Source organism: Podarcis cretensis (assembly GCF_951804945.1).
Source record: "Podarcis cretensis genome assembly, chromosome: 12".
In the NCBI taxonomy this organism is placed as follows: Eukaryota; Metazoa; Chordata; class Lepidosauria; order Squamata; family Lacertidae; genus Podarcis; species Podarcis cretensis.
In genome coordinates this window covers 7,667,519-7,955,876 of record NC_137181.1, presented here as the reverse complement: position 1 = coordinate 7,955,876, position 288,358 = coordinate 7,667,519, and the positions used below count along the sequence as shown (strand labels likewise).

Below are 288,358 nucleotides of genomic sequence, written 5' to 3'. Positions count from 1 at the left end.
GCATATTCCTGCATTTCAGGGAGCTGGATTAGACGATGTTCAGTGTCCCTTTCAACTCTACAAGTCTATGATTCTAATGTAAGAGACTCACTTCTGAATCAGACCAAAGGCCCATCAAATCCTGCCTCTTGGTGGCCAGCCAGATGCATATGGAAAGACCACAAGCAGAATCTGAGTGCAATGGCAGCTCTTCCAGCACTCGTGATTTCCTGCACCTACTATTCAAAGGCATACTACCTCCAACAGTGGACATAAAACATGGTCATTATGCCATAGTCATAGCCTTATCCTCCATGAATTTGCCTAATCCTTTTGCAAAGCCAAGCCCATATGGTGCCATCGCAATGTCATGTGGGAGCAAATTCCATAGTTTAACAGCACATTGTGTGAAATTTTTAAATTATTATTATTATTTATAAATTTTGACAAAGTAATAATCATGTATAAATAAGAATAAAAATGTGCACCCAACCCCCGAGACCATTTCATTGTAACTATCCAACCTCCCAAAATTTCAACACCTCTTGCAGTGGTTTGACCCCTTCCCCTTTCAGCAGTACAAATTCTACAAACACCCTCCATATCTCCTCAGAATCATTTCTCCTGCATATTCCCTGTCTTACCTTAATGGCACATGTTAATTTATCATTATGGGACATGGGTTGCACTGTGGCCTAAACCACAGAGCCTAGGGCATGCCAATCAGAAGGTTGGCGTTTCAAATCCCCACGACGGGGTGAGCTCCCATTGCTCAATCCTTGCTCTTGCCAACCTAGCAGTTCAAAAGCATGTCAAAGTACAAGTAGATTAATAGGTACCACTCCAGCAGGAAGGTCAACAGCGTTTCTGTGTGCTGCTCTGGTACACCAGAAGCGGCTTAGTCATGCTGGCCACATGACCCGGAAGCTGTCTGTGGACAAACGTTGGCTCCCTCAGCCTACAGAGCGAGATGAGCGCCGCAACTCCAGTGTCATCCATGACTGGACCTAATGGTCAGGGGTCCCTTTACCTCTAATTTATCATACCCCACATCTCTTTATTTCATTATTTTGTGAAAAAAATAAGAAAAAAGTAAGATCCTTGTATTTTTTAAATAAAATAAAATAATGCAGAAGAAAAACAGGCTCTCTTAAACACATGCTGACCCTCTCCTTAAAACTCAGCTTATTCCTGTAGGTTGTTTTATGAAGCACCTTGAATTACAGTCCCAAGTAAGCTGTTATGTGACATTTGACAAGCTTGGTTCCATTTAAAGGAAAATAATGGGACTTCAATTCTTGATAGAGAGGTGCGAGGGCTCAAGGGTGATGGTGAAAAGAAAACAATTTGAACAGGAAAACACCAGCCAGGGTGACGAACCAAGAATAGATACATCTTCAATACCTCTGGCATCAGTTCTGGACCACCTGACCCCCTCAGACACAAAACCAGATTGGGGGAAAAACACAGAATTGGGAGACCTCAATCTGCAGCAGCATTTACTTGCCTCAACATGGGAGAATCATTTAGTGGCATTTGAATGGGATCACAGCCCGGAGGATAATGGAAAACCTGTCACACATGGCACAGCAGTGAATTAAAGATCTGCCGAGAGATTTTGGTGCTGTCTGAAGAGCCCACACCTTCATGAAAGAATTCATTTGAATGCTGTTGTCAAAAATAAAAATGATGGTGTGATGGCCTGGGATTTGGACTCAGATGCTGAACCTGAGGAATCCCAGCCTGCACAGGATCCCCCGCCTCCAGAATCAGCTGAGCCGGGGCTGGGGCATGAGCCTGAAGGGTCCTCACCTGTGCTGGATCCTCAGATGCAGGCACCAGCTGAGTCTGCTCTTGAGAGCCAGTGTGGTGTAGTGGTTAAGAGTGGTAGTCTCGTAATCTGGGGAACCGGGTTCGCGTCTCCACTCCTCCACATGCAGCTGCTGGGTGACCTTGAGCCAGTCACACTTCTCTGAAGTCTCTCAGCCTCACTCACCTCACAGAGTGTTTGTTGTGGGAGAGGAAGGGAAAGGAGAATGTTAGCCGCTTTGAGACTCCTTAAAGGGAGTGAAAGGCGGGATATCAAATCCAAACTCTTCTTCTTCTTCTCTGGCTCCTGAGGTGATGGAGGACCCATTGCCTGCAGGTGCTCCACTCTCAGCCCCGTCAGAGGAAGCTGAGGTTGCCTCTGGGTCCGGTAACCCTCCAGCCTCTCCTGAGCTACAGAGGCTCAGGGAAGAGAGGCGGAGGGAACTAAGTTCTCGCAGGAGGAGTGCTCGCCTCCAGGCCAGGAGAGGCGAGTCACCAGAGGATGGGGGCTGCCCTATGCCTCGGGGCAGATAAAAGCCAGCCAGCCCCAGTCCCAAGTTGCGGGAGCAACACTGTTGGAAGCCAGTTCCTGCCTGAACCCTGTCCTGCTTTCCTGCCTGAGCTCCTGACCTCTCCCGACTCCCTGCCCTGCACTCAGCTTTGACGGACTGCCTTCATGCTGTACCTTTGACCTCACCTTACGATTAACCCACGGGACCATCACAGATTGCCATTCTTGCTTACCCTTTCTGAATGCACAACCTTGGAACCAAAGTTACCTTCTTGCTTGCTAAGTGCTTTCTGATGGACACCTTTCACATGCTGTAATAGCAGCCATTGATGAAAATATTGTTTTACTTTTATCTTTTTATCTTTTTAATTTTATGATGAAATAAAAAAAAATGGGGAAATATACATGAGGAATTGAAAAGAATGTTCAGAATAACAAGTGGTAAATAGCCGGAAGCATTCCTTTTAGGAATCATAACAAATGACATCCCCGAAGGCATGAAGAGAATTTTTCCTATATGCAACAGCTGCCACTAGGCTATTGGCTGCTAAAAATTGGAAATCAGAAGAAGTACCATCAGTGGCAGGTTGGCAACATGAATTTTTTGAAATGATTGAATTAGCAAAAATGAGGGCAACAATTAGAATGCAATTTAACCAAAATCTCAAACAGGAATGGAAATGTGTAGAGGAATATATGATTAAAAGATGCTCCAACTAAAATTTATTGATATGTATAGACTGATCTCACAAACTGAATTTAAATAGATATACAAGAATGTATGTTTAATTATTAAGATACAAGAATACAATCACACTAATAAAGTTATAAAATAAAAATTAGGAAGTCACGCACGGGTGAAGGGAAGACATAGGATAAGATAAGAAGCAATTAAGAAATGACTAAATGATGGTACATAATGAAATGAAAAAATGTGAATTTAGAGGTATAATGTATATGTAATATTATGTAAATATTTTGTATATGTATTGAGAAATCAATCAATCAATCAAATATTGTTTTACTTCCCATTTCTTCTTAGAGGGAATATGGCTTATACGGCAAACCTCAGAATTTGACGGGGTTGGGAGGAGAGGGCTCAGATGCATAGGAGAACAGGGCACCTATACATTTGCCACAAAAAATTCCCTATCTTACTGCTAGGATATCATGATAAATGAAGTTATGAGCTAACATTCCTCTGGGGGTCTTCCAGACACCCCTTTTAATGTGCATCCATCATCATTTGTATTGGGGCAGTTATGTATCAACACTGTTTGTGCATGCAAACATTTTGGGGCGGATATTGTGCTTTATTTCCAAGCAGTGAGTGCTCAGTTGCTTCCTGCTGAAATCCTGTAAGGTTTTTCTACCACGAATGTTCTGAGGGATTGTCCTACTTTTGTTGCATTCTAGTGCAAGGATGACTCTTCTAATACAGGTGAATGATGTGTGGACAGCCCAGTATAAATCCACCGCCAATGTATTGTTATTGCATCTATGGCATATTACAGGTCACAGACACACATCCCTGAGCCCAGAAGCACTGTCAGGACCTGGTTGTATCTGCAGATGGATTCTCCTTATTAGCAGATGACCCCACCATGGATGCCAGCAGGAACTAGCTGAGGGAGTGATGGAGTGGAGGAGGGAATCTCTCTCAGCATGTCAGGAAAGCCAGGAGCTCACATTGCTGACATCTTCTAACTAGATCATGCTGTCACCAAAGAGCCCAGTCCAAGACCACAAAAGCAACTGTCCTACCCCCCCCCCCATGCTATTGGAGCCAGATAAGACCCCATTTGAGTATTGGAGACTTTCTCCAGTGGCAGAAGAGCTCACCTAGACTGAGCTGCAGCCTTATTTAACCTCCACTCTAGCATTTTCTGTTGCTGAAGCAACATTTGTGCCTCCTACCCCTCTGTGTGTGTGTGTGTGTGTGTGTGTGTGTGTGTGTCCACCTGAAACTGTCCATGGTCCTGCCTGAACTTGGAGCTGTCCAAGGTCCTGAATGCCTAAAAGAACTGACACCCAGGCTTGAACAACCTTGCACTTGTGACCATGCCTGGAACAGAACAGGCTGTGATGATAATATGCTCAGTTGTTTCCAAGGGTAGCATATTCGCACACACACACACAACATTTGAGTGCTTTGCCTTGTTGGCAGTTTCTTGGTCATTGTGTTTTCAACTCATGACAAATACCACATGTCATAAGGCTGTCAATGATCAAACACCACCAAAGGTTTAGAGTTCACTGCCCAATATGAAATACCACTTCATGGCCATGCATTAACTACTGTCAAATACTCGAGTCTACACTTGAACTTTTCTAGTCATATGTTTTAGAAGGAAACATTTGAGAAATGTGATAGCAGCATAAAATCTCCTGTGCTGCGTCTTGGGATCTGTTTTTTCCTACAAACCCTTAAGACAGGATTGTTTTCCAATCTGTTGAACAAAATGAGGTTTTTATCTGGGTAATCCCCAACATTTGTTTAATTACATAAAACCCTTTTTATTTACTTTTACTTTTATTGATTTATTAACAACAACAACAAATGCAAACATATTTTTTAAAAAATGTAAACGACAAAGGATCACATCCTGGAAGGACAAAAACACAAAGATACAATACAGCTCCAAAGGTATAATAAAGTATCAACTCATACAAAGATTCCTTCTACAAATAATAAAGATTTATAAAAATGAAAGCATTCTTCACCTGTGAATTCCATCATTGAGAATAAAGGTTCACTGTAGTCTTAAATGAGCCAGACATTTGCATATACTGATGGCACTGAGTGGCCATGTGCCTCAATATTTGTAATAGAAATAAAATCAGGTCACATGGTGAGGGGAAAAAGTTCATTCATACTCTGCCCACACAATCCCTGGTTCAAATGAAGCCAAGAGAAAAGGACTAAAAGACCAGGGATGCTAACAACATTCACTGATCTTAAGCTCAGGCATGACTTTCAAAGGTAAAAGGTAAAGCTAAAGGACCCCTGGACGGTTAAGTCCAGTCAAAGACCACTATGGGGTGCGGCCGAGGGAGCCAGCATTTGTCCATAGACAGCTTTCCTGGTTATGCGGCCAGCATGACTAAACTGCCTCTAGCGCAACAGGACACTGTGATGGAGGAGGAGGAGGAGGAGGAGGAGGAGGAGGAGGAGGAGGAGGAGGAGGAAGAAGAAGAAGAAGAAGAAGAAGAAGAAGAAGAAGAAGAAGAAGAGAAGAAGGAGGAGGGGGGTTTGGATTTGATATCCCGCTTTATCACTACCCGAAGGAGTCTCAAAGCAGCTAACATTCTCCTTTCCCTTCCTCCCCCACAACAAACACTCTGTGAGGTGAGTGGGGCTGAGAGACTTCAAAGAAGTGTGACTAGCCCAAGGTCACCCAGCAGCTGCATATGGAGGAGCAGGGAAGCGAACCCGGTTCACCAGATTACGAGTGTACCGCTCTTAACCACTACACCACACTGGACGCCAGAGTGTACCTGTTTATCTGCTCACACTGGTATGCTATTGAACTGCTAGGTTGGCAGAAGCTGAGACAGAGCAACAGGAGCTCATCACCATTGTGTGAATCTGAACTGCCAATCTTCTGATCGGCAAGCCCAAGAGGCTCAGTGGATTAGTGGTAAACTTTAACAAGTCCCCAAATTCTTCTCCAGCTCAGAGTTAAATCCAAGCCAGAGAAGAATTCCCAGCTGATGCCCCCAGCAGCCCCAAACTTCTCTTCATCACCCAGCACCCCAAACCCTCTTCCCTTTCAATCTGACTCACCCATCCTAGGCATCAGTTGTGAAGGTGCGTCAGATGTGGTCAGAGGGAGATTCGATCTCGCTGCCCCATTTTACAGCAGTGGACATGTGCCTTTCAGATGTAGTCAGGGTGCGTGTTTCTGCTGGAGCTGACCTGAAGCAGAGTTTTAAAAAAGCAGTCATATCACACTTAAAAAAAACCCCACACACGCCTCAGCTGTTTTATGCATTTGGGATAGAAACCTGGCCATATCTGGAAATTCAAGATTTTTAAGCAGCTCCTGTGACTGGCATTTGGATAGGCATTAAATTTCACTGGTGTTTTTTTTTTTTTTTTTTTTTAATAGTCTGGCTCTTTTTAATAGTCTGACTTTTTTTAACAGTGAGTGACTCCACACAGCTAAGCCTAATAATTTCTGAGGACACTGCTGAGTTTCTGCAAGCACTCTGTTCCAACGTGTGACAAATGGGGATTGTGTGGGCTTGTTTTCGAGGCTGGCATTTGAGAAAGAGAGAGCAGGAGATTCCACTAGACCTGGATGAGAAAATACAAGCAGGCTGCAAAGCAGGGCATTGGGAGCTGATCAACCTACTCTGGAGTCAGATTTCTGTGTGACAGCTGCAAATTTTAGGTGGAAGAGGCCAGCCAGGCATTCTCATCCTTGCTCCGGGCCAAACTGTATGGGATGGAATTAGCTGCCTTATAATGCATGTGTCCGTCATATGCATATAGAAGGTAAAGGGAGCCCTGACCATTACGTCCAGTGGTGGCCAACTCTGGGGTTGCGGCGCTCATCTCGTTTTATTGGCCGAGGGAGCCGGCGTACAGCTTCTGGCTCATGTGGCCAGCATGACTAAGCTGCTTCTGGTGAACCAGAGCAGAGCACGGAAACGCCGTTTACCTTCCTGCCGGAGTGCTACCTGTTTATCTACTTGCACTTTGAGGTGCTTTCAAACTGCTAGGTTGCAGGAGCTGGGACTGAGCAACAGGAGCTCACCCCGTCGCAGGGATTTGAACCGCCGACCTTCTGATCGGCAAGTCCGAGGCTCTGTGGTTTAACCCACAGCGCCACCCACGTCCTTATATAGAAGGTAATGGGTCTAATTTCCACAAGAAAAGATGTTCATGAGTAGGACCAAACTAAAACATCCCTCTTCTCCAGTGAAGGCCTGCCTCCATCCACCCCACACCTGCCTGCCTTCTGGCTTGTAACCAGTCCAGGGTCGGTGGCCTTGACTGTCAGCTTCCTGCTGCTCCTTCATCTCAGTGTAGTCCTTGCAGAACTCAGCAGTGTGGAGGATGGGGACAAGCTAGAATTGATTGGCATGGGATCTGGCTCAACCTTCTTCTTGGCCCCCTGTCTCCTGCCCCACCAATCCCTATGGGCACCAGCCACCACTGTTCCTCTCCCTCTTTACCTCCCAGTATTCCTTCATCACAGTGATCCTGCCTGGATCAAGGAAGTGGAGTTCAGCTAGGTCACCTTTCCCTCACCTGGTGCCCTCACTCTCCATATCCACCTCTACAGATGTTGGAGCCTGTCTCTGACACTTCCACACTGCCCACCCCAGCACCCTTACTGAGAATAACCGTGCCTTTGCAGAGGAGGATGTTCTGCTGGCCCAACCCACCTTTCAAGGGGCAGAGACGTCTTCCCCATCACATAGATCCAGGAGGCACCAAAGGAGGAGGAAACAGATGAATGCCTACTAGGCATAGTGAGAGATTTCAGAAACGCTTCCTGCACAAAGATACATAGGATAGCAAGGGGTGTGTGAAGCCTACAGCCTCTAGGATATGTGCGTTGCTCGCAGTGCCTTAAACCAGTGTTTTGCGTATGCATCACAGCAACCTAAACAATCAAAGCCTTTGGAAGGAATCATCATCCAAGTCCATATACCTGCCCTGGACCCCATGGCCAAAATGGCTCTGAGGGCCAAATGGGGTGATCTGGTGGGCCAGAGTTTCCTCAAAGGCGATGAATAGTAAATAAGCACACCAGAGACAGTATTATGTGTACCCTTTCAATTCAAGGGGATACATTTCAAATCAGGACGTTTCCACAACCACCACCTAAAAAGATGCACCCAACATACAGTCACCTCATTCTCCAAGGTGTGCTGATTAGCTCTGAGTGAATGGCCATCGACCAGAGCATCTTACCGTGTTGACTTCAAATGCTGGGTAAAGCGTGACTTTTTCAGACTGATGAAAGGGACTTTTGTCTCAAAGGCACTTGGACATCAAAATTGCAGGGGGTGACCAAATTGCAGTTAAGAGCCACCTTGATGGCTCCATGGCCTATTTTAAGAAAATGGGACTCTCCAAATGGGCCAAACACAGCCAAGAGCGCGTTGTCAGGTCCCCATTTGCTTAAATGTCTCCCCATTTTCTCTTGGCTTCTCCAGGGCTAATGGAGGAACGGAAAATGTGAAGAGGAGACATTACAGCTTCAATAAAGACAGGATGTAATGGCTTCAAGGGAATTTACTATTTGTTCCCAAACTTAAAAGGATGAATGCTGAAGCACTGGAAGATGATTGGTCTGCATGATGTTCTTTTGCTTAAAGAGCAGATTAAAGAACACCTCGTAAGAGCTGGAATCAGATTGTTATCCTCCCTCAACATCCTCTCTCAGCATCTTGGGAATGTTAACATTTATGTTTGGTCCTACAATTCCTATCAGACTGATGGGAGTTGCATAGCCCCACTGGACGATACCACATTGGGGAAGTCTGGGTACTCCCCCCTTACAAGTGTTGAATGTGTATTAGGTGGGACCTGTCACAATGCCAGTTAGGTAGGTTCACAGAATCAGAGAAATGTAGAATTGTAGAGTAGGAAGGGAACCCAGAGATCCTCTAGTCCACCCCCTGCAATGCAGAAACCACAGCAAAACAATCCCTGACAGATGGTCATCCAACCACTGCTTAGAAACCTCCAAGGAAGGAGAATCCACCACCTTCTTGTTGGGATACTGCCAGGGAGACAAAGGCCATCAAGGCCCCACGTCGATTCCGGACAATCCATCGATCTCCCGTAGACACGCAGTATCATTCAATTAGCGACACGAGCTCCAGAAATAGCTTGCCACATTCCAGAGCTGGTGCACACTCTATCAGCAGAATTCGCACAGCGAAAGATGCACGCAGGAGAGCATTATTTACAATTTTATTCAGCGTTGGTCAGAACAAAGAAAACATGACTGCCTGCTTTGGTGTCTCAGGCACAGAGAGAGAAACGAAAGCATAGACACAACAGAAACATCCTGTGAACAGGAAATACGCAGGCTGTGACACAACATCCTGCTCCCTTTTAAGGTGGAACGGAAATATCCTAACACTTCTGAGGGATTTTTTGCACTGCCAAACAGCTCTTACTGTCAGAAAGCTTTTCCTGATGTTTAGTCGGAATCTCCTTTCTTGTAACTTGAAGCCATGGGTTCGAGTCCTACCCTCCAGAGCAGGAGAAACCAAGCTTGCTCCCTCTTCCATATGGCAGCCCTTCAGATATCTGAAGATGGCTATCATATCTCCTCTCAAGTCTCCTTTTATCCAGGCTAAACATACCCAACTCCCTCACTTTTTTCTTCATAAGGTTTGGTTTCCAGACCTTTCATCATCTTGGCTGCCTTCATTTGCACATGTTCCAGCTTGTCAATATCCCCCTTAAATTGTGGTGCCCCAAACTGGACCAAGGTGCTGTTACTTTCCCAGATCTCAGGTTAAGAACAGTTTCAGGTTAAGAATGGACCTCCAGAACGAATTAAGTTCTTAAGGTACCACTGTACTTCTGTTAATGCAGCCTAGAATAACAGTAATGATTTTTGCTGCTGTATCACACTGTTAAGGTGTGTTAAGCTTGTGGTCTACCAATGCCCCCAGCTGTGGAGGAAGCTGCTCGGGCACCAGGGCAGTGTGCCCAGGGGCAGAGAGAGCTGCCCATGGGGTACGGCGCATCGCGGGGCCTCCAGGGTCTGCCGGCCTCCTCCCACTCAGTCGCCCTACAGCCGGGTGGGAGGCAGCGGGTAGACCGTTTGGGCAGCGCAGAGCCTGCATGCACCCAAGCCACCACATCTCTCACAGGAGAGACACATGGCTCAGGTACGCTGGAGGCCCTGCAGTGAGTGCTGCCTGGCATTTTGTCACCCCCCTCAGGGGTGACACCCGGGGCGGACTGTACCCACCACACTCTTTTTCCTCCGCCCCTGAATCCTTTCCCCATGTACTGCTGACACGTCAGGAGTTGCTCATCCTATATTTGTGCATCTGGCTCTTAGAACTTCATCAAATTTCTCCCCCATCCATGAGCACAAATTTTGTCTCTTGGGTGCTGTCAGGGAACTGCCATTGGAGCCAGAGGCGGAGGGAAGGCTCCAGAGTGATGCCGGAGAGGGTCCCAGCAGGGAGAGAGGCAGCCCAGCTGCTGGGGAAGGAAATCAGCGTAACACCAGGGGTGAAGGGGGGCAGATGGGGGAATCGGAGAGAAGGCTCCAGGACTCTTCACCAGAGACCAGTGGGGAGAGCACGGGTCCTCCGCTGCTCACACCCTCCCTGTGCAGAAGACTTCCGCGCAGGGAGAGTAGGAGGAGACTTGGCATCAAAGAACTTCTTTGCTGGAAGAAGTTTAAGAAACGCCCACTGACGGATTCTGCCAGCGACTGAGACAGCCACGAGTGCAAGGCTGTCCAGAGGGAAAGGGTTCAACCAGGCAACCTAGGAGTGGCAGCAACTTACGCACCCTTAGAACCATTACAGGTGCAATGCTGTGACAGTGAGACCTGGCCCCTCTGAGCAGTTTTATATTCTCCTCTCCCGCTGTGCTTTAACATGCATAAGGATGCCTGATGCGCTCAGGAGATGAGATCCACTCTCCGCTGGCTGAAGAAAAACAAAGAGAAAAGGAGGGGGCAGATGGATTCTTTGAAGCACATATTGATGTCTCCTAGGCGACCCTTTGCAAAGATTGCCACAGCTAATTGGCTTTGCTGCAAATATTTACAATTGCAGAAAGATATCTGGGGGCTGAAGAAAGGTAGGTCTGGTTGCCCAGCCTCCTGCCTGCTATGTTTGGGCTTCTAAGACGTGTTAATGGGTTGCTGACAACTCAGGCATTTGCCGAAGAAGGTTTTCCAGTCAAAGAGTTGAGGCCAATTAAAAACCTGCAGAGCTTGGCCTTCGTTTTCATGTCACATTTGTAATCCATGCCCTCCTCTCTCTCATCTCCTTTGCGTCCCTTATTCCAGAAGCACAGCTGATGTGAGAGGGGCCAAGGGTCTTGCACATAACGTCTGAGAGGGATATGGCACGTGTAGGACCTTAAGGCTTTGAGCTGACATGCAGGGAGCATTTAATCCTGTGCTGTGGCGGAGCAGATAGGGACTGGAACAAAGCACCGCCAATTGTATCGCAGCAAGGGAGAACAACAGCATCTCCTTGGGTGCTGCTTGTTAACATCCTGCCTGCCTTTTCTCAGAGGAATATCTCAGGGTACGCTCTGAAGGCACGTGAGGGCACCAGGTTCCTATAGCTGAGCATGTCTGCTTCTTGCAGTGATGCTCATCAACCTGTTGTCGTTTAGTCATGTCCGACTCTTTGTGACCCCATGGACCAGAGCACACCAGGCACTCCTATCTTCCACTGCCTCCCACAATTTGGTCAAACTCATGCTAGTAGCTTCCAGAACACTGTCCAACCATCTCGTCCTCTGCCGTCCCCTTCTCCTTGTGCCCTCCATCTTTCCCAACATCAGGGTCTTTTCCAGGGAGTCTTCTCTTCTCATGAGATGGCCAAAGTACTGGAGCCTCAGCTTCAGGATCTGTCCTTCCAGTGAGCACTCAGGGCTGATTTCCTTAAGAATGGAGAGGTTTGATCTTCTTGCAGTCCATGGGACTTTCAAGAATCTCCTCCAGCACCATAATTCAAAAGCATCAATTCTTCGGCGATCAGCCTTCTTTATGGTCCAGCTCTCACTTCCATACATCACTACTGGGAAAACCATAGCTTTAACTATGCAGACCTTGCTCATCAACCTAGATGGCTTTAACAGAGGATTAGGCAACTCCATGGAGGAGATGGCTATTGATGGTGCCTAGCCATGATGACTGTTCTTTGCCTCTACAGTTGCGTGTCTAGACCCCGCAACCATCCCCTCATAAAGAAGACACCAAGACACAGATATTATGTTAATGTTAGTGGGCAAATTTTGGCCACAACTTTATTGATTACAGACTGTGAGCGGTATTGGCTTAGGCATTGAATGGACCTAACTATATCTGCCTCCAGCCTGATGTGCAGGAAGTCCAGTAAGGGTAAACCACCAGAAAGGGGAGCCCCATTGATGCAGACCAACTCGAGCTCCCCCAGATGTTCCCGTCGGGGTCATTTCATGTCCCTAGCCCCGCCCCATGCTTCAGACAAGATCCACACCCCCGGATTCCTTTAACGGAATACCCTTAAGCCTGGAAGGGCAGGTGATGGCTATACCTCCCCTCCCGCATCAAAAGGTCAAACAATGCCTAACCACAAAACCTTACAAAGTTGTAACGATTGCTATGAGGCAGGCAAAAACCAAATGGCTCCATGCCAGTTTTGCCAAGTGGAAAAATTCCTACCAGGTCCCTCAACGGCGACCAACCAGGGTCCATAGCAAGGCCAAAGAAACAGCAACCTGTAAAATAGGGCAGGAGGGAGGGAGTTTGAAGAAGCGAGCCAAAGAAGCTTAAATTGTCCTGGCCACGCCCCCCAGCCACCGGATTGGTCCGCTGGGCGATGACGCGGCTGGGATCCCCTGGGCAATGCGGGACTTCGTCCCCCACCCCCGGAGGAGAGTGGGTGGCCACGTGGTCCAACCATGGTGAAGTGCAGCAGACTTGGAGGCAGCAATGCTCTTGAATGCCTGTTGCTGGAAACTACAGGAGGGGAGAACACTCTTTTGTTCAAATCCTGCTCACGAGTTTCCCATGGTGAGAACAGGATGCTGGGCTAGAGGAGCTATTGGTCTTGGATAGTAAAAGGTAAAGGGACCCCTGACCATTACGTCCAGTCGTGACCAACTCTGGGGTTGCGGCGCTCATCTCACTTTATTGGCCAAGGGAGCCAGCGTACAGCTTCCGGGTCATGTGGCCAACATGACTAAGCCGCTTCTGGTGAACCAGAGAAATGCATGGAAATGCCATTTTCCTTCCCTCCGGAGCGGTACCTATTTATCTACTTGCACTTTGACATGCTTTTGAACAGGGACCGAGCAGGGACCGAGCAATGGGAGCTCACCCCATCGTGGGGATTCGAACTGCCGACCTTCTGATCAGCAAGTCCTAGGCTCAGTGGTTTAACCCACAGAGCCACCCGCATCCCTCCTGGTCTTGGATAGAAGCACTCATTTTCTGCCAGAAAGTCACATACATGTACATCTTTTGGGGTTCTGTGATGGAAGAAAGCTTCAGAAAGGCTTTTAGAACATTTTTTTTAAAAAAGAAAATCTGTTTTTATAGATATGTTGTTGAAGTATTACTGTTATTTCCATAGTACCGTGTTGTTATGTTGTATTCAAATAAATAAATAAAAACCTCCGCCCCCCCTTCACCATTTTGCAGCTGTTCCAAGGTGTCTAGCATCCACTATCAAAATCCAATTTGAGATTTACCAAGGCACAAAAAGCAATGGGTCTGTTGTTCCGTTCGCTTGCGGTACGAAAGATTTAATGAGCCCCAATTGTAGGTCACATGAAATGAGGCATCTCCGGCAGAAAGAGGGTCATCACTCTCTGGCTGTTTTCCCTCCAGAAGCATTTAAAAATGTTCTTTTACAAAAGGAGATGACCTTTTGTTGAAACACCTTCTTCATGACAGCCTTCCTTAAAATCCTGAACTAAAGTTTCTAATGATCAACTCTCACCCAGAAACCAATGTCCCCACTGTGGAAGGATGTGTGGATCCAGAACTGGCCTCCACAATCACTTACGGACTCATTGTTAAACCGTGTTTATGGAAGACAATCTTACTCGGCTACGAGGGATCACCAAAGAAGAAGACGGGCTGGACTGAGCAGGAATCGTGGAGTCTGCCTCACCCTCCTCTCGAACCTTCCAGAGAAAAAGAAGACAGCATAGATTTACAGCAGCAGTTTGTAGAAGGCTACGGCTCAGAAGTAGATGAGTTGAGAAATAATGGGAGGAGAAGAGGTGGGGGAAGCAGAGCCTGAGCACCTAGCTGACACGTTATCACTAGAAAGCATTCCAGACCCTCCATCTCCCAGAACCCGGTGAGCATTGAAAGCAGGAGAGCAAAGAGCTCAGAGGCAAATGTCCCTAAGCAGCCACCCTAAGCAGGGTTGTGCTGTTGATGACTGAGGAGAGAAGGGCGGGGGTGGAGATTACACAGAGCAACACCATTACTCCAAGTGGCTACATTTCTAAGCCTCTCTCTGTGAATATTGAATAAAAGACTTTGGTAAGAGCTTTCCTTGTCTATCTATTCCTGGCAGCCTGCCATGGGGGGGGGGATCGGATTCCCTGACGCCTGACTTTGGATGCCCATGACTTCCCGGGTTGTTGTTGTTTAGTCATTTAGTCGTGTCCGACTCTTCATGACCCCATGGACCAGAGCACACCAGGCACTCCTATCTTCCACTGCCTCCCACAATTTGGTCAAACTTATGCTAGTAGCTTCCAGAACACTGTCCAACCATCTCGTCCTCTGCCGTCCCCTTCTCCTTGTGCCAACATCAGGGTCTTTTCCAGGGAGTCTTCTCTTCTCATGAGGTGGCCAAGGTACTAGAGCCTCAGCTTCAGGATCTGTCCTTCCAGTGAGCACTCAGGGCTGATTTTCTTCAGAATGGATAGAATGGATAGGTTTGATCTTCTTGCAGTCCATGGGACTCTCAAGTGTCTCCTCCAGCACCATAATTCAAAAGCATCAATTCTTTGGCAATCAGCTTTCTTTATGGTCCAGCTCTCACTTCCATACATCACTACTGGGAAAACCATAGCTTTAACTATATGGACCTTTGTTGGCAAGGTGATGTCTCTGCTTCACCTTGATGTATTACAAAAGGAGAAAAACCTTCCTCTAGCGATTCTATGCATAATTTTATAAACTTCTATCATGTTGCCTCTTGCCTTTTTTCTAAACTAAAAATGCTGCACAATCCTACCAAGCCCAGGCAAGAACGTGTTTCCTGGGAGTAGGGGAAGGAGAGAGAGGGAGACCACGCCTTTCTAAGCCTCTAATAATTTTCCTTAGCTTTACCAATATTTTTCTGAAATTTCTCTTGACATTCTCTGGCTCTTTCCCTTTAGTAACCGCTGAATTCATCTCAGTTCTTAGTTTTCAGCAAAATTCAGTGGCAATGCTAATCTAAACCTAACCACTCCAATGACACAAGGAGACATGATTAATCCTTGGGGTCCATTGCCCGCTTTCCCTCCTGCTGCTATGATATCTATGGGCAAAACTGCTCTCATTTTCCCACGTAAAGAAGTAGTTTATCTCCTTCTCCCTGAAAGCGCTTTTCCTGATGCAACCCTCTGACCAGATGCAGAAGAGATTGCTGCTGTCACCCGGATATCAATAATGGGAAAATTAGTGCCACTGTTCTGTAGGGCTTTGCCATCCTAGCATCCTTTGATGCATGACAACCGTCTTACCAAGATTCATTAACAGGCCAACCTCGGAGGCAGAAACCAATAAACAAACACTTGTGCCATCTGCCAACCATTTCCCCAATGTGCAAATCATGCGGCCAACATGAAAAATGCTCACAGTCATCTTCTGTCCATGCTGCGGCAGATGCTTGAGGATGCTTTGAAGTTGGCCAGGACTGTCATCGATGCAAAAGGACCAGAAGATTAGCATGATTAGATGTCCGTCCACTATTTTTTTTTTTTTTTACAAACTGATCATATTGTAAGAGCTTGGCTTAGAGATGCTCTGAAATGCTCTCCCCTTTCCAATTTCTCACTGGAATAGGATGTTCCAACATGCCTTGCTGCGCATGTGGAAAGGAACCAAATTGTGACAGCTGGCCACTCTTTTTCCTGGTGATATTTTCTAGTCCCCTTAAGCAAGGACCATCATTTTGATTGCTTTCTTCCACTCGGTTCCCCCACCTGATTCCAGTGTGCATTGTTATGCTGCTAGCTGACTGCCCGCTGTTCCTTTGTTAGGCAAATTGTTGGTTGAAAGCCCAGAATGCTTTGCTAGTGGAAGCTAATGGCCAGGAGCTTTCTGCCATGTTAAGCACCTGCCACCAGGACCTGCAAGAAAACACTGTTGTGTGGAGCGCACCTGCTCAGTGTTCCAGCATGCCAGTCATGTCCACTTAAAGGCTACACCGTTCCATCCCCATTCCACCTACCACTTTCTCCTGCCCCAATCATCAATAGTAATAATAATTTTATTATTTATACCCCACCCATCTGGCTGGGTTTCCCCAGCCACTCTGGGAGGCTTACAGCATATATAAAAACATAGTCAAACATCAGTCATTAACAACTTCCTTATACAGGACTGCCTACAGATGTCTTTTAAAAGTTGTGTAGTTCTTTAGTTCTTTATCTCCTTGACATCTGAAGGGAGGGCATTCCACAGGGAGGGCGCCACTACCGAGAAGGCCTTCTGCCTGGTTCCCTGTAACTTCACTTCTCAAAGTGAGGGAACCAGCAGAAGACCCTCAGAGGAGGACCTCAGTGTCCGGGCTGAGTGATGGGGGTTGTGTTGTATGGCCACTGACCATGTTCAGTCTTCACTGGGCTATTTTGGGGACCTTCCTTTAATGTTCCTTCCCCCATATTTTGGGGAGGAGGTACTTCTGCAGAACTTTGGGTTCTCACAAATCTGCTGGTACCTCCCTTATGTATGTGATTGATACATTTTTTGATAATATAACAACTGGACTCGAAGAATGGAGTTACTATGTGTTCTGGCTCCCACTCAGCTGCAACAACAGAGGTTCATGCTTAAGCATAAGGGAGACATAGAATCGTAGAGTTGTAAGGGATCCTGGGGGATCATCTATTTTTTTTTTTAATAGATATTTATTAAAGTTTCAAAAATAGTACAAAAAGAAAAAACAACAAAGGTAGAAAAATACAAAAATATAACAATACAAAAAATAAAAACAATTTAAAAACACGTACAGTTTCCATCCACTTATTTTCTTTTACCTTATTTTCCCGACCTCCTCACACCTCCCTTTCTTATATCCCCATTCAGATTATTTATTCAGCAAATCCGGGATCCTGGGGGAATCATCTAATCCAACCTCCTGCAATGCCACTGTCCCATATGGGGATCGAACCTGTGACCTTGTTATTATCAGCACCACACTCTAACCAATGGAGCTATCCAGATCTTTACTGAGGCAGAGTAAAGGTGGCTTACCAACAGGCAACAGTGGCCTCAAAGCTCGGACTAGAGGATGGAAATGGCAGGACTCACTGGGTAGATTCTATGGTCTAAATCTAAGTGGCTGAAGATTGAAGAAAGGAGTTGAGAACAGCATGGAAGCAATGGAGTCGTCCCAATGAGTTGGCATACCCACCCACCAACTTTTTTATATTAAAAAAAAAATGGTCTTTATTGAGTTTTGCAGATCATACAGAAAGGTAAGAGAATCCAGGAACACCAGACAGGGAATACATCTGACCTTATAGCACATCATGGTGGACAGATCAGGTAAGTCATATTTCACAATACATTAAAATATAAAGAAAATGGATCTTAAATTATGACTTATACAATGGAAAATATTTATAATTTATTGGACTCCACTTGGTTTGAATAGAAAAGGGCTGTCTAAGACAGCATGTTGTTGGAGTTGTAGTAAAGCTAATGCTTCTTTAAAACACATGTTTTCACAATGCCGTACACTTATTATGTTTTGGGAGAAAGCAATTGCCCTAGACCAGCCTTCACTGAGCTGGTGCCCTCTGGATATTCCTGGATGACAACTTTCATCAGCCCCAACCAGCATGGTCAAATACCAGAGATGATGGGAGCAGGAGTCCTGCAACATCTGGACTACATGGAGCTTTGGCCCATTCCAAATAGGTTTACATCCATCTAATATGCAGAACCAGCCTAAGCAAGTTTATTGAGAAGGAGAACCATACCCAGCTTTATAAGTTTGGCTACTAGTCATGTTGGCTATGCTCTGCCTCTGCAGAGTTAAACTGTAGGAGTTTAACAAGCCATCAGGCAAGGCCTCTTTCCACCTGCCTTGCTCCACCCTCTAGTCTCTGCTTCTCATTTTGTATTGTATTATTTTATGTACTGTGGCTTGCTGTTGTTTTATTGATTATACTTTAGAAATTATTTATTGTAACTGTTGAGTGGATTTCTGTTGAACTTTTATATGTTATTATTATTTAATACTATTCTAATGATTGTTGAGTAGGGATGCGGGTGGCGCTGTGTGTTAAACCACAGAGCCTAGAACTTGCTGATCAGAAGGTCAGCGGTTCGAATCCCCATGATGGGGTGAGCTCCAGTTGCTCGGTCCCTGCTCCTGCCAACCTAGCAGTTCAAAAGCACGTCAAAGTGCAAGTAGATAAATAGGTACCGCTCCGGCGGGAAGGTAAACAGTGTTTCCATGTGCTGCTCCGGTTCGCCAGAAGCGGCTTAGTCATGCTGGCCACATGACCTGGAAGCTGGACATCAGCTCCCTCGGCCAATAAAGCGAGATGAGTGCCGCAACTCCAGAGTCGGTCACGACTGGACCTAATGGTCAGGGGTCCCTTTACCTTTTAATGATTGTTGAATGTTACTTTTTGATGTAGGTTGCCTATTTTAAAGTTATGTTTTATTATCACATTTTTGTATTGCATTAGATTGCTATAAGATGCACTTTTTTGTTACTTCAGCTTGTAAACTGCCTTGAGTATTGTAAGATAGAAAGACGGTATACAAATTAAAAATGGTGATGATGATGATGATGGTGATGCAGATGCAGATGGAGGCAGCTGAAAACCATAGGAGGGGAGAGGGCTCAAGTTTCTCGAATCCTGCTCACAAGTTTCTCGCAAGCCACTATAGAGGCACAATATCATTGATTTCAATGGGCTTGCTCAGAATTTGACTAACCTTGGACGCCTACCTAAATCTTGAGCATCACACTTTTAAACCTGCCTGAGAACGTTCCTCCTACTTCCCTGCCAAACTTTGAAAAAGCAACCTTGAAAACTGTAGGAGTTTAACAAGCCAACTGAGCAAAATTCTGAAGCCCTATTAGTTGTGCAGTTACATTTAATGTGGTGGACTTTGGGGAGCCAGTAGAGTAGAGAAGCAATGGCCAGCATGGCTAATTTGATTAGGGACCATTCCACAATGGTCTTTAAGCATTCCATGGACATGTTGACTGATCAGTGGGCCCCTTGAGCAGAGGGAGATGGAAAATTTGCCCACCCATCTTCTATGGCTTTTTCCAGTGGCCTTGGGGAATCTTGCATAATTAGACAAGATGTGCTGCAGACCAGCACATCCATTTAAACAGAGAGACTGAGATTGCACATTTCACAAGCCGCAGGAGGGAGATCAGCACAAGCCAAGATGCTGCACAGAACCAGCAGGGATCTCATGTCTCTGCTAACTAGGCAACCCCGGTGATAGAATTACAAACCAGCGTTTCTCAAAGAACCCTGGGATTCCTTGGAACCCTGTCGAGGGTCTTACAACAAAACACAGCTTGCGCACCATGACTGATGTTCCCCTGAGGGGTGCAGACGCTCATCGCGGAAATGTAGGCAGCCTATAAATGTAGGTCTGTCTAGTACAATACTGTCCGCACTGACTGGCAGCCTCTAGCCAGAGTTTCAGGCAATGGACATTCCCAGGATTGAACCAAATCCCTTCTGCATTCAAAGCAGATACTTCAGAACTGTCCCTTCTCCATCACACTGCCTGTGTTTGGGGCGGTACGTTAGGATTCATGCAGTGATGAAGCCTACCAAGACCATCCACTGCCCTGTGTTGAGTATGTGCCTGTCACAGGAATATGCGGGTCAGTCATCCACACAGTTCAAAGTCAGAGTTAACTCTTCATTAGCAAAAACACAATCTCCACAGACTTGGTTGAGTGTCAGGACTAACGGGCAGAGCAGTTTATTCCTATTGGTCTTACTCCATGAAAATCAGTTGCTGAGACTAAAAATTATCACTGCCCCACAGCCATCTAAGTCCCCTCCTCTCCAGAGCTTTCCCCCCAAGCAACCAGATACTGCACCTAGGTGCAGCCAACCTCTCCTCTGCCCTTTTCATGCCTCTTCTGGTTCTGGGAGACCGGGGGGAGGGGAGTTTGCTGCAGCAGGAGGGGGAGACACCAGCCTGACTCATCTCTGCCTCTTGGCCTCCTCTCATACTTCAGTTTCTGCCTCTTGCTCTAGACTTCTCTCTGACACAGACTCTCCCTGCTCACTAAACCCTGTTACCCTGTTTTTTTTAAAAAAAGTTTAGGGGTACTCTCATTTTCCTACTCATATTGAAATACTGCCCCTCAATGGGGCCAAACTTAGATTCACAAAATGTTTAGGGGTATGCGTACCCCTAAATGATGGAGACCGCCTCTCCAGCCTGACCCTTCCAGGGAAGAAGGAGACAGTTCAGAATTACAGCAGGGGTTTGAGGGAAGTCACAGCTCAGAGGCAGATGAAGGGGAAAGTTGGGAAATAATGGGAGAGGAGGAGGAGGAGGAGGAGGAGGAGGAGGAAGAGGAGGAGGAGGAGGAGGAGGAGGAGGAGGAGGAGGAAGAAGAAGAAGAAGAAGAAGAAGAAGAAGAAGAAGAAGAAGAAGAGAGACAGCTGACAGGCTCAGTGTCTTTAGAAAGCATTCCAGACACACACACGTCTCCCAGAACCTGGGGGGCATTGAAAATAGGAGAGCAGTGAGCTCGGAGGCAGAAGGCACAGCTCAGCACCCATAGTGATGATGAATAATGGGAGAGATGGAAGGGGTGGGGTTTCAAGAGGCTGCATTTCTAAGCCTCTTAGAAAGTAAGAACATTCCTTCTCTGATCATTTCCTGGCAACCTACCGTGGCGGGGCTTACTGATGTGGATATTCTAGAAAGGAGGAAGAAAGCACACCAGTGCAAGTAGATAAATAGGTACCGCTTCAGTGGGAAGATAAACAGTGTTTCCGTGCACTCTGGCACTTGTTGCGGTCCTCCATGCACCAGTAGAAGTTTAGTCCTGCTGGCCACATGACCCGGAAAGCTGTCTGTGGACAAACGCCGGCTCCCTTGGCCTGAAAGTGAGATGAACGCCACAACCTCAGAGTAGCCTTTGACTGGACTTAACCATCCAGGGGTCCTTTACCTTTTTACTGATGTGGATATGCCAGAAAGGAGGAGGAGGAGGAAGAGGAGGAGGTAGAGGAGAGGAGAGGAGAGGAGAATAGAATAGAATAGAATAGAATAGAATAGAATAGAATAGAATAGAATAGAATAGAATAGAAGAATAGAATAGAATAGAATAGAACAGAATAGAGAAACCCTGGTTCTGAATGATCAGCAACATGTTCAGGAAAAGCTGAGTATTGTTGACACAATCTATATACTGTGGAGGGGGACAGTTCTCCCCACTGAAATTGTTCTTTTCTACCATAGTATTGACACTGAGAAATAGCTGGTATTTTATTCCTTTGGTGGTGGCTGGGTTTAACACACACCCACACACACCGAACTGGCAGCAAATTTATATTGCCACAGCCTCCTTTTTGTGATCCCCTTAGGATCATGCAGTAAAGGCCTGATGGATAGAGATTAATTGCCTTTTAGCTATAATGGCCATTTGAGTCCCTCTGAGGTGAAATTCCAGACTTTTTCTGCTTTGATGTGGGATCTTCGGTGGTTGCAAGCCACTTACATCTAACTCAGGGATGTCAAACTCCAAATGGCTTGGAGGACCAGGATTCTACATCTAACAGTCACCCTCAAGGCAATAATTTCCCACAATCCTTCTCTGAAAAAGAGAGAAAAATCAATGGCTCTGTTGAGGGATGAGCCGGTAGAAGAAAAAACAGTGACAACAGTTAACTTATTTATGGCTATTTATTTGCTTATATCATTTCATCCCTCCTTCCCTGATGTAAATGCAAGAATATAAATGACTAACATATTTTTGGGGCTGGGGCTTTGTCTGATTCCCACCCCCTCCCCTAAGGGCAAATTATCATCAGTGCAAGTCACTTTAGTCACAAAGAGTGATGGGTCAAGCAAATGTCATTATCATCAGTCCACCTCTTGCATGGAGGCATTGTCCCAGAAAGGACAATTCGGAATAAAGTAGTACCTTGGTTCTCAAATGCCTTGGTACTCAAATACCTTGGTTCCCAAATACCGAAAACTCAGAATCAAGTGTTTCAGTTTTCAAATGTTTTTCGGAAGCTGAACATCCGATGCGGCTGTCGGCTATTGTTTCCAGGGCACCTGCACCAATCAGAAGCTGCACCTTGGTTTTCGAACATTTCGGAAGTCAAACGGACTTCTGGAACAGATTAAGTCTGGCACTTTTGTTTTTGCTATTTATTTTGCGTTTTTGCTTTTGAGGCTTTTTCGGTTAATTTGTTTTTGTGACTACTGATTGATTGTATGACTGCGGAAATGGATAAAAAAAAACCCACCCAAACACAGTGCAGGTAAGAAACAAAATGTAATTTAGATTTTAATCATCTACAATACTGTTTTATTTATTTTATAGTACAGTACATTGATTATTGCTTTCATTTTATGGATCAACAGTCTCATTAGATAGTAAGATTTTCCTTATCTTCCCAGCTATATCTGGTCCTCTGAATTTCATCAGGACTGATTCCTGAAGTCCTAACCCTCTGCCCTTTCTCCCACTTCCCCAACTCATGTCAATCCAAGCAGGATTATGCAAATGCCTCATATTATGCAAATATCTTAATTTCCATAATTATTCTTAGCACAACGTTTGCCTGTTCGGGTCTTGGTGTTTCGCTTTGGAGGAGGATGCAGAGAACAGCTTGCTATTTTTTTAAAAAATTAACCGCGTTCCAAAATAGGAGCCATATTATTTTTACAGACCTCAGCAGTGTTTTGAGAGCTCAAATTGACTCCCATTTGGAGTGCTGGCTGGGTCTCATGAAAAATGCTTGCCAATGCATTTTGTTATGCAATTCCTTGTTCTCTCTCTCTTCTGCCTGGCTTTTGCCTTTGAACTTGATTCCAGGTGAGGGTTTGCCATTAACATCCTGACGCTACTTCTCAGGTGGAGATGGAAATTAGTCGGCAATATTTTGTTTTGTAAGGCCAGAAAGCCACCCAGGGGGCTTAGAGGAGAAAATTAAACACCACCTGGCTATTGTTGTTGTTTTAATGTATACACAAAAAGAAGCATGGCTAAGAATGCAATGAGCATCTCTGTAAAATGAGAGATTTTGCGGCCACCTGATCCAGCAAATTTTGAATTATGGTGCTGGAGGAGACTCTTGATTGTCCCATGGACCACAAGAAGATCAAACCTCTCCATTCTGAAGGAAATCAGCCCTGAGTGCTCACTGGAAGGACAGATCATGAAGTTGAGGCTCCAATACTTTGGCCACCTCATGAGAAGAGAAGACTCCTTGGAAAAGACCCTGGTGTTGGGAAAGATGGAGGGCACAAGGAGAAGGTGACGACAGAGGACGAGATGGTTGGACAGTGTTCTCAAAGCTACCAGCATGAGTTTGACCAAACTGCGGGAGGCAGTGGAAGACAGGAGTGCCTGGCGTGCTCTGGTCCATGGGGTCACGAAGAGTCGGACACGACTAAACGACTAAACCACAATGATCCAGCAAAAAGCCTCTGCAAAATCTGGAGTGAATTTGGAAATCTGGTGGTGAAATATCTATTGCTTAAATCCCACCCCTTGCTTTGCACCGCATAACCAGAGGGCAAAACTGGAGTATCTATTTCATTATTATTATTATTATTATTATTATTATTATTATTTTAGTAGAAAGGTGGTCGTACTTAGTGGCTACAGGGCTGCAGGGCAGGGGAAACTATTATGGCCTAAGAGCCGCATTCCCTTCTAAGCAAACTTGCAGAGTCCACATTCCAGCAGTGGGCAGAAGTCCGTGGGAAAAACTGATGGTGTGGACCACCCCCACCGCAGCCCCCTTCGTACGCCCCTGAGTAAGTGGTGTGTCAGGAGTAGGGGATGGACATCTCTGTGAGCCTGGTAGAGGTCTACAGTTCTCTACCTCTGACTTACTAAATACTGTTAGAGCTCATGCCCTTCTGAGATATACTCAGCAAAGTACCGTATTTTCCGCCATATAGGACGCACTTTTCCCCCTCCAAAAATGAAGGGGAAATGTGTGTGCGTCCTATGGGGCGAATGCAGGCTTTCGCTGAAGGCTGGAGAGCTGAAGCCCTCTCGCTCTCCAGGCTTCAGGAAGCGCCCCCAGGCTTTGGGCTTAGCACAGCTCTCTGCAAGCCGTGGCTTGGGGAGAGGTGCCTGCACCCGAAGCCTGGGGGTTCGCTGAGTTCAGCGCCCCCCAGGCTTTGGGCTTAGCGCAGCTCTGCAAGCCGTGGGCTTCGCGCAGCTCTCCACTAGCCGTGGGAGAGCTGGGCGACTTCGTGCAGCTCTCCCACGGCTAGCGGATAGCAGCCTGTTCTGGGGACTGGGGTCGGGGGAAGCTCGGGCTTCCCCCGCCCCAGCCCCGCACCTGGGGGGGAAATAATTTTTTTTTCTTTATCCCCCCCCCCAGAAAACTAGGTGTGTCCTATGGGCTGGTGCGCCCTATGGGGTGAAAAATACGGTATATCCCTGGAAAAGTTCTGCCAACTCATGGAAACATCTAAGTTTGCATGTGGAGGGAGGGGGAAACGAGACGATCTCAGGTCTTACTAAGGCACTTTCAGTTTCTAAGCAACCTTCTCGGTGTGATTTGCTCCTTCAAAACAGCTTGATGCAGCAACAAATTCTAGCTGGAAGCAACTCACTTTAAGTATTCAAATCCTATTCAGACATACATGAAAGGGAAAATGAGTTGTTTAGGTGTTTGTCTGATAAAAGCACAAAGCTATAAGGAATTATGGTATGAATATATGGCATGAGAGAGAGCCCTTTTCAAACTATCACAGACTTTGCAGATTAAACCCAGCCGCCTGCATTGCTGAGTGATCAGCACAATTGTTTATTTGTAAGAGACTCCCTTTGAACTAGGGATGGCTAAATCTGTCAATTTCAGGTTCTTCCATTTGCACATTTCCCCCCCATCTGAAATTTGTTAGCTACATTTCTACATCGTTTTGCAAATCCTCATGAACATTCAACACCATTTTAGCACATTGACATTTTTTTTAATACACTTGCCTAATGCACAGATTTTTGCAAGCAATTTGCCCTAACAGAATGCATCCTGGATTTCCATTCCCCTGCTAAACAGATTTTTGTGCACATTATTTTTTTGGTGAACTGCGTAGCTAAATCTGGAGAAGTTTGGATTTCAAATGACAGCTATGTTTTGCTTTGGCGCTGCTTTGGGAAGTTTGAATGAGGCTGCTTTGCATTCAAATGTAAACTCAGCTGAATTTCTCCCCCAGCTCTGCTTTGGAATGCAGTGGCGCCTCAGGTTAAGTACTTAATTCGTTCCGCAGGTCCGTACTTAACCTGAAACTGTTCTTAACCTGAAGCACCGCTTTAGCTAATGGGGCCTCCTGCTGCCACCGCAGCACGATTTCTGTTCTCATCCTGAAGCAACGTTCTTATCCTGAAGCACTATTTCTGGGTTAGTGGAGTCTGTAACCTGAAGCGTATGTAACCTGAGGTACCACTGTAGTCACCAGCAAGTTCCTCTAGGATCAGTGTAGGCAAGCTTAGAACAATTCTAAGGCTTCAGGATAGAGTGAGAAAAGTACTTGTTCACCCAGCGCAGAGCTAAACTATGGGATTTGCTTCTGTAACATGTTGTGGTGGCTACTAACATTAGGGTCAGTTTGCATTTCTTGGTAAAGAAAGTATTGATCTGATGTGTAGAGATCTTTCCTATTCTACTTAATTCAAGAGGGATTTGCTTCTGTAACATGTTGTGGTGGCTACTAACATTAGGGTCAGTTTGCATTTCTTGGTAAAGAAAGTATTGATCTGATGTGTAGAGATCTTTCCTATTCTACTTAATTCAAGAGGGTTCTGGAAGCTTCTCTGCATGAAAGAAACAAGCAGAAGGTTCATGATGTTTGGGTTATTCCTTCAGAGAAGCTGAGTATAGCTGGCATAAACTGGTTCTCTTATCTCTTTCTGTCAAGGTCATGCTGGCTATAAAAGTAAGGCCAGAAGGAGCCTGGGTTTCACTTTCTCTTTCTATCTCTCTTCCTTCTGGTGTGGTGTTCTGTATATAGTGTTAAGTTATAGGTTTATTGTAAGTTATTGTAAGTTTAAGTTAAGTCTGCTGCAACTGGATTTCTTATGGACAGGGCCAATCCTGAATGTATTGGATTTGTGACCATTACTCTCATTTGCCTTCAGTAGCAGTAAAGCTCTGCTGGATGAAATATAATTTCCTCTGTGCTATTTTGGAGGAATCCTGCGACGTGTTTAAGTTTTTACTCTGCTAACTATGCATTAAGGAACGCGGGTGGCACTGTGGTCTAAACCACAGAGCCTAGGGCTTGCCGATCAGAAGGTCAGCGGTTCAAATCCCCGTGACGGGGTGAGCTCCCATTGCTCAGTCCCTGCTCCTGCCAACCTAGCAGTTCAAAAGCACATCAAAGTGCAAGTAGATAAATAGGTACCACTCCAGCGGGAAGGTAAACGGCGTTTTCATGCACTGCTCAGGTTCACCAGAAGCAGCTTACTCATGCTGGCCACTTGATCATGCTGGCAACCCCAGAGTCATCCACGACTGGACCTAACGGTCAGGAGTACCTTTACCTTTACCTTTAGCTTTGTTATTCATTTTGCCACTCCAGCTCAGAAACATAGGAACATAAGAGCTTCCTGGACCACACCAGTGGCCATCTAACCTAGCTTCCTTTTCTCACAGTGGGAAAGCAGATGTCTGTGGGGGACCTTTGAGTAGGACTTGAGGACTTTCCTCATCCTGTGGTTTCCACCAACTTATTACTCAGAGGCATTACTGTTGCTGAACATGGATGCAGAGCTCAGCCATCGTAATGGCTAGTAGCCATCAATAGCCCTCTCCTCCATGAATTTATCTAATCCTCTTTTGAAGCCACCTAAATTGGTGACCATCTGTGCTTCCTGCAGAAGAGAGTTCCATCAGTTAATTGCCGGTATGTGCTGAATGAAGGAGGTCCGTCTTTGTATCTGTCCTGAATCTTCTAACATTCTGCTCTGCTGGAAAACCAAAGCTAGATTTCTCAAGAGAGAGAGAGCTGTCCTCTCATGCTTAGCCAGGACTGCATGAAAGGTTTTGTTGCTCCTTCATGTCAATCAAAGGACCCTTCATCTCCATGGCAGATTGACAAGAGGACACGGTGACCCTGATCACTGTTTTTTGATGCTGGAGAGGACGAAATAAATAAATAAGAATTCTGCATGCCAACCGGCATCACAGCTCCAGATTGTGCAAATGTTTGTTCCCTGCATGTAAATAATGGTAAGGATCTGAAGGTTTGATGGCCTGCTCTTTGGGGAATTTATTCAGGTGAAAGGAAAATGTCAGCCTCCAGCAGTAATTGCATACGCGTGCTTCAGCTGTGAAGTTACTAGAAACTCTAATGAGCAAAAATGCTTAAGGGAGATGCCTTGGGTATAAGCAAGAAGCGATCAAGCTATTTACTGGCTTTCTTCCCACCCAGATATGAGGCTTGAGCTGAGAGAAGACAGTTTAGTAGTCCTATGTGCCTGCAGCATATTGATTTGCCCTGGCCTCTAGGGGGAGCTCATCGTGAAATGGCCAGATACCTGAGAGTAGTGACCAGCTGTAGTTCCAGGACCTTGGATAGCTGCTACCTGACAACTGCCTCTCATATGTGGGATGTGAAACACAAGAGCAGTCAAGTACAACATTCCTAGAGTGAACATGTTTACACATGGGGAGGAATGTTTGTCCAGCCAGCAGGTAAACTTCCTGTTTCCTTCTGGGCTGGGACAGACTTCCTCTGCATGTGACTAGAGGTGGGCGTGGTCTCACCTGTGCAGGTAACGACAAAAGCACAAGGCAGGGCAGCCATCTCTCTCTCTCTGACTACATTCATCAAAGAAGCAACATCTGCTTAGCCAAAGATGCTCTCTTGGCCTCCAGCCAAGAGAGGACAAAGGGACTGTCGCCTTATGAGATAGTTTCCAGGTGTATGTTACTTTTCTAAGCTAAGTCTGCCTTCTGGGATCTGATTGTGAACAGAATGTGAGTAAACTCTTTTTATACTTTTATAGAAGGCTGTGTCATGTCTTATCTTTTATGAGGGAATAAGGGGAAAATACCAGAACAGTTATTATAGAGGCTTTAGCAATCCTGAGCAAACACATCTGAGTTTAAAAAATACTTTCCATTTAGCCATCGGTCGGTCCTGTGGGATGTGATACCTAAGTAGCAGTCAGGTACAGGGGACGCCCGGGTTGCAAACGTGATCCATGTGGGAGGCACGTTTGCAACCCACAGTGTTTGCAACCCGCAGCGCACGCGCGGGTCGTAATTCAGCACTTCTGCGCATGCACAAAGCGTGATTTAGTGATTCTGCGCAAGCGCCCAAACTCGGAAATAACCCTTTGCCATCACCACACCTTGCGGTAGGGAATTCCATATATGATGTGTTTGATGAAGAAGAAGAAGGAAATATACCAGCAGCAGAAAAGAAAGCTGGCCTCCTGGCAGATCTATTGGAAAAGCCAGAAGTTTGATCCATCTGTCTACACTGGCTTCAAATAAAACATATTTTGTAAAATCTTGCCAAAGGCCAGTGTGGCAAACTCCCTACCTCCCAAATGTCAGTAGAAGGCGGGCATTGCTGTCAGGAGTGCGTGCAGGAGCCAGGCCCTGTGAGCGGTAGGGCTCCGCAGGACTGGGGCTTCCCTAAGTTTGCTCTGGAGAGGCAAGGTGCGGCTGCACAGGTGAGGCCAATTGGTAACTCACAGAACCCGGTGGCAAGAGCTGGGGAGGGATATAAGGGCAGCATTTCCCTTTGGCTCTTGGCCACAGCAACATGCTTCCTGCCTTGCTGCGTTTAGCTTCTTGCTTCCTGATCCTTGGACCCTTGGCTCCTTGACTCCTGGTTCCCTGACCCTCAGACTCTTGGCTTCTGGACTCCTGGCTTCCGGACTCTCGCTCCTGCTCCCAGCCCGCCGTCTTGCCCCCAGTCCTGCCGTCCTCAGCCGGGACTTTAACCGCCCGTAAACCAGACCGAGACAACTGCCTTCAACCATTCCACCAACATAAGGACTAGAAACTTGTTTTCTTAAATGGTTCTGAGCGCTATGGGGATTCTTTTCCAATGACAAAACAGGAGACCTTGGCTTCTCAGGAGTCTGATACATGCACAAGAATGGCAAATCCTGAAATTTATAGTCTTATGAAGCCAGTTTTGCCCCTGAAAGGACAGAACATTTTGGCCTGGTGTTTTTTTTTTTTCTTTTCAACCCCCCCGCCCCAATAATCTCACAAATAAATGAGCCATAATGTGCCTTGATGGATTTTTCCACTTTTGCTCACTCCTCACCTGTAAACACAGTTTGCTATTTGTTCCAGCCTCATAATTATCACCCCAGCAACTAACAGAGACTCACAAAATAGAGACGATGATTGTTTTGGATGGAGACTAACCAGCGGGAGAGGATTGTTTGCTGGAAGCAACAAGAAGATCTGTTAGCTTGGCTTTCCAAGGAGCTGAGACCCTCCAGTGCCCATTGATTGAAAAAAGGAGGGGCAGCTCTTACTGATTTAAACCTGGCTGCGGATCAAAAGTCCAACTGAGCTGCCAGATTACACAGATTTCAGTTGCTCAAAAGCAGAAACAGAACTGCCATGTCATGTGGAAACTTCAATGGGCAGGACCTGTGGGATGGATGAAGAGTCACAGCAGGGAAGAGGGAGAGCAAAGGTCTCTGGGAGATCTCCTAGTCCAGCTCCCCTGCCCAGTGGAGGAGTCTGCAAACACTCCATCCCTGAGAGATGGACATCCCAGTCTCTGCTCTAAAGCATGCAGTAAGAAAAGTCCATTGCCTCTGGAGAGAGTCTTTTCCCCTGTCAATTTTACCTTATTTTCTGCTTTCTGTAATGTAGCTTTTAAAAAGCAGAGACATCACCTTGCCAACAAAGGTCCGTATAGTTAAAGCCATGGTTTTCCCAGTAGTAATGTATGGAAGTGAGAGCTGGACCATAAAGAAGGCTGATCGCCGCAGAATGGATGCTTTTGAATTATGGTGCTGGAGGAGACTCTTGAGAGTCCCATGGACTGCAAGAAGATCAGACCTATCCATTCTCGAGGAAATCAGCCCTGAGCGCTCACTGGAAGGACAAATCCTGAAGCTGAGGCTCCAATATTTTGGCCACCTCATAAGAAGAGAAGACTCCCTGGAAAAGACCCTGATGTTGGGAAAGATGGAGGGCACAAGGAGAAGGGGACGACAGAGGACGAGATGGTTGGACAGTGTTCTGGAAGCTACCAGCATGAGTTTGACCAAACTGCAGGAGGAGTGGAAGACAGGAGTGCCTGGTATGCTCTGGTCCATGGGGTCATGAAGAGTCAGACACGACTAAACGACTAAACAACAACAATGTAGCTTTTATTCATCTTCATCTTTAAATTGTTTGGCATGGTTGCATAGAGAGAGATCTTTGTTCATATTAGAGCGTATGGCATGCCCCAGTTAAATAAAATCGAAAATTAAAATAAAGCAACAATAAACACTCAGATGAATGCTTCTGAATAGTTGGTGAGAACGTAGTGCCGATAACGCCAAGCTTGCAGGTTCTATCCCTGTATTGCCGGGGGTTGGACTAGTTGAGCCTAAGGATCATTTTCCAACTCTACAATTCTATGATTCTATGAGGTCCAGCTCCAAGGGTCTTCTGGCGGTTCCCTTATTGCGAGAAGTGAGGTTACAGGGAACCAGGCAGAGGGCCTTCTTGGTAGTGGCACCCACCCTGTGGAACGCCCTCCCATCAGATGTTAAGGAAATAAACAACTATCTGAATTTTAGAAGACATCTGAAGGCAGCCCTGTATAGGGAAGTTTTTGATGTTTTATTATGCTTTTATATTTGTCGGAAGCTGCCCAGAGTTGCTTGGACAACCCAGTCAGATGAGTAGGGTACAATTATTAGAGAGCCAGTGTGGTGTAGTGGTTAAGAGCGGTAGACTCGTAATCTGGTGAACCAGGTTCGCTTCCCCGCTTCTCCATATGCAGCTGCTGGGTGACCTTGGGCTAGTCACACTTATCTGAAGTCTCTTAGACCCACTCACCTCACAGAGTGTTTGTTGTGGGGGAGGAAGGGAAAGGAGAATGTTAGCCGCTTTGAGACTCCTTTGGGTAGTGATAAAGTGGGTTATCAAATCCAAACTCCTCCTCCTCCTCCTATTAGTAGTAGTAATATTATCAGTATTTTATTAAAGTTGTGTCAACATGTATATAGCAAATTATTTCCATGCCGCCCTTCATGATGGGCTTTTTACTTAGATACAACAAATAGACACACAGGACTTCCAATCTGCCACAAAACATGGACATTGTCCTAATTGTCCTAATTCTCATAAGTTCTCTACCAACCTAATATTAAGTCACTTTTGAATATACTGCACTGCGTTTCTTGTACTTCCACTGTTTTTTATTGTATCAGTTTGACTTACTTCAATAAAATCTTTAAAATATGCGTGTATTTCTCCCAAGAAGGAGGAATCCACTTGACTTAGGATTTCAAGAGCGCCCATCAATATCAGTCCAGCGGAGGCCCAGGTCTCCACCGCTCAGCTCCCTCGATGCATTCCTGCACTGGGAAAAGTCACGCTTTGTGGTGACAATATTTAGCCTGGCATATTTGTGGTAGGTTTAATATGTAACAGATGTCAGCATTCACGCATCGAGGCACGAGCACCCGAGGGACTCACAGACGATTCCAGACACATCTCAATAAGCAATTGCACCTGTTCCCCTGTGCTTGTATCAGCTTGTCAAAGGATCTCAGCAGCTTCCGGCCCATTAATCCTCCTCAACCAGATGAGAGAAAGTCACATTCTTCAAAGCAGAGATGCTTTTGCTAACTCAGCAATGTCAATCCGTCAGCACTAAGCACTTTGCAGTCCATTGTGGTGAATGGGGTGCTGCCCGACCAATCTCAACCTGTTCCCATCTGTCAAGGACTGGGCAGATGGGGAGGAGCCATGGAGACCCCAAGAGGCACCCAGGCAGGAGGAAGATCACGATATTATGGACCCAGATTCATGGTGGTGGGGTGGTGGTGAACAGTACACGCCCCAGAAACCAGGTAGAGCATAATCCAGGGGTAGGGGCAAAGAGTGAGTGAGTAAGAGAGAAATTTCTTACCTGCCTGTGGTTTAAGATGTAAGTTTAATATGCATAAAATGTAATGTCTGTATGTGCTGTGTTTGAAAACACTTTGCAAAGAGAAGTTCGCATTAGGCACGAGGTTTCACTACAGCAAATATGACAAGGAGACTGTTTGAGACTAATGGATGACTCATTCCGGAAACCCGTGCAGAGATCTCTCACAGCAGGAGATGAAGCCTGAGAACTCAGCCTCTGAATTAGCTGTTGGAATCAGCAACGGTAGAAGCTCAGCTCAGCGGTCCTGTACAGGGAAGATGCTTGCATAGGATCTCTCTTTGGGAGCAGCGAGAGGAAAGTTGCTGAACTGTATTAAGGACTTAAAGAAGATGGGGCCGCACTGCTTGCTTGCTTGCTTAAGAGCAATGTGTCCTTTTGTATTTTGCAACATTTAATTATAACTATTTTAAGACTGTTTCTGGTATAGTTTTGAAGCTCTTTCTTCCGGTGGACAGCATTCATTCCTACTCTGCACAAGGTGCAAATCAGGGATTCTGCTTGCAGCAACTCTAACACCTATGACTGGAATAACAGCATGGATTGCTGAAATGAGCAGATGTTTCATGTATCGCTTCTGATATTTAGCATGCTGATAATAGGTGCGTGAACCATGCATCTCATTGATCAATGCTGCACCCCTTTCAAGTTAGAAGACCAGCCTTGCCTGTGGAGAGCTGTGATCCTTGCAATGGCCACAGAGTTTAGGCTGATGCAACAAAGCTGAGCAAGCAGCAAGGAGTTTGCTCTGATTCCCTTGGAGATGCTGAAGAAATGAGAGCAGAGGACAAAGAAGAAAGAGGCAAGGAGGGGGTGAGGGTGAAAGAGATATGGATTGCCTCAATTTGCCAGGAACAGCTATTCCTGGATGCTGGCTGTCTGGTACATCCCTAGCTTGGCAGTGAGATCTAGTAATTAAATAAAATCTCGTGGAGAGGTGGCTGGCTTCCCGTGGAGAACTGCCCTCTGTCATTGGCTCAGCTGTGTATCTAGAGTTGCCAGGTCAGGAGCATCCCGAACCCTGAGAATTTCAGGGTCCAAACCTGAGACCTAGGAGCAGCTCCTGGAGACGGAGGTTAATTGGGAGAAGAGGGGGGAGAAGGGCAGATGGCCCCAGAGTGTCGGAGCTATCTTTGGAAGCCAGCTTCTGCTGCGCTGGAGCTTGCAAACTGTATGCACGGTCTTCGTAACAATTATTTTTCTTTCCTTTTCTTTTTTATTACAGATTTTCTTGATTTACAAAAGTGTATGGAATGTGGCGCTGTGGGTTAAACCACAGAGCCTAGGACTTGCCGATCATAAGGTTGGCGGTTCAAATCCCCACGACAGGGTGAGCTCCCATTGTTCACTCCCTGCTCCTGCCAACCTAGCAGTTCGAAAGCACCTCAAAGTGCAAGTAGATAAATAGGTGAGAAGGTAAACGGCGTTTCTGTGCGCTGTTCTGGTTCGCCAGAAGCCTCTTAGTCATGCTGGCCACATGACCCAGAAGCTGTACGCCGGCTCCCTCGGCCAATAAAGCGAGATGAGCACTGCAACCCCAGAGTCATTTGTGACTGGACCTAATGGTGAGGGGTCCCTTTACCTTTACCTTTTTATGCAATGTCTCTCACTTGTATTATTTCCCCCCCATGTAACATTTTTACAAATCGGTTTCATTTGTTGAGATACTAGGAAGAAAAGGGGGAAAGAGATGGCTGAGGGTGGGGTCGGGTGGCGATGTTTCTATTTTACATACTATATGTAGGGTTTGGTGTCAGCGTCGCTTGTGCAGGTTCTCTGCTGTTCTCTTGTGTTCCTTTGGTGGTGAGAGAGGTTGGGGTTGGCCTAGGGTGTGGCTGTTCATTTGTGGTTGGCTGTGGTGGTCTTTGCTTTCATATGTGTGAGTGTGTGTGTTTTGGATCAGGTTAGCCATACTGATTTGTATGCTGTTGGTGGATTTCTGTTGTTGTCTTGTTGGGCTGTGTGTGTGATATAGGGGAGCAACACCGGGGCGAAGGCATCTTCTTCTATTTGTCCTTTTTATTTGTTAAAGACACAGGAGATTCAAGCCCTCCACCTGCCACCTGGAGAGGGCCAGGGGAAGCTGGAGACTTCTGATCAGGCCTGTGGGTCTGACAACCCTGTTGTACAGCAGGAGCATGTTTTTATGGACCACCCCTAAAGGCAGCTGTCACAACAGCTTATCATGAGAAGATATGGGTTTTCTGGGACCCTCAGGCTGGGGAGCAATGGGCAGTGCTGATCATGCTGACTTGCTAAGATTATCAAATGAAAACACATATGTGTGTGCCTCTGAGAAGCCTGTAAGCAGGTCCTGAGCACAACAGCGCTCTCTGTACTTGCAATTCCCTGTAGCTGGCACTCAGTATACAAGCCTTCTTTCCAAACCCCCATTGACCACCACATGCTAACAATAATGAAAAGAGGCAGAAGCAGAACTTACAGGATGCGTGTTCCAATCCTTGTAACCTGCATCCTGTATGTTCCCTCTCCCCACTCACCTCCACAACACCTAAGAGGACTCTACTCAGCTATGGTTTTCCCAGTAGTGATGTACGGAAGTGAGAGTTGGACCATAAAGAAGGCTGATCGCCGAAGAATGGATGCTTTTGAATTATGGTGCTGGAGGAGACTCTTGAGAGTCCCAAAGGCCTGCAAGCAGATCAAACCTATCCATTTTGAAGGAAATCAGCCCTGAGTGCTCACTGGAAGGACAGAGCCTGAAGCTGAGGCTCCAACATCACAAACCAATACTCCAATACAAGATGGTTGGACAGTGTTCTCAAAGCTACCAGCATGAGTTTGACCAAACTGTGGGAGGCAGTGGAAGACAGGTGTGCCTGGCGTGCTCTGGTCCATGGGGTCACGAAGAGTTAGACACGACTAAATGACTAAACAACAACAACAATTCCTCTGCAGGCTTATTTTCTTTTACAGTGTTAACGGAGAAATCTGAGGGCTCCCTTGGACAAAAAACAAGGACACCAGCCTGGAATACCAGAGCAAAACAGCAGCCAGTAGGCTTGGTCTTTATTGAAGACCATCACGACAGGACTCCCACCTGCCACAAGGTGGAACAATATGGAAGCCCCAAACAAAAGAGCCCCCAAACTTTTATTAGCTGCTAATCCCCATGTTACATTCCCCCCTAAACTACATCACTAATACATCATGGTTACATCATGAAAGGGGACGTCTGGTGGCAGTAATCTAAGCACCGTGGACCCTGTCCCATGGTTCTCCTTGCCCTCCACCAAACACCCATCAAGTGTAACAAAAAAAATATTTACATTTCCCTGTTTCCCAGCCAAGTCAATCACATCCTTTTGTCTTCATCTGGGTTTGTTATTTTTGGAATGGCTACCTGTCTGGCACTCAGGTATCAGGAGGCCATGAATTATCACTCAGGCAGAGGGGCTGCTGAGTAGCTGAGCTCACATGTCTATATGAATTTCTGAAGTTTTCCCAGTGAGCCAGCACATAGATACATTTATCAGTGAATTCTTACATTTGGTATCGTGCAGCAAAGGCCGTTTGAATAGATAGGAAAAAACTGTGATGAAGTGTTTTGTGGAGGCTGCATGTGAATGATATCTGCTGGAGGGGCTACCCACCCCACAACCTATACATAAATTCCTGCAACAACAGGAAAAGTCTGTGCCAGCTTTCAATGCAATAAACCTAAAGTCCGGATTAGTGGTCCTCATATGCATGGGGAGGAGCAAAATGAGTTTAAATCTCGACACTCCACATGCGATCACAGTTCAGTACAGCCACACTTGGCAGAGAAATGCACAAAACAAAAAGGAAGGCAAGAAGTTCACAGCCTTTATTGATTTAAAATCGTCCTTTGATCTTATTTCTCGTGAGAGCAGGCTGACTCAGACTGCTATGGGCAAGAGCCTGCTACTCCTGAACCAATGTTTTATATCAAAGCTCATCACCAGTTAGGGAGGGATGAATCTGTCAGTTTTGGTTACTCTCTTTTTCTAATCTTAAATTCGGTTCTCGACATTTGCACATCAATCTGCATTTTTTAAAAAGCTCCTGGTGAAAATTTACCAGTCTTTTCAAGTGAATTTCTCCTAATCGACACATTTCTGAATGCAATGTTGCCCTTTTCTCTATCTATCTATCATCTATCTATCTATCATCTATCTATCATCTATCTATCTATCTATCTATCTATCTATCTATCTCTATCTATATCTATCTATCTATCTATCTATCTATCTATCTATCTATCATCTATCTATCTATCTATCTATCTATCTATCTATCATCTATCTATCTATCTATTATCTATCTATCTATCTATCTATCTATCATCTATCTATCTATCTATCTATCTATCTATCTATCTACCTGTCTATCTATCATCTATCTATCAATCAATCAGTCTATCTATCTATCTATTTATCTATATCATGGGTAGGCAAACTAAGACCTAGGGGCCGGATCCAACCCAATTGCCTTCCAAATGTGGCCCGCAGACAGTCCAGGAATCAGACATTTTTACATGAGTAGAATGTGTCCTTTTATTTATATATTTATAAATATTATTTATATTGTAATATTATTTATATTATGTTTACTAATACAATGGTACCTTGGGTTACATGCACTTCAGGTTACAGACGCTTCAGCTTACAGACTCCACTAACCCAGAAATAGTGCCTCAGGCTAAGAACTTTGCTTCAGGATGAGAACAGAAATCGTGCTCTGGTGGCACGGCAGCAGCAGGAGGCCCCATTAGCTAAAGTGGTGCTTCAGGTTAAGAACAGTTTCAGGTTAAGAACGGAACTCCGGAATGAATTAAGTACTTAACCCAAGGTACCACCATATATGCATTTTTACACACACTTTACTTGAGTATATACATCTTTGCGCACATTACCTGCCTAGAGAACTGCATTGCAAAATTCAGAGAAAGTGCAAATTTCTGAAGATGGCTGTGTATCTATTCACACATATTGGTTTGGAAAGCGTGAATTGGATTTAAATCTCTCTTAAGTAGTTTTCCCCACCTATGGAGTAAGGCAAGGATATGTCCTTTCTCCCACCTTATTTAATTTATACTTCGGCGATCTTCCCACAAATTTGGGGTATCCTCCTCATTATATCACCACCCCCAATGAAACGCCACTATAATTTAAATCTCATTATATGCAGATAATGTTTCAATTTTATTAAATCTCATTATATGCAGATAATGTTTCAATTTCAAAAACACCTTTGGACTGAGTGCAAGTCAAATCAATTGTTGAACAGTAAAAGATACAGATGTCTAAGAACTACATATGGCAGCTAATGGACCATGTAAACCATGATCTCCAGGCCTGATTTGGTCTGCTTCTAACAAATGAATGCCATAGCTCAATGTTCTGTGATACCTAAGAGCAGAAGATATGTTTTTAAACAGTCGTAATAATAATAATAATAATAATAATAATAATAATAATTTATTATACCCCACCCTTCCTGTTTAAAAACCAGGCTCAGGGCTGCTAACAGCAAATATAAAACACTGATTAAAATGCATCTTAAAAACAGCATAAAACAGCATAGAATACAACATAAAATGCGCATCAATATCAATAAAATTCAAAAATTCTGGGGTAATTTTTTTGAAGAAAAACCAACCCCAGTCAGTAGACACTGAATGATCACGAGGGCTAACTGGCCAAGTTGGTCCTACTAGGGCCAGCAAGGAGGTGTGTGAATAAGAATTTAAATGTGGGGTCCCAGAAAGGGTTTCTTCATAGAAGAGGAAAGGGAAAAGGCAATAGAGGATCAGGCTAATTCAAATTGAAGGCCAGGTGGAATAGCTCTGTCTTACAGGCCCTACGGAAGGAGATCAAGTCCTGCAGGGCCCTAGTCTTGTGGAACAGAGCATTCCACCAGGTTGGAGCCATCACTGAAAAAGCCCTGGCCCTGGTGGAGGATAGTCTGGCTTCCTTAGGGCCTGGGATCTTTAAGCTATTAATATTCGTGGACCTTAGGGTCCTCTGCAGGACATACCAGGAGAGGCGCTCTCATAAGTACGAGGGATAATGATGATGGTGGTGATTTCCATATGAAATACATTCCAGCAATAGCTGGGATAGCTCGCTGAACTTCACTGCATGTAATGCTCTGAAGGAAAATGTAATGAAAATGATATATAGGTGGTACATGACCCCAGTTAAACTTGCCAAAATATACCATTTGTCTGATAATAAATGTTGGAAATGTAAAGAACACGAAGGAACATTCTTTCACCTCTGGTGGACCTGCCCTAAAGTGAAGGCCTTCTGGGAAATGATATATAATGAGTTGAAAAAGGTATTTAAGTATACCTTCACTAAGAAACCAGAGGCCTTCCTTCTGGGTATTGTCGGCCAGAAGGTGTTAAAGGAGGACCGAACATTTTTTATGTATGCAACAACGGCAGCAAGGATACTCATCGCTAAGAGCTGGAAAACTCAAGATCTACCCACACTGGAAGAGTGGCAGAAGCAGCTGATGGACTATATGCAACTGGCCGAGATGACTGGCAGAATCCGGGACCTGGGACAGGAGAGGGTTGAGGAAGACTGGAGGAAATTCAAGATTTATTTACAAAAATATTGTAATTTGGCTGAATGTTAAGAAGGATGCTAGATCATAAACAATTGCCCACCACTGAATTAGATCTGAATTTGACGAGAAGTGAGATTAAGGAAAATACAAACTTTTTGGAGAATTGCTAGGTTTTTATTTAAATGAGCGGAGATAAGATTGCAAACAAGTGGGTAATTTGCTTGGAAATTTTTTTTTTTTTTGTAACGATGTAAGTGCGAGCGGGAGACGTGAGGGAGTCCAAAGAAGTGACGAAATTATGTTATGATATAAGTAATGTTGTTTATTATTTATGCATTTGTATTCAAAAAACTTTAATAAATATGTATATATATATAAAAAAATAGCTGGGATAGCTCAGTTGGTGAGGAAGAATGGTGGGGGCCCCCCTTCTCCTGAACCTTTCTGGGCACAGGAGAACAGTATAGATCAGCGGTTCTCAACCTGTGGGTCCCCAGATGTTGTTGGACTACAACTCTCAGCATTCCTGAGCTCTGGCCTTGCTAGCTAGGGGTGATGGGAGTTGTAGTTCAACAACATCTGTGGACCCACAGGTTGAGAAAGGCTGGTATAGATTAGAACAGTGGTTTGCAGAAGGGCATAGTTCAGAGGCTGCAGAGGACAGAAGCTGGGAAATATTGGAAGAGGAACAGCACCAAGGGAGAGACAGCTGGCAGACTCTGTTTTGGAGAGCATTCCTGAACCCCCCTCTGACCAGCACTAGGTGTGCATTGGGGGTAGTAGAACAAAAAGCTCAAATCAGCCGGCGCAGGGATGACACAGAATAAGGGAGACAAAAGGGGTTGGGCTTTACTCGGAGCAACCACCATTATCTAGAGAGAGGTCGAATTTCTTTGTCTCTTGTTCTGATTATTGAATAAACTAATTGGTAAGAACTCTCTTTTAAAAAATCTGCTTCTTTGCTGCTACCGTGGGAGGAGGAGGATTCCCTGTATGGGAATGTTCAGGGATGCAGGAGAGGATATATTGTCTGATTATAGCCTTTCCAACTTGTGTCAACAAGTTCACAATTTTAGCAGAGTAACATTCCCTTTTTTAAGCCCAGCGGATGCATTTGCTCAGGCTCGCAAAAGCCTCTATAATAACTGTTCTGGTATTTTCCCCTTATTCCCTCATAAAAGATAAGACATGACACAGTCTTCTATAAAAGTATAAGAGTTTACTCATATTCTGTTCACAATTGGATACCAGAAGGCAGACTTAGCTTAGAAAAGTAACATACACCTGGAAACTATCCCATAAGGAGACAGTCCCTTTGTCCTCTCTTGGCTGGAGGCCAAGAGAGCATCTTTGGCTAAGCAGATGTTGTTTCTTCGATGCATGTAGTCAAAGAGAGAGAGAGATGGCTGCCCTGCCTTGTGCTTTTGTCGTTACCTGCACAGGTGAGGCCACGCCCACCTCTAGTCACATGCAGAGGAAGTCTGTCCCAGCCCAGAAGGAAACAGGAAGTTTACCTGCTGGCTGGACAAACATTCCTCCCCATGTGTAAACATGTTCACTCTAGGAATGTTGTACTTGACTGCTCTTGTGTTTCACATCCCATACCCTGAAGACTGACAGTTGGTAGAGTAAGAGGCTCTTAGTCTCAGGGTCATGGGTATGAGCTCCACGTTGCACAAAAGATTCCTGCATTGCAAGGGGGTGATCCACAGGATGCCTTACAACTCAACCATTCTGTGAAATGCGAAACAAGACTACTAACAACAGAAGCAATAATAATTCCACATTTTTAAGCCACAATAATTCCGCAGCAGTAAATACAATGGTATCTCAGGTTAAGTACTTAATTTGTTCCGCAGGTCTGAACTTAACCTGAAACTGTTCTTAACCTGAAGCACCACTTTAGCTAATGGGGCCTCACACTGCTGCTGCGCCGCCGGAGCACGATTTCTGTTCTCATCCTGAAGCAAAGTTCTTAACCTGAGGTACTATTTCTGGGTTAGTGGAGTCTGTAACCTGAAGCGTATGTAACCCGAGGTACCACTGCATATCCAAACAACATGGTTTGGTAAATGCACAGAAGTAAAAAGGAAATAAATATGGGTGTGGGGGGAAGAACCACAAAAGCAAATCACGTTTCCTTTGAGGGCAGTTTCTTTCCTTGCAACAACTCAGCACTTGAAACAATTTATCATGTGTTCAGTCAAGATGCATCACTCATCTCCCTCTTGAGCCAGTTTCCTGGTTGATCCTTGGAGACCCTTCTGAGTATCTTCCTCGAGGGGAAGCTAATAAATCCATTACCGAACATGTGGCAATATATCCGAATGTGATAATACCTCTTAGACCTGCTATGATGGTTCCTAATGTGTCACCCTGAACCATTAATAGCTGGTCCCTCACAAGGCAGGATTACTCTGTAAAGTGGTACCTCGGGGAACCACTTCCCCGAGTGTGGGTTAAAGCCTCAGCGCCTAGGACTTGCCGATCGAAAGGTCGGCGGTTCGAATCCCTGCGGCGGGGTGCGCTCCCGCTGCTCGGTCCCAGCGCCTGCCAACCTAGCAGTTCGAAAGCACCTCCGGGTGCAAGTAGATAAATAGGGACCGCTTACCAGCGGGAAGGTAAACGGCGTTTCCGTGTGCGGCTCTGGCTCTGGCTCTGGCCAGAGCAGCGATGTCACGCTGGCCACGTGACCCGGAAGTGTCTCCGGACAGCGCTGGCCCCTGGCCTCTTAAGTGAGATGGGCGCACAACCCCAGAGTCTGTCAAGACTGGCCCGTACGGGCAGGGGTACCTTTACCTTTACCTTTACCTCGGGGAAAGAAATTAATTCGTTCTGGAGGTCCGTTCTTAACCTGAAACTGTTCTTAACCTGAAGCACCACTTTAGCTAATGGGGCCTCCTGCTGCCGCCACGCGATTTCTGTTCTCATCCTGAAGTAAAGTTCTTAACCCGAGGTACTATTTCTGGGTTAGTGGAGTCTGTAACCTGAAGTGTCTGTAACCTGAAGCGTCTGTAAACCGAGGTACCACTGTACAGTAGAACCTCTACTTACAACCATAATCTGTTCCGGAGGTCCGGTCATAACTAGAAACATGCATAAGTAGAGGCACACTTTTCCATAGAAAGTAATGGAAAAGTGAATTGATCCACTCTAGACGATGAAAAACACCCCCAAAACAGCAATTTAACACGGATTTTACTGTCCAACGAGACCTTAGTGCCATAAAATGAAGGCAATAATCAAGGTAAAGGTAAAGGTAAAGGGACTAGGTGGGTCTGATGCAACAGGACTCTTGCATTTCTATGGAGTATTTAAAGGTAAAGGGGCCCCTGACCATTAGGTCCAGTCATGACTGACTGTGGGGTTGTGGCGCTCATCTCGCTTTATTGGCCAAGGGAGCCGGCATACAGCTTCCAGGTCATGTGGCCAGCATGACTAAGCCGCTTCTGGTGAACCAGAGCAGCACATGGAAATGCCGTTTACCTTCCCGCCGGAGTGGTACCTATTTATCTACTTGCACTTTGACGTGCTTTCGAACTGCTAGGTTGGCAGGAGTAGGAACCGAGCAACGGGAGTTCACCCCGTTGCGGGGATTCAAACCGCGACCTTCTGATCGGCAAGCCCTAGGCTCTGTGGTTTAACCCACAGCACCACCCGCATCCCTTAATAATTAATGTGTTTTAGATGTATTGTAGATTTTTTTGCTTATGTGCACTGAGGGTGGGTGGGCTTACCTGGCTACAAGCTGGGGGTGGGGCAAGGGTCAGTACAGAGCTGATTCACTTTGGCCAGGGTCACTTCTTTTTCCTGCCAGGCCAGGTTCTTCTCTGGACTTCCTCAAGTTAGTTCCTCAGCGGGGTTTGGGGCTGCAGTGCGCCCTGCTGTGCCTCTTGCAGGTGGCACCTCTTCCACAGCTTCGGGGGAGGGATGGGGGCCCTCCCCCCCAGCAGCAGAGGCCTCAGCGCTGCTCTGCAGCCAGTGGGGTGAGCTCTGGCAAAGTGGAGGCCTCTTCCTGGTGGCAGAGGCCCCAGCGCTGCCCCACAGCCAGCCAGGCGAGCCCCGGGCTGCTGGCCAGGCCTCTGTTCATACCTAGAGGAAAGTTCATAAGACCGAAGCACCTACTGAAGGTCATAACCGGAATCGTACGCAAGTCGAGCCGTACGTAAGTCGAGGTTCCACTGTATTTTGCACTTGGTTCAATGGTCGCTGACCACTGATGGGTTGAGACTGCCAATTCCGGTTCAGCGCCGCTGATACTTGGAAGTCTGCCTTGAACCTCCCATTTCCTTGTATTCTGCTATCCTCCCTTTGATCAGAAACGTGCGTCCCTCCCTCGCCTTCTGCGGCAAGTGCCCTAGCAAAGCGCTTTCTCACGGTCGCGAGATAAAAACAACAAACCAACCAGAAAAGAAAAGGAAAAAAGGGATCTTCATCCATCCTGGAACATAATGCTCCTTTCCCCCACTTCTGCGCATCTGACCCATTGCCAACAAGGAGATTAAAAAGGATGAATTGGCGTGCATTTTAATTAGCTCCATTTGTATGCAATTTGCAGGACCACCCTGCTCCAAAAATCAGGCAAGTTTTGCAAACAGCAACAAAGGACATGACTGGGGAATACGCCCACTCCGTGGTGGAGGGAGAAAAGCAGCGCTCCATGTCCTTGGACACAAATGTCGTCCCTTAGGGGCCAAGCATCGTTTGTACCATTTTTGGATGAAAGGCTCTCAGGCTATTCAAATGGTTTTGCACCCACCAGTTGTCATTTAAAGGACACGGGTGGCGCTGTGGTCTAAACCACTGAGCCTCTTGAGCTTGTAAATCAGGCCAGCGGTTCGAATCCCTGCGATGGGGTGAGCTCCCGTTGCTCTGTCCCAGCTCCTGCCAGCCTAGCAGTTCAAAAGCATGCCAGTGCAAGTAGATAAATAGGTACCACTGCAGCGGGAAGGTAAACGGAGTTTCCGACCTTCTGATCGGCAAGCCCTAGGCTCTGTGGTTTAACTCACAGTGCCACCTGCGTCCCTACCTGGGAGTAAGCTGCAGCAAACCTCAGTATTATTGACCACTGATTGCAAGGGTCCAACTTGGAAAACACACAGCACTTTCCCCCTTTCCTCTGTGAATGGGGAAAATAAAGATTCTCCTTGGCTCACACCAGAGTGTGGGCAGAGCTCCCTTCCAAACACACCCCTATTTGAAACCTAACTCTGATCCCCAGCCTGACCACTGTTGCTCTTTATTCTACACAGAACAAAGCGAGTCTTGGCAGCCGGAGAGGGCTTTGTGCAATCAAAGCTAGGGCCATGTTGTGTTTTCGGGGGAGAAATCTCGCAGGGAGGCATCCGAGCCTTCAAAACATATGTTGAAACAAATGGCCAGCACATGGGTTAGTGGGAGGTTGACTGGGGGGCAGGCGGCGGGTTGTTGTATGATTCATCGTCTGTTTTCAAAGTTTCCTTTCAGCTTCTGTAATGGAGCTTTTTAATGATGTTTTGACTGTATTGTGTTTTTGTTCCTGCCGGACGATGTGCGCTGGGAAAGGCTGGCAAACAGCTGATGCTTTAAAATGATTATATGCTCATATACTTCTAATTGGTCGAATCTTGTGTGATTTAATAACTGGCGCAGCATTCTGCCTGCAAGCAAGCAGCCTCGCCTCGACCCTCCATGCCTCCATTAAAATCTCAGGACCATTTTATGCTGTTTGCTTGAGCTCCTTCCACTTTGTCGAAACTGGGGGTGGGGAGCTCTTTCCCCATCCAAGGACGTCCTTCTGGGGGCTGCATGCTACCAGTGGATGGGGCCAGAAGCAAAAAGGGGCAGGGCAATGGATATGATCACAGAATCGCAGAATCATAGAGTTGAAGGGGACCACGGGGATCATCTAGTCCAGTTAGGCTGAGAGTCAGTGACTAGCCCAAGGTCACCCAGTGAGATTCATGGCCAACTGGGGATTCGAACCCTGGTCTCCTAGATCCTAGTCTGACACAATCCCAGGCATAGGCAAACTTGGCCCTCCAGATGTTTTGAGAATACAATTCCCATCTTCCCTGACCACTAGTCCTGTTAGCTAGGGATGGTGGAAGTTGTAGTCCCAAAACATCTGGAGGGTCGAGTTTGCCCATACCTGCACTAACCCATGGGTAGGCAAACTAAGGCCTGGGGGCCAGATCCGGCCCAATCACCTTCTCAATCCAGCCTGCGGACGGTCCAGGAATCAGCGTGTTTTTACATGAGTAGAATGTGCCCTTTTATTTAAAATGCATCTCTGGGTTATTTGTGGGGCCTGCCTGGTGTTTTTACATGAGTAGAATGTGTGCTTTTATTTAAAATGCATCTCTGGGTTATTTGTGGGGCATAGGAATTCGTTCATCCCCCCCCCAAAAAAAATATAGTCTGGCCCCCCACAAGGTCTGAGGGACAGTGGACCGGTCCCCTGCTGAAGAAGTTTACTACCCCCTGATCTACTTCAACCCCCTGCAATGCAGGAATCTTTTGCCCAGCTGTGGACCTTGAACCCATGGCTCTGGAATTAAGAGCCTCATGTTCTACCAGCTGAGACAATAATAATAAAAAAATAATAATAATAAATTTTATTTTTACCCCACCCTCCCCAGCCAAGGCTGGGCTCAGGGCAGCTAACAAGCAATAATAAAAACAAGTTGAATGAATACAGCTTAAAAACAAGATTAAAATACAACATTAAAGGATTAAAACATTAAAATGACAAGAAGTGGATGTTCCAGCTACGCAAAAGTCTTAGGTTTCTACACATGCCTCTCTTTATCCAAGGAAACGAGAGGCATTGTCACGGTTCAAGGAAACATTCCAGCCAGGCAAAAACACTTACATCAGGTGTGGAGCTGTGCTGGGGTGGTTTGAGGACTGGAGAGGGGACGTATCCTGAGAAGACGCCCAAGGGCAAGGCAAGCATGAAGGGCCACATTCAGCCACCAGGGCTGAGGTCTCCCACCACCACTAGAACCTAAGCAGAATTCCAAGCAGAATTCTCAGGCAGGGCCGGGAGAGTTCAGCAGGTACTAAGCAAAGATCAGTACCATGGAGAGCTCAAAGGGAGCCAATCTGTTCTGCTTCTTCAAAACAATATCATGCCATTCTAAACAGTCATGGCTTCCCCGCCAATAAAAAATAAGAAATCCTGGAACGTGTAGTTTGTAAAGGGTGCTGGGAGTTGTCACGAGACCCCAGTTCTACTCACAGAGCTACAATATGCAGAATGGTTGGAATAGCAATGCCTTTTCTCGGGAGTGACATCGGATGTTGTGAGGGCATGGTTCAACTGGGCAAAAGCATCCAAATCACCTCAGTTCATCTTGCTTTTAGATGCCCAAACAGAGCCAAAGCCCACCCCTAGTTTATGGCTATTGTTACCTTCATACTCTTGAGTTCTGATTCTAAATGTGTGCTCAGAGAGAGGGTCTTTTCAGCAGTGGCTCCCTATCTGTGGAATGCCCTCCCCAGTGAGGTCCTCCTGGTGCCTTCACTGATATCATTTTAGTTGCAAACGAAAGCCTACCTTTCCCCCACAGGCCTTCGATGAACTGAGCTGATTCTCTTTTATACTTAGAGTGCTGCCCAAGCTTCCTTTAGCTGTAGTTGGGGGACAGGGGATGTTTTTCATAAGTTGTAGGAATATATATATATATATATATATATATATATATATATATATCCTATCATGTACAGTGGTACCTTGGGTTACATACACTTCAGGTTACAGACTCCACTAACCCAGAAATAGTACCTCGGGTTAAGAACTTTGCTTCAGGATGAGAACAGAAATCGTGCTCTGGTGGCACGGCAGCAGCAGGAGGCCCCATTAGCTAAAGTGGTACCTCAGGTTAAGAACAGTTTCAGGTTAAGAACAGACCTCTGGAACAAATTAACTTCTTAACCCGAGGTACTACTGTAATGTATTTATGTTTATCTTTTAAAATGAATAATAACAACAACAATTTATTATTTATCCTCCGCCCATCTGTCTGGGTTTCCCCAGCCACTCTGGACAGCTCTTAACCGAATATTAAAAACATGATACAGCATTAAGCATTGAAAACTTCCCTAAACATGTCATGTCGCTTCCCTAAACATTTCATGTCTCATGTCGCTTGGAGACCTGTAAGGCAGCAAGGAACTAATAACTTTAAATAATAATAACCATCAATTTGACTGTAGCAGTTTACTCCTCCAGTGTATTTAATATAGCCTCACACTGAATTTCTGGTTCAGAAAAACAAGTCTATATTCATCAGAATAAAATGGGGGGAAGATGCAGATAATATGGTTGCAGAACGAAGGTTGTCATCCTTGAAACTGCAGCTGGGAACTCTGCCGCACTTGTACAATATGTAGTATTTCTTGGCAAACTCCTTCAAGTGATTTAATTCTGTTCCAGTACATCAAGAAGGGTCTTCAACTATCCACGAGTGTTTATTGTGCATCTTCCCAGGGTCTTTTGTAATAGCTAATTTTTATAGCCACCAAGATCTGCCAAGTACCATGAGACCAATCATTCGCAGCGAGGCAAATATGTTTCATTCCAATATTTTGCAGCAAGAACAGAGACTGTAATTCACAGATTGTTTACAAGTCACTGATGTTCAATGTTTCTGGCACAGAGATTGTTCAAAGATCCCTAATAAAACTTCGGGTTATCTTTGTCTGATTTCACGGTTCTTTCGGCTGGCCATTGTTTTAGAAAACAACAGCAATTCAGACACGGAATCATGGAGTTGCAAGGGGACACAAGGATCATTTAATCGACCCCCCCCCCCCCATTCAGACTCCACAGCTCCCTGACAAAACCCAATGGTGAAGAGTTCATCACCTTCCTAGGGAGCCCATTACATTGCCAAACAGCTCTTAGTGTCAGAAGGTTCTTCCTACTGTTTTATAGGAATCTCATTCCTTATTATCTGAATGCCTTGGTTTGAGTCCTCCTCTCTGGAGCAGCAGAAAACAAGCTTGCTCCATTTTTCATGTGACTGCCCTTCAGATATCTGAAGGCTGCTATCCTAGTGTCTCTCAATCTTCTCTTCTCCAGGCTAAACATACCCAGCTCCTTCAACCGTTCCTCATCAGGCTTGGTTTCCAGACCCTTGATCATCTTGGTTCCCCTCCTCTGCACATGTTCCAACTTGTCAATATCTTCCTTAAAATGTGGTAGATAGCCCTGTGAGGTTGTTTTGGGAGGAGTCCATCTGGAATAAGCTGCACCACTCTCTGTCCTGAAAGCCTTCCTACCAATTATCCCTTCCAAATTGTTATGCTGTAGTGATCCCTCAACTAATAATAATAATAATAATAATAATAATAAGTTTTTTAATAATATTTTTATATATATATATCCTGCCCTCCCTGGCCAGGGCCAGGCTCAGGGCAGCAAACACCAAATATAAATTACAATAAAACATTACAGAAAAAAACAGTTAATTAAAATACATCTTAAAATGCAACTTAAAATTCAGCCTCATTTTAGTTGTAGCCCATAAATCAAGACCATAAAGGGAGAAAACATCAGATAGTCACCCGAGCCAGCTATCCATGCTGGTCCTACATGGTCCAGCAAAAAAAAAAAAAAAAAGGGGGAAAATTTATATAATAAATCCCATATAAGGGATCAGAATGAGTCCATGCCAACGGCCAGGTGGAACAGCTCCATCTTGCAGGCCCTGCAGAAAGATGTCAAGTCCCACAGGGCCCTAGTCTCTTGTGACAGAGCGTTCCACCAAGTTGGGGCCAGTACTCAAAAGGCCCTGGCCCTAGTTGAGACCAATCTAACCTCTTTGAGGCTCAGGACCTCCAAACTCTTCCACATAAGGCTTGGTTTCCTTCAAAGTCATTAGGGTGATAGGCTTCCTCACACAGCCACACGTTCACATGTTCAGCAGCATTATCAGGTCAAATCTCTGCTGTGGTCAGGGAGCTGTGGGAACAAACCAACGCTCCAGGCAGTAACGTCAATGTCCCCCAATGTCAAAATAAAGGTAAAGGGACCCCTGACCAGTGGCGTAGCGTGGGTTGTCAGCATCCGGGGCAAGGCAAGTAATTTGCGCCCCTAACCCCTAACCTGCCACCGCTGCCAGCTTCTTCTTGCTGCTGCCTGGGCTGGGGTATTTACGGTAAGGTAGCCACGGCAGCGGCGGCGGGTCTGTGTCAGGTGATCTGAGGCGAGTTGCCGCTGGCGCTGCCACCCAAATGACGCCGCTTGCCCGGAGGAGGAGTAGGGCAGAGAGGCGAGGAAAATGCAACATGGCCCAGCAGCTGCAGCAGCGGCGGCGGCAGCGGGGCTGTGAGGAGGGGCTGCCTGGCGCGCCCTCCGCGGCCCTGACGTGCGGGGACCGCAGCGAGCGCTGAGAGCCGCTGCCTGCCGCACGCCTTCAGCCCGGACGTACGCACAGCTCGTCGGTTCCGTGATACATGGGGCTCTGTTACAGCCTGTGCCTGAGGCTCTTCAGTGACTCCAGAGGCGGCGAGCGGCCCCCCCCAGATGTTGCACCAGGTGCGGCCGGCCCCCCCTGGACCCCCCACGCTACGCCACTGCCCCTGACCATTAGGTCCAGTCGTGACCGACTCTCGGGTTGCGGTGCTCATCTCACTTTACTGGCCAAGGGAGCTGGCGTACAGCTTCTGGGTCATGTGGCCAGCATGACTAAGCTGCTTCTGGTGAACCAGAGCAGCACACACAAATGCTGTTTGCCTTCCTGCCGGAGCGGTACCTATTTATCTACTTGCACTTTGACGTGCTTTTGAACTGCTAGGTTGGCAGGAGCAGGGACTGAGCAACGGGAGCTCACCCCGTTGCGGGGATTCGAACCGCCAACCTTCTGATCGGCAGGTCCTAGGCTCTGTGGTTTAACCCACAGTGCCACCCGCATCCCAATGTCAAAATGGGGACAGTCTATTACCAGAAACACAGATAAAAAAGTGAGTCTCCTCTCTGGGAGAACAGGAGGGAGTAAGATAGCACGTTGGACCTCTCTATGAGCCTCATTGACCTCTAAGAGTTGTCATGAGGATAAAATGACATCATCTTGAGAAAGTCAGCCTGAGTTCATTAGAGGAAGGATGAGAAATGAAGGAAATTGCTTTAGGCCTAGCAGACTTCTCACGCTGGCCCTAATTTTTGGGGATGCAACCTCTTCTCCCTGTGGGAGAGAGTTACCTCCATTGACTTGCATGGAGGGAGGAGCAATGGGAAAACAGCACCGATCCCATGGAAAGTCAGAGGTGATGATACTGTCATCTCACCAGCGAATGCCGACCTATTAAACAATTTTGGAATGAAATATATGAAGAAATCAAAAAGATGTTTAAAATATCTTTTAGTAAAAAAACCAGAGGCATTCCTTGAAGGTATAATTACAAATGATATTTCTGACAATCAAAGGAAAGTATTCCTCTATGCGACAACAGCTGCCAGGATGCTCATAGCACAAAACTGGAAAGGGAGAAAAATTCTATCAATGAAAGAATGGCAGATTAAATTTTGTGAATATATACATCTGGCAAGACACACAGCATTCATAAGGGGACAATCGGACCAAAAATTATTAAAAGAATGGGGATGTGCTAAAGAGTATATGAAAAAACATTGTTCTGGAGGAAGTATATCGGTATGTAACAAATGAAGCTCTGCAGGGTTAAAGAAAGAGAGAAATGGTGCAAAAAGTATAAAGATAGAGGTAATCTACATTAGACACAACAATTTAGAAAGAGTAAAAATTTCAAAGGGACGCAGGTGGCGCTGTGTGTTAAACCACAGAGCCTAGGACTTGCCGATTAGAAGGTCAGTGGTTCGAATCCCCACGACGGGGTGAGCTCCCATTGCTCGGTCCCTGCTCCTGCCAACCTAGCAGTTTGAAAGCACGTCAAAGTGCAAGTAGATTAATAGGTACCACTCCGGCGGGAAGGTAAACGGCATTTCCATGCGCTGCTCTGGTTCACCAGAAGCGGCTTAGTCATGCTGGCCACATGACCCGGAAGCTGTACTCCAGCTCCCTTGGCCAATAAAGCGAGATGAGCGCCACAACCCCAGAGTTGGCCATGACTGGACCTAATGGTCAGGGGTCTCTTTACCTTTTTAAAAATTTCAAGGTCTTAGAACAAAGGAAGGAAGTCAATTATGTGTATACGTATGTAACGATTGGAATGATGCTATGGTTTTGTTTGTAGATGTGTGTTTTTGTTTGTTTGTTGTGTGTTTGTTGCGTTTGTTTTTTCTTGTGTTTTGTTTTTTTTTCTTTTTGCTTGTTTGTACAGCTTTATTTTGGATTCAGTGTTTGTAATTTTTGTTATAATTTTGCATTGAAAAGGACTCTGTTTCCCCAAGAGTTTTTGAGGTGGTGGGTTTCACCTTCCCCAGCACACAGACACACACTGATCTTTTTGCAACCCACTTGAGACCTCACCATGGATTTGCACAGGCAAAGGCATAGAGCCACATGAAAAAGAATCGTTTTTTCATCCCTCCCCCCAATCAATGTGATTGGAGCCTCCTGCGAAAACTTACTGGGGTGAAAAGCTAAACTCTATCAAACTAAAATATTCCCTTTTGTTGCTTGTTGGGCTCCTTGTGTTTCTCCAGGCAACCTGGATTTGCTGAGGGGAAATATCGACAGTGATATGTTTGTTAGGTTCTAAAAATAAAAATGGTTGGCACATGAGAGTTTGAGAAGCTTGGAAGCTGGAGCTCCCAGGATTTGTTCAGTCCCACCACCCATTCTGTCTCATTCAGACATCACTAGCATTGCTTAAAGGGGGAGGGAACACACTGGAGTCCGACTGGTAAAACAAAAGAGCTCTTTATTTACAGTTGCTTCATGGTCTTAAGGATGGCTTCGGATTTTTACTGCACAACTGGAGCCACCTTTGTGGCATTCTCACAGAAGAAAGAGAGAGAGAGAGAGAGAGAGAGGGAGGGAGGGAGGGAGGGAGAGAGCAGAAGAAAAGGGCAGAGCTCAGTGGAAAACCACAAAGCGTATTTTCCCTGACTAACCGATAGCCTCAATCCTGCCCTCTGGTGACCGGAGGCATGCAAGGTTGCTGATCCCCAACAGTTTTTGGACAACTAGTAATAATAATAATAAATCTTATTTATACCCCACCTAGCCCAGCCAAGATAGGGCTCAGGGCGGCTAACACCAAATATAAAAACAATTGATTGAAATACAGTTTTAAAAACAAGATTAAAATACAACATTGAAACATTAAAATGCAGCCTCATTTCAGTGGAAACTCAATCAATACTTTTTTGAGGATAAAAACGTCAAGTCTTCACCAAGGCTGACTATCCAGACTGGTCCTACATGGGCCAGAAAAAAGCAAGGGAAGTCCCCAAATAGGAGTTCCAACACAGAAGGAGAAAGGAAAAAAGAAAGAGGGGGAGGGAATCAAGTTGATTCCAAGCCAAAGGCCAGGCGGAACAACTCTGTCTTGCAGGCCCTGCGGAAAGAAATCAGATCCTGCAGGGCCCTGGTCTCATGAGGCAGAGCGTTCCACCAGGCCGGAGCCAGAGTTGAAAAGGCCCTGGCTCTGGTTGAAGCCAATCTAACTTCCTTAGGGCCCGGGACCTCTAGAGTGTTGCAATTATGGACCTTAAGGTCCTCCATGGGGCATATTGGGAGAGGCGGTCTGGCTTGGAAATGACTTGAGACACTTGCTAATGCTGTGATCCATCTTGGAAATATGAGAACCTTTCACCTGTCTCCTCAATTTGTCCCATAATTCAAGGTAGATGTGGAGCTGATCCTTTTCGGCGTTGGCCCCAGCCTGGTGGAACGCTCTATCACAGGAGACCAGGGCCCTGCGGGACTTGACATCCTTCTGCAGGGCCTGAAAGATGGAACTGTTCTGCCTGTCCTTCGGTCTGGGCCCAGTTTTGACCCCCCTCTATGCAGGGGCGAAGGAAGGCATTGTGACACCCGGGACTGGCGTCATGACGTAGGACACATGTGCGGCATCGCTACGTATGGCGCATGCACTGTACATAGCGATGCTGCACATGCGCTGTATAGCTGTTTGCCGCCAGTGCCGGCATCCCTCCGTTGCCGCTACAGGCGACATAACACCGGTCTTGAAAGACCTACACTGGTTCCCAGTACATTTCCGAGCACAATTTGAAGTGTTGGTGCTGACATTTAAAGCCCTAAATGGCCTCGGCCCAGTATACCTGAAGGAACATCTCCACCCCCATCATCCAGCCCGGACACCGAGGTCCAGCTCTGAGGGCCTTCTGGCAGTTCCCTTATTGCGAGAAGCAAAGCTACAGGGAACCAGGCAGAGGGCCTTCTCGGTAGTGGCACCCGCCCTGTGGAACGCCCTCCCATCAGATGTCAAAGCTATAAACAACTACCTGACATTTAGAAGACATCTGAAGGCAGCCCTGTTCAGGGAAGTTTTTAATGTGTGATATTTTAATGTATTTTTAATCTTTGTTGGAAGCCGCCCAGAGTGGCTGGGGAAACCAGATGGGCGGGGTACAGATAAATTATCATCATCATCATCATCAAAGGATACCAAAGGTATCAAATTCTTTGTGGGGTCACTGTTGGCTGGTTGCTTTGTAATAATAATAATAATAATAATAATAATAATAATAGAAGAAGAAGAAAATGAAATGTAACTGTGAGCTGGATCAGCATTGACAAGCCGATCCCTCCATGGGTGGGGGCAGATCTCTCTGACAACTTAAGTTAAGCATTGTGCAGAGCTCTGCAAACTTCACCCCTCCCCCCCCCCCCCCCCCGCTTCATCCCCCTTGTGAAAAATTCATGCCATAATTAAAAACCTGCGTTTGGACGGCAGCAGAGCTCCAGTGGCTATCAATAAATGATGAGGCAGCAATTCATAGTCAAAAGGAATAAACTTCTGGAATATATCTGAAGAATAGGCTGTCACTGTATGAAGCTTCCTTTTTCAGATTACCAGGCCGAGAACAGCCTATGCTAGAGGGGGAAAATCAAGAGAGGATGGCTTTCCAAAATCCCTTGTAGATCAGGAGCAAGAACACGGCCGCATTTAGGTTTGATGAGGCCCTAAGCGACTGAAGGTAATGGGGCCCTTTATATGTCCAGCTGTCCTTTGTCAACAACAAATTGTCACTGTTTTCTGTGTTGAATATATGCTATATGTTGATTTATGGACCTAATGGGTATCTAAAGCCATTTGCACATAAGAAGATATGTATTTTATCAAAGTAATTGTTGAACTGAAATACAATGAGGAAGAAGTATATTAATAGTGAAATACAATTAAGAAGGAGTATATTAATAGTGAAATAATTATTAAGCTCTAACTTAAAATGATTTTTTTATTCATAACAAACTTAATAATTAGCCGCCCTGAGCCCGGCTTCGGCTGGGGAGGGCGGGATATAAATAAATTTTATTATTATTATTATTATAATGCAAACACTTTGGCATTTGGCAATAATAAAAGTTCCTTTAGAAACACAGTTTACAAAGACTCATAATCTAGTCTCTAGAAACTTGCTATAGCATAAAACAACAATAGGTGTAAATATATAATGCAAACTAGTAATAATTATAATTAGCAGAACGTAGGCACCCTATATATAGAAATGAACAAACCAGTGATATTTTAGGGAGCAGGCTAGCAGGTGGGCCCATTACTTGCATCATAGAAGCCTACACAACAACTGTTGCTGTATGTAGGCTTTATTTTATTTGTTTTTTAACTTATATTTTGGAAATGTACACCCAGAATTTTTTTCCCTCTAAATTTTTTTGGGGCCCCCAAGAGAGTAGGGCCCTAAGCTATAGCTTGTTTAGCTTATACGTAAATCCAGCACTGAGCAAGAACATCAGAAGAGGCGGTTCTAACACAGCCTCCGCCATCATCAGTCATGGTGACCCTTCTGAAGACTGCTTCCGGCGTGACCACAAGCAACTGAACTTTTGCTTTGTACATCTTTTGTTTTGTTTCCTATCTTGCAGCCCTCCCATTTGTCAATACCTTGGACTGGGGGGGGGGGGTGTCAGCTACCTCTTCTTCCCCATTCTCTGAGAGGTTGTCTCTTAACTCTTCCCTGCCTATTTGTGCTTCCAGCGAGCTTTGACTGTGTTCCAGCTCGCTCTCCTCTCCTCCGTTCCCTTATCAGCTGGAATTCCCAGGGGCGGGGGAGTTGGCACTAGTAGGTGGTCATCCTGCCTGGCAGTTAACCCTCTCTGTTCCTGACTGCTTCCTTCAATTGGCAGCAACCCTTCCCTGGGAGCTGGCTGCAAACCGTCTCTGGGGGCTGGCTCATTCATGACACGCCCTATGCCGCAGGTCTCAAATGCGAAATCAAGATGGCGGTCTCTTTCAGATCCTGCTGCCTGGAATTGGGGGAAGGGGGCAGAGCAGGTGTCTGAAGCTTGCTTTTTCCAGGGCGGTTGTTGGTGCACTGACAACTTCCTGAGGTAGCCTGATATTGATCCCATCAGAGCACTCTTTTATTGGTAAAGCTGAGCAGGTCTCAGTCTGGTTGACGCTTGGAGAGGAACATGCCTGGGAGCAACACAAATGTTGCTCTCAAGCTTTTTGATAAGCAAATTGAATTTAGCTATGAAGGCTAATAGCAACTGGAAAGGCTGAGCAGCCCTGAGGTCCCATCCAGTTCTGTGAATCTAACCAGGGTTTTGTGCAAATTCACACACAGACACACACAAACTGGGAATATCTTTGACAATCAGTGACATCCTATTGCACCAGCTCATTTCTGAATCTCTCTTTTGGGATTTCCAGACCATTATGCCCATTTAGACACACAACTGCACACACGCACACATATAGCTCTTAATGGCAGAGCTATTAATGGAACGGCTTGTTTTACAGGGCAAAATAAAATAAAACACAGACGTAGCCATAGGAGCCTGCTGGCTCGGAAAACAGATTGTTGATCACAGAAACCCGCTGTTAACGCCGCAGCGACTGTTGACGGTTTGAGCTCCTTGCTGGAAAATTCAGCAACAAGATTGTCTTTCGTGACAGAGTTAAAGGCTAGAAGAAACCTTCTATCCCATTTTCTGTCAGAGAGGGAAATAACGGTTACCACAGACAAAATGAGGTTAAAATGCAGCTCTTTGGCAGGCTATTTTCCACCATCCCTCTTTAAAGCTGGGCTGAGTGAAATTATGTTGTGATACTGTTTTCCCTTGTAGCAAAATTACCTGTATTTTCAGTCATTCTTTGGGGCACCTGTAACTCCTGATATTTCCTGTGCGGCCGTCTCCATACAGTTGCATCATCGCATCAAGTATCGCTCCACAGCAGTATCTCATCCATGGGGAGGGGGGGTAATCAACCTGTTGAGATGAGGGGTGGATGGATTAGGTTAGGGTAACCAGATGTCCCCGTTTCCCGGGGACAGTCCCCGGATTTACAAATCAGTCCCCACACAAAATCCTATCATTCCTACTGAAGTTGAAAAGTGTCCCTGGATTCATTGAAAAAATTCCGGAAACCTTACATTAGGTCCAGTCTGAATCTCAGTCTGATGGCCTCAAACTTACTTGTCCGTCAGAGTACAACTGCTGCATGGATTCTACTCATTGGCAGATTTAGCGAAGCAGTTTCCCCAGAACGAAAAAGGTGCATTCGGGTTTGTGCTTAAAATGCATGTAAGGTGCACATTTTCAACAGGAAAAAAAGCAATGAAAAAAATATGCATTGGAGGGAAGTATACAAAAACAAACAAACGTGCAAATGGGGTGCTTAGAGGAGTTTTTATGGAGGTTATGATTTTGTGGGAATGTTCAGGGATGCAGGAGAGGATATATTGTTTGATTATAGCCTTTCCAACTTGTGTAAACAAGTTCACAATTTAGCAGAGTAACATTGCCCTTTTTTAAAACTTGCAGCGGATGCGTTTGCCCAGGCTCGCTAAAGCCTCTATAATAACTGTTCTGGTATTTTCCCCTTATTCCCTCATAAAAGATAAGACACAATACCGTCTTCTATAAAAATATAAAAAGAGTTTACTCACTCACATTCTGTTCACAATCGGATCCCAGAAGGCAGACTTAGCTTAGAAAATTAACATACACCTGGAAACTATCTCATAAGGAGACAGTCCCTTTGTCCTCTCTTGGTTGGAGGCCAAGAGAGCATCTTTAGCTAAGCAGATGTTGCTTCTTTGATGCATGTAGTCAGAGAGAGAGAGAGAGATGGCTGCCCTGCCCTGTGCTTTTGTCGCTACCTGCACAGGTGAGGCCATGCCCACCTCTAGTCACATGCAGAGGAAGTCTGTCCCAGCCCAGAAAGAAACAGGAAGTTTACTTGCTGGCTGGACAAACATTCCTCCCCATGTGTAAATATGTTCACTCTAGGAATGTTGTACTTGACTGCTCTTGTGTTTTACATCCCACAGATTTAACTTTAGAGCTGTTTGAAAGTGGAACAGGCCACCTTGGAAAGTGGTTGTCTCTCTTTCATTGGACGTTTTCCAACACAGGTTGAATGGCCATCCGTCAAGGATTCTTCAGCTGTTGATACCTGCATTGCAGGAGGTTAGTCTAGATGACTCTTGGAGTCCCTCACAACTCTGCAACTCTATTATTCTAATGATACATGTAGCATGACTGAAGTGATGGAATGAATGAAGGGTTTGAATACTAATAATAAATCTTGAAGTAACACCAAGGCTTGGTGTGACAGCGAAAAGACTTTACTAGATGCTGAAAAGCCATTTGAAAATGGCTTGGCTTCCTGAGGCAGAGAGGTCATCACACGAAGAGGTCAAGAGATTAAGAGTGATTTTGACCCGGCGCCATTGACAGATGTGTCGGAGAAAAGGGATGGACGTTGTTGGGTGGAAAGCCTAATCAGAAAGACATCTGTCACCGTCAAAACGATGAGGAAAGGTGAGCGGTCCGTGGTAGAAAATGCCTGCTGATGCATGAAGCCAGGATCAGAGTGGAAGAGAGACCTCTGCTTTTAGCCACAAGCCAGTCATTAATAAATCTGGAAAGGTCTGTCTGGGCAGAGCGTAATGCAGGCAGCAGATTAAACAACACGCTGGCAAAGATGTGATGAAGAAACCTCGGTGTCAGAGATGGCTGGAAGCAAAGGATGAATTGATCGATGGTGGGAGTTTTTTTGGTTCTAAAAGGGCCAATTCTGCTTCAAATATTATTGGTGGTCACGATCTGACGTCCGGCTATTGTGGAATGACGTTCTGGCATTTTGCAGAGCCTGTCTTGCTTTCATAGAATCAATTAAGCACCAAGCCAACAAGTTCGCTGTATGCTTATGCATCATTGCAGATGCCGCCTCAAGATCACAGAACCCATGTTTCAGCGAGAGCAGCCATTTATGCAGCCCTAAGACCATGGGTCAGCAAACTAAGGCCCGCAGGCCGGATCAGGCCCAATTGCCTTCTAGATCTGGCCCGTGGACGGTGTTCTTTCCTTCTCCCTTCCTCTCCCTCACACAGTGGCGCTTTTCTCCTCAGGGATGGAGCAATCTTTTTTATATATATATAAAATATTTAATGAAATTTTCCAGAATAATACATTGTAAAACAACAAAAAAGAAACAAAAAAAATACAAAAATACAAAAAAAATTATAAAAACAACTAAAAACACATAGAATTTCCCTTTACTTATTTTCTTTTAACTTATTTTCCGGACCTCCTCATACCTCCCTTTCTTATATTCCAATTCAAATTTTTAATTCAGCAAATCCTCACCATTAGTTTTTGCTTATTTCAAAACCTTATTTTCCATATCTCTTAAGGCATTACAGCTGGAAACCAGGGGGTGGAGCAATCTTGTCCCATGCCAGGCCCCATCAATGGCGGGAGTCAGCTCGCCCATCTGCCCACCTCAGCAGGGCGGCGCTGTGAAGGGGGCATGTGACGCCAGCTGTCGGCTGTGTTTTCCTTCTGCTCCTCTTCCCTCTCCCTAAGTCCGGCCTTCCTTCCTTCTCCGCACTCCTTTTCCGCGCCACTTCCTGACACGCTTTCTTCATCACTGCCTGCCTGCCTGCCTCCTTCATTCCTCCCATGGTGCAGTGGCCATAGCCGCCACTTGTGGGTTGTCACTGGAGAGCCAGCGTGGTGTAGTGGTTAAGAGTGGTAGACTCGTAATCTGGTGAACCGGGTTCAGGTCTCCGCTCCTCCACATGCAGCTGCTGGGTGACCTTGGGCCAGTCACACTTCTCTGAAGTCTCTCAGCCCCACTCACCTCACAGAGTGTTTGTTGTGGGGGAGGAAGGGAAAGGAGAATGTTAGCCGCTTTGAGACTCCTTTGGGTAGTGATAAAGCGGGATATCAAATCCAAACTCCTCCTCCTCCTCCTCCTCCTCTTCTTCTTCTTCTTCTTCTTCTTCTTCTTCTTCTTCTTCTTCTTCTTCTTCTCTGCGGTGCCTCTCAGGAAGCAGTAGCAGCAAGCAGTGGGTAAAAGCTTTGATGATGCCCCAGTTCCCCTGCCTCTGTTCTTCTCCTCCGCCGGGGCTGCTGCTTCTGTCTTTGCTGGTCAATGCAGTCTCCTACTCCGCCATGGTGCCTGGCTGGCTGGAGAAGCCCAGCTGCAGCTATTGGGATGAAAACTGGGACAGCTAAAGTGAAGCATCTTCAGGCCTCTTTGCAGGTGGGCGAAAATAATTCATTTCCCCCCAAAAAATATAATCCGCCCTCTCCCCACAAGGTCTGAGGGACAGTGGACCTGCCCCCTGCTGAATTTTTTTGCTGAGCCCTGCCTAAGACTATAAAGCCCATAGTGCAGTCTAACTGCAAATGAAATCTACACACACGAAAAGTGTGTGGGCCCGTAAAAGAATTGCGTACTTGTCAGACAAATGTCTACATAAGAATACCATCTGAAATCATAAGAGGTTGGTAGATATTGGGATGGGCAAAATCAATTGAAAGATAGTTAAATGGGGGGGGGGGATGGGTTGCTTTCTAGAGACCATTGAGCCCCCCTGTTATGCATGGACATGCTAGGAATCCCAGAAGGCTCTTCTATAATTTCCTCCCAAGTTTATTTTTTTATCTGACAAAATGTATATACCGTATTTTTGCTCTATAAGACTCACTTTTTCCCTCCTAAAAAGTAAGGGGAAATGTGTGTGCGTCTTATGGAGAGAATGCAGGCTGCGCAGCTATCCCAGAAGCCAGAACAGCAAGAGGGATTGCTGCTTTCACTGCGCAGCAATCTCTCTTGCTGTTCTGGCTTCTGAGATTCAGAATTCTTTTTTCTTGTTTTCTTCCTCCAAAAACTAGGTGCGTCTTGTGTTCCGGTGCGTCTTATAGAGCGAAAAATACAGTACCACTTGACTGCAGTAAACCGCTAAGCAGTTTACAAGGAATGTTAATAATAATAATAATAGAAATAATAATAGAAATAATAATAGAAATAATAATAATAATAATAATAATAATAATAATAATAATAATAATAATAATATATTTCTATCCTGCCCACTTGGCTGGATTTCCAAAGCCACTCTGGGCAGCTTTCAACAGAACCTTAAAAACAGAATAAAACTTCTAACATTAAAAACTGCCCTAAACAGGGTTGCCTTCAGATGTCTTCTAAAAGTCGGATAGTTGTTTATTTCCTTGACATCTGGTGGGAGGGCATTCCACAGGGCAGGTGCCACTACCGAGAAGGCCCTCTGCCTGGTTCCCTGTAACTTCACTTCTCACAGGGAGAAAACCTCCAGAAGGCCCTCGGCGTGAAAATAATCTCTTTTAGAAGGTTACAAACAGCTAAAGGCATTTGAAGATGATTATAGTTAACAGGAAAATAAATTAAAACACATTAACGCCTATGTTGCTGGCCTAAACAACTGAAGTCAATAGACTTCGTGCAGATCCAGAATTGTGATGCGACACTACAAATCCCCCAATGGAGGCTGCTGGATACATTTTTATGCATATAGGAAGATACGCAGTAGAGATGGGAACCAGTGACCCTCCAGAAGTTGCTTGGCTACCTCTCATCCTTGACCAACAACCACACTGGCTGGGGCTGACCAGAGATGGCATCCTTTAACATCTGGAGGGCACCAGGTTGGCAAAAGCTGCAACCCACCTATCTTCTAAAAAGAAACCATGCCCCCCCCGGCATGATCTATTTCCCCTGCAACCCCCTGTGTCTTTGCCGAAAGGTCATCTTCCCCCCTTTCACATCATTCCCCATGAACCCCTCTGGCTGTCACCTTTTTTTATCATGTTCCTAATATTGATTTCTGGCTAGACGGACAGAAAACCCGAAGGTCGAGCTGCTCATTGTCTTTTATTCATTTGAAGGCAGCTTAACCTGGGGGGGAGGCTGGGGAGACAGTGGGAGACAGGCTTCTAGTGCTACACATTACCGTAAGTGCACTGAAGCATTATCAATTTTGATTAGGCAGATTTAAGATTGTTGTTTAGTCGTTTAGTCGTGTCCGACTCTTCGTGGCCCCATGGACCAGAGTGCGCCAGGCACTCCTGTCTTCCACTGCCTCCCGCAGTTTGGTCAAACTCATGCTGGTAGCTTCGAGAACACTGTCCAGCCATCTCGTCCTCTGCCAGTCCCCTTCTCCTTGTGCCCTCCATCTTTCCCAACATCAGGGTCTTTTCCAGGGAGTCTTCTCTTCTCATGAGGTGGCCAAAGTACTGCAGCCTCAGCTTCAGGATCTGTCCTTCCAGTGAGCACTCAGGGCTGATTTCCTTAAGAATGGAGATGTTTGATCTTCTTGCAGTCCATGGGACTCTCAAGAGTCTCCTGGACTCTTCATGGATCACAGCCTTGCCATGGAGAAGGGGCTTGAATAACTCAGAGAAGCTATGAGCTATGCCGTGCAGGGCACCCAAGATGGACAGGTCATAGTGGAGAGTTTTGACCAAACGTGATCCACCTGGAGCAGGAACCAGCAAGCCACTCCAATATCCCTGCCAAGAAAACTCCATGGACAAAGACAAGATTTAAGATTGCTACCCAGCAATTACAGTACTGGTCCAGATAGTGCCTTTGAATAACATTGTTCCTTGCAAATATAGCGAAGAATCATTGGTTGCCCATTGCAACGAATGGAGTGGGAGACAGGGAACCCAAAGGCAGATTGACCCAGAGCCTATGGCAAGCAGAGCCAGATAGTTTTAGTTTCTTTTTTTAAAAAAAAATAATAATATTTTTATTAAACAATTTTAGCAGAACAAATTATCAATCCATATATCTAATTACATCCCCCCCTTTTTACTTCCCCCCATCCTTCCCACTCCCACCCACTAAGGACTTCCCTCAGCTCCCCTCTCTAATTTATTTCAACGTATTATTCTCTGCATGTTATAAAATTGTACATATCATTGCTTTATCTACCATATATTCTACTAATATATTTGTGGATGTTTATTCAAAACCTGCCAAGGAGTCCAAATCATTTTGTTGTCTTTTTTAAGTTGTTATGTACTGAAGTTCTCACCCTGGGCCAGCAGGGGGATACTGTAGATAGTTTTCACTCAGGTCCGCATATGCAAATAAGGAATTGAAAGTGACGTTCAGTGATTGGATATTTACAGAAAGTTGTTACTGTTGCTTTGTAGGTGAGCTCTATAGAGGCAGGCTGGCTGAACCCTTCAGTTCAGTTCTGTTCTGGCCTGTGAATAAACAAGATCTGTCTGAAGAATTGCTGTGTTGTCTGAGATGTTCACCCACAACTTAACACAACTTAACCTCTGAAGCAGGTTAAGAACGTAAAGATAGGAAAGGGAGACACCACCATCACCACCAACACCAACACTCTTGGAGAAAAGAACATGAGGAGAGCCCCACAGGATCCGACCAATGGCCCATCTAAGTCCAGCATCCTTTCTTCAAAGTGGCTGCTCTGATGGGCCATTGGCCTGATTCTGCAGGCTTCTTTTATGTTCTTATGCTCTAAGCTACAACCTTCCTTCTCCTGTACAAATCACCTCTCTGCTTCTTTGCCAATGGGAAGTCTTGCCTGAGATCCCCACACAAACAATGGTGCTCACATATATTTCCTGCTTTCTGTGCTGCTTATCGATATCAAGTCTGTGAAGGTCGGAACTACTGCCATCCGAAAAGAAAAACAATTATAAGTCAAATATTTACTCATATGTATCCTCCGATGAGCTCAAAGTGGCATACAGTACAGTGGTACCTCGGGTTAAGTACTTAATTCATTCCAGAGGTCCGTTCTTAACCTGAAACTGTTCTTAACCTGAAGCACCACTTTAGCTAATGGGGCCTCCTGCTGCCGCCACATGATTTCTGTTCTTATCCTGAAGCAAAGTTCTTAACCTGAGGTACTATTTCTGGGTTAGCGGAGTCTGTAACCTGAAGCGTCTGTAACCCGAGGTACTACTGTACATGGACGGTTCTCTCCCTGCCTCTTAATTTATCCTCACAACAACCCTGTAAAAAGGTAAAGGTAAAGGGACCCCTGACTGTTAGGTCCAGTCATGGCCGACTCTGGGGTTGTGGTGCTCATCTCGCTTTATTGGCCGAGGGAACCAGCGTTCAGCTTCTGGGTCATGTGGCCAGCATGACTAAGCCGCTTCTGGCGAACCAGAGCAAACGCCATTTACCTTCTCACCGGAGTGGTACCTATTTATCTACTTGCACTTTGACGTGCTTTCAAACTGCTAGGTTGGCAGGAGCAGGGGAGCTCACCCCATTGTGGGGATTCGAACCGCCGACCTTCTGATCGGCAAGTCCTAGGCTCTGTGGTTTAACCCACAGCACCACCCGTGTCCCTGGGGAAGGTTAAACAGAGGAAGAGTAGCTATCTTATGATTTCCCAGTGAGATTCAGGGCCTAGTGGAGATTTGAACCTGGGTCTTATAATCGCTGCACCACACTAGCTCTCCGGGGTTCTTCTGATCTTAATTATCATTTGGAAAGCACAGCAAACCTCTAGAATGCTATAAATTTCAAGTATAGTCCTATAAAAGGATGATTTGCTTGGGTCGGAGTCATACTCTCGGGACACAGAAAAGGAACGATAGAGATCAGGAATCACTTGAATGTTCAAGAGCAGTACTTGAATTTCACAGGCTGAATGGAAATCTGAAGTCAAAACTTCATGACCCATCAGAGTAAAGGCTACTGATGATTTTCACTGAGAGTAAACCGCACTGGGTGACTCCTCCTCTTCCCATTGTATCTATATATAGTTATATACAATCTCTTTTTCAGCCTCAGGTGGAAGATATTCCTCATTATATGTCCACTTGTCCTTTACGCAATGATCCAAAGAGGCACTTTCTAAAACAGGCTCTCCCTGATAGAAAGAGTTCAGGGGCTGTTGTGTGACACCAATGTCTTAGTGACACCTAAAGTAGCTCTTTTTCTCCAGTGGCAAAATAATAATAATAATAATTGGGAAATTAGGAACTGAATAAAATTGCAGTGAATTCTAAGGGGTTTTCCCAGGTCTAAACTGAAATTTAATCAGCGTAACTGTGTTGGTGGGACGTGGGTGGCGCTGTGGGTTAAACCACAGAGCCTAGGACTCACCGATCAGAAGGTCAGCGGTTTGAATCCCCGCGATGGGCTGAGCTCCCGTTGCTCAGTCCCTGCTGCTGCCAACCTAGCAGTTCAAAAGCACATCAAAGTGCAAGTAGATAAATAGGTACCGCTCCAGCGGGAAGGTAAACGGTGTTTCCGTGTGCTCCTCTGGTTTGCCAGAGGAGGCTTAGTCATGCTGGCCACATGACCCAGAAGCTGTACGCCAGCTCCCTCGGCCAGTAAAGCGAGATGAGCACCGCAACCCCAGAGTCGGTCACGACTGGACCTAACGGTCCGGAGTTTCTTTACCTTTAACTGTGTTGGTATTGATGTATGGAAGTGAGAGCTGGACCATAAAGAAGGCTGATCGCTGAAGAATTGATGCTTTTGAATTATGGTGCTGGAGGAGACTCTTGAGTCCCATGGACTGCAAGAAGATCAAACCTATCCATTCTTAAGGAAATCAGCCCTGAGCGCTCACTGGAAGGACAGATCCTGAAGCTGAGGCTCCAATAATTTGGCCACCTCATGAGAAGAGAAGACTCCCTGGAAGATGGTTGGACAGTGTTCTCGAAGCTACCAGCATGAGTCTGACCAAACTGTGGGAGGCAGTGGAAGACAGGAGTGCCTGGCGTGCTCTGGTCCATGGGGTCACGAAGAGTCGGACACGACTAAACGACTAAACAATAATGTGTTGGTATTGCTGTTATCAGTTGTCTTGGCTGCTGTTTTTATTTGCAGCTGTTTGAGTTAAATTTTAAACTGATGGCATGATACTGATTTGTCATGGCCTTTGGCTAGTACCTTAAACTGATGGATTGATATTCTCTCTCTCTTTCTCAAAGTCAAAGAAGACTTTCATGCCGGCAGTCCTCATGAAGCTATAGTCCACTTTTCAGCTCCGCGCAGCCTTTAACTCAGAGAGAAAGAATCTGGACGCAGTTTTGGATACCAAGAGTTTGACTTAAACAGCTGGTTTGAATAGGCCACGCCTCTCCCTCCAGCCCATTGGCTCTCCCCTCTCTACACCTCTCAGGTCATTGGCTCAGGCCTCTTCCCATCGCCTGCCCCCCTTTTCTCCCCCTCCCCTCTCTTTGCAGGGCGAGGAAAAGCTTGGCAATTTTTCTGCAGGACGCGCGAGAGCCGGGCAGTCCTGCCTGGGCAGGTTTGCGCACAGAGACCTTCCAAGCGATGTCTTGTTAGATCCGGATTCGGCTTCGCATCTTGCTTGATCGGGATCAAACCCTCTCTTTAAAAAAATAAAAATAAATAGCGCGAAGCAAGCAAGTGAAATAATTTTCAAAAACCACTCCATTTCAAAGGAAATAAGTTTTAAAAACCCACAAAGCGCACTACCCTCAGTATAAACATTTTTTTTCGAGGCAAATGCCTTCGCGGGCACGTCCCAACGGCGTGGCAACTCCTGGTCCCTCGTTTCAAGGCGCTAGGCAGCTCTGAGGACTGGGAGTGAATGTTAATTCCTTGGTAGCCGAGTTGATTTCTGATTTATTTATTTAAAAATTAATAATAACGAGCACACACACATCTCTTTCTCTGCTTGTCTGGACAGTTTTTTTGGGGTTTTTTTGCACTGCAATGCACTGATGCCATTGCAGCAGCTGTTCGCCAAGCCGTGGAGAGGAAAGACCCTTTTGAAATCTCTCTCGTTTCGCTAAAGGAGCCCCAGCCGCCGAGGACTGCTCCAGACAAGACTGCAGTTCGCCTTCTTCGGCTGGAGATCCAAGGGCGTCCAGCTGCCGATCGTGGGATCTCCACCTCGGGACTGCAATGGTAAGGCAACCCTGCGCCCTCGAAGCTACGGGTCACCCCATCCATAGATAATTCACCCCGTTCCTGTTGGGCTGCAGGAGATTGGAGCGTGTGTGTGTGTGTGTGTGTGTGTGTGTGTATTTTGGAGGCTAAGGAGTCAGAGAAGATTAGAGAGAGTTGCTTTCACGAATCGCTTTTCTTGCAAAGTCGATGCTTTGAAGGGGAAAAAAAAATCTGGAAAGGTTTGCAAGAATTAAAATGGGGGAGGGAGACGAGCGAGCGACGAGCCGGCGCGGGCGGCGATACTGCAGGACGGCGGCGTGCTCGGGCTTCCACTTCAGCCTGGGAATTAAATTCTTGCATAGGGATCACACACAACGAGACACAAACACACAGCTGGAGGACGAATGCAACGGGCAGACGGAGATGCGCAAACGCGCGGGCGCGCTCTTTGGCGACCTCCGAAAGAACCATGCCGGGATGGAGAGGTGATATGGGCTTGGCTTTTTAAAAAATAATAACTGGGGTGATGAAAGTGGAGTGTGTCTAAATATATGGATTTTAGTGGGGGGAGGGGAGGAGATAAAGCCGAGCCAGGCTCCCAGGACAGCGTGTTGGTATGTAGCTCACGTCTCCTTTCGATGCAACATGGCTGGTAATTTGCAAATAAAACAAAACAAACACCCCAGACTGATAGGTAACAAATAACCCGATTCACAAACCGGTTAAGCCGTTGGTTTCTAGGGATTTTAGACCGCCACAGGGTTGGGTGTTTAGAAGGGGCTGCGTGGAAGGCACAGCCAGTCAAAGGAAATGGGAGTTATGACATTGACTTCGGCGTGAGATGAAGATTGCATTCAAACCTCTTCCGATTAAGTAATTCCATTGCTTTTGAAAACAAATGGACGTTGCTGAAAGGGCTTGTTGCGGATCCAGCGAGATTTATTGGGGGCTAGGAATTAAACGCAGCGATTCTCCTTGAGGCGAGTAGGTTTATTTTCTAAAAATAATTTGGAGGAGGAGAAGGAATCCCTCTGAGGATGAAAGGGTTAAAATTTCCTCCGAATGGATCGGTGTGTGTTTTCGTGTGCGTGTTTTATGCGCTTCCCCACATCGCCGTTCGGGCAGCTGGTTCCGATGTTTCCAGCGCTTTTGGTTTGAAAATGATGGTAAAGGCTGGTTTGGCCTTTTGTGGATTTGTAAGGTGCTTCCAGGCATTTTTCCTTGGGAGAAAAGCGATGAATAAATGCAACTAACCATACTGTGCAGCTGCAGTTTAAATACGTAAGGGAGTAAGGGAACCCTTTTGCAAAGATGTCCTAGTTTTTTGCTTAAGAAGGTGGATGTGTGGTGCTTAGGTCTGAAACTCCACTTGCGACTGATGCTCTCCTTAGTAGAACGATTCTAATGTTTATCTCTTTCTGTGTCATCTTGAACTGGAAGTCTGTGTGCAGGATCACAGCATGCATGGTAAGGAACACACAGCAACATTATGACCCCCCAGTAAATGCTCAGACTATGGCTTTGGGAAGCCTCTCTCTCTATAATTAGGTATGGGAGCTCACAAAAACTCTCACCTGAGCCCAACAGTAGGAAACACAAGTTTTGCTTTATTTTTAAGCTGGGATTTAATGTGGGCTTGTTGAAAAGTGTGGTTATTTCTTTACTGCATTTTGATTCCTCCTTTCCTTTAAGGAGCTCAAAGCAGTGCATGCAGGTCTCATCCCATTTTCCCCCAGTCGCACCAACCCTGTGAGGTAGGTTAGGCCAAAAGACTGTGACTGGCCCAAGGTCACCCAGTGCATTACATGGCTGAGCCAGGATTTGAACCCTGGATTCCCCAGGTACAGCGTATAAGGAGTGGTTTGCTGGTTCAGGCCCAGCTAGTTTACAATCCCATTTCTCACACTGGCCAGCCAGACTTCTCCGGAAAACAAACCAGGTCTGAAGAACTGTGAGTGTTTCTAGGACTAAGGTGAAACTATGAAGCTCCCTTGTTAATTTTGCTATTAGATGCTGCTTGTTGCTATATTTATAGTATATGTGGGTGGGTTTTTTCCGGGTGGGTGGGTATGCCATTCTATTTGCTATTATTTCCCTATGTTATAATGAAATAGTTATAAGAAATTCGTTTGAAGTGCATCTCTTTCTTTTCTGTAAGCCTAAGCCACTTGGAGTGTGATTTGTTTGCTCGTGTGTGTATGTGTGTGTGCAAAAGCGGCATACAAATAAAATTAATGTTTGTTTTTTTAATGAATAAGTGCAAGAAGCCCTCTTTTTTGCTTTTCCTCCAAAGCAAAGGGCATTCACCATGTCACGCTGCCTCTGATACTGAATGGAATATTTAGCCCTTCAGATCAGTAGTCATTGTTTGTGTAATAATATTGTGAGCACCTTTGCATCTCCCAAGAAGGGACATAGTCAAATATACATACCTTGTTTGTTTGTTTGTTTGTTTGTGTGTGGGTGAGTATTTATATTCATATTCACACACACACACATATATATGGGTGCTGGAGCAAGCTGTGTTCTACTGAGTCAGACTAATGGTCCATGCGTTTCATTATCACCTGCACTGCCTTGGCAGCTGCTCTCCAGGGTTTTGGGGATGTGAAGCCAATGGAAACCCTGATCCACATATTCTGTGCAACCCCAGTCTAAAATGCAGCACAGGTTAGCAACTGCTGAGCTCAAAAACAGCTTGCTTCCACGTTCAGGTTGGGCATGTGAATCCCGATGGACTCAATAAACATTCTTAACGTGAGATGGCTGCACGCGCGTTAGACCCTTTCTCCGGTGCTGAGATTGTCGGGCAATCGGTATTTTGCACTGGCTTTCAATCTCACTGAAGCACCAGCTGATTTTAGACTGCTGTTTTATGCACAGTTACTCAGAGTAAACCCCACTCGTTGACCTCAGTGGGGCTGCGCTCATCGCGTATGAAAAAAAATGCCCAGTGGGTCCAGATTCTCCTTACAAGCCATCTCAACTGGCTAGACAATCGTGGATGTGCCAGTCGTATATTACTCTTTGGAGAGAATCTACATGTGCTTCTAAGATTACCATTTGGTCCCCGACATTACACAAATATCGCTGCTCATTTAAACAATACTTGCTGAATATTGGTGATGAGAAACAGTGGGAGAGAAGAATATTAGGTATGCTTTGAAAATATAATTAAAAAATTCCTTCCAGTAGCACCTTAAAGACCAACTAAGTTAGTTCTTGGTATGAGCTTTCAGATACACAGGAGCTTTGAAAATATGTTATCATTCCTGTGAAGCAATCTGGAGTCACTCCATCAAAGTTGTTCCTCGGTTCTGATATCAGTATATGAGCTCAGAAGGTCCCAGGTTAAATTTCTGGCATCTCCAGGTAGGGCAAAAAAATTGTTTCCCTGCTTTCAATACAAGGCAGATTTCCATGTTCTGGTCCTTTGATTGATCTGACGGTGGCTATGAAAATGGGCACAAGCCTGTTAAACTGAAGCGAAGCATATTTGTGTCATCCTTCTTGGCCTCAAGGCTAAGCATCCTTACTTGGAAGTAAGTCCTATTGGGACCGATGGGACTTAGTCCTGAGGAACCATTGCTACAACTGGACTTTCTCGTTGGCGGGTGTGTTGTAGAAGTAAGCACAATTTGCGGGTTTTAAGTTTTACATGCATTTGTCAAGGCGAATGCCGCAAGTTTGATCGGTGTTCATATTCATGTCCAAACATCTGAATGAGACAGAAAGGCAAACAGGTCAGCGGTGGCCAACGTAGTTGTGGACTAGAGTTTACGATCAGGTATATATGTCCATTGTGTGCACATGTACGGATAGGATATGCAAGAAGAAGGACCCAAAACTCATGGAATACAACTGGTGTCACTGGGCAGTGTGTACAGCATACATTTAAAATACATTTGCTCCATCCCTGCCAAGAATCTTGGGATATGTGATTTTTAAGGGTGCTGAACTGTGCGTAGGGTGGTAAATAACAGCCCCACAATCCTTTGCAGGGGAATTGTTCTTTAAAAGTGGCTCTGTGATACCTCTATCTGGAATCCATATGTATACAATATACGACCCACTTGCACTATCTAGGGGATAATCAACATCTTCCTAGCATTTATATGCTAGCCTGTCACTCGTAGTGGGAATTGCATGTCTTCTGGTTATTTGCAGTCACATATAACTGAGCGAGATCCAGATGCATATTTATGAGTTTTTGACATTCCCAGAATTTACCTGAGATGGTCAGCATCCCCACTCGGATATAGATATTCCCCAATTGCTTTAGGTATTTATGGAATATGTTAGCTAAGCAGTTTCTGAGGTGTGTTGTGTCTTAGGTTGTATTTTTTTTTTTTTTTTTTGAGGGAAAAAACAGGGCAGCTTCAGAGCATTGACTTTCAACCAGCCAGCTGCACCCAGTAACTGGATCATGCCCCAGTCTACTGAGGACCACTCATGGGTTGTGATGGCTGTTTCCCTCTGTTTATGTTTATTAGGATAAAAAGAATTTATGAAAGGTGAAGAAGGGGGTATTCACTGTCAGACAGAGGAACTCGAACATAACACTTTTGTGGTTGTGTTTTATTCTTCCTATTTAAGGCATCCTGGGAATATTTATATGGAAATATGACATGTGCATACTTCAAATTAAATAAACAAAATATTAAAAGTGCTCCTGCCCGTTTTGTAGTTTGGGGGTCATAGGTGGGTCTCGGGTATGAAAATCATCAACATTGTAAATTTAGAGGAGTAGTGTACGTTCAGAATAAATATCTGAAATAAGGGTTCCCTGTAACTGTCTTATAGTAAAGGGGATTATTCTGTGGAATATGTGACTTGTTTTCCTCCACCAGATTTCTCAGGTTTTGATTCTCTGCATCATTCTACTTTCCACTTTCTAAATATGTACCGGTAAATCCAGGATTCAGTCCCAAGTATGACTGTTCTTCTGAAGCTATCTCCCCCCCCCCCCATGGTCATTGTTAAACCCTGCAACATGTGGAATAGCTTCTGAGCATGCTAAGAGTGCATTTCCCTCCTCATCAATTAACCGCAGCAAGGATTAGGGGAGAAATGGGATTCTGGGTCAGAAGGTGAGATGGAATGTTAGAATTTGTATCGCCAGTTCGTCCTTTCGTAGAACAAGCATCGCGTGTGAGTTGTTTGCATTTGCTAATTTCATTTGGGCTTATTGGCAAAATCAGGGTATCTTTTGCCATGTAAACATCCCTGCTCACTTTGGCTGTCAGGTAAAAACAGAGCAAGGGGTTAAAGGATGGAGGGGAGATAGGCTCCGGTAGAGCTTGCTGGGCATGTAGTTCATGCAAACAATTCTGAAATACCCAAGTGTTTATTCTCTTTGTGATACCTGCTAAACGTAGCTTTTTCCAAATGCTGCAAAAATAGATAAGTCTCCTGATCGCTAAGTGATCCTGTACGCGCATGTGCTTTCGTTCCTTCCAGAGTAGCAACAACAGCCTTTTGGCTACCATGCAGACATTGCCCCTGTGCCAAGGCCCATGGCGTGGGAATATAACCGAACATCCAATAATTTAAGGGCTATTCCCAGGACTAAGTTAACACGGGCAACGGCTTCTGTCCACAACGCGACCGCTATAGGGTATGGCTGGATCATAGGTTTCAGTGATTCCCCTGGAGGGCAGGCTCCCTTGTGGTGTGTTTGATTGGAGCTGTGTTGTCTGTGTGTCTGGAACACAACACACGGTTTTCATCCATCGTTCTGGCACCGTTCCCCACAGACATGAACGCACATGCCAAACCTATGGACATTTGCAAAAGGGGCTTTTAGAAGCCAAGGTGACCAGTTGGGGAACAGGACGCCCTGTTCCAGGGTGCTTTTGTGTTCAAACACAGATATCTGGTTTTCACACAGCTAGGTTGTGCAACCATTCACAACCCTCACACGCCACCAAAGGATAAAATGAGAAAAGCCACAAGGTGCAGGGTTGCTGTTTTAATGAAATAAAGCATAAAACATATCAGAGAGGCAAAAGCAAGAAATGAAATGTGATGGTCCCATTCCAGTCCTTATCGGATCAGATATTTTGTATTATTAAGTACAAAACTTCCACCCATCCACCTGAATGGTGTCTGTGTGTGTGTGTGTGTGTGTGTGTGTGTGTGAGAGAGAGAGAGAGAGAGAGAGAGTTTCTCCCAGTTTTCAGAAAACCCAAGTCATCCTATTACCTGAAAATGCCTTCATTTGCCAAGTCCAGACATCGCTCCTTTAGCCGTAGCGCATTTTGCCAATATAAGAGCTACTACTATAACTTTCAAGATTGATGCTGGGTTTTGCTTTCCCCAACCTCTTCCCTCCCTGAATCTTTTTTCCTTTTGTGCCATGACTTTTCGATTGAAAGGCTGTCTTGTTTTAATTGCTGGGATGCAAAACTGCTTTTTTTGACTGAAGAGCAAGCGCTCTAAAAAAGCAAATACCCCAATTGTGGTTTTTTGGCAGAACAGATTTGCATTTGTCTTAACCACACACTGGTTTAATTGGGCAACATCCAGCCAGAACATTTTTTTTTAAAAAAATGGAACTAACAATAATATTCTTAAACCTGCTGAATGCTCACCCACAAAGCAAATGCGAGGTCTATGCACCAGGTTCAGATAATCGCCGTAAACATTTATGCCATTCTGTAAATTCAAGGTTGGCAAAAACATATTGTGCAAAGTAGCAAATTGAAATGCAATAAATTTATTTATTTATAATATAAAAAGGGGGTTTATCGAGGATAAGCAAGCACCGATTAAATTGTACTCAGAGTAGACCTATTGAAATGGAGGAACCGAACTCGGCCGTGCCCTTTAATTTCAATACTCCTCAAAACAAGAAGCATCATCACTGATCAAGGTCGCATTCCAGTAGGGTGAGGTGTGTGAACTGGGCAGTCTCAGGGGCCACATAGAGAGAACTAGAGGGCCACAGCCAGCCCTCAGTCTAAGGTTCCCCAGCCTGATTTAAATTATCTGGGTATTATATACTAAGCATTATGGACCCCAGCATGGCTTAACTCAAGTAAGGGCAGATCCATACCATATTATCACATTTGTTCCCCCAAAGAATTCTGGGGACTGTGGCTTCGCCCTCACAGAGCTACAACTCCTAGCAACCATATCAAACTACAGTTCCCAGGACTTTTCACAATTTACACGTGTGGTGCTGAATGAGCTTCAGTTGTGTGCTGTGGATCTCCCCAAAGTTCACAGAAGGAAAGTTCCCCATTCCATCCTCTCTGCTGCAGCCCTGAAAGCCTCACAAGATTCTGGCCACATGACCCGGAAAGTTGTCTCTGGACAAACGCCAGCTCCCTTTGCCTGAAAGTGAGATGAGTGCTGCAACCCCATAGTCACCTTTGACTGGACTTAACCACCCAGGGCTCCTTTACTTTATTATATATAGAGAGATAATAAGCAACAGTTCACTCCTGCCACAAAACCAACTTGACCACCTTTGTGGGTCAGCTGGAGACCTCAGCCTGCCTTATTTTGGTTGTTCCGTCGCTGGGGATTGTATCATAAGTCTTTCATGTGACTCCAACCCCATTGTTACTAGAGAGCAGGGTGTTAGCATGACTGATGGCCCCTTCCTAAAGGATCTCTCACTTAGAATATTCAGCGCTGAATTGAGTGGTGTCCATTGGGACTGGTAGGGTAGAAGGCGGGGAGACCAGCAGTAGGTGGCGCTAGAGCCAAATGCCTGGGTATACAGGGATGCTTTTACCTTCCTCCTGAACGAAGGGGAGAAATGCAGCTCTCTGGGGAGGGCATTCCACAAAAGAGGAGACACCACCAAGAAGACCCTGAATTTTAACAGGGAGAAATGTAAAGTATTGCACTTGGGCAAAAAAAAATGAGAGGCACAAATACAAGATGGGGGACACCTGGCTTGAGAGCAGTACATGTGAAAAGGATCTAGGAGTCTTGGTTGACCACAAACTTGACATGAGCCAACAGTGTGACGCGGCAGCTAAACAAGCCAATGCAATTCTGGGCTGCATCAATAGGAGTATAGCATCTAGATCAAGGGAAGTAATAGTGTAGCACCCTGCTTGTGGTTAACGCTTAGCTGGAATGAAATATTCAACGCAGCAATAGAGAAATTAAAATAGTAATTTATTTGTCAGACAAATAAATATGAGGCACAGTGGTATATGGTTACCAAGCTCTGGCCTGGCCTCTTGCCATTCTGGCCAGCACTTATATTTCCTTAATCCAGCCCCCTTGCTCCTCCTGTGGCTGCCTCTGTCCAATCAGCCTGGTTGAAATTCCTATTGGCTATTTGCTAGAACCAATCACAAAAGATACACCCATTTCCTTCTGTCCTTTTATGGAAATCAAAAAGCTATATATTCTTCTATCTATAAATGACAAATAAGTAGTAATATATCTTACATGTGTCTCAACAAGGAATCTTAATTACCAGCTCACCTCTTGCTCTCCTTGCCCTATTGCCTTCCAAAACAGATGATTAATCTTGAATTTTTATCTTAAACATATGTCAAGGATTTTGAGTTCACATCAACATTGAGAGATCTCCTTCATTTGAAGGTTTCTAAACAAAAGGCCTGACAACCATATATCAGGAGTGCTCGATGGCGTCTCCTGTCTGGCAAGGGGGGGGGGGGGGCTGGTGGCTGATGGCCCCTGTGATCTCTTCCAACTATATGAAATAAGAATCTAGCATTTCTTAAATCCTTTGCATAATTATATTTAAACTAATATATTTAATACATAAATAACCTTTTAAAAGGAAAAGAAATCTTAAAAGGATCTTAGTTTAAGAAAGAAACAGCTTTAGAAAAGACTTCCCAAAAATGTTCTGTTTCTGCCAGCCAGACCAGTTGCTTTTTCACTGCTCTTGACCTTTTTAACCTTAGGAAGAAGATATGGCTCATTTTACTATTTATCCACCCTTAATTTGTAGGGTCAGTGTAACCTTGGCTCTCAGCCTGTAATTCCCTTTTTACGACTTTGAGAATTGTTTTCTGCTATAAATCGGGGGGGGGGGGGGGGGCTTGTCTAGGAGAAAAACATCTTGCCAAGGTTTTTAGGCAGCTGGTCTTCTGCCTGGCATGAAACAGTTGAAGATCTTTAAGCTCATTCTTAAAATACAAGCCCTGATTAAACATATAAGCTTTAATAAAAATGCAAGCTTATGGTTAGATGCCTCAATAGTGCCACTGTATTCTGCTCTGGTCAGACCTCACCTGGAGTACTGTGTCCAGTTCTGGGCACCACAGTTCAAGAAGGACACTGACAAACTGGAACGTGTCCAGAGGAGGGCAACCAAAATGGTCAAAGGCCTGGAAACGATGCCTTATGAAGAACGGCTAAGGGAGCTGGGCATGTTTAGCCTGGAGAAGAGGAGGTTAAGGGGTGATATGATAGCCATGTTCAAATATATAAAAGGATGTCACATAGAGGAGGGAGAAAGGTTGTTTTCTGCTGCTCCAGAGAAGTGGACACGGAGCAGTGGCTCCAAACTACAAGAAAGAAGATTCCACCTAAATATTAGGAAGAACTTCCTGACAGTAAGAGCTGTTTGACAGTGGAATTTGCTGCCAAGGAGTGTGGTGGAGTCTCCTTCTTTGGAGGTCTTTAAGCAGAGGCTTGACAACCATATGTCAGGAGTGCTCTGATGGTGTTTCCTGCTTGGCAGGGGGTTGGACTCAATGGCCCTTGTGGTCTCTTCCAACTCTATGATTCTAAGAAGACCCTCCTATATGAATTTGCCTGGGATCTGGGATCTTCAGTGAGGGGGGGCTTCTTTCAGTCCTGCCACCCTCACAGGCATGCTTGGTGGGGATCAGAGAAAGGGCCCTGATTTGTGGCTGCTCCCACACCGTAGAACTCTCTCCCCAGAGAAGCTAGACTGGCTTCCTTCTTGTGTTCTTCCAGCGGCAGGTGAAGACTGTTTTATTCTGACAGAGCTTTTGGGACTGAGTTTGTTTGTTTGTTTGTTTGTTTGTTTAAGGAAAGGGCTTTTTATAGTGCTGTGCTATTTTATTGCTTTTATTATCTGTATTTTTAAATTTTGCTTAAACTCTATTACATTTTAATTATTACAGTGGGACCTCTGGTTACAAACTTAATTCGTTCCAGAGGTCCGTTCTTATTCTTTCTTTTTTCTTGTCCGTTCTTAATCTGAGACCATTCTTAACCTGAGGTACCCCTTTATTTAATGGGGCCTCCTGCTGCTGCTGGCGCACAATTTCTGTTCTCATCCTGAGGTAAAGTTCTTAACCTGAGGTACTACTTCCGGGTTAGCAGAACCTGAAACCTGAAGTGTTTGTAATCTGAGGTATTTGTAACCCGAGGTACCACTGTATTTTTTTAAAAAAAATCTTTTGTTTGCTTTAAGCTTTTTGCATTTTTTTGGTCTTGTCTTAATTTGTGTAAGCCACCTTCAGTCCCAGTCCAGGGAAAAGGCAATCAATCAATCAATCAATCAATCAATCAATCAAGTCAGCCCCTAGTAATGGCACCATCAGGAAGCCTGACCTGCTAATCGTAAAGTCTTAGATAGTTGATATTGATGAAGGTGTCCTTTTAAGGACTGGAAACCTCCACCAATTTTAGGCATTATATTTTAATAGTAAGATTCTGAATAGGACTAGATAGCTCACTGCCACCCAGTGAAGTGTTTTCAAGACGGATGACAGAGTCCAATCAGGAAGCCTTTGATGACCCTCAGAGTAACTGCTTAATGTCTATCTCTGTCTGTCTCTCAACTAGTTATCCTTGGATTAAAAAAACCCTTAGCCCTTCCAAAATTATTTCAATTTATTGGAGGCCTCTTTTGAATTTCAATACACCCTTCGCAGCTTGCCTGCCTGCCTCTTCTGTCACCGCACAGAGAGCATCTGCCAGACATCTCTGAGTCCGTGAACCCTTTCCACGCACGTTTAAGTGGGGTTGCTTCAGAGTAAAGGGGAATCACAGAGCCTGATTTGTTTGCTGCCTGTCTTGGAGAGCTTCTCTCGATCTCGATGAGACAGTTCCCAGTGTAGAGGGTCTGAGAACAGGAGCCATGGGATGCAAAGATCTCATTTCTAACAGAAACACAAAGGCAGGGGAAATGAAAGATACGGCGACTCTCCAAAGCTTTTAGCAGAATAAGCCTATTTCTTCTCTGAGTGTCAGTGGGGATTAGTGCTGTGGTTCCCAAACATTGGGGGCTGCTACCCAGTGCCCCCTACCCTATTAAAAGCATTATTCAGAACAGTTTCTACGACCCACTGAGGAAGATAATAATAATACAGAAAACCTCAGTAGCAATTCATGGCACATTGGTTTGAAATCCAAGGTCATTGGGTGACCTTGGGCCAGTCGCTGCCTCTCAGCCTGACCCATCTCAGGGGGTTGTTGTGGGGATTAGCTAAGGAGGGGGGGGACCATCAGCCCCTTGGAGAAAAATGTGGGATGCAATTGCAATAAATAATAGTGAATGATATGTATGGAGTGAAGAGAACAGAGTCAAATACAGTGGAAGCTTGGTTCTCAAATGCCTTGGTTCTCAAACGCCGAATACTCAGAATCAAGTGTTTCAGTTTTCGAATGTTTTTTGGAAGCCGAACATCCGATGTGGTTGTCAGCTATTGTTTTCGGGGCACCTGCACCAATCAGAAGCTGCACCTTGGTTTTCGAACATTTCGGAAGTCAAACAGACTTCTGGAATGGATTAAGTTTGGCGCTTTTGTTTTTGCTATTTATTTTGCGTTTTTATTTTTGAGGCTTTTTCCGTTAATTTGGTTTTGTGACTGTGTGGAACCCAGTTCAGCTACTGATTGCTTGCTTGTGTGACTGAGGAAATGGATAAAAGCCCCCCCATTCAAACAATGACTATCATCAGTGCAGGTAAGATTATTTTTTTTAATCATCTACAATACTGTCTTATTTATTTTATAGTACTGTACATTGTTTATTGCTTTCATTTTATGGATCAATGGTCTCGTTAGATAGTAAAATTCATGTTAAATTGCTGTTTTAGGTGTTGTTTTTAGAAGTCTGGAACGGATTCATCCATTTTGCATTACTATCTATGGGAAAGTGTGCCTTGGTTTTGGAACGCTTTATTTTGGAACGGATTCCAGAACAGAATAAGTTTGAGAACCAAGGTACTACTGTACAGGAAGCAGCCTACTACTAGGTCAGCTCATTGATCCATCTGGCTCAATGATGCCTACACTGACTGGCAGCGCTTCCTGGGATTTCAAACCTGGAGATGCCAGGGATTGAACCTTCCACTGGTTTGGTGGATTCTCTTCCAAGGGGCTATGGCTCTTCCACTGTAAAATGAAATGATTGATTTTCAGATTTCCTCTCCAATATTACAACAGACCCTCCAAGAGTCTCTATGTTCCAGGGACAGTCCCGGATTAACAGAAGACATCCTGCTTTCTGATTTGATCCCCTAATGTCCAGCTTTTCCTTAGGACGCCCCTATTTTCATCAGCCTGCTACTTTGGAGAAAAGCAGTGACAAACATAGACAGCATCTTAAAAAGCAGAGACATCACCTTGCCAACAAAGGTCCCTATAGTTAAAGCTATGGTTTTCCCAGTAGTGACGTATGGAAGTGAGAGCTGGACCATAAAGAAGGCTGATCGCCAAAGAATATATGCTTTTGGATTATGGTGCTGGAGGAGACTCTTGAGAGTCCCATGGACTGCAAGAAGATCACACCTATCCATTCTGGAGGAAATCAGCCCTGAGTGCTCGCTGGAAGGACAGATCCTGAAGCTGAGGCTCCAATACTTTGGCCACCTCATGAGAAGAGAAGACTCCCTGGGAAAGACCCTGATGTTGGGAAAGATGGAGGGCACAAGGAGAAGGGGACGACAGAAGACAAGATGGTTGGATAGTGTTCTCAAAGCTACCAGCATGAGTTTGACCAAACTGCGGGAGGCAGTGGAAGACAGAAGTGCCTGGCGTGCTCTGGTCCATGGGGTCACGAAGAGTCGGACATGACTAAATGACTAAACAACAACATTTTCATCGGATAAATGTTGGAGGGGAAGGAGTTTTGCGACCCCTAAGTCAAGGAGATAAGTAACTATGCAACCTTCAGAAGACATCTGAAGGCAGGCCTGTATAGGGAAGTTTTTTAAAAAATGTTTAATGTTTTTATATGTTGGAAGCTGCTCAGAGTGGCTGGGGCAACCCAGTCAGATGGGTGGGATATTGTTGTTGTTATAATATTATAATAATAATTTATTATTTGTACCCTGCACATCTGACTGGGTTTCCCCAACCACTCTGGGTGGCTCCCGACAGAATATTTAAAACACGATAAAACATCAAACATTAAAACTTCCCTAAACAGGGCTTCCTTCAGATGTCTTCTATGTTGTCTTCAAATGTCTTCTATGCCTTTGGATTGTTGTTGTTGAATAGGACATCCCTATTTTCACTGGAGAAATGTTGGAGTGTATGTTTCAGTTCTCCAAATCCCTATCAAGGTGGACAAGGTCAAATTCGCTTGCAGCTGACGTTGGCTATTAGAACAAAAAGACATGGGAGGGAAACCAGATTCCAGTTCCCTCCTTTAGAACAAATCTTCCATCTCTTTTTAGCTCATAGGACTGTAAGAAATGTTCTCCGGGGTTTCAGACAGGAGTCTCTCCCAGCCCTACCTTGAAATGCTGGGGTTTTGAACCCGAGACCTTCTGCATTCCAAGCAGATGCTCTCAGGCTTTGCACACCAACTTAGCAGTCCTGGTCATTTGCATGTACAGACAGAGTCCCCCAAACCCTGGCGCCCCCCATGTGGAATAACAACTCAAGACAACGTGCTATGGGATTAAATTGGCCACAACTTTATTATGTTTCAGATGTGGGTAGACCTTGGCTCAGGCATTGGGCGTTTATCCCTCCCAGTCCCCCACCGGGGATCTGGGGAACATCAGGGTTATCCAGTGGGGGGGGATGGGCTGGCTCTGGAGAACATATGTTCAAGCAGAGAGAGCCCTCCCCCATTATGCCGCCGTCGCAGGGGAGAGCAATGACGACCTCTAGGCGTATGGCCAGAGCCTCCCCTTAAACAACCCTTTTAATGGGAACCCTGGCATCGCCACCACAAAGAGGAGGGGCATGGGTCACTGCTGCACGCCCTCTCCCATTTAGGGAAGATAGACTAAAGGATTCCGCCCAAGGCTTGAGTCCACCAAAGTTGTGACATTTTGCTACAGGAAAGGCAAAACCTGCCAATGCAGGAGAATTCCTTTCCGGCTGAGGTAGGCGGAGACCTCCAGGTATCCCACCTGGGGAAAGTGAAGCCAAGCCTGTGCTAATGGTGCTGCATAGGGTTCGAGGGGCTGCGTGCGACCACGCAAAGGGCGTCCCCCATTTAATGTGGGGAGCAGTCATTCCTTGGTGCTCTCTACAGTAGATGTCAGGAAGTCACTTCCCTGCCACCTGCTGTTGTCCTGCAATTGTCTCTTTTTCAGGGTGCACCTTGTGAATCCAAAATGAGATAAGACAAGTGTGCTGATAACTGGGTGTGCGTCCTCCTCAACCCCGTGTTTCTACAGAAGCCAAGAACATCTGTTTGCAGCAGCTGACATGATCAGCGTATTTAAAAATAGAGCACCCTGAATCGGGCTTGAATGGTGGAGCTTGGAGTGTGTACAACTCCCAATTGCTTCTTTTTCATTAAAGCGGAAAAAAAGGAAGTTGCTCAGAGTTAGGGATGGGCTGATCTGTCAAGGCTGATCTCTCTTAGTTACTGTTTCCTCATTCTTCCTATTTCCACATCAGTTGTGGGGTTTTTTTGGGGGGGGAGGAGGGAGAAAGCTAATGAAAATTCATCAGCATTTTTGCGCAAATTTCTCCCGAGACACGCATGGTTTATGTCATTTTGCCTAACATACACATCCTTGCAAAGAATGTGTCTCATTTGTAGTAAGAAATGTATTTTGTCTGCACTTTACCTCAGTATAATGCAGAGGGAGCCTTCTCTGTAGTGGCGCCTGCCCTGTGGAATGCCCTCCCATCAGATGTCAAGGAAATAAACAACTATCTGACTTTTAGAAGACACCTGAAGGCAGCCCTGCTCAGGGAAGTTTTTTAATGTTTGATATTTTATCGAGTTTTTAATATTCTGTTGGGAGCTGCGCAGAGTGGCTGGGGAAACCCAGCCAGATGGGTGGGGTATAAATATATATATACTGTGTGTGTGTGTGTGATATATACATACAGTGGTACCTCGGGTTACATATGCTTCAGGTTACAGACTCCGCTAACCCAGAAATAGCGCTTCAGGTTAAGAACTTTGCTTCAGGATGAGAACAGAAATCGTGCTCCGGCGGTGCGGCCCCATTAGCTAAAGTGGTGCTTCAGGTTAAGAACAATTTCAGGTTAAGAACGGACCTCCGGAACGAATTAAGTACTTAACCCGAGGTACCAGTGTGTGTGTGTGTGTGTGTGTGTGTGTGTATGGGTCACCAGTCTCTCCAGAGAATCATGTGGTGTGGATCACAGCTGCTCTCTGCACCCTTAACAAATGATGCTTTCCAGAATCCTCTGGGGAAAGTATTGCCTGTTCTCAAATAGTATAATACAGCTTTGAAGAGTCCAAGAGAGTTCCACTTCAAAAGGAAGACCAGGAGTGCTGACACCTGGGGAGAAAGTTGGAAGAAACCCTCTCTGTCAGAAGTCAGAGTCATGCATCGTTCGGGAATAAATAGCCTGATGTCAGTGAAGTTAACTTCTTATTCAAAGAAACCAAAGAACACAGGCCTAGTGTTCACAGCAACTCTTCCCATTTTGGTCTTGCCCCAAGGATGCAGTCGCGAGGACTAAAGGTCCTCACCTTCCCACTTCTCTCTATGGCTCCTTCCCCAGTTCCTTCCCCAGCAGCCTAATACTCCTTCATCTAGTCCCTCTTTGCTCCACCCTCTTCATTCCTCTGTATGTTCTGTGAGACCAGGGAGGAGGGGAGCTGGTCACAACAGGAGGGAAAGACCTCCCTGGCTTCTTCAGCAGCCTGCCTCCACTCTGCCTCTTGGCCCTTTTCCTCACCAGTGTGGTGTAGTGGTTAAGAGTGGTGGACTCGTAATCTGGTGAACCAGGTTCGCTTCCCCGCTCCTCCGCATGCAGCTGCTGGGTGACCTTGGGCTAGTCACACTTCTCTGAAGTCTCTCAGCCTCACTCACCCCACAGTTTGTTGTGAGGGAGGAAGGGAAAGCCACTTTGAGACTCCTTAGGGTAGTGATAAAGCGGGATATCAAATCTAAACTCTTCTTCTTCTTCTTCTTCTTCTTCTTCTTCTTCTTCTTCTTCTTCTTCTTCACCAACCTCCGCTTCTTCCTCTGATCCTGGACTGGTCTCTGCCACAGCCTCTTCCTGCTCACTAAACCCTGTTTTCTCTTAAACTTCTGTCACCTCCTCCTCCCAGTCCTCTCCCTCTGACCACTTGTCATTGTCCCACCATCAGTCCCCTGGCCCTGGGCCTTCTTCCCCTGGGGGTTCCCTTGGGGGCCCACCAGCTGGTGCCTCCCACCATTCCTCTGTACCCAGCCAGTCCATGACACCCTCTTTTGAGAGTTCCCTCCTTTGTTGTATGATATCTGAGAAGACTGGTTTCTCTCTACCCCCCTGGAGTGGGGAGTGGCAGCCGAGACCCACACAGGTATGAGGAAATACCCAAATGCACCTTGAAGTATAGTAAGCCCACAACTTACACACATTTAACTTGTGCACATTCAGCTTTACATACTTGGCTAAATAAATAAATAAATAGGATGTGGACATCTGGGGGGAAAGACTTTGGCAATCCTCTCATCTGCCATTGCACCCAGTGTGTTTTGTCTATACGCAGTACTTTTTTTTTTGTCTTAAAACATGTTTAGGGGTACTCGTATTTTGACTCAAGAAAATCACCATTTTATAGTTCAAATCGGGGGGGGGGGGGGGGAATAAATACAGTAAATGGGCAAAAGTACAAAGAACATGCATTGCCTCATATTGCACAGCATGTTGGCATGAGGTTGTGTGTGCACTAACATCTTCCCGATTCCTCTGATGAAAAATAGTAATTTTCCTACTCATATTGAAATATTGCCCCTCAATGAGGCCAAACTTTCATCAGTAAAACACCACACATCCACATTCCACACTGCTTCACACATTAAACGCCCTCTTCCATCTGATACTCAGGAAACACCAGGAAAGGAAAGGAAGCCGCCATCGGGGGTAGCAACAGGACGGAAGATTCACCGTGCTAGAGAATAAACTAAAAAAAAAAAATTTTTTTTTAGTTTCTTCTCCTGTTAGATTCACAAAATGTTTAGGGGGTATGCGTACCCCTGCATTCCCCTAGAAGAAAAGCACTGTCTATACATGATTTTGGCTTTAGACGCACTCCTGGGGAACGGAAGCTGCGGGTTTAATGTACACTCTGCAAAGCTTAATTTCCCCATCGCTGGATTTGAGTACCTCGCTTTCAAATCGGTGGAAGTTACTCATTTCCTCTTGCAGTGGGAGGAGGGGAGGGAGGCTGCAGGTGGGAGGAGAACCCGGCTTTTTAAAAACCCTCTCATTTTCCCCCAAACTAGCAATCGGCAGAAAGAGACAGAGCAAGAGAGAGAGAAAGTACAAAAATAATGTAGATGCCTAAACTGCAGAGAGACAGGCTGGTAATGACTAAGGCCTTGAGCTCCATCACAGCTGTCAGAAGTTCTCCGGTCCTCTGTAAATTTGTATACATTCTCCCGAGTTGCTCTAAAGCTCAACGGTGGGCAAAGAGTGGTTGGAACTGGGCCAGTTTGGCCACAAGGAAATCGGAGGAATGCAAGCTCCTCCACTGAGTCTTAGCCCAGGTGAAATTGGGAGCTTTCTGCTGCAGGTGATCATTAGGGTGGCACCTTACCTGTTGAAAAAGAAAGAGGCTGAAAAGTATAATAAAATCTGCTCCTTCGAATGTGTTTTTGTAAATGCAGATTATGCTGTTGGTATGAATTGTTGGTGGGGAACTGGATCATAGGATTGTAGAGTTGGATAAGTCATCTTGTCGGACTAGGGTTGCCACCTTTGGTCGGGCAAAATGTGCGACACGTCAGGCAACATAAAGGACAGGTCGGGGTAAGAATTGGGGAATGGACAACACACATTTTCATGACACCAAATCCTCAAAGAGTATAGGGACCCAGTTACTTTTTCCCCACCCACCCACTGAATTTGGTCTTGCTGGTAGCTTCGAGAACACTGTCCAACCATTTCATCCTCTGTCGTTCCCTTCTCCTTGGGCCCTCCATCTTTCCCAACATCAGGGTCTTTTGCAGGGAGTCTTCTCTTCTCATGAGGTGGCCAAAGTATTGGAGCTTCAGCTTCAGGATCTGTCCTTCCAGTGAGCACTGATTTCCTTCAGAATGGATAGGAAAGAAGCTTAGCCTTTATTTTTCCACTGGCCTCCAACCTCCCCTTCAGTACTCCAAATAATCAAAATCCTACCATTTATTAATTTCTAGTGTTTTAGAGGGGGTCCCTCCAGGACTTTTGTCCAGCTGCAACTCACCAGAACTCAGTTCTGGCACTTCTCAGGTGAGCGCAATTGATGTGGTGTTCTGGCGCCTCTTTTCCTAGAAAAATAGCGCTGATCCCACTCAAGATATAACAATATATAGGCTAAGAATGAACACTAGTAAATTTTGTAGAGAAAAAACAAAGGGGTCGGAAGATGGTTAAGTGCTTCCCTCCTGGTTCAAGCTTTGCCTCATCCCCCTGTATTAAAGACAAACACCGTTTCGCTGAGGTAGTGTGAAACTCTTCCATATGCAGCCAGATTGAGTGATTCCTAATGTAAATCCCTTCAAAGACCAAGAATTTTTTTATTTATTTAAAAAAAATTAAAAAAAAATTCAGGAATGGCCCTCGAGAAGGCATGACCCTTGCAGGCCACCATACTTCATGGGAAAAAGCATTCTGTGGCAGAATCAGCCAACATGGTGCCTTTCCGATGTTGCTAGACTTCAACTCCCAATAGCCCCCGCCACCATGGCCAATGGCAAGGGATGCTGGGAGTTGTAGTCCAACAGTGTCTGGAGGGCGCCATGTTGAGCTACCCTTGATCTATTGGCTGCCCTGGCCTGCTGGAAGCCTGCTCTTATCCTTGCACCAGCCTTCACAAACCTTCATGCCACCTCGGAGGAGCTAGGCCATTTTTAGCCCATAAATCACAGCATTTTATTTTTAAAAATCTCTTCAGTGAGATAATTTATTACTTCCACATTCTGCGATGTCGAGGAACCGCCTAAGTATTAAGTGTTTCAAAAGTTTATCCTCTGACGACTTGTCGGTTTCCGTTCTGTAATGAGTTGGGTAATTATCTATGCCTCTTCTCTGGTGACTCTTTCATTCTATAATTATCATATAATGGCTTAGAATTCGATGGCGTCTGCTACTCTGAGCCATCTTTTCTCCATTTTGTTCCTCCACAGGATTGGACTTTTACCTGCTTAAATGCACTTTTGAGTAGCCCACAGAGAAGGAGAATTAAGATGACATTTTATGCACAAATATGAATAAAAAGGGAATTTCCTTTTTTTAGTATTTCTTTTGTGAAAAATTGATCTAGCTTCTAGTTTTCCATATTGACTGAATATGTTTCAGTTTGGCATTTGATTTTCTCCTGTGAAAATGTATCCCGCTGCAATGAGGCCATATCTGAAGAGCTGAAGAAAACCTATTTCATACCCTCTAACATTTCCCCGATGAAAACAGGGACGTCATATTCCAATAATAATAATAATAATAATAATAATAATAATAATAATAATACTTATACCCAGCCGTCTGTCCAGAAAATCTGGACAGTTTCCGACATATATAAAAAATAATAATTAAACATTTAAAAACTTCCCATACAGCCCTGCCTTCAGATGTCTAAAGGTTGGATAGTTACTTTTCCTTGGCTTGAGGGTCACATAACTCCATATCCTCCAACGTTTTGCCAATGAAAATAGGGACCGGGATGGCTTCTGAAAATCCAGGACTGTCCCTGAAAAATAGGGACATGTGGAGGGTCTACTGTTTTTTAAGGCACCCTTCCCCAACATGGTGCCCTCCAGATGTCCCATTGGCCTTAGCCAGCATAGGATGGCACAATGATTCATCTTAAAAAATCTTGTTTATATCCCACATTTTTTTCCTTTATGGATCTCGAGTTGGCATACATAGTTCCCCCCTCCCCGCCACATTTAATCCCCACGACAGCCCTGTGAGGTTGGCTAGCCTGAGAGGCAGACTAGCCCAAGGTCACCCGGTGAGCTCTGTGGACAAGTGGAGACTTTAACCTTGGTCTCCCATGTCCTCGTCTGGCACTCTAAGCACCACAGTGGATGGGTTCATGCACAGACTCCAGGGAAGAACTCCTAAGAAAAACACCTACAGATTGAACCATAATCTTCATAAATAGCAAGAAGGCAACATAATCTCCCCACGGATGAACCAACTGAAATTCAGCATTACAAGAATTTTAATTGCAGGAATTTATCAAAAGATTTCAAAAGCAGAGGTGAATGTAAAAGCTGTCCAAAAGTGGAAAAGACTACCTTCTTCTTTGGTGATCCCTCGCAGCCGAGTAAGATTGTCTTCCATAAACACGGTTTTAACAATGAGTCCGTAAGTGACTGTGGAGGCCTATTCTGGATCCACACGTCCTTCCACAGTGGGGACATTGGTTTCCGGGTGGGAGTTGATGACGGTGTGCATTTGCCAAGCGTGTCTTCCTCTTAGCACGTTTCTCCCTTGTGTCCTGAGTTCGAGTGTCTTCAAAGCCCATGACACCTTTGGTCAAGGCTGTTCTCCAACTGGAGCGCTCACAGGCCAGTGTTTCCCAATTGTTGCTGTTTATACTACATTTTTTTAGATTTGCCTTGAGACAGTCTTTAAACCTTTTTTGTTGACCACTAGCATTACACTTTCCATTTTCAAGTTCAGAATAGAGTAGTTGCTTTGGAAGAGGATCATCAGGCATCCGCACAACATGACCAGTCCAATGAAGGTGATGTTGAAGAATCATTGCTTCCACACTGGTGATCTTTGCTTCTTCCAGTACAAGGTGGTGGACTCTCCTTCATTGGAAGTTTTTAAGCAGAGGTTGGATGGCCATTGCCAGGGATTTTTTTGCTGTTATTCTCACTTGGCTGGAAATGAATGACCCTTTAGGTCCCATCCTGCTCTACAGTTCTATGACTTCTCTCTCTCTCTCTCTCTCTCTCTCTCTCTCTCTCTTTCTCTCTCTCTCTCTTTGGATTTTCCATTGGCAGTTTCAGATTTAATTTGGAGACATTGTAAATCAACTGAAATCTTGTTGACAAACTTACATTCAAGGATGTTACCCTGCCCAAATCCTGTACAGTGATACCTCGGCTTACAAACACCTTGAGTTACAAACACTTCGTGTTACAGACTCCGCTAACCTGGAAGTAGTACCTTGGGTTAAGAACTTTGCTTCAGGATGAGAACAGAAATCGCACGGTGGCGGCACAGTGGCAGCAGTAGGCCCCATTAGCTAAAGTGGTGCCTCAGGTTAGGAACGATTTCAGGTTAAGAACGGACCTCCAGAACGAATTAAGTTCATAACCAGAGGTACCACTGTGGCCCCATTAGCTAAAGTAGTACCTCAGGTTAAGAATGGTTTCAGGTTAAGAAGGGACCTCTGGAACGAATTAAATTCATAAGCAGAGGTACCACTTATAAACAAAAAAAAAAAAAAAAAAAACCACACAACAGCAGACGAACCCTGATCAACAGTATCAATAACCAAGAATGGCAAAGAAAGTTTGAACCGAGACAATGCGCCACTGCCTCTTTGCAATGCAAATTTTAATTAAGACAGTTTGTTTGACGATTCCCCGCCTCCTCTGAATTTACTCACCTCTGGAACCAGCTCGCAGGTTCTCGGCAGCCAACATTTCCATGTGAAGTCACTTGTCAGTGTCAGGGAGAAAATGAAAGTCATTTTTCTCTCTCCACAAACATGCCAGGGTTGAATAACGAATTGGGAATTAAAAGCTTAGTGGTGCTAAATCAGAGTCATGGAATGCTGAACGTTTGAGCATGAATGGCTGGGGCTCATTTTCCAGGGCACAATTTGCCAACCTGCTCCTCTTCAGATATCTGGGGCTGAAAGGAGTTGTCACCCAAAGCAGCTGAATGGCACCAGCTTGGCAAAAAAAACCATCTCAGAGAGTTCAGCAGAGAAACTAGAGTACAGCCAGGGACGTAAGAGAGCATCATTTTCAGTCCCACCCTGGGTTTGTTGCATGCAGCGCTGTTTCCATTTTGCTTCACTTTGTGTTCCACCCAAAACTAGGTTATTTGCCTTGCTGTCCGACGTGGAGTGTCAGAGAAAATTCCCTTTAGGGCAGCGGTTCTCAACCTGTGGGTCCCCAGATTTTGTTGGACTACAACTCCCATCATCCCTGAGCTCTGACCTTGCTAGCTAGGGGTGATGGGTGTTGTAGTCCAACAACATCTGGGGACCCACAGGTTGAGAACCGCTTCTTTAGGGGTTTCAATACAGAGGGTCACAACCACTCTGTATCTGCCCAATTGGGCAGATCTTTTATTCAGTACATGAATTACAGGACAGAGTCCAAAGAGTTTTCCATTAAGATACATGCTATATAGCAGGGGTGTCCAACTGGTCGACCACGATCGACAGGTCGATCCCTAGCTGCTAACGGTAGATCATGGGCTGTTTTTCCTCCGCGGGGGAAAAACAGCATCTGGCCCTGCCACCTCGCTCTTCCTTTTATTCGTGCACGATTGGAACCACGGGAGACGGAGAAATCACTGACGGGCTCACTACCTTGTTAGTGGTTTACTGTGCCCCTCCCCCAAATCAACAAAACTATGGCACCCCCCCCCCAAAAAAAAAGCTCATCATTTTTGGCTTGCCCCCCCTTAAAATAGCTCAAAAACATTGGGTTCATCCCTCCCCCCAAAATGGGTAGATCACTGAATTCCCCCCCCCCCGGGAGTAGATGGCAGTCTCTTGGGAGTTGGATGCCCCTGCTATATAGGGTAGAGAATATGCATCATCTACTGCCCCCTGGGGGCTGCTGGAATGATCTAGTGGGGGCAGTAGTAGTCTTGGGTACAATAAGGGGGCATTGAATTTAAAAGGGGGGCAATGGAAGCATAAAGAAAGAACAGAATAAAATTTTTGAAAAATCTTTCATACACGTTTGATAATGCTGTTCGATAATGCTGTATTTTTCAGAGTTTTGTATAACCTTTTTTTTGAAAATTAATGAGGGCCGTCATACGTGCTTCCTGAAATATGGCAACCCTAAATTAATAAGGAAGTATTTTATATGTTTGTTATTTATTAAATTTGTTAATTGCTTGTTATCTAGCTCAAAGCAAACAAAAGCATTTTCAGCCAGCCAACCAAGCAAAAACCCACACGGATACATTAAAACTAAGAGGAAATAGAAAAAAGAAAATTTAAAAATATCTTGCCTACTTCTCAAAGGGCACAGATAAGTAAAGAAAAAAGGCCATATTTTGAAGAGCAAAAAAGAGGACACATTTGCCAACTTCTGCTTTTAACTATGATGACGCTCATTTTACAGTACGTACCTATGAAAAAGAGGACATATGGCAACCCTTACTTTTTGGTGGCACCTAATGGTCCTAATGGTCAGGGGTCCCTAATGGTAAGAGGGTCCCTTTACCTTTACCTTTTATGTTAAACAGGGACGCGGGTGGCGCTGTGGGTTAAACCACAGAGCCTAGGGCTTGCCGATCAGAAGGTTGGCGGTTCGAATCCCCGCAACGGGGATTCCCGTTGCACAGTCCCTGCCCCTGCCAACCTAGCAGTTCAAAAGCATGTCAAAAGTGCAAGTAGATAAATAGGTACCATTCCAGCGGGAAGGTAAACGGTGTTTCTGTGCGCTGCTCTGGTTTGCCAGAAGCGGCTTAATCATGCTGGCCTCACCCGGAAGCTGTATGCTGGCTCCCTCGGCCAATAAAGCAAGATGAGCGCCACAACCCCAGAGTCATCCACGACGACCTAATGGTCAGGGGTCCCTTTACCTTTGAAGATACGTAAGAAAGGCACCAGCTGAGGCTCACTGGAGAGAGCAGTCTGCACCACAGAAAAGGCCCGTTCTCGTGTTGCCACCCTCCAGACCTCTGGTGGAGGATGCACGCAAGGAAGAGCCTTAGATGATGATTTCAGGGTCCGGGTCAGTTCATATGGGAAGAGGTGGTCCTTGAGGTATTGCAGTCCTGAACCGCTTAAGGCTTCATAGGTCAAAACCAGCACTTTGAATTGTGCCTGGAAACTAATTGGTAGCCAGTGCAGTCAGAACAGTATCAGTGTAATATGCTCAAACCTTCTTGCTCCGGTGAACAACCTGGCCTCTGAATTCTGAATTCTTCAGAGGCAGCCCTACATCTAAGGCATTAAATTTTGAGGCTGGGCCAGGGCCTTCTCGGTAGTGGCGCCTGCCCTGTGGAGATAAACAACTACCTGACATTTAGAAAACTTCCCTGTTCAGGGAAGTTTTTAATCTGTGACATTTTGATGTATTTTTAATCTTTGTTGGAAGCCACCCAGAGTGTCTGGGGAAACTCAGCCAGATGGGTGGGGTACAAATAATACAGTGGTGCCCTGCAAGACGAATGCCTCGCAAGACGGAAAACCCGCTAGACGAAAGGGTTTTCCATTTTGGAGGTGCTTCGCAAAACGAATTTCCCTATGGGCTTGCTTCGCAAGACGAAAATGTCTTGCGAGTTCCTGCGGGGTTTTTTTCCTCCCCCCCCTTTTTCTAAGCCGCTAAGCCGCTTATCTGCTTATCCGCTAAACCGATAAGCCGCTAAAAGCCGCTAATAGCGCTAATAGCGCTAATCCGCTAAGCCATCAATGGGCTTGCTTCGCAAAACGAAAAAACCGCTAGACGAAGAGACTCGCGGAACGGATTAATTTCGTCTTGCGAGGCACCAATTATTATTATTATTATTATTATTATTATTATTATTATTATTATTGGAGAAGTGGGCTCCCTTGGGATTATTGAGGGTTTCCCCATGTCCTTGGCTCTACTGGGGTTCTCCCAGCAATTTGAATTTGATCCAGAATCTCATTGGCAACCAGTGCACTCAGGCCAGGATTGGTGTTATACAGCGGTACCTTGGTTTTTGAGCATCTTAGAAGCCGAGCGTTTCGGTTTTCGAACGCCAAAAACCCAGAAGTAAGTGGTTCCATTTTTGAACACGCCTTGGAAGTTGAATAGTCTTCCAGAATGGATTACGTTCTAGAACTGAGGTACCAGTGTATGTTCAAACCATCTTGCCCCAGTGAGAAACCCGACTACCAAATTCTGCACCAGCTGAAGTTTCTGAATCATCCTCAGAGGCAGCCATGCGTATAATTTTGTTGTTGTTGTTTAGTCGTGTCCGACTCTTCGTGACCCCATGGATCAGAGCACGCCAGGCACTTCTGTCCTCCACTGCCTCCTGCAGTTTGGTCAAACTCATGCTGGTAGCTTGAAGAACACTGTCCAACCATCTCGTCCTCTGTCGTCCCCTTCTCCTTGTGCCCTCCATCTTTCCCAACATCAGGGTCTTTTCGAGAGAGTCTTCTCTTCTCATGAGGTGGCCAAAGTATTGGAGCCTCAGCTTCAGGATCTGTCCTTCCAGTGAGCACTCAGGGCTGATTTCCTTCAGAATGGAGAGGTTTGATCTTCTTTCAGTCCATGGGACCCTCAAGAGTCTCCAGCAGCACCAGAATTCAAAAACATCCATTCTTTGGCGATCAGCCTTCTTTATGGTCCAGCTCTCACTTCCATACATCACTACTGGGAAAGCCATAGCTTTTACTATACGGACCTTTGTTGGCAAGGTGATGTCTCTACTTTTTAAGATGCTGTCTAGGTTTGTCATTGCTTTTCTCCCAAGAAGCAGGCGTCTTTTAATTTCGTGGCTGCTGTCACCATCTGCAGTGATCATGGAGCAAAAAACTTTAATAATCATATTGAAGTTCGGGAGCCCCTACCCTAGAACATATTTAAGGAGCACAGAGGAGAGGAAAGTCATGATGGACAAGTTTAATTGCTTGCGCTGACAGGATGCCATGTTGAATACAACCCATCCTCTTCACTATCTTCCTCGCGAAGAGCCTTGCCTTAACGGTTCCTTTGGAGTGCGCTAGGAACCTCGGAAAAGCCTTTCCTCCCTTGAGTGACATTTTGTAAAAACAAACCTTACGCCTCATTTGTTCCATCTGGCCACTCCAGACGGAGCCAGACCCCCGGGCTGTGTGAAAAGGCTTCCTGCTGAGACGAAGGCGTTGGGGGGGAGCTGTCACTGTCATCTCGGTGGGCTTGACCTGCCGCAGTGGATACGGCCAAGTGCGCCTCGGTTCACCTGCTGAGTCAGAGAGCCGAGTGCGAGGAAGCATCGTAATGATAGCGCTCAGGGGTTTTTTTTTTGGGGGGGGGGGATCGGGTGCGTAAGCAGATTCTCTGTCAGTCTTCGGGATGCGTTTTGTCAGCTTAAAGACCCGAATGCAAATCTTCTGCCTGTCCTAAATGAACGAGTAAGTGTGCTGCGAATTTGAGTGTGGTTTGTGTGCAGCGGTTGTGGGCAGGCTGGCAAAGGCCTCATTCTCCTGCTTTTTCGCCTCTTATAGAGCTGCTGCCAGTCAGTGTCGGCACTATTGATCCAGATGGGCCAATTTCTGCTGGCACAGGGCTAAGCGCCCCTCCAATCCTGAGGGGGGCAGAGGAGGCCTAGTGGGACCATGAGGAGGGTGGACCAAGGTTAAGATTGTGTCTTGTCGTATGCTGTGGTGCAATTCTACGTCTTACTACTGGAGCACTTTTCAGATGTTAGTGGACTCAGGTCACCCAGCAATTTCTGGGAACATCTAGCCTAGTCCCCATAGTCTAGGGGTAGCCAACCTAAGGCCCATGGGCCGGATCCAGCCCAATCGCCTTCTCAATCCGGCCCACGGACGGCCTGGGAATCAGCGGGTTTTTACATGAGTAGAATGTGTGCTTTGATTTAAAATGCATCTCTGAGGCATAGAAATTCATTCATTTATTTATTTTCCCCAAAATATAGACCGGCCCACCACATGGTCTGAGGGACAGTGGACTGGCCCATGGCTGAAAAAGGTTGCTGACCCCTGCCATAGTCCACTGACCACATGCCACCACGGAGTATGGCCATGATGGCTGGTAACCAAAGATAGTCTCCTCCTCCGTAAATTTGTATTTTAAAGCCATCTAAGTTGGCCATAAGGGACGCGGGTGGCACTGTGGGTAAAAGCCTCAGCGCCTAGGGCTTGCCGATCGGAAGGTCGGCGGTTCGAATCCCCGCGGCGGGGTGCGCTCCCGCTGCTCGGTCCCAGCGCCTGCCAACCTAGCAGTTCGAAAGCACCTCCGGGTGCAAGTAGGTAAATAGGGACTGCTTACTGGCGGGAAGGTAAACGGCGTTTCCGTGTGCTGCGCTGGCTCGCCAGATGCAGCTTTGTCACGCTGGCCATGTGACCCGGAAGTGTCTCCGGACAGCGCTGGCCCCCGGCCTCTTGAGTGAGATGGGCGCACCAACCCCAGAGTCTGTCAAGACTGGCCCGTACGGGCAGGGGTACCTTTACCTTTACCTTAAGTTGGCCATATGCTTTCTGGCTAACCTACCTTCACGTGAAATTTAGTGGGACCTCCTTAACACATCTCTGTACTCTCATGTATATTTTTCAGACCTGATTTCTGTGCTTGTAAGTTGTTTAAAACTGCTTCCCTTAGGTTGAAAGGCAGATAAAACACCACCATTTAATAAAATATATTAAAGTAAAGGATTCCTTACCGTTTTTTCAATGCTAACGCCATTGTTTCACAAAAGCGACCTAATTTGTTTTTTTTGTTTGCAAGTAGCATAAATGTGCTGATTATTATCATCTACGGTGCTCTCATTAGGCTAATGCTTTTAAAACGACTTGATCATTAATTGACCGGCATTTGATCTGCGTATGGACGGAATCTAGTTTGTTTTGTTTTACTGGGCAGAGGCCTCTAACCCCTGCACCACTTTGAGACGTGATCCATGTTTTGAAACGGGCAGCAGCATGCGCCATTAAGCTTGCGGTGGGATGAGGAATTTTGAGGAAATGGAACGAGGCCGTGGATGGGATTTGTGGAATTTTGTACGGGGGGTGTCTTGCATGTCTGTTGACGCGAAGCGATGGAGTGTGTACATCTGCCTCACGCATTATGAGCTTGGATGGTGCTCTGGAGAGAGAGAGGGGGAGAGAAAGAGTGAGTGAGATAATAATTGGTAACGATTTTGGACGGCTGGTGCTGAGCTGATAGAGCAACACACTTGCATGCCGCAGTGTCCTTGGGGTGTAATTAAAGAACCTTTTCTATTTTTTAGCATTCCAGTCGAGAGCAAGGGCGTTATGGGGCGGGAAGCGTTGTCGGTGCTTGTCTTTCCCCCGAGGAAGGGGTGGCTCGCTAGATTCTCGTTGTTATGTCAACCACAGCACCCTCGTGGAGAGAGGGAGAGAAGAGAGAGGGGGCCCCCTTTTTCATTTATCCCCATTTCGAAATGCACCCACATTCTGACTCCATCTCTCAGCTCCTTGTTCATTTCTGCTGTGTTAAGTGGATGCGTCCCCAATTGTCTCGCTGAACATCAGGCTTTCCAGAGGAGAAGCATCCGAGCGGGGCTTTTTCAGGCTTCCGGAGAAGCGGAACGTCTGTGGGAATTTGAAATAAATCCTGAAGAGTTATTTATTTATTTATTTATTTATTTACTATGCTTACTTGTTGCTTTTTACACAGAAGCGCCTCAAAGCGACTTGCAAAGCGAGCGCAGAAAGAGTAAGAAACGTTGATACCAAATACAGCCGTACCTCAGGAGTTGAAAGGAATCCATTCCAGAGGTCCGTTCGACTTCCAAAACGTTCGGAAACCAAACCTTGGCTTCCGACTGGCTGCAGGAAGCTCCTGCAGTCAACCGGAAGCCACGGACGTGACGTCAGATGTTTGGGTTCTGAATAACGTTTGGAAACCAGAACGCCTCCCTTCCGGATTTCCGATTGTTTGGGAGCTAAAATGTTCAAGTTTAAAGGCATTTGGCTTCCAAGGTTCCAATTCTTGGGTTAACAACTTAATTTGTTCCGGAGGTCCGTTCTTAACCTGAAACTGTTCTTAACCTGAAGCACCACTTTAGCTAATGGGGCCTCCAGCTGCCGCCGTGCTGCCGGAACACGATTTCTGTTCTCATCCTGAAGCAAAATTCTTAACCTGAGGTACTATTTCTGCGTTAGCGGAGTCCGTAACCTGGTTAGTGGCAATTGATAGCCTTCTCCACCATGAATTTGCCTGATCTTCTTTGGAAGCCACCCAAGTCGGCCATCAATATCTCCAGTGGCAGTGAGTTCCATAGTTTAACTATGAGAATAAGTGCTCTCTTTGATCTGTGATGAATCTTCCAGCATTCTGCTTCTGGCCAGAGCAGGACACTGAACACACAGAGGAATATTCCTTCTTGAATTTGACCCTACACATTTCCATTTCCCTTTTTATCCTGAGCCCTCGACTTCATCCGCCGTCTTCTGGTCCCTGCCAATTAGTTCTCTATGGCTAGATTTGATTTTTTTTATTTTTTTTACTGTGCGGTTCTTCCCATCTTTGTTGTTGTTGTTTTGTTGTTTAGTCGTGTCCGACTCTTCGTGACCCCATGGACCAGAGCATGCCAGGCACTTCTGTCTTCCACTGCCTCCGCAGTTTGGTCAAACTCATGCTGGTAGCTTGAAGAACACTGTCCAACCATCTTGTCCTCTGTCGTCCCCTTCTCCTTGTGCCCTCCATCTTTCCCAACATCAGGGTCTTTTCGAGAGAGTCTTCTCTTCTCATGAGGTGGCCAAAGTATTGGAGCCTCAGCTTCAGGATCTGTCCTTCCAGTGAGCACTCAGAGCTGATTTCCTTCAGAATGGATAGGTTTGATCTTCTTTCAGTCCATGGGACCCTCAAGAGTCTCCAGCAGCACCAGAATTCAAAAACATCCATTCTTTGGCGATCAGCCTTCTTTATGGTCCAGCTCTCACTTCCATACATCACTACTGGGAAAGCCATAGCTTTTACTATACGGACCTTTGTTGGCAAGGTGATGTCTCTACTTTTTAAGATGCTGTCTAGGTTTGTCATTGCTTTTCTCCCAAGAAGCAGGCGTCTTTTAATTTCGTGGCTGCTGTCACCATCTGCAGTGATCATGGAGCCCCAGAAAGTAAAATCTCTCACTGCCTCCATTTCTTCCCCTTCTATTTGCCAATAGGTGATGGGACCAGTTGCCATGATTTTCGTTTTTTTGATGTTGAGCTTCAGACCATATTTTGCACTCTCCTCTTTCACCCTCATTAAAAGGTTCTTTAATTCCTCCTCACCTTCTGCCATCAAGGTTGTGTCATCTGCATCCCATCTTTAGGAGTCATCAACCGCTTAATATGATTCCAGGGCTGGCTGGCTTCCCCAGAATTCGAAGCATCCGGTGTTGAAAGAAACTGGGGGAAAAGCACACATCTCATGACCTTTGGCTCGATGGAACTGGCGTGTTTTGCCGTGTGCTTTTGCAGGAAAGATTGACAGGTGTCCTCTGGAGATGCCGATCATGTCGGCTCGCTCTGTCAGAGAGCCCACTGAAGTACAGGTAATTAGTGTCCAAAAGACTGAGCAGTTTGTCTGGAAAATTGTACAAGAAAGCAGGTCAGGTTTGCTGCTCCTTGTTATGCAGTTGGGATGGGAATTTGTAGAATTGCGTTCTGGCAATCGGTCAACTGGTTGTTTGCTTAAAGCTGCCCTGTTTAACGGCTTTTAAGAAAATCCCTTTTTGCTTAGTGTTTATGATTTCCAGATGTAATCTTGAGTGCCTGCTTTTAAGAACATAAGAAGAACTTTCTGGATCAGGTCAATGAATTACAGACCAGCATCTGTTCTCAGAGTGGTTAACCACATGTCCTTGGGGAACCCACAAGGAGGATTCGATCACAGAATGACAACAACAACAACAACAACAACAACAACAACAACAACAACAACAACAACAACAACAACAACAACAACAACAACTTTATTATTTATAGCCCATGCATCGGGCTGGGTTTCCTCAGCCACTCGGGGCGGCTTCCAGCACATATAAAAACACGATAAAACATCAAACATTAAAAGCTTCCCTAAACAGGGCTGACTTCAGATGTTTCCTAAAAGTCAGAGAGTTGTTTATTTCCTTGACATCTGATGGGAGGGTGTTCCACAGGGCTGGCGCCACATCCGAGAAGGCGCTCTGCCTGGTCCCCTGTAAACTCACTTCTCATAGGGAGGGAACCGCCAGAAGGCCCTCGGAGCTGGATCTCAGTGTCAGGGCTGAATGATGGGGGTGAAGATGCTCCTTCAGGTATACAGGGCCGAAGCCATTTAGGGCTTTAAAGGTCAGCACCAACATTTGAATTGTGCTTGGAAACGTACTGGGAGCCAGTGTAGGCCTTTCAAGACCTGTGTTATATGGTCTCGGCGGCTGGTCCCAGTCACCAGTCTAGCTGCCACATTCTGGATTAGTTGTAGTTTCCGGGTCACCTTCAAAGGTAACCCCATGTAGCGCACATATCCCAATTAATCACAATCCTAATATTTATTCATTCCCAGGGTTTAGGGGGATCCCCCCCCCAATTTATAACAATAATTTATGTGTTGTTTTATCTGACTTCCTCCTTCAGGGACGCTGGGCCAATAGTTTCAACTGACCATGCAACAGGAACTGCCCATCAGACATGTTTCACAATTCAGCAACTTGAATAGGATATTGCGTAAATACAAATATTTCGCAAGAAATTTGGTGCGGCTTAGAACCGAAGCCAACTGTAAATTAATCTTTGTGCGGGATTGATGATGCCAATCCTTAAGCATGCAGAAATCTGGTTTCTATCAGGATGATCAGAGGGAGGGTGTTTTATGTTTGTGCTGCCTGGAATTAGGAAGTGCCAGGATATATGCATCCTGTCTCGGACTGACTGTTCAAATCTAAGAAGAAACCACTTGCTGACACTGAATTTTAACTTAAGAACTGTCTGATGGAGATCATTGGTTTCAGGTTGGCAGGGCTCGTAAATATATAAAATGAAAACTTTGTCTGCAGGCATTTTCAGGTGTGACGCATCCAGGTTTTTAAATCAAAATCTCTCATTAAAAACTAAACACCCCCTGAGCAGAATAAGCAAAGGCACCACCCACATACAAATTTGCTTTTGCTTTCTTCTCAAGCATCTCTGACAGTTTATCTTTACGTCAGAATATATTTTTTTTTAATGCAAATTTATTAAAAAAGATTTAGATACAAATACGTAAATATTAAACAACATTACTTATATCAAAACATAATTTTGTCGCTTCTTTAGACTCCCTCACATCTCCCGCTCCCACTTACATCATTACAAAAAAGATTTTTTTCAGGCAAATTACCCACTTGTTTACAATCTTATCTCCACTCATTTAAATAAGATCTAGCAATTCTCCCAAAAGTTTATATTTTCCTTAATCTCACTTATCGTCAAAATCAGATCGAATTCAATGGTAGGCAATTATTTATGATCTAGCATCCTTCTTAGCATTCAACCAAATTACAATATTTTTGTAAATAAATCTTAAATTTCCTCCAGTCCTCCTCAATCCTCTCCTCTCCTAGGTCTCGGATTCTACCAGTCATCTCGGCCAGTTGCATATAGTCCATCAGCTGCATCTGCCAATCTTCTAGCGTGGGTAGATCTTGGGTTTTCCAACTCTTAGCGATAAGTATCCTTGCTGCCGTTGTTGCATACATAAAAAATGTTCGGTCCTTCTTTAACACCTTCTGGCCGACAATACCCAGAAGGAAGGCCTCTGGTTTCTTAGTGAAGGTATACTTAAATACCTCTTTCAACTCATTATATATCATTTCCCAGAAAGCCTTCACTTTAGGGCAAGTCCACCAGAGGTGAAAGAATGTACCTTCATGTTCTTTACATTTCCAACATTTATTATCAGACAAATGGTATATTTTGGCAAGTTTAACTGGGGTCATGTACCATCTGTATATCATTTTCATTACATTTTCCTTCAGAGCATTACATGCAGTGAAGTTCAGCCCAGTGGTCCACAACCTTTCCCAGTCCTCAAACATGATATTATGCCCGATATCCTGAGCCCATTTTATCATAACCGATTTAACCATTTTGTCTTGTGTATTCCATTTTAACAGCAAGTTATACATTCTTGATAATACCTTAGTCTTTGGTTCTAACAATTCTGTTTCCAACTTCGATTTCTCCACCTGGAACCCTACCTTTTTATCATTCTTAAAGACTTCTTTAATCTGAGCGTAATGTAACCAGTCTCGCACTTTATCCTTCATTTTCTCCAAACTCTGCAATTTCCAATTATCTCCATCTTTTTCTAATATTTCCCAATATTTTGGCCATCTTTACGTCAGAATAGATCAGACATGCCAGGAATGAAAAAATGCTTCTCTTCTTTGCCTGCTAGTTAATGGTAACAAATATTTCAAAAATTAATTAAAACAGTTTTAGGTGTAAGCTTTCATGTGCATGCACACTTCTTCAGATACACTTGTATAAGCACACGAAAGCTTAAACCTAAAACTACTCAGCTGGTCTCTAAGGTGCTACATTATAATTTTTAAATTCTTTTGGAAGGTTTCTTTCAAAGACTTTCTTAGATCATATAACTTTTTTGAAGACTTGACTCTTTTAAGGGAATTTTTAGGTTTTAAGAAGAGTCTTTTTAACTATCTTTTTAAGGAATTGTTTCAATTTCTTTTGACTACGGCAGTCCAACACGGCTACCTACTTGAATCTTGCAAAAATTAAGCTTGGGGGAGAGTTGAACTTGCATTAGGGCTGGAATTCAGGGTCCCCTTGTGTAAAATTGCAGGCATCTCAACAGCATCCCTTGAAAACAGGCATAGGCAAACTCCGGCCCTCCAGTTGTTTGGGACTACAATTCCCATCATCCCTAGCTAACAGGACCAGTGGTCGGGGATGATGGGAATTGTAGTCCCAAACATCTGGGGGGCTGGAGTTTGCCTATGCCTGCTTTAAAACAATTCTATTAATCCCAAAGATGGCTCTCTTCATATGACTGAGTTGCACCTGCATGCATTCCATAAAAGTGCAAAGGTCAAAGGGGCATTGTATTAGCACCCTCTGCTGTTGGCCAGGAGTTAATTTGAGCTTGAGCTGCTATGCATTATTTGGGTCCTTTCCTGCAGTCAACCAGGCTTAGGGAAATAGTGGGGCCAAGAGACGAGGGTCCAGTGTCATAGAAGGCAGAGGGGGAAGGGACAGGGAATAGTGTAGGATACTGGCTACATTTGGATGTCACAATACACTGTGGCTTATTGTGATAGAAATGTGCTGCCGGGGGCTTTGAGCTGTCACACTCCTTTTCCTCTGGCACGGCTGCGAGGAGGTGATTTCAAACCACTGCTTCAGTTTTTTAAAACCACAGTTTACTGTGCCCTTCAAGCCCTAAACTGTGGTTGATCTTAGCTACAGCTTGTGGAGAGTGGCCAGCTTTTGTAACCCGCAGTTTGGGTTGTTACGATTAAGCATGGCGTGTTGGATTTGGACAAACGGACCAGCAGTGGTTAATCGGAAGCAGAGAGCTTCCAAATTCTTCCTCGAACCTTCCGATGTCTCATTCAGGTCACGATAAACTGTGGCTTATTGTGATGCCTAAATGCAGCCTCTCCAAGAGAGGACTGGAGAAGAGAGTGCACTCAGAGGTTTCCTGAATCACTTCCCTTCCTCCATTCATTGAGGAGATGAGTAATGCGGTGATTTTATTTTTCATTAATACAAATCATTCTGGTTCCCAAGCATTGCTGTTTTGCCAGAAAGCTGCAGCCAAGGTTGAAGTAGGAGGGAACACTGAACAACACTTGAATAGAGAGCAGCTTCCACTATTATTTCCATTTATTTATTTATTTATTTATTTTCTCTCTCATTTTTTTTACTTCAACATTCTCTTTTAGTCGTTCATTTCTTTATCTCTCTCGGCTCCTGCTCCTGCTCCGTCTCCAGAGACGGAGGCCCGCTGAAATGTCAAATGCGCTGACACTTAGCCAGTGAAAACCAGCCTGCTTTGAACTTAACCTTGGCCAAATCCATAAAACAGGGCAGAAGTGGGGAAACCAAGGGCCACATGCCTTCTAGAGGGCCACACACCAGTGGTGGGCAGGACCAGAGGTAAATTGGGAAGAGCGTTGGATGTGAGTTTTTCCACTGAAAAGTAGGCCGCAGCCCAGCCACACAAAGGCCAGAGGTTTCTACATAAACCGCTGGCAGTTGTAAGGGCAGGTGGGTGTGGCTTGAGCAAAATGGCGTCACAGGTGAAACGAGGAGGCCTCTTGTTCCTTATTAGGCCCACGTACTTGAGCTTTTTCATTGTTTCCTTCAATTAATAAAACAGGAGTTGAGAAAGATTGTGTGCCCCCTCCCCTCTAACTAAAGCTCAGAGCCAATAGATGGCTTCTCCCAAGGCTTCATTGCCCCAGCAAGACCCACCTTCTAACCCCTTCTCAAGCTGGTCTTCCAAGAAATGATTGGAGGTCATTGAATGATCTTGGACCATAAATGGCCTTTCTGCTTTGCTGCTGTCTTTCTGCTTGTCTCTTGTGGAGGTGAGGGGAGGAAATCATGTATGACAGGCATGCCAAACATCAAGTGGGCTGTGATCTACTATCCAGTATAAAAAAAATGGCAGTGATCTACCACCCTCCGAAGTAATTGAAGTTCAATCAATCAGTCTTTATTTCACAGATACAGTAGTTATGTTTGGATATCTTCATGACTCATGGCTACTGGTCCCATCACCTCCTGGCAAATAGAAGGGGAAGAAATGGAGGCAGTGAGAGATTTTACTTTCTTGGGCTCCACGAAATTAAAAGACGCCTGCTTCTTGGGAGAAGGGCAATGACAGGCCTAGACAGCATCTTGAGAAGTAGAGACATCACCTTGCCAACAAAGGTCCGTATAGTTAAAGCTATGGTTTTCCCAGTAGTGATGTATGGAAGTGAGAGCTGGACCATAAAGAAGGCTGATCGCCGAAGAATTGATGCTTTTGAATTATGGTGCTGGAGGAGACTCTTGAGAGTCCCATGGACTGCAAGAAGATCAAACCTCTCCATTCTGAAGGAAATCAGCCCTGAGTGCTCACTGGAAGGACAGATTGTGAAGCTGAGGCTCCAGTACTTTGGCCACCTCATGAGAAGAGAAGAGTCCTGGAGAAGACCCTGATGTTGGGAAAGATGGAGGGCACAAGGAGAAGGGGGCGACAGAGGATGAGATGGTTGGATAGTGTTTTCGAGGTTACCAGCATGAGTCTGACCAAGCTGCGGGGTGCAGTGGAGGACAGGAGTGCCTGGCGTTCTCTGGTCCATGGGGTCACGAAGAGTCGGACACGACTAAACGACTAAACAACAACAAAATCTTCATGACAGATCCAAATAGATATTAGATGGACAAGTAACTAATCAAGTGAAAAAAGTCAAACTATGTATATTTGTATTAGTTTACACAGTTGTGAGGAGCCAGTCAGAGCACACCAGGCTCTCTCTCTCTCTCTCTCTCTCTCTCTCTCTCTCTCTCTCGGCATTCCCATGCCCTCTCTCCACCTCAGTCTTTCCCCTAAAATGGTAAAGGGACCCCTGACCATTAGGGCCAGTCGTGGCCGACTCTGGGATTGCAGTGCTCATCTCGCTTTATTGGCCGAAGGAGCTGGCGTACAGCTTCTGGGTCATGTGGCCAGCATGACTAAGCCGCTTCTGGCGAACCAGAGCAGCGCACAGAAACGCCATTTACCTTCCCACCGGAGTGGTACCTATTTATCTACTTGCACCTTGATGTGCTTTCAAACTGCTAGGTTGGCAGGAGCAGGGACTGAGCAATGAGAGCTCACCCCGTCACAGGGATTCGAACCGCCAACCTTCTGATCGGCAAGTCCTAGGCTCTGGTTTAACCCCCAGTACCATCCGCGTCCCAGTCTTTCCCCTACTGTTGCTTTAAGTCACAGTTGACTTTGTGCAGCCTGCGACCGACAAAAATCAGTCTGTGATCTACGAGTTGATTGTGATTGACGTGTTGGACATGCCTGATGTATGACATCTTGAGCTTGTTGAAGGAAGGAAGTTGTGGGTGCAACTATGACTGATAAAAAAACTCCTTACCAGATAAAGACGTTGCTAGGCAAGATCTGGAAGAAGCCATGAGCCCCACATCTCCTCTTCCTCTTTTGATCACTGCACAAAGACAAAACCTTGACACCGGCATCCTTGCTTCCACACCTCCGCCCTTCCAACAACATGTTCCTAGACCCTGAATGCAATTTGTTCATATGGCCAAAATGACCTTTCGTTTCTCTCACGGAAACTCGGCAGTTTATCAACGTTCCGCCGCTCGCATCTTTGATTCCATTGTACCAGAACCTTTCCTATCTCTTGCCTCCTTTATACAATGTTGTCTCTTTCTTTTCTTTTGCAGAGATTTGAAGAGCTCGAGGCAAAATCTTCTGAGCTCCTCACACTTCAGTCACAGGAAAAGATCTAAATCTGTTTCATGAAGACTGCAGTTTGGTTTATTGTCAAGATGATCACATGCTGGAAAACCTGTGTCTTGGCAGCCATACTTCTTCCTCTGGTAAGTAACCCTAGGAGTGTTGCCATCACATCAAGTTACCTTCCTACAAGCTGCATTCTTTTAAGGTAGATACCCTGGCTGCATATGCAACTCTCCATTCCCACAACCCAGAGGTTGTTCAAGTGTGGAAAGGGGAAAAGCAAAGACCAGTTCCTAAGCACACATTCATGGTATTTTCAGCTGTGAGGGAGACATTTAACCTTTCAGTTTTCAGGAGTGAGGAAGCTGTGCTTAGGTGAAGGGAGCCTCATATGAATCTAAACAGACTCATGGGTGTCCACATAATTTTTTCCAGGATGGGGGGCAACTTTAAACACTGAAAGGCAGGGGTGCAGACCAGCGTGTCACCAAAAAATGGAATAATGCCTGCACATTTTCTTTCATATATCAGGTTTTACAAATTCTAAAAGCCTTTTTTTAAAAAGGAATGTGGAGATTGTTTTTCATGGCAGGGCTGAGGAGTGCAACTGTAAAAAAGGTAAAAGGTAAAGGACCTCTGGATGGTAAAGTCCAGTCAAAGGGGACTATGGGGTTGCGGGATTCATCTCGCTTTCAGGCCGAGGGAGCCGGCATTTGTCCACAGATAGCTTTCTGGGTTGCCAGCATGACTAAACCACTTCTGGTGCAACAGGACACCGTGACGGAAACCAGAGTGCACGGAAACACTGTTTACCTTCTCACTGCAGTGGTACCTATTTATCTACTTGCACTGGTGTGCTTTCAAACTGCTAGGTTGGCAGGAGCTGGGACAGAGCAACAGGGGCTCACTTCATCTTGGGGATTCGAACCGCCAACCTTCTGATAAGCAAGCCCAAGAGGTTCAGTGGTTTAGACCAGTGTTTCCCAACCTTGTGCCTCCAGCTGTTTTTGAACTACAACTCCCATCATCCCTGACTAGCATGACCAGTGGCAAGGGATGATGGGAATTGTAGTCCAAAAACAGCTGGAGGCACAAGGTTGGGAAACACTGGTTTAGACCACAGTGCCACCCATGTCCCTAATGTATTTCCTCCTCGCTCCAGATCTTTATGCCCAGATCCCTCCATTGTTTGACCCCATGGTGAAGAGATTTGAGTGGAGAGTCTCTTGACATGTAGAATTGTGTCCTGAACTCGTTGACCAAATTGGTATAAAGATATTCAAGTGAGATATTGTCCTTGGGGGTGGGATGGGGACTTGGCTTGGCCAACAAACAAACAAATAAAAATCAGATAAACAGGGAGTTAAATTTTTGATTCTTGGGGCACTGTTGCTGCAAAGTCTTAGTGGTAGTAGGTTATCTTCATTTCTTTGAGGGGCTGCTGACACCAGGTTTTTCAATCGGATTATATGGACTACAAACCAATCTTTTGAAGGAGGCAGTAATTGTAACTTCACATTGTAAAGAGTGTCCGAGTCTGTGACAAATGATATGAATCTTTGGAGAGGGAGACACAGAGATAATGTTTTCCCATTAACACTACTTTGCCTTTGTTCTTTTGGAGCCAATATGTTCATTACAAGAGCGATGCTGGGTCATTAATTTTCTCTAATGTTGTTCATGGCGGCCTACAATGGTGGCATTTGCGAAGCAGTTGCTTCTGGGTTTCTCTAGGTGCCAAGACAGTTATTTGCTTGTGATTCCAAGAGACCTATTGGGCTTGCACAGTTTTGGAAGCCCCATGACACCTTCTGTGTTGTCATCCTCTGTTGTCCTGCCCTGTGTGTTTACAGACTCAGATTGCTTCTTATCCATACATAAATGAGAGCTGCAACCAAGGCCCCAAATGCACTATTCATTTAAAGCAGTAGCATACTAGTATTTTAAATACTCATGGCTTTTCCCCACCCCCAAAGAATCCTGGGAGTTGAAGAATAATGGACATTATATAGCTCACTGAGCATCACCTTATCCCCTTCTCACACAACTTGTTCAGTCTTCAGTTTAAGATAAAAAGGTTAATGCTTCAGGTTAAGAACTTTGCTTCAGGATGAGAACAGAAATCATGCTCCAGTGGTGCAGCAGCAGCAGGAGGCCCCATTAGCTAAAGTGGTGCTTCAGGTTAAGAACAGTTTCAGGTTAAGAACGGACCTCCGGAATGAATTATGTACTTAACCCGAGGTACCACTGTACTTTAAAATGAGGCTGCATTTTAAATTGCATTTTAACCTGTATTTTAAATTGGTTTCCCCCCCTTTTCCCTGCTCTCTTTTTCACCTATGATGTTTTTACTGTGATTTTATTGGTGTTAGCCACCCTGAGCCCAGCTCTGGCTGGGGAGAGCAGATATAAATAAAATTAATTATTATTATTATTATTAGTGTGTTGCACCCGGTCCTGGTTTGTGGGCTTCCCATGGAAATCTGGCTGGCCAACATGAGAACAGGATACTGGACTGCGTGGGCCTTTGGTCTGATCCAGCAGCTGAGCACTTAGATTATGGCTGCTGTCAAAGTGTTTTTGCCAGGGAGACCAAGCGAAGCCGCCACTGAGGAAACGCAGGGGTGAAACCTACAGCGCACATGTCCCCTTTAAGCTGGCTACAAAAGATGCGCGGGAAACAATTTGATTTGTGAGTCACAACGTTGCCTTGAGGGCTTGGAGCTGAATTTTAAAGGCAACTGCAATGCAGGTGTTTGAATTGCCAGTAATGATTCAATCAGGTGGATTTTTGGCACTAAGGACTGGCACTTCCTCCAGATGCCTTTGTAGCGCTTCAAGGTTGGAGTGCGCAGATAATAAATGGTTCCTGCCTTAGGCTGCGATTAGTATGATAAGGCTGGTTTTTAAGGGAAGGCGCGAGCGGCACTCTGCTGTGCTAATGACAGGGTGTGAAGAAACACTGTGAATGGCAGAGAGGTAAATACAAGCCCGGGAGAATATCGGGAAGAGGAGGGAGGATTGCTCAGTGGTGGAGTTCAGTCGTTGCATCTGCAAGGTCCTGGGTTCAATCCTAGACATCTCCAGTTACGAAATATCTCAAGAATAGCAGGAATGTCCGTTGGAGACCTTGGAGGCAGCACTGTTTTCCATCTTCCTGACATTTCCTTCCCTGATAACTTTCACATTTTATGTGACCTTTCACACAATATAAAAGACACCTCTGAAAATCTAGCAGAATTTAGCAGGAGTTTGGTGCTCATTTCCATGTCAATTGCTTCCCAGTTGACCCAGAAATTGAGGGTGTTTTGTCCAGTATTTCCACCTGCCCAAGTTTTCATAAATCATACCATTTTCCCTCCCTTCCCAAATGCAAAGGAGGTAAAGGTAAAGGGACCCCTGGCCATTAGGTCCAGTCGCAGACGACTCTGGGGTTGCTCATCTTGCTTTACTGGCCATGGGATCCGGCGTACAGCTTCCGGGTCATGTGGCCAGCATGACTAAGCCGCTTCTGGCGAACCAGAGCAGCGCATGGAAATGCTATTTACCTTCCCACCGGAGCAGTACCTATTTATCTACTTGCACTTTGACGTGCTTTCGAACTGCTAGGTTGGCAGGAGCAGGGACCGAGCAACGGGAGCTCACCCCATCATGGGGATTCAAAGCGCCGACCTTCTGATTGGCAAGGCCTAGCTCTGTGGTTTAACCCACAGCGCCACCTGTGTCCCCAAATCACACACCAGACAAAATCAACGGACCCTGGAAACAGAAGGGAGAGGCAGGTAATACAATAGTTTCTGCATCCCATTGACTTGGTCAGTGTTATTCGCATGAGAAGCAAATAGCATTTGAGGAGAGTTGTTGATATCGGCTTCCCCATCAGGTTTTTGAAAAGGCTCAGCTCAGTGAGGGGCGGGGGGGGGGGGGTGCGGGGAAGTAGAAAAAGGAAATGCTGGAAAGAAATTGCAAGGAAATAGACTTGCCTCGAGGCACTTCAGATTCGGCTATTAATAACCAGGATGAGGAAGGAGACTATTCAAGGCTTTAATAAGCGTGTTGCTGAATTTCTGCTGCTGAATCAGCAGCTTGCTTAAGTGTTGTCAGCTTACTTAGGCCCTGGCAGGGAAGTCTACAGGGTGCATTAAAAGCTGGAGGGGAGCTGATGATATACAAATAGGAACATTGATAAAAAATGGACAGGCATCCCTTTTCTGCTTCACTCCTTGAACATACCTTCTCCTCTCATGGACAGATCACACTGCTCTGCAATTTCTCTACCAGCTGTTTTGGACAGTCTTGTGAGTCTACCACAGGGGTCAGCAAACTTTTTCAGCAGGGGGGCTGGTCCACTGTCCCTCAGATCTTGTGGGGGGCCTGACTATATTTTGAAGAAAAAAAATACAAATGAACGAATTCCTATGCCCCACAAATAACGCAGAGATGCATTTTAAATAAAAGCACACATTCTACTCATGCAAAAATACGATAATTCCCTCACCGTCCGCGGGCCAGATTTAGAAGGCGATTGGGCCGGATCTGGCCCCCGGGCCTTAGTTTGCCTACCCATGGTCTATGAGATTTTGGAGAGGGCACTCCATGTATTCCTGTGTCTGTGTCACTGTCTGAGCTGACAAGCTGCGTTCTTTCACTCTGGCTCTCTCTTTAGTTTCCCCTGTGTCCAGAGATCAGGTTATGGCTGCTTCCTGCTGTTTCTCCCTCCCCTCTGCATCCCCCTCTTATCTGCTCTCTCTCTGTGCCTGCGTTGTCATTCCCTGTCAGTGAAGGAACAGAGCTGACAGCATGTAAGCTTTTGCAGATGCAGATATCTACCAATACATACAAAGTACCGCCGTTGCTCGAAATAAACTCCAGCGATTCAAGACGTAACACTGGACAAGTAACACTGGCTAATAGACAGGCTGACTTCAGACTCACAGAATGATACTACCGAGTTGACTGCATTAACCACAGATATAGTTGGGGCACTGGGCCCTTACCAGAGCAACTGACCTGGCTGAACAGTGAGAAAATAAGGAGAGCCTTGTGGATCAGGACAAAGGGGCCCCAGAATCCTGTTCCCACAGTGGCCAACCAGATGCCAATGGGAAACCAGCAAGAAGCATTTGAGCACAGGAACAACTTTCCTCTCTTGTGGTTTCCAGAAACTGATATTCAGAAGCAGCTGCTTCCAGCTGGGGAGGCAGACCATAGCCATCCTGGCTAGTAGCCATTGATAGCCTCATCCTACAGTGACTGTTAGAATTTCTGCTCCATGATTGCAGTCATGGGAATGTCTATCACATAATGGTGTATGTTTTGACTCCACAGAGTGGGAAGTGACGGAGACAGGATGTTTGTGTTACTGTGTTCCTTGAAGTGGGACTATTGTCCTTTGTTCTTTTTCTCTTTGCTGTCTGATGCTAGAGAGAGAGGGAGCCATGTTGCAGTGCTCCGTGTGTGTTTATATGTAAATAAAGTAGATTAGCCAAAATGCTGAGTTGCTGAGGTCTGTTACGCAAGCTGCGAACACTCTGCGGATCCCTAAGTGTGCCGGTGTCTGTTGGCATTGGTCGCTGTGATGTTTGGGCTGAAGAAGGCTTTTGAAACTCCCAAATGAATGACCAGGAGGGAGAGAACATGCCAGTAGGGCATGCGTCTCTACCAGGGTTCTACTCGAGTGTAGGACGAGCTCCTGACAGTGACTGGTATAGGCGTCATTTTTCCAGTTTGTTGTCCTATCTCTTCCTCTTCCTTTTTTCCTTTATCTCTCTTCTTTTTCTCTGTTAGATATGGCAGACATTTTGTGCTATTCCATGCCCCACTTCAGCCAGAGCCAGCCACCCTGGCAGACATTTTGCAACTGGTGCCCACAGCACTTTTCTTAAAATGCAAAACTCTGGCCCCCAAAAGTTGGTGCTCCCATTACCTATCAAGTGTTGTGCTGAGCTCCTGACATCTTAGTGTACATTCATGAGATATGCACTTGATTTAAAGGCCATTGGTTTAAACTAAAGAAAATTAAACCACTGGCAACTATCCCAAACGTCTGCCTTTTGCGTGCAGAAATTGGCTTGGAGACTCTAAAAAATGGACATTTTTTTTCCTATTATTCTTTGCCATTCAACTGGCCAATTTACTCGAGTCTGAGGGACAATGTTTAGCCAAGGTCACCCTTGTCTCAGTGGTAAATTTAAACCTTTCCAGCCTTCTATAAGTGATGGCTCTCTGCACCTTTCCCCCTTTTAATCAACTCACCTGACTCCTTATTTGGAAGAGCAGATGTCTCTCAGTCCTTCGGGCATCTCAGCGCCTGGGCTCTTTTGCCATCTGCTGAAAACTATAACCACCTCTTTTGCTTGCAGGGCATAACTTTCTCCTGCCCTTGGAAAGTCATGGAACGTAGGCAGTTGCCATATGCCAACTCAGTAGAGGCACAAGCTGGTGTAGCTATAACTTAATATCGTCTATGGGACACGGGTGGCACTGTGGGTTAAACCACAGAGCCTAGGACTGTTGTGGTCTAAACTACTGAGCCTCTTGGGCTTGACGATCGGAAAGTTGGTGTCTCGAATCCCCATGACAGGGTGAGCTCCCGTTGCTCAGTCCCTGCTCCTGCCAACCTAGCATTTCGAAAGCACATGAAAGTGCAAGTAGATAAATAGGTACTGCTCCGGTGGGAAGGTCAACAGCATTTCCGTGCACTGCTCTGGTTCACTAGAAGCGGCTTCGTCATGCTGGCCACATGACCCGGAAGCTGTATGCCAGCTCCCTCGGCCAATAAAGGGAGATGAGCGCCGCAACCCCAGAGTCGGCCACAACTGGACCTAATGATCAGGGGTCCCTTTACCTTTACTAATATCATCTACACTAACTGGCAGTGGTTTCAGTCAGAGGGCACCCTGGAGATTCTTTGACTTGAACCTGGGACTTTTGCATGCAACAGAAGTCGTCAGTGTGTAAGCCTGGGGGTCACCAGCTGTTTTGGGACAGTGGGCACTTTGGGACGTCGAGAAACCGTTGTGGGTACTAGTCAGAAAATGGCTGCCTTGGGGGATGGCGTTACACAAAAGGGCTGCTTTGAGTTGTGGCATAATGCAGAAGAGCTGTAGGAAAAAGAGTAGAAGAGTAGAAAAATGAATCTTCTCTATTTAGAGTGGATGGGAGAGGGAGTTTCTGATTCTGGCATCCACTGAAAATTAGCTCTATCTAAGGGGGTTTGTTCAATGCAGTAGTAGTAGTAATAGTAGTAGTAATAATACAGTAGTACCTCGGGTTACAGACGCTTCAGGTTACAGATGCTTCAGGTTACAGACTCTGCTAGCCCAGAAATAGTACCTTGGGTTAAGAACTTTGCATCAGGATGAGAACAGAAATCGCTCGGCGGCGGCATGGTGGCAGTGGGAGGCCCCATTAGCTAAAGTGGTGCTTCAGGTTAAGAACAGACTTCCAGAACGAATTAAGTTCTTAACCTGAGGTACCACTGTAATAATATTTATATCCTGCCCATCTGGCTGGGTTTCCCTAGCCACTCTGGGTGGCTTCCAGCAGAATATTAAAATACAATGATTAATCAAATATTAAAGAAGAAGAGCTTGGATTTGATATCCTGCTTTATCACTACCCTAAGGAGTCTCAAAGCATCTAACAATCTCCTTTCCCTTCCTCCCCCACAACAAACACTCTGTGAGGTGAGTGAGGCTGACAGACTTCGGAGAAGTGTGACTAGCCCAAGGTCACCCAGCAGCTGCATGTGGAGGAGCAGGGACTCGAACCCATTTCACCAGATTACAAGTCCACCGCTCTTAACCACTACACCACACTGGCTTCCCTAAACAGGGCTGCCTTCAGAGGTCTTCTAAAAGTCTGATAGTTGTTTATTTCTTTGACATCTGGTGGGTGGGTGTTCCACAGGTCGGGCGTCACCACCGAGAAGGCCCTTTGCCTGGTTCCCTGAAACCTCACTTCTCGCAATGAGGGAACCGCCAGAAGGCCCTCGGCGCTGGACCTCAGTGTCTGGGCTGAACAATGGAGATGCTCCTTCAATGTAGGTGATGCTGAATTATTGTAGACCGAAACTGAGCAGGAAATAGATACATCCTGTTATGGATTGTGGATGTTTACTGAGTACTGAGGTCCTCTTCAGGTGCCATAGCAGTTGGGAACCTTAGCACATGTGGGTGCCCTGTCAGAGACCCTGGAGGGAGCAGACAGAGACATAGATTAAGGATCCATCAGGAATGGACCTCTCATTCCCATGCTTCTGCTCCCCCCCCCCAAATGGCAATTTGGTCCAAAATTGTAACCACTTAGCATGACTGTACAGTGGTACCTCGGGTTACAGATGCTTCAGTTTACAGACACTTCAGGTTACGGACTCCGCTAACCCAGAAATAGTACCTCGGGTTAAGAACTTTGCTTCAGGATGAGAACAGAAATCGTACTCAAGCGGTGTGGCAGCAGTGGAAGGCCCCATTAGCTAAAGTGATACCTCAGGTTAAGAACAGTTTCAGGTTCAGAACGGACCTCCAGAACGAATTAAGTTCATAACCTGAGGTACCACTGTACCTGTCTGACTGAGAGCACCTCGATGAGAGAGAGAGAGCATTCCCTGGATTCGATTGTCCACCGGCAACCAAAGTGGCACACTTCAGCAGGAGACATGCCACTGAAGACATAGGATTATTTTTGACACAACAGAATCTGAGGAAAGGCTCTTTGGGCAGTGATGTCATATCCCCATGGGGCACACTGCCTAGCAGGGCACAGATTCCATAGCAATATGGATGCGACAAGCAAGAGGGCATCTCGCTTGGGCTGGTGATGTCACCTGCTGACGTCATGATGCCAGCATTCACAGATGTGTGATTCACAAGTGTGGGAGGATTTGCTGCGAGTCGTGATTCCCCTTCTCTGAAATAACTGCATTTGGCCCCAGATTGCTTGCCTTCTATGAGTGCATAATGCCTTTAAACACGTTAGTCTTGACGTAGCCATAAAGTGATTGTTTTGGATAAATAAGTGTCTTCAGTTGCTCTGGGGAGGGAATGTGGTGAATAGACCACATTTATTGCCTGCGCTTCTCCTTCAGTTCTTTGCATTCCCATCTAAAGGCTTTGCAGAGACCCTGGAGATCAATTAGCAATAATAAGCTAGATGGATCAGCTTTGATCAGGCCACTCCCTGCATCTAACATTCCTTTAAGGCACAGGAGTGAAATGTTGCTATGCATCGTATGGAGACTGGCAGCAGATCAGAGTGACTGGGGGAACCTAGGCAGATGAGTAGGGTACAAATAAGGTAAAAAGTTAAATGACCCCTGGATGGTTAAGTCCAGTCAAAGGCGACTATGGGGTTGCGGAGTTCATCTCGCTTTCAGGCCGAGGGAGCCAGTGTTTGTCCGCAGACAGCTTTCCGGGTCATGTAGCCGCATGACTTAATCGCTTCTGGCACAACAGGAAACCGTGATGAGTGCCAGAGTGCATGGAAATGCCGCATACCTTCCCGCCACAGTGGTACCTATTTATCTACTTGCACTGGTGTGCTTTCGAACCGCTAGGTTGGCAGGAGCTGGGACAGAGCAACGGGAGCTCACCCCGTCATTGCGGGGATTCGAACCGCCGACCTTCCGATCAGCAAGCTCAAGAGGCTTGGTGGTTTAGACCACAGCGCCACCCGCATCCCTTTTATACAGGTTCAGTCCCTGGCACCTTCAGGTAAAAAAGGTAAAGGGATCCCTGACCATTAGGTCCAGTCATGGCCGACTCTGGGGTTGTGCCGCTCATCTCGCTTTATTGGCTGAGGGAGCCGGCGTACAGCTTCCAGGCCATGTGGCCAGCATGACTAAGCCGCTTCTGGCAAACCAGAGCAGCGCATGAAAACGCCATTTACCTTCCCGCCAGAGTGGTACCTATTTATCTACTTGCACTTTGACGTGCTTTTGAACTGCTAGGTGGGCAGGAGCAGGGACCGAGCAATGGGAGCTCACCCTGTTGCGGGGGATTCGAACCGCCAACCTTCTGATCGGCAAGTCCTAGGCTCTGTGGTTTAACCCACAGTGCCACCTGCCTCCCTTGGCATCTTCAGGTAGAGTTAGACATATCCAAAACACTAGAGAGGTGCTGCCAACCAGGGCAGACAACACTGATCTGCTCTGTCTCAGCATAACACATCTTCCTGTGTTCCATTTCTCTTACAAAACCAGAGCAGCAGAATCAGAAACTGAGCTAGAAAGCACCCGGCTGCTCAAAAAAGGCTGGACCCCTGCTAAAGAATAAAATCAGAATTTAAGTGCGGAGCTCATTCGGTTGTAAATGGCAGCTTTGATAGAGGCTGCCTCTCTCTCCCATTTAAGAATCAACTTCAATTTTTGCATACAGCCTCCGCTATGCGACGAGCTGATTTTGTTGAAACGGCTTTGTGAGATCGCATTTATCATGTGCGTGTGTGTGGCTCCGAGCTTTTGAAGGCAGCTGTCCCAAGCCCATTCATCTCCTGGGCACCCATGCTCGCTTGCATCAGTGTATGCAATGTCTCTTATGTCACAGAGACATGTGAGATCCTAAGAGATTTCACTGGTATTGTTGACTCACGCTTGGCTCCTCTTCTCTTGAAGTCCCAGATTCTGTCTTTGTTGTTGTTGTTTAGTCATTTAGTCATGTCCGACTCTTCGTGACCCCATGGACCAGAGCACGCCAGGCACTCCTGTCTTCCACTGCCTCCCGCAGTTTGGTCAAACTCATGCTGGTAGCTTCGAGAACACTGTCCAACCATCTCGTCCTCTGTTGTCCCCTTCTCCTTGTGCCCTCCATCTTCCCCAACATCAGGGTCTTTTCCAGGGAGTCTTCTTTTCTCATGAGGTGGCCAAAATATTGGAGCCTCAGCTGCAGGATCTGTCCTTCCAGTGAGCACTCAGGGTTGATTTCCTTCAGAATGGATGAGAGCCAGTGTGGTGTAGTGGTTAAGAGTGGTACACTCGTAATCTGGGGAACCGGGTTCGCGTCTCCGCTCCTCCACATGCAGCTGCTGGGTGACCTTGGGCTAATCACACTTCTTTGAAGTCTCTCAGCCTCACTCATCTCACTGAGTGTTTGTTGTAGGCGAGGAAGGGAAAGGAGAATGTTATCCGCTTTGAGACTCCTTCGGGTAGTGATAAAGCGGGATATCAAATCCAAACTCTTCTTCTTCTTCTTCTTTGATCTTCTTGCAGTCCATGGGACTCTCAAGAGTCTCCTCCAGCACCATAATTCAAAAGATTCTGAGATTCTTTCTTAATCTCACTTTATCTGGCAAGTCTTCTTCCATGGCTGGGGCAACCCAGTCAGATGGGTTGGGTATAATTTATTATTATTATTATTAGTAGTAGTATTAGGAATAGGACATCCCTGTTTTCATCAGAGAAATGTTGAAAAGGATGGGGGGGTGCTCGTGTGTGTGCGCACTTTTTCTCTTCCTGGCTCTCTGTCAATAGGGAGGGCCTGATTCAGGGGGAGAGAAGTGCCCTGATGAGATAACAGCAGTACAGATGTGCCCACAGGACTTTAAAATAGTTGGTGGTCATAGAAATACATTAAGTCTTATCGATCTGATAAAATGAATTGGTAGTGATCAAACTGATTGTTTCACTTCAAAATGTTGGTGCTCCTCTGCATAAAACATTCACTGCATGTAGGATGACGATGATGATGATGATGATTCATTCATACCCCACCAATCTGGCTGGCTTTCCCCAGCAACTCTGGGCAGCTTCCAACAAAATATGATAAAACATCAAACATTAAAAACTTCCCTAAACAGGGCTGCCTTCAGATGTCTTCTAAAAGTCAGATAGTTGTTTATTTCCTTGACTTCTGAAGGGAGGGCATTCCACAGGGCAGGCACCACTACCAAGAAGGCCCTCTGCCTGGTTCCCTGTAACCTCACTTCTCGCAGGGAAGGAACCGCCAGAAAGTCCTCGGCGCTGGACCTCAGTGTCTTGGCCGAACGATGGGGGTGGAGACGCTCCTTCAGGTATACTGAATCTCTCTCCCATGTGTATTGGTTTTCCGTTTTCAATTACCGTATTTACTTGAAACTAAAGTGCACCTCAAATTTTCAGAACCTTAAAACCAAGAAAAGTATTTGCTGGCAAATGTAAATGTGCCATTGAATCTAATGTGCACCTTAATTTTCGCAACGTGATTTGGCCGGAAAAGGGTGAGTGTTAGATTCAAGTAAATACGGTATTATTTTTTGTGGTACAGAGGAGAGGAAGCATTCAGAACTGGTCTCTACCTCCCACCCACAACTCAATGTGGTACGGTCTCCTTTACTCCCTCAGGATTTTACCATCCTGTTTTGCTCCAAGGGTTGAGCAGCAAGGGTGCTATTCAAGAGCCCTTCCAGGAGCGTGGGAATGGTCTCACTTTAGTGGATCTGATCCAGAGAATTATGGGAATTGGCTTCAGAGGCTAAAAGCATTACTGCACATTCATTCCTAGTTGGCATGCAAAGGACGCCCTCGTTCCTGATGCTGTGTGCCATACATTGTCCGGCACTGTGGCAGAAACTGCCAAGGTTAAATATAGAGACACAGGACTTTGGCTCAGAGTCGCTGAAGCTTTAAGCACATCAGCGCCTGCAAAGAACCACAGTCAGCAACCCAGAATGGCTGACTCTGTTAGCCCAGTAAAGGTAAAGGGACCGCTGACCATTAGGTCCAGTCGTGGCCGACTCTGGGGTTGCGGTGCTCATCTCGCTTTATTGGCCGAGGGAGCTGGCATACAGCTTCCGGGTCATGTGGCCAGCATGACTAAGCTGCTTCTGGCGAACCAGAGCAGCGCATGGAAACACCTTTTACCTTCCCACCGGAGTGGTACCTATTTATCTACTTGCAATTTGACGTGCTTTCAAACTGCTAGGTTGGCAGGAGCAGGGACCGAGCAACGGGAGCTCACCCTGTAGCGGGGATTTGAACCACCAACCTTCTGATTGGTAAGTCCTAGGCTTTGTGGTTTAACCCACAGTGCCACCCGCATCCCTCGCTGTTAGCCTAGTAGTGTTTTGGAAAGAAACAAGCCCAACATTTTCAAACAAAACTCGATGGTTGGTGAACATCCAACCTCCACATGGAACTCCTAAACTATGCACTAGCAATGGCAAGAACTATGGTTTGGGAATCTTTCATGATAGCCTGGTTTTGCACAGACGCTCCTTCTGAACATTCTGATTTCTGCCCTGACTTCCAAGATCATAACAAATCATAGTTTACCGCTACACCATAGCTGAGCAAGCTATGTTTTGCACAAGCTATGGCTTCCAGCTCTGGTTTGGTATCTCAGGTCTGGTTTGTTCTGCAAGCCATTGTTTCCCAAATTTGAATGCAATGGCAATTTATAATATGCAAATGCATGTAGAGTCAAACATTAGTCTATACAGCTATTTGAATTTTGTCTTTCTTAACGTATTGGAACACTCTAGAACCCAGTGTGTTTGCTCCCATAGATTAGTGTGTGAGACACATTTTTGTCTGTGTGTGTTTTGGTTGGAATTTCCAGCCCATTCTGTTTTCTTAGGTTCAAATTCCAGTCCTTTCTGCAAAGGTTTGCTTTCATCTGATCCCAAGCCTTAGGAACACATGTATTGAGAGAGTTCATTGAGAAGGACCCTAGTGTTCAGTCTACAATTTGATTCTGGGCTCCTATCCTTAGAATAATTACTCTGGATGAAGAGACTTTTTTCAGTTTTGCCATTTCCCTCTTTGACAGAAAACACCAGCACTGCAGTATCTTGGCTTCCATTTTAATTTTGCTTTTCTTTCTTTTAATGGCAGGAATAAGAAGTTCATTGTTTTTTGTTTTTTGGGAGATCCTGATCACTGACTCTCTCCAAACCCTCTTTTAGACTGCCCAGTCATTCTGCTAATTTTGATCAAAATCTTCTCACTTTCAAAAAGGCCTCTGAGGACACAATTAGGAAGAGCTCTTCATAGGACGGACTGTCGGTGCCAGGATGGAGCGCTTTTAAAAGCCGAGGGCAGGATAGTTTTAATTTAATTACCGATCCAATTAAAACTTCCTCCTTGGGTGGGTTTCAGCAGTGTTCCTTGTTCAGCTCTGAGCCAGACAGTGATCAGGAAATGTTTCGACAGAGATTTCTGTTTGGAGTTCCACAGATTGAAGAGGTTGAGGGGGCATATATATGGTGTAAGGTAATCTCACAGTTCTGGGACTCCATGATTTCCCCTTTCTTTGGAAGAATCAGCCAAGCAAAGAAAAACTCTTTAAAAGGAAAGGGAGGAAGAAGGAGCCCTGATTAATTGACAAAGACCACCACAGGTGTGTTTTGATTTGGTGCCTCCTTGAGGGCTGTGCAATTCGTTTCCTCCAAGGCCTTTGAAGTGTTATCGCTGCTCTGCCTCTCTCAAAAGGCATCTGAGATGGTTACAGTCACAGAGCAAAGGTATTTCAAAACAAGTACCCTGTCGGATGCCGAGAGATGTTACTTTTGTGCATTTCTTTTGAGATGTTTGATTGAATGGTTTCCCAAAACTGCTATAAAAGGAAGCCGGCTACAAACAAACAAACAAACGAAAATCTCTAAGCAACGGCATGGAAAAATCGCAGGCAGTTGATAAACTAGGACTATAATCCTAGGCAATGCTTAGGGTTATGCGGTAAGGCCTAGGCTTGCCTATTTATTTATTTAGTCATTGGGACTCAGTGGTACCTCAGCTTAAGAACTTAATTCATTCCGGAGGTCTGTTCTTTTTTTTAAAAAAAAAAAATATTCAAAATTAAAACAAAACATATTATCCAAAAACGTATCATCCTTATTTCTTCCCCATTTTTCCTGCCTCCCCCCACCCTCCCACACAAAACCCACCCACCCCCACCTCCCGGCTTCCCTCAGTCCCAGTCTTTGATTTCTCTAAGAATGCTGTTTTCTGCATGTTACACAGTTGTATAGATCCTCAAACTATTTAACTGATTATCATCAATAGAAAAGTTTGTGAATGTTTATTCAAAGCCAGACAAGGAGTCCAGTTCACTTTGTTGTGTCTTCAAATACTTTGTAAAGGGTTCCCATTCATCTTTAAAGTCACAGTTATACTCTGGAGGTCCGTTCTTAACCTGAAACTGTTCTTAACCTGAAGCACCACTTTAGCTAATGGGGCCTCCTGCTGCTGCCACTGCACGATATCTGTTCTCATCCTGAAGCAAAGTTCTTAACCCGAGGTACTATTTCTGGGTTAGCGGAGTCTGTAACCTGAAGCGTCTGTAACCCGAAGTGTCTGTAACCCAAAGCGTCTGTAACCCGAGGTACCACTGTATTTCCAAATAAGTGTGCAAGGGCTGGAAGAAGAACAGCTGGTTGAAAAAAATATATTATTAATTCACCATAGAATAGTAGAGTTGGAAGAACCTCTAAGGATCATCTAGTTGAACCCTCAGCACTGCAGCAATCACAGCTCATTAATCCCTGGCAGATGGCCACCCAACCTCTGTTTAAAAACCTCAGAGTAGTACCATTGAACTTAATGGATTCAACTTAATTACTCATTAATCTCCATGGGTCTATCCTGATTAAAACTTGGTTGAACGTCACCCATAAATGCATGATTACGCATCACTCGAACTCAGACCTGTCATAAGGTCTGTTATGTTGCTTATTTATCTTCACAGCCTCTTCACAGAATCTGTCCTGCCTCCCCAGGTTTTATTGTCTTCTTGATAGAATTTGCCGGCCTGTTTTTCAAGCAAGTCATTGCTCTGTGTGCAACAGAACTCTGAATGTGCTGGCATGCTCAGCCCTCTTCTCCCTTCGATTAATTCATGCTTAGTTGTTGCACTTCCTCCTATCAGATCCTCGTGTCTCCCACCACCAGTAGCCAAGCGTGCTGCCAGTCAAACCTTTCTCCGCCTCTTTGGGAGATTTGGGAGGGGGGAGTTTGAGAGTGGGCATTTGCTCAGCTTCTGTCTTCATTGCACCATCCTGCCTCATCCATCACATCGCACCATGTTCTGCACAGAGCGCTGGTGTTCTCTCCCGGGGAAATTGAAACCGATTCATCTCAGTTGGATGCAGAAAGCTGTAAACAGCATCCTCAAGGCGAAAGGAGCTGGACTGGGAGGCTCAGGCCTGAAGAAATTCACGCTCGTAGCATCATTTTATATCACACGGCGCTAAGTGGTTGTACTCAGGAACCCCAAGCCGGCATATTGCGCTGGGGAAACAAAGAACGGACCGTGGAGCTGGCTTTCCAATTATTGTAATTACCGTACTTTTCGCTCCATAAGACACACCTGACCACAAGACACACCTAGTTTTTAGAGGGGGAATGCAAGGGAAAAAAATTTATTTAAAGGGAGCGCTGAGCAGAGACTGTATGCATCCCAGGCTCTGCTCAGCACTCCCTTTCATGAGCCGCATGGAGCGTGTGTGCGGCGCTTGCAGGTTTTTCCCCAGAAGGGAGAAGGGCCCAAGAGCTGCACACATGCTCCACATGGCTAGTGAAAGGGAGTGCGGCTCTTGGGGGCTTTTCCAGGAGGTGGGGGAAGGGACTGACTGGCCGCATCAGTGATGGGCTGCCCTTCTCCCTCCTCGGGGAAAAGTCTGCAAGAGCCGCGCGGAGCGTGTGTGTAGCTCTTGGGGGCTTTTCCTGCTTGCCTCCCACCTGCATCCACTCCATAACACACACAGAGATTTCCCCTTACTTTTTAGGAGGGGAAAAGTACGTCTTATGGAGCAAAAAATACGGTACAGTGGTGCCTCGCAAGATGAAATTAATGCGTTCCGCGAGTTTTTTTGTCTTGCGATTGTTTCGCCTTGCGAAGCACGGACTTTGGAAAAGCTTCAAAAATCACCAAAGTCTTCAAAAAAGGCTACCACACTGTGTGCTATGAGTTGCTCCTCGAAGTGAATGCACGGTTTTAAGAAAAAGGAACCAAACTTGCAAGACAAAGAAAACAAACTTGCAAGATGTTTCCATCTTGCAAAGCAAGCCCATAGGGAAATCTGTCTTGCAAAGCAACTCAAAAAACGAAAAACTCTTTCGTTTTGCGAGTTTTTCGTCTTTCGAGGTATTCGTCTTGCGAGGTACCACTGTATATAAATTTAGAGAATCGCTTTCCCCATGGAACAGCATTCAAAGCCGCATGCGGTATGGGAAAGGGAAACTTGTAAAATACAACCAGGATGAACAAAAGCTCTTGACCATGAAAGAGCAGGAAGAAAGAGGCAGTGGAGGCAGCAGCATGCAAGTCAGATGTTTCACCTGTGGGATAGCCATCCTCATATAACCAATGTGCTTAGGTTTAATTAATGCATGAAGGCATTAATCCCATAAAGTCCTGCCAGACTTAGCCTAGGTCACTTCCCTTAACTTGGGAGGAAACAAGGAATCAAGCCTACCGTTCTTTCCCAGTTTGCATGAGAAACTCAAAAGGTGGAGATGTTGCTCCAGCTCAGACCACATGGCTCTCACAAGCCACTCTAGTTCCTATAGTAATAATATAGGAGCTTTCACTACTGCTCTGCAAGTAAGCCCAATTTTATTGCCGGTGCAACTTTTTCTGAATGCTGTATTGAATAGCACATGAACCTGACCTTTGGAGAGTTTGTAAGTAAGCCATTTTAAACTTAACAAATGTGTGGTCTTTTCCTATGCTAAGGGAAGAGGGGAACTTTGGAAGGAACTTGGAAGGGCATATTTTACAGGTCTGAGCCATGCTTTGCTTGGCCGCAATTTTTTGTGATTTTAAATCTCCACTGGGGTTCTATCACCAAAGAGAGCCCCAAACTTGGATCTTGGCAGCCCTGAATTCTCCTTTCTGTACAATTTTTCCCTGAACCAACACTACCAACTGTCAGGCTTCAACGAATTGGCTTCCTGCCCCCTTTTGGCAGTAGTTAAGCAGAACAAAGGAAAAGAAGTCTTCTTACCAGTTAGAAACTTTAATTATCACAGCGAGAGAACAAATAATCCATTCCAAGGAATGGAGGTGCTCCCAATTATTATTATTTTTAATATATATATATATATTTATTAGTTTTATTTGTTTATACAAAACAAAATTATACACGCCATACATCTTAATTACATCTTATTTCTCTTTTTTGACTTCCCTCAATTTGTCTGCAAATCCTTCATATTTTTACTTTTTGCACATTCCTACCTTATTGTTTATATTATTACTGTAAATTTCATCCTGTTTTTTAATACTTATTTTGACATTTTCCCATCACATAACTTCATTAAAACTTACAAACGTTATCTGATCACTTAGTTTTTGCAAATATTCAATAATTTTTTCCTAATCTTCTGTAAATCTTTGATCTCGTCGATTTCGAATCCTTCCTGTCATTCTATCCAGTTCTGCATAGTCCATCATTTTTGTTCTCCATTCTTCTATCATAGGTAGCTCCTCCTGTTTCCATTTCTGGGAGGTGCTCCCAATTAAGGATTCCACCCACTTCCTCCCTAGTCACCCATGTCACTACTGCGTCTTGTAACCTGATCTCACAACCACTGTGCTTTCTGTGCTGCCACCTTACTAGCTCTCCTTGACCTTGGCCTGAGCAGGTGAATGCTTTCCAGTGACAGTGAATCTGTTAACTCTCTCCCTCCCAGTGCTTTTTCTCCTAGCTGTTCCCCATCCAGTATTTCCCAGCTTCTGCCTTCTGAACTACGTCCCTCTTTAAACTACTATTCCAAATCTATACTGCCCTCCGGCTCCTGGGAATATTCAGGATATATTCTGAATATTCAGAATATTCAGGATCTGGAGCAGGAGGAGGGGGAGGGGGAGGGGAGGGAGAGGGGGAGGGGGAGACTCCCACCATTCCTACTCAGTGCAGCCCTCCTCAGCATGATCCCTGACACCAACTGAGCTACAACCCACTCCCCTTGGCATAATGTTGTTCTCTAAATACAGGTGTCTTTGCCTCTCCCTCCCCCTAATACTGGAGTTCAGGCTTCCTCCAGGAGAGTGAAAATAGACCATCCGTTGGTTAAGACGAGCCTTTTTCTTTTTCATTTTTCAGGCTACTCCGATGCATTCAGACTGTTTCATCAGGAAGGAGCAAGAGGCCTGCTTGGAGACCATCCGGAAGCTGAACGCCTTAATGCCACTGAACGAATCGGCTCCAGGTACGTTTTTAGGGCATACCCAAACTCAGCATGCACCCTTGCAGTTTTTCCAGAACTGGGAAAGGAAGGAATCACTGGGAAACACCGGAAGGTAGGTGGGGACATGCTGGTTAATGCCTCTGTCTTTATAAATCTCTTCTTGCACTGGCTCCCAGTGGAGTATCGGGTCAGGTTTAAGGTGCTGGTTTTGACCTTTAAAGCTCTTTGTGGCTTAGGGCCCTCATATTTACGGGACGGCCTCTCCTGGGGACCGTAATGTCCATGAATAATCATAGTTTAGAGGTCCCGGACCCTAAGGAAGTCAGATTATCCTCACTAGGGCCAGGGCCTTCTCAGTGATGGCTCCAACCTGGTGGAATGCTCTGTCCCAGGAGACCAGGACCCTGCAGAATTTAACTTCCTTCTGCAGGGCCTGTAAGACAGAGCTATTCCGCCTGGCTTTCAACTTGAACTTAGCCTGAGCTTTTATTCCCCTTCCTTCCTCCCCCCTCCCCTTTTTATGAAGATTACCCGCTCTGGGATCCCACAGCTAATTCTCCCCTGGTCTCCTCGCTGGCTCAAATAGGACTAATTTAGCCAGCTAGCCCTAGTGACCATCTATTGGATGTATATCCCCCTAAATTGATTTTTGAATTCTGAATTTTTTGTTATTCACATTTTATACTGTATTTTATGGTGTTTTTTGTTGCATCAGTTAAGTGTTTTAAATTTATTGTTAGCCACCCTGAGCCTGGTTTCCTGAAGTGGGAAGGGCAGGGTATAAATAAATAAAAAAAAATTATTTATTCTTTCTTTCTTTCTTCAAGAGTTGGGGTTTGACTTACAAAGTTCAGAGTGAAACTGACAATACAAAGACGCAGCAGACCTCCTAAATGTACACATTTCACTTTTCACTATGTTCCACTGAAGGCTTTTGTTGCAACTACGTCCTGTATTTTGGTCTTCCTTGTGCTGGACGTTTGTGGTTCATTTTGACTGGCTTCTCATGGTCTTATTGTTGTACCTATGCTATATTGCATTTTAATTGTAGCCCACCTTGGGGAGGCTCCCCCCCCGCCCGTGCTTTAAATATTTCCTTTCTTTAGTTCCATATATGAATCACTTTCCGCAAAAGATCTTAAAGCAATTTCACAAGGAAAACACATGAGCGGTGACAACAATTTTGCAATTTCATGGGCGCAAACACTTTAAAAAGCAATTAAAAACCTTTGTTTATATATATACAGTGGTGCCTCGCAAGACGAAATTAATTCGTTCCGCGAGTTTTTTCGTCTTGCGATTTTTTCGTCTTGCGAAGCACGGACTTTGGAAAAGCTTCAAAAATCACCAAAGTCTTCAAAAACCTCAAAAAAGGCTACCACACCGCGTGCTATGAGTTGCTCCTCGAAGTGAATGCAAGATTTTAAGAAAAAAGGAAACAAACTTGCAAGACAAAGGAAACAAACTTGCAAGACGTTTCCATCTTGCGAAGCAAGCCCATAGGGAAATCCGTCTTGTGAAGCAACTCGAAAAACTCTTTCGTTTTGCGAGTTTTTCGTCTTTCGAGGCATTCGTCTTGCGAGGTACCACTGTATATAAAAGAATTCAAGCACAATCTCATGTGTAAAAGCAGTTTCAGATCCAATACAGACTGAAGATCCTTATTGGATTGGGACCCTCGTAATCGGTTTCTTTCTAGCTCGAAGAAATAAGGCAGATTAAATGAGACAGCTGGTTGAGGAGGGAAAGGTACTGCTCGCTCGTTTTGCCTTTGGCAGAGAACGAAGCATAAAAAAACATCCGAGTCAATGGCAGAGGCAGAGAAGGGAGAAACGCTGTCGGAATGCAAATGCTACCCTCCCTTGTCATTGCAGGGGAGCCTCTCAATAGGACCTTTTCCTACTCCAGGGAAAGTGTGAAAGAGAATGCGGCAGCTAGACTGGTGACTGGGAACGGCTGCCGAGACCACATAACACTGGTCTTGAAAGACCTACATTGGCTCGCAGTACATTTCAGAGCACAATTCAAAGTGTTGGTGCTGACCTTCAAAGCCCTAAATGGCCTCGGTCCAGTATACCTGAAGGAGCGTCTCCACCCCCATCGTTCTGCCTGGACACTGAGGTCCAGCACTGAGGGCCTTCTGGCTGTTCCCTCACTGCGAGAAGCCAAGTTACAGGGAACCAGGCAGAGGGCCTTCTCGGTGGTGGCACCCGCCCTGTGGAACGCCCTCCCACCAGATGTCAAAGAGAAAAATAACTACCAGACTTTTAGAAGACATCTGAAGGCAGCCCTGTTTAGGGATGCTTTTAATGTTTAATAGAGTATTGTATTTTAATATTTTGTTGGAAGCTTCCCAGAGTGGCTGGGGAAACCCAGCCGGATGGGCGGGGTATAAATAAATTATTATTATTATTATTATTATTATTATTATTATTATTATATAAAGGAAGAGAAGCCATTTCCAAGATACTTGAATTCTCTGCTCAGTGCAAACTCTGCCAATCAAATATTTTTGCATAATAATCTCACAGAGAAGTATTATTCACACAGCATACACCAGAGGCGGGGAATGTCTGGACATGGGCTTAATCTGGCCCACCAGGTCTTGGAAATTGGCCTGCCAAACTACTTCCTAGGTGCCACACACACCTTGCTGACACCTGACATCACATATGGCATCAGGTGAAGCAAAATTCCAGTCGCAGCGGGAAGGAACACATGCAAGCGCTTTTTGTAGGAAAAATCCTGTCGCTTTTAAATGCAGCACCTTTCCTTGTCCCACTGCATGGGGACAAAGGCTGCAGAGTGACAAAAAGCAAGGAAAAGACCCATTGGATTGCCCCTGCGGTGTAAGAGGGCCAGTGTGGTGTAGTGGTTAAGAGCAGTAGTCTTGCAATCTGGTGAACCGAGTTCGATTCCCCACTCCTCCACATGCAGCTGCTGGGTGACCTTGGGCTAATCACATTTCTCTGAAGTCTCTCAGCCTCACTCACCTCACAGTTTGTTGTGAGGGAGGAAGGGAAAGGAGATTGTTAGCCACTTTGAGACTCCTTAGGGTAGTGATAAAGCGGGATATCAAATCCATCCAAAACTCTTAAGAGTTTGTTGTTGTTATTTTGATCTTGGGATTTCAGAAGGGTCTTGATCAGTGGCAGCGCTGAGCCAGTGGAATCCCAAATTGCATCCCCGCCCACCCCCGGCTGGATATGAAAGATGACAGCCTTTGAAAAATGAGAGGGGGAGGAGCTGTTTTGTTCTTGTTTAGTCATTTAGTTATGTCTGACTCTTTGTGACCCCATGGACCAGAACACGCCAGGCACTCCTGTCTTCCACTGCCTCCCGCAGTTTGGTCAAACTCAGGCTGGTAGCTTTGAGAACACTGTCCAACCATCTCGTCCTCTGTCCTCCCCTTCTCCTTGTGCCCTCCATCTTTCCCAACATCAGGGTCTTTTCCAGGGAGTCTTCTCTTCTCATGAGGTGGCCAAAGTATTGGAGCCTCAGCTTCAGGATCTGTCCTTCCAGTGAGCACTCAGGGCTGATTTCCTTAAGAATGGAGAGGTTTGATCTTCTTGCAGTCCATGGGACTCTCAAGAGTCTCCTCCAGCACCATAATTCAAAAGCATCAATTCTTTGGCGATCAGCCTTCTTTATGGTCCAGCTCTCACTTCCGTACATCACTACTGGGAAAACCATAGCTTTAACAATACGGACCTTTGTTGCCAAGGTGATGTCTCTGCTTTTTAAGATGCTGTCTAGGTTTGTCATTTCTTTTCTCCCAAGAAGCAGGTGTATTTACAGACACAGATTGACATGACAACCCCCCCAATGCCCTATGAGATCTGGTGATTGGCAGGAGGGTGGTCAGTTGTGAGTCTGACCCTCCCCTCCATATATAGTGTGACTTCCTTTCTTCACAATGATGAGAGGGCCTTCGATTTCCGTTGCTTCCAGATTCTCATTTTTCCACTCTTTCGTGTCTCAGCATTGTCACATCAGGTTACATATTTATTTTTAAGAGCTGTTCACGAGGCTTTCAATTCATACGCACATTTTATGCCTCTGTGCCTAACACGCACAACATTGAATGAATGAATTTTATTATTTCGGTCACACACCAGTTCCAGCCCAAATACAATATCAAGGAAGTCATAAAACACGATAGTGATACATTGGAATTTGCAATTAGGTATAACAGGGACAATTCAGATACAGCAACAGTTAAATATATACCGTATTTTTTGCTCTATAGGACTCACTTTTTCCCTCCTAAAAAGTAAGGGGAAATGTGTGTGCGTCTTATGGAGCGAATGCAGGCTGCGCAGCTATCCTAGAAGCCAGAAAAGTAAGAGGGATTGCTGCTTTCACTGCGCAGCAATCCCTCTTGCTGTTCTGGCTTCTGAGATTCAGAATATTTTTTTTCTTGTTTTCCTCCTCCAAAAAGTAGGTGTGTCTTGTGGTCTGGTGCGTCTTATAGAGCGAAAAATACAGTATATATAAATTAAAACTTAGTCACTAACATATAACCTAAAATTACCATTTAAAACCTTAATCATTATGATAGCACAGCTTGTTCCCTAAGTTTTATGGCAATCGTGTAGAATTTGGCTACCCTTAACGTGATCTCAGGATCCTTGTCCTCTACCAGGGATTTTAGACACTGAAGTTGCACAACATTGCAATGCAATTTCTCCTTGCCTAATGCATTGTTTTGGAAGGTACCTTCACTTGTCTTTGCATTTTCACGCACACTTTTACCCCAGTGTCTGTGTTCTTGTGTGCGTTACTTGGCTGGAGGAATTGCATTGCAAAATTCAGAGAAGTGTGGACAGCCGTGTTTCGCTTTGCCTACTGGTTTGGAAAGGGAGAAATGGGTAGCCTCACCGATAAAAGGGAAATGAATTGCATTTCTCTCCCCCTCCCTTCCCTACTCCCCCCCTCATGAATATGTTGCTGAGATCCAAAGTTAAAATTAGTAGGAAAGCATCTTGGGGTTTTTTTTTTTAGCATCTGCATGCTTGAAAACCCAAAAGGGAAAAGCCCCATTCCTCTCATTCTTTCCCAAGCAAAAAGTAACAGGCAGAAGGCAGGGCTAACTGCCCATAGAAGAAGCCTGGCTAGGACTCTTGTTTCTGATTATGGTGGGCGCCTCTCCTGGGTCCCGCAGGCTCCACTCTGCCCCCAACAGTCCGCCCATTGCCTCTCCTCAGCTGTAGGGCGGCTGAGTGGGAGGAGGCAGGCAGACTCCTCAGAGGCCCCACAGAGTGTTCTGCCTCAGTTCCCCCTACCAGCGCCCGATCAGCTTGCTCCGCTGCTGTCTGTACCCAGCTGCAAGGGCCAGGGTTGTGGACGCAGAGTGAATCATTCCACCCCACACTCCAAGCAGGGCCAGGGGAAATGAAAACAGCTTGCTGAAGAAAGCTTTGGAAAGGCAGGAGATTGATGAGGCATTGCAATGAAAGGGCCAGGCGAGGAGCATTCCCTCGCCACTGTGGCGCAGCCGGGAGGCACCATCTTCCTGCTGAGCACAAAAGAGTTTTATTTTTTTTTCCCATTCCAAAGCGCGCATCTGTGAAATTGTCTCTCCCACAGCGCCTGGCAATGCAAAACCTAATCGTCAGCCATCTCTCTCACCAACTGCCCCAAACGCGCATACTCCCATCCTTTGCTGAGTTTATTATTCACTTTCATGTTAGAACAACAACAAAGCTCATTTGCCTTGATTGTCATCAGAAGAGGCATCATCCCCACCTCCTCTGCTTTGCAGGTTGCCAGACGTCTCATCTTCCAGAGGCAGTTTAGCGTGCGCATGTCTGCGCATGATAATTGATACGATCCTTTGTGTGGGGAAGGGGGATCGAGAGAACTTTTTCTCCAACATGCTAGAATCCAAGGGGAAACCAGTGAAATTGATGGGGGCGGGCATCAGTTCAGGAGAAATCAAGCAGCAGATTGATCCACACCACAAACGTAAGGAATTTGCAGCCACAAGCTGTGGAAGTTGTTGTTTTTGGCCGCCAGTTGCTTTTATTTGATCAGTTATAAGGCAGACAATTGGGACGCAGGTGGCGCTGTGGGTTAAACCACAGAGCCTAGGGCTTGCTGAATGGAAGGTCTGCAGTTCTAATCCCTGCAAGGGGGTGAGCTCCCGTTGCTCGGTCCCTGCTCCTGCCAACCTAGCAGTTCGAAAGCATGTCAAAGTGCAAGTAGATAAATAGGTACCGCTCCGGCGGGAAGGTAAATGGCGTTTCCGTGCGCTGCTCTGGTTCGCCAGAAGCGGCTTAGTCATGCTGGCCACGTGACCCGGAAGCTGTACGCCGGCTCCCTTGGCCAATAAAGCGAGATGAGCGCCGCAACCCCAGAGTCGGTCACAACTGGACTTAATGGTCAGGGTTCCCTTTACCTTTAAGGCAGACAATTAATCAGCCAGAGACTAAGAAGGATATGATGGAGTTCTGAAGAGCTCATAACTCACCTTCTTCCAAACTGGGGCAGCTAAATGAGTGCTTGTTTGCTTTGCTTTGTACCTGGACTAAGAATGTTGTTGTTGTTGTTGTTACCCACCTTCACCCTAAGGTCCTAGGATGGGTTACAACGCTATAACGCACAATATTGAAAACAATTAAAAACAGAGAGGAATGGCAAGCTAAGGTTATGGACTACTCTGAAATGGCAAAGCTGACTGGAAAACTCAGGAACCAAGAGGACAAAAACTTTAAAAAAGAATGGGGGGGGTATAATTTATCTAGGAAACCACTGCAGGCAGGTGGAAACATTAGCAGGATTTGAAACCAACTTGCAATCTAATAAATACTATGGATAATTTGGATTGATTTAAAATATAGAATAATATGCAGTTGTAAAATGTTGACAATAGGATCCATGGAAGGGATGTGGGGAAGTCTTGAGAGTCAGAGTAATCTCTATATGTGGATATGCATTTGGAATGTTATAAGTTTATATCTGTAAAGTCAAATAAAAATGATTTCACACAAAAAGTAAACAATTTAAAACAGCTTAAATTGCAAAAATTATGTGGGTCTTTAAAATACACACTTCACGTGTCAAAAGCCAGGGTGAACAAGAGGTCATTCTACACTAGCGGTCAGCAACCTTTTTCAGCAGGGGACCAGTCCACCGTCCCTCAGACCATGTGGTGGGGTGGATTATATTTTGAAAAAGAAGAAGAAGAAGAACGAATTCCTGTGCCCCACAAAAAACCCAGAGATGCATTTTAAATAAAAGCATACATTCTACTCATGTAAAAACACCAGGCAGGCCCCACAAATAACCCAGGGATGCATTTTAAAGAAAAGGACACATTCTACTCGTGTAAAAACACAATGATTCCCGGACCGTCCGCGGGCCGGATTGAGAAGGCGATTGGGCTGGATCTGACCCCCGGGACTTAGTTTGCCTACCCCTGTTCTAGACTGATCTTAGCAGCCAAGAGGGTCTGCAGGAAAGAGAGCGATCCAACAGGGATCTGAGCCAGAGGCATTTGGGGGCATTTAGACCAACACAAGTACCTTCAACTGGGCCCAGAAATGGACTGGAAACCACGGCTGCTATGTTAAAACGGGTTTGGGAAGATCTGAAGGGAATCTGAAGCCAACAAAATACGTCCGCTGCATCTTGGACCAACTGACGTTTCTGAGTCATCTTCAATGCTTCTGGAAACCACAGGAAGAGAAGCTGCTCTTGTGCCTGGGTCCTCCTTGCTGTTTTGCCATTGAAGCATCTGATCATCCCCTATGAGAACAAGGTACTGGACTAGATGAGCCATTGGGCTGCTCCAGCCGACTCTTCTTACATTCTTGTGTCACTATCCTCTCGTCTCCCCAGCATTGCAGAAGCCAATGAGAGCCAATGAGCTCATCCATCGAGACAGATGCTGCCATACACCATAATAATAATAATAATAATAATAATAATAATAATAATAATAATAATTTATTTGTATCCCACCCATCTGGCTGGGTTTCCCCAACCACTCTGGGCGGCTTCCAACAAAGACCAAAAATACACTAAAATGTCACACATTAAAAACTTCCCTGAAGAGGGCTGCCTTCAGATGTCTTCTAAATGTCAGGTAGTTGTTTATCTCTTTGACATCTGATGGGAGGGCATTCCACAGGGCAGGTGCCACTACCGAGAAGGCCCTCTGCCTGGTTCCCTGTAGCTTTGCTTCTCGCAATGAGGGAACTGCCAGAAGGCCCTCGGCGCTGGACCTCAGCGTCCGGGCAGAACGATGGGGGTGGAGACACTCCTTCAGGTATACTGGGCCGAGGCTGTTTAGGGCTTTAAAGGTCAACACCAACACTTTGAATTGTGCTCGGAAACGTACTGGGAGCCAATGTAGGGCTTTCAAGACCGGTGTTATGTGGTCTCGGCAGCCGCCCCTAGTCACCAGTCTGGCTGCCGCATTCTGGATTAGTTGTAGTTTCTGGGTCACCTTCAAAGGTAGCCCCATGTAGACATCAGGTGGGACTTGCTCCCAGCAGAGAGAATGTCTCTCTAAGCTGTTTCAGGAGGAGGCACTGGAGCTGTCCAGGGTTCTGAATGTTCTCTGCTTGACTTTGAATTGTGATGTGGTGGTACCAGCTTCTCCTATGGATTTCAAGCAGTCACAGAAGCAGACAAGGACCCAGAGGCACAGTCTCTGACCACTTTCAGAAGTCACCTCCAGTTGCTCATTAAACAGACAGGGTTTTGTGCTCACCAACCCCACCATATTTGCCCTCCATGTGGCCAAGATGGAGAGCTTCTCTGTGCACAACAGCTTCTCCACACAATCTGGAACCCTGTGTAATTTGGGTTCCTGTCTGCGCTGAGGAGTTTTATGTGAACATCTGCATTTGCAGGGTCTCAATCCACAGCTCCTAGTGAACATGTGGAGGTCAGAGGGTGGAGTCGGTAATCACATTGCCATGGGGACTGCTCTCTGCTCATTTACCTATTGCATTTATATCCCACCTTTCAAGAGCTCAAGGTGGTTCACAAGGATCTCCCCCTCCTCATTTCATCCGCACAACCCTGTGAGGTAGGTGAGGCCGAAAGGCAGTGACTGGTCCAAGGTCACCCAGTCAGATTCATGGCCAAGCGGGGATTTGAACCCTGATCTCTCAGGTCCTAGTCTGACACTCTAACCACTATGCCACACTAGCTCGATGAATGTGCTTCTGAAATGCCCTTCTGTCCAATGGAGACTGTGCCCAGTTGCAAACTGCTCTGGTGCTACCCTTCTCCTCGGGCTCCTTTTTTGGTTGTTGCCAAAAATATAAATGTGTAGCACACAGGGGAGATGCCATTATTCTCACCAACCACCACCATCCGGCCGCTTACCCTCTTTGGCTTCTGAAGAGCTTAAAACTCAACCACTTAAACCAATTAATTGTATGAGCTGGAATCGATTCCACAGTCAATTAAATCTGCATACTGGTAAAAATACAAAGCACAGTGCTTTTCGGTGATGGATGAATGCATCGCAGCAGCCACCAGCTTAGGAAAAACCTTCCCTCCCATACAGGAAAGAAATTAGGGGTGGTGCTTATGGTGCCTACCATGCATACGAGTAGGGACGCGGGTGGCACTGTGGGTTAAACCAAAGAGCCTAGGACTTGCCAATCAGAAGGTCGGCAGTTCAAATCCCCACGACGGGGTGAGCTCCCGTTGCTCGGTCCCTGCTCCTGCCAACCTAGCAGTTCAAAAGCATGTCAAAGTGCAAGTAGATAAATACTGTAGGTACTGCTCCGGTGGGAAGGTAAATGGCGTTTCCGTGCACTGCTCTGGTTTGCCAGAAGCAGCTTAGTCCTGCTGACCACATGACCCGGACGCTGTACGCCGGCTCCCTCAGCCAATAAAGTGAGATGAGCGACGCAACCCCAGAGTCGGTCACGACTGGACCTAATGGTGAAGGGTCCCTTTACCTTTACATATGAGTACCTGCATTTTTGTATCAATGTCTTTAATCCTGCTACCTGAGAAATTGAGGATGTGGTACCTATTGAGGCAAACAAAGGTTTTTCATTGATTTAACTCCTGGATTGATTGGCCACACCAGTTTTTGCCATGCTGCTGCTCTCCAGATGTTTTGAACTACAACTTCTTATCTGATAGGAATAGGTGAATAAGAGGGGACCTGATAAAATCGTGCCTGGCATGAAGAAAGTGGACAGAGAAAAGGTTTTCTCCGTCTGTCTTCATTCTAGTGCTCCAGACCATCCAATGAAGCTGATATTGAAAGAATCAGGATAGACAAAAGAAAGTACAGTGGTACTTCTGGTTACGTACTTAATTCATTCCAGAGGTCCGTTCTTAACCTGAAACTGTTCTTAACCTGAAGCACCAATTTAGCTAATGGGGCCTCCTGCTGCTCCACAACCCCAGAGTCGGCCACGACTGGACCTAATGGTCAGGGGTCCCTTTACCTTTACCTAGGATTAAACCTGGGACCTTCTTCCTACAAAGGATGTGCTCTACTCCTGTACTAAGGGCACCACCCCAACGTATTCAAGCCAGTGTGGTGTAGTGGTTAGACTGTCAGACTTGGACCTGGGTTCAAATCCCCATGCAACTATGAAGATCATCAGGGGACCTTTGGTAGGCCAGGTCAGCATGGCCTACCTCACAGGGTTGTTGTGTGGATTAAATGAGAAGAGGGGGTCCAAGTACACCACTGTGAGCTCTTGGAGAAAAGGTGGACTATAAGTGCAATAAATAAATATGCAATGATTTACCCAACTTTTTTAAAAAAAGCAAGAAAGAATATGCCTGTAATTGGAGAGGAATTCATTAGACGGTATGTTATTTTGATCTTGGAATTTCAGAAGGGTCTTGATCAGTGGCAGCGCTGAGCCAGTGGAATCCTAAATTGCATTTCCTTCCACCCTCCAGCTGGGTATGAAATATGACAGCCTTTGAAAAATGATTTGCATGGCATATCTTTTCCCAGTCCAGAACATGGATGTGTTTTATTTATTTATTCATTCATACATAGACGAACACCTCTGGAAGGCCTGTGTTGTATAACGGCAGCACACAAGCCGCAGCTCTGGGAAACTCAGCTGAGCAGTCACTCTGACTCACAAAGAGAATAGTAAATGTTGTTCCAAGAGCAGACTCTTGATGAGATGAGAACAGTTTGTGTGAGCCAAAAAGAGCCCTGCCTGCCTCTCCGCACCGCCCTTCCCAAGCCCCCGATTTAATTAGCCAAGCTTTGCAGTTAAAGCCGTCTCCAATATATCCTGTGTCATTTGTTTTCAAACAGTGTTTCTGGCTCTGTTCGTGGTGTTGCCTGAAAGCAACACCTTTCCTTTCTCAATGTTACCTTCTCTCTACGCATCTTCTCAGCTCTCTGTCTGCCCCTTCCGGCATGAGAGACCCAGGCAGTGTCAAAACCACACATGGAAAGCTGCCATACCTGTTGGCATGAAGCTTGGTCATCTCTGACTTTTTCCCTCAGCCATGACTCAACCAGGATTTTTCATATCAGGCCTTGGAGAAACCAAGGCAAGTGGCCACATTTGGCAAGTGGCTAAATACTCCATGGGACGCGGGTGGCACTGTGGGTTAAACCACAGAGCCTAGGACTTGCTGATCAGAAGGTTTCTAAATGTGGAAATCTCTCATAGAAGCTGCAAAGCATGGCCTCACTGAGATACAGAAGGGTGAGTGCTGAGTTCTGGAAAGAGGAAAATACAGTTGTTTGGAAGTTAAAAGAACAGACTGTAAGCCCATGTTTGGATAAGTATGCGACTGTAAATATTATGTTTTAATTCATCTACAACTATAAGTTTCTGCAAGTAAAGTTTTTGAATGTTGAAGTCTGGACATTGGTTTAATTTCCAAAGAAGGGTGTCAGTAATATTGTATATGATTTGAGCTCCTTAGCTGCATTTTCGCTACCCTTACTTCATCATGGCCTGATCTGAAAGGCTCTTCTTATGGTCTTACGTTTGCCAAGGAGCCTACATTATGGAAATCAGGTTAGTATTCAGTGAACCTCACCCCGGTATTTTATCCAGTTCTGCGATTTCCCTTTTAAGCGCTCTACCCTGATCAACTAGCTCCGGTGCACTGGAAGCCATTAAAACTTCTGCATGGTTGTGTCTTCTTGTTGTTGTTCGTTTAAACCCTTTACCTATTTTGTTGTTGTTAAAAGCGAGAGCAATAACAAGCAAACTGCATCTTCATGCATGAGCTCAGAATAAACTATCCAACAGCCGGGAATAATGCAAGCAACTTGGACGGAATAAAAGGTTTCTCCTTTCCCAGTTGCAGATAAGAGATCCCATCCTTTCAAAAACCCATTTTCCCATGTGTGAAATATTTTGCTATGTAAATGACTTGGCGCCGGCGTTACCTTTTGAGACGCTATTGAGAGGACTTGAAAGAGGAGCCTTTTTTCACACTTCTGTTGTGAAGGGTTAGCTTTATGAATAAGAGCCTGGGAGAAGAAAGTGCTGTTCCTAAAGCTGGCAGAGAAATGTGGTGCAAACGCAATGCGCTGGCTACCTCTTCGCTTTCCCCGTGTGTTCAATGCACCATTGACTCACAGGGACGCATGCTCACAACCTGATTCCGTGCGCACGATCTGTAAGTCAGTCCCAGGGATGTCAGTGGGGATGTATTGACGAGCCATTGCATGCCCATTACCAGTGGACCAAGAAGGAAATTTAGGTCATAAGGAAAGCGGCCACAGCTCAGTGGTAGAACATCTGCTTTCCAGGCAGAAGGTTCCATGTTTGATTCCCGGCATCTCCTGGAAAATCTTCTGCTATTCAGACACAAGGACCCATTATTGATGAAGGTGGCAGGTAGAATGCAATAATAATAATATTATAATAATTTATTATTTATACCCCGCCCATCTGGCTGGGTCCCCCCAGCCACTCTGGGCGGCTTCCAACAAAACACTAAAATACAATAACCTATTAAACATTAAAAGCTTTCCTATACAGGGCTGCCCTTAGATGTCTTCTAAAAGTTTGGTAGTTATTTTTCTCTTTGACATCTGGTGGGAGGGCGTTCCACAGGGCGGGCGCCACTACCGAGAAGTCCCCCTGCCTGGTTCCCTGTAACCTCACTTCTTGCAATGAGGGAATTGCCAGAAGGCGCTCGGCGCTGGACCTCAGTGTCCGGGCTGAACGATGGAGGTGGAGACGCTCCTTCAGGTATACTGGCCCAAGGCCATTTAGGGCTTTAAAGGTCAGCACCAACACTTTGAATTGTGCTCGGAAACGTACTGGGAGCCAATGTAGGTCTTTCCAGACCGGTGTTATATGGTCTCGGCACCCGCCCCCAGTCACCTGTCTGGATTAGTTGTAGCTTCCGGGTCACCTTCAAAGGTAGCCCCACGTAGAGCGCATTGCAGTAGTCCAAGCGAGAGATAACCAGAGCATGCACCACTCTGGCGAGACAGTCCGTGGCAAACCGAACGTGTCAAATTGCAATTTTCTCTCCCATTCCAGCAGCAACTTTTTAAATTATCCTAATTAAACCAGGATTTTGGAGGATTGGTATGCACAAGGCAGAGCAGATCAGAAGCACCATAAAGGAATAAGGCTGGGGATTCCTGCCCCCCTCTAATAGTAGCACCAAAAGCTTGTCTTTTATGTTATAGCCCTGATGGAAATCTCATGCTTTGAAGAAGAGGTGCCCAGGGAATAGATATTATGGCAATGTGTTTTTTTAAATGCCTTACTCGCTTCAAAGAACTCCCAGACCAGAACAATTTTGAAACCTGTTTTTACAGTTTTTGTTTGCAGTTATGCGCTTTTCCATTATGCGTTCTTTGCCATCTGTGCATTTGTCATTTGTGTAACATCTGTAATGATAAGGATAACCTCCTTTCATACCAGTTTCTTCTGCATGAAATTAGACTCCTGTATAGAGAAGCTTAAGGACAAGAGTGGCGCTGTGGGTTAAACCACAGAGCCTAGAACTTGCCGATCAGAAGGTTGGCGGTTTGAATCCCCGCGATGGGGTGAGCTCCCGTTGCTCGGTCCCTGCTCCTGCCAACCTAGCAGTTCGAAAGCACGTCAAAGTGCAAGTAGATAAATAGGTACCGCTCTGGCGGGAAGGTAAATGGCGTTTCCGTGCTTCTCTGGTTTTCCAGAAGTGGCTTAGTCATGCTGGCCACATGACCCGGAAGCTGTATGCCAGCTCCCTCGGACAGTAAAGCGAGATGAGCGCCGCAACCCCAGAGTCGGCCATAACTGGACCTAATGGTCAGGGGTCCCTTTACCTATAGAGAAGCTTATTCACAGAACCCATGGCAATACATGAGCTTACAAAGAGTCATCAAGAGTACCCTTTGCAGACAGACACTTCTCCTTCTCTCTCCTCCATCAACTGCATTTTTAATTGGGTTTCAAGTACCTAAGTAAAACTGTGCAAGGCCCATGATTCCGTTCAGGGCCTGGATCCATGTCAGATCAGGGCCATTCTGTTGCACCAGACTGGAGGGGATAGATGGACATTCACAGTCCCTAGTGGAAATTTTCAGCATATTGTCAATAATAATAATAATAATATTCCCCAGTCACTCTAGGCGGCTTCCAATGGAACATCAAAATACAATAACCTATTAAACATTAAAAGCTTCCCTAAACAGGGATGCCTTTAGATGTCTTCTAAAAATCTGGTAGTTGTTTTCCTCTTTGACATCTGGTGGGAGGGCGTTCCACAGGGCGGGTGCCACTATCGAGAAGGCCCTCTGCCTGGTTCCCTGTAGTCTCACTTCTTGCAATAAGGGAACCGCCAGAAGGCCCTTGGTGCAGGACCTCAGTGTCCGGGCAGAACGATGGGGGTGGAGAAACTCCTTCAGGTATACTGGACCGAGGCGGTTTAGGGCTTTAACGGTCAGCACCAACACTTTGAATTGTGCTCAGAAACGTACTGGATCTCAGGGATCCAGGATCGGCTGCAGCTAAGAACATCAACTTGTGGCCTCTTGTGGTTTACATCAACTGGTATTCAGAAGCATTGCTGTCTGTGGAGGCAGAGCGTAGCCATAAAGGCTAGTCACCTTCGATAGCCCTTTCCTCCATGAATTTCTCTAATCCTCTTTTAAAGTCACCTACCTGTAGGTTGGTGGCCCTCACTTCTTCCATAGTTCTAAGCTTTAATTATGTGCTGTGTGAAGGACTTTCTTCTACGTGTACTGACAGCTACCTGACTGTGTCCTGACAGTCAAGTGTCTTGCTGCTAGGAAACCCGGGTTTCTCAGTACTGCTGCCCACGAGGCTGCCTGCCTGCATCTAATTCACTTGCCAGTAGCTCACTCTGGTAAAATTAAATCATGTTAATCCATCCCTATCATCTGAGTGCTGGAGGGGATGCTCAGAACAGAGTTCCCACCTCCACATGGACCAGTTGTGGCATTTGGGATCCGATTGTAAATCTGAGATGGCGAACCAGATGGTCCCAACACAGCCTGTGTAACTCTTATTTCACTGGCTCCTTCATAAATACCTTATTCACTACCTCTTGGTTGCAGCCATATCAACAGTAGCTGGAAGCTGGGGGGAAAACCCCTGGTTTTTTCGACTGCAAATTGGTATGGGCTGACTCTCATTGAAAGATGAATGCACAATACCCAGAAAGCGAGGGGCTAAACAACATCTAATCAATTTGACATGGTACAGTTTCCATTCCTGACGTTCCTAAATGCTTCTCCCGAGGGTTTGTAACCTCCCATGACCCATCCTGAGCTTTGGAGAAGCTATATAGCTGTTTTACTCATTGCTTCCCTGATTTCTGCGCTTGATACGTCTTTCCAGATATATGGAAATAATATACTGTAATCACAGCACCTGAGAGACCTGCAATTGTTTGTTTTATTGTTGTTGTTCTTTATTGTAATGTGATTTCCAAATTCAGCAAACAAACCGTCCATCATTCTTAGTAGCCTTGGGTTTTGCCAGTAGAGAAAGGGCAATGAAATAATGGTAAAAAACAGAGGTGGGGAATAACCGCAGCTCCAGTGGCTGAATTTGGCCCTTCAAGCCCTCTTTATGTGGCCCTTGGGACTCTCCCGAGGCAGCACACCATTCCCAGCCACACATTCTGCTGGCCTTGGTTTGCATCCTCCTTGAGGGTTGTAGCCTGGATGGAATGTGTCCTTGAACTATGATAATTCCTCTTGATTTCCTGGGTGAAGGACAGAGAGGAGTTTGTGAATGTGTATAGAAACTAGCTTGCTGTACAAAGGTGGAGTCTACATTCATTGCTCTGACCACTATTGCCTCTTCCATTATTTGTAAGCGGCCCTGGAAGTTTGTCCTTGGGCTGAGAATGGTTCTTCACCTCTGGCATATATGGAGAACACATGGGGCAGCTTGACTCAGCCTGCAATGCTTTTAATCACTTGACCTTTCCCCCCCTTTCACAGGATGTCCAGGGATGTGGGATAACATTACCTGTTGGAAGCCTGCCTTTGTGGGCGAGGTCGTCTTCGTCAAATGCCCAGCACTCTTCACAATGGTCAACTTCGATGACGGTAACGTTGCCTGAATCTTCGTTGTTCTTGTGCCGTACATTTGCCTTACCTTTCCCGCCCTGACCTGGCCACAGTGATCCATGCGATGGTCACCTCCAGGCTTGACTACTATAATTCGCTCTACGCGGGGCTGCCCTTGAAGCTGTCCCAGAAACTCCAGCGGGTGCAGAATGCTGCAGCGAGGCTCCTCACGGGGTCTCTGCCATGGGAGCATATTCACCCAGTGCTTTTCAAGCTGCACTGGCTCCCGGTGGAGTACAGGGTCAGATTTAAGGTGCTGGTTTTGACCTTTAAAGCCCTTCACAGCCTAGGACCCTCGTACCTACAGGACCGCCTCTCCCGGTATGCCCCACGGAGAGCCTCAAGGTCCATAAATAGCAACACCCAAGGAAGTTAGATTAGCCTCAACCAGAGCCAGGGCCTTTTCAACTCCGGCTCCGGCCTGGTGGAACGCTCTGCCTCATGAGACCAGGGCCCTGCAGGATCTGATTTCTTTCTGCAGGCCCTGTAAGACAGAGTTGTTCCGCCTGGCCTTTGGCTTGAAGCCAATTTGATTCCCTCCCCTCTTTCTTTTTTCTTTTCCTTTCTCCTCCTGCAATGAGGTTTCAATATTTTAATGTTGTATTTTAATTTTGTTTTTAAGTTGTATTCATTCAATTTGTTTTTATTATTGCTTGTTAGCCACCTTGAGCCCGGCCTTGGCTGGGGAGGGCGGGGTATAAATAAAAATTATTATTATTATTATTATTATTATTATTATTATTATTATTATTATTAAATGAGAGCTTTGCTCCTTGTATGGTGGCCTGGAATGCTCAAACCAAGCAAGACGCAACTGCGCACAGGCAATAACACACCTGTCAGGGACTGGGCAGAGGAGGAATGGTGGAGACCATCTCCACATCCTGACTCTTCCAGGGAGGAGGAAGAGGAAGGCAGTATAGATTTACAACAGGGGTTTGAAGGAGGTCACAGCTCAGAGACAGAAGAGGGGGAAAGCTGGGAAATCATGGGAGAGCTGGAAAAACACCCGGCTGATACATTGTCATTAGAAAGCATTCCAGACCCTCCATCTCCCAGAACCCGGTGAGCCTTGAAAGTAGGAGAGCAAAGAGCTCAAAGACAGAGGGCATGTAGCAGCATCCGTAGAAGTGATGAATGAGGAAGTGGGAGAGACGGGGGTGGAGATTCACTCGGGACAACACCATTATCCAAGAGGCTGAGTTCTATAGCCTCTCTCTGTGAAGATTGAAATTAAAAAACTTGTCCTTGTCTTTATACTTTCCTGAGCAACCAGCCGGGAGCTGCTGACAGCATCCTGACATTACCTGAAACACTAAGACAATGGTTCTCAAACAGTTGTTGTTGGACTACAACTCCCATTATCCCTGACCACTGGTCATGCTAGCTAGGTATGATGGGAGTTGTAGTCCAGCAACAGCTGGGGACCCAAATTTGAGAAACACTGCACTAAGACCTAGGATTAATCCAAGGCCAGTATTCACAGAATGTGTCCTGGGAAAAGGCCAAAACTCACTGGCAGAGCTTCTGATTTGCCCAAAGAAGGTCTTGGCATCTCCAGGTAAAACTGGGGAAGACTCCTCCTGAAACCCTGGAGAATCACTTCCAGTCTGTGTAGACAACACTAAGCTAGATGGACCAATGGTCTGACTCAGTATAAAGCAGGTTCCTTTGTTCCTGATCAGGAGCTTACCAGAATATGGACCACTGTGGTACTTCTGGCCGTCTGTCATGGATGCTTTAGTTGAGATTCCTGCATTGCAGGGGGTTGAGTTAGATGATCCTTGAAGTCCCTTCCAACTCTACAATTCTATGATACTTTTGCTGCTGGTGGTGGTGGGATTTCAAAGCTATGGTACTACTAACCTGACTGTATGCTTGTGAAACGTGGACCACTTATAAACGCCTTCTCCAACTCCTCGAAAATTTCCATCAACGGTGTCTCCAAAAAATGGTACACATCACTTGGGAAGACAGGTGGACTAATATCAGTGTACTGGATGAAGCAAATATCACCAGTGTTGAAGCAATGATTCTTCAACATCAGCTTCTTTGGACAGGTCATGTTGTGCAGATGCCTGATGATCGTCTTCCAAAGCAACTACTCTATTCCCAACTTAAAAATGGAAAGCATAATGCTGGTGGTCAACAAAAGAGGTTTAAAGACTGTCTCATGGCAAATCTAAAAAAAAAATGTAGTATAAACACTGACAACTGGGAAACACTGGCCTGCGAGTGCTCCATTTGGAGCACAGCCTTCACCAAAGGTGTCGTGGGCTTTGAAGATGCTCAAACTCAGGACGAAAGGGAGAAATGTGCTAAGAGGAAGGCACGCTTGGCAAATCCACACCGTGATCAACTCCCACCCGGAAACCAATGTCTCCACTGTGGAAGGACGTGTGGATCCAGAATTGTCCTCCACAATCACATACAGACTCATTGTTAAAACCGTGTTTATGGAAGACAATCTTACTCTGCTACGAGTGATTGCCAAAGATGAAGAAGAAGAAGAAATCTCCCCATCAGCTGCTTTACAGATGTGCAAATGTACAGCATTTATACCCACCCTTCAGCCAAAAGTGGCTCTCAGAGTGGCTTGCAGAAATCAATATTACGACAGTCCCTGCCCTTTGGCTGTTCATTCACACCAGGCCGAAATTCAGTTTTCGAAGGACAAGGCTAGAATCAATGGCCTCTTTTTTTCCTTTTCTTTGATGAGGGCAAATCATGAAAGAAAGTAATATTTTCTATCCCGACCGACAGCTGGTGAGGTGGGACTGATCCGCAGATACAATCGCCAACATGTGTTACATTTTTTTCTTATCAGTTCCTCCCCGATAACCAACAGCAGGCCTGGAGTCTCCATGGCAACGGCTGGGATCTTTTGAAAGAGATGAGCAGGCTTGTTACCCATGAAGCCGGTGGCTCTGGTAACATCAATCAAAGCCTTGGAACAAAAAAGAAGCAAAATATATAGAAACTAGTCCAAAGAACAAGAGGAACTTGATGCAGAAGAGGAATTTGGTCTAGAACTAAGGCACCACATAATTTGGTGGCTTTGTCTATTTTTAAAAGCAGGGGTGACTAAGCTGTGGCTATCCAACTTTGGCTGAACTACAATTCCCATAAGGCCCAGCTAGAGCATGGCACATGGTGAGTGATGATGGGAGTTGTGTGTTATGGACTGATTGGATGCAGAGGAATGGTGGGAAGAATTAGCTGGGGAACCCCCAAGGGGAGAAGGCTCAGAGTCCAGGGGCTGGTTGTGGGACAACAGTGAGTGATCAGATGGAGAAGACTGGGAATAGGAGGAATTGGAAGCTGACTGTGCTGGTCCCGAGGGTCAACCGTGTGGCAAGGTCTGAGTCCAGTCCGAGGTCGAGGGTCTGGTATGGAGGCTGTCCGTCAAAGGTGAGGTGGGGTCCAAGGCAGGGAGTCGGGCAAGGTCAGGAACTCTGGCAGAAGAGCAGGACAGGGTGCAAGCAGGAACAGACTACCAACAATGTTGCTTCCGCAACCTGGGACAAGGGCTGACTGGCTTTTATCTGCCCCGAGGCACAGGGTGGACCCGGCCCACAGGTGACTCGCCCCTCCTGGCCTGGAGGTGAGCACTCCTTCTGCAGGAACTTAGTTCCCTCCGCCGCTCTGTCCTGAGCCTCTGCAGCTCAGGGGAGGCTGGAGGGTTACCGGACCCAGAGGCAACCTCAGCTTCTTCTGACGGGGCTGAGAGTGGAGCACCTGCAAGCAATGGGTCCTCCATCACCTCAGGAGCCAGAGCAGAGTCATCTGGTGCCTGCACCTGAGGATCCAGCACAGGTGAGGACCCTACAGGCTCATGCCCCAGCCCCGGCTCAGGTGATTCTGGAGGCAGGGAATCCTGTGCAGGCTGGGATTCTTCAGGTTCAGCCTCTGAGCCCGAATCCCAGGCCATCACACTGATGAGGTAATGGGGCTTAGTGAGCAGGGAGAGTTTGTGGCAGAGAGAAGTCCAAAATCAGAAGCAGAAACAGGATAGTGGGAGGCGAGGCCAAGAGGCAGAGATGAGTCAGGCTGATGAGGAAGCATGGACCTGCTGTGACAAGCTCCCCTCCTCCCTGGTCTCCCAGAACCAGGAGAGGCATGAAGAGGGCGGAGGAGAAGTCAACTTCACATAGGCATAGTCTCAGATTGCTTGGGGGGCAAACCCTGAAGAGGAGGAGACACAGGTAAATCTGGGGAGGTGGGGACCTTTAGTCTCTGCAACTGCTTCATGGGAGCAAGACCTGACAAAGATGAGTTGCTGTGCTCATTAGGGCTGACGCTCTTTTGTGGATTCTGTTTGGTAATAAAGAGAAACTCACTCTGTGTGATTTTCTGCTGCTCATTGTATGAATGTCTTGTAGGAATGTCTTGGGGCCTACAAGTCGGCCAGCTCTGTTGAAAACAGCAACAGCAGCAGCAGCAACCACCCATATTGGCCATCTTCCTAGAACATTCCATTTGAGGTTCAGACGTTCCAAACCCAATGAAATATTGCTGTGTGTGACCTTCAGGCCTATCTATTTTCAGGGAAGTCGTTCTTCTCTCCCTCCCACCCCTTGAGAGTTAAGAAAGATTTGCGAAAACAAGTTCTTCTTGTCAAAAAGGGATGAAGGCACATCTGTAGCTCATGACACAGGACTTGTCACCTGAATAACGCACTGTCACCGGTTCCTTTTAACAGGAGATGGCAGTCCCTGGCTCTCACTCTCTCTGTCTTGAGCAAGCCTGACAGTACCCTGGCATCCTTATCCTCATTAAAACTGCTTCGGGAGGGGTCTTTCAGAGCATGAGACATCTTGGGAGAGAGAAGGCTTAACCCTTTCTTTGCTCTCCACTTCTCCACTCCAAATTGCTCCCCAAGGCCTCACAGTTGAGTGGTTTGAAACATTTACATGTGGTGCCTTTGCAGAGGCAGTTTTAGGGTCGCTCAACCAGGGCGGTGCCACCGGGCACCATACTGCAGGGGGCACCACAACAATGCTTCGTAATGGAGCGCGAGAGGCGAGTGGCACTGAATTTTAGCATCACGCAGGGCACCACTGAAATTTGAGAGCCCAAAGTCCACCACAGGCCATTGCTTTCCTTCACCCCAGCACCTCCTCTGTCTGATATTGCAGGCAAGACAGAGCAAGCGGGGAAATTACTCTTGTAGTCATAGCACAGGGCACAGAAAGTTACCTTCTATTGAGTCGAACCACTGGTCCAATTGGCTCAGTGGTGTCTAGCCTGACTGACAGAAACTCTACAAGGTTTCAGGCAGGAGTTGGTGATGCTGGGTTTCGAACCTCAGACCTTCGGCAGGCGAAGCTGAATCTTCAAGACTCGGCTACGTCCCCTTGCCAAGTAAGAACCCAGAATGCTCTGCTGGGTTTCAGATGTGCTTTGTGTCACCTCGGAAGCACAGCATAACAGGGACCTGCCGGTCCAGTTCTCCTTCCAAGGATGGAACTTGGAGCGGAGCCTGGGAATCAATCCAGTGGTTGGGTTTATTTTTATTTTTACCCAGCCTTTCCCTCTGATGGTTCTCAAGATGGGTCTCTCTGAATTCAGAGTGCTCTGAAATCCTCTGAAGTCCAGCAGTACATGAAAAGGCTACAGCTCTCCCAAGCTCTGAACTGGGGAAGGGGATGGAGAATTGTCCCCACCATCAAGTTGGATTTCTGAGCCACTCAGATCACCTCCAGAGTAGAAGATGACCCAGAGGATGTTCCCCTGGCTCTCTCCCCCAGTTCCAAGTTAAGGAGGACAGCTAGGGCTGAACACTCTTGGTGGAGATGGTAGGGATGCTTGCTATGGATGTAGCCAGTGTGGTGTAGTGGTTAAGAGCAGTAGTCTCGTAATCTGGTGAACCGGGTTCGATTCCCCGCTCCTCCGCATGCAGCTGCTGGGTGACCTTGGGCTAGTCACACTTCTCTGAAGTCTCTCAGCCGCACTCACCTCACGGAGTGTTTGTTGTGGGGGAGGAAGGGAAAGGAGAATGTTAGCTACTTTGAGACTTCTTAGGGTAGTGATAAAGCAGGATATCAAATCCAAACCCTTCTTCTTCCTGTGTTTGATGTTTTCATTTGTTGAAAGCTGCCCAGAGGCCACCCAGTCAGATGGGCAGCATATAAATTATTATTACATTGTCATTATGGTGGACACCTTTGTGCACCTTTGATTTGCAGAATCATAGAATTGTAGCATTGGAAGGGGCCCAGGGGCCATCTAGTCCAACCCCCATGTAATGCAGGAATCACGGCTAAGTCATATGATAATTATGTGTTTTTAAAGAAAGATTATTATATTTATATCCCACCTTTCGTCCAAAGAGCTTGGTGTCAATGGTTCTCCTTCCCTTTTTACCCTCTCAACAACCTTGCAAGGTAGGTTCAGCTAAGAGACAGTGAGTGGCCCAAGGTTGCTCAATGAGCTCCATGGCCAAGTGGGGAGATTTGAACCCTGTCTCACAAGACCTGACACCAAACTCTTAACCCCTACACTTCCATTGCCCATCTGTGTCTGATAGTTGTCACTTGATGGTGTTTGACCCCCAACTGAGGATTTTCTCTCTTATTCACTGGTTTCTTGGGTAAAGTGGAGGTTCTGATCCTTGACTATAACTGCTTTGCATGGTGTGGGGTATTGTGGATGAATGACGTGGCCTCCGGGTGTGATCTTCTGTAAGCCGCATGGGAGACGTGAGTTTGTTGTTCGAAGCTGCGAAGTCAGCATGCGGTGAACAACTGCCCGAAAATTACGTCTACCAAGAGACTTCAGGCAATTGGTATTGACGTTGATGGTCAATGAAGAGTAGGGTGAATCCAATTAAATGCCCAGAGGCTTAATGTATCAACCCAAATCAGGCTGGTGGAGAAATACTAAAAGCTCCAGATGCATAAGCAGCATCTTTCAGAGCACTTCCCTTCTCCGGGAACCGAAATCTGAGTGACGTGGAGGAACAGACCAATGCGTTGCTACCTGAGTAGCGTACTGGCCCAAATATAAGCCACACTCCTCCCCCCCTCCCAATTCCAACCGTGAAAAGTTAAAGTGAGGCTTAAATTTGCGACCTTACAAAAATTGGCTTTTACGATAAAACTGCTGAAACAGACATAAGGACCAAAAAAATGTTTTATTGCCGATTTGTGAGCTTGAGACTGTTGTGCAATCAATTCTAATGTCATTCATCACTTTCCCTGTATTTTACAGTGCAGTGTTGATTTTTTATTTGCATTTACGGTGCTACGAACAGGTGTTTAACCCATTTGTGGGTCCTCTCTAGTACCCATAAGATTTTCTTCTACATTTGCCATTTACGGGTGTGAGTGCCTGCAGAATTTTAAGGAAGCAGCTTATTTTTGAGTATTGTCTCTCTCCCCCCCCCCCCGAATTTTAAAGGTGCGGCTTATTTGTGGGTGCGGCTTATATTTGGGCCAATATGGTAGAAGGGGAATGAACATGATTGAGACATAGAGATTCATTCACTTGGGGGTTTTCATGATTGAGACATAGAGATTCATTTCACTTGGGGGTCCTGAGTGGAGAGAGCTTCTGTTTCTCTCCTTTCCTCCACCCTCTACTTGTTTGTTTGCTCGCCTTCCTCCTTCCCGTCCCCTTCTTGCCTGCCTTCCAGCCTACATGACTCCTCCATAAACACACAAGACGTAACCGGCTGTACTTTTGAATAAATAAGGTATACTATTCATTGTATCAAAGCAGAGACATCACCTTGTCAACAAAGGTCCGCATAGTTAAAGCTATGGTTTCCCAGTAGTGATGTATGGAAGTGAGAGCTGGACCATAAAGAAGGCTGATTGCTGAAGAATTGATGCTTTTGAATTATGGTGCTGGAGGAGACTCTTGAGAGTCCCATGGACTGCAAGAAGATCAAACCTCTCCATTCTGAAGGAAATCAGCCCTGAGTGCTCACTGGAAGGACAGATCCTGAAGCTGAGGCTCCAAGACTTTGGCCACCTCATGAGAAGAGAAGACTCCCTGGAAAAGACCCTGATGCTGGGAAAGATGGAGGGCACAAGGAGAAGGGGACGACAGAGGACGAGATGGTTGGACAGTGTTCTCGAAGCTACCAGCATGAGTTTGACCAAACTGCGGGAGGCAGTGGAAGACAGGAGTGCCTGGCGTGCTCTGGTCCATGGGGTCCATGGGGTCACGAAGAGTCGGACATTACTAAATTACTAAACAACAGCAATTCATTGTATCAAATTGTAGATTACATTGGAAGTCTCATAACGTTCAACAAAAAAAGCAGAAGACCCAGTGGATCAGTTCATTCCACATGAAGGGTTGTTACAGTTCCACAGAATCCTTACCCAGAGTCTAAGACAAGGATTTTCAGGATATTAGCCTTGTTTCACCATCCTAGGCTTCATCTGTAGAACAGGCTCATATGTAATATTACAGGATAGTGGAGCTTATAGCATAGTAGAGCCTGTTCTACAGTTGAAGACTACATGTGGATTATTGGACTCTTCGAACAGACAGGTGGAATAGATACTTATACATGTACGGACCTTATGCATGAACTGACTAGAGTATGAACTCATCCACTCGGTCGTCTGCTTTTTTCGTTGAACTTTTGAGACTGCCATTGAAATCTACAATTTGATACAATGAATAGTGTACCTTATTTATTCAAAAGTACAGCCGGTTTCGTCTTGTGTGTTCATTGAGTATGTTTCATGTAACCATAGGTTTGTTGTTGTTGTTCTACATGATTCCTCCGGCAGCCTAGGTTTGTGCAGCTGTCAAAACAAAGTGGCAAAAAGCGGCAAACCTAGCTCTCCACTCACCAGGGTTTTAGGAAGGAAGCCATATTCCATCTCCTATGTGGGGGTGCCGGGGACTGAACCTCTGCCGTCGAGCAACAGTCTTGCTGGGGTGATGTTCTAGACAAGCCTTCACCAACCTAGTGCCCCCCAATGTTTTTAAACTACAACTCCCATCAGCTGGGACGTCTCTGCCGAACCTACCTCACAGAACTGTTATAAATAAATAAAAATGTGTGAGTGAAAGGATTGTGTACCACACCTTCAACAGGTAAATGGAATGAAATGGAATTTTAGCTGTAAGCTTCCTTTGAGTCTCCATCAGGGGAAAAGGCCGGTAATAATAATAATAATAATAATAATAATAATAATAATAATAGAAACTGTGACAATGATCAGGAACATACCAGAGAGTAAATTCTATTGAACTCAATGGAATTTAGTTCTGAGTAAAAATACTTAGGATTGCAGTCTAAAGCTGTACAGTCTTTACCCAGTTACCTGGGAGTAAGCTCCATTGAATACAGCGGGACTTACTTCTGAGTAGATACATAAAGGCTTTCAGTGTAAGGCTCCATTTACAATACAGTCGTACCTTGGTTCTCGAATGAAATCTGTTTCGGATGTCTATTCAGCTTCCGGAAACATTCGGAAACCAGGGCACGGCTTCCGATTGGCTGCAGGAGCTTCTTGCACTCAATCAGAAGCCGTGTTAGACATTCAGGTTCCAAAGAACTTTTGCAAATCGGAACACTCACTTCCGGGTTTGCGGCTTTCTGGAGCCAAAACGTGCGAGTACCAAGGCGTTCAACAACCAAGGTACCACTGTAAAGGAATAAATATTTCCATTCAAAATTATAGGAAGGGCTTATAGCTGTCAACATTTCCCTTTTTTTGAGGAAAATTCCCTTATTCCGAATAGGATTCCTTGCAAGAAAAGGGAAAAGTTGACAGCTATGGAAGGGCTTCATATTGCAGCTTCACTGTTTCCTCAATTTGGTGCAGATATTTATTTTTAAGGAGAACCAGGACTCAATTTTTGCACCTACACACACACATTTTCAATTGTTCAGCGAAACGTGGAGGGGGAAAGCCGGACGTTCCTGGATCAAATCAGAAACCAGGATGTCTTCTGTAATTCCGGGACTGTCTCTGGAAAATTGGGACACTTGAAGGGAATACATTTGGCCTCTCTGCTTGAAGTTTCCCTATCTCTGTTCTGGAAAATGTGGACAATTGAAATGCAATGCTGCTCATTGCCTGGTAGTCTCCATCGTTTGGTATCCTATGCTGACTTGCAAACAAGGCCAAAAACACCCTCTGCTTTAGATGCATGTTGCTGGAGAAGTTGAAGTATGGAGGACAATCTGTCTGCAGGAAAGGTTACCCACCGTTGCTAATATTTTCACTAAGGAGAAGCAAATAAAACCGAGTGCTTTTGGAGCAGCATGTAAGAACCGTCGCCTTATGGCTGAGCCAACAAAGTTTTTTCCATGATTTGGAGGTGAAAATGAATGAGGATCTGAATCTACTTTGAGTGGAAGAATACTGTGTGGGGTTGGGAATTCAGGGCACCTTGAAGTCCGGACCACCAAACACTGGCTATTTACCAGCTCCCTGCAACACGACTTATCATCAGAAAATCTGAAAAGTCCACAGAGCCATCTAGCGGCCAAATTAAGCACAACAAATAAATATGTTCATCATTAGCATCTTGTACGGTGCAATGCAGTTTCAATGGGATTGCGCTGGGCATTCCTTTAAAGTCTCTCATGATGAGAGCCGGGCCCAATCCATATGGTGAGTCTGCCACTGCCACCTCATCTGTCTCCCGTTACATGGTCACATCCAGAGAACACAATCCAGATGTGAACGTTGGGGGGGTAGGGAATGGCTGCATCCATCATCTGCAGCCTTGCACACATCATTAGACTACGCCTTCCATCTTTCTTAACCGTTGGGGCTGATGGGAGTTACAATAATATATAATAATTTATTATTTATACCCCGCCCATCTGGCTGGGTTTCCCCAGCCACTCTAGGCAGCATCCAACTGAATATTAAAAGCAATACAGCATCAGACATTAAAAACTTCCCTAAACAAGGCAGCCTTCAGTTGTCTTTTAAAAGTAAAATAGTTGTTTATTTCCTTGACATCTGCTGGGAGGGCATTCCACAGGGCAGGTGCCACTACCAAGAAGGCCCTCTGCCTGGTTCCCTGTAACTTTGCTTCTGTCAGCGAGGGAACCGCTAGAAGGCCCTCAGCGCTGGATCTCAGTGTCCGGGCTGAACGATGGGGGTGGAGACGCTCCTTCAGGTATACAGGACTGAGGCTGTTTAGGGCTTTAAAGGTCAGCACCAACATTTTGAATTGTGCTCAGAAACGTACTGGGAGCCAATGTAGGTCTTTCAGGACCGGCATTACGTGGTCTCGGCAACCACTCCCAGTCACCAGTCTAGCTGTCGCATTCTGGATTAATTGCAGTTTATGAGTCACCTTCAAAGGTAGCCCCACATAGAGCACATTGCAGTAGTCCAAGCGGGAGATAACTAGAGCATGCGCCACTCTGGCGAGACAGTCTGCGGGCAGGTAGGATCTCAGCCTGCTTACCAGGTGGAGCTGGTAAATAGCTGCCCTGGACACAGAATTGACCTGCGCCTCCATGGACAGCTGTGAGTCCAAAATGACTCTCAGGCTGCACACCTGGTTCTTCAGGGGCACAGTTACCCCATTCGGGACCAGGGAGTTCCCCACACCAGCCCGTCCCTGTCCGCCAAGAACAGTACTTCTGTCTTGTCAGGATTCAACCTCAATCCGTTAGCTGCCATCCATCCACCAACCACCTCCAGACACTCACACTTGGAGTCTTCAAATATCTGAGGATGAAGCAGGCTTGTTTTCTACTGCTCTGGAGGTCAGGACCTGAACCCAAGGCTTCAAGAAAAGAGATTCCAATTAAATACCAGGAAGAACTTTCCTACAGTAAGGGCTGTTCGGCAGTGGAATGGACTCCCACGAGAGGTGGTGGACTCTCCTTCCATGGAGGTTTTGAAGCAGAAGTTGGATGGTCATCTGTTATGGATACTTTAGCTGAGGGGGTTGGACTAGATGACCCTTGGGGTCCCTTCCAACTCTGCAATTCTCTGATTCTAATATTGGAAAGTCACAAACTGTTTACCGGGAGCCTGCCATACACACACAGTATTATTATTTATTAAAGTAATGAAGTATTTCTTAAAGTAAGGCATGGGGATTCTTGGCCATTACGATTTAACCATGTGGGATTTCTTCTCTCTCTCTCTCTCTCTCTCCCTCCCTCCCTCCCCCCACCCCATACAGGCTGGGATGTGAATAGCTTGGCCTACGCACAACCAGGTAAGGCCATATTCTGGTATTGCAGTGGCTGAAAGAGGCATTGGTCTACTCAGATTTTAAAAATTCCATGGATCTGCTCTTTGGGGTCCGGTGCTGGTGGCTGGACTCTTCAGGCACCTTCCGGGGTCTATAACCCTGCAAGGAGAGCACTCTCGACCCCCTCCAGGGCCTCCTAGGTGCCATTATATGTTTGCATGCCCTCCCTGAGCATGCTAAGAGAGAGGGGCTAGATATCCCCCTCATGCCTTGGGCTCACCTCCTGGGCAGCCCCTCTGCAATGGGCCCAGAGGGAGAGGGCAAATAAATGGGCCATGGGGACATCAGCGAGGAGGGAGGGTCTCCTAAACTTGGCACAAAAATAATGGCAGATTTGAATTCCTCACACCTCAGGAAAGCCACATTTTAAAGACCTTTCATTGAAGAAATTTGTAAACATTAAGTTTCACCCCCTAAATTGGCATTCCCTAAGTGGCACCTCTGACCTTTCTGTGGCTGAAATATACCATAGTTTTTTCGCCCATAAGACGCATCCAACCATAAGATGCACCTAGAGGAGAACAAGAAAAAAAAATGTTCTCTCCCTCTCTGCCCAGCGCCTCTCCAGCAAAGCGGGAGGAGAAACGGAAGGGGCTCCATTTCTCCTCCCGCTTCGCTGAAGGGGTGCTGCGCAGAGAGGAAAAGCTGTGCAGCGGCTCTCCAGCGAAGTGAAGCCTCCTGAGCACAGCAGGGGCGCTCCCGCTGCGCTCAGGAGGCTTTGGGCAGCTATCCCTGAAGCCAGAAGAGCAAGAGGGAAAGTTGTGCAGCCTGCCTTCACTCCATAAGATGCACAAACGTTTCCCCTTACTTATAGAGCGAAAAATATGGCAGTCTATCGTCGATAAGAAGAGTTCCACAGGTTGATTTCCTCACTTCTTTCCTCCGGCACTTTCCAATATTGGCATGCAGCCCTTGGATAGTTGCCCATGGAGTAATGCAGCCCCCAGGCTTAAAAAAGGCCCCCCACCCTTGAACTGTAGCCCACTTCATCAGATACACGAGCCTCACCGTGGCAACTGGGTCTACATGTGGGTGTTGGTAGGGAATACACATAGCAAAGAAATGCAAAACAGCCTGTGACAATGGCATTAAAGCTTAAATATATGCAGAATATATTTCCAAGAGCTTATGCCGTAATAAATTTGCCGGTCTGTGAAGATGCCATGAGACTCTGTCATTTTGGCTGCAGCAGAGGAACAGACCCTCTCGATGTTCCTTAAAGGTTTTCCCCAAACAAAGTTGCTCTCTCTCTCTCAAGATGACATTCTCATGGTAGCCGCTCTTCTTTCGCAGGAGACCTCGAACTCCTGGACAACGCAGACGAAATTCTAGGTAAGGGAAAAGAGACTGGGTGACAGTGCTTTGGCACCCTCTGAACTGGGAGACGGAGAGAAAGGGATTTGAAGCTGAAGCTAAATGGATATTAATTTCCTAATCAATTCTAATTATAGTGGTACGCGTGGCAGTCTATTACTGTGCATGGTATTATGAAAATGTATTCTCAAGTGCTACCATCTAGCAGGGACATAATTATACATTATACTTATTGCCGTAACAACAATTACTGAGCGACGTCAAAGAACAGACGCGCCCCCCTCCAGCCCGCAACGCTGCCATTTGCAGCGACGTCTCGAGTGGGAAGCCAGCGCATGGCAGGGAGTTGCGCATTGCGCCAACGAAGCTCCTGGAAGGACCCTGAGCATTGCACACTCCTCTGGGGTTCAGAGAGCTCAGGAAACAGTGAGACCCAGTTCGCTGTGGAAAGGCAAGGGTTGTGTCGGTCCGAATACTTTGCGTCTCGCGTCATTCAGACCACAGTGTGCTCCACACGAGGCCATGTTGCAATAGGACATGGAAGTGACGTCAGAGAATCCCTTCCGCCCCTTTTCACCCCCACCCAAGGGGGCCACCATGCCCCTGCAATTGAGGGGGCCGGCCCACATAACATAAGCATGGCCGCTGCAGAATTTTAAGGGGTCCCTCCTTAAGGGGTACCTCATTCCCTCACCATCTTCCATCCAACACCAGTCCTTGAAAGCACTTACTCAACCAAAGTTTTTTGCTATACAGTGGTACCTCGGGTTAAGAATTTAATTCATTCTGGAGGTCTGTTCTTAACCTGAAACTGTTCTTCACCTGAGATACCACTTACCTAATGGGGCCTCCAGCTGCCGCCGTTGTTCGATTTCTGTTCTCATCCTGAAGCAAAGTTCTTAACCCAAGGTAATATTTCTGGGTTAGCGGAGTCTGTAACCTGAAGCGTCTGTAATCTGAAGCATCTGTAACCCGAGGTACCACTGTACCTGCAGAACCCTCTTTGAACCTCATCTGGAGCTGTTTTTCACTCGGACGTCCAGTTAGGTTCCTCCTAAACTGGTTCTTGCCAGTTTTGTGGCCAGGCCTTGTGTACACAAAGCGAATAATTGATGCTAATATGTAATAATGGGTTCTGCAGAGCAGTGCTGGATTGACGTATAAGCTAAACAAGCTATAACTTAGGGCCCCACTCTCTTGGGCCCCCCAAAAAAACTTAAAGGAAAAAAACTGGATGCACATTTCCAAAATATAAAAAACAAATAAAATAAAACCTACATTCAGCAACAGTGTTTTGTGTTGTGTAGGCTCCTATTTGTTATGTGTAAATGGCTTTAGATACCTATTAGGTCCATAAATTTGTTGTTGTTGTTGTTTAGTCATGTCTGACTCTTCGTGACCCCCTGGACCAGAGCACGCCAGGCACTCCTGTCTTCCACTGCCTCCCGCAGTTTGGTCAAACTCAGGCTGGTAGCTTTGAGAACACTGTCCAACCATCTTGTCCTCTGTCGCCCCCTTCTCCTTGTGCCCTCCATCTTTCCCAACATCAGGGTCTTTTCCAGGGAGTCTTTTCTTTTCCTGAGGTGGCCAAAGTCTTGGAGCCTCAGCTTCAGGATCTGTCCTTCCAGTGAGCACTCAGGGCTGATTTCCTTCAGAATGGAGAGGTTTGATCTTCTTGCAGTCCATGGGACTCTCAATAGTCTCCTCCAGCACCATAATTCAAAAGCATCAATTCTTCGGCGATCAGCCTTCTTTATGATCCAGCTCTCACTTCCATACATCACTACTGGGAAAATCATAGCTTTAACTATACGGACCTTTGTCGGCAATGTGATGTCCATAAATTACCATACAGCATATATTCAACACCAAAAAAAGTGACAATTTGTTGTTGACAAAGGACAGCTGGACGTATAAAGGGCCCCGTTACCTTCAGTAGCTTAGAGCCTCATCAAACCTAAATCCGGCCCTGCCTGCAGAGTTTCCTCATCTGTCTCTCAGATAATGAAAATAAATGCTGAAGCATTACTCACATTTGGCAACAGAGGAACTGAAAGTTCACTGAATTCAGACCACACCGCAATCCTGCCAGAAGAGTGGGTAACTTGCCCAACATTAATTAGCATCCCTGTTTGCAAGGGCATTCAAAGCCAAATTACACATCATGAATTTTTCCCCAACTTTTTTTTTTTTTTAAATGAAAATTAACCAGCAAATTCAGCAAATACACAGGTCTCAGGTCTCCTTACACAGTCTCCCTGGCTTCCTTCAGACCTTCAATTAAAGTTTAGGGGAAGACATTGTGAGATAACTCATTCCTTGGGATGCTTTTTCTGGCCAGGAAGCCCCAATGGCCAGGAAGGCTGCCGAGCACTTGTAAAACTTTTCATGGAAAGAAAAAGACACACACACCAGCCATGGGTGTCTCCTGACAATAAAGCAAGTTTGTGTGTGTGTGTGTGTGTGTGTGTGTGTATAGAGATAGAGATAGAGATATAGCATCACAAAAGTAAAAAGAAAACACCGCCCACCAGTCAGCAAAAATATGTTACATAAAAAGAAAAAGGTTACCAAAAAATAAATGTTACATATAAATAAAATAAAGTTCTTCCTTTTCGTTTAATATATCTTTATTAATTTAAAATAAATACATTTATGAAAAAACAGACAGACAGACAAGTAAACAAACTTACAATCAAACAACAAATAACAGAAGGATAAACCACCACACTGTAAGATACAACAAGATTAATATAACTATCATCATATATACTTCTGGTACTGAAAGCAATTATTGTACTGTATAAATATAAGCTTGTAGGGAGGTAAAAAGAAATTATATAAGAAATATGTGACACTGCGGTATAAAGTAATAGATAAAGTACGGTGAGATTAATTGGAAGTCATTTTTAATTTTCTTCTCTATAAATTTTATAATTGCTAAAATAAAGTTATTCCATACTTTAAGACTTCCGTCTCTTTCAGCATGGGTCCTTTGTTTCCTCATTAATTGCATTATATTATAACAATTAACTCTACACTCTTTATAACATATTATATTGCGTGGATTAGTCAAAATGTGCTGCAGGTTTCGTATGGGAATAATGTTCTTTTAAATATAATCTATAGTTATCCTGTTCTTTATTGAACTTTTGGATTGGCTGATTCCTAATTTTCCCTGTCATCTTTGCCAATTCTACATATTCAAACATTTTCACCTGCCATTCTTCTTTTGTTGGCAAAGTCTCTCCCTTCCACCTTCTAGCTATCGACATTCTCGCAGCGGTTGTTGCATACATAAATACCCCCCCTCAGCTACAATAAAGCAAGTTCAATCCCACAGTCACCGAAATCCTGAAGAAATCCGAAATAAATTCTAAAGCACTCTGAGAATAAATAAATCCTCTTTGACAGGAAGTTAAATCTTTAGAGAACTTAGAGGACAGGTTTCACCATAGCAATAGTATCAACAGTACCAATAGCGTCTTTCTTGCCATAATAGATGTAGGAATAGGGTCCAAGCTCAATACAATTTGCATTTAATTTGCATTTAATTTGTGATTTCCAAAATAATTTATGAACCGAACCCCAACCATCCCTTGCAATTTGCACTTCTCTGTATTTTGCAGTGCCGTTCTCCAGCCTAGCAGCCTGTAAATTTTGCATAAAACAACATGCGTTAGTTAAAAAAAAAACAGGCAAATGCATCATATTAGGGAATATTGTGTTTGCAAAAATGTATGCATTTTGTGAAATCGGTTGCAAAGGAGCAATTCACATTAAAATGCTGGCAGATTTTCCTAAGGACATTAAAATAAAAAGAAGCAAGCTGGCCATGTGGAGAAGCGTTAGAGTGGAAAAAAATGGGAAACTGATATTGAGAGATTTTCCTATCCCTACTAAGATGTTAGCCTACAAAAAAATGAGAAGGCAGTAGTGATTCCTTTGTATTGGAGCATATGTTCCAGTGGCAGAACTTTTACCAAAGATGTTCCATGTTAATTTTAATTATTAGGTGGATCTGCAGATTTAAAGGTTGTCGGTAGGAACTGCACTGAGGACGGCTGGTCAGAATCTTTCCCCCATTACTACGATGCCTGCGGGTTCGATGAGAATGACACCATGGGAGATTATAACCAGGTAGGCTGGAATTTAGAGATGTTTAAGGATTTCTGGGAATTCTGACATGAGCTACCCCGATCCAGCTCCTCTGGAAAAATCTGTAGATTGGAATCCTTCTGGTTTTGTAGTTCTCCAAATTTTGCGATTAAGTTATTATCTCAGAATGCACCCTGCAAAAAGGAAATGCGTATTTATTGATAATGTGCATTTAGGAACACATACCTTGATAAAACGTCAAATTAAATACTGCTTTTGATAATAGGCATATTTAAATATGATGGGTGTTGTTTTTTTTTTTAAAAAAATAGTAAACAGGATGGAGCAGAGTTATTAATAAACACATGCAAAATTGATATGAACCAGATATAGGCTGATCCATCTATACCTTGGTGGAAGCAGTTGAAGATGAATACTGTACTTTTCCATGTATAAGACTGTGTTCCTTTCTTTAAAAATCATGCTAAAAAGTGGGGGTTGTCTGATAACATGGGTAGTGCATAGTGTGGACATTCGATTGGTTGCTGCCGTGGCTGTCAACAGTCATTGTGCGTGTTATCGGTTGCTGCGTCAATGGGTGGTGTTAATTGGCTGATGCTCCAGCAGTTGGGTGGGCAATTGGCAGCTTCTGCCAGAGTTGGGACAGACAGAAAGCAGATTTTGCGATGCATTTGGGTGAGTGATTTTTGGCAATCCCCCCTAAAAAAAGCTCAACAGCCCTGTGCCATCTCCCCCCATTTTCTTAAATTTGAGTCCCCAAAAATAAGGTAAAGGGACATTGATGTGCTTTCGAACTGCCAGGTTGGCAGGAGCAGGGACTGAGCAACGGGAGCTCACCCTGTAGGGGGATTCGAACCGCCGGCCTTCTGATCGGCAAGTCCTAGGCTCTGTGGTTTAACCCACAGTGCCACCCGCATCCCGAAAATAGGGGGAGTCTTATACATGGGGCCGTCTTATAGACAGAAAATTGTGGTACTCTTCCCAAAGCAAAAAATCTGACAGTCGTTTTTGCATCCCAGATCTGGATTTCATGATTTGTAGTAATGAGCATATTGTGGTTTGCTTTCTCAGGATTACTACTACCTCTCGGTAAAGGCTCTGTACACAGTGGGCTACAGCACTTCCCTTGTGTCGCTCACCACTGCGATGGTGATCCTGTGCCGTTTCAGGTGAGTTTGGCAAGAGCGATGAAAATGATATACAGGTGGTTCATGACACCAGCCAAGCTTGCAAAAATCTATCATCTGCCCGATAATGTAAAGAGACCGAAGGTACATTCTTTCACCTTTGGTGGACGTGCCCAAGGATTAAGACCTTCTGGGAGATGATCTATAATGAAATGAAAAAGGTATTTAAATATACCTTTCTGAAGAAACCAGAGGCCTTTCTCCTGGGCATGGTCAGCCATTGGGTGCCAAAGAAGGACAGAACTTTCTTTATGTATGCTACAACAGCAGCAAGAATACTTATTGCAAAGTATTGGAAGACACAAGATTTACCCATCCGGGAAGAATGGCAGATGAAGGTGATGGAACTGGCGGAAATGACTGGCAGAATCCGAGACCAGGGAGAAGAGTCGGTGGAGGAAGATTGGAGGAAATTTAAAGACTATTTACAGAAACACTGTAAAATTAATATCTGTTAGAAGGATGGTGGAACAATATTATATGATTTTAGCAGGAAGGATATAAAGGATTTGGGAATAACTGACTGTTAATTGGTGAAAGGAGGAAAAGTAAAGCTACATTATTGTCAGGGAACTGCCATCGGAAAGACAGGCGGTGGAGGGGCTCTCAGAAGTCAGGAGAGACTCAGCAGCAGCGGAAGGCAGCAGCAGGGGGAGAGTGGGAGATCAGGGAGAGAGAGAGACGAAGGAATGGCTCAGGGAGTCTTCCAGCGATAACAGCGGAGAAGTCTCAGGTCCTCCCATAGGTACACCCACTCCTCGCCGGAAACTGTCGCGCCGAGAATCTAGACGACGCGTTTCCGTCAAGGAGCTTTTATGCTGGAGTAGATTCCGTAAACGCCCACTGTCGGATTCTGCCAGCGACTGAGGGAGCCATGCTTAAGGGCTCCGCTAAAAACAGAGCCTTGCTAAGTTGAGCAAACTCTGAGGGACTAAGCTTTACGCACAAGCAGCTCATCATCCCATCACAATTATATTAAGACAATTTACAGGACAAAAATTTTAAAAGAGGGAAAGGATTTGCTGAAATAGATAATAGACCTAGAATACAAAAAAGGCTAATGAAAGAATGGTAATGAGATCTGATGCATTTTCTTTTTTTGCGTTTTTGTTTTTGTTTAATGGGTTTTATTTCTCTGTTGTTGTTTTCCCCCTCTTTTTTATATTGTGGTGTGGTGTGTTGTTTTGTTTTTGTTTAATGTGGTATGTTTATTTTTTCTTTCTGTAATTGTTGAAACTTTAATAAATATTATTTAAAAAAAAAAAAAGAGTTTGGCAAGAGCGAGAGAGGTTTTGCGTCTGTGAAGACCGGGGGGAAATGGGGCTTGTGTTGTTGGGCAGCAGAGCAAGCAAACCCCTCCTTAACTCTGCAGTCTTGAGATACCAGGAGCCTCATACGCAGCGGTGCTTGGGAATGCTAAGAAACAAAACAAACCAGATGCAGATTTGAAAGGTTCTGTCAAAATGATTCAAGGCTTTGTATCTCAACATCGACAGAAGCCTGCTCCTTCGTTCCAGTGACCATCAGGCGAGATTTGGTTACGATGCCTGAAGAGGGATCCAAATGCATAGAGAACAGGCCATATTTAATACAGTCATGCCTCATGTTACGCATGCTTCATGTTACGTTCTTTCAGGTTATGTCCCGCGGCGACCCGGAAGTACCGGAAAGGGTTACTTGTGGGTTTCGCCTCTCGTGCATGCACAGAAGCGCAAAATGACACCACACGCATGCGCAGAAGCGGTGAATCACAACCCACGTGTGCGCAGACGCGTCGCTGCGTGTTGCGCTCTTTTCATGTTGCGAACGGGCCTCCTGAATGGATCCCTCTCACAACCAGAGGTAACACTGTAGACAAGAAACCTCTCCAAATAATTTCTGAGAGTGATTCACTTGCATACCCTCTCAGTGGAAGCCCTGTGCAAGGACTTCCTCTTGTTGAGTGGGGCGTTCCCTGACGCCTCCGCCCTTTGTACCCCCAAAATTGGCTCCTGTGGGGAGAAGGGATTTGGAGAACACCCAGAATATTGAGGGGATTTGTTCTACCTGGCAAGTACAACATTGAATTCGCCTACAATATACAGTGGAACCTTGGTTCTCGGACGGCTTAGTTGACGAACAAATCGGCTCCTGAATGTCAAAAACCCGGAAGTAAGTGTTCCGGTTTTTGAACGTTTTTCGGAAGCCAAACATCCAATGCTGTTGTCGGCTATATTTTCCGGGGCTCCTGCACCAATCGGAAGCCACACCTTGGTTTTTGAACGTTTTCGGAGTCAAGCAGACTTCCGGAACGGATGACGTTCGAGAACCAAGGTTCCACTGTATATAGAATAAATAGGTTGCAGATTAGACATGGCCTTTCCTCCTTGGTGACCTTTCCTTCCCTCTCGCCCCCAGGAAACTGCACTGCACACGGAACTTCATCCACATGAATCTCTTTGTCTCCTTCATCCTGCGAGCCATTTCGGTCTTCATCAAGGATGGAGTTCTGTACGCCGAACAGGACAGCAACCATTGCTTCATCTCAACGGTAAAGTGGGCTAGAAATCAAAGTCTAGCACTTTCCAGGAAGAGAAAAGAGGAATAAGAATAGATACAGAAATATAAATCATTGATGTAGTACGTATGTTTACACCAGGGCAGAGAACCTCAGGCTTGGGAGCCAAACGCAGCCAGAGATTCAGATCTATATTCGTCTTTGAGTGAATGTCTACCTCTGTTCCACTAGCTATAATATAATAATGATTGTTATTATTTATTATTTATACCCTGCCTATCTGGCTGGGTTTCCCCGGCCATCCTGGACAACTCCCAACAAAATATCTAAAACACAATAAAATATCAAACATTAAAAACTTCCCTGTACAGGGCTGCCTTCAGATGTCTTGTAAAGGTCAGATAGTTGTTTATTTCCTTGACATCTGATGGGAGGAATCTCCACAGGGCGGGCGCCACTACCGAGAAGGCCCTCTGCCTGGTTCCCTGTAACCTCGCTTCTCGCGGGGAAGGAACCACCAGAAAGCCCTCAGAGCTGGACCTAAGTGTCCGGTATGCATGATGGGAGTGGAGACACTCCTTCAGGTATACTGGGCCCAGGCTGTTTAGGACTTTAAAGGTCAGCACCAACAGTTTGAATTGTGCTCGGAAACTTACTGGGAGCCCATGTAGGTCTTTCAGGACCGGTGTTATGTGGTCTCAGCGGCCGCTCCCAGTCACCAGTCTAGTGGCCGCTGCATTCTGGATTAGTTGTAGTTTCCGGCAGCTTCCGGGTTGGCGCCATCGCCGAATGGCGGACTCCCTCCGAGCTCCGGAGGGAGCCTGCTCGGCAGGGGCTGGGTTCTACCGCGCCGGCGACGCGGGGACCCTCAAAAACCATGGGCGCTGAAACCCATGGGCATGGTGACTCGGCGGGCACCGTTTGCGTCCCCCCTGACCCGCGAAGGAGCCTTTTTAAAGGCTGCGGAGCGGGTGACAGGGGGTGGTGGTGCTGTGAGTCCTCCGCTTCCCCTGCCGAGCGAAGCCGCATGCCATTCGACGGAGAGCGCTGACTTCTTCCATTGAAAATTTGGTCTTTAAAAGAATAACCTGTGAGTAATTGGAACTTGGATTAAAAAAGGGGAAAAATTCTATTTAAATTCGGAGCGAGCGGGGGAGGTGCAAAAAGGAAGTCAGCCTCCCCCCTGTTGTAGAGGAGCTAAAGCAAAGGATTTGACAACTAAGATCGAGTGTAACCTTTTTTTGATAAAGTTATTAACTTCGCGATGGAAAATTATAAGACTGGGCTGGAGGAGAAAAGTGGAATGTGAATTAAAATGCAACCCCCCCCCCCCCCGGAAACCCCGGGAGCGATCTGAAAGAGCGCCGGGAGAGGAGAAATAGAGGTTTTGACAGCTGTCAAAGGAGCTGTCAAAGCGGAAGAACAAAAAGAGAACTTTGTTACGAGGACTTTGCTGGTCACATTTGTTACAAATTGGATATAAATTGTTTAAAACAAGGAATAATAAGTTACTTTGGCTGTTGGGTGTGATCGGGAAGGAAACTGAGTTACTATAATCCCTCTAGAGGAGCTGTGGAACACTACAAGTATTGTTGGCATCGAATTTGAATAGGACTTTTTATCTCCTGGGAAACTGCAGAAATGGAACACTATTTTGTCTACAGAGGTCTACACACTAAAGGAGACAATAGATTTATCTATTGAAGAATGGAAGGGACTTGACGTAATGTTTTGTTCCTGAATAACAAAGCCTCTGCAGAGGAATTAGAAGCTTTTTGGAATTAGAACATTTGTGCAGGAGAGCAGGGGGGGGGGAAGAGGAGGAGAGAGAACAACAAGAACAATAAGAATAACAAGAACTGGACAAAGTTGGAAGATAGACTCCTTCCAAGATTGGACATGTGAAACCAAAGATGACCAAAAGATGGCAAAGACTAATAAAAAGACGGCAAAGCGGACTGGTGAAGGACTGTGGTTTAGATGTGGGAGCTCCAGGATGACAGTAGACATTGATGGACATTGGGAACGCAACCGGGAAAGGGGGGAGGGAAATTTGGAATCCAAAGGGTGTTAAATTACATTTTATTCTTTTTTTTATCTTTCTGTTTATCTTAATCTGTATTGCATATTAAAGACGGGAACTCGTGGAAGGGAACAGGTCGATTTTAGGTGATGGGAAAATATTTTTTTTAAATTGGGCCAATGATAATAATTTTAAAATTTGGGGTAAGAATTTGTTGAATCTATTTGAAAGAATTGGAATGCAAGAGGGGGAGGGGAGGGGAAGTCCTGGAAAGATGCCAATGAAAATAAGGTTTTAAATTTGGATGTTTTTCTTTTTCTGTTATATTTGAAAATCTTTAATAAATATTATTTTAAAAAAAATAGTTGTAGTTTCCAGGTTACCTTCAAAGGTAGCCCCACGTAGAGTGCATTGCAGTAGTCCAAGTGGGAAATAACCAGAGCATGCACCACTCTGGCGAGACAGTCTGCGGGCAGGTAGGGTCTCAGACTGCGTACCAGATGGAGTTGGTAGACAGCTGCCCTGGACACAGAATTGACCTGTACCTCCATGGACAGCTGTGAGCCCAAAATGACTCCCAGGCTGCGCACCTGGTCCTTCAGGGGCACAGTTACCCCATTCAGGACCAGGGAGTCCTCCACACCTGCTCGCCCCCTGTCCCCCCAAAACAGTACTTCTGTCTTATCAGGATTCAACCTCAATCTGTTAGCCACCATCCATCCTCCAACTAGCTGGCACCACTTCTCACTTTTGTTGTGAGTGGCAGGTTCTGCGGGCTGCGAGGACAGGAGTTTCTCTGGTTCACCCAGTGGGGTGCATCCTTTTATAAGCTCCTTAGCAATTTGTCCACATTTTCTCCTCCATTCTTATCCCCACGTCTTCCTTGAATTACTCTGCACACGCACATGCATTATACACACAGCTGGGTTCTTTTCTTGCATTCAGGAACGGCCTGAAGGACTTCAGTCTGCCAATTAGCAGCCATTGTTGTCTCTCTCCCGGCCTGCACCAGAAATCCGCAAGCTCCCTGCAACCTTTCATCAAACACCTCCTGACGCCCAGAATTGCTTTTTCTCTGCTTTGAGAGTGGCAGCATCTAAGTGGCAGTGTTTATATTCCTTCCCCCCCCCCGCCCACTCCCCACAAATGCTTTTAGTCATATTTTAAAGTACAGGTTGTTGGGTTAAAAAATAATAATAATAATAATCCACGTTTTTTCCTAAGAACTTAAAAAATGCCATGGCAGACTTTGAGTACACTTTAAAGACCAGCTTTCTAGAGCAGCAGTGTAAAAGCTTTTCCAGAGGGCCGCTTTTCAATCTGGGCAGCCTTCTGGGGGCCGCAGGCTCACTGCGGGAGAAGCCAGAAGCAAAATTGGGTAGAGAGACAAACACAGATTTTATTTTCTGCACGGTGGGCTAGTTTTTACACACACACCTTCTATCCTTTAGGCAGGGAAGACAAATGATCAAAGTTTAAGGATGCTTTTCAGGCAGGTGAAAACACTCGGAAGTAGGGTTGCATCCTTTGTTTTGGCAACATACAGGACAGGACAATATGGGGCAGGACACTTAGGTGGCCGTGATTTTTTTGGTGCTGAAGTGACTTCAGAGCAATTCATTAATAATAATAATAATAATAATAATAATAATAATAATAATAAAATAATAATAATAATAATAATAATAATAATAATAATAATAATACTCTGCCCATCTGGCTGGGTTTCCCCAGCCACTCTGGGTGGCTTACAGCACCTAAAAAATTGTTAAACATTATTAGACACTAAAAATTTCCTGATACGGGGTTGCCTTCAGATGTCTTTTAAAGATAGGATAGCTGCTTATTTCCTTCACATCTGATGGGAGGGTGTTCCACAGGGAGGGTGCCACTACCGAGAAGGCCCTCTGCCTGGTTCCCTGTAATCTCACTTTTTGCAGTGAGGGAACCGCCAGAAGGCCCACAGTGAACGATGGGGGTGGAGAGTCTCCTTCAGGTATACTGGGCTGAGGCCATTTGCAGCGTAACAGGATGAACCCTCTGGAACTGCCACACTCGTACACAAACATAGGCATGAATTTGTATATCTGTCTGTGCTTTGCTACCCAGAGCTTAAATACATGATCTTTCACATGCCTTTTCAAATGCCTGCATTTGGAGAGGTTTCCTAACTAGCGGAGGGAGTGGGGAGGGGGAGAGAGAGAGAGAGAGAGAGAGAGAGGACCTGAAATACAAGACAAAACTGTATCAATACAGGACGTAGCATTTTACATTGAAATATGGGACAATACTGTATTATACAGTACAGGTAGCAACCCCACTTGGATGTGTGAAGCCCGGGCAGGGAAGGCTGCAGCCTTGGCAGAGTTCTGGGAGCCCAGCCAGGAGGTGGAGCAACAGACTGAAGTTCTTTTCTCTTCCACAGGTGGAATGCAAGGCCGTGATGGTCTTTTTCCACTACTGCGTCATGTCCAACTATTTCTGGCTCTTCATCGAGGGGCTGTACCTTTTCACCTTGCTGGTGGAGACTTTCTTTCCGGAGAGGAGATACTTCTACTGGTACACCATCATCGGCTGGGGTATGTGTCTCCTTCAGTCACTTCCTTTAGGAACGCTTCCATCTTACACACACCCTGCTTGTAAACGGCAACGATCACGTACCCAACAACTTCTTCTTCTTCTTCTTCTTCTCTGCAGGAACTCCTACCATTTGCGTCACCATCTGGGCTGTCCTTAGACTTCACTTTGATGACGTTGGGTAGGTGTCACTGTTGTGGTCTAAACCACTGAGTCTCTTGGACTTGCTGATCGAAAGGTCGGCGGTTCGAATCCCTGCGACGGAATGAGCTCCCGTTGCTCTGTCCCAGCTCCTGCCAACCTAGCAGTTCGAAAGCATGCCAGTGCAAGTAGATAAATAGGTACCACTGTGGCAGGAAGGTAAACGGCATTTCTGGTTTCCATCACGGTGTCCTGTTGCACCAGAAGTGGTTTAGTCCTGCTGGTCACATGTCCCAGAAAGCTGTCTGTGGAGAAACACTGGCTCCCTTGGCCTGAAAGCGAGATGCGCCCCAAAACCCCATAGTCCCCTTTGACTGGACTTAACCGTCCAGGGGTCCTTTCCCTTTCCCTTACTTTTGACATCAACAAGAAAGTCAAAACCGCATTCTGCTCGGTTGCAGAATTGGCTTTTCTAAGAATTGACAGCTTCTAGCTAAGGAAGTCAGAGTGGTTGGTTGGTGTTGCCTGCTACTAAGGATGAGCAGAGGTTAAGTGGGGGGTGCATCATGGCTGAACTCATGTCAAGTGGGTCTATGGCCTAGGTCCAGGTCACACCAGGAGCGGAAGTGTTTCATCTGGCCTCTTAACCTTTCTCCTTTATCTCTATGATTTCCGCTCGCCTTCCGTCTGGGTCGCAGCTGCTGGGACATGAACGACAACACGGCCTTGTGGTGGGTGATCAAAGGCCCTGTGATTGCATCAATAATGGTAAGTTGGAGAGGACAAAGGATGGCTCAGGAATGAGCCAGGCTGGTAAATGGGCAGGTCTTCAATAATGTCCCTATTTTCCAGGGACAGTCCCAGAAAGTTGTCCTGGTTTCGGATTTGATTCCGGAATGCCCCGCTTTTCCTTAGGACGTCCCTATTTTCATTGGAGAAATGTTGGAGGGTATGGAGCTATGTGACCCCCCACCCCCAGCCAAGGAGATAAGTAACTAGACAACCTTTAGAAGACAGCTGAAGGCAGCCCTGTATAGGGAAGTTTTTTTTCAATGTTTAATCTTTTATTATGTTTTTATATGTTGGAAGCCCCCCCCCTCCCCCAGAGTGGCTGGGGCAATCCAGTAGGATGGGTGGGGTATAAATAATAAAATTATTATTATTATTATTATTATTATTATTATTATTATTATTATTGAATAGGACAGCCCTATTTTCCTCGGATAAATTTGGGGGGGGCATGCAATAAAAGGCTTCCAAACATGTTTGGATCCCAAAATGTTATCAATTCATGGCTACAAGAAATTAGCAAAGTGACCTCGATAATTGCTATTCTTCAAAAGGTATATCGTGGCTGAAAAGCATCTAAAGGGAAGCGCTTTCATGACCATTTTTTAAATGCATGCCATGATTTTATTTCTTATACAGATATTGAGGCACATGGTCACTCGGGGCTTATCCATACTTTCTCTTCTCCCAGGGCTTTCCCCTGGGGAAAACAGCTCTGTAGCACTGAGTTGGAACAAAGGGCAATTTGGGGTTTCCCCAGATTGTCATTTGTTCCAGTCTAACACTAAAGAGCAGGTTTTCGCTTGGAAAAAAGAAGGGCAAGGGGAAAACTGCTTGGATCCTAGTTTTCTCGGCATGGCACAAGCCGAACTATAGAAGAGTCCTCAGTGCCATTAGTGTATGCAAATGTCTGGCTCAGTTGAAACTAACCTTTGTTCTCAATAATAATGGAACTTAAAGATGGAGAATAGTAAAATCACTGAATTGTAGAATTGGAAGGAGTCCCGAAGGTCATCTAGTCATCTAGCCCAACCCCTTGCAATGCAGGAATCTCAGCTAAAGCATCCATGACAGATGGCCATTCGACCTCTGCTTTAAAACCTCCAACATACAGTCGTACCTTGGTTTTTGAACAGCTTAGTTTTGGCTCCCGAACGTTGCAAACCCGGAAGTGACTGTTCCAGTTTGCAAACTATTTTTGGAAGCCGAACATCCGATGGGGAAAGCTCCTACAGTCAATCAGAAGCTGTGCTTTGCTTTGCGAATGCTTTGGAAATTGAACGGACTTCCGGAAAGGATTCCGTTCGACTTCCAAGGTACGGCTGTATTCATAAATATTTTTTTTATAAAAGAAAAAGAAAGAATTGGAAATTTTAACCACAAAGTATCACAGCACGGAAGAACAAACGTACAAAGATACATTGCAGCGCCGAAGGGATAGTCAAGTATTAACTCATACAAATATTCCTCTTACAAAAATTAAAGATTTATTAAAAAAAAAAGTGTTTATAAAAATAAAAGGACTCTCTTTGCTTGGAAGTGTTCAGAGGGGGCTCCCCACTATATGTGATTTCACATATGTGCACAGGTACCCGAAACATAAGCCTGGTGGAAGTGGGAGAACGCCTGTATATCTCATTATTTTATTATTATGCTGTCTGTTATTATGCTATTATTATTATTATTATTATGCTCCATAAAATGTGTTCTTAATGTTGTACAATGCCCTGGGATCTTTTGATAAAAGGATGGTATATAAATTGAATAAATAACTATATTAAATATTTGGTGGGGGCGGTTTAACTGGAGGAGAGTCAGCCACAGATCTGGTTAACTGAAGCTTCCTGCTCCTGTTCTTTGGTGATTCATGGATCCCTTTTCGTCTTTTCCTCTCTCCCAGATCAACTTCTTGCTTTTCGTGGGCATCATCATCATCCTGGTCCAGAAACTCCAGTCGCCTGATATCGGGGGCAACGAATCCAGCATTTACTTGTAAGTACAGGGCAGAACTGTCCTAGAAGCCGTAGTTGGTTTTGAGCTCTGACATACACATAGGAAAAAGCGAACATGTGGCTTGGGGAGGTTTCAATTTGGGAAGGCCGGACCGGAAGAAATGCCTCTCTCTAAGTTGGATAGCCACCCCGGTCAGCTTACACCAGTCTTCTTCAACCTTTGGGTCCCACAATTTGGGTGGACTACGACACCCATCATCCACAATAGTCATGGATTATGGTTGTTGTAGTCCACCTTCATCTGAGGGATTGAAGGCTGAAGAACACTTGTGTAGACAATACTGAGCCAGAAAGGTCAATGGACTGACTCAGTTTAAGGCAGCTTTCTAAACAGCACATTTTCCTTTGCTTGGAATATCAGGCTAAGGAAGAATTGAGATGAAGATGAAAGGAGGAAAGCAAAGTTTCCACATACGTATTTGAAACCTTGGGGTTGTCTTGGAACGTGTGTGCGTATTCCATTTAAGGACAACATAGCTACTGATGTTCCTAAATTTCTGTTTTTATTTTGTTAACGAACACAAAAGCTGATCCAAAGCACCACCTCTTGCAAACAGCCATGGGGAAAATCTTCTGCTCATATAGGTGATGTTTCTAAATTTATTTCAAAGCTAGAATGCCCTTTTTTTCCGGAGGAAAACCCATTTTAACAGGAGGCACAAGGAACAGGAACAAGGGGGAAATAAGCATTTGGGAAGCCTCTTGTCATTCGTGGCTGTCACCATCGATTGCAGGAGAATGCAGATTTCTCTAACTTCAGCCAACTCTGTAATTGTTACTGGACTATAGCAGGTGGCGCTGTGGTCTAAACCACTGAGCCTCTTGGGCTCACCGATTGAAAGGTCGGCGGTTCAAATCCCTGCAATGGGGTGAGCTCCTGTTGCTCTGTCCCAGCTCCTGCCAACCTAGCAGTTCGAAAGCACACCAGTGCAAGTAGATAAATAGGTACCACTGTGGCGGGAAGGTAAACGGTGTTTCCATGCACTCTGGTTTCCTTCATGGTGTTCCATTGTGTCAGAAGCAATTTAGTCCTGCTGGCCACATGACCCAGAAAGCTGTCTGTGGACAAACGCCAGCTCGCTCGGCCTGAAAGCGAGATGAGCACCACAACCCCATAGTCACCTTTGACTGGACTTAACCGTCCAGGGGTCCTTTACCTTTTACCTTTACCTTTATAGCTCCTATCACCCCTGACCATTGGCCACATAAGCTGGGACTGGGGGTTCAGAGCCCCGCCCCCCAAATTTGGAGAATATCCCATTGGCTACCCCTGTTTTGTGGCATTGCACTCATTGGGTGACAGTTTCACCTCCGCTGGGTGGGCTTGTAAAGGAGGAAATACATTTTCCAGTCTGGATACCATTCATCTAAAAGGACTTCTGGACAGAGAGTTTCCCCAGTGTTCTGTGCATTGAATCAATTTATCTGACACCTCCGCTTCTGTGTTGCTGGCTGGTACCCCAAATATTAGGTCAGCATTCCAGTAGGAAAATTATTGGTGCTGTAATTCGGGATGGGCCTTGCTATACTATCTCTCTGTAGGTCATGCCTTCTTCCAAGGTCAGAGCTCTTGCCAGCCATAACTCACACCACTGAGTGCTTTTTATTACCTTAGAAAGCCCGCTAGAATGAGACAGTCTTTGCCATGCAAGGAATATGCTTGTCTAACCCCTATTGGGAATTTTATCCAGCCTGGGGTCACAGCATTCATACACAAGAGCATTTTGTGGTGTTCCTTCCAACCTGGCATGGCGTATTTCTGCTTGAGGCTGTGCTGCTATGGAAAATGAAAGAACTGCCATCCCCCCCCCCCCGAAATGGCCATTTGCTGCATGTTCACCATAGAGCTCACAGGAGAGCATTTTCTGTCAAGAGATTTGTCTTTAAAACAGCTCACAGGGGATGATTCGGGGGAAGGGGGACCATAGCTCAGTGGTTTGTGTGTCTGCTTTGCATGTATAAGGTTTCAGGTTCAATTCCCAACATACCCAGATAGAGCTGGGAATTCTCCTGACCTGAAACCATGGAGACCTGCTGCCAGTCTTTGTTCAGAATACTGTACTAGATCGGGGAAAGGCCTATCTCAGTACAGTTGTACCTTGGAAGTCAAACAGAATCCATTCCAGAAGTCAGTTCAACTTCCAAAATGTTCAAAAACCAAAGCATGGCTTCTGATTGGCTGCAGGAAGCTCCAGCAGCCAATCGGAAGCCGCTGAAGCCCCGTCGGATGTTCGGCTTAGAAAAAATGGTTCGCAAACCAGAACAATCACTTTCAGGTTTGTGGCGTTCGAGACCAAAATGTTCGGGAACTAAGCTGTTCAATATCCAAGGTACGACTGTATAAGGAAACTTCCTCTGTCCCCAAGCACCACATATCAAATGTTCTAATACTCCCATCAGCTTCCAAGATTGCACAGCCTAGAGCCCACATGGCGAACACATCTGCTGTTGATTTTTTTCCTATGTGTATGGTTAGCAACAGCAAAACAGAGACAGGCGACGTCATTTTCCCGTTTTCATTTGCTGCCATTTTTAAATTTCTGTTCATGTTGGTTTGCTGCTTCCTGTCCAGAGTCCCGCAGAAATGTCCAACGTTGATGTCTGTGTTGCAAAGAATTGTCGATCTCAGTGCTACTTAGTGACCTTAAGCTGACTACTCTTGCAAAATATTCACGGCGCCTTCAAAATGTGCATGGTTGTCAATATATGTAACCTGTGGTCATGCAGAGATCCTGCATACGGATTGTACTGACAATATAATAATGTGTGTGTGTCTTGAACCCAGAGCTCCAGTGCATGTGCAGAGTTCCAGGGGGGTACACACTGCCCTATTCCTCTAACATCAGGGTAAAGGGACACCCCATGCACACAATGAGGGACATGCATAAGTGTTGGTTTGCAGCTGTCTGCTCCAATCAAGGTGTTCTTTTTGGTCATGTGAGATCCAGGGCATGTACAGAGCTCATCTCCGAACAAGGGCTTCCTTCTGTATAGCAAGGAAAGGTTGTGTTCACAAAGGGGTATAGGATCAGAGCTTTGTGGGAATGTTCAGGGAGGCAGGAGAGCATATATTGTTTATTAATATCCTTCCTAACTTGGGTTAGCAAGTTCCTTTACTTAACAGAGTTTTACGTTCCCCTTTTAAACACACAGCGGGTAGCTGGTTGCAGGCTTGTGTAAGCCTCTCAGTATTAGATTCCTGGTAAGTTCCCTTATATCCATCTTAAAAAGAATAAACACACAAGAATCCTATTTAAAGTCAATAAAAGAAGTTTACTCACATCATCAGTTCACAGTTGGATCCCTGGAGGCAGACTTAGTTACAGATATATAGCTGTGGATCTGTCCCATATGGGGATAATCCCAGTGTCCTCTGTTGGCTAAAAGCATTTTTAGCTAAAAAGCTGCTCCAACGATGGAGGAAGTCAAAAATTGTGTGCTGCGTGCCGTGTCCTTTTGTTACCTGGACAGGTAAGGTCACGCCCACCTCTAGTCACATGCAAAGGAAGTATGTCCCGGCCAGGAGGAAACAGGAAGTTTTCAACTGGCTGCACCAAACATTCCCCCGCATGTCTACTCTAGGAAAACAAGGAATGTTGTACTTGACTGCTATTTATGCATCACATCCCACAAACGTCTCTGCATTGGAGGTAAGGAGGCGAGGTGGGGAAACACTGAGGCTATTTCAGCTCTGTGAGAACATCCAAAGACTAAAAAATAAATTGGATAGATCGTATACCGTTGCTTATTTCTGCCATAAATGTTGACTTTTGAAGAAAGTGGAGAGCGGATGGGAATGAGGAACGGGGGAAAGAATATTATATATTATTCAATATATGAGAAGGAATACAGAATCCTGAAGGGTTAGAGAAGCCACAACATCAGAAGAAGAAGAGACCCACTATCCATTCCAATCTAAAATATTTTACAGAGCTTTTCCACATTTTCTAGCAACGCATTTCCCCGCTGCAGTCCTAAGGACTAGAATCTCAGTTTACGTTTTGCTGCTTGATTTGGCACTGCAGAAACTGGATTCCATCGCCAGTAATATTCCCTTTCCCCCTTTTGAAGATGGGGACAACATTTGCCACAGGAGGGTGGGAACGATTCGTCACTAAGGAAGATGCCAGAATTCTACCACACAGAAGACCCTGCGGCTCAACTTCTGGCATCGCCAGTTACAGGACTTTGGGGAACAGATGCTGGGAAATGCTTTTTTAAAAGCAGAGATCCCGGAGAGCCTCATGGGCAGGGTCATTTGAACCCAGCTGTATTGTGCAACCAACATTTCTATCTCTTTCTACCTCTCTGCTTAGCAGCAGACATGAACCTCTTCTTCTCTTAGAAGGCTCCATTACAGAGAGCTGCTAAGCGCAGTTAGCATGGCTACTTGCCGCAACTCAGCAAATTAACCGATGGTTTTGACATGGGCGGCAGAAACTCCAGCTCTGGAAGGTTTCTATGCTTATGCAGTTAGGGCTGTTCTGGGCAGAAGCCCGGTGAGGCTAAAAGGGGGGGCTTTGCATCTTGATTTCTCAGTTTCTAAATGCCACCTGTAAAGAGCTGCCCTCCCTAAACCAACTAGCAATGGCCTTACTTATACTGTATCATGGGGAAGATGTAAAGTGTTATTTATAAATGTTTATATTCCTCCAACTAGCTTAAGCATTGACATCGATAGCAAGTGGAAAAGATTAGAAACCTTTGTTAAGTTGCTGATTTTGGATTATCCGGGGGCAAAGGTCCTGCTGGTGGGTGATCTCAACGCAAGGCTAGGGCCAGATGACTCCAGCTTAGCAACCAAATACAGGTGCAAAGTCGGGTTTCCCGAGACGCCTAGCCCAGAAGCCCGCCAGACCCCAAGGCTATCTAAGGACCAATATTCAAACTACGCTGGCGCCTGCCTTTTCAAATTTCCGAGGCAGCTAAATTTACACATTCTAAATGGGGTGATATCCCTGGGGAATATACATTCCTGTCAGGGTCAAAAACTAGTACAATTGACTACATATTGACCAATAGTGAATTATTAGCAAAAACTGAGCGATTAAAGTGTTCCCATATGTAGAAGGGGATCACTTCCCATTACACCTGCAGGTATCCCTCAAAAACAAGACACTCTTTCTGGAAACAATTCCTGGAAGCAGATTTTCTGTGGCATTCTGCTAAGTCATCTCAGGTCTACAGAATTTTCGATTATGGAGATACAGTGGTACCTCAGTTTCAGAACAGTCCTGTTTACGAACTATTCGGTTTATGAACTCTGCAAAACCGGAAGTAGTGTCCCGGATTGTGAACTTTACCTAGGTCTAAGAATGGAAACTGAATGGTGGAAAGGCAGTGGTGGTGGGAGGCCTCATTAGGGAAAGCGCACCTCCGTTTAAGAATGGTTTCGGTTTAAGAACGGACTTCCGGAACGGATTAAGTTCATAAACCGAGGTACCACTGTACTAATGCAAATATTCTGGGGCTAAGATATGAACTCTGGCCCATCCACAACTGTTGGTATTAGCAGCAGGTGAGCAGGAATTGTACCCACCATACATTTAAAGCACGCAATTCCCCCCTGGCGAATCCTGGGAACTGTAGTTTACCCACTTAGAGAGGTGCAGTTCCCTGCACTCTTAGGAAACTACATTTCCCAGGATTGTTTGGGGGGAAGCCATGTGCTGCAAATGTCTAGTGTACGTGACCAATCTGTCCATCAGGTTAAATAGCAGGGGATGTTAAGATACTGTCGTTTGCAAGTCAAAGCATAATAAAGAGAAGTAACAGCAGTCCATTGTTTTTCCATCCAGCCTTTTTTCGCTTGTGCATTGCCCACGTGGATGTTTATTTGCTTGCCAACCCATGAATGCAAAAAGGGGACTTTCGCTTACTGCAAATCAAGCCCACCCAGCGGTTCAGTTAGCACAAGGCAAAAGCTTGAAGTTTAAGCCAGGCAGACCTTGGCTTGTTAGTTTGATGCACTGAAACTGGACCTGAAACTGGGACTTGCTGAAGATGGTTGCGTGCATTCTTGTAACTTATAATTCATCTTGGCAATATTTGACTCAATGGCATGGACTGTTTGGACAACATTTCCACATCATAAATGCTGTTGTATTTAGAGGTATTAAAAACAATGGAAACGATCGATCCTTAGCACAATTGCCTGCCAATCTTAAGACTTAATTTTCCAAAAGCAGCCTTCAAAAACTTCATACGACTTTTTTTTTTTAAAGAATTATGAAATGTTTGCATTTTTTAAGTGAAAATTTTCATTTCATCTCCATTTATTGATACACACCAGCTCCAATCGTATGTAGCAATAGTGTTGCACAATGCACTGCTATTGGGCTTTATCATGTGGTACGTTCATTTTGTTACCTAAATATATTTCTTGCTCACCAATGGGATGATGTGCATCTATATGATCAGGTGTATAAAAATTCAGGGTATCATGGTATATGTCAACTTCTGATTCCGTAAGTCGCTTTGAGGTCTTTTCTTTTTTTTAAAAAAGAGTGATTAATAAATATAATTAAAAATAATAAGAACAACAACAACTACACATTCAGTTCTCAGTCCAGAGAGGGATTTGCAAATGGAAGGTTGCTGCATCAGAGCAACTCTGTTTATCAGCTGCAGAAGCTGCAAATCAGGCTGAACAAAAACCTCTCACCACTTTCATGTAGGGCACCTACTTACACATTACTAGAAAGAAAGAAGAGAGTTTATGACATCACCAGATTTGTATATGCTAATCCATATGCATGGACGCAGGTGGCACTGTGGTGTAAACCACAGAGCCTAGGACTTGCTGATCGGAAGGTCGGCAGTTCGAATCCCCGCGATGGGGTGAGCTCCCGTTGCTCGGTCCCTGCTCCTGCCAACCTAGCAGTTTGAAAGCACGTCAAAGTGCAAGTAGATAAATAGGTACCGCTCTGGCAGGAAGGTAAACGGCATTTCCGTGCGCTGCTCTGGTTCGCCAGAAGCAGCTTAGTCATGCTGGCCACATGACCCGGAAGCTGTACGCCGGCTCCCTCGGCCAATAAAGCGAGATGAGCGCCGCAACTCCAGAGTTGTCCGTGGCTGGACCTAACAGACAGGGGTCCCTTTACCTTTACCTTTACCTAATCCATATGCATAGGTGCAAATTTGGAAATAATGACTATCATTTAAATAGGAATTGCAGCACATCTCACCTTAGTGGAGAAGACCCTAAGTGACATATATGAGCAATCTCAAGACTTCATTTCCTGCTTCCTTCTCTTTAAACCAGACTTGGACTCAGGCAGAGGGCACTTTCAAATAGCAGCCTTACAGCCCTTCAGAATACCCCACATAAGTCCTACACATCTTTAGCCTGAAATCCAGTATGGTAGGATGTAAAAAAAACCACCTGATTTTTGTAGCCAGTCAGCAGGTCTGATTCAGATGTGGCATTTGATGGTCACTGCTTCCATGTGGGCAGAATTCCATGCAGTCAGTACCACGTGCAGCCAGAATGACAATGTTTCACTGTTTACAGATGCGCCCATGGCCACATAGTACCTCACCCAAGTGGAACGATTTGGGTCTTGCTCATATCCAGCTTCAAACCTTATTCAAAAGTCTCCAGCCGATAGGCTCCAGTCTTCTGTCTATGGCACCAGGAGGCAGATCTGCCCTTTGTCTTAGAGTCCTGGGGTTGCACCATGTTAAGTGCCTTCCAGGAATTGTTGGACTACAACTCCCATCATCATCCCTAACCATGGGATGATGGGAGGTGGAGTCCAAGACCAAGTGGAGAGCACCATGTTGGCCACCTGTCCATTTATTATCACTATAATTAGATTTGGTTCAATGCACAAAATCTCGTCGCCACCTGTCATTATTTTGACAGCTGTGCAGTAAGCCAACGTCCCTGACTATCATCTTGGTTTTATTCTGGCCTGCACCCTCCTTTTCTTCCTTTACTTTGTCACCTTAATAGCACCTTTTGTCATCATGCATGTTGAAAGCATGCATATATATTTAGCTAACGCAGGTGTACATCATTCCTCCAACTAGCTTCATGGTGGAAAGAGAGGAGAAACATGGCATATCCCATCGGTAGGTATAATTTTACCTCTAGGGGGAAAATGAATAAGACTTAGATTAAAGGATCCCAATGTTCTAAAGTTTTCTGGGTGTGGGTGTGTGGAGAAACACTTCTTTTTTAAAAGGCAAAATGTGTATAAATTATGCAGATAAAGTCATTTCACAAGTGTCTACCTTGCATAATTTATTCTGCTTTTGCAAAACCATGGGAAAGGACAGAGACCTGTAGAGCAGGCAAAGAGACGTGTGTCCAAAGAGCCCAGAAGTGCACACAAAGGGTCCTTTGCTTTTCTTCGCTGCTGAAAAGACAAGCCATCGTTCGGTTTCAAAAGAGGCTTGTCTCTTCAGCATCTACAACTGCCTTGAAGAAAATAGCCAAGCAAGGATCCAGCTGTGCACACACTTCTCTTAAGAGTATAGAAAGCTGCCTTACACCAGATCAGGCTACTACCCAAGTTTGGTCAACTCTGACTGGCAGCGGCCCTCCAGGTGCTCAGCCAGAGAAAGGTCTTTTCCATCACCTACTACTTTTTAACTGGAGATGCTGGAGGCTGAACCCAAAACCTTCTGCATGGAGAGGATCCGTTCTACCCGTGGCCAATAGCCCCAAAACATAGGCAATTAAAAACAGCCCACTTTGAAGATGAAGCTTTGATATTCCAGCTATTTTTTGAACCATGTCATGTCCCTGTTTTTGGAGTGCCTAGTAGGACGCAGGTGGCGCTGTGGGTTAAAGCCTCAGCGCCTAGGGCTTGCCGATCGAAAGGTCGGCGGTTCGAATCCCTGCGGCGGGGTACGCTCCCGCTGCTCGGTCCCAGCGCCTGCCAACCTAGCAGTTCGAAAGCACCTCCGGGTGCAAGTAGATAAATAGGGACCGCTTACCAGCGGGAAGGTAAACGGCGTTTCCGTGTGCGGCTCTGGCTCGCCAGAGCAGCGATGTCACGCTGGCCACGTGACCCGGAAGTGTCTCCGGACAGCGCTGGCCCCTGGCCTCTTAAGTGAGATGGGCGCACAACCCCAGAGTCTGTCAAGACTGGCCCGTACAGGCAGGGGTACCTTTACCTTTACCTTTACTAGTAGGTTCCCAATTCGCCAAACTTTGCTTATTCAGTGGTACCTCAGGTTAAGTACTTACTTTTTTTTCGGAGGTCCATACTTAACCTGGAACTGTTCTTAACCTGAAGCACCACTTTAGCTAATGGGGCCTCCTGCTGCTGCTGCCGCGCCACCGGAGCACGATTTCTGTTCTTATCCTGAAGCAAAGTTCCTAACCTGAAGGACTATTTCTGTGTTAGTGGAGTCTGTAACCTGAAGCGTATGTAACCTGAGGTACCACTGTATATGGCTGTTCCACAAAGGGCAGATCGGGCCATTGCAGGAGCTAAAAGCTCTGGATGTGTTGTTTGAAGACAATTCAGAAGCTCAATGGATCTCAATAGAGGCCAGGCTGTTAAACAATGCAATACCTTTGTTGCTGCAGTTGCACTGATTGCCAGTGCACCTCTGGGCTAGAGTTGCCATATTTCAAGAGGTGGACATCTGGACACAAAAAGTTGTCGAGCTTTTTTGAGGGTGATTGCCTGATAGCCCCCCTCCACTGCTGTCAAGCCCAAGCCACCCACACCTGAGTTTGAGGAGCCTGCGCCAGAACCAGAGCTGGCAACACACTTTCTTTTTTTTAAAAAATCCAAAATCAAGGACATTTGCTTTATAATGTAAAATCCTCCCCATCAGAAGATGGCCCCTCAGGGCAGGATTTAGGTTTGATGAGGCCCTAAGCTACTGAAGATGGGACGCAGGTGGCGCTGTGGGTTAAAGCCTCAGCGCCTAGGGCTTGCCGATCGAAAGGTTGGCGGTTCGAATCCCTGCGGCGGGGTGCGCTCCCGCTGCTCGGTCCCAGCGCCTGCCAACCTAGCAGTTCGAAAGCACCCCCGGGTGCAAGTAGATAAATAGGGACCACTTACCAGCGGGAAGGTAAACGGCGTTTCCGTGTGTGGCTCTGGCTCGCCAGAGCAGCGATGTCACGCTGGCCACGTGACCCGGAAGTGTCTCCAGACAGCGCTGGCCCCTGGCCTCTTAAGTGAGATGGGCGCACAACCCCAGAGTCTGTCAAGACTGGCCCGTACGGGCAGGGGTACCTTTACCTTTACCTTTAAGCTACTGAAGGCAATGGGTCCCTTTATATGTCCAGTTGTCCTTTGTCAACAACAAATTGTCACTGGTTTTTTTTGTGTGTTGAATATATGCTATACGGTAATTTATGGACCTCATAGGTATCTAAAGCCATTTGCACATAACAAAATGTGTAATTGATATAGAAATGAGCAAAGCAATGGTATTTTAGGGAGCAGGTTAGCAGGAGGGGCCCATTACTTACATCATAGGAGCCTACACAACACAAAACATTGTTGCTGTATGTAGGTTTTATTTTATTAGTTTTTTATCTTATATTTTGGAAATGTACATCCAGTTTTTTTTCCTTTTAATTTTTTTTGGGGTTCCCACGAGAGTGGGGCCCTTAGGCTATAGCCTGTTTAGCTTATACTGTACGTAAACCCGGCACTGGGACCCTCAAAAGAAGACATGTCTGGGAATTCCCAGACGTATGACAACCTTACTCTGGGCCCAAATCTAAATTTGGATTTAAAGCCCAAACCAGGGTGAGGAACCTGAGAAATGGGTGTATCTTTCTAGGCTGCTTTCTCTGGCTGGTCTTCATCTTCCCAGCCACACACACACACACACACACACACTGGCCCTGTTTCACATCCCTGAGTGCTTTTGCCTGGCTGGAATATGCCCTTCAATTCTGATAGTTTCTCAGGTTTGTCTGGGCAGAGGATAGAGAGGGGTCCTTGAGTTTGTGTTTGGAACTGACTTGCTGTGCGAGGATAATATTTAAATACACTCCAACAAACATCGAGTGGAATATCTCCTGAGGGAATTGAGTGCATTTTCTTTTCCTCCTGAGTAGCACCAAATTTAAGCTACAACATGGAGCCTCAGCTTATGAGAGGCCTCTCAAGAACAAACAAATATGATCCCTTTAAAAAATCATGAAAGAAAGTGTTTTACGTTTTATGTTAGGGGCAGAAAGCGCACGGGGTACACGGTTGCCTTGCCCCTTCCGTTTAGAAATTGCTAAACCACAGAGCTGTTTGTCTGTTGCTGTACATCAAAACATTTTCAGGAATGCTTAATAAGAAGTCAGAAGGCATTTTCATTGAAAGGTATTTTGTACGCAGCTAGGCTTATTTCAAGACCTATGCTTTAGTTGAATGCATTGCAGGGACTTTGAAATATACTCAGGGTCGAGTAGTAATTTCATGCTCTTTATTTCAGCTCATAGGAACAGTGATTGAATCCCCCCCCCCCCCGAACCTCAGGCTTTTGTATACATTATTTACACAATGAGTACCGTCTGATTGGTTGATTATGTTTCCCTCCTGGAGCCTGATTGGGCTGCTGCTGCAGGCCAATCAGTTGTTGCATCCTAGCATCCTACCGGCCCAATAGGCTGATTAACTTCCTCCTAGGGTCTGATTGGGCTGCTCCTGCAAGCCAATCAGGTTTTTGCATTTTAGGATCCTACCAGCCTATTGTTCTAGGATCCAAGCATAGTACATAACAGACTTCATGACTGTTGGGGCCCATTCCAACTTTAGAAGCCTATGATTCTATGAATTGTTACTTTTCAGTTGCTCCATGACCTACCGTATTTTTCACTCTATAAGACGCACCAGACCACAAGACGCACAAAGTTTTTGGAGGAGGAAAACAAGAAAAAAAAATATTCTGAATCTCAGAAGCCAGAACAGCAAGGGGGATCGCTATGCAGTGAAAGCAGCAATCCCTCTTGCTGTTCTGGCTTCTGGGATAGCTGCGCAGCCTGCATTCACTCCATAAGACGCACACACATTTCCCCTTACTTTTTAGGAGGGGAAAAGTGAGTCTTATAGAGCAAAAAATACGGTACTTATTGATACATAAACAACTATTATTTCTATTATTTCTATTTTCTGTTCTGTATTTTTTCTGTAAGAATACTGCACTTCTTCTTTTTGTCCTGTAATGCCTCTTAAACGTGACAATGTTTAGGGCAGGGATAAAGAACCCTTTTGGCTGCATGGGCCAGAAGCTTATCAGGATTCGCCTTTTGGGCCAAACTTGACAGGCGTGTGAGGCTGCCAACCTGCCAAAATCACTCACACATCTTCGCAAGTCCTCCGTTTATACTTGGGACCATAAGGGTTCCTGTCAGAGACTGGGCAGAGGAGAAATGATGGAGACCACCTCCCCAACCTGACCCTTCCAGAGAAGGAGAAAAAGACAGTTCAGAATTACAACAGGGGTTTGAGGGAGGTCACAAGGGAGGGAGGTCACAGAGAAGACGAGGGGAAAGTTGGGAAATAATGGGAGAGGAAGAGGAGGAGCTGGCTGATGTATTGTCATTAGAAAGCATTCCAGACCCACCATCACCCAGAACCCAGCAAGCCTTAAAAGTGGTGCATGCTCTGGTTATCTCCCGCTTGGACTACTGCATGGGGCTACCTTTGAAGGTGACCCAGAAACTACAACTAATCCAGAATGTGACAACCAGACTGGGGACTGGGAGTGGCCACCGAGACCATATAACACCAGTCCTGAAAGGCCTACATTGGCTCCTAGTATGTTTCCGAGCACAATTCAAAGTGTCGTTGTTGACCTTTAAAGCCCTAAACGGCCTCGGCACAGTAGACCTGAAGGAGCATCTCCACCCCCATTGTTCAGCCCAGACACTGAGGTCCACCTCCGTGGGCCTTCTGGTGGTTACCTCCCTGCGAGAAGTAAGGTTACAGCGATTTAGCGCTTCTGCACATGTGTGACCACCAAAACCTGGAAGTAACCCGTTCCGGTACTTCCGGGTTTCGGCTGTCCGTAACCCGAAAAAATGCAACCTGAAGTTTCTGTAACCTGAGGTATGACTGTATGTACAAAATGGAATTCCTATTTTGTCAGTCCCAAAGTGGTGGTGGGGAAATGACCCCATGGGCCAATTTATACCAGTGTCCCATTCAGCCAAGATTGGCCCACAAGCCAGAGGTTCCCCACCCCAAGCTAGGGCTTCAGCAGGTTTAATCCAGCCCTGTTTATGAGTGCGATTGTGTGCAAATGTTTGCCATACCTTCATAAACACTTGGTAGAGCTACAAGGAACCAAATAGAATTGCTTAGGAGGGCCAGGTTGTGGGCTTACAAGGTAGTCATCCCTTATGTAGAGCAGAGCTGGGGAACCTCCAGCCCTCCAGATGTTAGAATCATAGAATAGAATCATAGAGTTGGAAGAGACCACAAGGGCCATCGAGTCCAACCCCCTGCCAAGCAGGAAACACCATCAGAGCACTCCTGACATATGGTTGTCAAGCCTCTGCTTAAAGACCTCCAAAGAAGGAGACTCCACCACACTCCTGGGCAGCAAATTCCACTGTCAAACAGCTCTTACTGTCAGGAAGTTCTTCCTAATGTTTAGGTGGAATCTTCTTTCTTGTAGTTTGGATCCATTGCTCTGTGTCCGCTTCTCTGGAGCAGCAGAAAACAACCTTTCTCCCTCCTCTATGTGACATCCTTTTATATATTTGAACATGGCTATCCTATCACCCCTTAACCTCCTCTTCTCCAGGCTAAACATGCCCAGCTCCCTTAGCCGTTCCTCATAAGGCATCGTTTCCAGGCCTTTGACCATTTTGGTTGCCCTCCTCTGGACACGTTCCAGTTTGTCAGTGTCCTTCTTGAACTGTGGTGCCCAGAACTGGACACAGTACTCCAGTTGCTGGACTCCATCTCCTTTATCCCTGACCACTGCCACTCATGTTGATGGGAGCTGGAATCCAGCAAAATCTGGAAGGCCAGATGTTCCCATCCCTGATCTAGAGGGTAGACCTCCTAATAGCTTTTAGCAACCATAGCTAAGACTACAGCCTCTACCTCCACAGGCCCTAGACCTCCAGTTCCAGATGTGAGACCCAATACCTCCATCACAGCCTGTGATCTTCCCAAGCCTGATGTTCTCATGTCACTGTTTGGTTGTGGTTCAGGTTTAGCGTTGCTCTTCCATATTTACCATATTTTTCGCCCTAGAGGACGCACCGTCCCATAAGGCGCACCTAGTTTTTTGGGGGGGAAATAAAGGGGGGGAAATTATTTTCCCCCCAGGCGCGGGGCTGGGGCGGGGGAGGCCCGAGCTTCCCCTGACCCCAGTCCCCAAACAGGCAGCTTTCTGCAAGCCGTGGGAGCCCAGGGCTGGCTCCCGCTGCTTGCGGAGAGGTCCGCGAAGCCTGGACGCGCTGAACTCAGCGCGCACAGGTTTCGGCATGCAGGCACCTCTCCACAAGCAGCGGGAGTGCTCTGCTGCTTGCGGAGAGGTCCGCGAAGCCTGGAGAGCGAGAGGGGTCTGTGCGCACCGACCCCTCTCGCTCTCCAGGCTTCAGCGAAAGCCTGCATTCGCCCCATAGGACACACACACATTTCCCCTTCATTTTTGGAGGGGAAAAAGTGTGTCCTATAGGGCGAAAAATACGGTATATGCTTGGATTCAGAGAAACAGAGGATTGGGTGATTTTGAGATCTGGAAGAACAAACACTTAGGAACAGAATCCTTTGCCAACATTCATTTGGGGGAAAATCTGTTGAAATGTGATGCTTATATCCACCAGGGCTTTTTTAATCTATTAAAATGACCTGCGAATTCCCCGTTGATTTATCTGATGTAAAAAGGTAAAAGGTAAAGGTACCCCTGCCCGTACGGGCCAGTCTTGACAGACTCTGGGGTTGTGCGCCCATCTCACTTAAGAGGCCAGGGGCCAGCGCTGTCTGGAGACACTTCCGGGTCACGTGGCCAGCGTGACATCGCTGCTCTGGCCAGAGCCAGAGCCAGAGCCAGAGCCAGAGCCGCACACGGAAACGCCGTTTACCTTCCCTCTGGTAAGCGGTCCCTATTTATCTACTTGCACCCGGAGGTGCTTTCGAACTGCTAGGTTGGCAGGCGCTGGGACCGAGCAGCGGGAGCGCACCCCGCCGCAGGGATTCGAACCGCCGACCTTTCGATCGGCAAGCCCTAGGCGCTGAGGCTTTAACCCACAGCGCCACCTGCGTCCCTATCCGATGTAGCTTTATGCAAAAGGGAAAGATAAAGTATCTGCTTCCCAATCTTCACCTGTTGCTTCCACAGAAATTGCAACAGTGGCAGCAATTGCTCTCAACTTTGCCGCTGACAGTGACAGCTAGAAACCCATTTCTCCCCTCCCTGCCCCCCATTATTACAAAGGAGGAATGTGAAAGCAAAAGTCCCTGTTGTGCAATTCTTTACCTGCCTTCAAAGAAGGAGGCCAGTGTTGTTTGCTCCAGGACAGTGGGCTTAGACTTGTAGTCTCAGGTGTTCAGAACTAGAACCCGCATTCCATTTCCAGGTTCCATTGTGGGATACAGAAACATGCAAAATGAACCTCTGAGAGCATCTCTCTGGTGGTCGCATATCGCAGACCCCCACAGGTGTAACGGGAGTATGTTGCAGAAATGTAGAGAAATACCAAGAATAATACATTATCAATGGCTGTGTGTGTGAACTCCATTCTCCAAGAGTAGACAGGTTCAATCTAATCTGGGCAGCGGACCTCCCATCCATAGTTTGCCCTAGTTAGCCAACCCAATGAAGAAAACATGCAACAAATAATGTACAGTAGTACCTTGGTTCTCAAACTTAATCCGTTCCGGAAGTCCGTTCCAAAACCAAAGCGTTCCAAAACCAAGGCACGCTTTCCCATAGAAAGTAATGCAAAATGGATTAATCCGTTCCAGACTTTTAAAAACCACCCCTAAAACAGCAACTTAACATGAATTTTGCTATCTAACGAGACCATTGATCCATAGAATGAAAGCAATAAACAATGTACTGTACTATAAAATAAATAAGACAGTATTGTAGATGATAAATATTTAATTTTTTTTTTCTTACTTGCACTGATGATAGTCATTGTTTGGATGGGGGGCTTTTATCCATTTCTGCAGTCACACAATCAATCAGCTGAACTGGGTTCCACACAGTCACAAAAACAAATTAACCAAAAAAGCCTAAAAAGAAAAAATACTCACACAAAATAAATAGCAAAAACAAAAGTGCCAAATACAGTGGTACCTTGGTTCTCAAACTTAAACCATTCCAGAAGTCCGTTTGACTTCCGAAATGTTTGGAAACCAAGGCATGGCTTCTGATTGGTGCAGGAGCCCCAGAAACATTAGCTGACAGCCGTGTCGGATGTTTGGCTTCCAAAAAAACATTCAAAAACCGGAATACTTACTTCCGGGTTTTCAGTGTTTGGGAACCAAGGCGTTTGAGTAGCAAGGCATTTGAGAACCAAGGTACCACTGTATAAACCAAACGTACTGTATGTATTTAACATTATGACTCACTGAATACACACACACACCCACCCACCCACACACACACACACCAGGGTTGCGCAACATCTTCGACAGTCCTGGGACTGCACTGGACAAAAGAGGGGTTTTGACCTTTTGAAGATCTAACAGTCTGAAAGATTTCAAAGTTTCAAGGACATGGTATGGAAATATTATATCGGGTGGGAGGATTTGCCCTCTATCCTAACACTCATGGAAATCTAATGAAGCTGAAATGTTGGAAGACTCGGGACAAATTAAAGAAAGGACTTGTTCATGAAGCACACAGACTGTGGAACCGCCTACCACAGGAGGCAGAAATTGCGACCAATTTAGATGGCTTTAACGTTGCTAAAGTTATTATCTCTGTTGATGAGTTTGGTTTAAAAAAGGCTTGGCACTTCTGCACTGAGAATGACAGAAAAAAATAGCAATCAAATCGTTAGCAGCTGATGTGTTTGTGCCTCTTCTGTGGAACCATCCTCGGACTTCCAAAGGATCTCTTTCATCTAATGTATTTTCTTAGTTCCACATAATCAACAGCAGGCCTTTAAATCGTGATGAGAACGTCCGACAAAATCTAAAATGGCTCCCTTGGGTGAAACCTCAAACAGATTTTCTGCCACAAGTATTTTAAACATTTGTGCTCATTGTTCCTCTGCGCCTCTGTCATTTGAATCTGCCACGTGAATATTCTGAAAATCTAAACAGCTGAGCAGATCTCCTTATAGTATATTCTCAATTTGCAAGGGGACTCCTTTTGCTAGCTTTGTAGCAGAACCCATCAAAATCACAAGCTGCATCTAAGATGTGTTTTGTGCAGTTAATTCGCCATCATTTATTGAATGGATGCACCATATCCTTCTTTGCAAGCTTCTGCTGGTTCTGTGGCTGAATGCAAAAAAAAAGCCTCTTCTCCTGTCTGTCCTCCTGCATCAATCCAGTATCCTTGCAAAAAAAAACCCCAAAACCTTCCATTTCCATGTGCCTGCCATGACGCTTCTTCCTTTTTTTGACATCTTAACCTATCCAAAATGTGTTCTGGGGTTTGACATGCCTCTTGGCCTTGTTGTGATAAGCTGAAAAGAAAAAAAGAGAGAGAAATCTATTTTCCTTTTTTATTATTTATTTTCTTTGTTTGCTGATCTTGTCACATTCAGCAGCTGCGTTCAGAAATGCTACTGTAAATCCAGCAGGGCTAATCAACACGCTTGCAGGATGTCAGAACTGTCCACCATTACCTTGTAAGTTGTACGCGATCCTGTGGCAATATCTCTGTGTGTGTGTTTTTGATGCATGTTTGCTAAGACGTGGTCATAGCTGTAGCCGCCGCTGAGGGTAGCGTCTGTGTTTCTCGTCCGCTGCATGCTGGCTTTGTCTGTTACTTTCTGTGTGCTTTTTGCTGATAGCGTCCCAATGAGAGGAACGTCCATGTCTGAATGGTGCTGTTCCGTTGGGGCAAAACAACAACAACAACAACCCAAAATATGCAGGCTGTAGATTCAGGCAGACAAAAAAAAAGTATTCATTTACACAGTACGTAGTTAAACTATGGAACTCACTCCGACAGGAGGCAGTGAGGGCCAACCATCTAGATGGCTTTGTAAAAGAATTAGAGAAATTCATGGAGGAGAAGGCTATAAATGGCTACTAGTCATGATGGCAATGATGCTTGTGGGACGCGGGTGGCGCTGTGGTCTAAACCACTGAGCCTCTTGGGCTTGCAGATCAGAAGGTCGGCGGTTCGAATCCCTGCGACAGAGTGAGCTCCCGTTGCTCTGTCCCAGTTCCTGCCAACCTAGCAGTCTGAAAGCACGCCAGTGCAAGTAGATAAATAGGTACCACTGTTGAAGGAAGGTAAACGACATTTCCGTGTGCTCAGGTTTCCATCACGGTGTTCCCTTGCACCAGAAGAGGTTTAGTGCTGCTGGCCACATGACCCGGAAAGCTGTCTGTGGACGAACGCCGGCTCCCTCGGCCTGAAGCAAGATGAGCACCGCAACCCCATAGTCACCTTTGACTGGACTTAACTGTCCAGGGGTCCTTTACCTTTACCTTCTACCTTTCTGATGCTTCCGAATACCAATTCCTAGAAGCCACAGGAGGGGACAGTTGCTCTCGTGCTTGGATCCTGCTGGTGGGTTCCCCAAAGGAATCTGGCCGGCAACAGTGAGGACAGGATTCTGGACTGGATGGGCCATTGGCCTAACTCAGCAGGCTCTTCTTAAAGTTCTTAAGAGAGCCAGCATGGTGTAGTGGTTAACAGCGGTGGACTCGTAATCTGGTGAACCAGGTTCGCTTCCCCGCTCCTCCACGTGCAGCTGCTGGGGGACCTTGGGCTAGTCACACTTCTTTGAAGTCTCTCAGCCTCACTCACCTCTCAGAGTGTTTGTTGTGGGGGAGGAAGGGAAAGGAGAACATTAGCCGCTTTGAGACTCCTTAAAAGGTAAAGGTAAAGGTACCCCTGCCCGTACGGGCCAGTCTTGACAGACTCTGGGGTTGTGCGCCCATCTCACTTAAGAGGCCAGGGGCCAGCGCTGTCCGGAGACACTTCCGGGTCACGTGGCCAGCGTGACATCGCTGCTCTGGCCAGAGCCAGAGCCGCACACGGAAACGCCGTTTACCTTCCCGCTGGTAAGCGGTCCCTATTTATCTACTTGCACCCGGAGGTGCTTTCGAACTGCTAGGTTGGCAGGCGCTGGGACCAAGCAGCGGGAGCGCACCCCGCCGCAGGGATTCGAACCGCCGACCTTTCGATCGGCAAGCCCTAGGCGCTGAGGCTTTAAGCCACAGCGCCACCTGCGTCCTTGAGACTCCTTAGGGTAGTGATAATGCGGGATATCAAATCCAAACTCTTATGGATTTTGTACCCTACTCTAAAATAGATAATTCCTCTCATGGCTTTGTTTCCCTATCAGGAAGTGCAGCCAGCTGATGAAGCTTCAGGGTGCCAGGTAAATGTTTAACAAAGAAGGGGGGAACACCCCCATACACTACCCTGTTCACATGGCCAGCCAGGTGTCTGTGGGACACTCATAAGCAGGATTCAAGCACAGGAGCACTCTCACTTCCTGGGGGGTTTCCCACAATTGCTATTCAGAAGCATTGCTGCCCAGGGGCGTCACAAGGGGGGTGCAGGAGGTGCAGGTTGCCCCGGGTGTCATGCCTGGGGGTGGGTGACAAAATCCCCTCCGGGCGGATCAGCAGGAGGATTTTCGCTATTGGCGGGATCGCCGTCATGAAAATTTGCCTGCTGATCATGCAAATATGCCCGGCGTGTGGTGCTGGGTGCCAGGGATCCAAGCACCACCTGCTGGCAACCCCTGGCAGGCGGCACTCGCATCCCCAGCGCCACATGCTAGGCATATTTGCGCAATCAGCAGGTGGTGCTGACACCCCCAGGACAATTGGCGCTTTGCCAATGGCACTCCTGGGAGGATCAGGTGCTGCCGATGGCACCCCCGGGAGGATCGACACACCCCCATGGGTGGATTGCCCCGCCTCTATGGGCAGATCACCTGGCCCCCGGGTGCACATCATGTTTGCCACTCCGGGTGCCCCAGCAGCTTCCTCCACAACTATTGCTGCCTCCACAGTGGAGGCAGGGCATGGCTAGTAGCCATCAGTAGTCCTTTCCTCCGCAGCCGAGGGGTATTTGTGAGTTTCTTTTCTTTGGTTCTACAAACCATCTCACCAGCTTTCCTCTCTCTGCAGCCCTCCAGGGTGTCCACACTTCAGCTTAAAGCCCAGGGGAAGACGTCATAAAGCAGCTCCTTCAGTGGGACATTTCTCAGATCAAGAAATGTGTGGGCACCCAGGGAGGCTGCAGGGTCCTGGAGAAATGTTGACAGGGAGGGAAGGAAGAAATACACACACCCTTCACCCTCTCACAGTGATACAGTAGGTGCAAAACCCCACATTCACAGACACTCAGAAGTACAGTGGTACCTCAGGTTACATACGCTTCAGGTTAGATACGCTTCAGGTTACAGACTCCACTAACCTAGAAATAGTACCTTGGGTTAAGAATTTTGCTTCAGGATGAGAACAGAAATTGCGTGGCGGTGGTGGGGTGGCAGCGGGAGGTCCCATTAGCTAAAGTGGTGCTTCTGGTTAAGAACAGTTTCAGGTTAAGAACGGACCTCCAGAACAAATTAAGTTCTTAACCCGAGGTACCACTGTACTCTGAAAATAAGAGAGAGAGAAAATGAGGCCTCCTGTACGGGGGTGGGGGGACTTTCAAAGAATCAGAGGGCCAATTCTGACATAGGCACAGCCCTCATCAGGACGAAGGAGAGAGAGAAGGGAAAAGTATATAACCTTCCTCTCCATTGCTACTGCCCTTCTTGCCATTCATTGAAAGGGTGGGTGGTGAAGGTGGATGAGAGAGGTGCTTGGGGTGGGGAGCATTCAGCTATCTCCACTAACCCTCTGTTGCCTATAACCACTCAACAAGCTGGTCATTGTAGCTTGGTTGTCTGAATGGGCTTGCTTCTATCCTGCTCCCATGTAGCAAGAAGCAGAGTTTAGAAATCCCCCCTCGCTGCTTGGCTGAAGAACTCATATGGCAAGCTTGCTTGGGTGAATGGTCGCCTAGGGAGGCTCCTGGTGTTTCCCTACAAATTTCTCTGCAGATTTTGGATTTCGAAATGATCTACTCTTCTTCCTGAAGTTGAACCGATGTGTGCTTCTGGTTTTGCCCTTCTGGTTTCTACTCCCTTGCTTCTTCTTTCAAGTAGAATCATAGAATAGAATCATAGAGTTGGAAGAGACCACAAGGGCCATCGAGTCCAACCCCTTGCCAAGCAGGAAACACCATCAGAGCACTCCTGACATATGGTTGTCAAGCCTCTACTTAAAGACCTCCAAAGAAGGAGACTCCACCACACTCCTTGGCAGCAAATTCCACTGTCGAACAGCTCTTACTGTCAGGAAGTTCTTCCTAATGTTTAGGTGGAATCTTTTTTCTTGTAGTTTGGAACCATTGCTCCGTGTCTGCTTCTCTGGAGCAGCAGAAAACAACCTTTCTCCCTCCTCTATGTGACATCCTTTTATATAAGTAATGCCCTTTCTCCATGGTGCGGCATGGAGGAAGTGGACAGAGGAAACATTTTCCTCCCCTTCGCTTAAGAATAGAACTCGCGGACATCAATGAAGTTGAATGTTGGAAGATTCAGGATGGATAAAAAGAAAGCATTTCTTCATGCAACTATGGAACCAACCTGGAAGGCTTTAAAAGAGGATTAGACTGATTCATGGAGAAGAGATAGTAGCTACTGATGGCTACTAGCCATTATCTGCCTCCACAGCTGCTGGAAACTGCAGCAGGAAATACCGTATTTTTTGCTCCATAAGATGCACTTTTCCCCTCCTAAAAACTAAGGGAAAATGTGTGTGCGTCTTATGGAGCGAATGCAGACGGGAGGCTCTGCTCAGCGCTACCTTTAAAGAGCCACGTGGAGCGTGTGTGCAGATCTTGGGGGCTTTTCTGTGAGGTGGGAGAAGGGGGTGACGGGCTGCCCTCTGTCTCTTCCCACACCTCTCGGAAAAGCCAGCAAGAGCCACTGCCAGGCTCTGCTCAACGCTCCCTTGTAATGGCTCCCTTTCGTCCCTCATCCCACTTTGCTGGGAAGCCAGCAGAAGAGGTGCTGAGCAGCTATCAATCTTGCTCTGCTGGCTTCAGCGAGAGCTGCGTAGCTTGCTCTGCTGGCTTCTCAGCGAAGCCGCTTACATGCTCTGCGCAGAATATTTCTTTTCTTGCTTTCCCCCGCTAAAAACTAGGTGCGTCTTATGGTCAGGTGAGTCTTATGTAGCAAAAAATACGGTAGTTATTCTTGTGGTCAAATCCTGCTTGCAGCCATCTGGTTGGCTTCTGTGAGAACACACATTCTTAGAAGTGTTTTTTTTTACAAAATAGTAAACACCATGCCTTGGCTCCAACCAAGTTCTACTCAGAGAAAGTCCAATGAAATTAATGGACTTAAGTTAGTCACATGCATTTGTTTTAGAGGGTTGGCTTCTGTTCAGACTATCAATGGGCGCAACCTTGGAACTCACCTTTGCTTGAATTTCCAAATTCGGCACAGAGGTCAGCACCTGCTCAGCTTATCACAGCTTTCAGTTCCTTCAGTGCATCATCAGTGTCCATGTATCCAGGAACAAAGTGCGCACACAAAAACCTTCACAGTCATACCTTGGATCCCAAATGCTTTGGTACTCGGACGTTTTGGCTCATGAACGCTACAAACACGGAAGTGAGTTTTCCGGTTTGCGAACTTTCTTTGGAACCCGATCGTCCCTGCGCGACTTCTGTGCAGGAGTTTCCAGGGCCGGATTTAGGTTTGATGAGGCCCTATGCTACTGAAGACAATGGAGCCCTTTATTTGTCCAGCTGTCCTTTGTCAACAACAAATTGTCACTGTTTTTTATGTTGAATATACAGTGGTGCCTCGGGTTAAGTACTTAATTCGTTCCGGAGGTCCATTCTTAACCTGAAACTGTTCTTAACCTGAAGCACCACTTTAGCTAATGGGGCCTCCTGCTGCTGCCGCACCACCGGAGCACGATTTCTGTTCTCATCGTGAAGCAAAGTTCTTAACCCGAGGTACTATTTCTGGGTTAGCGGAGTCTGTAACCTGAAGCGTATGTAACCTGAAGCGTATGTAACCCAAGGTACCACTGTATGCTATATGGTAATTTATGGACCTAACGGGTATCTAAAGCCATTTGCGCATGTTGCCATGCAGCCAGTCCATGCAGAATCTAGGCACCCTATATATAGAAAGGAGCAAACCAGTGATATTTTAGGGAGCAGGCTAGCAGGCGGGGCCCCTGGGTTACATCATAGGAGCCGACACAACACAAAACACTGTTGCTGTATGCAGGTTTTATTTTATTTCTTTTTTATCTTATATTTTGGAAATGTATATCCAGGTTTTTTTCCCTTTAACATTTTTGGAGGCCCCCAAGAGAGTGGGACCCTAAGCTATAGCTTGTTTAGCTTATACGTAAATCTGGCACTGGGAGCTTCCTGCAGCCAATCAGAAGCCGTGCTTTGGTTTCCGAACGTTTTGGAAGGACTTCCAGAACGGGTTCCGTTTGACTTCCAAGGTACGACTGTATTGATGTGATCATAGCACATGATTGCATCACACGTTTTTTGGTGTAGCGTTTTGCCAACACACATATGAGGCTGTGTGCGCTGATAGAACACTGCCAAAAGTAAAATGAAATCATTAGAGGTCGGATGACCATCTGTTGGGTGTTTTTTTATTAGCTGTCATTCCTGCATTGGAGGGGGTTGAACTAGGTGGCCTTGGGGAGACCCTTCCAACTCTATAATGTTATGGTTCTGCAAGATTTGGGTCATTGGGATACATACTATCGTTCAGGAGCACATGTCTGTCTTGCTAAATCGTTACACAAAAGAAGAACCTGGGTGCAATCAAGCACATTCAGATTGCTTTTGCAGTATTTTACATGCATGGCAGCATTAATATAGAGCTGGAGGAGGGGATGTAAACGAACAGAGGTTGGGGAGAGAAAAGGGTGACGTGACAAAAATGCCTATACTCCAGTTTCAGCAGAAAACTTGGAGATTTTCCTAGTTTAATGTAGGAGTTGATTTCATTATTTAGAACATTACTGCCCTTCCTTTCCTTATACAGTAGAACCTCGACTTACCACCGCCCCTACTTACGAACAATTCGACTCACATCCACGGCAAACCTGGAAGTAAATACTGGGTTTGCCGTGATATGCGCACGCGCAGAAGCGGCTTCTGCTGACTGCACATGCGCAGAACTGGCTGCTGCGACCTGCACATGCACAGAACGGTGCTGCCGCCAAATAGATAGATAGATAGATGATAGATAGATAGATGATAGATAGATAGATAGATAGATAGATAGATAGATAGATAGATGATAGATAGATAGATAGATAGATAGAGATGATAGATATAGATATTTCTTTATTTAATATGTAGTCTGCCCTTATCTCCTCCACGAAGGAGATGCTCAGAGCAGTTTATGAATATAAAAGCACACCTTGCAAGTGAGGGAGGCGGGAATTTTATCCCGTTTGCATTTAAAGGTGTATAATTCCCCTTTTGGGGGAATTACATACATACCAAAACATTGCCATTCTTTAGAATTTGCGCTGCTCCAACTTTTGCACTTCTCTAGCCAAGTAGAGGGTACAAAACTACACAAAGTGTGCGTACAAATGAACACGTTAGTGAGTATAAGATACAGAAATGCATTGTGTTAGGGAAATTCCCTTGCAAACATGTTCCTAGGAGGGGAAATTCACTGATATGTTTTCAGGAGGGCTTAAAATGAAAGATCCCAATCTCGCATAGAAAAATGAAGGAAACTGACACTCACAGATTTGCCCATTACTAGGCTGGATCTACACTGACCTTTTTAACGTTAGTAGAATGATATTAGATACATTGTTCTAAAAAGTCACAGGGTATACTGGTAAAATAAAAAGGTTCCTTACCTGTTTCCTCCATAACAATGCAGTAGTTCCCCTATTCTTGGTTCCTGCCTGCTCTGCAGCTCCTCAGGTGTTACTTTTTAATAGCGCATTACTAACATTACAGTTAGTAACATTACAACATTACTAACATGACGCAGGTGGCGCTGTGGGTTAAAGCCTCAGTGCCTAGGACTTGCCGATCGAAAGGTCGGCGGTTCGAATCCCTGCGGCGGGGTGCGCTCCCGCTGCTCGGTCCCAGCGCCTGCCAACCTAGCAGTTCGAAAGCACCTCCGGGTGCAAGTAGATAAATAGGGACCGCTTACCAGCGGGAAGGTAAACGGCGTTTCCGTGTGCGGCTCTGGCTCGCCAGAGCAGCGATGTCACGCTGGCCACGTGACCCGGAAGTGTCTCCGGACAGCGCTGGCCCCTGGCCTCTTAAGTGAGATGGGCGCCGCAACCCCAGAGTCTGTCAAGACTGGCCCGTATGGGCAGGGGTACCTTTACCTTTACCTTTACCTTTAACATTACAGAGCCTAGGACTTGTCGATCAGAAGGTTGGCGGTTCGAATCTCCGTGACGGGGTGACCTCCTGTTGCTCGGTCCCTGCTCCTGCCCACCTAGCAGTTCGAAAGCACGTAAAAGTGCAAGTAGATAAATAGGTACCGCTCCAGTGGGAAGGTAAACGGCGTTTCCGTGCGCTGCTCTGGTTCGCCAGAAGCGGCTTAGTCATGCTGGCCACATGACCCGGAAGCTGTACGCCTGCTCCCTGGGCCAATAAAGCGAGATCAGCGCCGCAACCCCAGAGTCGGCCACGACTGGACCTTTACCTTTAACGTTGCAGGCAAGACATCATATGTCCAAATACGTTATGATAACGTTATAAACCATGAGTGTAGATCTGCACCAGAGGAAGAAAACAAGGAGACAAGGAAGTCAGCACCGTAGAAAGGCACCAGAAGAGCCACAGCTTTTGCCCAGCACCAACCTCCTCACTGCCTTGCCCCTCCTACCATACCTCTTGGTACACAGCAGCGACCCACCTGTGCCAGGAAGTCTGCTAAGCACCAATGCCACCCTTCCATCCACCGCCACTTGCTTTTTTTCTCCCTGGTTGATCTTGCTGCTGAAGAGAAAAACCACTCTGCGTCTTGTCTCTTCAGCAGGAGAAATTAATATGAACAAGATAGCACATGAATCTCCATCTGCTTATGGTTCGCTCTCTTGTTACATCCACTAGAAATTGCCTAGCATCGTGAGGTTTAGGAATTGCAATTGCAATGGATCTGTTTTGCTTTTAAATGGGTGCATTGTAGGAATAGTGTCTGTTTGCCTGACTTCAGCTTGCAACTTCCTTTTCATTTATTTATAAAGCCGGTGTCACTCATACTAGCATGTTTTGAGCTTTCTGCTAATTTTCCAGAAGTATTTTTGTGCTTCTGCCACAGCTGTCTGTCACTACCCTGAAAAGACTTTAATGGTCAGCGGTAAAATTCTCTTGTAATGCTACATATTTCTACAGCGTGTTTCCTAACTCCTCCATAGACTTCAGTGCAAACCTCAGTTATCCTTTTATCAAGAACAACACTTTAAGGCAGATCCCCATATTGCAGACAGAAGGACTGGGGGCAAGACAGAGTGGCTTACTTAAGGTCTTGCATAAAGTTCCTGTCTGAAGCTGGATTCGAACTGGGATTTCTTGGCTCATCAGCACTCCTCTCCATCGACTCTCCCAAAATGCTAATTTGCCACAGCTTGCAGATGCTCATCTCCAAAGTTTTCAGTGTGTGATGTTGTAATGTGTTTTTACTGTTTTAGTACAGTCATGCTTCTTGTTGCATTTGCTTCATGTTGCGGCTTTTCGGGTTGCGAACGCGGCAAACCCAGAAGTGTGCGTGCTTTGCACATGCACAGAAGCACTCTATCGTGCTCTGCGCTTCCACAGAAGCGGCACTCTAGTTGCAGACTTTTCAGGGTGTGAATGGCACCTCAGAACAGATCGTGTCCGCAACTACAGGTACCACTGTATTTTTGTTGGGAGCTGCCCAGTGTGTCTGGGGCAACCCAGTCAGATGGGTGGCATATAAATAAATTATTATTATTATTATTATTATTATTATTATTATTATTATTATTAATTCAAAGGGCAGTGGTCATGCAAACTTATGAATAAGAACACTTTCACAAACAGGGGTGTCTTTCCAACCCATCCTAAAAACCAAGAACACACACACAAATGCAAATTTCTTTGTCCAGGAGGCAGCGGCGGAGCAAGCCAATCAGGTGCCTAGGGCGGCACGCATGCTGTGCACCCGGGGTCGGGGCCAGCCACGCATGGGGGCAGGGACGCTCAGTGGGGCCTCCAAGGTGTCTGCCTGCCTCCTCTGACTCAGCCGCCCTACAGCTGAGGGGGAGGCAGCAGGCGGACCGTTTGGGGCAGAGCGGAGCCTGAGGGCAACCAAGCCACTGCGTCACTCCCAGCAGGCCCCGCGGTGAGGTCCACCTGGCATTTTGTCACCCCCCAGTGGTGACACCCAGGGCAGCCTGCCCCCACTGCCCCCCTTCCTCCACCCCTGCCAGGAGGCCCTGCTGCAAGGCTAAGAAACCTTTTTCTTTCTTTTTTCTTTTTTCAAAAATATTTTTTGTTGAATGATTTTATTTTACAAAAAATATTACAACCATACTACCACAAAATATAATTGAGAAATAAAAATTACATACATCAATATTTTGTTTGTTATGTTATGTACCGTCTTATTTCTTCCCAAACATTCCATACAAAACACACACAGAGAAACAATAAAGAGGAAAAAAATGATGAAAATAATGAAAATAATTATTTCCCCCCCCCTTTTATCTTACAAAATCTTTTCTTCAGTTTTGACTTCCTGTCAAGTCCCTTCGCATATGTTTGATCTTACAATTGAATGTACCCAAAACAATAAACCTTTCTATGTAAATTTTCCAATACATTCAGAAAACATAATAAATCCTTAATTGTTATCCAACTCCTTTTACTTCCTTTATCACTCTAATGCTAGCACGGAGTCAAAACTATTATTGTATTTTTGAACATATCTTCTATAACCATCCCATTTTTCAAAAAAAAATAAAATTGCTTCGAGTTTCCTCTGAGTTTGCTAGTCAATTGAGCCATCTCCACAAATTCCTGTAATTTGATTTGCCAAGCTGTTATTTGCAACCTGAAGGTCCCTTGCCTGCAGGGACCCCGTTCCTCCAGGGGCCACCTGCCAGTGGGGGGCAGGGCCCAGAGCAAATGTGGGTGGGGCCAGGAGCTGCAGCAAACAGAGCAACAGATGCGACTCTTTCCTTTGCATAGATATCTCATAGAATCTCATAGAATCACAGTTGAAAGGGACTTTGAGGATCATCTAGTCCAACCACCTGCAATGCAGAGATATTCAGCTGCCCCTTTATGGGGATCGAACCTGCAACCTTGCCATTGTCAGCACCACGCTGTAACCAACAGAGCAAAATCCAGAGTTTTCTGCCCACCCCACTACCACCAGTCTTGATCCAAACATTATCACAGCTCAAGGGCACATTCCAGCCAGGCCAAAGCTCTTGAAGTGGGTGTGGAGTAGGGCTGCTGGTGAGAGTCCCAAGGGCCAGATACAAGTGCCAGGGAGCCACATTCACCCCTCAGACCCCAAGGTTCCCCCAACCCTGCTCTGCTGTCACTTGAGGAGATTGCACAAGAGAGATCTCCCGGTAAATTGCACCAAGGCGTCATTGATGGTTTACTGAATCCATCTGCATTCCTGGCTCATGAGAAATCTGCTCTGAAGTGCAGTTAGGAGCACCACTTATGTTTGGGTTGTATTGTTCCGTGGTTTGTTTTCCTGTGCTGAATCATTTCGCTTTCTCCACGCTACCGAGAAAACAGAATACCAGTGAGGAGGTCGATGAGAATGAATATTCCCCAGGAGAACAGCTGGGTTTTCAAAAGCATTTCATGCACTTATTGCAACTCTGTCTCAAGAACAACATGGGCAGAATTTCAGGACAGAATCATTAGCAGTTGCATACAGAAGTACACAGTCCTTGAGGAGAATCCATAACTCAGTGGAAGATCTTAAGCGATGGATGCAGAATGTTGCAGGTCCTGTCCCAGGCATCTCCGGTTAAAAGGATCTAAAGGATCAGGGCTGAGGAAGACCCTGGAGAGACCCTGCTATTCAGATGAAACAATATTGGGCATAGAACAGTATTCCCTGCCTTAATATCTTGGACTACAACTTCTACCAGCCCCATCCAGTATGATCAAGGCTCAAGGATGATGGGAGCTGTAGTCCTACAATCTTCAGAGAGCCTTCCCTAAGTTGAAACCATGCTGGCTGGGGCTGATAGGAGTTGTTGTCCAGCACTTGGTGAGGGCTGCCCTAAAGGGACTCCGCAGAAACTAGTTTCATATGTTTTATAGCAGAGGTCACCAATGAATGTGGTTGCACTGCTGAGATTCAAAGTGTTGGTGCTGACCTTTAAAGCCCTAAACGGCCTCGGTCCAGTAGACCTGAAGGAGCGTCTCCACCCCCATCATTCTGCCCGGACGCTGAGGTCCAGCGCCAAGGGCCTTCTAGCGGTTCCCTCACTGCGAGAAGCGAAGTTACAGGGAACCAGCAGAGAGCCTTCTCGGTAGTGGCACCCGCCCTGTGGAACGCCCTCCCATCAGATGTCAAAGAGATAAACAACTACCTAACATTTAGAAGACATCTGAAGGCAGCCCTGTTCAGGGAAGCTTTTAATGTATGACATTTTAATGTATTTTTAATCTTTGTTGGAAGCCACCCAGAGTGGCTGGGGAAACCCAGCCAAATGGGTGGGGCACAAATAAGAAATTATTATTATTATTATTATTATTATTATTATTATTATTATTATTATTTTCCCCAAAGTGCCTGAGCTTTTCCACTCACTGCCCCCTTGACCATGAGGGGCTGAGGTCACCCTTTCCTCCCTACATCAAGATGAAACAGGAAGTTGGAAAACGGACCCTTACCCACTTCCTCTTTCAGCTCTATGGCTCTGTCCAAGGCACAGGTTGAAAAAGTGAAGCTTGTGTGTGTTAGCCTTCCATCTTCCTGTCTCTTGTGGGGTGTGGGGGCTGATCCAGAAGAGGCGGGTGAACCAGAGCAGGTGGCACCCATGGAAGTTGCTCAAAGTTTCAGATGTTCCAATGGGTCCCAAAAGATCGGGGACCCGTGTTTTCTGGGTTTCTTTGTGCCTGTTTAATAAAGAGCAGTGGGATCAAATGTGGATGCTAAATATTAGGTCTCTCAGTCCTCATTGGGCTTTTTGCTTCCTTGCCAAACTGGAACTTTCTCTTTATCTCAACAGGAGACTGGCTCGCTCCACCTTGCTACTTATTCCACTGTTTGGGATTCATTACACGGTGTTTGCCTTCTATCCAGAGAATGTCAGCAAGAGGGAGAGGCTGGTCTTCGAACTGGGACTGGGATCTTTCCAGGTGAGTATGCATTAAAATGGGGATGCGGGTGGCGCTGTGGGTTAAACCACAGAGCCTAGGACTTGCCGATCAGAAGGTCAGCGGTTCGAATCCCCGTGACGGGATGAGCTCCCGTTGCTCGGTCCCTGCTCCTGCCAACCTAGCAGTTCGAAAGCACGTCAAAGTGCAAGTAGATAAACAGGTACCGCTCCGGCGGGAAGGTAAATGGCGTTTCCGTGCACTGCTCTGGTTCGCCAGAAGTGGCTTAGTCATACTGGCCACAAGACCCGGAAGCTGTATGCCGGATCCCTTGGCCAATAAAGTGAAATGAGCGTCGCAACTCCAGAGTCGGCCACGACTGGACCTAATGGTCAGGGGTCCCTTTACCTTTTATGCATCAAAATAGCCTGTGTCCATCTGCCTGCCTGCTCATCCACCCCAGATAAGGAGAGGAAAGGACATATCTCAGGGGTAGGTTTATGGTAAATGTAAAGGACCCCTGGTTGGTTAAGCCCAGTCACATTTGACTATGGCGTGCAGCACTCATCTCCGCTTTTAGGCCGAGGAAGCCGGCATTTGTCCATAGACAGCTTTTCCAGTTCATGTGGCCAGCATGACTAAACCGCTTCTTGCGCACAAACCGCCATGATGGAAGCCAGTGCACACGGAAACACAATTTACCTTCCCGGTGCAACGGTATCTATTTATCTACTTGCACTGATATGCTTTGCACTACTTGCACTGCTAGGTTGGCAGTAGGTGGGACAAGGCAATGAGACCTAACCCCATAGCGTGGATTCGAACTGCCAACCTTACAGTTGGCTAGCCCAAGAGGCTCGGCGGTTTAGTCCACAGTGTGTCTGCTTTGCATGCAGAAGGCCCCAGATTCAATTCCTAGTGTTGGAGATAAGTAACTATACAACCTTTAGAAGACATCTGAAGGCAGCTCTGTATAGGGAAGTATTTTTTTAAAAAATAATATTTTTATTATGTTTTTATATAATCGTTGGAAGTTGGAAGTTGCACAATGTGGCTGGAGTAACTCATTCAAATGAGTGGGGTATAAATAATAAAAATCATTATTATTATGGAAAAGGACATCCCTATTTTCATTAGAGAAATGTTAGCAGGTATGTAAGAGTAGACCCATTGAAATGAATGGACACGGCTAACTTGGGCTTATGAGTTTCAGTAGGTTTGCTTTAGTTGGCTCTTATTCTCCCGCAAAGAAGAAAATGGGCAGCAACAAGGGGTTTCTGCTGTGTGTGCAATTTCCCCCCTGCGAGTGTACCTTCAATTGCTTTTTCTGCAGCTGGCTCCTTCCGTCAAGAAGCAAACCAGAGCAGCCATTAGTCTGCGCACAGCCACTCCACTACCTTGTGGCTCCCTGTTCTCTTCCACCTAGGCTACGTTCATACCACACATTCAAAGCACTATGATACCACTTTGAGCACTTGTCGCTGCCTCAAAGGATTCTGGGAGCTGTAGTTTCTTGAGGATGCAGAGGGTCATTAGGGGAGACCTCTATTCCCCTACCAGAGCTACAATTCCCAGAGTTCCCTTGGAAGAGGGGTTGATTGTTAAACCACTCTGAGAATCATAGCGCTGGGAGAATAATTATGTTTAATGTTTAATAGACTATTGTATTTTAATATTCTGTTGAAAGCTGCCCAGAGTGCCTGGGGAAACCCAGCCAGATGGGCAGGGTATAAATAAATTATTATTATTATTATTATTATTATTATTATTATTATTATTATTGTCTCTGCAACTTTTTTATACCACAGATGTTCTCAGAATGGCAGGGCAGGGTGTATTCCTGGTTTTGCTGCTCCACAGCAGACATTTCAACCGAATTCTGATGTTATAGTTTTACCGGGTTTTTTTTTTAACCTTTATTGTATTGAGTTAAAGGTACGCTGCTTAGGAGGTCCCAGTAACCAAGCAGCATATAAATTGTCGAAATAAAATAAAGAACGGCCCGCTGGGTGGCAATAGTGCTGTGACATTGAAGCATTGCAGAACAACTAATGAAATGGAATGATGTGGAAATCCATCAGTGATGCTCTACTAGTGCATCAATGGAACATTGCAGAATACGCCCCCCCCCAAAAAAAAAAAAACCCACAACCCAGCAGTTTGTGCAGAGCAAGAACCGGTAATTTTCAGTGCATCTGTGTGGGAATGTTCAGGGAAGCAGGAGAGGATATATTGTTTATCAATATCCTTCCTAACTTGCGCTAGCAAGTTCTATAACTTAGCAGAGTTTTAACATTCCCATTTAAAGGCACAGTGGATAGCTGGTTGCAAGCTTGTTTGAGCTTCTCAATATAGATTCCTGGAAAGACCCCTTATTTCCCTCTTAAAAGAATAAACACACCACAATCTTATTTAAGATATATAAAAGTAGTTTACTCACATCATCAGTTCACAGTTGGATCCCTGAAGGCAGACTTAGTTAGAGATGTATATACATGTGGATCTACCCCATATGGGGGGTTAATCCCAGTGACTGCAGACTGGCAGTCACTGCAGTTCACACGACGAAAGGAAAATGGAGAAGGGAGGAGGGCTACGTGCCTTGTGCTTTTGTTACCTGGACAGGTAAGGTCATGCCCACCTCTGGTTGCATGCAAGAGGAAGTATGTCCCAGCCCAGGAGGAAACAGGAAGTTTTCGACTGGCTGGTCCAAACATCCCCTTGCATGTCCACTCTAGGAAAACAAGGAATGTTGTACTTGACTGCTACTTATGTATCACATCCCACAATCTGAACAGCTGCCTGTTCCTCTACTCTTCCCCACAGGGCTTTGTGGTCGCTGTACTCTACTGCTTCTTGAATGGGGAGGTAAGACTTTTCATAGAATCAAAGAATTGTAGAGTTGGAAAGGATCCTGAGTGTGCTGGACCTGGGGGTAAACCCAAGCAACACAGTCCAGGTCCGGTCCCGAATCTAAGGGTTCCGTGAGTCCAACAGCGCCAATGCAGGAAACCAGGCTAGGTCAGGCACAGGGTAACAGGCAGGTTCTAGCAAACAGCAATGTTGCTTCTGCAACCTGGGGCAGGGTCCAACAGCCTTTTATCCATGTTGGGGTAACGGCGGTCCTGATCCCCCAATGACTCACCTCCCTTTCTCACCCAAAGGCGAGCGTTCCTCCTGTGAGTACTTAGGTCTCTCCTTCTCTCAGACCTAAGTCTCTGCAGTTTGGGAGATGTCAGTGGGTTACTAGACCCAGGGGCCGCCTCAGCCTCTCCTGACCCAACTGGTAGTGGAGCAGCTGTAAGTGATGGCCCAGCTGAAGGCAACGAGGTAATCTCTGCATCTGGAGCCAGGGCAGGCTCAGGCCCCAGACTCGGCCCAGCTGGTGCTTGTTGCAGGGGAACCTGTGCAGATTGGGACTCTTCAGGATCAGACTGCCTGAGGCAGAGGATCCGGTGTGGACTGAGACTCCTCCGGTTCCGAGTCCCAGGCCATCACACTGAGTGTCATCTAAGTCAACCCCTACCCTACCCCCCGGCAATGCAATAATCTTGCCTGAAGCATCCATGACAGATGTCTACAAACTTTTTCCTCCTTCCTTCTCCAAATGCATAGCCTGGTTCCAGCTTGCATGTTCCCGTTCCATTCTGGGTCTCTACAAGCATTCACTGCCTAATCTACCCCCGGTGGGCTCTGACCTCTCTTCTCTCTGCACACACCAAGCTTGAGTGGCCATCTGGAGAGGCATCATCCATTGCAATGTACGAAGCTTTAATAATAAACGAGAGATCACCCAAAACCCACAGTGTGTGTAGCAAGTTGCATGGGACTCACTGGGACCTGACCATCGTTTAGCACCTTCTGATGCTTTTCTTGGAGGCTCTAGGTCTCTTGGAATCAAAGTAGAGAGAGCATAGTTGCACTCAGAGCCTGATTTTGGGCTCCTTGTAAGTGTTGGGAAAATGCCTGGGAATGGCTGCCAACTTCCCAAGTTTTGAGGGTATCTCTCCAGTGGTCCTCTCTGGCTATAAATCTTCCTCAGTCCAGAGAGACCGGTAATAGGCAACCCTTCTCTCCTGAAAAGAGCACGCCAGTCTTCTGGCATATCATAGCAGAATAAAGACTCAATCGCAGTTCTAAAACGACTTTATTTACAGTCTTATATACAGAGACTCCATCAGTACGTCTGTGCTCTCTGAACACCAGTACAGAAAACCAGCGACACACGCAGATGTGAAACTAAACTTCCAATAGTACTCAGAAGGAAGCGATAATACAGACTTCCTTTCTCACGACACTCACATGATGTATACAATCATAGTACCACTCGCTGGAACAGCTCGGATAGATAAAAATCCTAACAGTAAGCACCTGGGAGACTGTCTTATCCCTTATCCATTCAGTAGATCACTGTGGCCTGCAGGAGAGCTTTTCTTGTAAGGTCTGAAGATCTCAGAAGCTCATTCCGCAGTAACTCTGAGTAGGGCCTTTAATATGGCTGCCCCAGTGCTGTGGAATAATGTTCCTTTTGAGATAAGACTGGTGCCCTCTATCTGCACTTTCCAGAAATGATGGAAGACATGCATGTTCCAAGACACTAAATGAGGCTTTACCATGAGTGTCTAACTTGTTAGAGTTTAAGACTTGCTATTCATGTATATGCTGATTTTGTGTTAAATTATGTTGCGCGTAAATTGCCTTGAGATGGTGGTTTAGAAGGCAAGTAATAGATCAATGATGATAAAAATTAATTTTAAGAAAATATGGTTGCCCACTGTGAGCATAAGATGCTGGAATCGGTAGTGGCGTCCGCCCTGTGGAACGCCCTCCCATCAGATGTCAAAGAGATAAACAACTACCTGACATTTAGAAGACCTCTGAAGGCAGCCCAGTTCAGGGAAGTTTTTAATGTGTGACATTTTAATGTATTTTTAATCTTTGTTGGAAGCCGCAAAGAGTGGCTGGGGAAACTCAGCCAGATGGGCGGGGTACAAATAATAAATTATTATTATTATTATTATTATTATTATTATTATTATTATGGAATAGGTGGACCTTTGGCCTGATCCAGCCGCAGAGCTCTTCTTGCATTCTTACCGCTTCTGCGTTTTGTTGAAAGAAAATTAAAAATATAGAAACTTCTGTCAGCATGTACCCAAGCGGCTAAGTACATTAAAAAATGACCTTTTAAAGTTTCTCCCTAAAGGTGCAGTCAGAAATAAAGAGGAAATGGAGGAGCTGGAAAGTCAACCGGTACTTTGCTGTGGATTTCAAACATCGCCACCCCTCCCTAGCAAGCAGCGGTGTGAACGGGGGGACCCAGTTGTCCATTCTGAGCAAGAGCAGCTCACAGATTCGAATGTCGAGCATAAATGCGGAGAACCTGGCGACATGAGCGCATAAGCCATCTTCCTTCCCCTCCCCAAAGGGGGGGGGAGGGGAGAGAGAAAAGCTCCCTTTGGAAACAAAACAACATCAACAACAACAACAAAAAGGTCATAATTAATTTTGGTGGTGTGGGGTGGTTGTGTCTGTCTCTGTGTTTTGTTTTAAAAGAAAAAAAAAACCACCTCCCTTTTATTAAAAAAAAAGAGAGGCAGAGAAACAAAGTTGTTCTGGAAGCAAGAGACGTCATCCCTGAGGGGTGGAAGATAAGGCATTGGAGAGGATTGTAAATATGCAACTGAGATCATCCGGACCAAAAAAAAAAGAAAAAAAAGAAGGCATTCAACTCATCCACCATCTCAGCACGCTGCAAATAATTCCATTGTTGGCCTGCCATTTTTGGTGATTGTCCCATTGTGAATTTTGAGTGCCAAGCTGATACCTGTGAATGAACCATGTATATTCATCTCCAATGCATCTCCTTCTGTCTTGGGCTAGTCTCTGCATCCTCTTTCATGACATAGAATGTAGCCTAAATTCTTCAGTGGATGCACAACCAGTCTTGATGAGATGATGATTGTGGTGGATCCCACCAGAGGCTGCCCAAGGGTGAGGCATCCAGTGAGGTTGTGCAGAACTGCGCCATGTGGACATCAGCCACTCGATGGATGGAAAAGCCATGCCCAGCGAAAATGGAGCCAACCGGTGTATTCCGTCCTCCAGGAATGTATTAGAAAGCTTCTGTTATGCTGTGAATTTTCTAAAAGGGTCGTCCAAGTTAAGATAGAGCTATATTTTTGAGGTTGATGAGGGGGGGCTTCTTCTTTTTTTTAAAAAAAGTGGAAAATGTCTATCTATATACCCCCCACATTAAGTCTACAGGAATTCCTTGAAGGTCAATTCCTCCGGACTACATGCAAAACCTTCTCCACTGATACATTTCCACAGAAATAAGGATGTAACTGGTAGTTGTGACCCCCGACGGCACAAGTTGGTTGTGTGCCCCACAAAGTGTGGGGTTTTTGCTGCGCCAGGGTTCACGTCGAAAGGGCTAGGCAAATTTTGTGGGTTCTACATAGCTAAAACGGGGGTCCATTTGGGTGGGTCACAGAAGGTCAAAGACCCAAAGCTGTGGCCAACTGAGGCACTTCCCACACACCCCCAGGGGAGAGTTTAGTTTGTTTAGGAAATCATTAATGCCTTCAATATAGGTTCGAGTGAAGTGGGGAATTTCTTCCTCACTCCCGCCTTCTAATCAGAGCCACAACTGAAACATAGCTACTTCAGCCGAATTAAAACAATGATGTCAATTCTCAGGAGACTTTGTGCATTGCATGAAGGCCTCTGGACTTTTTATCGTTCCTCCGTGGATTGTATGAGCCTGTCTTAGATGTTCCAGATCCTCTCTAATCTTTTAATGTGAGTGTGTGAGCTTGCCTGTGTGTGTACATTAGAGAGGGGGGAAGTGTTGCTATTTTGTTAATGAATGCAAGCTGAGGCCAAGAAAGTTGCAACGAAAGGGCTGGTTCTTTCTCCTTTGTTTAAATGAATGGGGTTTTTAAATAATAAAATAAATAAAGTGTTTCAGTGGGGGGGGGGGTGGAGAAGAAGAAGTGGACCATAGGAGCAGGGAGGGATGGGAAATCTGACTCTGCGGATGTTGATGGACTACAATTCCCATCGCTCCCAACCTGCCTGAGGTTGATGGGAGATGGAATCCAACCACATACAGATGATCATCTAGAACAGGGTTGACCAACTCCCGAGAGACTGCGATCTACTTTCAGAATTAAAATCTGGCAGTGATCTACCCCTGCTTTTGGGGGGTTCAGGTCTAAGTTGTTGAGCTTCTTTTAGGGAGGAGGAAAGCCCCATTTTTATACTTCCTTAGGAGGGAAGTTCCGTTTTTGGGGGGAGGGGGGTTAAAGGCAAGGGTCAAAGAGGAAAAAGTAACTCACAATAATATCTCTTTGAATGAAAACAGCCACAGAGAGAAAGCTCCATCTTCTCTTCCACTGATCAGACAACAATGGAAGGTGGGGCGAGGGGGTGGGACAGGAGTCAGTTTAAACGACACTGAGGAAAGGGAGCCAGAGATCGAACCACGATCTACCAAAACCTCGCGGGGATCTACCAGTAGATCATGATCAACCTGTTGGACATCCCTGATCTAGAAGATATAGAGGACCATAGGCTCCCCATCCCTGAGCTAGAGCTTGGTCTGTACATGTTGAGCAGCACAATCTGCTCCTTCATCATACATCGGGGAAGGGCCATAGCTCAGTGGTAGAGCATCTGCCTTGAAAGCAGAACGTCCCGGGTTCGATCCCCAGCGTCTCCAGGTAGGGCTGGCAGGGACACCTTGCCTCAAATTCTGGAGAGTAGCTGCCACCCAGTGTAGACCGCACTGGGCAAGATGGAGCAATGGTCTGACTCAGTTCAAGGCAGCATCCTGTTTTCCTGTGTTCCTAATCTCATGCCATGCATGGACCAGTTTGTCAGCTTCAACATGTATGTTAGCTGCCATCTTGGCTCCAGTGTGCATGGAAAAGAAGCTCCAGGAGAAACAGCTTTGCACACCTTGTGCGTCAGGATACCCAGCAGTGGTGCCCTCTGGGTGTTAATGGACTCCATTGACAATCATCCTTAGTCATTGGCTATGCTGGCTGTGCCCACTGGGCAATGTAGTCCAACTATCCTTGAAGGGCACCAGGTTAGCTGCTACCTCTGGGCTAGGCCACATATGGTGGCCCATCAGGTCCTCCACAACCTTGTCCCTCCCTTGTTTGGCCAGGTGGTTTATCAAGTCCCATTTGGCTCAGTGGGCCACCAGTTGTGTTGAGAACAATGCATGGGTTCCCTTTGGTATCAGAGAGAGCTGGACATAAACACTCCATGCCTCCATGCAGTCTTCTAATAGCATCAAAGGGAAAAGGGAGGTCCCAATTAGCATTGAGCTCTCTGGGTTTCTGGAAAGGGTAGTCACCGCTTAGGAGCCTTGACTGCAAAGTCTCCTCGCTGCCACCTCCAACCCACCACTACAAATGGGATGGTTGTCGCAGGCTGAAAGTTACCTGCTTGCAGATCCTTGCATAGCACCTACCAGATACCTCCAGCTGCCGGCTTAGGAGGTGGGTTGGACACTACCTCATGGTAATTGTAGCCATCACATCTTAGCAGAGCAACCATGGGGTGAAACAAAACTGACTGGGATCCCCCATTTGACCAGCCCTGGGGGTGAGAGAAGCAAAGGCATCAGGGGCTCTTCCCCTTCCAGTGACTGGATCATGGCCACTGTGTACAAAAGCTCATTTTCCTTCTTTCTGGATTTTGTTCGCTCACGTCGTGATGTTGTGTGAAATGTATTTTTTTAATATATATCTATAAATTGTTTGTTTTTTAAAGAAATGAGCAAATGGATGTGTCCATTTAGACCAGGGGTCAGCAACCTTTTTCAGCCATGGGCCGGTCCACCATCCCCCAGACCATGTGGGGGGCTGGACTATATTTTGAAGAAAAAAACAAACAAATTCCTATGCCCCACAAATAACCCAGAGATGCATTTTAAATAAAAAGACACATTCTACTCATTTGAAAACACTCTGGTTCCTGGACTGTCCGTGGACCAGATTGAGAAGGTGATTGGGCCAGATCCGGCCCCCAGGCCTTAGGTTGCCTACCCCTGATTTAGACTGTATTCACACGACGGTTTATTCTGCTTTCATTATGTTTCCCTAACTGTTAATTATATTTGAGCTTTCACATGATGTGAAAGCCGCTTCCAGGAATATAGAATAAGTTTAATGCTCACCTCCATGTTATTTGCAAATAGATTTTTTTCCCCTGGAAGTAACAGGGAAATGAGCACCAAAGCCACACTATACTCCACGATATTTCTGAAATTGAAATTTCATACTGTATGGCAGCTCAATGCGGAATGAAGAAATTAACAGTTAGGGAAACATCAGGAAAATGGAATAGACTGCCATGTGGATGGCGCATTGTGTTCTATTCCTGGAAGCGGCTTTTGAAGCTCAAACGTAATGTGAAAATTAAGTTAGGGAAACCTCATGGAAATGGAATAAAGGGGGCTTCCTATGTTCCTATCTGGATTGGGTTCACATTCCACCAAGCCACAAAGAAGTTTTAAATCACTGCAAAATTGGCAGTTCATTCTGAACTGTGAATGAAAGCAACAGTTATTTTTTTCAGGAGGATCTCAGATCTGTTCCCAGTTGTGATGGTGCATGGGACCAAAAAACAAAACAAAACCACCCTATAAGTAATACAGTGGTTCCCCGCAAGACGAATGCCTCGCAAGACGGAAAACCCGCTAGACGAAAGGGTTTTCCGTTTTGGAGGCGCTTCGCAAAACGAATTTCCCTATAGGCTTGCTTCGCAAGACGAAAATGTCTTGCGAGTTCCTGCGGGGTTTTTTCCCTTTTTTCCCCCTTTTCCTAAGCCCTAAGCCGCTTAACAGCTGATCCGCTAAAAGCCGCTAAACCGCTAATAGCGCTAATCCGCTAAGCTGTCAATGGGCTTGCTTCGCAAGACAAAAAAACCGCTATACGAAGAGCCTCATGGAACGGATTAATTTCGTCTTGCGAGGCACCACTGTAAACACAATTGATATCATCCAGAGCTGCTTGCTCACTATGATGCATGCATAGCGACTTACCCATTTGCTTCAATAGAGGGGGTAGTTCTGAGAGTCCATCCCTGGTTTTGCACAGATGGATCCGTCCTTTCCATGGAGGTAAAATGAGAAGCCCTTGCGCGCAGGAGGTCTGTGCCAAACAACTGAAATTGTCAAGATTCCAAAACTGGCAACGGAGCAAATTTCAACCGTTTCATAGGATCTCCCAAGATTCAATGTACTGGATGTTTGCCCATCAATGACCAGTCAATTGCACTGGTATCGATTCCACAGGGATCGGTGCAGCAAATTGCCAGGGGTCCATTGAGAAGAATGGGGGTAATGGCCAAGGTTTTGAAGGCGTCGATGGAAGCAATAGCCCAGGTTTCATTGAGTGCCAAAAGAAAATGTTGCCAGGGTTGAATGGCAGTCTGTGTAGCATAGGCACCAGTGGAGAAAAAGGTTCCAGTTCTATTGGCACCCATGGAGAACGTGGCCCAGATTGTATCTCAGAAAGACTGCAAAGACCTTGTGGCTGCTTAGGACAACAGGCAGTTAATTCTGCATGTCTGGAATCTTGAAAGGCTCCCTCCTCTAAATGGGAGGCGAGAGGTGGCTGGCTTGCTCAGACCCCTTGTATTTCCAGGCCAGACCACACACACACCCCTGGTCAAACTCAAAGCACAGGTGAAATATGGCAAAAGGAAGGAGTGATGTTATTGTCACTGCTGGTTATCTTCTGGTGTTGACTCTTAAGCTGGCAATCTTTCTTATCAGCTGAAAGGGAAGGTTTAGGAAGAAATGTCTTCGTCTGCATGTTATGGATATGAAAACTATTTAAATTTATTGTCCTTCACTCTAAAGTCCCAGGGTAAGCTGCAACAATTAAAACACAATGTCACCAACATTTGTGAAAAATTTACATTTGCAAAAATAAATACGGGCGTCCTAAAAATATGCACCTCAGGTGTCAAAAGTTAGGTGCAGCTTCAGCATTCATAAAAAGCTGTATAATTAAGATGTCAAATACATCTCTTTGCCCTGACTTTTGACACCCAAGACTCATTTTTCTATATCTTTGAATGCAAACTTACCAGATTTGTTTTTCCCACGCCAGGGCATGAACAAAGACACTTTCAAAATGATCACTTCTCTCAATTTTGTGTTGCAACCAATGTGCTCAATTGGGTGCATATAAGTCAAAAGAACATGCAAAACTATGATAGCGACAACAGCATACGAAAATACATTCAGCTCATGGAAAACTGCAATTCATGTAATAGGCTGAAATTTCTATAACTAATCTGTACTTGAGGAGAAATGGATGCAAAAAAAGTGTTTATGAATTTTCATATTCTGATATGGAAATGGAGCAAACTGAATTTAAGATTAGAAAAATGAGGAACTGGTAGGAAATGAAATTTACCATCCATCCCTAGGGGCAACTAGAGAACATGGGCAGCTGAAGAGTTGACAGCAGGAGACAAATTCACCCCCAGGCAGCAGTAGTGATGATCTGATTTCCCCTCCAGCCCAAGCTGGCACCATGATTGAAGGTGCCCAAGAGAATATCCCCTCCACTAGGCCTTTTCCATCAGTGGCATGCCTGAGTGGGTGCATTTGGTGGCAGAAGTGGGTCACAGCCATTTGGATGCTCTGAGCCACACTGGGTGGCTGGATCTAGCCACCAGTGAAATTCCCCACGGTGTCTGAGTGTGACACTATGTTGGTGGCATTGTGGGAAATTTAAACCCAGCTGACTGGTGTTGCTCAGAGGGTCAAGGCTGGAGGCACTAATGCTTCTGAATACCAGTTGCTGGGAGCCACAGGAGAGAAGAGAGGGCTCTTGTGCTTGAATCCTGCTTGCGGGTGTCCCACAGGCACCTAGCCAGCCACTGTGAGAACAAGATGCTTGGCTAGATGGACCTTTGGCCTGATCTAGCAGGCTCTTCGGGACACGGGTGGTGTTGTGGGTTAAACCACAGAGCCTAGGACTTGCTGATCAGAAGGTCGGCGGTTCGAATCCCCACAATGAGGTGAGCTCCTATTGCTCAGTCCCAGCTCCTGCCAACCTAGCAGTTCAAAAGCATGTCAAAGTGCAAGTAGATAAATAGGTACCACTCTGGCGGGAAGGTAAATGGCATTTCTGTGTGCTGCTCTGGTTCGCCAGAAGTGGCTTAGTCATGCTGGCCACATGACCCAGAAGCTGTATGCCGGCTGTATCGGCTTTACCCTTTAGCAGGTTCTTCTTGTGTTCTTAAAATACTGTAGAAACAGGGGAGGCATATCCGTGAAGTACCGTCTCTGGTTACTGGGGCGCAGCAGCTGCCTAGGGATACTTGCGGTGGACCTTAGCCCTGCCTGCGACAAGGGGCTACTGCTTGGCAAGTTTGGTCTGTCTCCTTCTAGGAGGAGCTAATGGGGGGACCTACACATCCATCCAGTGTGGTGTAGTGGTTAAGAGCAGTAGACTCGTAATCTAGTGAACCGGGTTCGCTTCCCCGCTCCTCCACATGCAGCTGCTGGGTGACCCTGGGCTAGTCACACTTTTCTGAAGTCTCTCAGCCCCACTCACCTCACAGAGTGTTTGTTGTGGGGGAGGAAGGGAAAGGAGAATGTTAGTCACTTTGAGACTCCTTAGGGTAGTGATAAAGCGGGGTATCAAATTCAAATCCTCTAGCTTTCTCAGTTGTTGGAGGGAGTTCTACTGGATGCCAAACATCTGTGTCAACAGCAGCAGTAACTAGTAGCCAGGCTGGCAGGAGGACATTGGCAAGACTCCCTTGGCATCACCGGAGCAAATTGCCAAAACAAAACAAAACCCCCACCAGCACCAAACAGGCAAAGCTGCTTTGATGCCCTAGTGGAGAACACTCTCGATTGTCAAGCTGAACTACACCAAGGAAGGAACGGCCTCCAGGGTAGCCCATTTGTTTGGCTTGGGTTTTGAAGGGAAACGATGAAATGCAAAAGGACAGGAGAGGTTGCCATCGCCACTCTTCCCAGTGAGTCCCTGACCCGGTCAAATTTGGCAGGATTTCTCCTGTGACCTCAATGAAATTGTCACCCCAATTTTTGCAGCTAGACAGGAGGACCACAGCAGTGTACTGGCAGTTCCAGTTCAGCATCAAGAGTGACTAAATAGTCAATAAATTGGAAAACACAATGTGTTTTGGAGATTGAGGGATGGGGCTTTGTATATTGAAGCATGATGGATTCTTAGTGGTTGAGGCCAACCTACCCCAATGTCAGACATGGGTGGCGCTGTGGGTTAAACCACAGAGCCTAGGACTTGCCAATCAGAAGGTCGGCAGTTTGAATCCCCGCGACGAGGTGAGCTCCCGTTGCTCGGTCCCTGCTCCTGCCAACCTAGCAGTTCAAAAGCACGTCAAAATGTAAGTAGATAAATAGGTACCGCTCTGGCTGGAAGGTAAATGGCATTTCCGTGTGCTGCTCTGGTTCGCCAGAAGCAGCTTAGTCATGCTGGCCACATGACCTGGAAGCTGTACGCCGGCTCCCTCGGCCAGTAAAGTGAGATGAGTGCCACAACCCCAGAGTTGGCCACGACTGGACCTAATGGTCAGGGGTCCCTTTACCTTTTTACCCCTTTTACTTCTCTCCCCCTCCCTATATTAATGAATGGGTGGCCCTATTAACAAAACAAAAATGTTAGATCAATTCTAGAAGATGCTTAAGCTCAGGCTTTGCTGAATCTCCAAAGGAAAAAGAATTTCTGGGAAAGCACCATCTGTTTTGATGGTATTGCATATAAGATAAATAGTAATGCTAAAGTCCAGAGCTGAGAGGGCTTCTGGGGAGAAGTCACTGGGAGATGACAGTGTCACCTGGCAGGCACTTTTAGAAGCAAGGGATAGAGAAAGTGTAGCTTCTGCATAGGGGTGACTTATTCTCAAGAAAGAGGTCTTTGCAAGAAGGCTTCCTCTGAGACCTGGTACACACATAATGCTAAGACATGGTTGGTTTAAGTCAAGGTTTGCTTAACAAACCATGAGTTTGCCAAGAGCTGTGAAACAGACAACCCAACAAACCGTGGCTCATTTCTCCTGTTTTCCAACTGCTGTTGCCTCACCTTTGCACTCTGAAGAGTATCTGGTTCCAAAACATGGTTAAGGACTGGTGCTGGGTTCTAACATAAGGCCAAGCAATAGTTTAAAACAAACCAGGGTTGTTAGACAACGGCAAACCATGCCTCAGATTGTGTTTTGTTGGCAGGAAACAAATAATAGTTAAGCCACTGGGCAGGAATCACACACATAACACTAATAACTCTAATTGTTTAATAAACCATGGTTGAGTGATCTATGTGTGAGCCAGGCCAATGTCTGCTTTCATAGATGATGTACAGACAGGATCATCCAAGATCCTTGGTGAATTGGGATTCCTCCTTTGATGCTGAAGGATCCAGAACCTAGGGGTTGACAATAATGGATCACTAAACTAGAGTTCTCAACATTTCCTGTTTAATAGAAAATGTGAAAACTTCCGTTTCTAGTGCCATCCATCTAATGCCTTTCACCAGTGCCAAAAGTTCTTCAAGAACTGGTTCTCTATGTGTATATTAAATTCCTCCCCTGTGCTACAACCCCCCACTTCCAACAATGGTGTCCTTAAAGAGCTGATTCGTTTTGTGACCCTGTGCACACTCGCTTGAGGGTAAGCCTCACCTGCTACTTCTGAAGTGCTCAGGATTGCGCCCTCTGATAATTTTGGGATTCCCATGAACCATTTTTGGGGTGCGCATGCTGAAGGTGTACCCAGAGCCAAGAGCTATGCCAGCAATGTCATTGTTTCTAATGGGGCCTCTGCTCAAGCGTTCTCCTTATGCTGAATGTAAAAAAATAATAATATCAATAATTTTAAAAATGAACATGGCGAATGGGCGGGCAGGGCACTGTTTGAGGTGACCGTTTCCCTTTGTAAACCTTCGGAGCAGTAGAAACCCATAGGCAGAACTGCTTCTCAAGGTGATGTAAATAAACAAGATCTCTTTTGCATTTCAACAGTGCTATGCCCTGCCCCCTGCCCCCACTGTGAGATATATTTTGGAGTTTGAGAATATATGTTATTAAAAGCAAAATGTAATAATAACAATAAAAGATTTGTTGTGACTTGTTTCTGGGTTGTTGTTTTTTTTCCCAAAAAAATTATTGGTTTTTCCAAAAATAATTCAAACAAACAAACAAACAAACAAATGAACAAACAGACGTAAATTTCCACTATATTTAAACCAAAGTTAGTAACATTGTTAAGTGACTTCCTCGTATCCCCCTGGTTGTATTTCAATGTATATCATTTTAACGGTTTTCCAAAAACAATATTTTTATAAAGTTAACTTATTCACTTAACATCTTTCTTTCTTTTCAGTTCAGCATTACAACATATTAATTCATCACATTACATATTAAAATCCTAAGCCTATCTGGTATTTACAAGCTTTTCCTATTAAATTAACTAAATATATTTAACTAAATTGTCTTTAAATTTCATTCATTCTTCCTGTTAGTCCTCCTCCTTCTGGTCGCTGATTCTTCAGTCAGGTCAGCTAGCTCTGAAAAATCCATCATCTTCATCTGCCATGTTTCTGGGTTTTTTTATTTTAAGCAACACACACACACAAACACATGGCCAGACTGCATTTCTGATATCAGCATATTTATTTGATACTAGGGGGTTTGTGCCTCTGCTTGCCATTTTCCCTACTTTCCCCTTCCCCTAGAGCTTCCCCTTCTCACCCCTTGGAAACAATGAAGCTTGTTTTTCACCTCCCCAATGGCATTTCTGAAGCCACTTCTCTTTTCTGCTCTGAAGCCCCACTTCACCCGTGTTTTCACCTCCAAACCTCAAATCCACCCTCATCCTTTTGTGAAAGCTTCCTTGCACACAGACCACCCCCTGTGAAAATCTCCTGCCCCTTCCTCCTCTAACACATTGCTGCTAAGCACCCTTTTCACCTTCTGGAGAATTATGAAAACATCTTCTCTTATTCTGCAGGTGCTTGCAGGCCCCTGCTTTCGTCTTCACCCACATTCCCACAACCCCCTAATCCCTCCACATTCCCATGAATTAGTCATGGAGTTCCCTGTCACTTTCCTAACTGCAACATTTCCTGTCACTTTCCTAACCGCAAAACATCCATTTTTATTTTAGTGGCTTTGTTGTACTCAAGCAGCAGAGAGCCCTTCAATATACTTTAATTGCACAAACCCTCCTGCAAAGGATGGGTGGTCTGAGGTACCCACATCACAACAGCCAACCAACCTGACCCTGACTTAGCAATTTCTGTCTGAAGGCTTGTAGGTCCCATAGGGTACTTGTAGGGTGGAAGTCTTCTGATACAGCTGCCACTTCTGCTGGAACAAGAGGGCTGGGTCCCTCCCCTCAAACCCTGGAGGTCATGAAAGTGAGGAACATCTTCAGACAGAGGACAGGCCATTCTGAAAGGTGCCCCTCTTGGGACTGATTCTGTCCAGCATAGATAACTGTGTGACGTAATTAACAGGGCTGTTATCTCTGGAGAGGCTCCGATGCACCCGGGCAAAGCTGAGGTAATGTCGGTAGTGCCACTTCCGGAGGCATTTCTTGAACTCGGCCTGGACCTAAGATGGAGGAAGCAACAGCAGGAAAGGAAATGGAGGCTTACAGCTGGGACAGAGTCAAAACACAGCTCCTAACTTCAGACCCTCAAAGTGTCCCTATTTTCCAGGGACACCCCTGATTAAGAGAAGCCGTCTTGGTTTCAGATTTGATATTGGAATGCCCCACTTTTCCTAAGGATGTCCCTACTTAAGCTGCATTTTAAACTGTACTCTAACTTATATTGTAATGAACTGTTTTGGGGTTTTTTTTGTTTTGTTTTTGTTTTATATTCGGTGTTAGAGATATAATGTTAGAGAGTATGGAGTTATCCGACTTACACTTTGACGTGCTTTCAAACTGCTAGGTTGGCAGGAGCTGGGACCAAGCAACGGGAGCTCACCCCATCGCAGGGATTCAAACCGCCAATCTTCTGATTGGCAAGCCCTAGGCTCAGTGGTTTTCACCACATCACCATCCATGTCCCTCATTACCCCTTAACTTCCAATTCACCTCATTCTGCTTTTTATACCTTACTAGTCTATACGCACTTCATTTTAATTATTCTTTTCAGTTAATTATCAGGAAAACGTTTTAACCTTATCCTTAAACTTCAAGATTCAATCCAAAGCTGCCGATAGATTTGTGTTATTACAGTACTTTTTAAGATATTCTTTGAACATTGTCCAATCTTTACTAAATTTCTGGTTAGAAACTCCTCTTATGCTCCCAGTCATCCTTGCAAGTTCTGAATATTCTATCATCTCTGCTTGCCAATCTGTTTTCGTGGGGATTACATCACCTTTCCACTTTTTTTGGTATTAAAACCCTCGCCGTTGTGGTTGCATACATAAAGAGGGTTCTGTTCTATCTTATTTGATTTATTTGTTTACTTATTCCATGTGTTGGCCACTTTCTGACCAAGGTAACTTAAAGTGACTTAGAATACACAAACAAACAAACAAACACATGCATTAAAACCAGCATTAAAGAGAATAAATAAAAACCTAAACCCTATTTTTAGTTCTAAGAACCTGAGTTAAACCATCCCAACCACTCAAGGAGGCAGTTAAGAGCCAAAGGCCGGGGGGGTGTGTGAGAGAGAAACATGCAGGCACCTGGCACCTAAAGCTAGGTAATGACAGTGCCTGGTAAGCCTCTCCAGGAAGAGCCTGTGTGTGATGGCCTGGGATTCGGACTCGGAGGCTGAACCTGAGGTATCCCAGCCTGCACAGGAGTCCCCGCCTCCAGAACCAGCTGAGCCAGGGCAGGGGCTTGAGCCTGAAGGGTCCTCACCTGTGCTGGATCCTCAGGTGCAGGCACCACCTGAGTCTGCTCTGGCCCCTGAGTTGATGGAGGACCCATTGCCTGCAGGTGCTCCACTCTCAGCCCCGTCAGGGGAAGCTGAGGTTGCCTCTCAGGGCAGAGAGGCGGAGGGAACTAAGTTCCTGTAGGAGGAGCACTTGCCTCCAGGCCAGCAGAGGTGAGTCACCTGTGGACCAGAGCCGCCCTATGCCTTGGGGCAGATAAAAGCCAGCCAGCCCCAGTCCCAAGTTGCAGGAGCAACATTGTTGGCAGCCTGTTTCTGTCTGCACCCTGTCCTGCTCTCCTGCCAGAGTTCCTGACCTCACCCGACTCTCTGCCTTGGACCCTGCTTCAGCTTTGATGGACAGCCTCCATACTGCACCCTCAACCTCGGACTGGACTCGGACCTCTCCGCACGGTTAACCCTCGGGACCAGCACAATGTGCCAAGTGAGGAGTCACCACTGAAGAGGCCCTGTTCTTTTGTTGCCACCTTCTGGACCTTCTGAACAGGGGGCACATGGAGAAGGGCCTCAGGTGATGATTGCCAGGTCTGGTACATTCACTGGGGGGGGGGAGATGGTCCTTCAGGTACTGGGCAGTGGTGGAGCTAGCTGCTTGGGTACCCAGAACGGTGCACATGCCATGCACCCAGGGGTGGGAATGATCCACCAAAGGGGCAGGGCAATCGGCACAGGGGCGTGATCCTCCCAGCAGGTGTCTGATCGTGGCACAGCGGCATGATCCGCCCAGCGGGATTTTGTCACCCCCCCCTCTGGGACGACACCCGGGGCTGACCGCCCCCACCACACACCCCTTCCTATGCCCCTGGTACTGGGGTTCTTAGCTGCATAAGGCTTTATAGGTCAAAAAACCAGCACTTTCTCATTTCCACTTACCTCTCCATTTAAGAAACAGTACAGGAGAGCGACAACAAAGCCCTATGAAAGAGAAAGAGAGAGAAGAGAATTGTGGGAGAAGCATAAGGTAAAGGTAAAGGTACCCCTGCCCGTACGGGCCAGTCTTGACAGACTCTGGGGTTGTGCGCCCATCTCACTTAAGAGGCCAGGGGCCAGCGCTGTCCGGAGACACTTCCGGGTCACGTGGCCAGCGTGACATCGCTGCTCTGGCCAGAGCCAGAGCCGCACACGGAAACGCCGTTTACCTTCCCACTGGTAAGCGGTCCCTATTTATCTACTTGCACCCGGAGGTGCTTTCAAACTGCTAGGTTGGCAGGCGCTGGGACCGAGCAGCGGGAGCGCACCCCGCCGCAGGGATTCGAACCGCCGACCTTTCGATCGGCAAGCCCTAGGCGCTGAGGCTTTAACCCACAGCGCCACCTGTGTCCCCTGGGAGAAGCATACACCTACCAAATAAATGTGGCTTGATACGAAAATGGGCAAGGCACCTGCGCACAAGGACTGTTGATTCTTGCCCCTGCTTGTCACCTTTCTAGAGACATCTGGTTGGTCTATGTCAGAAAAGAGGATGCTGGACTAAGTGACCTTTGGTCTGATCCAGCCGGGCTCTTCTTGACTACACACAAACACATACTGAAAGAGGGAAATGCTCCCATTTTGAGCCAGAAAGTGGAAAGCATCAGTAAATGTTTATTTCTCTAGGAGCTTCCTTTTTGATAGCTTCCAACAGGAGCAAGCCTCTCCGGCTTCCAGTTCTCAGGAGCGTAGGAATTTGTCTTATACTGAGCCAGATCATTGGTCCAGCCAATTGTAGCATCAGGTCCAGCTGTCTGGCATAGTCTTCCTGGGATTGCAGGCAGGGGACATTCCCAGCCCTGCCTAGAGATATTTGTGTTAGGAGCTCATCCTACACTCTAGTACGACCCTGGTAGAGACACATACCCGACTGGCATGCTCTCTCCCTCCTGGTCATTCATTCGAGAGCTTAAAAAGCTTTCTTCAGACCAAACATCACAGCAACCAATGCCAACAGACATCGGCACACTTAGGGATCCGCAGTCTTCACAGCTTGCATGACAGGCCTCAGCAACTCAGCATTTTGGCTAATCTACTTTATTTACATATAAACACACAGAGCACTGCAACATGGCTCCCTCTCTTTCTAGCATCAGACAGCAAAGAGGAAAAGAACAAAGGAGAATAGTCCCACTTTATGGAACACAGTAACACAAACATCCTGTCTCCATCACTTCCCATTCTATGGAGTCAAAACATAAACCGTCATGTGATAGACAAAAATCCCATGACTGCAATTATGGAGCAGGAATTCTAACAATTTGGAGCTTGAACTTTCTGCATGGACAGCAGATGCTCTCCCATTGTGCTGCAGACTTCCTGTATACCAGACATCCCCGGGGAATCCTTATCCACAACCCTGGTCATTCCTCCCCAGAGAAAGCTCAACAACTATGGGCAATCCTCCCCTTCCACACACACACACACACACCACGCACGCTCCTCCTCCCTTCACTGACAATGAGTAGATCACTGCCAGATTTATTTATACTGGGCGTAGATCACAGTCTCTTGGGAGTGGGATGTGCTTACTGTATAGGAACACTGGGAGCTGTCTTATACCATCAAATAATTGGCTAATCTTGCTTAATATTGTCCACACCGATGGGCAGCATCTCTCCAGGGGTCCAGGGACAGAGTCTTATTGCATCCCTGCCAGGAGATGCTACTGGGGATTGAACCTGCGACCTTCTGCAGGCAATGGTAGATGCTCTACCACTGAGCTACAGCCCTTCCCCAACTCTTACCTGAAAGGAACCCAAGCCTAGCTCAATGTACAGCCTGGCAACCATCCCAATGCTCTCTGGAAAGAAGGCAAAGATGATGTAGTGAGCCCCAAAGAGAGGGATGAGCAGCAATGTCGATTTTGCTAGTCTCCTGAAAAAGAGAATGTGGATGGGATATAAGTTCAGAAAAGGCCACGCAGGTGTTTCCTGTGAAATGACCGGGGGGGGGGGGGCAGCCAGAGATGACTCAGGTGGCAGTTTGCTGACAGGGCTCTGCAGGGGCATACAAGGTTTCCCAGGCAGGGAAGGTGCTTCCAATGTGGAAAAGACTTCCACAGAACACTGGGGAGGTAGTGGTGGATTAAAAAATGATGGCAGGGGTTCTCATTCACGGGGAAGGTATGCGTAGCTTGTGGATCAGGGCGTCACCCTCCATTGAGGTGGCAGAACAGAAAATACACCAGAAGAGTCTTTCTGCTTCTGGTGCACTGCTCCTGAATGTGGTTTCCACACAACCCCTGTGTGTCAGGAATGAGCCAGCTCCAAGTGAAGGTTTGCAGCCAACTGCAGAGAACAGCCAGGAACAGGGAGGCTTTGATGTTAGTCAGACAGGGGAGAGCCGGCAGCTGCAGACTCTGACTCTTCCTGACCTCAAAGGGCCGGCTGATAAGGCAGTAGCGGAGAGCGGGCTAGAACGCAGCCAAAGCTCTCCGGAAGCTCAAATAGGCGTGAACAGATACACAGAGAGTCTCTCTGAAAAGGAAGAGGAGGGAGATGATCTGAGGAGTCGGCGAATGGGAGGGCTGTTAGGAAGCAAAACAAGAGACGTAAGGTGTGAAAGTTCAATATATTCTGTAGATACCGGAAGCAGTCTTCAGAAGGGTCATTTCAGTGATAATGCTGGCGGCTGCATTACAGCTGTCCGGTGCTATCTGTTTTTGGAATAAATCCTCCTTTTTAATTACCTACGCTTACTGGGTTACCAAGCTGGGAACCTGGACTCCTGACACTGAAACTGCAATCATAGTGTCAGAATTAGTGTAGAATTGGCTTCCTCCCCCGTGGCAGTAGATAAGCAGAACAAAGTAAAAGAAGTTTTCTTATAAACTTTAATAATCACAGCGAGAGAACAAAGAATACATCTCCTAGAATGGTGGTGCTCCCAATTAAGGATTCCACCCTCTTCTGTCCCTATTAAACTTTGTCGCTCCTACATCTTGTAATCTGAGTTTGTACCCTCTGTGCTTTCTGTTCTGCCACTTTCTGAGCTCTCTGAGACTTTGGAGAAGGGGGATGAATGCTGTCCAGAGACTGTGAATCTGTTAACCATCTCTTTTCCTGTGTTTCTTCTCCTAGCTCAGGGGTCAGCAACGTGCGGCCCATGAAGTCCATTTTACTGGCCTATGAGCCGCCCGCAAACCGAGCCACACGCTCAGCAAGTCCCCCATGCACTGCGCTAAACCAGTGCAGCGTGGCATGGGGACTCGCTGAGAATGCGCAGATACCAGAAATTGCGTCTGCGCATGTCCAGACGCTGAAAATCGCTTCTGCGCAGGCACAATTTTTGGCATGCACAGAAGTGATTTCCGGCACCGCGGACATGCACAGATGCAGTTTCTGGCATCGCGCTGTGCCAGTCCAACCCACAGACAATTTCCATGGGAGTGATCCAGCCCATGGCCGGTAAACCTTGCCAACCCCTGTCTTAGCTGTTCCCCATTCAATAATTCCTAGCTTCTTCCTTCTGAACTATGTCCCTCTGCAAACCACTATACCCAATCTATACTGTCCTCCTGCTCCTGGGAAGATTCAGGATCCGAATCAGGAGCATGGGGAGACGACCACCATTCCTCCTCAGCACGGTCCTTGACACTTAGGCATGTTTACTCAGCAGCAAGCCCTGTTGATATTCAAGGTTCAGGACTGGTGGTGGTAGTGAGCTGCCCTTGGTGTCCCACCCATTCACAGAGTGGTACAGGCACAATTCAACCTTCCTCCTGCTTCATGAATCTGCCCAACTACCACATAAGCCACAACTTTGGCAGAAATCTGCTTACAGTGTACAGCAGGGACAGAGAACCTGTGGCCCTCCAGATGCTGTTAGATTGCAATGTCCACCATCCCTGATCTTTGGCCATGTATTGGCTAATGGGAGCTGAAGCTCGTCAACATCTGGAGGTCCACAGATTGCTCACCCCTGGTGTATGCTGGACAGTCGGGGTCTAACCTCTCCAGCTCGTGAGGATGAAAGGTTTGGCCACTTACACAAAATGCCTTGTGTGCCTTCCTCCGGTCTTTGAAGATTTTAATTTCTGCACCAAAATCCGGATGACGTTGAGAAAGATAGCAAAGTTCATCTAGAGAGACAAGAAGGAATCTCAGCATCCACCAAAGCTTAGTCGCATTACTTTACCGAGAAATAACCTCTGATTGTATCCAAATGAGAGAAACAAGTGTAAGATACAGCCCTTCCTCTCTATGAAATCTAAAACAAGAGGGTAGATTTGGAGAAGATTTCTGATGGCAAGAAGACAACCAAGTACCTAGAGGGGTGGTAGTCAGCTTTCTTCCACTCAAGGTCTTCAGCCAGAAGCTGGAAAACAAGTAATTGGGGTTGGTTTTTCTCTAGATCTCCTTTACTGAACAGTTCATGTGGGATAGATGACCGACAGGTAAAGGTAAAGGGACCCCTGACCATTAGGTCCAGTTGTGACCGACTGACTCTGGGGTTGCGGAGCTCATCTCACTTTATTGGCCAAGGGAGCCGGTGTACAGCTTCTGGGTCATGTGGCCAGCATGACTAAGCCGCTTCTGGCGAACCAGAGCAGTGCACGGAAATGCCGTTTAACTTCCCGCTGGAGCGGTACCTATTTATCTACTTGCACTTTGCTGTGCTTTCGAACTGCTAGGTTGGCAGGAGCAGGGACCGAGCAATGAGAGCTCACCCCGTCGCAGGAATTCGAACCACCGACCTTCTGATTGGCAAGTCCTAGGCTCTGTGGTTTAACCCACAGCGCCACCCGCGTCCCAGCACCATAATCTGTACATTCAGCCAAAAAAACAAACACCTCCATCCACGGTAATCAGGGAGCTGTGTACTTCCTCAGCAAAATCAAACAGACAAAAATTGGGGGAATTGCTCACCCTGATTGAGCAATATCCCACTTCATAGAGAAGGAGGGGGCCTGATCCAGCAGGCTCTTCTTAGGTTCTTAACATCTCAAAGGGCGCAAGGGTGGCACACAGCCCACTGCCCCCCCAATGACTGACGACAATTGCTGGGCTTTCTGCTTTTCAAAGCGTTCATTTGATCAAAAGGAAAACTCACTATGACGGTTAATAGGATGGGTCCTTTGATGAGCCAGAGGACTGCAGAGCTCTCATCATCATCATCCCAGCATCTGAAACAGCCAACAAAAAAGAAACAAATTATGTCTATTACCTTGAAATAAGAGACTTCCTCCACCTCTTTGGCGATCTGATGACTATGTTGTGCTTTGTACTTTGTACTTTGGTACAAAGTGGTACTTTGGTTCTCAAACGCCTTGGTGTTCCTGTTTGTCAACTTTTTTCGGAAGCCAAACATGTTCCATTTTGAGTGACACGCTTCCTTTTCGAGTGTTACACTGAGGCCTGTCTGTTTTTGCTATTTATTTTGTGGTATTGTTTTTGTGGCTCTTTTTGTTCGTTTTTGTTACTGTGCGGAACCCAGTTCAGCTACTGATTGATTGATTGTGTGACTGCAGTACATTGTTTATTGCTTTCATTTTATGGATTAGAGGTCTCGTGAGATGGTAAAATTCAGGTTAAATTGCTGTTTTAGGGGTTGTTTTTAAAAGTCTGGAACGGATTAATCCCATTTGCATTACTTTCTATAGGAAAGCATGCCTTGGTTTGGGAACGCTTTGGTTTTGGAACGGACTCCCGGAACGGATTTAGTTTGAGAACCAAGTTACCAATATATACCAATGTAAAAACCCTTCCTTCTTGTCCCAGCTATCAGTCCCTCTTAATATTTCTGCTTCCTTTAACACAAGAATCAGTACCAGAGAGAGGTAAGAGGTTTAGATGACTGGCTGTGTGAGATGTAAAACTGAAGTCAAGTACAACATTCCTACAGTGGACATATTAAGGGATGTTTTCTACCACTCAGGAGAAGACTTCCTGTTTCCTCCTGAGCTGGGACATGTGACTTCCATTACATGTGACTTGAAGAGGGTGTGGTCTGTTGTACTAGCATGGAGGAGCACACGACCTCCATGTTCAGATCAGTGTGTCTTCTCCATTTTGTACGTTGCTGTGTGTTTGGAGAAGTGACTGCTTAGTCGCAGTCACTTGGGACTAACTTCTTTATGGAATAGTTCTAGTTGTTATGTAACCTAAGCCTGTCTTCAGGGATATGTCTGTGACCCTGAATGAATCTGTGAGTAAACTACTTTTATACAGTGGTACCTCTGGATGCGAACGGGATCCGTTCCGGAGCCCTGTTCGCATCCAGAAGTGAACGCAACCCACGCCCGCACGTCTGCATGTGTGCAGGTCGCGATTCTGCACATGTGTGTGACGTCATTTTGAACGTCTGCGCATGCGTGAGTGGCGAAACCCGGAAGTAACGCGCTCTGTTACTTCTGGGTCGCCACTGCACGCAACCCGAAAATACTTATCCCGAAGGAAACTACTTCAACCCGAGGTATGACTGTATTAACATTAATCAGATTCTTGTGTTTATTCTTTTTAAGAGGGATTAGAAGGGATTTTACGAGGAAGGAATCTTTAATAGTAAGACTCAGATGAGTCAGCAACAAGCTGATTGCTGCGTAATTCAAAAAGGGGGATGTTTGGAACTCTGCTAGAATATGGAACTTGTTAGCGCAAGTTAGGAAGGATATCATTAAATAACATATCCTCTCCTGCCTCCCTAATCATCCCCACAAGCTGATCCATCTAGCTTATTGTTAGCACCTCTCAAGAGTTTCAGAAATGGGACCTCCCTATGTCAAAATGTTGGAGATCAAACCTGGAACCTTCTCACAAATGAGGTGCTCAGTGCTGAGCTATGTCCATTCCCCATTCTCAATTCACAGTTGTCATAGTGCCCTCAATTAGGGATGGATATATTGGTCCATTTCACTTTGTCTTCATTTCTCTTTTTACATAATTCTTGAATTCAGTCCTCTACATCTCCGCGGTAATTGTTGCATTAAAAAAACATTCTCGTGAAAATTTGTCAGACTCATAGTGCAAATTTCTCCTTAGTATCACATTTTTTGTATGCGTTTTTGGCTGATGTACCAATTCCTGCAGGCAATGTTTCAGAAGAAAATGCATTTTATGTTATTTTTATAATAGATGTATTTTAATGTACATATTAAATGCATCTTCCCTAATATGTCCATTTTTGTATACATGGTTTGTGCACAAAACTGCATTGCAAAATTCAGAGAAGTGCAGATTTTGAAGAATAGCTGCGTCTTGGTTGGATGAATTTATCTTTAAATTGCAAGCGTACCTGAATAACACCTCCCCTTATCACTTCCATTAATTTAGCCTCTGGGGACCCTGGTTCCCCCCCATTTTAAAATTTCAGCATTTAAATTTCTGAGACTGAATGAAAACTTGGAACGTCTCCCTGTAATCATTTTGTGAAAATCTAGCAGTAAAAAAATAAATAAATCACCCAGTATTCTGTCTGTAAATCCTGCTCAAGATCCATATCATTGTTATGATCACTGGTGCTCCTGAAACAAGGGGGGGGGAGCAGATTAAATAACAGTCATAGGTTAAAATAAAATAGAATAGAATAAAATCAAGATATAAAACCACATAAAAGATAAAAAACCATGATAAAAAGATAAACAACAAGCCAATAGACCCTCCCCTCAAAAAAAACAACCACATTTTAAAAGGGCATAGGATGTAGCTCAAGTCAGGCAAAGGGATGGTTGAAAAGGAACGCTTTCGCCTAAAGGTGTATAATGAAGGCGCAAGGCAAATTTCCCTGGGGACAGCATTCCACAAATGGGGAGCCACTAAAAAAAAGGCCCCTTCTCATGTTGCCACCCTCTGGATCTCTCGTGGAGGAGGCACATGAAGACGGACCTCAGAGGATGAACTCAGGGTCCAGGTAGGTTTATATGGAAAGAGGCGGTCCTTGAGGTCTTGCGGTCCTGAGCCATTTAAATGTGGAGAGGGAGTTCCCTGCACTCCAACTTGAACTCCTTGGAGTAAAAGGTGGACCATACTATACAGTGGTACCTCAGGTTAAGTACTTAATTCGTTCCGGAGGTCCGTTCTTAACCTGAAACTGTTCTTAAACTGAAGCAGCATTTTAGCTAATGGGGCCTCCTGCTGCTGCTGCTGCGCCACCGCTGCACGATTTCTGTTCTCATCCTGAAGCAAAGTTCTTAACCCAAGGTAATATTTCTGGGTTAGAGGAGTCTGTAACCTGAAGCGTATGAGACCTGAGGTACCACTGTAATCAACCCATCATACCCTTGCCATTTATTTCACAAAAAATGAAAAGAGGATCTGTTTGATTCCATTTTCATTTGTCAAGAAATGAAAGCACACCTTAATCACAGGGCTGGATCAACATACCCACTAAAACTCATCCAGTGAATCAACTATGCTTTGATTAAGTGGGTGACAGCCCTAATACAGGCCTGGTAAATGAAATCGTGGACAGGAGTCAAAATATGGGCAGTAGAAGGGAAAGGATTATGATTGTAAAAGAGGAAATATGTATCAGATTAAAGTATGCTATCTAACGTGGTAGAAAAAAAGGGTTGGAATAAAAACACCATAGAGGTAAGGGTGAGAAGTCAAATTGCTAGGGGAAATAATTACTGAAGTTGATTTGTTTCTGAAAATTCTGAGACACACCAACGCAATTGGATGCAGAGAAGACATCTCCAAGCAATTCAAACAAGTGTCCCAAACCCGTAGGCAAGGATAAGGTGTTTGTTTGCTTAACACAGTGGCATGCAATGTAGTTCTCCCTCTAGAAGATTGGACTTCAATTCCCATCAGCACTGGCATGGCCAATGGAGGTTGATGGAAATCATAGTCCAACAAAATCTGGAGTTCATCACCCTTGGCTTGATGCAAAAACACCAAATGTGCTTGCAGATCTTAGCAGGGGGTGGAAGGAAGAATTTGGAATCCAGTTTGGTTGGGTGAGAGGGAATGTCAATAATAATAATAATAATAATAATAATAATAATAATAATAATTTATATCCTGCCCATCCGGCTGGGTTTCCCCAGCCACTCTGGGCAGCTCCCAACAGAATATTAAAAACATGATAAAACATCAAACATTAAAAACTTCCTTAAACAGGGCAGCCTTCAGATGTCATCTGAAAGTCAGATAGTTATTTATTTCCTTGACATCTGATGGGAGGGCATTCTACAAGACAGGCACCACTACCAAGAAGGCCCTCTGCCTGGTTCCCTGAAACTTCGCTTCTCACAGTGAGGGATCTGCCAGAAGGCCCTCAAAGCTGGACCTCAGCGTCTGGGCAGAACGATGGGGGTAGAGATGTTCCTTCAGGTATACTGGGCCGAGGCCGTTTAGGGCTTTAAAGGTCAGCACCAACACTTTGAACTGTGCTTGGAAACATACTGGGAGCCAACATAGGTCTTTCTGAACCGGTGTTACATGGTTTCAGCGGCCACTCCCAGTGCCCAGTCTAGCTGCCGCATTCTGGATTAGTTGTAGTTTCTGGGTCACCTTCAAAGGTAGCCCCACGTAGAGCGCATTGCAGTAGTCCAAGCGGGAGATAACCAGAGCAGGCACCACTCTGGCAAGACAGTTTGTGGGCAGGTAGGGTCTCAGCCTGCATACCAGACAAAGCTGGGAGACAGCTGCCCTGGACACAGAGGTCCAAGCCGTCTACTAACCCCAGCCAATCAGGATGAAACTCCATGCGTACTGTTTGTCCGACACAAAGGTCAGCATCAGTAGGGTTTGCAGATACATGCCCTCGACCAGCAACCAGAAGAAGTTGGCTAGGATGCTGAACTGGAAGAAAGCCACCGCAGACTTGCATGCCACCTACAGGACAAAACAAGGTTCATTTCAGACAAGGAGGTTCTTTCACCAGGTGAGGTTTTCCGCAGAACAACATTCAGCTGAGGTCTGTGACCTTTTCCTTTTCCTGGCAGGGATGATGATCATTATAAAATAATAGAATTGGAGAGTTGGCAGGGATCTCAAGGGTCATCTGCAGTGCTGGATTTACGTATAAGCTAAACAAGCTATAGCTTAGCGCCCCACTCTTTTGGCGGCCCCCAAAAAATTAAAAGGAAAAAAACCTGGATGCACATTTCCAAAATATGAGATAAAAAATAAATAAAATGAAACCTCCATACAGCAACAGTGTTTTGTGTTGTGTAGGCTCCTATGATGTAAGTCATGGGCCCTGCCTGCTAGCCTGCTCCCTAAAATATCACTGCTTTCCTCATTTCTATATATAGGGTGCCTACATTCTGCATGGACTGGTTGTAACAATTACTGTTATAAAATGCATATTCTGTTATGTGCAAATGGCTTTAGATACCTATTAGGTCCATAAGTTAATATATAGCATATATTCAACACAAAAACAGCGACAATTTGTTGTTGACAAAGGACAGCTGGATATATAAAGGGCCCCATTACCTTCAGTAGCTTAGGGCCGCATCAAACCTAAATCCGGCCCTCGTCATCTGAATCACAGCTAAAGAATCCCTGGTGGTTGACCATCCAATCTCTGTTTGAAAACCTCCAAGGAAGGAGAATCGACCACCTTCCACTGTCCAACAGCTCATACAATGGGAAATTTCTTCCTAATACTCGGGCAAAAGTTGATGATCGATTGGTGGTGGTGAGTATTTTCCTAGTTAATCACTCACAAAAGAGTCTCTAAACAACTCACCAAAAAAATTAAGAGCACAAAGGCAGGGCAAAAACACATTGCATTCAAACCATTACAATGGGTCTTAAATAGACTCAGCAAAACCTCAGCAGCTGAAAAATGGCCACAGGCTGTCGGTGATGGCACCAGATGGACTTCCCTGCGGAGAGCATCCCAGCCAAAGCTGGTAAAGGTTGGTAAGTGAAGCTTTTGGCTGACGGAAATAACTTTTCCGCTCTTGAGAAAGTGGTGGACTGGTTTTGCTTGGGACCAGTACTCTGCTCATGCTTCCGGTCTGTACATCCCCCCCCCTCCTTTTTTTCAGAAAGGGCAGTGGAGTCTCCATGGTACTCTCACCTCACAAAGCAAACTGAGTTTGCCCCCAAGACGTCTTACCCACTAGGGAAATCAGGAAGCATGAAATGGCCATGTTGAATAAGGTCAAAGCCATCCTTTCCCTCTCATGAAAGCAAAACAGAAGCCATGTCTGAGAAACCTCGTAGCCCAGTCATTCTGCAAACACTAAGCTTTTGTTTCAGGTAGGTAACTGTTGGTCTGACACAGTTGAAATATTAAACAATTGTCCAGGAGCACCTTAGAGACCAACTAAGTTTGTTCTTGGTATAAGCTTTCGTGTGCTTATGGTATCTGAAGAAGTGTGCATGCACATGAAAGCTTACACCAGGAACAAACAGATCCTGAAGCTGAGGCTCCAATACTTTGGCCACCTCATGAGAAGAGAAGACTCCCTGGAGAAAACCCTGATGTTGGGAAAGATGGAGGGCACAAGGAGAAGGGGACGACAGAGGACGAGATGGTTGGACAGTGTTCTTGAAGCTACCAGCATGAGTTTGACCAAACTGTGGGAGGCAGTGGAAGACAGGAGTGCCTGGCCTGCTCTGGTCCATGGGGTGACGAAGAGTTGGACACGACTAAACAACAACACGTATATAAAGTATACACACACACACACACACACACACACACACACACACACACAGCTTTAGTGTAAAATATTATTTTCAAAAGTGGGTCAAATGCATACCGTTGACATCAGGCAGTGGTCCATGCTGTCGTCGGAGAACAAAATGGTGTCTTTGGTGAAAACGGCAGCTGCCCTCAGGACGAAGGAGACAAACAGATGCATGTGGATATAATTCCGTGTGCAGTGGAATTTCCTGGAAGGGGGCAGGAAAGCAGATTGTCAGTTTTGCAGGCTGATATGACCTCGCTGAATTGAGCTGAATTCTGCTTTCAGGGCACCTAAATGGTGGCTTTGGCTGCAGGAATGATAGGAAGGGCCACCAACTTGGGTATTTTTAAAAGAGTTAGGGGAGGGAGATTATGTCAATTTCTTTTCTTTTCTTTTCTTTTCTTTTTTAACATAACTTTATTGAAATTCATAAATAATGTACTGTGGTACCTCAGGTTAAGTACTTAATTCATTCCGGAGGTCCGTACTTAACCTGAAACTGTTCTTAACCTGAAGCACCACTTTAGCTAATGGGGCCTCCCACTGCCACCGCCTCGCCAGAGCACGATTTCTGTTCTCATCCTGAAGCAAAGTTCTTAACCTGAAGCACTATTTCTGGGTTAGTGGAGTCTGTAACCTGAAGCGTATGTAACCTGAAGCGTATGTAACCCGAGGTACCACTGTACATAATATACACACTCTTAATTCGACAAAAATGAAAACAACCATGTACTAATACTCTTCTTTGGATTCACAAAAAAATTAAACTTAGTTTAAATTTATACAATCTCTTTTTTCCTGTCTTTTTACTAACATAAAACAGACTTCCTATCATTTCCCGATGTATACTTTCTTTCTAGTGTTGAATGTACTTAACATTATTACCTTACTCTTTCTGTATTTTCTAATACCTTCTTACAGCAATTTGCACTCATTACCTTATTTCTTAACAATTATTTTGTTTAAAGTAATTTAAAGAAATTCTGTCAATTTCAGCTCCGCTCAGTTTCTAATTTTTCCAACTTTACGGTCCCTTCTCCACATTTCCACATCCGCTGGCGATTTATTTCTTTAAAAGACCTCATGAAGAATCACCAGCATTTTATTTTGAACTTCTCCTAATCCACACATGTGCAAAGCGATCCCCCCAATGCAGTGCATTTTTGTATGTTGTTTCAACCAGCATTTAAACAATGTTACTTACCTGTTGCCTCGTGTTTTCCAGTGCTTTAAAGCACTGTGTCTTTATTCTCCCCCTGGATCTTTCCCCAGGAAAAACCACTCTTTAAAAGCTGAAGCACAACCAACATCAATTCGATTTCCCCACGGATTGCCATTTGCTCTGACTCAGCACTAAAGAGTGGATTTTCCTGGGGAAAGCTCTGGAGCAAAAAGAAAGAATGTGAGTGAGTGAGCACTCAGATATGGAGCTTGAAAGTGCAGAGGGAAGTTAAATGTCGATAAGCCCTTATATGCACACTTGATCCCTAGAATCTGCACCCATTACTTGGCTGGAGGACTGCAATGCAAAATTCAAAGAAGTGCCAATTTAGATGGCTGTGTTTAAGTTCTCATGGAGTTTTCGAAGGTAAAATTTAGATAAGTTCACTTTTGAATCTTAATATCAGGGTCATGGGTTTTCGCCCCACCTTGAGCAAAAAAAAAAATCCTGCATTGCAGAGCATGGACTAGATGGCCCTTGGGGTGCCTTTTAAATCTACAATTGTATGATTCCATGAATGTGAATTAAATTTCTCCTCCATCTCCGTGTGGCACTTAGACTACATTCAGTCTTTATTTATCATTCATCTTGATTATCTTGTGGGCCGTTTACATGCTGTCCTGTTCATTGTTCAATAATAATAATAATAATAATAATAATAATAATAATAATAATAATAATTTATTATTTATACCCCGCCCATCTGGCTGGGTTTCCCCAGCCACTCTGGGCAGCTTCCAACAGTACACTAAAATACAATAACCTATTAAACATTAAAAGCTTCCCTAAATAGGGCTGCCTTCAGGTGTCTTCTAAAAGTTTGGTAGCTATTTTTCTCTTTGACATCTGGTGAGAGGGCGTTCCACAGGGCAGGTGCCACTACCAAGAAGGCCCTCTGCCTGGTTCCCTGTAACTTGGTTTCTCGTAGCGAGGGAACCGCCAGAAGGCCCTTGGCGCTGGACCTCAGTGTCTGGGCAAAATGATGGAGGTGGAGACGCTCCTTCAGGTATACTGGACCGAGGCTGTTTAGGGCTTTAAAGGTCAGCACCAACACTTTGAATTGTACTCAGAAACGTACTGGGAGCCAGTGTAGGTCTTTCAAGACCGGTGTTATATGGTCTCGGCGGCCAGTACCAGTCACCAGTCTAGCTGCTGCATTCTGGATTAGTTGTAGTTTCCGAGTCACCTTCAAAGGTAGCCCCACGTAGAGCGCATTGCAGTAGTTGCAGCAGGAGATAACTAGAGCATGCACCACTCTGGCAAGACAGTCTGCGGGCAGGTAGGGTCTCATCCTGCATACCATCACTTCCCTAACCTCAAAGGAGTTTCTATTTTTAAAGTAGTTTTGTTACACAAGGGTGACTGAGCTCTTTAATCCACTTTAAATGTGAAAAACTAATTTTCCAGTACACGTTTGAATTCCACCTGCAAAATTGTGGCAGTCTGGAAGTGCCCAGGGTTGTGATGGAGTCCAGCGGAGCTATTCTGCTCCCCATCAAAGTCTGGCAAAGCCTATGTGATGCAGCTAAGCTATAGGCCTTAGAAGCACATGGCTTGAGGAAAACTCAAACGTATCATGGGATATATATATGTTAAGAAGAAGAGGGAAAACAGTTAAGTTCAAATCCCAGGGGAGGATGAGATAAGTGTAGAGCTGGGTGCTGTCTCTGAAAGGCACGTTCAGCATTTACCGGAAGAAGGTGAAGATGAGCAGCGCTGTAATGAGCGAAGCCAGAGAAGTTGCATAGCCTGCGGTGTAGATGTGCCAGAATGTTGAATAGTATGATTTCTGTGGAGGGAAAGAGAACATTAAGAAATGAAGGGACATGAGGAGGACACGTCTTTCAGAGTTAAAACCCCGTTTCCCTTGGCAACCATGGAGGAGGAGGACATTGTGTGGAGGACAGAAGAAGAAGAAGTGGCATGAGCCAGGAGTTGGCTTCACCTGCTGAACAGCAGCCTTCTGCAGAGTGACTCCACCTGCTGGTGATCAGCCTTCTTGCTCCTGAGGAGAACCAGCTGGCTCCAGCTTTCTTAAGCTGAGTTTCCAACCTCAGTCTGTTGCTGGAAACAACATTTGTTGTTCCTCAACTAGAGCCAGGGCCTTCTCGGCCGCGGCTCCAATCTGGTGGAACGCTCTGTCACAAGAGACTAGGGCCCTGCGGGACTTGACATCTTTCTGCAGGGCCTTCAAGACAGAGCTGTTCCACCAGGCCTTTGGTCAGGGCGCAGCCTGACCCCCCTCCTCTGGCAATCTGCACAGAATTTTGCTTAATGGTTGCCATCAATTTGATTTTAATTAATTTTTATAATGAAATGTTTTTAGAATCGTTGGATTATTTTGATTGTTGTTAGCCGCCCTGAGCCCAGTTTCGGCTGGGGAGGGCGGGATATAAATAAAATTTATTATTATTATTTATTATTGTGACCTTAGACCCTCAGCTTTCTTGACCACTAGATCATCTGACTACATGAACTGAGATACTCCTGACCTTAGGACTGGACTGAACCTTGTATACAGACTCTGCCTCCAGGCAATGCCCCCCTGAGATTTAGCTGGCTTCTCCCACCATTGAGCTCTGTTGTGACTGAGCAGCACAGGATTATGAGAAGAAGACCTTCCCTTCCACGTTTGATGCACATTTGCTTGTTTTCATGCATCTAGGCTAAGGATGACCAACTTCTGCATTTGATAGTTTCTCTTCTGTTGAAGGCTAACTTTGGCGTGGGCATTTGACCAAGGGCCAAAAAGACCCATTACTAATCTGATCCCAATGATGCTTTGGACCACCAGCTGATGCCACCAGCTGATGCCATCTTCAGAACTGCAGCACCCTAGCGATTGTTGTCCCCACCAGTCACTTACTTCACCTCACTCTCCCAAAGTCATCCAAGGAAGCTGATCGGTGGAAGATTCAGGGCACTTAATGGGGAAACAATGGCCACACGCTCTTGGCCACCTGCCAGCCACGTTGCTCTGCTTTCTAGGCGAACAGGGCAAGGGCAAAGTGATGGAGAGGGCAGGCGCGGTGCAAATGCGCTGGCAGGAAAGACACCAGCATGTCTAGTTTTGGTTCAGGTGTCCAAACGGGAGAATATTAGGTGCAGTTTTAGAAGCTTGACTGACCTGATCTTCTGGTCCCTTTGTAAAACTCTCTTCAAACCCGCAGGCGACTGGATATGGGGGGAATGGCTCCGACCAGTAAAGGCCTGGAGTGCAATTTCTGTGCAGGAACCCTGTGAAAAAAATATCACAGTGAAGCTCTAATGTTAACACATCCTATCCTAGTACAATGTTGCCAGTAAATTGAGGTGGTAGTATCTGGAGAACCTAAAACACTAATGGGCATGATAGCTGGTAGCTGAAAAGAGAGGCAGGCACTTCATTTCATAAAATTTATACAACTACTTGATTGTAAAAAAGCAAAGCAAAACTCAAAGGACACCAGCTTACTAGGGGAGAGACTAGCTGGCCCGAGCCTTGCTGCTCCACAGCGCCCCCTTGCAAGGTGGGAACGGGAACTGCAAACAGTCAGCCCATAAGGTATCAGGTGACCTGGGCAGCCAATAGGGGGCTTGTTAGCCTTATATAATAATCCCTAGGCTTGACTCCCTAGTCTGAGCAACTCATCTGTGACAGAAGATGCTCAGCAAGCACCCCTCACTTGCCTGTTTTGAAACTTGACGGCCATCTTTTCTGAGGCCACCTCCTCAACCTCTAGTTCAGGCATCTCCAACCTGCAGCCCTCCAGATGTTTTGGCCTACAACTCCCATGATCCCTAGCTGACAGGATCAGTAGTCAGGGATGATGGGAATTGTAGTCCAAAACATCTGGAGGGCCGAAGGTTGGGGATGCCTGCTCTAGTTCCTAGTATCCTTGTCCATCTGCTCTGGAACCTGAAAACACCACCTAGATATGGAGAAACACATCATAAAATTTGAGGAAGTGCAAACGTCACAGGATAGCTGGATTTCAGACCACATCGGGATTTGCAAATTAGCTAGGTTCCCTTGAAGGTGGGAACCAAACTGAATTTGTCTCCAGTCTTCACCGCCACTGTATTTAAACTACACCATTTCCCTCTTGGATAAAAACTCTAAGAAAGAACGGGGGAAATTTATAATTTATTTAGGAGACCACTGTAAGCAGATGAAAGCATCAGCAGAATTCTAATCTCACTTGTAATGTAACAAATACTACGGACAATATGGATAGATATAAAATACAGATTATGATATAATATGCAGTTGAAAACATTGACATTAGGGGGGAGGTCTCAAGATTCTGGGAAATCTCTGTGTACAGAAATGTATTTGGTTTTGTTATAAATCTATACTGGAAAAACCAAATAAAAATGAGGTTTTTTTTAAAAAAAAAAACCACACCATTTCCCTCTCTGACCCACAAGAGCTGTGACAGACAAAGGAGGGAGATTTTTTTTTTTTTTAAAAAAAAAATAGGGTCTTGCCATGTATGCTGGTGATTTCTTCAAAAAATCCGGGGCAGGCAAGCGTCACTGTCTCTCCAAAAGCAGCTTTGGGCCAGCAACTTAATCCATCCCAAACGCCTGAACACCCTAAGGAGAAAACTCAGTGTCAGATTGAAGACTCCTACTATCCAGAATGATGAATAATGGCTTTAAAAGGTCCAGCAGAATAAAAGCCCGCTGGACCAAGTCAATGGCTCATCTGTTCCAGCAGGGGCCACCCAAGTTACTGCTGCATCTTGGGGAATATTTACATAGGATTCGGCTCTCGCCTGTTACCTCTAAAATCTGGTAAGAGAGTTTCGTTTTCCCCCAAGCATCGACTCTCATCTTTCATAAGCTGTTGGAATATTCTGCATTCTGGATGGATGGAAGCCACCTGCGATGAAAAGGGGGGGGGGAGAGAGAAAGAGAGAAACTATATTTCTTATTTTCTTGCCTCCTCCCCCTTTTTATTATCTTTATTGCATTTTTAAAAATTACAGAGGAAGCATAAGTTAAACATTACATCCAAATATTTAAAAAGACAAAAGACAAAAAAGGAAAAAGGAAAAATATAAAAAGGAAAGGAAAGGGAAAAGAAAGAAAAACGATGAATAATAAAAAAATGAAAAAGAATTAGTCAAGTACACAAGTTTGTTCAAAGGATACCAACAGTAATTTGAATATTCTATACGCCAGGTTCTCAGAAATAAATACATTCATAATCCTTCTTTTCTTTCTTTCTTTCTTTGCAGTCACTTTCTTTCTGTTCCAGAAAACTAGTTTGAATCCCTTCTTTATTAGTTGACTTCCCTCTATCTCTTTGCAGCCTCAACATTTCTCTTAAGTGACAAATATTCTATATTCATTTATTAAAATCAGTTTTTTTCATTATATCTGTGAGATTAATTGAAACACAACCAAGTATTGTTTTTGGAACCATATTTTGCCAGGCAGTTTTTAAAGCAATATCATTTACTTTTTACCTTGTCGCCTGAGTGTATTTCTTATTTTCATTGAACAACCTGCTTTTATTGATAATGTTAATGCTTTATATCATAAACTGCTAAGTAGTTTTTAGTTCCTTGGGGTGGAAACCAAGCGTTATATAAATTTTGTTGTTGTATTTCTTATTTTCATTGAACTAAATTTATATACCGCTTGATTTATTTATTTTTAAAAAAGATGATTGAAATCAAAGCTTCTGAAAAGAGAGAAAACACATGCAGTGTCTGTGTGTCTCGATAGACCGGCCTTAGCAAAACTGTTTTAGGCCAGTGCAGAAAAGAATACAGCAAAGTTTCCTGCCTGGTCTCAAGAGGGTATGCTAGTGTTACTAAACCAGTGGCTGAGGGCTCTTTCCAACAAAAGGACTAAGCTTCTTCTTGCACAATCTTCCCAAGGGTCATGTGATGCCAAGGGGCAGGTCCAGACTCAAAGGTGGGTGTGACCAAAGCAAAAAGTAGGAGGAGCTTTTGTTGTTGTTGTTTAGTTGATTAGTCATGTCCGACTCTTCGTGACCCCATGGACCAGAACACGCCAGGCACCCCTGTCTTCCACTGCCTCCTGCAGTTTGGTCAAACTCATCCTGGTAGCTTCGAGAACACTGTCCAACCATCTCGTCCTCTGTGGTCCCCTTCTCCTTGTGCCCTCCATCTTTCCCAACATCAGGGTCTTTTCCAGGGAGTCTTCTCTTCTCATGAGGTGGCCAAAGTATTGGAGCCTCAGCTTTAAATTCGGTCCTTCCAGTGAGCACTCAGGGCTGATTTCCTTCAGAATGGATAGGTTTGATCTTCTTGCAGTCCATGGGACTCTCAAGAGTCTCCTCCAGCACCATAATTCAAAAGCATCCATTCTTTGGCAATCAGCCTTCTTTATGGTCCAGCTCTCACTTCCATACATCACTACTGGGAAAACCATAGCTTTAACTATACGGACCTTTGTTGGCAAGGTGATGTCTCTGCTTTTTGAGACGTTGTCTAGGTTTGTCATCGCTTTTCTTTGAAGAAACGGGCGTCTTTTAATTTCGTGACTGCTGTCACCATCTGTCGTGATTACGGAGCCCAAGAAAGTAAAATCTCTCACTGCCTCCATTTCTTCCCCTTCTATTTGCCAGGAGGTGATGGGACCAGTGGCCATGATCTTGGTTTTTTTTATGTTGAGCTTCAGACCATATTTTGCGCTCTCCTCTTTCACCCTCATTAAAAGGTTATTTAATTCCTCCTCACTTTCTGCCATCAAGGTTGTGTCATCTGCATATCTGAGGTTGTTGATATTTCTTCCAGCAATTTTAATTGGGATTCATCCAGCCCAGCCTTTTGCATGATGAATTCTGCATATAAGTTAAATAAGCAGGGCGACAATATACAGCCTTGTCGTACTCCTTTCCCAATTTTGAACCAATCAGTTGTTCCATAACCAGTTCTAACTGTAGCTTCTTGTCCCACATAGAGATTTCTCAGGAGACAGATGAGGTGATCAGGCACTCCCATTTCTTTAAGAACTTGCCATAGTTTGCTGTGGTCAACACAGTCAAAGGCTTTTGCATAGTCAATGAAGCAGAAGTAGATGTTTTTCCGGAACTCTCTAGCTTTCTCCATAATCCAGCTCATGTTTGCAATTTGGTCTCTGGTTCCTCCGCCCCTTCAAAATCCAGCTTGCACTTCTGGGAGTTCTCGGTCCACATACTGCTTAAGCCTGCCTTTCAGAATTTTAAGCATAACCTTGCTAGCGTGTGAAATGAGTGCAATTGTGCGGTAGTTGGAGCATTCTTTGGCACTGCCCTTCTTTGGGATGCAGACTGATCTTCTCCAATCCTCTGGCCACTGCTGAGTTTTCCAAACTTGCTGGCATATTGAGTGTAGCACCTTAACAGCATCATCTTTTAAAATTTTAAATAATTCAGCTGGAATACCATCACTTCCACTGGCCTTGTTATTAGCAGTGCTTTCTAAGGCCCATTTGACTTCACTCTCCAGGATAACATCAGTAAATTCCACCCCCAGGGAGGGGGGCTTCTGGGTGGGGGTTGGGTCCATCAAATTTGAGATAGTGAAGAATTTACAGCACATCTAACCTGGACCCTAACACAAAAAAGAAAAATGCAAGGAGCTACCCAGACCAAAATAGAATTGTTTTTATTCCATTTTAGACCAGGAGCAGATAAATTTCTTCTTTCCCTTAGTGTGTGTGTGGAGGGGGAGGGATATTAAGTTACACCCCCCCCCAAAAAATAGCACCTCTCTTTACTGAAAAAAATAAATGGAAAGAAGCACTTGTTAATGGCCATCGTCATGCTATCAATGGAAGCCTCTGAAAATAAATAAAGTAAAATAAAACCAGACGGCGCAGGGTTTTCGCGTCGGGCCAAACGAATACCGACTTCCAACAACGGTAGCAAAAAAATTATTACTCTGAGAAGGGCAATGCAATTTGCATTTCAAAAGAACCTATTCAGAGCTTGGGCTGGAATATAATTGTATTCTCCCCCACCTTCTCCTTTGACTGTTTCAGATGCTTTTCAAGAACTGTAATCATGTGAAATTGTTTGCTGTTGGGATACTTTTATGCTGGCGTTTCGAGGAGCCAGAGATAGAATTAAGATGCAACAGTTCCATTCCCCCTGCACCCCCCCCTTTTTAATATAGAATCCTCTTTCTGAGATCACAAGGAACTTCTTAAATTCAAAGGAGAAATGAATGGGAAATGAGGTTGTCAGATCCTTGGCCTGACCTTAATCAAGGGTCCCCATTTGGGGGGGGGCACTTGGTTGCAGAAACTCAGCCCCAGTGCCCCCTGCCTTATTAAAAGCACTTTTCAGAATAGCAGAACAGAAGATAATATCACAATTAAATTCAAAACAGCCACAAATAATGGCACATTTATTCAGAACTCAATTAAAACTATTCAGTTTGATTAATTCAACCAAACTGATGAACTTGATGCAGTGATACCAATTTTTTCCCCAAAATCTGGCCGTCGTTTACACCTCCAGTGCATACCGTCCAATATTTCTCAGATGAAAATAGGGATATTCTATTCTACATCAGGAAGTTTCTTTCCTTGTTTGATCTCCCACACACATAAATGCCATATACACAATTATATTGGTCACCTTTAGCCAACTGTAACCTCTCCACCTCACCTACCTCACAAGGTTGTTGTAAATAAAAAAACCCCGCAAGGGAATGATCGTGAACACCTTCAACAGATAAATGGAAGGATATAAAATTTGAGCTGCAAGCTGCCTTGAGTCCCTGTCAGCGAAAGACAGTGAGAATGATCAGGAACATAAAGGTAAAGGTAAAGGTACCCCTGCCCGTACGGGCCAGTCTTGACAGACTCTGGGGTTGTGCGCCCATCTCACTTAAGAGGCCAGGGGCCAGCGCTGTCCGGAGACACTTCCGGGTCACGTGGCCAGCGTGACATCGCTGCTCTGGCGAGCCAGAGCCGCACACGGAAACGCCGTTTATCTTCCCGCTGGTAAGCGGTCCCTATTTATCTACTTGCACCCGGAGGTGCTTTCGAACTGCTAGGTTGGCAGGCGCTGGGACCGAGCAGCGGGAGCGCACCCCGCCGCAGGGATTCGAACCGCCGACCTTTCGATCGGCAAGTCCTAGGCGCTGAGGCTTTAACCCACAGCGCCACCTGCGTCCCTGTGGATCAGGAACATACCTGAGAATAAATCCTACTGAATTCAGTGGGACTTAGTTCTGGGTAAAGTTGCTTAGGATTGCAGTGTAAGCCTGCCAAGTTTTTGCCCAGTTTCCTGGGAGTAAGCTCTACTGAATACATGGGATCTACTTCTGAGTAGACATGAAAAGGTTTGCAGTGTAAGGATCCATTTACAATAAAGGAATAAACAACCCATCGCAAAGTATTGGAAGACACAAGATCTACCCACTCGGGAAGAATGGCAGATGAAGGTGATGGAGTACATGGAACTGGCTGAGATGACTGGCAGAATCCGGGACCAAGGAGAAGAGTCGGTGGAAGAAGATTGGAAAAAATTGGAAGATTCTTCAAAAATATTGCAAAATTAAGGATTGTTAGAAAGATGTTGGGAAAAGAAAATTACGTGGTTTTAGTAGAAATGACATAAAGGATTAAGTAAAAATGAGTTGGTGAAAGAGAGAATATAAAATTATAGTATATGAAGACAAATTATTAATATAAAAACAAGGTTGGAAGGATTTGCTGAAATAACAATTTGAATTAGGATACAAAAATGGGAGGTGTGAGGAGGTCAAGGAAATAAGTAAAGGAAAGAAAGCTATGTAAAGCTTTGATTTGTTCTTTTTTTAAATTGATTGCATTTTCTCTGTCTTTTTTATTTTTCTTTTATCTCTTTTTTGTTTTTGTAACCTTTAAAATTTTGAATAAATATTATTTTTAAAAAAAATACAATAAAGGAATAAACACTCCACGCATTTCCTAAAAAATAATAAGAGATGGCTGCGGAAGGACTGCAGTTAAAGAATATAAAGTGTATTGCTTTATAATTTTTCTTCAAAATTATAAGAAGGGCTTCGCATGCCAGTTCCACCATTCATTTGGTGAATTTTATTTTCAGTATAAAGAGAAGTCGGTTTTTCCACCCACACCACTTGTAATTGTTCTCTGAGGTGTGGAGGGGAGGAAAAAGGAAGAACAGGACATTCAGGGATCAAATCAGAAACCAGAATAGCTTCTGTAATTCTGGGAAAATTGGGACCTTTGGAGGGTCCCTGCTGCCCCCTAGGCAGTGCCAGATTTATGTATAAACTAAACAAGCTATAGTTTAAGGCCCCACTCTCTTGGAGGCCCCCCAAAAAATTAAAGGAAAAGAAACCTGGATGTACATTTCCAAAGATAAAAACCAAAGAAAATAAAACCTCCATACAGCAACAGTGTTTTGTGTTGTGTAGGCTCCTATGATGTAAGTCATGGGCCCTGCCTGCTAGCCTGCTCCCTAAAATATCACTGCTTTGCTCATTTCTATATATAGGGTGCCTACATTCTGCATGGACTGGTTGTAACAATTACTGTTATAAAATGCATATTCTGTTATGTGCAAATGGCTTTAGATACCTATTAGGTCCATAAATTAATATATAGCATATATTCAACACAAAAACAGCGACAATTTGTTGTTGACAAAGGACAGCTGGACATATAAAGGGCCCCATTACCTTCAGTAGCTTAGGGCCTCATCAAACCTAAATCTGGCCCTGCCCTTAGGGAATCCCACAAATTAACCGGGTCTGAGAAAGGGAGATGTTGTAACCGACCAGGTTCATTCCTCTCAGCTCCCCAATTACAGTAAGAACAAGGGTTCGTATCCCCACTCTGATATGAAGCTCACTGAGTTAGCTTGGGCCACTCACTGTCTCTCAGCCTAACCTACCTCACAGGGTTGTTGTGAAAAAGCCACTTCCGGGACCTGGCAAGGAGGTGGGGTTGCGGGCATCACGCCCACCCCACGTGCGCGGGGGCTGGTTTGCAGCCCCCGCGAGAGCAGGGGAATCCCGGCCGCGTCGTCCGCCCAGTCAGCCAATCGGGTGGCTAGGGGGGGCGTGGCCTGCCCTATTTAGGACCGGCGCGTCCGGGGCTTGCCCTCTTTTGCTGGCCAGCCCTCACGTTTTCCCACCCTCCCTCCCGTTAGGTAGGCTTCTGACTTTGCTATTGACTTCGGTCTGTCGCCGCAAGGGGCATGGTAGGAATTTTTCCCAATTGGCGATTTTCAGCCATTTGGTTTTTCACCTACCTGGCAGCAACTTGTCACAACTCTTTGGCATTGGCGGTAGGCATTGGTAAGTAGTGGTTAGGCATTGGTAAGGAGGGGTTAAGAGGATGTGAGGGGGGGAGGAAACGCCATCACCTCCCCCCAAAGAGCGAAGGGTGGTCTGATAAAGGACTCTGGGGGGCGTGGCCCTGTCCGAAGCCTACGGAGGTGTGGGCCTAAGGCACGCCCCCGAGCGGTGACCCGGGGAGCTCCTAGTTGACGTGCCTCAGCAGGACTCCCCCTTTATGGTGTTAACCCTTCCCGGTCTTCAGCAAATGGGCTGCAGCCGGATAGTCGATAGGACCAATGCCTAAGCCAATGCCTCTCATTCCTGAAATCAATAAAGTTGTGGCCTAATTCGCCCATTTAACCTTAATTCTGGTGTCCTGTGTCTTTATTTATCCATGGTGGGGGGCGGGAACTCGCCACGCAATAAAGTGTAGAGGGTAGAACCTTGAGTTCCTTGGAATAAAAGGTGAAATATAAATGTAAGAAATAACTATTGGGGATTGTTCTAAGGCTGACCAGAATGTTAGCTTTAAAGAACTTTTATCTTGAAACTGGGGGACCAAGTTTTTGCCCAAACTGCTATCACATTTTCCCTTTTTCCCCACTGCTGTCACTCCTCGGTTCGTGGTCCTGGCTGTGCCCAAATTCGACTTGGTTCCAAATTCATGTTCTATTCTGCGGTTCTGCATTCATCAAGGGAAATCTCACACTGAAATGGTTAATTCACCTGGGTCTCCCCTGCTGGATGAGAGAGATTCTTCTTACAGGACTATAATATACATATTCAGTATTCATTGCCTTGATCTTTCATCATTACGTTAATTGCGCCTGGCAAATCAGTTTTAAATAACCAGGAATTAAAATAAAGTAGAACATCTAATTAACACCAATGCCGAAAATATCGACCTTGCTCTGAGATCCATGAGGGCTGAATTACTGGAGTTGGAGATCAAAGTCCTGACTGTTAAATATATCTCACTTCTTAAAGCTGAGCTTTAATAATAGACGACGGCTCATATCAATATGTAAATGTGTTCTGCACAAGAGCACTGGCCCTGAATTTCACCCAAAGCAAAATGTTGAGATGGTTTAGGAAGGCAAGCAAAATAAGAAAAGGGGTGAAAAAGAAATTTGTGGATGTTTGTGTATGTCTTACACCTCCAACTGATGTTTGATGCTTCTTCACCTAGCGCATCGCTAAAGCATGAAACTCACAGGTTAATGCAATAACAGCAGCAAGAATATTATTGGCCCAAAAATGGAAGCAAGAAGAATTACTGACGATTGAAGAATGGAGGATGAAGTTAATGGACTATGCAGAACTAGATAAACTAACAGGAAGGATTCAAAACCGGTGGGATCAGAAATTTAATGGAGTAAATTTACAGAATATTTGAAAAGTATTTGTGAAGATCAGATGACGTTTGTAGGTTTGCAAGAAGTTTTGTGAGGAGTATTATTGGAAGTATTGCAAAAATGGAGAAGGGGAAGGATGATTTGTTAAGAGATGTAAAGGCAATATAAAGTTAAGAAATGCATAAGAAGTGGTTAAAACGGTGGATCATCAGAGATGCTGATGGAAGTCTAAAAGATTGTATAAGTGATAAGTTTCATGGTACATTTATAATTTATATGTTAAAATCAATAAAAATTATTAAAAAAAATAAAAAAAGAAACTCACAGGTTAAAGCTTACTGGGAAATGATATATAATGAATTGATAAGGATGTTCAAAATAACTTTTATATATTTTTTTAAAAAACCAGAAGCTTTTCTTTTGGGAATTATAGGGACAGAACTACCTAAATTGTATAGAAATTTATTTATGTATGCTACTACAGCAGCAAGAGAGTTACTTGCCCCAAAATGGAAAAAAGCGGAAGTCCCAGAAAAGGAAGAATAGATACAAAAACTTATGGAATATGCAGAAATGGCAAAACTTACCGGAATAATAAGAAATCAAGATAACAAACTTTTTATAAAAGAATGGGAATGGTTTATTGAATATTTACAGACAAATTATAAGCAGATAAAAACATTAGCAGGATTATTGTAATGACCTGAAGTTTTAGAAGAGTATATATTTGCTGCAGATAATAAAATGAGCAAATTAAATGAATTTGGATAGGATATGCAAAAAAATTAATTTAAGGAGCCGCAGAAAGAGGGGGAAGGAAGTCATATTTGGAAATGTTGAATTGATTGTGAAACTAATGAAATGTATTAATGTGAAAAGTATAAATAAAAAATAAAAAATAATCCATGGAACTCACTAACACAATAACTAGTGATAGCTGCTAACATGGAGAGCTTGAAAAGGAGGTAAGGCAAATTCGTGGAGGATAATAACAGGAATGGCTGCTAGGGTGGATGGTACTGCTTCCCAGACCAGATGCAATAGGTCCATTAATAGCAGCCTTGGAGAAACAGTAACCAAGAGATGGCTTTTGTGGGCTTTTCTGGTTCACCTCACCACTGTGGGCCACAGAAGGTTGCCTAGATAAGCCTTTGGTGTGATCCAGGAAGGTTCTTAGGTATTTTAAGTAAAATTCTGTGGTTGATTTGAGCCTGGTGCTCATGAGACACACCTAAGCGATGCCAAGGGTAGCAAAAGGAATTTTGATAAATTTAGTTGGACATGTCAAGAAGATGCCACATACTCTCATATTGTATATTGCCCAGCAAGACTACAATAAATACCAGCAGAATTTTGAAAGGGATGTGTAATGGTTATAAGGGGTTACTTGTGCGTAAGTTGCCGTTACTTTCGGCTAGATTGCCTGGCTAACCATGCCTCGGCTGACAGCCCACCACTCCGTGGCCGTTCAGTCGCTTGCAGAATCCGTCAGTGGGTGTTTCTTGAACCTCTTCCAGTTGTTTGACGCCAAGTCTCCGCCTACTCTCCCTGCGCGGAACTCTTCTGCGCAAGGAAGGAGTGGGCAGAGGTGTGCCCGTGCTCTCTCCACTAGTTTCGGGCGAAGAGTCTTGCAGACCCCTCTCCGAATCCTCCATCTCCCTCCCTTCTCTGCTGGTGTTGCGCTGAATTCCTTCCCCTCTGCTGGTCCCCTCTCCTGCATCACTCAGGAGCCTTGCCTCCACCTCTCGCTCCAATGTCAGTTCCCTGACAAGATGTTTGTGAATTTCTCAAGGTTTATGAAGCTAGCTTGTTTTAACAAACCATGGTTAAGTTTAATGAAAGTTTAGGGTTCAGGCATGACAGTAAACTGTGGCTACGGATAGGGAGAAATTTCACGCAGTTCTCATTTCAAAGCGATCCTACCTAGTTTGCACTTTACAGAGCAATGTGTGAGTTGAGACACAGCCATCCTACAAAATTCACACTTCTCTGAATTTTGCAATGCAGATCTGCGCTGAAGGAATATGTGCAAACATGCTGGAGGACCGCATCATAAAAGTCAGAGGAGTGCGGATTCTGAAGGCGAACTGCATTTTTTATTTGTGTACATGGAAACCAAGCCTGATGACGAACGGTTGAAGGAGTTGAATATGTTTAGTTTGAAAAAGAGGAGACTGAGAGGAGATATGATAACTATCTTCAAATGTCTAAAGATCTGTCCCATGGAAGATGGAGCAAGCTTGTTTTCTCCTGTTCCAGAGGGTAGGACCCAAACCAACGGCTCCAAGTTGCAAGAAAGGAGATTCCAACTAAACATGCAGAAAAACATTTTGACAGTTAGAGCTGTTCAACAGTGGAACGGTCTCCCACGGGGAGGTTGAGGACTCTCCCTCTGAGGTGTGTCTTGCCCCTCATTTTATGTTCCTTCTGATGCCAAGTAAAAACCAATTTTTTCAAAAAATCAGACTTGAAAGTTGACAGCGATGAAATCCTTTCCATGTTTTAACTCTGCTAATTATGAGAATTGTTTCAATATGTTTGTTCTTCCTGCATTGCTGGGATGAGGTAATGGCCTGGGACTGGGGCTCGGACTCAGAACCAGAGGAGACTCAGTCTGCACCGGATCCTTTGCCTCAGGCATCACCTGAACCAAGTCTGGGGCCTGATCCTGAAGAGTCCCAGTCTGCACAGGTTCCCCTGCAACAAACACCAGCTGGGCCGAGTCAGGGGCCTGAGCCTGCCCTGGCTCCAGATGCGGGGATGACATCATTGCCTCCAGCTGGGCCATCACTTACAGCTGCTCCACTACTGGTTGGGTCAGGGGAGGCTGAGGCGGCCCCTAGGTCTAGTAACCCACTGATGTCTCCTGAGCTGCAGACACTGAGGTCTCAGAGAAGGAGAGATCTGAGTACTCGGAGGAGGAGTGCTCGCCTTTGGGCGAGACAGGGAGGTAAGTTGCTGGGAATCAGGACCGGCCGTTACCCTGACAAAGAAAAAGGGCTGTCAAACCCTGCCCCAGGTTGCGGGAGCAACATTGCTGTATGCCAGATCCTGCCTGTGATCCTGTACCTGTCCTTGCCTGGTTTCCTCCCTCGGGTCCTGCCTTGGCCCTGTCGGACTGACTCCTATCGGAACCTTCAGATTCTGGACCGATCCTGGACCGCGTTTCATGGGTTACCCCCGGGCCGAGCACATACATGACCCTTCCAGTTCTACAATTCTATGATGGTAAAGGTAAAGGGACCCCTGACCATGAGGTCCAGTTGTGGCCGACTCTGGGGTTGCGGCGCTCATCTCGCTTTATTGGCCAAGGGAGCCAGCTTACAGCTTCTGCGTCATGTGGCCAGCAGGACTAAGCAGTGCACGGAAACGCCATTTACCTTCCCTCCGGAGTGGTACCTATTTATCTACTTGCACTTTGATGTGCTTTTGAACTGCTAGGTTGGCAGGAGCAGGGACCGAGAAACGGGAACTCACCCCATTGCGGGGATTCGAACCGCCAACCTTCTGATCGGCAAGTCCTAGGCTCCGTGGTTTAATCCACAGCGCCACCCACGTCCCTAAATTCTTTGATGAGGTGTTAATTAATTTATTCTGATGCGCATCGTCCTGTGACTACATTGCAGTCAGTCAATAAATCTGCACCCCACCCCCTCACTCTAATAAATATCTCTATTTCTTCCCATGTGAACATGGGCCCCTGGCCCTCTTAGGCTGTGGAGGTGACCCCGAGATGTTCTTCTCATTTTCTCCCACGCTAGTCATGATGCTTTTTCGATCTCCTCTTGCCACCCCCAACCGCCCCCTGGCTGGGTGGAGCAGAGAGGAAACTTCACTTTTGTACCTAACGCTTCCACGTCAGGTTTCTGACATGTTCCGTGACTCTTTTTGTCATTCCAATTAAAAGTTAATAGCTGTCAAAAGTGCTTCACGTGTTCAAAGGCATTAAGAGTAATGATAATTACTAGGTGCGCTCGTCAGGCATTCAGATGCAACCACCCATGCAGGCAGAAATTGCTCAGGCAGACAAAGGAAACCGAGAGAGAGAGAGAGAGAGAGAGAGAGAGAGAGAGAGAGAGAGAGAGGCAATGGCTGGGGGCTGCCATGCGAGAGGAGTGGGTTTCATAGGTTTGGCAGCACGCAGGGACCAGTCTGGACCTACAAATTGGCTAGGCTGAAGGATCGGTCCCACAAATCAGATCAGGATGTCTGTGTCGGTGCACAGTCCTATAACAGGGGCTTAGACCAACCCTGCAAAGTAGGCAAGGCTGAATGATTGGTCCCACAAAGTTAGGTCAGAGGGAGTGGGAGTGTCTGCGCCCCGGCCTTTAATTTTTTCCCACAACAGCCCTGCTGTTAGGTGGGTTAGGCTGAATTATTGTTGATTTGGCCAAAGTCACATGCTTTGATGTACAGTGATACCTTGGTTCTCAAACGCCTTGGTAATCAAACAACTTGGAACCCAAACACTGCAAACCCGGTGTTATGCTTCCAATTTGAGTACAACACTTCCGTTTTGAGTATTATGCAGAGGTCCATCTGTTTTTGCTATTTATTTTGAGTTTTTGTGACTGTGTGGAGCCCAGTTCAGCTACTGATTGATTGACTGATTGTGTGACTGCAGCACATTGCTGATTGCTTTCATTTCATGGATCAATGGTCTCGTTAAATAGCAAAATTCATGTTAAATTGCTGCTTGGGGTTGTTTTTAAAAGTCTGGAACGGATTAATCTGTTTTGCATTATTTTGCATGGGAAAGCGCGCCTTGGTTTTGGAATGCTTTGGTTTTGGAACGGACTTCTGGAATGGGTTGAGTTTGAGAACCAAGGTACCACTGTATGTAAGTATTTGTATGGGGGTAGATGGGAGGGTTGCCTATTCTGGGGGGCTGCCCTTCCCCTTTTGTTGCCCATATTTTATTTGCTTTTTTTGAGGGGTGTATGTGCTTTGCCTATTTGGGGGAGGAGATCGAGGGCAGCACCCATTTTTCTGTTGTGAAATGAGTATGCCTTTGTCTCCCTGACAGTTTCCTTTAGGTTTCCAGATGTACTTCCAGGCCTTAAAAAATACAGGGCCTTCAGAAATGGATTCTGACTGGCTGCCAAACTGCTGTGCTGTGGATTTTTTACCTCAGTCAGGGGTTGAGCAATCAGGCTCCTGTGAATGCTATTTTCCAGATTTTCATGTCTAGATTTCTTATTTTAACTCTCCTTCCTTGTATTAATTTATGGTATCGTGTGTGTTCGTGTGTGTGTGTGTGTGTTCAGAAACGTCTCGCCCTTTTCTGAGAAGACGGGAATTGAATTTGAGCCAAAAACCTGTTTTTCCCGAAACGCAAATGTCACAACGTTCCGCTTACAAACACCCAAGAAATCTGTTCAAACTCCTTCTTAAGGAGGCTGAAGTGAAAAAAACAAAAACCTGTCATCACTGCTAGCGTGGGTACAAACGCCCCACTCCCCTTGCTTATCTAGCCATAACTGAAACAATATTTTGATTTAAAACTCTCCCATTTTTGCCATGCATTCAAGGAAACTACTACTTGGACTCAAGAAAGCTTAAAAGAAGAAGGATGAATTAGGCTCTACTGTTATCAGAAGAGAGAAAAATAGGAATGAGGTCGCCATTGATCCCTAAAGGAATGTGAGTGCAGAAAGCAATCGTGATGTGGAAGTTTCCTGAATTCAAGCAAGTTCACTAGCAGCACTTCTAAGTACAGAAGAGCCTGTGGAGCTCAGGGAACAAGAAAAATCAATAATAATAATAATAATAATAATAATAATAATAATAATAATAATTTATTATTCATAGCCCAACCATCTGGCTGAGTGAACCAGATCTGCATTTAGTAATTTAGTTTAAACTCTGGAACTCACTCCCAAAAGAGGCAGCGATGGCCACCGAGTTGGGTGCCTTTGAAAGAGGATTTCACAAATTCACGAAGGAAGAAAAAGCGATTGATGACTAGGCCCTGCCTCCACGCTTTCCTCCTGAATCCCAGTTGCTGGAAACTACAAGAAGGGAGACAGCTCTTGCGCTCGAATCCTGACCACAGGTTTCCCACAGGCATTTGGTTGGCCACTGTGAGAAACAGAGTGTTGGTCTGATCCCATTGGTCTGAGCCCTAAGGGGGTTGTGGACCCTCCTTCCTTGCAGGGTTTTAAGCAGACATTAGATGACCATCCATCATGGATGCTTTAGTTGAGATTGAAGGGGATTGGGACTTGATCAGTGTTTCACAAACTTGGGTCTGCAATTGTTTCTGGACTACAGCTCCCATCATCCCTAGCTAGCAAAACCAGTGGTCAGGGATAATGGGAAATGTAGTCCAAAAACAGCTGGAGACCCAAGTTTAGAAACACTGGGCTAGATGAACCCCAGGGTCCCGCCCAATTCTACAATTCTGCGATTCTTGCGTTAGATATTCATATAGTTTCCGAGCACAATTCAAAGTGTTGGTGCTGACCTTTAACGCCCTAAACAGCCTCGGTCCAGTATACCTGAAGGAATATCTCCAATCTCCACCCCAAAGTCCAGCCCAGACACCGAGGTCCAGCGCCGAGGGCCTTCTGGTGGTTCCCTCATTGCGAGAAGCTAAGTTACAGGGAACCAGGCAGAGGGCCTTCTTGGTAGTGGCACCCACCCTGTGGAACACCCTCCCACCAGATGTCAAAAAGAAGAACAACTACCAGACTTTTAGAAGACATGAAGGCAGCCCTGTTTAGGGAAGCTTTTAATGTTTAACAGACCACTGTATTTTAATACTTTGTTGGAAGTCACCCAGAGTGGCTGGGGAGACCCAGCCAGATGGGCAGGGTATAAATAATAATAATAATAGTTCTGAATATCCATTTTTAAACCCATCCTGAAAGATGAGACTCCATTACTAATATTTGTCTTCTTTGCATTTCTGCCTCTCTCTTCTCTCCCTTCTGCTTTCTCCATTCTCTTCTCTCCCCCATTTCTCCTTCTGTTAAAATTCCCAGTAAAAAGAAACGTCTGTGGTGGTGACCCCCATCATTGGGGTTTGGCCTGCCAGGTGCTCCTTGAGCCATCAGACGAAGGCAAACACTGTCTCCACAGCAGAGGTTCAGCAGCAGCAACAATTATTTAAGCCATAATTGAGAGTGGAAGTGGCTAAGCATCTGATAACCTCAGCTGCTGGCACAACACACATAGACATGCCCTGTTGTGTCCTTGCTCCCTGTATGAATTCACCTGAGAATAATTGCCAGCTTCTCATGCCAGAGACATCAGACATCAAAAAAGCAGAGACATCACCTTGCCAACAAAGGTCCGTATAGTTAAAGCTATGGTTTTCCCAGTAGTGATGTATGGAAGTGAGAGCTGGACCATAAAGAAGGCTGATTGCCAAAGAATGGATGCTTTTGAATTATGGTGCTGGAGGAGACTCTTGAGAGTCCCATGGACTGCAAGAAGATCAAACCTCTCCATTCTGAAGGAAATCAGCCCTGAGTGCTCACTGGAAGGACAGATCCTGAAGCTGAGGCTCCAGTACTTTGGCCACCTCATGAGAAGAGAAGACTCCCTGGAAAAGACCCTGATGTTGGGAAAGATGGAGGGCACAAGGAGAAGGGGACGACAGAGGATGAGATGGTTGGACAGTGTTCTCAAAGCTACCAGCATGAGTTTGACGAAACTGCGGGAAGCAGTGGAGGACAGGAGTGCCTGGCATGCTCTGGTCCATGGGGTCACGAAGAGTAGTCGGACACGACTAAATGACTAAACAACAACAACATGCCACACTCCCGGTTCCTAAGATCACACCTCTATGGTCCTCGCTAACCGGTGACCTCAACCCACTTCTGTCTGTTCCACTCTCAAAACTGCAATGAAAGAACAGTAATCTGACTATTTAACTCTTCTTAAACCGCCTCAATGGAGCACTGCAGGACGCCCAGGGGCTTTTAAGGGCTCCTCATGGACCCCTAAAGAAGGAATAAGCTGACACTTTGCGAAGGCACAAACCAGCTTCTCCCAAAGAGGAGCAGGCTGCCTAAGGATTTCGCTCCCTGGAAAGGCAAAGAATGGATTCACTTACCAAGGGGAAGAACAGCGAGCAGAAAGTTAGCAGCATCTTCAGTCGCAGCAGGAGACTCTGTCCCTGCCGGCACACGGCTGACGATCCACACCAATCAAGCACCGCCTCTTAAGATACACCTTCTCAGCTCAGCTTTCAAAGAGCAATTCTCCCTGCAGGCTCCAGTCCTCACAGGTAAGCAAAAACACCATCTTCATTAGCATCTTACCAGCAGTAGTAGAAAGACAGGAATAATGACTATTATTGCTATTGCTATCACTGTAATGTTCTTTAAAAAAAAGAAAAAGAAAAAGAAATCTTATTTATTGATTTCTCAAGAAAAAAACTGTACAGACCGTAAATTGCTTTCTCCATTGACTTCCCTTCCACACTGAATACCCTTAAATGCTGTATATTTTACATATAATATAATATTCAATACATCCTCTCTAATGTATTTATCTTAATACAGTGGTACCTCGGGTTAAGTATTTAATTCGTTCTGAAGGTCCGTTCTTAACCTGAAACTGTTCTTAACCTGAAGCACCACTTTAGCTAATGGGGCCTCCCGCTGCCGCTGTGCCGCCGGAGCCCGATTTCTGTTCTCATCCTGAAGCAAAGTTCTTAACCTGAAGCACTATTTCTGGGTTAGCGGAGTCTGTAACCTGAAGCGTATGTAACCTGAAGTGTATGTAACCTGAGGTACCACTGTATATTAACACTGCTGCTCATATTTCAAATCCTGCTCACGTTTTCATCTCACAATATTACTCAATGAAACGTTTCCAGTCCTCAAGGAATTTCCCGTCATTTCGGTCACTAATCTTTGCTGTTCATCTCACCAGTTCACGTACTCCGTCGTTTTGAAAAGCCATCCTTCCTTTGTTGGAACCTCCAGCAATTTTCTATTAAAAAATGCACAACACACTGTACAGCTGGGATGGCGAAGCTTTCTGCAGCTCAAGGGCCACATTCCCTCATAGACAACCTTTCAGGGGTCAGATGGGTGGGTATGGCCAGAGGTGAAAAGTTGGGTGGAGCATCAAACATGTCCTTTCAATGGGGGACTTATAAGAATGTGTGGTATGCACAGATTTGGGATCCTGTGGGGTTGAGGGCTCCACAAGTTAATTAATATAGATTGCAAATGGAGAACATCGATTTAATGGGTGGTTGCAAACAATTAATTGTCATGGGATTCTAGTGTTTGTGCTCATTGTATTGCTTCCTCCTGCCCAATTAAAATCAGTGGAGGCTGGTCCATTCAGTCAACCAGCACTAATAATAATAATAATAATAATAATAATAATAATAATAATTTATTTATACCCTGCCCATCTGATTGGGTTTTCCCAGTCACTCTGGCCGGCTCCCAAGCGGAATGTCAAGAGATTTTTTTAAAAAGGGTTTCCCCCAAAATCTCAAATCTGCACTCTTTCCTGCTCTCCACATTCTTCCCTAATCCGTTTGAATTTACAGAGGCTCAGAGAGACTTTTCTGCCAGTCTTCTGTTCTCTGGCCAATCAGCTCTCTTCACTGCCCAGAGAGAAGGTGGACCTGCTCAACATATACTTTGTTGCTGTCTTCACTCAAAAGGAAAGTGATGCCCAACCTGGTGATAACAGAATAAATGGTGTAAGGAGGGAATTTCAGCTCAACATAGAAAAGGAGGTGGCATGGCAATGTCTGTTGTTGTTGTTGTTTAGTCATTTAGTCGTGTCCAACTCTTTGTGACCCCATGGACCAGAGCACGCCATGCACTCCTGTCTTCCACTGCCTCCCGCAGTTTGGTCAAACTCATGGTGGCAATGTCAAGCTACTTTAAATGAATTCAGACTTCCAGGGCTGGATGAGCTGCACCAACTGCACCAATATAAGATGGGGGACACCTGGCTTGCCAGTAGTACATGCGAAAAGGATCTAGGGGTCTTAGCAGACCACAAGCTTCACATGAGTCAACGGTGTGATGCAGTAGCAAAAAAAAAAAGCTAATTGGCTGCAACAATAGAAGGTCCAGGTCAAGGGAAGGAATAAAGGTAAAGGTACCCCTGCCCGTACGGGCCAGTCTTGACAGACTCTGGGGTTGTGCGCCCATCTCACTTAAGAGGCCAGGGGCCAGCGCTGTCCGGAGACACTTCCGGGTCACGTGGCCAGCGTGACATCGCTGCTCTGGTGAGCCAGAGCCGCACACGGAAACGCCGTTTACCTTCCCGCTGGTAAGCAGTCCCTATTTATCTACTTGCACCCGGGGGTGCTTTCGAACTGCTAGGTTGGCAGGCGCTGGGACCGAGCAGCGGGAGCGCACCCCGCCGCAGGGATTCGAACCGCCGACCTTTCGATCGGCAAGCCCTAGGCGCTGAGGCTTTAACCCACAGCGCCACCTGCGTCCCCAAGGGAAGGAATAGTACCAATTTATTCTGCCTTGGTCAGACCACACCTGGAGTCCTGTGTCCAGTTCTGGGCATGGCAATTCAAGAAGGATCTTGAGAAGCTGGAATGTGTGCAGACAAGGGCGAACAAGATGATTGAGGATCTGGAAGCCAAGACTTATGAGGAACAGTTGAGGGAGTTGGGTATGTTGAGCCTGGGAAAGAGGAGATAAGTATAAGATATTGCTGGAATGGCATACAAAGGATGAAGAAGTTAAATCTGTTATGATACATTGGGCCAGAGATTTTGGATATAATATACAATTTAATGATTGGATTAAATTATGGAACAAAAATATCAAATTTACCGCATGTACTGCGTTAAAGGAAAATGTTATGAAAATGATTTACAGTTGGTATATTACACCGGTAAAACTTGCAAAAATGTATAAAACATGAAAGAAATGTTGGAAATGCAAAGAAAAGGATGGTACTTTTTACCATATGTGGTGGGAATGTAAGAAAGTGATGAGCTTCTGGGAATTGATATATAATGAATTGAAAAAAATGTTGAAATATACATTTGTTAAGAAACCAGAGGCCTTTCTTTTAGGGATTATAGGAAATGAAATAAATAGAAAGGATTGTAAACTTTTCCAATATGCAGTAACAGCGGCAAGAATATTACTGGCCCAGAACTGGAAACAAGAACAAGTACCAACATTGGAGGAGTGGAGAATGAAGCTGATGGACTATGCAGAGCTTGATAAACTAACAGGGAAGATCAGATATCTACGAGATCAAAAGTTCATTGAGGACTGGGGAAAGTTAGTGGAATATTGGGAATGCATAAGTGACAATGAAATAACGTTAGTGGCTTAAAGAAGCTCTGTAAAAACCTAAGAAATATTGTAAAAAAGAAAAATAGGTGTGGAAGGGTTTGTTAGAAGGCAATAGCTAATTTAGGAAATGTGTAATCAAAAAGTTTAATTCGGATGATTGTCAGAGAGGCTGAAGGAAGTTCAAAAACGAGAAAATTTGTTAAAGTTGTAATGTGGTGTGATATGTATTTTTCATGATGAAAATCAATAAAAAAATTATAAAAAAAGACTTATGAGGAACAGTTGAAGGAGTTGGGTATGTTGAGCCTGGGAAAGAGGAGATATGTCATCTACAAGTATCTAAAGCACTGTCAGTCACATGGAAGATGCTGTCCTGCTCCAGAGGGTAGGACCCGAACCAAAAAAATGATACTCCATCAGGAAGAGCTTTTCAATGGTGGAACAGACTCCTTCGGAAGGTGGTTGACTGTCCTTCATTGGAGGTTTTTAAGCAGAGGTTGGATGGCCATCTGTCATGGATGCTTTAGCTGAGATTCCTACATTGTAGGGGGTTGGTCTAAATGACCCTCAGGGTCCCTTCCAACTCTATGATTCTGTGTGGGGCTTGAATCCACTATACTGAGATTCAGAGCCTCATTCTGTACTGAGCTATCCCAGCATGAGCCAAGTTCTTTCAGTCCGTCTGTCTTCCTTCCTTCCCTCCTTCCTTCCTTCCTTCCTCCCTCCCTCCCTCCCTCCCTCCCTCCCTCCCTCCTCCCTTCTCTCATTCATCCTTTTCTCTTTAAATAAGCAACACGAATCTATTTATATGCAATCAGGCCTGCTGAATCTGTACTATTTCCAGGCCTTAAAACAGCCAGCGAATCCAGGAAAAGCTGAACCAAATGGCGTAATTGTTGTCACGTTGATGGGATTGAAATTAAGAGAAGTTATTTGAAAGGATAGAATTAGAAAGTGTGGTGATTGGGAGGTACATAATGCATCTCCATCAGGCAGGATGTGAAATCCACCACACAACATGTTGCAGCTGCAATTAAAAAGAAAGAAAGGGAAAAGGTCTCGTGTTTCTTTCTATAAAAGTCACTGGCAGATTGAGAAAAGGAACAAAAACATCACCTCCTGCTGAGGCTCCTGACGAAGGGCAGGGGAGAGAGGAGACTTGCAGAGGTAGAGGATATTTGAAGTGTGCCATGTAGATAAGAAGAAGAGGCTGCTGCGTCAAGACAATGGCTTCTGTAGACCAACATCCTGTTTTCATAGAGGCCAGGTAGATATCAGGTGCCAGAGACAGGAGGAAGTCAGCAATAAAACACCCCGTGTCATTGAAATTAATTCTTCATTCGAAGAAACCAAAACTGGTTGTTATGTACTAAGCTTGGATCCTACAACAATAGGCAAGTAGGATCCTAGAATGCAACAACTGATTGGCTTGCAGGAAAAGACCATTCAGGCTCCAGGAGGACGTTAATCAGCCTATTAGGCTGGTAGGATCCTAGAATGCTGATGGGCCTGCAGAAAAAGACCAATCAGGCTCCAGGAGGGAAGCAGAATCAGCCAATCAGACGGGATTCATTGTGTAAATACCTGAAGGAGCGTCTCCACCCCCATCGTTCAGCCCAGACACTGAGGTCCAGCACTGAGGGCCTTCTGGCGGTTCCCTCACTGCGACAAGCCAAGTTACAGGGAACCAGGCAGAGGGCCTTTTTGGTAGTGGCACCCGCCCTGTGGAACACCCTCCCACCAGATGTCAAAGAGAAAAATAACTACCAAACTTTTAGATGACATCTAAAGGCAGCCCTGTTTAGGGAAGCTTTTAATTTTTAATAGGTTATAGTATTTTAGTGTTTTGTTGGAAGCCACCCAGGGTGGCTGGGGGGACCTAGCCAGATGGGCGGGGTATAAATAAATTATTATTATTATTATTATTATTATTATTATTATTATTATTATTATTAAAGCCTGAGGTTTGGGGGGGGGCAATTCAGTCACTGTTTTACAAGCTGCAATAAAGAGCATGAAATCACTACAGAACTCCGAGTATATTTCACTAGTGATCACAGCAACTGTTCCCAATAGGTCTTCCCCAGTAAGGCACTTGTGAGGGCCTTCCCACTGTTCCCTAAGACTCCTTCTTCACAGGGTCCTTCCCAAATTTCTGGCTCCTTTGTCTAGTCTCTTGTTGCTCCGCCCTCTTCATTCCGCTACATGTTCTGGGAACCGACCACAGCAGGAGAGGGCGATTCCCTGGATTCTGCAGCAGCCTGCCCCATCTCTGTTTCCTGACCCCCCCCCCCCTCCTCTCCTGCGTCTGATTCTGGACTGCACTCTGCCCCAGCCTCTTCCTGCTCACTAAACCCTGTTGCCGCTACAGCTTCTGACACCTCCTCCTCCCAGTTTTCTCCCTCTTCTCCCTCTGACCACTTGTCATCGTCCCATTATTAGTTCCCTGGCCTTGGGCCTTCTTCCCCTGGGGGTTCCCTTGGGGGTCCACCAGCTGGTGCCCCCACCATTCCTCTTCAGGCAGTCTGTGACACCAGGTCACAGGCCAAAGGCCCATCTTGTCCAACATTCTGTTCTCAGAGTGGCCAACCAGATGCCCTGGGAAGACCAGAGCAGAGTTTCAGTGCAGTGCAACTCACTTAAGAAGAGGCCTGCAGGATCAGGCCAAAGGACCATCTACTCCATTATCCTGGAGCAATTCATCCTCACTGTGGCCAGCTGTGAAAAACCTGTAACCAGCTCCTGAGTTCAATAACCCCTTTCCACAGCTGTCATTCCCAGACCATCCAAATGTCTCTATTTTTCAGGGACAGTCCTGGATTTACAGAAGCCATTCGGGCTTCTGATTCGATCCCAGAATGTCCCGCTTTTCCTTAGGACGTCCCTATTTTCTTCAGAGAAGTGTTACAGTGTATGGAGTTATGTGACCCCCGAGCCAAGGAGATAAGTAACTAGACAACCTTTAAAAGACATCTGAAGGGAGTTCTGTGTGGGGTAGTTTTTTAATGTTTAATGTTTTATTAAGTTCAGTGCTTTTTTTTCTTTAAAAATGTTTAGGGGTACTCTCATTTTGACTCAAGAAAATCACCATTTTATAGTTCAAATCCAGAAAAATAAATACAGTAAATGGACAAAAGTACAAAGAACATGCATTATCTCACATTACCTCATTTTATCACACATCCATATTCCACACTGCTTCACACATTAAACGCCCGCTTCCATCTGTGACTCAGGAAACACCATGGCAGGAATTGAGGCCACCATCAGTGGTAGCAATGGAACAGACAATTCACCATGTTAGAGAAGAAACTAAATAAATAAATAAATAAATAAATAAAAAGTTTCTTCTCCCATTACATTCACAAAATGTTTAGGGGTATGCGTCCCCCAGAAAAAAGCACTGATTGTGTGTGTGTGTGTGTGTGTGTGTGCGCGCACACACACACACACACACACAGTGGTACCTCAGGTTACAAACGCTTCAGGTTACAAACTCTGCTAAACAGGAAGTAGTACCTCGGGTTACAAGCTTTGGCTCAGGATGAGAACGGAAACCGCACGCCAGTGGCATGGCGGCAGCAGAATGCCCCATTAGTGAAAGCGTGCCTCAGGTTAAGAACGGTTTCAGGTTAAGAACGGATCTCTGGAACGAATTAAGTTTGTAACCTGAGGTACCGCTGTGTGTATATATATGGGACTCAGGTGGCACTTGTGGGATGTAAACACAGGAGCAGTCAATGACAACATTCCTAGAGTGTACATGTTAGAACATGGGGAGGGATGTCTGTCCAGCAAGCAGGTAAACCTCCTGGGGACGGACTTCCTCCGCATGTGACCAGAGGTGGGTGTGGCCTCACCTGTGCAGGTAATGATAAAAGCACAGGGCAGGCAGCCATTCTCTCTCTTGCCTCTCTCATCTTCATCTTTTGAAGGAGCAACATGCCCTCTTGGCTCTCAGCCAAGAGAGGACAGTACTATCTTCCTATAAGATAGATTCTAAGTGTATGTAACTTTTTAAAGCTGTATGCCTTCTGGGATCATATTGTGAACAGAAGGTGAGTAAACTCTTTTATACTTTTATAAAGACTGTGTCGTGTCTTGTATTTTAAGAGGGAACAAAAGGGGAAATTACCAGAGTAATTATTATAGAGGTTCTAGCGAACCTGTGCAAGCGTTACCGTTGCGAACTTAAAGGGGAATGTCTATAAACTCTGCTGATATTTTGGGAATTTGTTAGCACAAGTTGGATAAGGATATAATTAGTCAATATATCCTCTCCTGCACCCCAGAAAATTCCCACAGCACTGTGGTCTAAACCACTGAGCTTCTTGGGCTTGCCGATCAGAAGGTCAGCGGTTCAAATTCCCATGACGAGGTGAGCTCCCGTTGCTCAGTCCCACCTCCTGCCAACCTAGCAGTTTGAAAGCACGCAAAAAAAAAAAGGTTCAAGTATATAAATAGGTACCGCTCCAGCGGGAAGGTAAACAGTGTTTCCATGCGTTGCTCTGGTTTCAGTGTTCCGTTGCGCCAGAAGCAGCTTAGTCATGCTAGCCACATGACCCTGAAAAACTGTCTGCGGACAAATGCCGGCTCCCTCGGCCTGTAAAACGAGATGAGCACTGCAACCCCTGAGTCATCTGTGACTGGACTTAACTGCTAGGGGTCCTTCACCTTTATATCTATCTATCTATCTATCTATCTATCTATCTATCTATCTATCTACCCAGAGTTACTGGGGTAACCCAGTGAGATGGGTGGAGTATAAATAAGAAGAGAAGAGTTTGGATTTGATAGCCTGCTTTATCACTACCCTAAGGAGTCTCAAAGCGGCTAACAATCTCCTTTCCCTTCTTCCCCCACAGCAAACACTCTGTGGGGTGAATAGGGCTGAGAAACTTCAAAGAAGTGTGACTAGGGCCCAAGGTCACCCAGCAGCTGCATGTGGAGGAGCGGGGACGCGAACCCGGTTCACCAGATTACGAGTCCACCGCTCTTAACCACTACACCATACCGGCACATCAGCAGCACCATCAGCATCATTGAATATGACATCCTTATTTTCATCAGAGAAGTGCTGAAGGCTATGGATTTCCAGCAACTGATTTTCATCCTGGGTCTGAGGCCTGACACTCACCTCCTGTTTCACTCAATAATGTTTCCCCGAGGAAAGATGAGTTAAAGATAATGATCACCCAGCCGTTTAAAAACACACTCACAACAAGAAGTCTATATTCGCTCACTTAAGAAGAGTGCAGAGCAGGACCAGATGGTGCATTCAACTTTGCGGTGGCAGTGCCTCTCCGTCACATTGATTGAGGCAGTGTGACACACTTCCCCTTTAAGGCAATTTCTAGCAAGCCCTGCAACAACAGCAGCAACAAATCGAGCACCATCTTCCAACCTTTTAGATAATCAAATCCTTTCCATTTCTTAATTATTAAAACATTTGTGTGTGTGTGTGTTTTAATAAATCTTTCCAGCATGACAGATGGAGAACAACCTCACACTTCTCCAAGAGCTAAAATTAAACACGGAATAGCTTTATTAAAGAGTAATCAAACTTAAAGGCGGTCCCATATGCTCTGGTTATGCAACTCGGTCCGATGGGCTAAAAATACCCCTGGCAATGCAATTGACACAATGCAAATGAATCAGAAGGATTCAAAACCTGCGGGACCAGAGATTTACAGAAGATTGGAAGAAGTATATGAATTATTTGAAGAGCAACTGTAATCAACAAATTATGCTAGTAGGACTACAAGAGGTTTTGTAAGGAGAAATATACGAAGTGTTACAAAGTAGAAAAAGATAGAGATATTGGTTATGAGTTTGAAATGTAATAGGGAAAATAAGGAATGCATACTAAGAGATTAGACTGGAAAATTTTCAGACAGGACTGATGGAAGTCAAAAAAACTGAATAAGATGTAAAAGTATGTTTAATTACTGTTGAAAATGATATGTTAAAAACATACAGTGGTACCTCAGGTTAAGTACTTAATTCATTCCGGAGGTCTGTACTTAACCTGAAACTGTTCTTAACCTGAAGCACCACTTTAGCTAATGTGGCCTCCTGCTGCCGCCGCGCTGTCGGAGCATGATTTCTGTTCTCATCCTGAAGCACTATTTCTGGGTTAGCGGAGTCTGTAACCTGAAGCGTATGTAACCCGAGCTACCTCTCTCTCTCTCTCTCTCTCTCTCTCTCTCTCTCTATATATATATATATATATATATATATATAGCAAATGCATCGGAAGAGCAGGGAGATAAATTTTCTAAATAAGTCCGCCTGCTTGGGGTGGGGAAAATGCATTGCCCCACATCCAGGAAGGAAGACACTAAACAATGTCGTGGGTTAAGGGGTCAGAGCTTTCTTAATAACCAAACTCAGTGAGCTCCAGCGAAAATTCATACCCAGCCCCCCAAATGGAGAAATGGCTAAGCCCGAACTCTCTAAGGGCAGGTTGATGGGTTGCCACATCAGCCCAAGAGGAGGCCAACTAGGAGGAACCAGCTTGAAAGGCATAGTCCTCTGATGGTGTGACGCCTGCTCCTAAATTCAACTGTTGAATTCTTGGCCCATGGAATTCAGCAATGACATTCGCTCCCACAGGAGGCAATGATGGCCCCCAGCTACGATGGCTTTCAAAGAGGGCTTTGCATGGAGGAGAAGGCTACTAGCTGCAATGGTGACGTTCTTCTTCCTTCTTCTTCTTTGGTGATCCCTCGTAGCCAAGTAAGATTGTCTCCCATAAACACGGTTTTAACAATGAGTCTGGAAGTGACTGTGGAGGCCAATTCTGGATCCACACGTCCTTCCACAGTAGGGACATTGCTTTCTGGGTGGGAGTTGATCACGGTGTGGATTTGCCAAGCCTGCCTTCCTCTTAGCACGTTTCTCCCTTGTGTCCTGAGTTCGACTGTCTTCAAAGCCCGTGACACCTTTGGTAAAGGCTGTTCTCCAACTGGAGCACTCGCAGGCCAGTGTTTCCCAATTGTTGGGGTTTATACTACATTTTTTTTAGATTTGCCTTGAGACAGTCTTTAAACCTCTTTTGTTGACCACCAGCATTACGCTTTCCATTTTTATGTTCGGAATAGAGTAGTTGCTTTGGAAGACGATTATCAGGCATCCGCACAACATGACCAGTCCAACGAAGTTGATGTTGAAGAATTATTGCTTTGACACTGGTGATCTTTGCTTCTTTCAGTACACTGGTATCAGTTTGCCTGCCTTCCCAAGTGATGTGTAAGATTTTTTGGAGAAACCATTGATGGAATCTTTCGAGGAGTTGGAGATGTCGTTTATAAGTGGTCCATGTTTCACAAGCATACAGTAAGGTTGGTAGTACAATAGCTTTGCAAACAAGCATTTTGGTTTCCCTGCAAATGTCCCAGTCCTCAAACACTCTGCACTTCAATTGGGAGAAACCACACTCGCAGAGCTGAGGTGATGCTGGATTTCAGCATCAATGCCGGCCCTTGTGGAAAGATAGCTGCCCAGGTAGGAGAAGTGATCGACATTTTCCAACATTACACCATTAGAGGCTATATGCCCCAGAATACCAGCTGTTGGTGAAAGAGTTGTTACACTCAGGTTTTGCTTGCAGGCTTCTGTGACATTAACATCTGAGAGTGCTGGAGGTGAAATAGTTAAACAAGTTACCCAATCAGAACCCAGGGGGTGGAGTCAGAGGGACTATAGAACCAGCTCTGGGAGGGGTGAAGGGAGGTCATTGGGAGTTGGGTGGTTGGTTGGTTGGAGTGGGAGTGAATTGGGATAGGGTCTGTGGGTAGGTTGAGTTCGTGTAGCGAAAGAAGCTGAGTCAGGAACAGTTAGGAGCTAGGAAGACAAGTAAATATCTGAGAGGTGGTTTAGTGAGTGAGAGCAGGTAGCGGAAGTTTTAGGTCTGGATAGGCACCCCATGATTGTAATTGACCGATACTGTTTATGAAACCACATGCTTGTTAAATTGCAATAAATAAACAGAAGTTTATCTTCCAATTTGACCCTGACTGGACTCAGTATTGTCCCAGGTAGGGCCTGGGTGGTGGCAGCGAGAAATAAAGTGGGGGCACAGGGATCAATAGACGGCAAAACGCCGGGGACCCTGTGTGATTGCCACAGCTTCTTGTGAGAACAGAGTGCCGGCTCATTCTTTGGCCCTGTGTACTGGCTTCCTCCGTGGCTCCCAGCTCCTGAATCATCTCTCATTGCAGGCTGCTGCTGGCCGCTCAGCCCTGACAAACACTAAGTGTGTTTGGACACACTCAGCAATGGCCAGGGTGCAGTGCTTGAAGAGCAGCTAGGGAGTAGCTTTGGGGGGTTGGGGAACCTTTTCCAGCCCAAAGGCTACACCAGTGAGCCAGTGTGGTGTAGTGGTTAAGAACGGTAGTCTCGTAATCTGGTGAACTGGGTTCGTGTCTCCGCTCCTCCACATGCAGCTGTTGGGTGACCTTGGGCCAGTCTCTCAGCCCCACTCACCTCATAGAGTGTTTGTTGTGGGGGAGGAAGGGAAAGGAGAATGTTAGCTGCTTTGAGACTCCTTAAAGGGAGTGAAAGGCGGGATATCAAATCCAAACTCTTCTTCTTCTTCTACCACCAGCAACCTCATTGGAGCTGCCTATCAATAGTGGGTAGAGCCAGAGGCAAAAGGGGGTGGAGCAATGGGAGTGACTCTGACTTTTCAAGTACAATGGTCCCTTGGTTCTCAGACCTAATCCGTTCCGGAAGTCCGTTCCAAAACCAAAGCGTTCCCAAACCAAGCCGCGCTTTCCCATCAAAAATAATGTAAAACGTATTAATCCATTCTAGACTTTTAAAAGCAACCCCTAAAACAGCAATTTAACATGAATTTCACTATCTAACAAGACCATTGATCCATAAAACGAAAGCAATAATCAATGGACTGTACTATAAAATAAATAAAACAGTACTGTAGATGATAAAAAATAAAATTAATAAATTTTCTTATCTGCACTGATGATAGTCATTGTTTTATCCATTTCTGCACTCACACAATCAATCAATCAGTCAGTAGCTGAACTGCGTTCCACATAGTCACAAAAGCAAATTGTATAAAAGTTATTAAATTATAAATAAATAAGTGTAGCTCACTGGTTTTATGACTCATGATTGTTTGGAATTTGAATTAGATGGGAGGCACCCAAATCTTTTAAGTGTTTGGGGCCTCAAAGGTCTTAATCTGGCTCTGCTTTGGATATCTAGAGGGGAAGTCACCCCTGTAATTTCGACCCTCTCCTTATCAATCCATCTTCTCAGCCTTGCCCCGCTCAGAGCACCTGACTGCAGCAGCTCCATTCAGTGGCCCTTTTCAAATCAGGATTCTAATTCTGGCCTAATTCCACACTCACCCCTATTCCCCCCCCCCCGCCACTTTTGAATTGTTTGACTTGCAACAGCAGAGAGTTTATTACAGTGTCAAGGCAGAATTACCATAATTAAAAAAGGCATTCCGGCATGTCTGTAGCAGCCGCAGGATGGGAGCCTTTTCCGCTTGTGCCTTTTCCATTGCAGGCCACCCCAGGGGTCTGCGGATGGCGGCGGAGGGTGTCTCAATTATGGCTTTTAGGAACAGTACCGGCTGGGCAGATGAATGAACAAAGGAGGGCATCCCACATGTCACAGGCACAAGGAGGATAAAAGAGAAGAGAGACAAAATTAGCCCATAACCTTTAAGTCACCAGCTACATTGGCTCCCAGTACGTTTCTGAGCACAATTCAAAGTGTTGGTGCTGACCTTTAAAGCCCTAAATGGCTTTGGTCCAGTATATCTGAAGGAGCGTCTCCACCCCCATCATTCTACCTGGACACTGAGGTCCAGCTCCAAGGGACCTCTATTGAAAGCATCAACCTCCCTTTCTCCTCACTCCCTCTCTCGTCACAGTTAGCAAGGTGAGAGGCTGAATGTGATGTTGTTTCACTGCAAGCACTAAGTGTTATGACTCTCTGGAGACATGATGCTGACTTCCACCGAATCAAACTCTTCCTCCATACTTTCATTGGCAAAGGGAATTTCAAGGAAGATTGGTGTTAGTGCTGACCTTTAAAGTCCTAAATGGCCTCGGTCCAGTATACCTGAAGGAGCATCTCCACCCCCATCGTTCTGCCCGGACACTGAGGTCCAGCTCTGAGGGTCTTCTGGTGGTTTCCTCCCTGCGAGAAGTGAAGTTACAGGGAACCAGGCAGAGGCCCTTCTGGGTAGTGGCGCCTTACTTCCGGGTTTCATCACTTGTGCATGCGCAGATGCTCAAAATGACATCACGCACATGCACGGAAGCGGCAAATCGCAACCCGCCCACTCACAGACGCGGGTTGCGTTCGCTTCAGGATGTGAACAGGGCTCTGGAACAGATCCCGTTTGCATCTAGAAGTACCACTGTACTACTATGATTAATTATTTTTTTTAAAAAAAATAATTTTTATTGATTTTCTTTCCTCATAACAAATATCTATTATTATTATTATTATTATTATTATTATTATTATTATTATTATTATTTATACCCTGCCTATCTGGCTGGGTTTCCCCAGCCACTCTGGGTTGCTTCGAACAGAATATCAAAATACAATAACCTCTTAAAAATTAAAAGCTTCCCTAAACAGAGCTGCCTTCACATGTCTTCTAAAAGTCTGGTAGTTGTTTTTCTCTCTGACATCTGGTGGGAGGGCATTCTACATTATCATTTCTCAACATTCATTTTCTAGTTTCACTCCTCCCTGTTGACCTCCCTCGACTTCTGTCTCTGGTTTATTACATCCCATGTTACATTCTGCTGTTTATATATTCTTGTTCTCTGTAAATTTCTTGTTCTCTGTAAATAAAATTGTAAATGTTTATTTAAATCCTGCCAGTGAGTCTATTTTTGTTGTTGTTTCTGCAAATATGATGTAAAAGGTTCCCTGTCTTTTCTTCTTCTTCTTCTTTTAAGTAAAAAAAAAAAAGACAGGAAAAATTGTTTTTCGGACCCAAGCTCACAATTTGAAAAAGAACGTCTACAAAACAAAGAAAAACTTTTATCTAAAATGCACAATCTGTTATTAGATTGGGAAACAAAAGACGAGCTTGTCAAAGCATCTATGACACACTGGGCAAGAGATACAGGACATAATATAGATTTTAATCTCTGGGGAAAACTTTGGAAAAGCGATTTGAAGTGTGCAGCATGATGTTCTTTGCAGGAGAACTACAGTACTTGAAAATAATTTATAGGTGGTATTTAACTCCGAGTAGGCTTGCTAAGGGACGCAGGTGGCACTGTGGGTTAAACCACAGAGCCTAGGACTTGCCAATCAGAAGGTCGGCGGTTCGAATCCCCGCGACGGGGTGAGTTCCCATTGCTCGGACCCTGCTACTGCCAATCTAGCAGTTCGAAAGCACGTCAAAGTGCAAGTAGATAAATAGGTACCGCTCCGGCGGGAAGGTAAACGGCATTTCCATGCGCTGCTCTGGTTCACCTTAGTCATGCTGGCCATATGTCCTGGAAGCTGTGCGCCGGCTCCCTCGGCCAGTAAAGCGAGATGAGCGCCACAACCCCAGAGTTGGCCACGACTGGACCTAATGGTCAGGGGCCCCTTTACCTTTAGGCTTGCTAAGATGTACAAGAAGTGCTTGTCAAAGCATCTATGACACACTGGGCAAGAGATCAGTGGCGTAGCGTGGGGGGTGCAGGGGGCCAGCCGCACCGGGCGCAACATTTGGGGGGGCGCGCTCGCACTCGCAGCTCTCTGCCCCTACCTGGCTCACTCACTCTCTCTCACTGCAGTGCTGGCTGTGCGAATCCGATCCGAGCTGCCGGGTCGCCGCCCACTGTGGAGGGGGAGGGTGCCAGGCGTGCGTTGCGGTGCGGAGCAGAGAGAGAGAGCGAGGGAGGGACTATCTGGGGGAGGGACAGTGCAGCGGCCGCCCAGCGCAGCACTGAGCACGGGAGAGAACCACACCCGACCAGCCCAGGCAGCAGCAAGAAGAAGCTGGCAGCGGCAGCAGGTTAGGGGTTAGGGGCGCAAATTACTTGCCTTGCCCCGGGTTAGGGGGTGCAAATTACTTGCCTTGCCCCGAGTTAGGGGGCCAAAATTACTTGCCTTGCCCCGAGTTAGGGGGCGCAAATTACTTGCCTTGCCCCGGGTTAGGGGGCACAAATTACTTGCCTTGCCCCGGGTTAGGTGGCGCAAATTACTTGCCTTGCCCCGGGTTAGGGGGCGCAAATTACTTGCCTTGCCCTGGGTTAGGGGGGACAAATTATTTGCCTTGCCCTGGGTTAGGGGGCGCAAATTACTTGCCTTGCCCCGGGTTAGGGGGCGCAAATTACTTGCCTTGCCCCGGTTTAGGGGGCGCAAATTACTTGCCTTGCCCCGGGTGCTGACAACCCACGCTACACCGCTGCAAGAGATACAGGACATAATATAGATTTTAGTCTCTGGGGAAAACTTTGGAAAAGCGATTTGAAGTGTGCAGCATGCTGTTCTTTGCAGGAGAACTACAGTACTTGAAAATAATTTATAGATGGTATTTAACTCCGAGTAAGCTTGCTAAGATGTATAAGACTGAATCAGATAAGTGCTGGAGAGGCAATGAGGTTGAGGGGACGTTCTTTCATATGTGTTGGACCTGCAAAAGGGTAAAAGAGTATTGGGAAATAATTCATAATGAATTGAAAAAAGGTTTAAATGTACTTTCCCCCAAAAAAAATTCATTGGGGATAATTCAGATGGAAATTCCCAGGTGTCAAAAAAGGTTATTTATTGTTGGAAAGGACTTGCTGAAATAGTTAATTGAAGTGGAATACAAAAAGGGAGGTGTGAGGAAGTCAATGAAACAAGTGAATGAAAGTTAAGATTGAAAATATTGGAAGTGTTTTTAATTGTTTTTGTTTTGCTTTATTAATTCAATGTGTCATGTAGTGTTTTTGTTTTTGTTTTTGTACTTTATTATATTGTTATGTTTAATTTTCATTTTTTCTTTTTGTAATTCCTAAACCCTTAATAAATATTATTTTTTTTTAAAAAAAGGTTATTTATTGTATGCCACTACAACGGCCCATGTTTTGTTAGCCCCAAAATGGAAAACGAGCAAACTCTGAATGAAAGAAGAATGACAACTTAAACTGATGGAGTTTGCGTCGCTTGAGGTCCTAATGTATAGAATAAGAGAACAAGAAGAACATACATTTAAAGACTGGAAAATATTTATTGAATATATGGGGGGGAATTGTGTACACTTGAAAACATTGGCAGCATTAAGATAAAACAGTGTAAATAAGTTTTGATGGATGGAGTAATGGAATACTGAATGGTTTAGTTTATGGAAAATGTGCAGGGATTTATGATATGAAAAATGAACCATGGGAAGAGAAGAAGGGAAGTCATTGATCTTTTAAGAATGTTTAAATGAGTATTCTAAATTGTAAAACAGGAGAGAGAGATTAAGAGAGTTGTTAGTAATGGATTATAAGTATGGATTATAGAAGTGTGCGAAATTGTGCATACTTTGGAGACAGTGAATAAGTAGAAGGCAAAGACTTAATTATTATTTTCCCTGGACAGCTTACACAGACGAAAGCAAGACAGAGGAAATGCTTCTTTCCACAATGCAAACTGTGGAACTCCCTGCCACAAGAAGCAGGGACAGCCACCAGTTTGGGTGGTTTTAAAAAAGGATTAGACAAATCATGGGGAAGAGGGCTATGGATGGTTATTGCCCACAATGGCTATTCTCTGCCTCCACAGAGTCAATTGTGTGTCCAGGGGAGCTGTTTATCAGTTCCATCTGGTACTCAGGCTGAGACCCTCCCTGCCTGCAGACTGCCTCACCAGAGTGGTGCATGCTATGGTTATCTCTCGCTTGGACTACTGCAATGCACTCTATGTGGGGCTACCCTTGAAGGTGACCCAGAAGCTACAACTAATTCAGAATGCAGCAGCTAGACTGGTGACTGGGAGCAGCTGCACAAACCACATAGCACCAGTCTTGAAAGACCTACACTGGCTCCCAGTACGTTCCGAGCACAATTCAAAGTGTTGGTGCTGACCTTGAAAGCCCTAAATGGCCTCACCCCAGTATACCTGAAGGAGCGTCTCCACCCCCATCGTTCTGCCCAGACACTGAGGTCCAGCTCTGAGGACCTTCCTGGAGGTTCCCTCACTGTGAGAAGCCAAGTTACAGGGAACCAGGCAGAGGGCCTTCTCGATAGTGGTACCTACCCTGTGGAATGCCCTCCTTTGTTGTTGTTCTTTAGTTGTTTAGTCGTGTCCGACTCTTCGTGACTCCATTGACCAGAGCACACCAGTCACTCCTGTCTTCCACTGCCTCCTGCAGTTTGGTCAAACTCATGCTGGTAGCTTCGAGAACACTGTCCCACCATCTCGTCCTCTGTCGTCCCCTTCTCCTTGTGCCCTCCTTCTTTCCCAACATCAGGGTCTTCTCTTCTCATGAGGTGGCCAAAGTATTGGAGCCTCAGCTTCACGATCTGTCCTTCCAGTGAGCGATGTCAAAGAGAAAAACAACTGCCAGACTTTTAGAAGACATCTGAAGGCAGCCCTGTTTAGGGAAGCTTTTAATGTTTGATGGATTACGGTCTTTTAATATTTTGTTGGAAGTCGCCCAGAGTGGCTGGGGAAGCCCAGCCAGATGGGCAGGGTATAAATAATTTATTATTATTATTATTATTATTATTATTATTATTATTATTATTCACAGTGGAATGTAGGAATCTCAGCTAAAGCATCCAGGACAGATGGCCCTCCAACCTCTACTTAAAAACCTCCAAGGAAGGAGAATCCACAAGCCTGGAGAAGAGGAGGTTAAGGGGTGATATGATAGCCATGTTCAAATATATAAAAGGATGTCACATAGAGGAGGGAGAAAGGTTGTTTTCTGCTGCTCCAGAGAAGCGGACACGGAGCAATGGTTCCAAACTACAAGAAAGAAGATTCCACCTAAACATTAGGAAGAAGTTCCTGACAGTAAGAGCTGTTTGACAGTGGAATTTGCTGCCAAGGAGTGTGGTGGAGTCTCCTTCTTTGGAGGTCTTTAAGCAGAGGCTTGACAACCATATGTCAGGAGTGCTCTGATGGTGTTTCCTGCTTGGCAGGGGGTTGGACTCGATGGCCCTTGTGGTCTCTTCCAGCTCTATGATTCTATGATTCGATTCTATGATTCTATGATTCTATGCTAGGTTGGCAGGAGCAGGGACCGAGCAACGGGAGCTCACTCAGTCATGGGTGATTCTATGATTCTATGACTTCCCGGGGGAGACTAAACCACTGTTGAAGAGCTCTCACTGTCAGAAAGTTCTTCCTGATGTTTAGGCAGAACCTCCTTTCTTGTAACTTTGAGCCATGGGTTCGATTCCTACCTCCCAGAGCAGGAGACAAGAAGTTTGTTCCCACTTCCATGTGTCAGCCCTTGAGATATTTGAAGATGTCCATCAGTCACCTTCACCTCTCAGTCTCCTCTTTCCAAGGTAAATATACCCAACAACCCCAGCACTGCGTGAGAGTATCTCTGGCAAAGAGAAGATGCTGAAAGTTCCCCCTCACGCTCACATACTCGCAGGGAGCTCCTGAAGAGGACCTTTGTCATTTCTGGCTTTCTGCCCTAACTCTGTGCCCTTGATGGCACTGCGAAGCATCGTCTTAGATTTGCCGCTAGATGGGGCTGTATCACTACTCAGTGTAGACCTGGAAGCAATTTTAGCTTCCTTCCAGCAGAGGGTAGTCTGTCCCTTTTGCAGAACTAGCTGCATGCTGCAAACAGAGGTTATGGGGGAAATTCACATAACATAAACTTTTTTATTCTGAAAAAATCTGACCAGTGGGAATGGCATCTGTGTTTGTTTGTTTGTATAATATCTGCCTGGAATCATAACACTCCTGTACCACGCAAGCATGGTGGGACGTGGGTGGCGCTGTGGGTAAAACCTCAGTGCCTAGGACTTGCCGATCGCATGGTCGGCAGTTCGAATCCCCGTGGTGGGGTGCGCTCCCGTTGTTTGGTCCCAGCGCCTGCCAACCTAGCAGTTCGAAAGCACCCCCGGGTGCAAGTAGATAAATAGGGACCGCTTACCAGCTGGAAGGTAAACAGCGTTCCGTGTGCTGCACTGGCTCGCCTGATGCAGCTTGTCACGTTGGCCATGTGACCCAGAAGTATCTGCGGACAGCGCTGGCTCCCGGCCTATAGAGTGAGATAAGCGCACAACCCTAGAGTCTGTCAAGACTGGCCCGTACGGGCAGGGGTACCTTTACCTTTACCTTTTTACCACGCAAGCATGGTTTAGGAAAGCCACTTCCGCCCTTTGGAGGAAGTGGGGTTGCAGGCTTCACGGCCCATCCACGTGCGCGGTGGGTAGAGACCAGCCCCCATGCAATTGGGGGGATTCCTGGCCATGTCACCACCTGGCCAGCCAATTGGCTGGCTCGGGGGGCATGGCCTGCCCTATAAAGACAGGACGTGGCCGGGGATCTCCCTCTTTGCTGCTCATCAGCTGTTCTGTTTTGCCACCCTCCTACCCTTTAAGGTTTTCATTCCTTGACCTTGCTGTGGACCACGGTTGGTCGCCGTTAAGGGGCCTGGTAGGGATTTTTCCACTTGGCAAATTGGCACCAGCCACTTGGTTCTCGCCTACCTCGTAGCAAATCGTCACAACTTTCTGGGTATTGGCAGTTAGGCATTGGACTAGTTCTGTAGATGGAAGAAGGGAGGTAGCACCATCACCTGCCCCGCATATTGAAGGGTAGTCCGTTAAAGGATTCTGGGGGGCATTGCCCTGTCTGAAGCCTATGGAGGTGAGGGGCTAAGGCACGCCCCCTATCGGTGACCCCAGGAGAATTCCTAGTTGATGTGCATCAGAAGGACTCCTCCTACTGGTGATTAACCCTTCCCGGACTTCAAGCGGATGGGCTGTAGTTGGATATGGTTGGTTAGGACCAATGCCTAAGCCAATACCGCCCATCATCTGTAACCAATAAAGTTGTGGCCTTTTTTAGCTGATTAACCTTAATAATTGTGTCATGCGTCATTATTTCCACCTTTGGGGGGGAGGGAACTTGCCACGCAACTCACCTAGGATTTAATAACATGTGAACTCACACTTTGGAGATGATGAGGTTCCTGTCAAAAGACACAAGCAGAGCAAAGCAGGCAGGTGACTAACCTTTCTTTTTCATTCACGGCAGAGATATTTCTGCCACCTTCCTCTTGGGTACACCTTTCCCTAGGTTGCCGGCAGCACTCTGCCTAATTAAAGAATGACATCGGTGGGGGAGAACATAATTGCCTTGATAACACTCTGGGTATCAGGATGAGATCGCTGTGAACACATTAGAGCCGACAAACCTTTGTTTTTAAGCAGTTGGGTGCTGAGCGTTCGGCAGGGGCGGAGGAAGGGGGTGTGGTGGGGGGCAGCCCAACCCAGGTGTCACCAGTAAGGGGGTCACAAAATGCTGGGAGGCACTCACCGCGGGGCCTGCAGTGTGCCCAGGTCACAAGTCTCTCCTGGGAGTGACACGGTGGCTTGGGTGCCCGCAGGCTCTGTGCTGCCCCAAACGGTCCGCCCACCGCTTCCCCCTCAGTTGTAGGGTGCCTGAGTGGAAGGAGGCAGGTAGAAGAGTTTGGATTTGATATCCCGCTTTATCACTAACCGAAGGAGTCTCAAAGCGGCTAACATTCTCCTTTCCCTTTCTCCCCCACAACAAACACTCTGTGAGGTGAGTGGGGCTGAGAGACGTCAAAGAAGTGTGACTAGCCCAAGGTCACCCAGCAGCTGCATGTGGAGGAGCGGAGACGCGAACCCGGTTCCCCAGATTACGAATCTACCGCTCTTAACCACTACACCACACTGGCTCTCTTTTTTCTATATACAGTGGTACCTCGGGTTACATACACTTCAGGTTACAGATTCCGCTAAAAATAGTGCTTCAGGTTAAGAACTTTGCCTCAGTATAAGAACAGAAATCGGGCTCCGGTGGCACGGCAGCAACAGAAGGCCCCATTAGCTAAAGTGGTGCTTCAGGTTAAGAACGGACCTCTGGAACGAATTAAGTACTTAACCTGAGGTACCACTTTATATAGATATATTTGAATATGTATATATAGGTATTTATATAGCAGGAGAGAGGAAGGCTGAGGGGGAGGAGGGGGGTTCTTCTCTCATGTAAAAATTCCAAATTACAATTTCCTTCTAGTAACAATCAAAATGCAAATGTACAAATTCTTTACTGCTAAGCCCCATGAGCGAGGGGGGCATGGGGTGGGGCAGCTTCCTCCTGCCATGGCGCCCTGTAACATTTGGGGACACACACAACAGCAGACATGACAAAGGGACCCAGCCCTTGAGCCCCGGGTGCGAGAGGCACTTTCATTTCTCTCAAAATGCCAACAAGTCCAAGGAGGAGGAATTCTCCGTCTCCTTTTCTCCTCTGACTCCTCCGAGGCTCCACAGAGCATCCTGCCCCAGCTTGCCCCATCCCCGTGGGTGGCTGGCCCCGCCCCTGGGCACAGGGCACACACACTGCCCCAGGGGCCCAGTCAGCTTGCTCCACCGCTGGCTTACGGCAGCCTAATTCCAGGGGGTCTGGCTTCTTCTTCTTTTGTTCTGAGGACCACATTCACCCTTGGCCAGCCCTATGAGGGCCACATGGCGGTGGTGGGCATGGTCAGAAGTAGGTGTGGCCAACCCCTAAACTCTCATCCCCCCACGGATGCAGGCAGCCCATCTAGGAGAAGGAAAACTCTGATCCTAAACCTCCACTCCTTTGCGGTACATCTTCGGGAGAAGAAAAGGCTCAGAAGCACACTCTACACAAATCTGGAATGGAGACCCTAAGATGGCTCAATGGTGCCTTGTATTGATGATAATAGTAATAGTAATAATAATAATAATAATAATAATAATAATAATAATAATAAATTTATTTATACTCGGCCCTAACACTGGTAAAATAATATATATATATAATAGGGGGGGGAACCAATTTAAAATACAGGTTAAAATGCAATTTAAAATGCAGCCTCATTTTAAAAGTAGCCCATAGATCAGAACCATATTGGGGGGGGGGGGGACATAAGGATCAGACTAAGTCCAAACCAAAGGCCAGGCAGAATAGCTCTGTCTTGCAGGCCTTGTGGAAAGATGTCAAGTCTGGCAGGGCCCTGGTCTCTTGTGACAGAGCATTCCACCAAGTAGGGGCCAGTACTGAAAAGGCCCTGGCCCTAGTTGAGACCAATCTAACCACCTTGCGACCTGGGACCTCCAAAATGTTGTCATTTGTGGACCTTAAGGTCCTCTGTGGGACATACCAGGAGAGGCGGTCCCGTAGGTACGTGGGTCCTAGGGCGTATTGGGCTTTAAAGGTCAAAACCAGCACTGTACTCCACCGGGAGCCAGTGCAGCTTGAAAAGCACTGGATGAATGTGATCCCGCGGCAAGGACCCCGTAAGGAGCCTTGCTGCGGCATTCTGCACCCGCTGGAGTTTCTGGGTCAGCTTCAAGGGCAGCCCCACGTAGAGCAAGTTACAATAATCAAGCCTGAAAGTGACCGTGGCCAGAACAGGGCGAGAAAGGTAAGGAGGTAAAGGTAAAGGGAACCCTGACCATTAGGTCCAGTCATGACCGACTCTGGGGTTGCGGCGCTCATCTCACTTTATTGGCCGAGGGAGCCGGCGTACAGCTTCCAGGTCATGTGGCCAGCATGACTAAGCCGCTTCTGGCAAACCAGAGCAGCGCACGGAAACGCCGTTTACCTTCCTGCCGGATCGGTACCTATTTATCTACTTGCACTTTGACATGCTTTCGACCTGCTAGGTTGGCAGGAGCAGGGACCAAGCAACGGGAGCTCACCCCGTCGCGGGGATTCGAACCCCCAACCTTCTGATCGGCAAGTCCTAGGCTCTGTGGTTTAACGCACAGCGCCACCTGCGTCCCTTGAAAGATAAGGAACCAACTGCTGAATATGGTAGAAATGGAAAAATGCCACCTTTACTGTTGCTGCAACCTGCACCTCCATGGAATGGGAGGCATTGAAGGTTACATCCAAGCTCTTGCCAGAAGACGCTGGCACTAACTGAGCCCCTGCAAGAGATGGGAGTTGGCCCTCCAACCCCATGTCGTCCCGACCCAACCAGAGGACCTCTGCCTTCGAAGGATTTAACTTCAACCAGCTCCCATGCAGCCATCCAGCCACAGCTTCCAAACATCTGGTCAGTGTGTCCAGGGCCAAGTCAGGGCAGCCGTCCATCTGGTATGCCTCCTTCCAGCAACTCCTGCAGCCAAGCTGGTGCCCAACATCTTGTTCTGCTTTCCTTTGGACCACATCAGCCATGAAAATGATGTATAGATGGTATATCACTCCGGTCAAGTTAGCGAAAATGTATAAAACTAGCAATAAATGTTGGAAATGTAAAGAAAAAGAGGGAACATTCTATCATATGTAGTGGGAATGCAAAAAGATGAGATGTTTCTGGGAGATGATATATAATGAATTGAAAAAAATGTTGAAATATACATTTACAAAGAAACCAGAAGCATTTCTACTGGGAATGGTGGGAAGTGATATAAATAGAAAAGAATGTAAACTGTTTTTATATGCAGTAACAGCAGCTGGAATATTATTAGCACAGAAATGGAAGCAAGAAGAATTGCCAACGATTGAAGAATGGAGAATGAAGTTGATGGACCATGCAGAATTAGACAAATTAACAGGAAGGATCAGAAACCCACAGGACCAGAGATTTACCGAAGACTGGAGTAAATTTATGATATATAAAAAAAGTATTTGTGATGAACAAATGACGATTGTAGGTTTGCAAGAAGTTCTGTGAGGAGTATCGTTAGAAATATTGTAAAATTGGAGAAGGGAAGATGATAGGTTAAGAGAGGCAAAGACATTATAAAATTAAGTAATGCATAAAAAGTGATTAAGATGGAAGATCATCAGAGGTGCTGATGGAAGTCCAAAAAGAATGTATTTGTTATAATATGTGGGGTATGTTTTATAATTAGTATGCTAAAATTAATAAAAATGTATTCAGAAGGACCACATCAGCCAGGCTGAGAGGAAGGTATTGTCTGGGGAAATCTCACGCAGTGCTGCTAAGATAGCAGACTCCATATAGATAGGCAGACTCCACTGCTTCTTGTGGTAGATGGTTGCTGACGATAAGTATTATAAGAGAAGAAGGGCCCATCAGTTCCTGTGCTCTCCATTTCTCATTTTTGCCCACATTCCTGCAGCAATTTGCCATTGTTATCCTCATGAAAATTCTTCAGCATTTTTATGCAAATTTCTCCAAATGAACACATCCTTTTGCATGGAGTTTTGATTAATGGGTACATTTCTGCAATCATTTCCCCACAATACAATGCAGTTTTGTACGTTATCTTCGACACTACATTCATCTTTAGGAACACTTTCCCCTAATATTTGCATTTTGGGGAACAGAAGTTGGATGGCCACATCATGAAATTTAGAGAAGGGCGGGGGGGGGGGGGGAATCATGACATTTGAAAATCCCTCCTCATACCACGGAATGGTGTTTATACCATGGAGGGGCGTGAAAGAGTTTCACACCCCCTGCCCCTCAAATCTCATCTCTTGCAAATAGCCAGTACAGTGGTACCTTGGGTTACAGATGCTTCAGGTTACAGACACTTCCGGTTACAGACTCTGTTAACCCATAAATAGCACCTCAGGTTAAGAACTTTGCTTCAGGATGAGAACAGAAATCGTGTGGCAGCGGCAGTGGGAGGCTTCATTAGCTAAAGTGGTACCTCAGGTTAAGAACAGTTTCAGGTTAAGAACGGACCACCGGAACGAATTAAGTTCTTAATAATAATAATAATATATAATAATTTATTATTTATACCCCGCCCATCTGGCTGAGTTTCCCCAGCCACTCTTAACCCAAGGTACCACTGTAGCATCCTCCCACCTAAACATAAATTTGATGTAGGCAGTTGGAATGCCCAAAAAAAAGAGGGGCAGGCGTTTTGCTACAACCATAAAATTTAATTTTTTAAAAAAAGTTTTCTCTGAAGGAGGGAAGCCAGGTTACTACAGTAAGGAACTTGTGCAGCTATTTTAATAGGCCATGTCTGAAAATATAAATTTATTTATTTCAAATGTTACCCTTGCTGCTCCCTGTTGAGGGGGCAACATTAGCAAAACCCTCTAATTTTCAGGCAATTGAGCCTGAATTCAGTTATTTGCTGCTGACATGTTGTCTTCGAAACATACTGGTAGCTCCTTCAAGTCGCTTGTCCATCATATTGTCACGGTGAAAACGCCAAACCTGCCATATGAATGGCGATGAACGGTCTTGCCGACAGTGACTTATCAAGAGGTTGTGTTTTCAAACTGTGCTTTAATGGAACTTTTATGTTACAGGAAAGAGCAGGCATTGATAGATCATGGGGTACCATCCCGGTTTGCTTGGTGACTGATGGAGGAGAGGGTGTCAAACTCCACTCCTGATATAATCCCCAATTTCTATTCATGGAACTATTTCCATGCAGGACATTTTTCAGATTTCCGCATGCTGCGGTTCCAGCGACGGAGCCAGCAGCCAAATGAGCCCCAAACAAGCGAGAATGCAAAGTTTCTCCCATGATGGGTTTGGGCAACAGAATAACCTACAATTTCTTCTGTTTTATTATTGACCCAGTAAATTGGATAGCTGTAGCCTATATTTCTTTACTGGCAATTGTGAAAACTTAGAATTAGCTAAATTGACAGATCTAATAAGACAAAAACCAAAAAGTGAAGTGAAAAAGGAATGGGAGTGTCTAAATGAATACCTTAAAAGCCAAGGTTCAAGGACCGAAATCTGGCTGAGTCTGGAATAACCTTGTGAAGTGAAAGGATAAGAAAGAGGGATTTATATCTACAGTGGTGCCTCGCAAGACGAAAAGAATCCGTTCTGCGATTCTCTTCGTCTAGCGGTTTTTTCGTCTTGCGAAGCAAGCCCATTGACGGTTTAGCGGCTTAGCGGCTTAGCGGATAAGCAGCTTAGCGGCTTAGAAAAAGGGGGGGAAGGAAAAAAAACCCACAGGAACTCGCAAGACATTTTCGTCTTGCGAAGCAAGCCCATAGGGAAATTCGTTTTGCGAAGCACCTCCAAAACGGAAAACCCTTTCGTCTAGCGGGTTTTCCGTCTTGCGAGGCGTTCGTCTTGCGGGGCACCACTGTAGATGCTAGGATAGAGATGATAAGGAAAACAGGAAAACACAACGAGAGGTAAAGGAGGTGTTGTGGGATTGGTGGAAGTCAATGTTTGTTTTTCTTTTCAGTGTTTATATTATTAACTTGTAAGATATGGATTTTTTTTTTGCATGTTGGTTTTTGTGTTTTGTGTATTGTTATTTTTCGAAATTTTTCGTGGTGTTGTTGTGTGGAAAATACTAATAAAAATTATTATTTTTTAAAAAAATTGTGAAAACTTACCCTCTGTAAATAAAATTTTGTTCCCTTCCCCCAGTAACTTGTCATTATTAAATTATAATTTTTTAAAATGGGGGGGGGAAATATGGGGGAGGCACAGGATTCATTCCTGCAATCCTCTTCTCAGATCTGCTGCCTCACAGGGCCATTTGCACCACAGTGAATATGTACAGTTTTCTCTTTTTTAAAATAATTTTTTAATTTGATTTTCAAAAATAAAGAAAAGGGGGAGAGAAAGAGACAAGCACATTTAAAATCCTGTTAATGTTTTAACCTGTTTGCAATGATTTTGCTTATAGGTTATAAACATTCATTCTTAATTTTCTTGTCTTCTTGGTTCCTGAGCTTCCCAGTTAGTTTCACCATTTCGTCATAGTCCATCAACTTAGAATCATAGAATCATAGAGTTGGAAGAGACCACAAGGGCCATCGAGTCCAACCCCCTGCCAAGCAGGAAACACCATCAGAGCACTCCTGACATATGGTTGTCAAGCCTCTGCTTAAAGACCTCCAAAGAAGGAGACTCCACCACACTCCTTGGCAGCAAATTCCACTGTCAAACAGCTCTTACTGTCAGGAAGTTCTTCCTAATGTTTAGGTGGAATCTTCTTTCTTGTAGTTTGGAGCCATTGCTCCGTGTCCACTTCTCTGGAGCAGCAGAAAACAACCTTTCTCCCTCCTCTATGTGATCTGCCATTCTTCTTTGGCCGGGGCTGTCTCTTCCTTCCATCTCTGGGCAAGGAGCATCTGGGCGGCCATTGTAGCATAGATCTTCTGATCTTTTGGAATCTCGAATATATGGTTTTCAAAAGCAGAACAAACAATCGCAGGTACTGACAATGTCCCTGGAGGTATATTGGGATGGGCTAGACAACTTCTGGGCAGAGCAACTGTGTTTGGGGCTCATGAGCATAGAGACATAATAATAATAATAATAATAATAATAATAATAATAATAATAATAATAATAATTTATTATTATTTCTACATCACCCCTCTGGCCAGGCCTCCCCAGCCACTCTGGGCTGCTTTGAACAAAAGATTAAAAATACATTAAAACATCAGTCATTAAAAACTTCCCAATACAAGGCTGCCTTCAGATGTCTTCTAAACAAACAGAAACATTATTTCTTTGACATCTGATGGGAAAGCGTTCCACAGGGCAGACACCACGACTGAGAAAGCCCTCTGACTGCCTCCCTGTAACTTCACTTTTCATAGTGAGGGAACCGCCAGAAGGCCCTCGGCTCTGGACCTCAGTGTCCGGGTTGAACAATGGGGGTGGAGACGCTCCTTCAGGTATACAGTGCCGAGGCCATTTAGGGCTTGAAAGGTCAGCACCAACACTTTGAATTGTGCTCGGAAACTTACTGGGAGCCAATTTGGTATTTCAAGACCAGTGTTATGTGGTCTCGGCGGCCGCTCCCAGTCACCAGTCTGGATTAGTTGTAGTTTCTAGGTAGCCGCACGTAGAACACATTGCAGGAGTCCAAGCGGGAGATAACCAGAGCATGCACCACTCTGGTGAAACGATCCGTGGGCAGGTAGGATCTCAGCCTGCATACCAGACAGAGCTGGTAAACAGCTGCCCTGGACACAGAATTGACCTGCACCTCCATGGACAGCTATGAGTCCAAAATGACTGCCAGGCTGTGCACCTGGTCCTTCAGGGGCACAGTTACTCTATTCAGGACCAGGGAGTCCCCCACACCCGCCCACCCCCTGTCCCCCCAAAACAGTACTTCTGTCTTGTCAGGATTCATCCTCAATTGTCAGAAATGATGCTTCATTGTGTTCCCAATGGCACACTAAGGCTATCGGCTTTTGCAGTTTCCCCTAGTGCAGAGGACTATGAATTTTTAAGCCACCCACTCCAGCCATTAAGGGAGAACTTTATTAGCTCTCTCTGCATCTGCAACAGCTGTTAAATTCCCTCCTCTGCTTTCCTGGTCCATGTTGAGACCTCGGAAATCAGCCTCGTAAAACACCAAAGTCCCCACTCCCTCGCGGCTGCTTTACAGTCTTGGAGGCAGCGCGCTCAGAAACTTTTAATTATTCTTCTTTCTCCAGGACTCTCGTGACATGCAGAGTTTATTGCATCCCTGTTCTTGAGGCTATATAGCAACAAAGATCATAAAAAGGGCAGGGGAGAGAGAAAACTGGTTGGGTGTATTATCTGTCCCTGCTGTTGAAAGGCTTCCACTTCTGGTTGTATTGATCATTGCTCTGCTTCATAAAGAAACCCTCAGGGAATCAGCACAGCGCTGCCCAGGTATTTGCAGAAACCAATAAAGATGGTCTTTTAAAGAGGATCATGTGATATGTGAGTTTGGGCCTGCTGTGCAAAAAAAAAAAAAAAGAAAGAAAGAAAGAAAAAGGGGGTTGGGATGGGTAAAGGTAAAGGGACCCCTGACCATTAGGTCCAGTCGTGGCCGACTCTGGGGTTGTGGCACTCATCTCGCTTTATTGGCCGAGGGAGCCGGCATACAGCTTCCGGGTCATGTGGCCAACATGACTAAGCCGCTTCTGACGAACCAGAGCAGAGCACAGAAACGCCGTTTACCTTCCTGCCGGAGTGGTACCTATTTATCTACTTGCACCAGTGTGCTTTCAAACTGCTAGGTTGGCAGGAGCAGGGACCGAGCAACAGGAGCTCACCCCGTCACGGGGATTCAAACCACCGACCTTCTGATCAGCAAGCCCTAGGCTCTTAACCCACAGCGCCACCCGCATCCCTAAAAAGGAGATGAGGTCACGCCAAAGTCATGTTTTGTTTTTAATTTTTTCGGTGTTGTTTTAAATGAGACTATCTTGGCTGTGAGCCCTGGAAGTCCTGCACGCTGCCTTGCTGGCCCTTTCCCATCTGACCTGGGAGAGTGGAGTGAGGACTGACTCCAGCTACAAAAACTGAGACTGTTGAACAGATTCTTGGGCTGGAGTATTGTTTAAAGGAGGTTGATTGAGAGAGCTGTTGCTGTTATTGATCTTATTGTTATATCTTTAGTTTTAGATCTTATGATTGACATGGAAATTGTTTCCATTTGGTTGTGTACCTTTTGATTTGTTTTATTTATTTGAAATATACTCGGAGTCGAGAATGGATTTCATGCTCTTTATTCAGCTCATAGTGTTGAGGAGGAATGGAAGTTCCCCCAGAATGTCTGCTTTATATACATTATTTACACAACGGGCGCCACATGATTGGCTAATTCCGGGATTCTCCTGTAGGCCAATCAGGTTGCAGATTATCTTCCACCTGGAGCTGGACTGGGCGACTCCTGTGGACCAATCAGACTGCTGCATTCTGGGTCCTATTGTTCTAGGACCAATCAGACTGCTGCATTTTGGATCCTATTCAACTCAGTACATAACATTATTGCTTCTGACTTCTGTTATATTTGTAATTATGTAAATCTTGTCATGTTGTAAGCCACCTTGGGCAGAGATTCAACTATGGAAAGGCAGCATACAATAAAATGATGATGATGACATTTTGGTCCACCATATTGATTCAAAATGGCGCCCGGCATCTAGACAGCATATGGTTAAACTGTGGATCTCGCTCTCCTAGGAAGTGACTCCACCTGCTGCTGATCAGCCTTCTTGCTCCTGACGAGAACCAGCTGGCTCCAGCTTTCTTCAGGAAGGTCTTCAGCCTCGGTCAGTTTCTGGAAACAAGACCTTGCTGCTTCTTGTGACCTTGGACTCTCAGCTTTCTTCACCCTTGGATAGTTTGACTACGTGAACTGAGATACCCCTGACCTTAGGACTGGACCTCTAGGTAAGTACGCCCCTCAGATTTGACTGGTTAACTGGCTTCTCCCTCCACTGAGCTCTGCCGTGACTGAGCGGCACGGGACCACGACAGTCATCATATACAGTGGTACCTTGGGTTAAGAACTTAATTCGTTCTGGAGGTCCGTTCTTAACCTGAAACTGTTCTTAACCTGAGGTACCACTTTAGCTAATGGGGCCTCCCGCTGCCGCCGCCACGCGATTTCTGTTCTCATCCTGAAGCAAAGTTCTTAACCCGAGGTACTATTTCTGGGTTAGCGGAGTCTGTAACCTGAAGCGTTTGTAACCTGAAGCATCTGTAAACCAAGGTACCACTTTACAGTGGTTGTTTTTATAAATACAGAACGCAGGTGGCGCTGTGGGTTAAAGCCTCAGCGCCTAGGGCTTGCCGATCGTGACCCGGAAGTGTCTCCGGACAGCGCTGGCCCCTGGCCTCTTGAGTGAGATGGGCGCACAACCCCAGAGTCTGTCAAGACTGGCCCGTACGGGCAGGGGTACCTTTACCTTTACCTTTAATTTCTTCTTGACTTCCCACCCTCCTTTCTTGACATTTGTTTTCATTACTCCTTTTCATTAGCTGTTTTAAAACAGATGCGTTTTTATTATCTAAGCTTACATAGTAAAAAAAAATTAACGTTAAACAAGTTATGATGGTTCAAAGCCTGCTCCCCTCATCTTAGGAGCGGACTTGGGAACGTCATAATTTGAAAAAAGTTGTGACAGTATAAAAGTCCACTCCCCTCATCGGCTGCTTCTGATCCCCCCCAATTTCTTGACATTTACAGTTAAGTGCACCAAAGTCATCCTAAATATCCCAATTACAGATGAGATGCTATCTGTGAAGAGCAGATGGAAGCACATCATTAAAGTGAATGAGAGGGGCCCGTACTGCTCTAGCTGCTGCTCTCCAGCCAGCGAAAATGCCATTTCCCAGCATCCTCTGCTTTGCTTGATCAAAGGAGAAGAGCTTCAGTGTTGTCTCTGTACGTTTGAGATGCTATCTCTCAAGGAACTGCTCCAATTTGCTTCCCAGTCGCTTAACGCTGCATTCCACTGCTGCAAACCCCCCCCCCACGCACACCCCATGTTCCTGCAATTTGTTTGCAAGCAGACAGTTCTCCTTTGGCAGGCGCCCATTGTTGAGCGCATGCCCTGTTTGTGAAGCTGACAAATAACTCTGGGCTCGGAGATTGTTCCCTTGCCGTGCATAAATTAATCGGAGCATCTCTCTTCTGCAACAGACATATCAGAGAAGCAGAATAAAACAGGAGTCCAAGGAGGAAGAACAGCCCTGGGTCCTATTGTCCTACGTGTAATTGGACTTTCGGGCTCAGGTGTGCTACGCTGCTTCCCAGCACCTGAGAGAAATCTTAAAGGGACCTGGCTCGGGAACAAAAGAGAAGAAGGGGTGACTGCCTTTTTCATACTCTCAGTGCTGAAGGCAAATGGAATCTGCAATAAAATGCTGCAGTATGAGCTGCTTTTCCCAGTAGTGATGTATGGAAGTGAGAGCTGGACCATAAAGAAGGCTGATTGCCAAAGAATGGATGCTTTTGAATTCTGGTGCTGGAGGAGACTCTTGAAAGTCCCATGGACTGCAAGAAGATCAAACCGATCCATTCTGAAGGAAATCAGCCCTGAGTGCTCACTGGAAGGACAGATCCTGAAGCTGAGGCTCCAGTACTTTGACCACCTCATGAGAAGAGAAGACTCCCTGGAAAAGACCCTGATGGAGGGCACAAGGAGAAGGGGACGACAGAGGACGAGATGGTGGGACAGAGTTCTTGAAGCTACCAACATGAGTTTGACCAAAGTATGGGAGGCAGTGGAAGACAGGAGTGCCTGGTGTGCTCTGGTCCATGGGGTCACGAAGAGTCGGACACGACTAAATGACTAAACAACAGCAAATAAGCTGCTGCTTTTCAGAGTGCCAGCCATCCAGCTGTACCCTTTTCCAAGAATCTTCACACACACACAACCATCCCTGGATCCCCCTTTTTCCCCATTCAATGGCCTATTCCATCCTCAATGAACTGTTTTGGAGGTTAGAATACCCTCTTAGAATCTGCCCCCCCCCCAAAAAAAATGATTGTTTTGTATGAAAACCAGCTGAAATCTAAATTAAACCTTTCCAAATAGCACAGCAGACAATTATGCCAAAGGAGAACTTTGTAACCTTACAGATTTGTACACCCTATTGCTCTGATTGGCTTATTGCTCCATCATTGTATTGTCCTGCTATAACCCCATTGATTAACTCCCCATTTGCTTCTTTTTTCAAAATTAGACTTACAATCAGATATGGATTTCCTTTGACTTTAAGTCCCCTGGTGTTCAATAGAATTCACCTTCCTGGTAAGTGCATTTAGGACTGCAGCCTTCACGTCCCAGTGCACTTACTATGTTTTACGGATTGCTGATTTCTTTGCTTAGATCTGAGAATTATACTCAAAGGGAAAACTTGTTCCTAGAAATACTCAGCCGCATCCACTTTGTTACAATTTTAAAATCCCTGATGGCTGCAGTTTGAAGAGCCCGTATACAAAAATAGGTTTGAAATTTCACTCCAATGAGCTTTCTCCAGTGAGTTAGCGGTGGCAATGAGAACGAAACCAGAGCCAGACCAAAAATGGAATAAACTGTACAGATTTATTTGAATCAAAAGTTAAAGCTATGGTTTTCCCAGTAGTGATGTATGGAAATGAGAGCTGGTTAAGAACAGTTTCAAGTTAAGAACGGACCTCCAGAACAAATTAAGTTCTTAACCTGAGGTACCCCTGTGCTGCCGGCTTTTGTAAACACACCTCTTTATAGAAGCATTCTCCTGATCCCTTGACCCAGACATGGATCTCCTGTTTTGTTGTGTTTTTGTGGTTGCTGTTTTATTGCGAACTTTGTTCATGGATTTAAATTGGTTTTGAGTCTTTTATTTTGTAAACTGCTTAGAAGCTAATTTGAGTAGTAAGTGGCATAAACCAACCAACCAATCATAATACAGATGCAGGTGTGAAATTAAGATGCTGAGATGTCGTGGCTTAAAGAGACCACTGGGGGAGTTCATTTCTGAGAGCCAAGCTTCATAGCCCACTCAAGCACTATGCTCCCCGAGGTGTTATTGTGACACAACAGATCGGCTAAGTTCAAGCATGCTTCCCACCTGACAAGCATCAGAAAACATATCGCCTGGATTTAGAAAGAAAGAAAGAAAGGATTTTGCAACCCTTCACAAATGATTGCTTTCAAGTTGAAATTGTAGAGTCTGGTACAAATTGCTTACGTTCCCCAAGCACCCAAGAGAGCATTCACTGTATAAAGTATTTCAGAAGGTGGGGGATAAATAATGGTCACCCATCAACTGAAATTGATTTCAGAAAGGATGTGGTTTGTGTGTGTTTGTTTTAACAACCTGTGCGAGGTGCCGTTCAGAATAAATTGCCACCTCTCCGCAATTTGACCAAATGCCCTGGGCTGTAGAAAAACCACCGTTTCATATTTTGGAGAGGAAATAGAAGAACATAACTTGCACACACGTACCCAATTTCAATCTTCATGTTAAATGGGACTGATGACTGATGTAGTGTCTGTCTATTTGTAAGCCTGAGGGAGAGCCATAGCTCAGGGGGAGAGCACTTAATTTTCATGCAAAGAGTCCCAGGTCCAATCCTCAGCCTCTCCAGATAGGTCAGGAAAAGAATCCTGGAGAGCTGCTGCCAGTTTGTGTAGACAGTACTGAGCTATATGGACCAATGGTCAAACTCGCTATGAGGCAGTTTCCTATGAAGGTCCTGTGTGAGTGTCTGGAGGCGGTTGGAGGATGGATGGCAGCTAACAGATTGAGGTTGAATCCTGACAAGACAGAAGTACTGTTTTTGGGGGACAGGGGGCGGGTGGGTGTGGGGGACTCCCTGGTCCTGAATGGGGTAACTGTGCCCCTGAAGGACCAGGTGCGCAGCCTGGGATTCATTTTTGACTCACAGCTGTCCATGGAGGCGCAGGTTAATTCTGTGTCCAGGGCAGCTGTCTACCAGCTCCACCTGGTACGCAGGCTGAGACCCTATCTGCCCATGGACTGCCTCGCCAGAGTGGTGCATGCTCTGGTTATCTCCTGCTTGGACTACTGCAACACACTCTTCATGCGGCTACCTTTGAAGGTGACCCGGAAACTGCAATTAATCCAGAATGCGGCAGCTAGACTAGTGACTGGAGGCGGCCGCCGGGACCACATAACACCGGTCCTGAGAGATCTGCATTGGCTCCCAGTACGTTTCCGAGCACAATTCAAAGTGTTGGTGCTGACCTTTAAAGCCCTAAATGGCCTTGGTCCTGTTTACCTGAAGGAGCGTCTCCACCCCCATCGTCCAGCCCGGACACTGAGATCCAGCGCCGAGGGCCTTCTGGCGGTTCCCTCATTGCGAGAAGTGAGGTTACAGAGAACCAGACAGAGGGCCTTCTCGGTAGTGGCGCCCACCCTGTGGAACACCCTCCCTTCAGATGTGAAGGAAATAAGCAGCTATCCTATCTTTAAAAGACATCTGAAGGCAGCCCTGTTCAGGGAAATTTTTAATATTTAATGCTGTACTGTTTTTAACACTTGATTGGGAGCTGCCCAGAGCGGCTGGGGAAACTCAGCCAGATGGGCGGGGTATAAATAATAAATTATTATTATTATTATTATTATTATTATTATTATTATTATTAGGACCCCCACTCAGCGACAGCATGTTCCCTGGTTCTATTCCCAGGGCTAGAAAAGACCCCCATCATAAAATGGAGTCATGTAATTGTACACCCTTGTGCAAATTAATTGAAACAACAACATAGTTTGTTGCACAAAACTCACATATACATGTACAAAATTCACAGGTTTGTGAACTGGCTGGCCAATGGATGTGATGCAATGTGGGGGATCATAATCCTGTTAAAATCTGACAGCAGAAGCATCGGCTGCCTCCCCTGCGAAGCATGCAGCATAATGTATGTTTCCTCCCCAAAACAAAATTGCCCTCTGCCCACAGAGGAGATTACCGTGAGTCACAACTTTTTCACTTCTCTTTCATTTGACAGCCGGTGGGAAGGAGAAGTTCGTTTGCTTTAGTACTTAATTCATGATTCCCCTTCTTTGGCGGGGAAGAAATGTGTTGAAAACAATGTTCGTGGTGCTGTAATGAATATTTGCCACGCCTGCGGTCTCCAGGATCTGAACATAGAGCCTGTTATGTATTGAAGTTCTCACCCTGGCCACCAGGAGTATCATGTATATAGTTTTCACTCAGGTCCACGTCAGTTAATTTAGGTGGGAAACCCTGGGTTGTTATTGTTACAAAGTTGACAGTCGGCTGCCTATAAAAGCAGGCCGGCTGAGCTGTTTGCTGTTCAGTTCAGTTCCAGCTTACTTATAAAGAACTACTTGGAGAAATCTCTGTGTCATCTGCTATGTCCACCCACTATTTAATAGAGCCCTCCTGGGCAGGAAGCAGATTTCTGTATTTTGTGTGAGTGAAAGGAACTGAAGCTGGGAAGATGAGTGAAGGAGAAAAATTCACATCTTCAGTAGACCAATTATGTAGACATCATGCAGAAAGGATGCCAGCCGGGCCTGTAATTGTTTTTTTGTTTGTTTGTTTGTTTGTTTGTTTGTTTGTTTTTTCGGGTTAGAAGGCTGATTTACCACGAGGGTGGCATTATTCACATGGTGATCATGGCACAAGCTGGCCACCGGCTGCATCTTTTTCGGCAGCTCCATTCCTATAAAAGGAACCAGGGCTCTAATAGAGCACAATCAACTGACCACAACAGATGCTTTGGCTGATATTAAAAGGCAAGGGCAGCTAGACTCAGGGTGGTCTGCGATTCTGTTAATGCAAGATGCAAATACAAAACTTTTTTAAAAAATGTTTTTATTAGCAATTTCAACATAACAAAATATCAAAACATATCATATTCATTATTTTCCACCTCCCCCCCCATCAAACCCTCCCTCCCCCCCCCCCGATACCTTCCCTCAGCTCCTGTCTCTGATTTCTCAGCACATATTATTCTCTGCATGTTATAAAATTATACATATCCTAACATTATCTATCTACCATGTTATCAACCAATAAATTTGTGTATGTTTCTTCAAAACCTGCCAAGCAATCCAGTTCATTTTGTTGTCTTTTTAGATGATTTGTAAAAAGCTCCCATTCTTCCTTAAATCACAGTTGTCCTTGTCCTACAATTTGTATGTCAATTTAGCCAGCTCTGCGTAGCTCATCCATTTTTCTTGCCACTGTTTCTTTGTTGGGATTTCCTCGTTCTTCCATCCTTGTGCTATCAAGACTCTTGCTGCTGTTGTAGAAGATGCAAACACAAAACTTGATGCCAGGTGAAAAAACGGTCATCCTGGAGCCTTTTGCTCTGTGTTCAGCTGCCATGAGTGCCAGGAGCCAGAGGAACACAGGAACCTGTCTCATACCACGTCAGACCATTAGTTTATCTTGTTCAGTGTTGCCTCTACTGAAAGGCAGAAGATCTCCGGAAGAGGGGTGAGGAACCCCAGGTCCATGAGCAGAAAGCAGCCTTCTTGCATTCTCTATCGAGCCATCGGGATTCTTATAGGCCACACACCACACACTCGCCATCTTATGCTCTTCTTTTTGTCAGGAGTTCAGCCTACACTCGAGTAGGACCCTGGTAGAG

The 288,358-nt window shown here is 45.6% G+C and overlaps 2 protein-coding genes and 1 long non-coding RNA gene across 10 annotated transcripts; 1 reads left to right on the top strand and 2 right to left on the bottom strand.

Annotated features, from left to right (window-relative positions):
- Positions 1 to 65,705: 65,705 nt before the first annotated feature.
- On the top strand, positions 65,706 to 205,795 carry ADCYAP1R1 (ADCYAP receptor type I). Of its 8 annotated transcripts, none has more exons than XM_079946900.1 (18): positions 65,706 to 66,369; positions 103,921 to 104,076; positions 122,957 to 123,062; positions 139,435 to 139,542; positions 151,693 to 151,728; positions 153,058 to 153,096; positions 157,094 to 157,218; positions 158,269 to 158,366; positions 160,782 to 160,914; positions 165,330 to 165,483; positions 165,602 to 165,662; positions 166,321 to 166,390; positions 168,312 to 168,403; positions 176,458 to 176,499; positions 186,080 to 186,163; positions 198,759 to 198,888; positions 201,673 to 201,714; positions 204,040 to 205,795. In XM_079946900.1, the coding sequence occupies exons 2-18, from the start codon at positions 103,996 to 103,998 to the stop codon at positions 204,247 to 204,249; spliced, it is 1,611 nt and encodes a 536-aa protein (XP_079803026.1). In that variant the 5' UTR covers positions 65,706 to 66,369; positions 103,921 to 103,995; the 3' UTR covers positions 204,250 to 205,795. The 8 variants fall into 8 exon arrangements, with proteins under 8 accessions (XP_079803026.1, XP_079803029.1, XP_079803031.1 ...); XM_079946902.1 differs by having other exon boundaries at positions 65,707 to 66,369; positions 204,053 to 205,795; XM_079946901.1 differs by lacking the exon at positions 65,706 to 66,369 and adding an exon at positions 66,611 to 66,836.
- A 348-nt stretch (positions 205,796 to 206,143) lies between these two features.
- LOC307199348 lies at positions 206,144 to 209,147 on the bottom strand. Its single transcript, XR_013831912.1, has 2 exons — positions 208,847 to 209,147; positions 206,144 to 208,507 (listed from the first exon to the last, which is right to left on the bottom strand). It is a non-coding gene; the product is annotated as an uncharacterized lncRNA (long non-coding RNA).
- A 5,875-nt stretch (positions 209,148 to 215,022) lies between these two features.
- On the bottom strand, positions 215,023 to 251,395 carry LOC307199210 (vasoactive intestinal polypeptide receptor 1-like). Its single transcript, XM_079946962.1, has 13 exons — positions 251,239 to 251,395; positions 235,346 to 235,445; positions 235,049 to 235,156; positions 233,706 to 233,815; positions 232,270 to 232,367; positions 229,429 to 229,561; positions 227,389 to 227,542; positions 225,165 to 225,225; positions 222,816 to 222,888; positions 221,753 to 221,844; positions 219,509 to 219,638; positions 217,665 to 217,706; positions 215,023 to 215,484 (listed from the first exon to the last, which is right to left on the bottom strand). Exons 1-13 carry the CDS (start codon positions 251,272 to 251,274, stop codon positions 215,302 to 215,304), a joined length of 1,320 nt encoding a protein of 439 aa, XP_079803088.1. The 5' UTR covers positions 251,275 to 251,395; the 3' UTR covers positions 215,023 to 215,301.
- Between the last annotated feature and the right edge of the window lie 36,963 nt (positions 251,396 to 288,358).

Excerpts from the sequence above, each read along its gene's own strand:
- ADCYAP1R1 (XM_079946900.1), top strand. The coding sequence starts at position 103,996 with ATGAAGACTGCAGTTTGGTTTATTGTCAAGATGATCACATGCTGGAAA. Across the intron at positions 139,543-151,692 it reads AATGGTCAACTTCGATGACG|GCTGGGATGTGAATAGCTTG; the intron begins GTAACGTTGCCT and ends CACCCCATACAG. Across the intron at positions 158,367-160,781 it reads GTGATCCTGTGCCGTTTCAG|GAAACTGCACTGCACACGGA; the intron begins GTGAGTTTGGCA and ends TCTCGCCCCCAG.
- LOC307199210 (XM_079946962.1), bottom strand. The coding sequence starts at position 251,274 with ATGCTGCTAACTTTCTGCTCGCTGTTCTTCCCCTTG. Across the intron at positions 227,543-229,428 it reads ACCACTGCCTGATGTCAACG|GTGGCATGCAAGTCTGCGGT; the intron begins GTATGCATTTGA and ends TTTGTCCTGTAG. Across the intron at positions 225,226-227,388 it reads TTTCATCCTGATTGGCTGGG|GAGCACCAGTGATCATAACA; the intron begins GTTAGTAGACGG and ends CCCTTGTTTCAG.